This window comes from Dromiciops gliroides, chromosome 1 (genome assembly GCF_019393635.1).
Source record: "Dromiciops gliroides isolate mDroGli1 chromosome 1, mDroGli1.pri, whole genome shotgun sequence".
Taxonomy (NCBI): domain Eukaryota; kingdom Metazoa; phylum Chordata; class Mammalia; order Microbiotheria; family Microbiotheriidae; genus Dromiciops; species Dromiciops gliroides.
In genome coordinates this window covers 550127476-550415833 of record NC_057861.1, presented here as the reverse complement: position 1 = coordinate 550415833, position 288358 = coordinate 550127476, and the positions used below count along the sequence as shown (strand labels likewise).

Here is a 288358-nt window from a genome sequence, read left to right as displayed (position 1 = left end):
AAATATCATACACCTTATTATAAATATAATATTGGTATTGAATGCTATCTCTAATCAATCTCTATCTCCATTTATATATATTATAATTATATATGTATGCATATGTACTGTATATACATCTTTTTTGTGAGGCAATTGGGGTTAAGTGACTTGCCTAGGGTCACACAGCTAGTAAATGTTAAGTGTCTGAGGCCGAATTTGAACTCAGGTCCTCCTGACTTCAGGGCCACTGCTCTATCCACTGTACCACCTAACCACCCCCATGTATATATCTATATACATACACACATGTATATGTCTGTGTCTGTAGGTGTGTATATCGTGCAGAGTATCTTGAACCTGGGAGATAATATACACATACACATATACATACACACATGCATACATATAACCTTGTGTGTATTGTGTTAAGTACTTGAAAAGTACTTTGAACCTGGGAAATTTTATATTTATATTTGTGTATACACACGCATAGAAAGAGAACCTCTGTGTGTGTGTGTAGTACTCACAGAGTACCTTAAACCTGGGAGTTACACACATGCATGTATAGATATATTGAATAAGTGAGTGAGTGAGTGAGTGAGTGAGTGAGTGAGTGTTTGTGTGTATAGAGTACTGCAAAGTACCTTGAAGCTGAACCTGGGAGATTTTTATATTTATGTGTATATATATACATATATATGAATATATATAAATATACATATACACATGTATGCAATCTTGAACCTCATGTATGTATGTATATAGAGAGAAAACTTCTTAATATCAAGTAGTGTTCACAAAGGCATCTTTACTTCACAGATATAGCTAGAACATATATACATTTTCCTCAGATTCTCTCTCTTGTTCCTCCAAACTTCCCTGCGACATAAGCGCTAAGGGTAATGTTATCTCTATGCTACAGAGTTTAGCAATTTAAAGTGATCTGCCTATGATGACTGAAAAGAGAGCATCAGAGACACAATTTAGATCTAGGTGTTTCTGACTCCAATGCTTTATCTACAAAATCATGATCATGAGCAGGGGGTTGACCTAGATCCACTCTGAGGTCCTTTCCATTTCTAAAATTCTCTCATTCAGTTGTAATGTTGAATAAACAGTGGGCCCTCTTTGTCTGTTCTAGCAACAGGACAACTCATAGATTGTTCTACCTACACTCATTACTTCCAGGAAAACTGTGGCTCAACTCTGAAAAGACCTGGTATTTGATACAATACATGAATCTTGTAAGAGTACTTTAAAAAGTGTTATAATTATTCTAAAAAAGAAAAAGAACCTACCCAGTAACAAGAAGTGTGATTTTGCAATTAAAGCCAGTTGTGACTCTAGTAGCCCTGGCCCAGACCGTGGAGTAATTCTATTCAGCTTCCTGGAACTATTATACACTTTTAGTTGGATGAATTAGCTTTCAGGTTTTGTTCTGAGGTGAAGTCATTTGAGTATTGAGAAAAGGGGTCCCGTTCAGCTTTGCTTAGAGCTCTGTGCCAAGCGCTTACATATCCTTTAGGACAGGCAAGTTTATGAATAATGAATGTAAAATAATAGCATTCTCCCTGTATTTCTATAGACTTCCCAGAGGAAGTCTTCTGAGAAACCTGGGAAGAATTGCCTGAACTGATGCAGAATAAAGTGAGCAAAACCAAGTGAACAATTTAAATAACAATGTCATAAATACTAACAGTTTTTGATCAATGCAGTGACCAACCACAATTACAAAGGACAAATAATGAAGCATGCTACCCATCTCCTGAAAGAGAGGTGATGGATTCAGGGTGGAGACTGAGACATATACATTTTTTGGACATCTTTGATGCTGGAATTTGTTTTGTTTGATTAAGCATGCTTGTTACGAGAGTTTTGTTTTATTTCTTCCTTTCCTTTCCTTTTTCTTTCTTTCTTTCCTTCATTCTTTGTTTCTTTCTTTCTTTCTTCCTTCCTTCCTTTCTTCCTTTCTTTCTTGTCCGAATGAGGTTAGGAAGGTAGAAGGGAGAGAAAATAGAATTTTGTTAAGTGGGGAAATTATTTTTTAATTTAAAAATAGAAAATAGAGTATTCCTCAGTTAATATAATTTATTAAATTTCAGATTCTCTAGCCTGACATTCAAAGCCCTCCACAAGCTTGATCCAACTAACTCTTTATTTCCAACCTTATTTCATACTACTCCCCTTTACTTGATATAAGTTCTTGCTTAACTGGACTATTTGCCATCTTGATAAAATATTATTTTATTTTCTGTAGGTGTGCTTTTGCACAAAGTCAGCCAATAATTCAGTCAATGAGCATTTATTAAGCCCATACTATGTGTCAGGCAGTGTGCTAAGCATTGGGGATACAAAACAAAGTAAAAAAACAGTCTTGGCTCTCCAGAACTCACACTCTAATGAGGCAGACAACAGGCAAACAAGCATGCATAAACAAGCTATATACAAGACAAATGGAAAATAATTACCAGAAGGAAGGCACTACAATTAAGAGAAATTGGAAAGGTTTCCTGTAGAAGGTGAGATTTTAGCTGGGACATTAAGGAAACTAGGAAAGCCAGGAGGCCAAGGTGGGGAGATAGTGGACATTCCAGGCATGGAGAACAACCAGAAGAAAAAAAACTGTCCAGAGCTGAAAAGTTTAGTGGCTTATTTATAAGGAAGCCAGTGCCATCAGATCAAAGAATATATAGTGGTCAGGGGGAGAGTGAAAGGTTAAGGAGACTGTAAAGTTAGTCAGGGCTAGGTTATGAAAGCCTTTGAACACTAAACAGAGTATTTCATGTTTGATCCTAGAGGTGATAAGGAACTACTGGAGTTTATTGAGTATGGTGGTGCTACAATTGAACCCATGCTTTAGGAAAATCCCTTCAGTGGCTGAATGTAACCAGGAGGCTATTGAAACAGTCCATGTGTAAGATGATAAGGTTCTGCACCAGGGTAGTAGCAGTACCAGAGAAGATGAGATATATTTGAGGTACCAAGGTGAAATCAAAAAGACTTGTCAACAGATTAGATATGGGGGAAGAGGATGGTGAGAGATAGTAAAGAGTTGAGGATGATGCCTAGGTTATGAGACTAGAGATATGCAGGCTAGAGGAAGCCTGCAGAAGGTAATATTTTAACTTAGATTTGAAGGAAGCCATCTCCAAGCAGTGGAGATGAGGAGGGAGGGAGCACTCCAGGCATGAGGGACAAGTTGAAAAGATATACCCAGAACTAAGGGGATGGTGGTGCTTTCAAGACTAAGGAGGGGCAGCTAGGTGGCACAGTGGATAAAGCACTGGCTCAGGAGGACCTGAGTTCAAATCTGATCTCAGACACTTGACACTTACTAGATGTGTGACCCTGGGCAAGTCACTTAACCCTCATTGCCCCCCCCCCAAAAAAGAGTAATAGGGAAGTCAGGAAAAGGAGAAGATTTCGGAGGAAAGATAATGAGTTCAATTTTGGTTAAGTCACTTAATCGCTAAGATTTAGTTGGGATTCAAACCTAAGTCTTCCTAGCACCAAGTCCAACAGTCTTGTTTTAAAAATTTTTTTGCTGAGTTGGGTTCCTTAGCTTTGAATGCTCATGAGGAAGGAAGGAAGGAAGGAAGGAAGGAAGGAAGGAAGGAAGGAAGGAAGGAAGGAAGGAAGGAAGGAAGGAAGGAAGGAAGGAACAATTAATTGTCTACCATGTTCCAGACATTGTACTGAGTGCTTTGTAAAGATGTCACAATAAACCTGAGAGGTAGGTGCTATTATTATCCCCATTTTACAGTTGAGGAACATGAGGCCAAAAAAAAAAATAGAGAGAGAAGTGGTCTGCCAAGGGTAACATAGCTAGTAAGTACCTGTGGCCAGATTTGAACTTTTATAGTCAGCTTTAGGTATTTTTAAAACCAAAAGTATTTTCTTAATATCCTTTCACAAACAACTACAACAGGTAGGCAAGGAAGATATATCTAGCTAACTATCCACCTTAAACAGCACTTTAACACTTTTGGGATGTCCTTCATGTTCATGCATCCCCATTTTCTTGAAAAGGAGGTGATAGCGTAAGAGGTTAAATGACTTGCCCACTGGTATCTGAGTCAGTATTTGAACTCAGGTCTTCTAACTCTTAAGTCTTGTGATCTATATATTACATCACCTAACTGCATCAGACCTCTGGTTTGGGTACTTAATTCCAGGTTAAGGTCTTAATGACTTGAGAATAATCATTATTATCATAATTATATTTGTACCTATATTTTATGGGATAGGGCCCTGAACTTGGTATTAGAAGTCCAAGTTTTTTAATTAGATCTATTTTTTATTTTATTTTGTCTAAGATCATGATCTCTACCCTTTGCCTTTACTTCAGCTGAAGCATAATAAATTCTGTTCTATCCCATTATTTTCCCTCTGTGTGTCTCCCTGTTTCAAATGTGTTTCTTGTAAACAACATATTGTTGGATTCTGATTTTCAACCCATTTTGTTATCTACTTCTGTTTTATCAGTGAATTAATCCCATTTACATTCACAGTTATGGTTACTGTGTATTTTCCTCCATCCTATTTCCCTCCCATTTATCCTATTCTCTCTCTCCTTTTACTCTGTCCATCCTCAAAAGCATTTTGCTTCTGACTACTACCTCTCCCAATGTGCCCTCCCTTCTATCAGCATCATCCCCTTTCTCTTATCTCCTTCCACCTCTACTTTCTGGTATGATATCTCTTTTTTACCCAACTAAATTATTCCCTTTTTGAGTCAATTCTCATAAGAATAAGCTTCAACGGCTCCTGCCCACCTCCCCTATTTCCCCCTCAACTGTAAAAGCTCTTTTGTGCATCTTTTATGTGAGATAATTTTTCCCATTCTACCTCTCCCCCCCCTTCTCCCAGTATATTCCTCTTTCTCACCCTTTAATTTTTTTTAGATATAATCCCATCATATTCAACTTAGACCTATGCCCTTTGCCTATGTATACTCCTTCTAACTGCCCTAATAATGATAAAGTTCTTAGGAAATACAAGTATCATCTCCCCATGTAGGAATATAAACAGTTTAACCTTACTGAATTCCTTAAGGTTTCACTTTCCTGGTTACGTTTTTGTGCTTCTCTTGAGTCTTGTATCGAAGGTCAAATTTTCTATTCAGCTATAGTATTTTCATCAGGAATGCTTGAAAGTCCTTTGTTTCACTGAATTCCTCCCACTCTCCCCCAAGGATTATGCTCAGTTTTGCTGGGTAGATGACTCTTGGTTGTGATCCTAGCTCTTTTGTCCTTCAGAATATCACATTTCCATGCTATTTTTAACTTTCTTTCATTTTTTCTTTTATTTGAATCTTCTTATACAAAATGTCTTATGTAGAAATGTTTTGCATAATTGCACATGTATAACCTATTTCTGATTGCTTACCACCTCAGGGAGGAAGAAGGGAAGGGAGAGAGGGATAGAATTTGGAACTCAAAAACTTTAAATAAAAATGTTTATTTGTAAAAAATATCATATTTCAAGGCCTCCAATCCTTTAATGTAGCAGCTGGTAGATCTTGTGGTATCCTGACTGTGGCTCCACAATATTTGAATTGTTTCTTTCTAGCTGTTAGCAATATTTTCTCCTTGACCTGAGAGCTCTGAAATTTGGCTAAAATATACCTGTGAGTCTTCATTTTGGGATCTCTTTCAGAAAGTGATAGGTGGATTCTTTACCTTTCTGTTTTACCCTCTGATTCTAGGATATCAGGGGAGTTTTCCTTGACAATTTCTTGAAAGATGATGTCGAGGCTGTTTTTTTTAATCATAGATTTCAGGTAGTCCAATAATTCTTAAATTATCTCTACTCAATCTATTTTCTAGTTGCTTTTCCAACGAGATATATTTCACATTTTTTTCCATTTGTTTTTTATTCTTTTGACTTTATTTTGTTGTTTCTTGATGTCTCATGGAGTCATTAGCTTTTCCTTGACCAATTCTAAATTTTAAGGAATTAGTTTTGTCAGGTAGCTTTTGTACCTCTTTTTCTATTTAGCCAATTCTGCTTTTTAAGGAGTTCTTCTCTTCAGTGGATTTTTGTGTCTTTTTTTTTTTTTACCACTTGACCAATTTTGTTTTTTAAGATGAAATTTTCTTCAGTATTTTTTGTGCCTCTTTTACCATGCTGTTGAATCTCTCATAATTTTCTTACATCACTTTCATTTCTTTTTCCTATTTTTCCCCTATCTCTCTTATTTGATTTTGAAAATCCCTTTTGAGCTCTTCCTGGAATTCTTTTTGGCCTTGTGTCCAATTCAATTAAATTCAATGTCAATTTTGCATGTAGCTGTTTTGACTTTGTTGTCTTTTGAGTTTATGCCTTGATTTTCCCTGTCTCCATAGGAACTTTCTACAGTCAGGTTCTTTTTGTGGTTTTGCTATTTTTTTTTCAGCCTATTCTTGACTGAACTTTATGTAAAAGTTACACTCTGCTCCCAAGCTTCAGGTTTTTCATGCTGCTGTTTTCAGAGCTAGTTCTGGGGGTCTGTAAGTTTTTAGTTCTTCCAAGGTGTTCTGATCTAAGGAGATGTGTGATCACTGCTCCCTTGACCTATGCTCTGATCTGTGAATACAAACATTCTTCTCTATCCTGGAACTGTCACCAGGGTCCCTACTCCCCTGTGGCCACAAGTACTAGTGTTCCTTTCAGTCTCATACCTGAGAAAATGGCCCCTGCTCCATTGTGAGCAACCGCAAGCACTCTTCTCCACCCTGGAACTGTACACCCTAGGACTCTGACCCAGAACTGCATATGGGCAATGCAACAGGGTCCTGCACCAGTGTTGCAAAGGGTCCCCTGTAATCCCCTTCTCACCATTTGTCTGATTCCCTTTCAGTTTGTGGGTTAAGAGCTCCCAAAGTTTCTGCTGACACTGATGCAGCCACCTCCAAGGTCTGCGGCATCCTTGTAAGGGTGCAGCCTGTGCTGCACATGCTCTAGGCCTGACCACCACCCTGGTGAGACAGACCTTTCCTATGGACCTCCTAAGTTGTCTTGGGCTGGAAATTTGTTTTACCCTAACTTTTTGTTGGTTCGGCTGCTCCTGAATTCAATTTGATGCATTATTTTAAAGTTGTTTGGAGTCTAAGTTAAGTTATTTACATATGACCATAGACAAGTCACTTAATTTCATTGACCTTCAGTTTCTTCATCTATAAAACAGGGATATTAATAGCACCAATTTCATAGAAGTGTTGCATCAAGATATTTTATATATCTTATATATATATGTTGTATATTTTATATATGTGTATATATGTGTATATGCAAGGATGCATGTATGTATGTGTGAGTATTCCCTCTGCAAAGTTTAAAATTCTGCAAATGTAAGAATTATTTTTATAATCTGTTCTCCTATCACCTTAGTGAATATTCTTTTCATGTGTCTATGCTAAAAGGGAGAAGTAGGAAAAGATCTAGTAAGACCTGAGGAAGTATCGGTTTATAACATTTTTATTAATGAGGTGAAAACAATGTTAGATTTGGTTCATGTATCCATATTTTTTTCATTCTTTTTCTAAAGTTTCCTTGTTTTAAAAAAATGTTTTTTGAAGCCAAGTGGGGGGGGGGGTTGTCATCCACCTATAAGGGCCAAATTTAGTATGGGGAGCATTAATTGGGTGGCTCGCCATAATACTGGGGTAAGAAAGAAGATTAAAAGCCTCTTTTCAACAAATAAAACAGCTTTTATTAATGGGAACAAATCTACAACAGAGGTGAAGTTAATAGAGCTAGGAATAATGAGAAAGGGGATAAAGGGAAAAATATGTCCCACTTCCCAGATAGTTAGAATCTAAATCTCTAGGGTAAAAAGGCCCCAGGCACCTCAAACCTGCCTCCGGCTCAGCTAGCCCCAAAGAGCTAGCCTCACTTCAACAACACAAACTCTCTACTACCCAGAATCTGCAGTTCCAAGGAGAATTGGCTGCACAGTGTTCCTCAGCTCAGTCTGAAGTTCCACCACACCAGTGTCCCTCTCTCTCCCATCCCTGGCTGAAAAAGCGAGTGTTCTCCTCCCAGGCTTCCTCCCAAAGCCTCCCATGGAACCAGAAAACAGGGCCATCCACACACATAATCCCAAGCCCCAAGCCCCAAGCAAACATCACTTCCTGACGCTGAAGCCACATGGCTTTTCAAGATTACATCTTTTCAGTCTGACCATAATGAAGCAAAGATGTGGTCATGGAAACTCCAAATCACTATTAATTCCTTACACACCAAAGACAAAAATGGTAGGGACTTAACAGAAGGAGAAGAGATTAAGAAGAGATTGCAAGAATATATAGAAGAACTATACAAAAAAGATCTCAACATCACCAATAACCATGACGGTGTGGGTACTGATCTAGAGCCGTATATCCTGGAAAATGAAGTCAAATGGGATTTAGGAAGCACTGCTAGCAATAAAACTAGTGGAGATGATAGAATTTCTGCTGAGATACTTAAAATCCCAAAAGATGATGCTGTTAAGCTGCTGCACTCAATATGCTAGCAAATTTGGAAAACTTGACAGTGGGGGGCAGCTGGTGGTGCAGTGGATAAAGCAACAGCCCTGGATTCAGGAGAATCTGAGTTCAAATCCAGCCTCAGGCACTTGACACTTCCTAACTGCGTAACCCTGGCAAGTCACTTATCCTTCATTGCCCTGCAAAAACAAACAAACAAATAGATAAATAGAACAAAAATAAAATAAAATTTCGAAACTCAACAGTGGCCACTAGATTAGAAAAGATCAATTTATGCTCAGATCCTAAAAAAGGGCAATGCCAAAGAATGTTGAAATCACTGAACAATTGTACTCTTTTCACATGTCAGCAAGGTTATGCTTAAGATTTGGCAAGCTAGACTTTAGGAATATATGAACTGAGAATTATCAGAAGTACAGGCTAGTTTTCAAAGAGAAAGAGGAACCAGAAACCAAATTGCCAACATTTGCTGGATTGTGGAGAAAGAAAGGACATTCCAGAAAGTCTCCTTCTGCTTCATCAACTACACTAAAGCTTTCGTGTGGATCACAACAAAATGTGGCAAGTCCTCAAAGAGATGGGAAGACACCAGGTCATCTTACTTGTCTCCTGAGGAGCCTGAATGCTGGTCATGAAGCAACAGTTAGAACTGAAAATGGAACAACTGATTGGTTTAACATTTGGAAATGTTGTATATTGCCACCTTATTTATTTAAGTTATATACAGAGTACATCATGAGAAATGCTAGGCTGGATGAATCAAAAGCTGGAATTAATGTTGCAGGGAGAAAGCCTCTTGATGAGGGTGAAGATGACAGTGTAAAAACTGGCTTGAAGGTTAACCTTGAAAAAATTAAGTTCATGGCGGCTGGTCCCATCATTTCCTGGCAATTAGAGGGAAAAGAAATGGAAGCAGCGTCAGATTTTATATTCTTGGGCTCAAAGATCACTGGAGACAGAGACTGCAGTCATAAAATTAAAAGATGCTTGCTCCTTAGAAGGAAAGATATGGCAAATCTGGACACCATACTAAAAAGCAGAGACGTAGCCTTGCCAACAAAGGTCCATATAGTCAAACCTATGGTTTTTCCAGTAGTAATGGATGGCTGTGAGAGTTGGGCTTTAAGGAAAGCTGAGCACTGCAAAACTGACACTTTCAACTTATGGTACTGGAGGATTTTTGCAAGGCCCTTGGATAGCAAGGAGATCAAATCAGTCTGATATCAATTCAGACAATTCATTGAAAGGACAAATACTGAAGCTGAAACTTAAATACTTTGGCCACATAATGAGAAGACAGAACTCAATAGAAAAGACCCTGATGTTAGAAAAGACTAAAAGCAAAAGGAAAAGGGGATGACAGAAGATGAGATGAATAGATGGCATCATGAAAACAATGATCATGTACTCGGACAGACCAGGAAATAGTGGAGGATAGAAGACCATGGTATGCTATGGTCCGTAGGGTCACCAAGAGTTGGACAAAACTGAAAAACAACACAAATCAGTGTTTGATGTATTGTTTTGATTCTCTAGACTTAATAAAATGATGGAGAAAATGTTAATAATGCAGATGAAACTTTAAAGTTTGTTGTGTGTGCACACTGTTAAACAGTTACCAGCACATCTGTGGATAAAAGTTAGGAAAGATAACATTGATGCATCATAAAAAGAGATGTATGTATAGGAACCCAAATATCCATATAATCCAAAATATATATACATATGTATTGTGTGTGTGTGTGTGTGTGTGTGTGTGTGTGTGTGTGAAAGAAAACAAAGAAGTTTATCGGCCATTTACAACCTATGCTATGTGACCAGGCAAGTTGCTTAATTTCTGGGGTCCTCAGTTTCTCATCTGTAAAACTGGCACATTAGGTTTGATAAGCAAAGGCTGGGCCTAGGATGGCACATCTAAACCATACTAAATGATTCCTTCTGGCCTCAGACACTTGATACTTACTAGCTTTGTGACCCTGGGCAAGTCACTTAACCCTCATTGCCCTGTGCAAAAGAGAGAGAGAGAGAGAGAGAGAGAGAGAGAGAGAGAGAGAGAGAGAGAGAGAGAGAGAGAGAGAAATTATTCCTGTGCCTTGGGAAAGTTGTGTAGATAAATGAAGCTTCCTGGGGAGAGAGGTATTTCAGTAACTTGGAGGTGCCAGAATCCATGTTATCCAGGGGATACAATAGTGAAATATAGACAATTGGGAGGCTGAAAGACTGACTAGTTATACCCAAAGAGCTTTGCTTAAGTCTGAATCTTGCTTCTGTCACCTGTGTGACTATGGGTAAGTTGTTTCCCCTTTGTGGGTCTCTAAAATGAAGGAGTTAACTGACTCAACTGAAACCACATATTATAATAGATTTCTTGGTATAGCTTAGACCAGATGGTCTCTGTGCTCCCTTCTAACTTGAAATCTGTGACCCCATGATCCTCTTCAGCTTTGCCTATGATCCCATGACTTAATAAGCCAACTAATTGTTTTTTTTTATTTCTCAATTAAATATTTTCAAGCTTCTATAGCAAAACTAGGTGGACCTCACTACATCTCATACAGTGGACTTAATACATTTATACAGTCCCCTAGACTGCAAATGCTTTCCCAGAAAAACAGTGTCAGTATAAAATGAGTCTAATTCAATTTGCTAAGATAAAGCATCACCAAGGAAGCCAAATGTGTTTTCCCAGATGTCGTGTTTTTTTTTTTTAATTTGGGCATTATTCCCAGCACTGTGTGTCTTTTGACCTTCCAAGTTCAGCCCCACCCTCCCCACCCACACCTCCCAGCTTTTTGTGTGTGTGTTATCTGGTAAAAAGAACCTATAAAGGATTATAATAAAAAAGGTTGTTCAAAGAAATCTGCAACTATTATATTATGTGGCTACAGCTGAGTCATTTTACCATCTGTATTCATAGTAACATCCATAAAGCAGTAAGGCATTGTGGAAGTAACAGTGGATTGAATGTCGGGAAGGTCTAGATCCTAGCTCTGGCTCTTCAACTCATAGGCTATTTGACAATAAGCAAATAACATAAGCTCAATGAGTCTGAGTATCCTTGTCTATTGATTACTCCTCTGCAGGCTGGGCCAATTGCTGGAAATGAGATTCTTCTCTGTGCCTGAGGTCTGAGCCGCACCTGCTGGTACTGCCTTCTGAACTTCCTCCTTTCTTTGTACAAGCCTCAGGCCCCCTTTTCACTCCATCCTGGATCTTCAGTTGGGTTCTCGGGACTGGATAATGGACTACAAAGCTGGTGGCTGGCATCTGTCCATATTGCAGTGCCCTGATGCGTATCTAGGGGTGCCCTAGTATTGGTCTCAGGTTTTCTCTTGTGCTAGTGTGCAGCCTTTCAGTGGGCAGTGGAGTGTTCCACACACATGCTGCATGTTCCTACTCCCGCCTTGATCCTGTCTTCAGTGTCTGCAGATCTCTCTGTCTCCCTATGATGATGTAGGTGGCACAAAGGGCTTATTGTGACTTTTTCTGGATTGCTCCATCAAGAATCAGTCTGGTGCACTTTATAGATGTGTTTGGAGAGTTGTGAACAGGAGCTCCAATGCATCACTTCCTTCTATTCTACCATCTTGGTTCCCATTCTTGTCTATTAAATGACCAAACCTATCTTAATTATCTCACAGAGTTGTTCTTGATTGTCCTCTGTTCTTGAAGAGGACCAATGACATCAGGAAGGTGATGTCATGACATACAAGTGAATTAGATTTAAGTGAGGGAGGGCTGTGCAAAGTCACCAGCCTCTTTCCTCCAGTGCCAGATACAAAATCAGGACAACCAGAGAGGTTCCCCAAGCAGTAGGAGACCTCAGCCTTTTTAAGCTACTCTTTCCCAGGTTTCAGTTTGTCTGAGGCAACTCCCATTCAATGATTAAGGCTAGATAAGAAGTGATGCAGAGTGGTTTCTTTTTTTAAAAAAAATCAATCAGGGAGGGGAGGATCCTCAGGGTTTCCGGCCAAAACCAGAAACAGTTGCTATTTACACTCACTCTGAGCCATTAACTGAGCCATTGGCCAAACTATGGCCAATGAGGCTTGGGCTGGGACCTATTGTTGACCAATCAGTGAGAGACAGAGTGATCTGGGTTTTAGACGTGGTCCTCAAAAAAAAAGAGATCTAGCAGGTAAATCCCAAGATAATCGTAAGGTTTCAGTAATCAAAATTTATATTCCTTTGGGAAGAGCACCCACAGGTAAGGGTATGATTCCCAGCTCACAGGATTAGAGTAAGGATCAAATGAAATAATGTAGAAAAAAAGGCCACCATATTATTCTCTTTCTCTGCTTCCCCTTTATCACCATCCCACAGCCTCATTTCTTATACTGATTTTTGCCTATCTGAACAAACCTTTCACATCCGGTGTATGTTATTCCTTCCACCCCAGAACACAAAGTCCCCCTTTTTTTTGGCCAATCTACATCCATCACCCAGCTATGTGCCATGATGGGAAAGCATTGGGCTTTAAACTTAGAGATCTAGGTTCTGCTCCCAGATTTGTGACTCTACTCACTTTGTGACATTGGTCAAGAAGAGGTTGGAAAAGATGACATCTAAGGTTCCTTCCAAAAAGTCTGTTCCATGACCTTCAAATCCTCAGCTCAAAAACTTCCTCTTCTAAGATTAGCCTGTCAATCAGTTAGTCAACAATCAATGAATTTCTTATTAAATATTTACTATGTACCAGGTACTTGTGTTAAGCAATGAGGATATAAAAATTGTTAAAACAGGTTCCCTGCCCTCAAGGAGCTCACTTTCTTGACTTCTTCTGAGGATGTATTTTTATCTTCCTTGTTACCATAGAAACTTTCCAGGGTCAGCATTCTCCTCTGTTTGCTCATTTTTCTAGCGTATTTATTGACTTTTAACTCATTCTTAAAGTAGGGCACTGCTTCCCCAGTGCTTTAGGGGGTCTCAAGCTTTAGGGGGTCCAATTTAAGGAGAGGCATGTTCACCACTCCCCTTGCCTGTGCTCTGGTCTGTAAGCAACCACAGGCCTGCTTATTTTCTAACCTGGAAGAGAATCCTGTTTCACTGTGGCTGCAAGCTCTGGTGTGCCTGTGCCCCTCCCCACCTGGGCTGCTACCCAAGACTGCAACCCGGATCCAAACACAGGCTAAACAACAGAGTCCTGCCTCAATACCAGCAAAGAGACCCCTGTAATCTCCCCCTGGACAACTGCTCCACCCCTTCATTGTCCGTGGGCTGAGTTCCAGAAGCAGCTGCTGCCACAGCTGATTCAGAAGTTTCTGAGGCCTGATTCTTTGGTGCTGGGGATGGGTCTGCATGGTTCGGCCACGGTTCTGTACTCCACTCTCACCCCAATACAACAGATCTCTCCTGCCAACCTTCTAAGCTGTCTTTGGCTGGAAAATGATCTCACTTCATCCTTTTGTGGGTTCTGCTAATCCAGGAATTGTGTTATGGCATTATTTGAAGGTATTTTGAGGGGTCTTGGGGAGAGCTCAGGGAAGTCACTGCCTTTCCTCTGCCATCTTGGCTCTGCCTCATCAACAAAAGAGGAGCTCACTTTTTAATGGAGGAGACAACATATAAATGACTCTGAACATGAAGGATATATATATATATATATATATATGGATGGATGCATGGATGGATAGATAGGTAGATTAATCATACATTCTGATTACATCTTTATTCTGGTCTAGATTCCTTTACCACAAATGAGTATTGGTTACCCAAAGATAAGTTGCTTTGTTTGAGTTCTTTTTCGTGTTATTTCAAGTATGTGTGTTCTCCCTAATCATTAGACTATAAATCCTTCATGTGCGGGAACATTCCCACCCTGTTCATGTCACCTATTTCTGTTGCCTAATACTGTGCTCTATAAAGCATAGTTAACAAAAAAAATTGATGACTGACTGATGCATAATTAATGTTTAGCAATTTGAACAGAATTTACAAAGGAAATGATTCTTTCAGTACTAAGGTACCCAGGATGGGGACTGGTCCTGTGATTTCACTGGAATAAGGTGAGAAAACTCTACCAATGCAGGTCAATGCCTTCTTTGGAACTTATAGTCTTAGAAGTATTGAAAGGTTAAGCAACTTGCCCAAAGTTATGCAAGCCTTTATGTATCTAAGGTGGTACTGAAAGCCAGGTCTTTCTAGTTTCAAGGCCAGCTCTCTATACAATACTCTTTGTTACCTTAAATAAATAAAGTATGTATAAATGTAGTAGGTTGGTCTTGGGTGCTTTTAGAATATTTGCATAGAATCCCTGCTTATGTTACTGGTGGTTCTTAGGTATTCCTCAAGAATTACACTCTCAGACTTAGGAAGTAAGATAGAGCAGCCAGGTGGTCCAGTGGATAGAACACTGGGCTTGGAATTGGGAAGACTCTTTCTCCTAAGTTCAAATCTGGCACTTACTAGTTATGTGACCCTGAGCAAGTCACAACCCTGTTTGCCTCATTTTCCTCATCTGCCAAATGAGTAGAAGGAAATGACAAACCATTCCAGAATCTTTGCCAAGAAAAACCTCAAAATGGGGTAATAAAGACTCAGACACAAGTGAAAGAAGTCAAGAAGAACAACAAAGAAAGTGAGGTGGAGATCTGGTTCTGGACAAGATATGGGGAAAATTCACCTATCAGAGCCCCAGGCAAAGTTGAAGGTTCCTCTTTATTTCTCACCTGGCTATACTCTAGACTTCTCCATCATGCCTCTGAGTCTAGTACTTTCCCTTGTACTCACTCCCTCCACTTTTCAGTTTCCTTTTATGTGTTATCTTCCCCTATTAGAATGTACACTCCTTTGCGGGGTGGGGGGGGGCGGCTTTTATTTGTATTCTCAGAACTTAGCACAGTGCCTGGTACATAATAAGTATTTTATAAATACTTGTTGACTGACTGACTGACATAGAGGAGTGAAAATACTGAAGGGCAGATGAAATCTGATTAATTGTAATGACCAATATCAGGCCTGGAGAAGAGATGATGATTCATTTTGCGTGGATATATATTCTCATTTGTATACCTTCTCTGATTTCTGTTTGATATTAGCTTGGATAAATGAGTTTATGTTCTTTAAAAAAAGGAAAGGAAAAAGAAAAAAAGAAACATTGTCTTCCTTTCTGACAAATAGGCTGATACAGATGCAGAAAGTTTCTATGGCCGACAAAAGTACCTGCTATTGTTTGGTTTTACCCAACTATCTTTTCTGTCTTATTAAGTAGGGTTTAGTGGGAGGATGAGATATAATAGAAAACATCCATGGTGGGAGAGAGAGGGGGGGGGGGGAGAGAGAGAGAGGGAGAGGGAGGGAGGGAGGGAGAAGAAGAGAAAAGAAGAGCAAAGAAAGAAAAGAAAAGATGAAGAAAAGAAAAAAGAAAAGAAAAGAAGGCATCAATAAAACTTTCATTAAAATGAACTAGGCAGGGCAGCTAAGTGGCATAGTGGATAAAGCACCAGCCCTGGATTCAGGAGAACCTGAGTTTAAATCCAGCCTCAGACACTTGACACTTAATATCTGTGTGACCCTGGGCAAGTCAACTTAACCCTCATTTCCCCACCAAAAAAAAGAGAAAGAAAATGAACTAGGGCTCATTTGGAAAATATAATTTAATAAGAAAATAAATCCCAGCATCCTTTTCTCCAGTGATAGTTCAAAGAATAAAAAGTTCTGATGATGTATAATTTCTGAAGCATTTGATTTCCATCACTTAGTACAAATGAACATTATAACAAATCATGCTCTGCAGACTAAGATTGTTGCCTGCAGGAAATATATGGTGATAGCAACACACTCATACTCACATTTAACAACTCTGCTCAGGTCTACCTATATTTTATCATTGTAGTAATTCAACATGCTTGTCTTTTTGCTTAGGTCTTAGAAATTGAAATATATTGAAGTAGTGATATTCATGCAATTCCATCCAGATTACCATATGAACACATACAAGTAGGAAAATGGATATTTCCTTTCATTAGTATTTTCAGACCTTTTCCCTACAGTATAACAGCTTTTAAAAAATTACCGAACATGTCCTTCATCTTTTATTCTCTTCTACATCCAGCGATGACCTAGGTTTCCATGGTGCTGAGTCATTAGAAAGGCATCCACACAAGAATTTCTTGATTTTAGTTGGAATATAGTTTTGGATTTAGTTGGAATATAGTTTGGGGTTATCACACACACACACACACACACACACACACCCCTTGCAATCATTCATGCTTCCACCACAGTTTGTTAACCTCATATTTGTGACTAGAATGGAAAGCAACAAGTAAGTCACCTTAGTAAGTACACATACATATCTCTAGAAATAAACAAGAAAAATAAACAAATGAGAGTGACTTTTTAAAAAAGGAAAACATATTAGACTCAATCAATCAACCAACCAACAAATAAACATTCTTTGAGTGTGGTGCTAGGGCTACAGAAGATGCAAAAGATCTGACCTTGCCCTTCAAGGAGTTAGCAATCAAATTAGGTAGGTTAAAAATAACATATAGATAATATAAGATAATATATAGTTAAGCATTCAGCTGTGTGGTACAGACTAAAGTCCAATAGGAATTCAGAGTCAGCCAATCAATAAACATTTATAAAGTTTATACTATATGTCAGGTACTGTGCTAAGCACCTGGGATACAAAGAAAGGTCAAAGACAGTCCTGCTGTCAAGAAGCTCACAGAGATAAAATGCAAACAACTGCATGCAAACAAGTTAACATACAGGAAAAATTGGAAATAATCAACAAAGGGAAGGTATTTTACCTAACGGTGTTGACAACACATGATTTTTCTTTCTCCTGGCAGTGGTCTGTCAGACAACCTGACCCACTTCATCACTTGTCCCTGGGCCACTTTCCCATGGTTCCATCACTCCAGCACCCTCTTTGTCCTCCACCCCACCCTGCTACCTACCTCCTTCTGAGGTTTGGAGTGTTGGGGCCATCAATCATGATTTAGCATCAATTAGTTTAATAAGATGCCAGATCAACTTCTAGCTAAAATATCTATCCTCCAGGAATATGGCAGACTTGGGAGGGGGGTTTGAAAGAATAAAGAGGAGGAGAGAAAGGGTGATTTTGATGAAGATCATTTGGAAGAGGGCAGATCTGGGTGATGTAGGGACATGCAACAGCCAGTATGAGGTCATTGGGTACCTTGAGGCCAAGGAAAAGAGGCAGGAAGTTAGAAAGGAGTTTCAAAAAGAAGATAAGAAAATGCTAATGAAAATTTGAATATCTCAATAATTTTACTTAGGGCAAGTCATAGAATTTTAGAACTAAAAGGGACCTGAGATATCATTTAAGCCAATCCCATCATTTTATAGATGAAGAAGTCAGATAAGTTAGGTGATTTACCAAAGGAGATACAGTGAATTCATTATAAAGAACTCAGGTTCCTTGACTGCTAGCATTGTTCCCATTGTATCATACTTATCTCTCTGTAAAGTGCTTTGTTCAACGTCATAGAGAAAAATAAATTAGAATCTATGTCTTCCAGAAAGATCCACAGACAAGCCAGACAGCTCTGAAAGTAACATGCTGTATTTATGATTTATCTAAAAAGAAAAGTAAATTGTACATCAATGGTATCAAACTCAAATAAAAATGGAGGCCACTAAACTGTCCATAAGGATTCCTAAAGGCCACATATTGACTTGGAAAACCACATATGTTTCTATATTTCTTTTTGGGGGGGTATATTTCTTTATTAATATGTTAACACATTCAAATCAGATGTGAAATACATTTTAATCCAGTTCCAGCTATAATTGGGACTGTGGCTAGTGATCTTCATCTTTGATGCCTCTTCTGTGCATAATAGAAATTTGTAATTTCATGTACAATCCCCTTTTCTGTTTTATGATGTATATGAAAAAGCCCATTTCATTTGCTATTTATTGGGTTAAGAATAAAGTATTAATTTAAAAATAAAATGAAAATGAAAAAATATTAATTTTAAAAATAAAATCTAAAAAGAATTCATTGTGAGTACTTGGTCCCCCAATTCAGTACACTCTATATTTCAAAGTAATTTTTTAGCATTAATTTTATAACATTAAACAAGAGTCTACCTGAAATATAATCATTCTATATTAGACAAACAGACTTCATAGATCTGCCCCTTATGTACGCAGAACATACTCATTTTATAAGCTACTCAGAGACTCTCTCTGTGTGTCTATATCCTTCTTACATTTTATTATTTTTGTTAGAGTGTTGACTTGATTTTCAAGTATAATACTGTGAAAGAAAAAATATTAATATAAATACTTCACTAAGATTTAGACCCAAGTTTGTTACTTTCTCCTCCTTGACTCCTTTGTCACATATTGAGATGGCCCCTCTCTTTTCCAAGGCCAACTGCCACCTGAATGTACAAGTGATCCCATTCCATCCCATCTTCTCCAGCAGACTGTCCCCTCTATTGTTTCCCACTTATCTTCAATATCTCCTGACTGCTTTCCTACTGCCTACAAACATGCCCCTGTCTTCCCAGCCTCAAAAAACCTTCCATTGGTCCATCCATCTTCAATATCTTCCCATAAATCTACTGCATTTTGTGAATTTGGCAGGGATGGTGGGGGCGGGGGGGGGGAACGAGGGTTAAGAGACTTGCCCAGGGTCACATAGCTAGTAAGTGTCAAGTGTCTGAGGTCACATTTGAACTCAGGTCCTCCTGAATCCAGGGCCAGAGCTTTATCCACTGCACCACTTAGCTGCCCCCACCAATGATTCCTTAATTGCCTAATCTAATGGATTATCTTTTCTCAGCCGCATCCTTTTTGACCTATCAGCAGCCTTTGATCCTGTCGCTCATCCTCTTCTCCTCCCTACTCTCTTCTCTCTAGGCTTTCTGGACAGCACTCTTTCTTAGTTCTCCTCCTATCTCTCCAGCCACTCTTTCTCATTCTCCTTTTCTGGATCTTGATCCAGATCATGCTTACTAACCTTGCATGTCCCACAGGGCTGTGTCCTGGGCCCTCATTTCTCCCTCTAGACTCTTTCACTTGGTGGTGTGATCAGTTCCCATGGGTTCGATTATCATATCTATGCAGATGATTCTCAAATTTACTTGTCCAGGACTAACCTCTCTGCTGAACTCCAGGCCCTCATCCCTAACTGTCTATTGAATATCTCAAACTGAGCATCCTGTAGACATCTTAAAGTCAACATATCCAAAGCTGAACTCATCTTTCCCCAAAAAAGCCTTCCCTCCTCCCAAATGTCCCCATTAATGTCAAGGGCATCAGCATCCTCCCAGGTTTGCAATCCAGGTATCATCTTTGACTTTTCAATCTCTCTATCCCTCACATCCAGTATATTTCCATAGCCTGTCAATTTTACTTTCAGGACATGTCTTTCATGTCTCCACCAACACTGCCAGCACCCTGGTAAAGGTCCTCATCACCTCACACCTTTGCTAACCCAATAGTCTGCTGGTTAGGTCTCCCCACTACAATTCTCTCCCCTCTCTGGCCCCATCTCCACTCAGCTACAAAGTTATTTTCTTAAGGGGCAGGTCTGACCGTGTCACTCCTATCCCTATTCAGTAAACTCTAATGCCACCCTATCACCTACAGGATCATAAGTAAAATCCTGTTTGATGTTCAAAGCTCTTCATAACCTGCCCCCTTCCCAATCTTTCTAATCATATTTTAATTCCTATTTCCCCACATATTTTGTAACTCAGTGACACTGGCCTCACTGGCCTCCTTGTTCTTCCTCAAATAAGGCACTCTGTCTCCCAGTTCCATGTATTTTCTTTCTTTTTTTTCTTTTTTGTGTGTGAGGTAATTGGGGTTAAGTGACTTGCCCAGGGTCACACAGCTCATAAGTGTCAAGTGTCTGAGGCTAGATTTGAACTCAGGTACTCCTGACTCCAGGGCCAGAGCTTTATCCACTGCGACACCAAGCTGCCCCAGTTCCATGTATTTTCACTGACTGTCCCCCCAGGCCTGGAATGCTCTCTCTTATCTCTGTCTCTTGGCTTTCTTCAATGTTCTGCTAAAATCCTACCTTCCAGAAGAAGACTCTTCTGATGCCTCTTAATTCTAATGCCTTCCTTTTGTAAACTATTTCCAATCTATCCGTAGCTTGTTTTTACACATAGTTCTTTTCCCATCTCCTGGTAGACCACAGACTCCTTGAAAGCAGTCTTTTTGTATCCCCACTGCTTAGCACAGTGCCTAGCAAATAGTAGGTAGTTAATAAATGTTTATTGATTGATTTCCAGATACAATTTTATTTAATTTTATTGATCTATATCCAGGCCATTTCTGGCTTGGAGAAAGAGTTGTCCTAACTGGCACAGTGCCTCATGTTCTGTGATAAGATTCTCTGTCCCAAAATTGTAGAAAACACTTATAGGAATCTTCAACAAGAAAAATACATCTTAGAATATAATCTGGGTTAAGATTTCCGAACCAAGCAACCAAGTTACTATCCCATTTCCCCTGGACCATTCCCTTCTCCCTTGGAGTTAAACAAAGGGACCTTCTCCCTTCCATTGCTATCATAAATATCTCTCAGTGGAAAAGGTGGATCCTAGTGTCAATCACTTCTAGTGACTAAGGAAACAATGAAGCTACAGAACCAGAATTAAATTTGGTTATCACCCCTAATTGGAGGCAGATAAGTGGCTTGGTGAATAGAATACTAGACTTGGAATCAGGAAGACCTGAATTCAAATCTAACCTCAAACACTTACTAGCAGTATGACCCTGGATAAGTCACTTAACCTCTATTTGCCTTAATCCACTAGAGAGAGAAATGGCAAATCACTCCAGTATCTGTACCAAGAAAACCATATATATCATATATATATATATATATCCCCCCCCCAGGGCAATGAGGGTTAAGTGACTTGCCCAGGGTCACACAGCTAATAAGTGTCAAGTGTCTGAGACCGGATTTGAACTCAGGTCCTCCTGAATGCAGGGCACAATTGAAGAAAAGAAAAAAAAATCACCCCTAGTCTATTTGCTTTAGGCCAGGCCTTTTAGCCTTACCTATCACCTCCCTTTCCAAGGGCTTTTCCTAAGAGTTTGGAAATGACTTTAGAGAAAAAAAGTGTTACTTCCCTAATATTGCTAAAGAAGCTAGAAAGGAGATTTTGTCATATGCTTCCACAATACTGGCTATTTGTTGTAATTGTATAAAACCAGAAGACTTTTGTTTGTGGTAGGAAAAGAACGACAAAGGTTCTAATCATTTTTAGTTCCAGAATTAGTTGTAAATGCTGTGAGTTTGTGTAAAAGTGGTGAGGATAAGTCATCTCATGACCACTTTTCTCCAGGCCAATGATATTTGACTGGTCCTTCTCCTTCCCCAACTTCTCTGACTTTATTTAGGGGTGGGGGCAGGAAGAGCTGAATATCATGTCAAAGCTTGACCCAAACAGCATTTGCCCTGTCTCCTAAGAAGTAAGATATCAAGTAAAATGAAGATAATAATCCCTTATATTTCTATAGCACTTTATAAGGTGCTTTTACAGGATTTAGAGCCAGAAGGCACCTTCAAGATCACTTAGTCATGGGGCAGCTAGATGGCACAGTGGATAAAGCGCTGGCCCTGGCTGGAGTCAGGAGGACCAGAGTTCAGGTCCAGCCTCAGACACTTGACACTTGCTAGCTGTGTGCCCCTGGGCAAGTCACTTAACCCCAATTGCCTCACCAAAAAAAATTTTTTTTAAATAAATAAAGCAGTCATTCAATAAATATGTATTAAATCTACTTTGTGTTAAGTACTAGATACACAAAGGGAAATTAGGAAAAGCTTCCTAAAGAAGGTAGAATTTTAGCTGAAATTTAAAGGATACCAGGAGAGCAGAGACAAATAGAGAGACCATTCTAGACATGGGAGAAGCCAATGAAAATGCCCAGGTAGGAAATGGAATGTCTTGTTCAAGGAGACCAGTATCACTGGATCTCAGAGTATCTGTGTGTGTCAGGGGAGGTTTATATGATATAAGAAGACTGGAAAGGTAGAGGAGGGGGGACGAGTGGTAAGTCATAAAGGGCTTTAAATATTAAGCAGGATATTATATTTAATCCTTGAAGAGATAAGGAACCACTGCCATTTATTCACATCTAACCTCATTTTACTTAAGGAAGCTGAAGTTTAAAAGGGTTAAATGACTTGCCGAAGGTCACACAGGAAATGGTCAATCTGCCAACTAGCATTTATTAAATACCTGTTATGTGTCAGGTACTGTGCTAAGCACTAGGGATACAAAGAAAGGCAAAAAACAGTCTCTGCCTTTAGAGAGCTCATAGTCTAATGAGGGGAGACAAAAAGCAAAATCGTCCATACAAAATATATTTATGAGAGGAAGATAGTGGCAGAAATAGTATTTGGACACAGGGCTGACTCCGAATCTAGCTTTCTTTCCAGTGTACCAGACTGATTAGGTAGCTACTAAGTGGCAAAGCCAAAGCATTACCCAGCTTTTCTGACCTAGAACCCAGTACTCTTTCTACTACTAGTCTGCTTGTCATCATTTATAGAACTGCCATATTTAGGGACTGATGGATTTTCTGAGATAAAGCTGAACTTCACATTAGTTTTATCAAGAATAGGTCATACCAGCCCAACTTAATTTCCTTTTGTTACCAAACTGGTTGATCAGGGTAATGGAGTAAATAGAGTTTACCTCTCTAATAGCAAAGGATTTGAGCAATTATTTTAGCTATTCTTATGGAAAATATGGAGGCATGTGGGCTTCTCAGGACTATAATTAGATGAACATAGAACTGATTAAATGGGTCAAATCAAAAAAATAATCTTACTGGTGCAATGTCAGGTTGGAAGAAGGTCTCCAATGGAGTGTCCCAAGGATTTGAGCTTGGACCTATATTATTTGACATTTTTATCAGTGACTTACCTAAAGGCATAAATAGTATATCATTCTCAGATTTGCAGATGGTACAAATCTGGGAAGGATAAGCAAACTCACTCAGGTTCAGAGTCAGGACCCAAAAATGTCTTGACAGCCTAGAACACGGGGCTAAATCTAATAAGATGTGGTTCAATAGAAATAAATGTAAAGTCTTGCACTTGGGTTCAAAAAATTAGTTTTGCAAATTCAAGATGGAAGAGACATGTTTAGATAGCATTAGACCAGTATTTGGCATGGTGTGTGGCACATAATAGGTGCTTAATAAATGTTTGTTGACTTATTCACAGCAACTTGTTTGAAAAAAATCTGGGGCTTCTTCAAAACTATAAGACGCGGAGTGAATAGTGTGATATGACTGCCAAAAAAGCTAATGTGATCTTGGACTGCATTGATAAGCATAACTTCCTGGAATAAGTATGCTGTTTTGTACCCTGGTCACATTTGGAGTATTATGTTCAGTTCTGGATATCAGGTATGTTGTAGTGGGGATTGTTTTTCAGTTAGGGGTTGTACTAGAGGAAGGCTTCTTAAACTTTTTCCACTTTTTGCCTGAGAATTTTTTACATGACCCCGGGTATATAGGTATATAAAATAGATATACAAATCAAACATTTGCTGCCAAATTTTTTACAACCTCCACATTCAGTTATGCAACCCCACATGGGGTCACAACCCACAGTAGATGACTGCTCAGGTCCCTTATGACTCTAAAATTGTTTCTATTCTGCATTTCCTTATTGACTGAAGAGAGAAGTCATAAAGCATTTGGCAACCACAATAGTCAATAACTTGCACTGGTCTTAAAGACAATATTGCTGGATGGAGAACTCCATTCATTTGAAATCAATCAATAATTTCTTTCTTTTTCTTTTTCTTTTTGAGGCAATTGGGGTTAAGTGACTTGCCCAGGATCACACAGCTATTACAGGTCAAGTGTCTGAGGCCGAATTTGAACTCAGGTCTTCTTGATTCCAGGGCCAGTGCTCTATCCAATGCACCACCTAGCTGCCCCTAAATCAATCAATAATTTCAAACAACACTGGACTGAGAGTTAGGAGACCTGGACTTTTGTCATTGCTCTGCTACTAGCTAGCTGATACATGACTACCATGTAGTCATCCAAGTTCACAACTTAAGTATCCTCTCTCTCTCTCTCTCTCTCTCTCTCTCTCTCTCTCTCTCTCTCTCTCATTTTCTCTTTTACTCTCCCTCTCTCTTCATTGCTCTCCTTCTGTCTCTCTGTCCCTGCCTCTCTATCTCTGTCTCTCCTCTTTCCATACCCAATCAATTGCCAAGTCCTGCCAATTCTACCTTCAAAACAACTTTTATACGCCCCCTTCTGACACTGTAACTACTCTATCCCCTCATCACATCACACCTGTACTATTACAATAGCCTATGGATGGGTTTTCCTGCCTCAAATCTTTCCCTATTCCAACCATCTTCCACTCAGCTGTCAAAATAATCTTCATAAAGATATACTCAGATCTAAACTGCCATGTCACCCCTGTATTCAATAAATTCCAATAGATCCCCATTACCTCCTGAATCAAATGTAAAATTTTGTGTTTGGTTTTTTTTTTTTGTTTGTTTTTGTTTTTTTAGTGAGGCAATTGGGGTTAAGTGACTTGCTCAGGGTCACACAGCTAGTAAGTGTTAAGTGTCTGAGGCCGGATTTGAGCTCAGGTACTCCTGACTCCAGGGCCAGTGCTCTATCCACTGCGCCACCTAGCTGCCCCATGTTTGGTTTTTAAAGAGCCTCATGATCTGTCCCCTTACTACCTTTCCAGTCTTCTTGTACTTTACTCTCCTTAATATTATCTGGTGACACTAACATCCTTGCTCTTCTTCCTATTAGACACTCCTGACTCCATGCAGTTTTGCTGGCTGTCACTCTCCCTCCTCAAATTCATTTTCTTATTTCCTTCAAGTCTCAGTTAAAATCTCACCTTCTGCAAAAAGTCTTTCTCAATGCATCTTTAGTATAATGCCTTCCCTTTATATTTTCTCCAATTTATCCTGTATATATCTTGTTTGTACATAGTTATTTGAATGTTATCTCCTCATTAGAGTGTGAGCTTCTCAAGAGCAGGGACCTTGTTTTTGCCCTTCTTTGAATACCCAACACTTACTTAGCCCAATGCCTGGCACATAGTAGGCATTTAATAAATGCTTATTGATTTGACTTGATCCTGGACAAGTTAGCCAAGTAACTTTTCTGGGCAAATTTATAACTAGTAATTTTTATACCTGAGGAAAGCATGGGTTGGGGTATATGCATGGCACCCATTGATAAGGGTAAAACTGGATAAGGGAGAAGCTGGGGAGTTTGAAGCACAATACACCTTCCTGATGGTGTTAATGATGCTCTTTAAATTTTCCATTCCAGGGGAAAACCCTAGGTAATGCCCCATTTCTGGATATATGTATAACCAGAAAGTCTATAACAGTAGAAAATACTGAGAAGTACATGTTCTCAGAATGACATTGAGATCCTAGACAAGAGGTAACTTAAGGAGTCCTGTTCGTTACTAATAGTCCCTGACTTTGAGATAAGGGAAGAAAAAATAATGGGTATGAAAGCATGGATGGATGAAACATAATGTATAAGGTAGAATTATTATTTGGAGGGAGGGAGCTGTTTTTATTTTTTGGCTCTCAGAGCTGTAATAAAAACTCTTAAAGCTACCAGTCTCTTGGATCACATTAAGCAAATTACACCTTCAGCATTAGGTGTTGGTATAGCCTATTGGGCATTGTTCCAATAATGAATCATATCCTAAAAGCATGGTTTCAATAACTAATAGTAAGAGAAATACAAATTAAAACAACTCTGTGGTTTCATGCCATAATCTACAAGTTGGCAAAGATGACAAAAACATTGTTGGTGGGGTTATGAATTAGTTGAACCATTCCATATAGAGGACTGGAGTTATACCAAAAAAGTGACTAAACCGTTCATGCCTTTTGACCAGTGGACCCACTACTGGGTGAGAAGTCAAAGATAGAAACAAAAGTCTAATATATACTGAAATGTTTATATAAGCATTCTTTGTGATAGAAAAGACATGGGTAGGGGAGAAATTATGGATTTTACCAGTTAATTGAGGAACAGTTGAAAAAAGCTGGTATTTAAATGTTATGGAATATTATTATAGTAAAATAAATGACAAATAGGAAAATTCAGAGAAATATGGGAATAATTGCATGAACGTATACAGAGTTAAGGAAGAGAGGCAGTCTGATGTATTAGATAGGGTACTATATTTAGAGTCAAGAAACCCTGGGCTCAAATCCTTCCTTAGACACTTACCAGTTGTGTGATCTTGGGCAAGTCATTTAACTTTTCTTGGCCTCCATTTCCTCATTTGCAAAATGAGGGAACTAGATAGATCTAGTGACCTTCAAGATGCCTATGATCCTGTGCTGAGCAGAACCAAAAACAATATATACAATGACTACATCAATGTACAATGAAAGATTACTAAAAGAAAGCAGAGCTATGAATAGTTGGAAAAACCAATAATAAACCAGAGGGACAGATATTGAAACAGACTTCCATTTTCTTTTTTTTTTCTTTCTTTTTTTGGCAGGGCAATGAGGGTTAAGTGACTTGCCCAGGGTCACACAACTAGTAAGTGTCAAGTGTCTGAGGCCGGATTTGAACTCAGGTACTCCTGAATCCAAGGCCGGTGCTTTACCACTGCGCCATCTAGCTGCCCCAGACTTCCATTTTCAATGCAGATAGAGAACTATTAGGGCAGAATGTCTTATCAGATGTAGTCCCTGTGTTGACTGTTTTTGCTAAATTGTTTCTCTTTGTTGAAAAGGAGGCTTCAATCTAGACAGGTGAAGATGTTACCAGAAATGACTGATATAAAAAGGCAATGGTATAATATTTGTTAATGAATCACATGTGTATTTTGTCATCACTATTAGGATTATATTGCTGGAGGCCCTTAGTCTGTGGTTACTAAGATATTTCTAATGAGATTTTTTTTCCAGTTAAATTTGCAATGCAATGCAATGTCAACAAAAAGCTCAGTCTTTCTAGGTTAGTGTGGTTTGGTAAGTACTGCAGATGGAAAACTTTTACTAGACTCCTGTGTTTATTCCAAAAATGTCTCCTTCATATTTCAGAAAATGACAGTCATCACAGATGTGTCACAGGGAACCAGAACCAGTCCAGATTACTTTTCAAATTTGAATGGCTGTGTCTAATTGAATCAAACATGCGTCTTCACTCCTTTGCTAAACAGAGCCTACTTTTCTTGGAGGTAATATTCCTTTTCCCAAAACCTTCGACCCTTGGTAGCTAGCATATAGGCTAGACTTTCTCTGTATATCTCATCACATCTGTTCCATGGTTGAACTTGTCAAGTGAAAAAGAAGGTCTGCTTTGAGAGATTACTGCAGTCTTGTGGGTGGGGAACCAGTCATGGAAAGGGCATTTGTGCATATTTTAAATGACTAGTTAAATTTTCATTCAAATGACTTTACTTAACTCTTCCTGGTTTAAATTTAATCTAGCTGGAGCACACTGGACCTTCCTGCATAAGGTATACAAAGTACTTCAACTGGACAATTATATTTATTCAAATTACCTATCATCCCTTTCTTTTTAAAAATAAAGTGTTTTCTGGAGAGACTAACATAGAAGACTGTGGAAGTTTTGGATTCTACAGGTTTAATACAGCTCAGCTTAATATAGTTTAATACAGCTGACTGAGAAAAGATTTGGCCACTCTGGGTCAGAATGTAGTTACAAAGTTACACCAATAGCAACAAAAGGACTGGGGTGGCACCCACTTCTGTCACTATAGAATTTAGTTCTCCAGTCAGATTCCAGAATTCATTAAACTATTGCTTTGTCTTATTTGAGTTGGGGGAGGAGTGAGGGGGTGGGGCATGAGGAATGTGTGTACAAATATTTGTTGCATTGAATTTGTTGGGGGGGTAGGTGTTATGTAATAAAATGATCGATTTTGTCCTGGTATAGTAGTAAGGACACTGGAATGAGTCATGAAACCCTGCATTCTAGTCTTAATCCAATTACTAACTAGATGTACGACCTTAACATAACCTCCCTGGCCTCAGTTTCCTCATCTTTCAAATAAGAGAGCTAGGTGGGGGGGGCAGCTAGGTGGCACAGTGGATAAAGCACCAGCCCTGTATTCAGGAGGATCTGAGTTCAAATCCAACTTCAGACACTTGACACTTGCTAGCTGTGTGACCCTGAGCAAGTCACTTAAGCCTCACTGCCCCACAAAAAACAAACAAATAAGAGAGCTGGACAAGTTGATCTCTAAGGTCTCTGTCTACTCTACCATTCTCTGGTTCCATGATCAAATATGTTATATCATACAAAAGATATTTCCTAGACTATATTAATCACCTCCTGACAGGTTTTAGGAAAGACTGCCAAGGTTTCCTAAGTTTGGAACCTCTTCGGCATCGATCCTCAACAGTTTCCTTGGAACAGAAAGAAATTTATACACTTTTACTGGCACTCACTGTATACTATACAGATGTCACCAAGAACAGCTAGATGTGTGCTCTACTGCATTTCAGAATTGTCATAATTCAAAAACTAAACATTTGTATCCTAAAACCAACTAACTCAACAGTTTTCTAGATCAGATCAATTTATCACCATGATGGGCAGTCCCAATGCAGGATCAATAGCTATGGGTTAAAGAACAATTCCTTCAACTTGAAATGCAAGATTCTGGACAGACCTTGCCCTAAGGTGAAATGGCTCCTGTGTTCAACAGGAAGCCAATTGCTGTGAGGTGTAGCAGCAGGCAGGGACCTTAAAGGTCACTTCCTCCAATTGCAGCCTATTTTATTACTAGGCTTCAAGGTGACTTGCCCAAGGTCAAACAGAATTTGAACCCAGGTTCTCTCACTTCAAAACCAGCACACTACTTAACACATTACCCTGCCAATTTGTAGCATTAGTCCTCTTCCTTGAGGAGGGGGTACTCTCCTAAAGGTGTAGCCTATGAGGTTAAATATTCGTGTTGAGCCCTGGAACACTCTTTTCCTCTAAGGAAAAATGAAGAGACAAAAAGGGCAATGAGAGAGAGAGAGAGAGAGAGAGAGAGAGAGAGAGAGAGAGAGAGAGAGAGAGAGAGAGAAACGATTGCTAGATAGACTTGGAATTTGAATCAGACCTAAGTTGGAGGCTTACCTTTTACACTTATCTGTGAGACCATAGAGAAGTCACTTAACATCTCTCAGTCTCAGTTTTCTCCTCTGTAAAATGGGACTAGTAATGACACCTATTTCATAGGGTTGCTGTGGGGATCCAATGAGATCATGTATATGAACTGTCTTGCGAGCTTTAAACCGATATGTAAATGTTAACTCTTATTATTATAGTAATATTAGTATAACACTGAGAAACCACTAGTGTATCCACAAGGACTGGAGTACTACACCATTCCCTGTCCTGAACCCAGGCATGTGGTTTGGACTAGGCTCAGTCCTAAGGATCCTGGCCTCTAATGATAATGAGGCTTGGCTCCCCATTTTCACACTCTTTTGTCTGTTAAAACCCTGCTCCAGTGCCCTGGGGACAGTATTACTTATATTTTAGATTACATCTCACATCTAGGGTATCCCCAAAAATATTCACAATATGAATGAAGCAGAGGACAAGCAATTTATTCTTTCACACACATACACATACACACTCTCTCTCTCTCTCACACACACACACACACACACACTATTAGTGCTATTACATAAAGACTCAGAAGTTATATTTAACATAAAAAGTCAGATTTCACTAACTTTACTTAAACTACTGTTACAGTCTTCTAGGAGGTTTACATATAAACCCAACTGGAACATAAAGCAGTTTGAAAGACTACCAGTTAAGCATTTCCCAGTAACTCTGAATAGTCCAAACAAATCCTAGTATATCTCCTGGTAAAAGGGCCATCCCCTTATTGGGGACTGTTTTCTTTCCAAGAGTACTAGAGTAATTGCTGAGGATTCCTCTCCTAATGCCATTCAACTTAGAGCTAATGGGACTTTCAGATCCATATTACCCAGCACTTAACACAGTACCTGGAACATAGTAGACACAAGTATTTTTTGACTGACTGATTAGCTTGTAGTTTACATCCAAACCTGTTGTTGGGTTATTTCAGTTGTGTCTGATTCTTTGTGACCCCATTTGGTATTCTCTTGGCAAAGAAAATCTCTCTCTCTCTCTCTCTCTCTCTCTCTCTCTCTCTCTCTCTCTCTCTCATTGCCCTTCTTGTCTCTTCATTTTTCCTTAGAGGAAAAGAGTCTTCCAGGGCTCAACACATATATTTAACCCCACAGTGGAGTGGTTTGCCATTTTCTTCTCTAGATCATCTTATAGATAAAGAAACTGAGGTAAACATAGTGAAGTGACTTATTCAGGATCACATAGCTAGTAAGGATCTGAGACCAGATTTGAACTCATGAAGATGAGTCTTCCTGACTCCCAACCTGGCACTCTATGCCACTGTGCCACCTAGCTTCCCTCTGAACCTAGACAGAGTCATTTCAGGATACCCATTTTCTTAAGATCATGAAAAAGCAAACACACATCCCCCCCCCCCACTAAAAAAAGCATCCCAAAGCCCAGGCAAAAGCTCGCCTAGTTTAGTTTCCCTCTTCCCACTTTGGGGGAAGGGGGTAAAGAATGAGAGATCAAGGTCAAGAGGCTCTGGGAGAGAAAAGTAATCCCTCACTGAAAGTCATATGATACCACATGATGAAAATTCACATGATGCCATTTTAAGAGTCAAAGAAAGAGAGGATGAACTGGAACCTATTTCTTCTTTTAACTAATACATCCCCCACACCCCTGCCATTTTCATGAGGTAAGAGAGGACCAAAGGACCATCGAGGGTTTGTCATAAAAAAAAATACAAAATAGTTTCCTCTCTAGGCAGGAGTGTCTGGAGCCAGCTCAAACTGGCTTGAGAAAGCTGGTGGCTAAATTTTTCAGTGTAAGCATTTACTCCTCAGAAATCAGCAAACCACAGTTCAGGGCTTGATTTTTTCTTTCATTAATTATCGAGACTTAAGAAAATGATGAAGAAAATGTTAATAATTTAGATTAATCTTTAAAATGTACATGTACTTTTCTTTCAAGGAGAGCTAGTTGTTAAACATTTACCAGTATACCACTGGTTCTAGCTCATCACATGACTAGAACTAGGTCCCAAATTTTCCACAGGGTCGACTGGAACCAGGAATGGCAATTCTGAGCTGGTTTCATGGTATGGCTCCTATAAGTCAATGAATATCCAAAGTCCATTTTAGCATTAATATTTTATGATTTAAATATCACAGAGAAAATAAAGCTTTATGGAACAAGGTAGGTAAAATGAAGATAGCAATATGTATATGTATATATGTTTGTCAGAGGAGGGACTGTAAAGCATCCACCAAATTAAGTTCACTTAAATATGTAGGAAATACCCTAATGCAGAACAATATTTAGGTATTTCACATCTAAAAAGAGATTTTATTAAGTGTTTCAGAAAAGTAAGTGTTCTTAATACTGTTCATCAGCATAATATACCATTTTAAAATTCAATTTTGTTTTATTTCCAGCTCCAAATTCTTTCTCTCCCATCTTCTTCCTCCTATTGAGAAAGCAAGAAAAACAAAACCTGTTAAAAATCAGTCAAGTAAAACAAATTCCTACATTAGTTTTGTTATGTATAAATATGTATACACACATATATACATATATACTTTCAGTCCATCACATCTCTATCTGGAGGTAAGTAGCTGAAACTCATTTTTCATCCTTAGTGCTCTGGAATTATAGTTTATCATTGTGTTGATCTTAAATCTTTCAAAGTTGCATAATAAAGTATTTTTAAAAGAAGGGAAGAGCTCAAATGTAGCCCACAGTAGGAGAAAGAGGATTTGTTCTGAACTCAAAAGACCTGGGTTTAAGTCCTACCTTTCATGCTTTAATGTCTATAAGCATCTTACTGCCTTGACCAAGTCAATTAACCTCCCTGGGCCATGTTTCTTCGTCTATAAAATAAGGGACTGATGGTCCCTTCCTGTTCTGGATCTATGACCTTATGATCCTTTCAGATCTTTCTGATCTTTACTCTAAATTAGATAGAGGGGCCAGCTAAGTGGGACACTGGAGAGAGTACTGGTCCTGGGGTTAGAAAGACCTGAGTTCAAGTCAGATATCAAACACTTACTAGTTCCATGACCCTGGGCAAGTCACTTAATATCAATTGCCTCCAAAATAAAAAAATAAATTAGGTACCAGGTGGTCTTTTGTAGTGATAAACTAAGTTTATACTAGGATTACTTAGGAGCTCTTACTTTAATCTAGCTAAAACAAATATTTAAATTCTTTATAAACATAGTCCATTTGGAAAACAAATAAGTTTCTCAGTTCCAGAGAACTGATTTTGCTAATGACACAAACTGTGTTTTAAGGGTAAGGATAAAACCTGTATTATCCAAACAAGATAGTTCTGACTAACTTCAGACAGATTTGACCTTTCTCAGATGTAGAATGAGTTTCATTGTGCAAATCACTAAAAGCTCTTCAGTCTTTGACTTCTCTGTCCATACAGTTTTGGATGCCTCTTAATTTTTTTTAAAAAAATGACTAATTGGGTCAAGTTAGCTCATGATTTTGTAATGTGGAAAAGGCCATCCTATGTCTAAAGTAGTATTTCCTAAACTCACTAGGCCAAAGAACACTTATGGACTTAAAAAGTAATGAAATTGGGGGCAGCTAGATGGCGCAGTGGATAGAGCACCGGCCCTGGATTCAGGAGTATCTGAGTTCAAATCCGGCCTCAGACACTTAACACTTACTAGCTGTGTGACCCTGGGCAAGTCACTTAACCCCAATTGCCCCTCAAAAAAAAAAAAAGTAATGAAATCCCTTCACGGAGGTGGGACCTCCACAGATGTTATACATTGTACATGTTTTCAGACTTTTTCAATGTATCAATCAGTTGTGCTGACTTCTTTTTCCTCTCTTAAAAAAAATACTAATTGCCAAATGGGAGGGCTTTCTGGGAGGGGGGAAGGGAAGGATATATAGAATGACTATGGAGAGGCAAGAAAAAGAAACTATCAATAAAAAAAATATTTTTAAACAAAAAGATAGTGAAAAAATCCATAAAAGCTGGTCTTGGAATACTTTTGGCAAAAATAGAAAAGAATAAGCCAACTGTCATGTCAATAAAGTATTTTGACATTCATAACTTCTTATGTCATATTTCAGAAGGAAAAATATTGCTAACAAGGACATTTCTCACAGTACCCTTGTTCAAATCATTCAAAACACCAGCATTTCTTTTTTTTAAATGACTCTGGAAGAGAGAATGAGGCTGACAACTTTCTGCAACTCTGCTTCACTTAAATCCAATTCACAATTCAAGTTAAAATAGCACCTATGAGCCACTATTTTACCCCAACATCATGATGTCCTTGGTCCTCCTCAAAAATGAAGGGTGAAAAAAAATGAAGGGTAAACAACAATAATCCTGCTAGAAGCTAATATTGGTAATGTTATTCCTGATTCCTTTACTCAGATTGTAAATGCTTATTTAGCTCATTCTATGTACCTTCTAGTTAATGGGTGTGGGAAGGAATAAATAAGATTTTTACTTCAAGACTCTTCTAATCAAGTAAAGAGAAAAAGTATATTTGTTTTTTATCTGTCTTATTTTGGTCTTATTTATTTTGTTAAATATCTTCCAATTATATTTTTAAACGATAAACATTTTTATTTATAGTTTTGAGTTCCAAATCTTATCCCTCTTCCTTCCTTCCCCTTTCCCCTCCCTAAGGTGGTTATACATGTATATAGGTTATACATGTACAATTATGTAAAACATTATCATATTAGTCATTTTGTACAAGAAAACTTGAATAAAAGGAAAAAATGAAAGAAATAAAGTGAAAATAACATTTCAGTCTGTGTTCAATCAATATCAGTTCTTTCTCTGACAGTAAATAGTCTGTTTCATCATTAGTCCTTTGGGATTGTCTTGGATCATTGTATTGCTGAGAATAGTTGTCATTCACAATTCTTCATCAAACAATATTGCTGTCTCTGTGCACAACATTCTCTTGGTTTGCTCACTTCACTATACGGCAGTTCATACAAGTCTTTCCAGGCCTTTCTGAAATCATCCTGCTTGTCATTTCTTATAACACAATAATATTCCATCACCATCATATACCACAGCTTGTTTAGCCATTTCCCAATTGATGGGCATTCCTTTGGTTTCCAATTCTTAGCCACCACAAAAAGAGCTGCTATAAATATTTTTGTACAAATAGGTCTTTCCTCTATTTTGAGATGTCGAAAAAGCATATTTGTACAAGACATATAACATAAAAGGAAAGATCAAGTTCAGTAAGACTAAGGGGATTGGGGCAGCTAGGTGGCGCAGTGGATAAAGCACCGGCCATGGAGTCAGGAGTACCTGAGTTCAAATCCGGCCTCAGACACTTAACACTTACTAGCTGTGTGACCCTGGGCAAGTCACTTAACCCCAACTGCCTCACTAAAAAAAAAAAAAAAGACTAAGGGGATTGAGAAAATAAAATGAGATAAAAGAATTTTGAAATTTCAGGATTTTAAAGGAGTGATGTTGGTAGGTAACTAATTTAGAGTGAAGTTAGAGTTGGAGCTGAATTTTAATTCAGAGCTGCTGAGGTTGAAGTACTGTGAGACCAAGATTTTGTTATAAGGGTCATAAAAATGGACATTAACTTTGATGAATATAATGGAAGTGCAGGGGTAGAAAGGAAGACTGTAAGCCAGGTGTTAAAACCTTTGAGGAGAAGGGCAGAGTGTCCTGAAAGTCAGAAATTGATGGGGAGAGATTGCCAAATGATAATATCAGAGAAATGGTCTAGACTTCAGCTCTTCAGAACAGGGAATATGCTAACTGGCTTGATAAATTAAGGGGAATGGAAAAATGAGCAACCATCATAAGAGAGGCTTTTAAAAAATAATAAACATTTTTATTTATAGTTTTCGGTTCCAATTTTTATCCCTTTTTCTCTCCCTCCTATCCCCCTTCCTGAGGTGACAAACAATCATATATGGGTTATAGATGGATGATTATGTAAAAAATTACCACATTTGTCATTTTGTACAAGAAAACTTGATTAAAAGAAAAAAATGAAAGAAAGTGAAAAATAGCATGCTTCAGTCTGTTCTATCAGTATCAGTTCCTTCTCTGGAGGTGGATGGTTTGTTTCATCAATAGTCCTTTGGTATTGTCTTGGATCACTGTATTGTTGAGAATAGTCAAGTCATTCACAGTTCTTCATTAAACAATATTGCTGTCTCTGTGTACAATGTTCTCTTGGTTCTGCTCACTTCACAATACATCATTTCATACATGTCTTTCCAGGCCTTTCTGAAGTCATCTTGCTTGTCATTTCTTATAGCACAATAATATTCATTGGAGAGGTTTTTGAGGGAAGAAATTCTGGTTTTAGATAAGAGAGGGTGGAAGGACAATTTAAAGACAAAACAGTAAACTTAGGGGCATGTATTCACAATAGATCCCTAAGAGGAGTAAGGTCTTCTGACTGAGAGCCTTCCATTTCTTGCTGCACCTGTCCCCTGAGGACAGCACGCACCAGGTGGATTTCCATCTGTGCCAACTCAATTTGCCCCTGCAGGCAAGACTTCCACCTCCTGCTGCAGCTGCCTGATCTTCACCTCAGGTGAGAAGGGGAAGGAGAGCTCCTTCTGTCCTTGAGCCTTCCTTCTTCTCCTGCATGTCCCCTAAGGGGAGGCTGCTAGGGGACAGGGAGTGATTTCCATCTGCACCAATGAAAGGCAACTTCCACCTCCTGCTGTATCTGCCAGATTGATTTCCTACTCTAATGATTGTGGAAAACCTCTTGTGCCAAGAGGCACAGAGAGAAGTGACCTTCTCTCTAACCTTTAGACATCTGAGGGAAGAGGAAGAGGAAAATCAATGGGAAGCTGGGTTTTCATTTCCTCTTGCACTATCTCCAGTCTTCAGAGGAAAGAGAATTGAAATGAAGCCTCCCATTTGTCAATGTGTCTGCCATCTCCTGATATGCTTGTCTCCTACCTGATCTCCAGACCCCTCTAGGAAAAAGAGTAATACCTTCCACTCAGTGATGAACATACACATTTCTGTGGTTCTAAATGTCTGCCAGTCATTATCCAAATCTTGTTCTCTGTCCTCCACCACCCTTATTCCCACCCTAGCCACCCCTCCTGCATACCCTCCAGAATTCTTGTTCCATAGATGGCAAACACCCCTTCATTGCAATTTTTTTCCTCTCCCACTCCATCTTCTGTGTGGTGGTGTTCAATTGTTTCCAGTCATCTTCTGATTCTCCATGACCCCATTTTGGGTTTTCTTGGCAAAGGTACTGGAGTGGTTTGCCATGTCCTTCTCCAGCTTATTTTACAGATGAGGAAATTGAGACAAACAGAGTGAAGTGATTTGGCTAGAATCACACAGCTAGTAAGTATCTGAGGCGGGATTTGAACTCAGGTTTTATGGCCTCTAGGGCTGGCACTCTATCTACTGTGGCACCTAGCTGCCCCTTTTTCCATCTTCTAGTAATCATCAAGACCTGACTCCCCCAAATGACACAACCTACAGGCTGCATTTTCACTCATTCCCCTCAGCTCACTGGCCAAAGAGAGGAAGTTAGAATACTCCTTTCTCCCCATTGCCACTTGCATGTTCTCCTACCTCTACCATTGAGAAACCTCTCCTCTTTTAAAGTTCATACAATCCCTATCTCTATACAACCCTCCAGGATATTCCCCATACTTCTTCAATAAGTTCATTACCTGGTTCATATTTTTTCTCTCCTTCCCAACTCCTGCCTTATACTAATATATACAATATACATACTGACTCTCCCTCAAACACATTAGCCACCTAGCTCCTCAACCTACTCACTTCCCATGACATACTCTTTCACCCCACCTCAGCCACACTAAAGATATTTGTACCTTTGATCTTGACATCACCCATCACTTCCATGCTCAAAAACTCTGAAATCCCTTCTCTGACCAAAATCTATTGTCTTTCTGCCTCTCCCTATCCTTTCCCTAGTCTTCATCCCCACTGTGACCTCCAATCCCTCAACTCTTTCCTAAGTCATAATCTTTGCACTAGTCACTCTCTCCTATTTTCCCCATTTTGACCACTTGGTGAACCAGTTCAACTCTACATTGTCCTCTTCTCTTGAGTCTCAGGCCCTCTTTTCATAATGCTGATTGAATCTTACCAATCCTTAGCCTTTTATCACTTCTACCATCTGCCACCTTCCCTTCTGAACAAAGGTAGAAAAAAATCATTCAACCTTTCTGATTGGGTCCACTAAAAATTTATATTGCACAACTTCATCTGGGCCCTCACTGTTTCTAGGCAGTCCTTCTACACCTCACTTAGCTCACTATCCCCACTTCCCACAGTGCCTCTTCCAAATCTTTTTATCCCTCCTGAAACCTCCTGTATCTCCCCTCCTCCACCCTCTTGTCTGAGAACCTGGCCTCATATTTTACAGAAAAAAGAGACCATTTGCCATGATATCCCTCTTTTCCCCTCTTTCTCATCTACTATCACTCAGATGCCTTTTGCCACTTCTTTACCCTTTTTTCAGATGAAGAGATGGCCTTAATCCTTACCAAGGGAAACCCCTCTACCTTCACAAGCAATCTAATTCTATTGCCTCCTTCAATAGATTGCCCTCTCTATCATCCCCACTCTATCACTTATCTTCAGTCTTTTCTGTCTACTGGTTCCTTCCTTACTGCCTACAAAAATACCCATCCTCATCCTCCCCATCCTCAAGAAATCCTTACTTTATCTTTCCATCCTCATTAGCTATTATCCTATTTCTTCTTTCTTTGTGTCTAAACTTGAGAAGTCTATTTATAATAGGTATCTCTACTTTTTCTTCTTAACCCCTTACAACTTGCCTTCCAACCTCATCATTTCACTGAAACTGTTTCCAAAGTGACCAGTGATCTCTAAATTTCCAAATCCAATGACTTTTTCTCAATCTTCCTTCTTGCCTTCTCTGCAGCCTTTGACACTATTAATCATCCTCGTCTCTTTAAAAAAAAAGTATCCTCCTCTCTTTGATGCTCTCTTCTCTAGATTTCTAGGCCATCAATCTCTCCTGGTTTTCCTACCTATCTGACCTCTTCTCCCAGTCTCCCTTGCTGGATCATTATCCAGGTTATACCCTTTTACCATAGATGTCTCTCAGTATCCTGGGTATTTCCTTTAGTGATCTCATCAGCTCCCCTGGGTTTAATTATTGCATCTATTCTGATGATTCTAAAATCTACCCATCTTGTCTCAAACTTTCTGCTGACTTACATTCTCCCATCTCCAATTGCCTTTAAGATAGCCAAACTGATTGTTCACTAGACATTTTAAAGTCAAGTCCAAAATTGAACTCATTATCTTCCTCCAAAAACATTTTCCCTCCTTCCAAACTTCTCAATACTATCAAGGCACCACCATCTTCCCAAGCTCCTAGGCCCACAGCCTCCTTTGTGTTGTGAGGAAAGAAGTAATAGTCTCCTCTCAGTAGGATACAACCACCACATCAGTACTGTCCAAATTACACTCCTCTGGACCTGTTTGAGGACTTAGGTCTTGGTCCCTCTCCCCTTTGGCAGACAGATAACATGGTTCAAGTAGCTCTGAACTGGTCTCAACTAGGTCCTCTCCTGGGCTGTGTCCATATAAGGGAGGATTGAAGGAATGTCCCTGTCACCTCCCTATTAGGTAAGAACTCAAAGAATAATTATAGAAATTAGGGTTAAGAATACTGCATTCCAATTAGCTAGCTTTCATGCTTAGATTGTAATCCTTGAGTAATCAGTCAATGATGAACAAGGGGAGGGTCCATTTTGCATTAGGGACTAGGGATAAAAGGGGCCTGCAAGCCCCGATACTTTGTACTTGCTAGCTGTAGCACTTACTTGCAAGTGCCCATTCTCATGAGAATGAAAATAAAAGAGCTTTTGACACACCAACACCGAGTTCAAGATTGAATTGGAGAAAAGGGTCATTTTCACTAAGATGAAGAAGAGGGTCATTTCCCTCAGTGTGATCTGGTCTTTTATCTCAAATATTCAGAATGCAGTGAGAGCCAGCTTTTCTTTATTTGAAGACAAAACTCATTATAGAAGTACATTAAAAAAAATGAATAAAGTTTAACTAAAGCAGAAAATTCCCAAGGGTAGTGACAGCACTTGACCAGGAAAAGAAAAGAAAGTGGAAGATGGATAATTCCTCCGTCTCCCAGAGAAGCAAACAGGTACATATAGATAAACAGTAAAATTCCATGTAGGCATATCACTTAACAGGGTCAGTGATCATACAAAGCTCCAAATAATGATTATTTTAAACTGGGGGTACCAGTGCACATTCTTGCTATCAGCTTACCACTGATACATATCCAATCTGACTCTTACCTCCACTAAGAGCAAAAGTTCCCAGACTTCCCCCAATACTCCTCTGCCAGCTTCCACTTCCTGTGAACTTTCACTCCCACCTTCCAACTGGGAAAAACTACACTTCCCATCAGTCTTCTTTATCGATAAGGGACTACATAATTATAAACTAGTTTTATAATTAGGATATAGCAAAATGTTGCTTCCCTTTTCCTGAGTTATGGCTGCTTATACTGATCTATAAATAATGCACCTGAGCTCTCAAACTCATGACATGATTGTTCCAAAAAACATCGAAATAATGCCATAGGACAATGCTTGGAGCAACAAAACCCACAGAAGAATGTGCTGAAATCATCTTCTAATCAAGAACGGCTTGGAAGGTCAGAAGGAGGGAGCTGCTGTGCTGAGACAGGAGTGAAGCCCAACCCCACAGTTACCCTGACACAGATCCAGTCCCAGGAAGGCCTCACCAGAGAAGGAGACCCCCAGAGCCTATGAATCAGCTGAAGCACCAGTGTTGTCTGGAACTAAGCTCACAGTCTGGTGAGAGGGCTGAGCCCTTGGCAGGGGGGAGACTACAGGGGTCTATGCTGGTGCTGAGGCAGAACTTGGGTTTTTCACCCCTGCTGGGAACCAGGAGGTAGGCTTGAGTAGAAGTGGCCTTGGTGGGGGAGGGGCACAGGCTCTTCAGAGCTGACAACCACAATACACAAAGCTGATTGATTAGCAACTTGGTCTGGGGTCATCTACAGATCAGGGAACAGGCCAGGCCAGTGAAGAACCTGCTCCTCCTTAAATCATACCACCTGGGACCTTCTGAAGCTTGGGATACTGCAGCCTGGAAACAGTTCCCCACTTTAAGGAGCTAAAAGTCAAGTAAAAGAAAAGCAAGATGAGCAGACAGAGAAAGGTGAGGACCATAGAAAGTTTCTTCAGTGACAAGGAAGATCGAGGTACACTCGAGGGAGATGTCAATGTCAGGGCCCCTATATCTAAAGCTTCCAAGAAAAATATGAATTGGTCTCAGGCCATAGAGGCGCTCAAAAAGGACTTTGAAGATAAAGTTAGAGAGGTAGAGGAAATAATACACCTATTCAATTACACAAGCAACTATCAAGTCCCCACTAGGTGCCAGGAACTGGACTGGGTACTGGGAGATATGACAAAAACCAAACAGTACTTGCCCTGAAGAAATTTTCATTATCCTCAGAGGGAAAGGAATGAAACAATGAAAGAAAAAGGCATTATTAAGTACTTTAAAACATGTTCAATTCTGAGGTTACAAATACAAAAGCAAGAGAGTTATTGCCCTCAAAGACCTTACATTCTACAAGAGGAAGATGATAAAAATAGAGGAGTGGTTTCTAGGGAGGGGTATTTTGGTTTGAAAAGACACAGAGGGGCAGCTAGGTGGCACAGTGGATAGAGCACCAGCCCTGGATTCAGGAGGACCTGAGTTCAAATCTTACTAGCTGTGTGACCCTGGGCAAGTCACTTAACCCTCATTGTCCTGCCAAAAAAAAAAAAGACACAGGAATAGGAGTAGAATCTTGGGATGGTTAGTTCATATGTCTTTTCCAGAAACATGGCAGAACTGATTTGGTTGTGGTTTCCAAGATGAAAAGGAAAGGGCAAAGATGTGTTGAGGTAAGAAGGATGCATAGAGTGTGAAGTAAAGCCTGGATAGGGTCAGCTAGTGGTCCCTTTGAAGCAGGCATCAATCAGAATAGCATAGGCCCCAAGGCAAGCGTTTCAGGGTTGAAAGGATTAAGCCCCAGGGCATTGGTTTCTGGTCTGAATAGTGCTGGGGAAGAGGGAGCTAATGACACATAGACTGATAAGTAAATATGAAATCCATATATCAAGCTCTTCATGTCAAAGGGAAGCCTCTGACACAAAAATTATAGGAGCTCAGTGAGAAAGATACAATTATTTAATCCTGAGGAAATTACCATTATCATGATGTCCATTTTTAACCTTCAGATTTATTTAACAAAAGCTTCAATTATTGAGGTTCTACTTGAAAAACCCTTAGATGAGTCCACCAGTATAGCATTCAGCTCCCAATCTGCATTAGCATACTGTTTCCATAATGTGTACATTTAATTTTTGTAAAGTTGTCAGACCTAGTTTCTAAAAAGTTTCTGACCACAAGTATTGACATGATACTACATACAGACATACCACATTCACATCTAACACTATCCTGCACAACCAGAATTTTTTAAAAAATTCCCACTTCCCTATCCATCTCAAAAGGAACTTCAAGAAGCATGAACTGTCTTAAAATCGTGAAAAGAAAATCAAGGCTGTAAAATGTACTGTGCTCATTGATATGGAAGCCATCTTGTCATTATTGACAATTGCCAACTTGGGCTGATATAATTCCCAAAATGAATTCATTCATTCACCTTCAAATTGGCATCTCTTCCCTAATATCCTATTTCTATTGGTGATAAAATAATCCTCTTAAACACCCAGAGTTGAAACATCACAGTCACATTTGACTTCTCTTTCTCCTTCACCCCCTAAATCCAAAAGGTGCTGAACTCTGCCACTTCTACTCCCAGATGCCACTCTCATCTGTCCCCTCCTTTGAATTTCCATTGCTACAATCCTGGTAGTTCAGGTCTTCTTAGCCTTTCATCTCTCCATTCCTCTCCAGATTGTACTGCTGACTCATCTCCACAGGACTCTGTTGGCTATGCCACCCTAGAAGTTCAAGCCAACCCTGAACTACTTCTTACATTAGAAGTACTTTCCACTCCTGACCTCTCCCTCAATTGCCTGGTTCCTACCAGAACCTCCATTTTAAGGAGGAAACTCAGGCCAATCATGTCTTTATTCTTCTCCAGGCTGAACTCCTGACTCCAAAGGATTTTGTCTACCATGTCCCCAATGCTGCACTTTCACATACACCACTGAACCTTCACTTTTCACCTCCCTTTTACTCCTTGTTTTCCACCATTAGAATTTAAGTTCCTTAAGGACAGAAACTGTCTTTTGGCTTTTAATTTCCAGTCCTTAGCATAGTGTCTGGCAATGGTGAGTATTTAAATGCTTGCTAACTTGATTTAACTTGACCTAGACTATTATCAGAGTTTTCAGACTCTTCTCCCTCCAATCCATCTTGAACACAATCGCTAGATAAATCTTCCTAAAGTACAGTCCTTATTAAGTCACTTCCCTGATCACAAGCTTAATTTCCCATGCAATAAAGTCCAAACTTTCAAGGCATTCAAGGCTCTCCACAAAATGTCCCTTCTCAATCTTTCCAGCCTTATTTTTCACTATTTTTCTACACTTTATAAAAGAAGCAGTACTATTCATTGCTCTTTTAACTACCACCCCTATGCCCCTATATACTTTCATACCTCCATCTATTTGCTTATGCCATTCTTCCTGGAATACCCTCTACTTGCTTCTCTACACACTGAAATCCTATCCATTCTTTTTTTTTTTTTTTTGGGTGAGGCAATTGGGGTTAAGTGACTTGCCCAGGGTCACACAGCTAGTAAGTGTTAAGTGTCTGAGGCCGGATTTGAACTCAGGTACTCCTGACTCCAGGGTCAGTGCTCTATCCACTGTGACACTTAGCTGCCCCACCCCCATCCATTCTTTCTTTTGGGGGGGGGCAGGGCCATGGGGATTAAGTGACTTGCCCAGGGTCACACAGCTAGTAAGTGTCAAGTGTCTGAGGCCAGATTTGAATTCAGGTACTCCTGAATCCAGGGCTGGTGCTTGATCCACTGTACCACCTAGCTGCCCCCCCCCAATCCATTCTTAAAGGCCATAATGGAGGACCATGAAAATTTCCTTGATTCCTTCAGCATCAATTATAATAATATATTCATTTATCAGATTATGTTACCTCAAAACAACACTATGGAGTAGGTCATTCAAGTTTAATTCCCATTTTACAGATGAAGTTCCAAAGAATAAAAGGATTTACCCTTTTATAGCTATTAAATACCAAAAGTTAATGTTCTTTCTAGTCCTCCTCTGAACTTTCATAATATTCAGCTCTTTTGAATGTAACTTTTGAAGACTAAAGAGGTTAAAATTTCCTAAATGATAAAGTAATTGTTTGAAGACTACAAGATTTTAAATAAGCATTATTGGTTTCATAAGGAGATAGCTGGAAGATTTAATCTGAGCAATTATAGTAGTGAAGAGAGTTAAGAAGAACCCGGTTAGAGTGGATCAGGAGAGTAAATTCAGCAAGGTTTAATAAATCCAGCTCTCTTGAGTCATATGAAGAAATCAGCATCAAGAACAGCCAGCTGACACCTGCTGGATTCCTTATTGTCTGAAGAATCTCTAGCTCACTGAAAATTGAGATTGTTTCAGATATTACTCTTTGGCACCACCTACAGATTGAGAGAAGTAAAACCTCTCAGAACTGTTCTCTGCTACCTTCTTTGATTTATAAAGGAGACAGAGACACAGAGAGACAGAAACAGACAGACAGAGACAGAGAGGGTCTTTGTGGTTACTTTGCTGTATAGGAAGAGATATTGAGATCTAATTGGATGATGCAGAATCCTGGTGAGGAAAGAGCTATCTGGATTTGCCTTCCTTGTCCAGAGAAAATAAGCTGAGGAGTTTTGCTCCAAGCTTAATTTGTTAAAAGTTTATTGAATATCACAGAATCCTGCCTGAGTTTATTATCTACATAGCCCTGATAGAACCTGACTTATAAACGTTTTAGGTCTCAGGCTTAAAGAGAACCAATTGCCAGTCAATCGATGGTGTGATATTTTTTCACCACCCTTTCAGAATAATTGTGAGTTAAAAGAGTTTCTAACTACTTTATAAATCTGATAGTAGAAGAGATGATTTATCCAGAAGGAAAGTAATGGGAACTAAAGAGATAACAGCAGAGAATCAGCTTCATGTGGTACAGATGTTCCTGAACGGATTCGTGCCATGTTTATGTCTACTATTTCAGGAAAAGCCCCAGTGATAATACCCATCTACTTGGGGAGTACCCTTTTCTACTTCCCCTTTTCCCCAATTCTGGTACCATGAACCAAGAGCAAATCAACTCTGCCATTGTTTCTAGATGGATTTTGTAAATATATTGCCATAAGCCCCACTTACTATCTCTGTAACTTTGCCTACAAAAATGTCCCTCCCTTGTCCCTTTGTATGTTGTCTCCCCCATGAACTCCTTGAAGGCAAGGACTATCTTGCTTTTTGAATTTGTATACTTTGAATATCTTAAGCACTTAATAAATGATTTTCAATTCATTCATTATTGCTTTCACCTTATTAAATAAATTATATGTAATTTTAAGTAAATTATGTATCATTATTGTGAATGGTTGGGTTTATGTAAATGGAAGTACACCACTGGGGACTCAAGAGCTCTAATGATCAATGGATAGTGTAGGAGGAGTTTCCCTTGCTTTTAACAGTGTCAAACCTAGTACTCTGGGAGAGTTTGCAATATATTTTTGGTCCTTCTCTGGGAAACCCTGATCAATCAGTTATAAAGCAGATTGGGATAGGTAAACCAACCCAGATTATGTGAGGGTGCATGCTAGAAGATAGTCAATGTAAGTGTTAATACTTGTATGTTATAAATTATTTCCCCTAATAAAATGTAGGCTCCTTGAGGACTTACTCAAGAATTGTTTCATTTTCAAGAACTTTGCAAGTCTGTTTAATTTTTATCTTTATATCCCTAATGCCTAACACAGCATCTTTCACATGATAGTCACTTAACCAATGCCTGTTGATTGAATTGTTTATAGGTAGGATCCTCCCTTTACAGGTAAGGTGAAGAATTAATAAATTAAAAAGTCTGACAAAAAGCACCCAAAAAGGTTGTGGAAGTCCAAAACAAGAGCACAGGTATATCTTATGCTAGCTTAACTAAAGAAAAACCAACTCTATGAGAAATATTAATTTTTCTCTGATCACTCAATTCAGTGATTAGAAAAAAATGTTAATCTAATTGTAATCTGAACTGACTGAATCTCAAAGAGGCATGTCACTAAGAACCCTGAGAGTTGCATTTCTTCCAACCTGAGAAGGACTCTTATGGAGGGATCAGGACTGAAGTTCAGAACTTCTGGTGAAATTTAAAAAACACAAAAACAAAAAACACTTCCCTTGAGATTGAGAAGCCTACAAAGGTCTGGAGGGAAATCACAATCTCTGCTTGGCACTCAACATATTATTTAGGGGCTCAAAGCATCTTATGAACTGTGCATACAATTTGTATTTTTAAGGGTCTTGGGGGGGGGGTCTTTTATGTTTTTCTTTTTGGCTTTGCAAAGAAAAGAAGTCAGGTGGAACTGGGACCTTTGTCTGAGACCAGGCATTCTCAGTTTTTTTTGGTCTTACAACCCTTTATATTCTTAAAAATTATTGAGGATCCTAAAGAGCTTTTGTTTATATGTGTTATAGTTATGAATATTTGCCATGTTAGAAATTAAAACATATAATTTAAACTATTTCTTCATTATTTTATCTACAACAATAATAACACAACCAAAACAATTACAATTTTCAAAAAAATTAGAGGGAAAAGTGGCACTGTTTTACATATTTTTGCAAATCTCTTTAATGTTTGGCTTAATAGAAAACAGCTGGATTCTCACATCTATTTCTACATTCAATCTGTTGTGATATGTTGTTTTGGTTGAAACATATTAAGAAAATCTGGTCTCATGCAGGTATGAAAATAATTTTCACCTCAGGGACCCTGAAAGGATCCTAGGTGATTAGGTGAATCTAGTTTTAAGCTAAGGAAAATATTAATAGGTATCCAGAAATTCAAAGATCTTACTTTGAAAAGAGTTGCCCTAGACTAAAATCCTTAGAGCTAACCTCATTATTTTCTAGCTGATTGTTTTGCCCCGGGGCCTTTTTTTTTTTTTTCCTCCTCCACCTACTAGAGATAGGGAGAGAAATGGGACTTGGAGAGGTTACACTCTGAACCAGCCACAGTGACCTCTGCTGGACAACACAATTATCAGGGCCAGAAATGACACTATGGCAAACAATGGTAATTCGGTTCCTGAAAAATTATTGTCTAATTCAGGGGAAATATAGGCCCTTCATTCACTAAAAAGGTAAATGAATTGCTATGGCCTTCATATCTTTGATTTAGAAAATGAGGCTTACCCAATGTCAAAACAAGAGTTCAAATTAAATGTTTTTAAAACTTCATACTGATATTCCAAGGAAGATCATGCACAAGACTGTGTAAGCATGCACACATGCGCACACACACACACACACACACACACACACGCACGCACATAAATGGCTTTTATGATTAACACAATTTATCACAGAATCGCAGGCTTTCAGAGTTGGAATCACAGATTCTTCAGAGACCTCACGGTTCAACCCATTAATGAAGAATGCCTCTCCAACATATCTGACAAGTGATAATTTAACCTTTTCCTTGAAGAACGGTGAAAGGGTCATCTATTATTTCCCAAGGCAGCCCTATTCATCTTTTGGATACCCCTACTTGATTTTTGTTACCTTACAAACTAGATTTGCCTCTTTATGACATCCCCATTGCTCCTAATTCTACCCTCTGGGGCAAAGCAAGCCTAATCCCTTTTCCCACTTTTTTGTTATTTATTGTTGTTCCGTCTTTTCAGTCCTATCCAACTCTTGGTGACCCCATTTTGGGGTTTTCTTGGCAAAGATATTGGAGTAGTTTATCATTTCTTTCTCCAGCTCACTTTAACAGATGAGGAACTAAGGCAAACAGAATTAAGTAACTTGCCCAGGGTCACACAGTTAGTAGGTGTCTGAGGCAGGATTTGAACCCATAAAGATGAATATTCCTGATTTCAAGCCCAGTGCTCCATCCACTACACTACCTAGCTGCCCTCTTTTCCACAATAAAACTGTTTAAATACCTGAAGATAATTATTACATTCCCACCCCACCCCGCAGTGGTTGGTTAGTCTAGCATAACCTTTTCCTGAAGTCATATTAGTTCTTTGTGATCGATGAGTGCTTCCTTTTCTAGATGTTTACCCACATTCCCTTTAACAACGTTCTAGAATTTTGCCAGAAACTGAAGTTAAGTTCATTCTATTTCCTTGTTGTTGCTGTTTGTTTTTGTTTTTGTTTTTTTTTTAATTGGAGTATTTTTTCTTTTCAGATTCTGCAGCACCCCTCCCATTCTCCACAATTTTTCAAATTATCACTGACCATCCATGGCTCAGTCATCATATGTATATCAGTTCTTTCAGTACTATGTAGCTGCTTTGTCTGCACTTGGTGTCTTGAACTCATCAAGGACAACTAGACGTTCTCTCTCAATTTCTTTATCTCAAGATCAGCTCCCTGTTAACCATTCTGTGTCCTTTCCAGCCAAAAGATCATTCTCCTTGGTGGAGAAAACAGAAGAAAATGAGAGTGGAGAAGCTCTCTCTTTTCTCTGATCTGTTCTCATTATGTTTGTCCTTCATTCTTGAAGAGGACCATGACATCAGGGTGATGTCATGACTTGCAATCAATTGGATTTAAACGAGGGAGGGCTGTGCAAAGAACCTGTCTCAACTTTCTCCTCCAGAGCCATCTGGGTCTGGTGGCAAGATATATAGGACAACTGGAGATGGCCCCGGATGTTTGAGGCAATTGGGGTTAAGTGACTTGCCCAGGGTCACACAGCTAGTAAGTGTTTAAGGTGAGATTTTGAATTCAGGTCCTCCGCAGTTCAGGGCCAGTGCTCTATTCACTGCACCTAGTAGCTGCTCTCATCAATACAGCCAAACAAGCAACAATGCCATCCCTCCCTTGATCTCTCCCTCTTTTCCTCATTGTAGTAGAAATATGCTCTTTGTTATCCTTAGTTTTCCTTGCCAAGTTTAGCCCATTTTGACCCTTAGCACTCCTGATACTAATTTTACAGGTCCATTTATCTTCCAGTTCTTGCTTTTGTTTCCATCTTCCATACATGTCCTTTTAAAATCGAATTTCATTGATAAGTTCTCTGTGGAACTGCATCAGTTTCTATAAATAACTCCCCCATGTCCTCCACGTTGAAACTTTTCCTTTTTGTCTCTTTAGAATTTCATTCTTCACATTCTCTTTGAGATTTTCTCCTGGAAACTTTTGGGTCTTGGGATCCTACTTATTAGTTCTCTGAACCTTTTGAAATCTAAAATGCTGGCTACACATCAGATTTTGTCTCACTTTCCTTTCTTCTCTCTCACAAATTCTAAGATAAAACTCATTTTTCCATAAAGTTTCCATTATTTCTACATTAGCAACTTGTACCTTATTGCTGGTAAAAATAAGATGAAGAATTTGCATTTCCTTCCTTGGTTCCTTTATCTTTGGAATGATAGGATTATTCATTCATTGATTCAAGAAGCACTTATTGCCCATCATTTGAAGCCCTGGTATAGTGGATAGAGCTGTATTCAGAACCATGAGGTAAAGTACTTTACATATTTGCTGTATAACCCTAGGGAAATCACTTAACTTCCCAGAGTTCCAGGCTAGAGGTGTCAGATACTGGGGTCCCACTCACAGGCAGCAATGCAACTCCACCAATTCCTGTAGAACCAGGTTAAGATATAATTGGGAAATATTTAACAAAATCAATAAAAAATGCTATAGAATATAGATAATGTTAATGTGTGGTTTTCTTGGTTAACTTGTGGCCTGAAGGGATCCTTATCATATTTTCAGGGCCCTGTTTCTATTTGGGTTTGACACCATGTCTAGGAAATTCTCTTAGACTATATAAATTGCAGAGAAAATGCCAGCCCAAAGTTAGTAAAGGGAATCGCCTCATTTAAGAATTCTCTACATCACTAAAACCGGAGGTCCTGTTCCTATCCCCAATTTATGTGCAAGGAATTGTGCTAGGAAGGCAAAGCAAAAAATTATTAGCCACTCCTTTTGGTAGAAAGATCTAGCACATGTCTGGAAAACTGGGGGAGGTACTGGCCCATTCAGACTTGCATGAAACACTGATTTTTCCACATACCCACTAGCAGCTTCAGGAGATGCTAATACGGTTTATAATGTGTGTCTGGGGATTTTCATTTCTAGTGGGGGTTTTTGACCATTTACTACTATATTGTTCATCCATGACAGGCTTGTGGTCTGTTTCTTAAACTTTTCTACCTCTTTCTGTCCAGATGGTCTAAACTAATTATAATGTTGATTCTATTTCTACCTCCATTGATCTTCATCCAAATGTTCATCCCTATTGAAGTTTCTCTCTTCTGGGTCCTGAATTTCCTCACATAAGTATATTTTCTTAATAGAAAATGTAGTCTCTTTTTTTCTTTTCAGTCATATCCAACTAACTCTTCATGACTCCTTTTGGGGGGTTTTCTTGGCAAAGATACTGGAGTGGTTTGCCATTTACTTCTCCAGCTCATTTTACATTTGAGAAAACTGAGGCAAACAGGGTTAAGTGACTTGCCCAGGTTCATACAGCTAGTATGAATCTAAGGCCAGATTTTAACTCAGGTCTTCCTCACTACAGGCCCAATACTCTACTCACCATACCACCTAGCTAACCATAGAAAACATTATTCTACCCTCAATACCCACCCCTCTTACCTACCACTTTTTTTTTTTGGGCAGGGCAATGGGGGTTAAGTGACTTATCCAGGGTCACACAGCTAGTAAGTGTCAAGTGTCTGAGGCCAGATTTGAACTCAGGTACTCCTGAATCTGGGGCCGGTGCTTTATCCACTGTGCCACCTAGCCGCGTCCTTACCTACCACTCTTGAGTTCATCTTTTCAAAGTCAAATTCTAGGTTCATTTTAGCAATTCTCAGTGAAACCAATGAGCCTGAATTTATTCCCTAGAAATAGGACTGCTAGCTCCAATGGCTTGAGAAGTCCTGAAATCCAAAATAACCTGAATCACCAAAAAAGGCTTCCACAAGCATATGATCTAGAAGAGAACTGTTTCTTTAGCTCACTAATTATGCATGTCATGAAGGTGGTTCTGAGTAACTGCACTAAACCCCTCAATCATCCTCCCTGTAAATGACTAATTACAAGTAAACATTTTGAAAACCTATTTATTAACATCGTATATCACTGGCATTATCTAGTGAAGTATATGAGCATCAAGGTGTTACCTAAAAATTTTATCAAAGTGGGAGGTCTTATTTTCCTTTTTATTAAGTGAATGGTAAATATGATGTAATAGACTAAGTCAAGATTTCACATTTCTTAATCTTCATACTGATAAATAAGACTTAGATTGCATTAACCTGAAGCATAAGTATTACCTTTTTTTTTTTGTGAGGCAATTGGGGTTAAGTGACTTGCCCAGGGTCACACAGCTAGTAAGTGTTAAGTGTCTGAGGCCGGATTTGAACTCAGATACTCCTGACTCCAGGGCCGGTGCTCTATCCACTGTGCCACCTAGCTGCCCCGTAAGTATTACTTTTTAAAACATTCTGATGATCACTTCTGTGTATTTTCCACTATAGGACAAGATCTATAAGTTGCCTTTCTTGTTAGAGGATCAGTTTTATTATTGAGGGGGAAAAAAAGAAATACTTACATTTCTGAGAATGGTGTTGTAAGGTTTACAAATGATATTTGACATCTTGACTAAGAAGGTCCCAATTAAAATTTCAAAATAGGATATCATTTCCTGTTTCCTCTTTCACTTAAAAAACTTCTTGAGCTATGGGAAGCACTATGCTGTGGGTAATTTTTGTTTCTGTATGTCAGAAATAAAAATGCTGGAGTTTCTCATTTGGTGACTATATGAAGGCTTTATTAGATTCTTGCAAGAATGGGCACACACTCTAGAAGAGTGGCATGCTTTGCAACAGCAAACTACTCTTTTTTATTCCTAATCTTATCAAAAAGGTCCCTCCCCTCTTCACCTCATTGACTGAGGACTCTAGGTATACAATCTTCCTGAAATATCTCTAAATATCTCTACATCTCTTAACATGTCCCCCCCTCCCATTACATACATCACATGTTTGAAAATGGCGGCAGTCTCCACCTTTGGGGTTTTAGCAGTTAATATGCATAAGCCAATTAAGCAAACACAGTAAAACTAGCTTTAACCTTTGGCACACTTGGACTAACTAGACTACTAGCCCAGAAGTTCTCTTCTATATCTACTTTTATGCACCTGCAAGACTGTCTTTTAGCCTTGAGGTCACCTTTTTGCAATCCTTTCTTACCCAGACTCCCTCCCTGTCTCATTTCCTGAGATAATAGCATTTTTCTGGTGGGAGACTTTTTTTCTTTCTCTGATGTAGTAGATCAGGAGGAGTAGGAAGAAGCTGGAGAGAATAAAAAGAAAAGTTGGAAGCCTAAATATGATCTTTCCCCAGAGAAATTTCAAACTTCCCACTCATTCTAGGAAATTTTTTATGTCAATTTTACTAATATTTGTCTACATGTAGTCAGTTAATCCAATTCACTCTCTTCTTCATAATGTGATGAAAGCAAACTACAATACAGGTGTAGCAAGTATGTTCTGACTCATTGTTTCAAAGCCAGGTTGGCTTAGAGCCTATCTCAGGGTTGAAGAGTACCCTGAGGTCTTATGGGATATATCTTCTCTATTGCCACTTGCTCAAGTCCCCAGTGACTGTGTTCCCTTAATTGTTAGGGGCCAGTGACTAGGCCACAGTTCCATGTAACCACTTCAGATGAATTAGCTTTTATAAAGGGATATTTCAAAAAGAAATAGCAAGAACAAAGTACAAATATTTTCCCCAATAGGTTGCAGACATACTCTCCCCTACACTGCCTCAGCCCCTGAGGGCAGTATGCTTTACTCAATTCATCTTCTGTAGAGTAATGGTACCACCAGAATCACACCCAAAGGTGACATCTCTGCCCAGTGAGTCTTTGTCTCAGCTACCATGGGATTAGAGTTCAAAGAGGTCACTCCTTGCTCTGTGGAACATAAATGCTTCACCGACTCTGGAATTCTGTGATACTGGAGCCACCCTCAAGACATTTTTTTGGGGGGGGGGGGCAATGGAGGTTAAGTGACTTGCTCAGGCTCACACAGCTAGTAAGTGTTGTGAGATTAAAATTGGATATTAGATCATAAATCTCCCCTACTTAACCTTTCCCTTAATTTATCTCCCAGACTAGTAAATGGAAGAAGCTTCTGGTTTTCTAGTTAGAGCTTTTATTGTATGGTAGTCACAAGGTGATGTTGATTAGAAGGATAGAAAAGTAGAAATACAATACAAATCGTCTTAAGTCTAGGCTTAGTCTATATTCCGTATAAAACTCACCAAAAGCCGAAGGCCACCTTTGGGGAGAGAGACCGAGTCAAGCGTGTGCTGTTAAGCGAGAGCCGGCCGAGTCAAACTCCAGTCCGCGTCTGTCTGTGCAGCGCAGCCAGGAGACCAGCGGAGCAGGAAAAAGGCCCGGCTCTCGGTTAACAGCACGCGCTTGACTCGGTCTCTCTCCCCAAAGGTGGCCTTCGGCTTTTGGTGAGTTTTATACGGAATATAGACTAAGCCTAGACTTAAGACGATTTGTATTGTATTTCTACTTTTCTATCCTTCTAATCAACATCACCTTGTGACTACCATACAATAAAAGCTCTAACTAGAAAACCAGAAGCTTCTTCCATTTACTAGTCTGGGAGATAAATTAAGGGAAAGGTTAAGTAGGGGAGATGTATGATCTAATATCCAATTTTAATGTCACAGTGTCAAGTGTCTGAGGCCAGATTTGAACTCAGGTCCTCCTGAATCCAGGGCCAGTGCTTTATCCACTGCTCCACCTAGTTGCCCCCCTCAAGACCTTTTGAATTCACAAAGTTGAAAGTTCTAATCTCCTTCACTTAGAGGGAAAAGAACAAATGAAGAGGCCGAGTACTGAGGCTTGTTTATCAAGGCCACATCAAATGGAAAGGAAGAGACCCCAAGGGGAAAGGTCTCTCACCAAGTTCCATGAGTGAAAGAGTGACTGAATGAAGTGAAGAAAGGCAGCAAAAATGGACTTGAAAATTTTTGAAGACACCTCCAGAACAGTCTGTGCAGCCAGTCCAAAACAAACAAACAAACAAAAAAACCACCTCCCAACCACAGGGTTGGCTGGCTGAAACCAGTTACAGAAAGTCTATGCAGTTTCCACAGGCTTACCAAAAGCACTTTTTTAAGGATCATGACAAGTCTCCCAGACTCAAGCTCCTCATTAGCAGAGCAAGCTCATTCGGTCTGTTCATGTGCCAGGTCACCATTACATAGGTACACAAAGAAGGCTTAGACCGGTGGTATCAGACTCAAATGGAAACAAGGCCACTAAATGGTATATAAGGATACCTGTGGAGGCATATTGAGTGGGGAAACCCCATATTCCACTATTACCATTATTTGTGTACTTTTGTATTTGACTTGTTTTACTAATTATTTCCCAAATACATTTTAATTTGGTTGGGGGCTACTCCTGAGTGTGCTGGCCTGACAATTCAGCCTTGGATCATCTCCCAGGTTCTTAGGGGAGGTAAGGGGGAGGAAGAGGAAGAATTCCTTTTCACCCATCATATAGCATATTTAAGGATGAGGCACACTTTAACCTTTAACCATACATAATCATCTACCATTCAGTTTGCTGGCTTCCAAAGCTAGCACTACAGCCATTTTTCCTTTGCAATTTAGATAAGCTGCTACCAAGTGGGCAGTGGAACCCAGTAGAACTAGGGAAGGGAGTAGGAGGTGGGGCTGAGGAGAAATGAGCCTGGGCCTGTGATTTCATAAAACTTATATTCTTAGTGTGAAAACTGCTTCCATCAAAGCAGATGAGTAACTTGCTTGCAGTTCAAGATTTAAATGTGTTGTCTAGGGCCTAGCTTCTTAAACTGTGGGTTGGCACCCCAAAAGGGGTCCCGTAACTTAATGTGGGGGTCACAAAAATTTTGACAACAGTGAAAAATTATGTATACTTATTTTATATACATATATACCTGGGGTCACATAAAAAAATTTATTGGGCAAAAAGTTTTTGCAAGTGGAAGAGGTTTGGGGGCAGCTAGGTGGTGCAGTGGATAAAGCACTAACCCTGGATTCAGGAGGACCTGAGTTCAAATCCAGCCTCAGACACTTGACACTTACTAGCTGTGTGACCCTGGGCAAGTCACTTGACCCTCATTGCCCTGAAAAAAAAAAGAAAGAAAAGGTTTAAGAAACTCTGGTCTAGGGGCACTGAAAAGTAAAGTAATTTGTCTAAAATCACACAAACAATATGTGTCATGGGCAGCTGTTGAGCCATTGAATCATAGGTACATAAATTTAGAGTTGGAAGGGATCTTAGAAGCCATAGAGTTGAACTCCTTATTTTCCAGATGAGGAAACTGAGGCACAAAGAGGTTAAATGGCTGGCCCAAGACTTCATAACTAGTAAGTGACTACAGACATTTGAACCCAAGTTTTCCTAAGTCTATGGCCAACCCACTATTCTATGCTGTTTCTTGTGATTCTACTACCATATTTTAATAGATAATACATAATTTTGAACAGGATTTAATATAAACACTTAGATACAACTCATAGGTTATCTCACTCATACATTTCTAACTTGTCAGTCAATATGTAATCTAACTTGCTTTTTCTCTAAGGCATAAGTGGATCCATTTTGAAGCTATTAGCTTATAGAAACTTTAGACATTCAAAGCTCTATTATGCTGCGAGACTTTAGAATAGAACTTCATCAAAGACCTTTACTTCTGCCCAAACTTTGAACCTCTCTAGGAGTAATTTGTTCAAAACTTTTCAGAAAGAAAATCATATTATGACTTGGTTCCCTTCTCTTATCTAGATATCTCATCTCTCTTATCTAACGGATTAAAAAGTTAGGCAGCAACATACTTAGGTGTTTAATGCTTCAAAGATTTGTGATCTCATCACTGTTGGTACAGATCATAGGTCATTCATACCTTCTCATTGTGTGCAATTCTTATTTATGTCCTTACATGAGACTTCCGTAGATCTAAAAATATGCTGTAAACTTTCATCTAGATCTTTTGACATTGGGTAGACACCAGTAAACACACATACTACTTATCTGCTTCCCTTCACTATTTCTTTTTTTTTTTTAAAGTGAGGCAATTGGAGTTAAGTGACTTGCCCAGGGTCACACAGCTAGTAAGTGTTAAGTGTCTGAGGCCGGATTTGAACTCAGGTACTCCTGACTCCGGGGCCAGTGCTCTATCCGCTGTGCCACCTAGCAGCCCCCAAGGACCCTACCTTTTTTAAAAATTTATTTATTCATTTTAAAAAGCATGTATAATCTCTTCTACTCCCTTCCTCCCAGTTGAACGATAAAACAAAAACAAAACCCATTGTAACAAATAAACCAAATTCTCACAATTGATAATGTTTTTAAAAATTCATGTCTCATTTTATATCTTAAAATCCATCACCTCTCTGGCTGGAAGTGGGTGACATGTTTCATCTTCTGACCTCTGGAATCATCTAATTATAAATTCACAGGTGAAAAGAGAGGCACAGAGAGATTATTTACAGAACTCTTCAATCAGGCCCTATATTCAGGACTTTTTCTTGCCTTTTCTAATATAAAGTGGAAATACACTTGTTGAGAAGACTAATGATATCCAAGATTACTTGGCTGATTTGGAACCAACCTTTGGTGCCTCCTGGAGAATGGAATGCATCCAGGAGTGCCAAACTACATCAGTACAGGGTGTTTCCTCATCCTCCACCAATGAAATCATAGGTTCAGTCCCTAATCTTGTCCTAAATTCATTATTAGTTACTTTATTCCTTGCATGTTATTCAATAAACATTATCTTAATTGGTAGAATGTAACTATTAAAATTTTCTGAAGGTCCAAATCTATTCCTTTCAGCACATCCTGCAGTCTTGACTGGGTTAGCCAGTGCTCAAATTTCCAAAAATATTGATTCTCTGTCAAATAATTCTTCTAGAAATGAGGGCCCTACATTCAATCAGATCTGTAAATCCTCAGACATCCTCACATTTTACTGAGCCACAAATGAAATAAAACTCTCCTTTTTCACATCTGAGTTATCCAAAAGCGCTATGTAGGTGTTCATGTGTGTAAAAGTGCATGTCTCAATCATCAGAACTCATTTTCACTATTCCTCCAAACCTACAGTTTGAGAAATTTGTTTTTGCTCATCCCTTCTTAGCTTAAAGTTCACATTCCCTGTTATATTCATGATTTTTTCCTATGTATCTCAATTTTTAAAAAAATTTTGTCAAAATATTCTGCCTGCGGGTATTGAAATTAGTAGACCTTTTAATTTTCTCATGGATAGGCAGAGCTAATATAGTAAAAATGACAATACTGCCTAAATTAATTTACTTATTCAGTGCCATACCAATCAGACTACCTAAAAATTATTTTATAGAGCTAGAAAAAATAATAACAAAATTCATCTGGAAAAACAAAAAATCAAGAATATCCAGGGAAATAATGAAAAAAAATTCACAGGAAGGTGGGTTAGCAGTACCAAACCTGGAGCTTTACTATAAAGCGGCAGTCATCAAAACTATGTGGTACTGGCTAAAAAATAGAGTGGTAGATCAATGGAATAGGCTAGGCTCAGGAAATGCAGTAGTAAATGACACTAGTAATGTAGTGTTTGATAAACCCAAAGACTCCAGCTTCTGGGATAGGAACTCAGTATTTGACAAAAACTGCTGGGAAAACTGGAAGATAGTATGGCAGAAATTAGGCATAGACCAACATCTTACACCTTATACTAAAATAAGGTCAAAATGGATACACGATTTAGACATAAGAGGTGATACCATAGGTAAATTAGGAGAGAAAGGAATAGTCTACCTATCAGATCTTTGGAAAGGAAAACAGTTTATGACTAAACAAGAGAGAGTATATTATAAAATGCAAAATGGATGATTTTGATTACATTAAATTAAAACATTTTTGTACAAACAGAAGCAATGCATCCAAAATTAGAAGGGAGGCAGAAAGCTGGGAAACAATTTTTGTGCTTCTGATAAAGGCCTCATCTCTAAAATATATAGGGAACTAAATCAAATTTATAAGAATCCAAGTCATTCCCCAATTGAGAAATGGTCAAAGGATATGAACAGGCAGTTTTCTGATGAAGAAACCAAAGCTATCTATTGTAATATGAAAAAATGCTCTAAATCTCTAATGATTAGAGAGATGCAAATTAAAACAACTCTGAGGTACCACCTGACACCTATCAGATTGGCTAAAATGACAAAAAAGGAAAATGATAAATGTTGGAGAAGCTGTGGGAAAATTGGAACATTAATGCATTGTTGGTGGAGCTGTGAACTGATCCAACCATTCTGGAGAGCAATTTGGAATTATGCCCAAAGGGCGATAAAGCTGTCCATACCCTTTGACCTAGCAATACCACTTTTGGGTCTTTTTCCCAAAGAGATCATGGAAAGGGGAGAGGGACCGACGTACAAAAATATTTATAGCTGCTCTTTATGTAGTGGCAAGGAATTGGAAGTTGAGGGGATGCCCATCAATTGGGGAATGACTGGACAAGTTGTGGTATATGAATACAATGGAATACTATTGTGCTGTAAGAAATGATGAGCAGGAGGAATTCAGAGAAACCTGGAGGGTCTTGTGTGGGCTGATGATGAGTGAGATGAGCAGAACCAGAAGAACATTGTACACAGTATCATCAACATTGAGTGTTGATCTACTGTAATGGACTATATTCTTCTCACCAATGCAATGGTACAGAAGAGTTCCCAGGGAACTCATGATAGAAGAGGATCTCCAAATCCAAGAAAAAAAAAAAAGAACTGTGGAGTATAGATGCTGAATGAACCATACTATTTCTTTTGGTTTTGGTGCTATTGTTTTTTCTATTTTGAGGTTTATCATCATTGCTCTGATTTTTCTCTTATAACATGACTAATGCAGAAATAGGATTAATGTTATTATGTGTGTGTGTGTATATATATATAACCTATATCAGATTACCTGCTGTCTAGGGGAGGGGGGAGGGAGGGGAGGGAGGGAGAAAAATCTGAAATTTGAAAGCCTGTATAAACAAAAGTTGAAAACTATCTTTACATGTAACGGGGAAAAAATAAAATACTTTATTAATTTAAAAAAAAATTTTTCTCAAAGGACAGTGCCTCAGTTATCTAAAAAAATTAAGAGTTCCTTTGTGACCTCCTCTCCCTTGATCCTCAAGTTCACAGGTCTAGAAAGGACCTCGGAAACCACCTTGTCCACCCATTTTACAGATAAGGTAACTGAGGTCTAAGGGAGTACATAAGATAGGGGTGGGATTTGAATCTAAGTCCTTTGATTCCAGGACTCTGTCCTAGGTCCTATGCCTCTTGTGGGGTAAGAGAAAGGGCGTTTTTCTCGGCCCCTCTTCCTTTCAAGGATATGGTCAAAGGCTAGCGCCCAACAGAAGAATCAGACTAATAGGAAAGTGATTAGTCCAGAGCTGCAAGACTCTTGTTCTCTGGGGTGGGGGAAGGAGGGAGAGGGGGCGGAGTTTGCACAGTGAGGTGGGCAGAGCTCGAGCCGCAGCAAGGAAGCGGTTGAAAGGCCTAGAAGTGGGCGGGGCCCCGGAGGAGCGCGTGCCTGCAGGCTCGGGGAAATCACGCGAGAGGAGGAAGCATAAAAGGTGGTCCTCCTCGGTTGTCGCTGGGCAGTGTGGGAACTGGGACGAGGTGTTGAGGCGGCGTTCTGGATGTTCTGTGAGCCTCTGTAAGTGGGTCTGTAGAATCCTGGGAGCCAACCAGATGTTGGCTTGTTGGGGTATCATAATTAAAAGCCCAAGGGGAACCCGGACCGCCCGGGTACATTCCTTCTCTCTCTGAAGTGATAATAGCTAGTATTTCCATAACACTTTTAAGCACTTTACAAATCATAATTAATAACAAATTAATTTTTATAGTGCTTTTAAACACTCAACTATTACCATCTAACATATGTATAGCCCTTTCTATGTGCTAGTCCTAACAACAACCCAGGGAGGTAGGTGTTATTGTTCCCATTTCGCAGATGAGAAAACTGAGCCAGACAGTGGTTAAGTGACTTGATCAGAGTAAGAGCTAAGTGGCCAAAATCAGGATTCGAACTCATATCTTCAGCCACCTGGCTGCCAGCAGTAACTAAAGACCATACTTGTTCTGGTGATTGAAAGGTGTTTTGAAGCAAGGACCTTTTACATGGGGAGTGGGAGAGTGGATATAAGGCTGTCCTAAAAACCAGTGAGACCTGGATTCAAGTTCTGCCTCTTGGTGGGAGAGTACAGAGCAAGTCACTTATACCTTCTCAGTGCTGTCTCAGACTAAGTTGCGGGAAAGGATGATCTACATTGGGAGAGGGAGTTTTCTTCATCTGAAGGGTAGAGATCATATTTATTTGTGTCTCTAAATCTAAACATGGAGACATAGCACACAATAAACACTTAATAAATGTCCCTTGACTCACTTGCTGATTGATGAAATCACATTTGCCATCTCTAGCACACCGCCCTATTCAAAGATACAAAAATGAGAACAGAATTTCCAAATTCCTGCTCCATGAGGCTAGGGAGGGCCCAGTTTTTTGGTAATGTGGCTGCTATGGATTATAGCCACATTACTCATGTGTCAATAAGACTGAGAGCAGAAAGGGACCTGGGGCTGCAACCTCCACATTTCACAGAATAGGAGAGGGAGGTTTATAGAAATTAAATGAGAGGGTCTCAGGAAACAGGAAGAGCAAGGAGTCAAAACAAATGCTTTTTCCACTACACCAAATTACATTGACAGTAAAATTAACATTTTTAATGTCTCCTATCAACTTGAATGGTATATAGATATTTGAAAGGTAACCTTTATTGTATCAATATGTAATATCTGCATATTAGATTTTGAAATTGTAATAGCTTCTAAGATGTTGGTTTATTTTTTTGTAGTTTTGTTATTCAAAGCTGTTCACATGAGAGAATCAGAAATTTGTAATCTAAAGCTGATTCTAAATTAAATATATACATGAAAACATTGTACATTTCAGAGAGTTAAACTTTAGGTTATGTACCCAAGACATTATATTAAGGTGGATGTGTTAAATACACAGTCATGAAAGACATCATTTTGATTTACCACATTAAAGAAACTAAAACAACTGGGGAGGGGGAGCGGGGCAGGGCAATGAGGGTTAAGTGACTTGACCAGGGTCACACAGCTAGTAAGTGTCAAGTGTTTGAGGTCAGATTTGAACTCAGGTCCTCCTAAATCCAGGGCTGATGCTTTATCCACTGTGCCACCTAGCTGCCCTAAAACAACTTTTAATAAATAATAGCTAACCTTACCTTAAACAATACAAATTTGAAAAGAAGACACAATATACCAAATTTTTTGAGACAGATTGATTAGGGTGGCTTGCCAAATACAAAACTAGATTTTAGGAATTATATTAAAGTTTTAAAACCTTTATGTGTTCCCAGGTCATTGCAATTGTTGCTGTTTTGGTGAAATAAAGAAGATATGTTCACAGCACTAAAATATCACTCTATGGACTATTTACATGAGGTAAAAATGTTACTTGTTCTTACCTGTTTACTAAAATTGGAGGTGAAGTGTTATAGTGTGTTTAATATGGAAGCATTTTAGGATAACATAAGAAATATACTATTAGAGGATTTATTTTAGATTACTTTTTTTTTTTTTTTAGTGAGGCAATTGGGGTTAAGTGACTTGCCCAGGGTCACACAGCCAGTAAGTTTCAAGTGTCTAAGGCCGAATTTGAACTCAGGAACTCCTGAATCCAGGGCCAGTGCTTTATCCACTGCGCCACCTAGCTGCCCCTTAGATTACTTTTAATATGTACCAAACCTCAAGGCATTGTGAGAAATAAGTTGTTGGCATTTTAACTTGCAATTGAAACATTGCTCTCTTCCGCAAGAAAAAATGCTTTTCAAAATGTTACATACTTTTATAACTACTAAGAAAATTTATGTATCATCATCCTGTTTGATAAATGTAAACCTTGAGGATCAGGGAAGGAATCCCCACTATCATCATTCATGGATAAGAAATGGAAGACTTAGTATTATATACTAAACTTTTACTTAGAGCAGTTTCACATATATGTGTGTATGTGCATACACACATATATTTCGTTAAATATTTCCTAATCACTTGTAAAAAAAATTTAACATTTTTAAAAATGTTGAGCTCAAGTTCTTTTCTTCTTCTCACCCCTCCCCCCACCTTGAGAAGGCAAACAGTTTTATATGGATTATACATATGAAGTCCTGCAAAATATTTCCATATTAGCCGTGTTGCCAAAGAAAACACAGACAAAAAATAAAACAAGAAAAATAAAGAAAGTAAAAAAGTAAGCATCAATCTTCATTCAGAGTTCATTAATTCTCTCTCTAGAGGTGGATAGCATTTTTCATCATGAGTTCTTTGGAATTGTCAGAGCAGTTATTTTCACACTGTTTCATGACATTCCATTTGACTCCATCTCTTCATTTCCCACCCAGCTGCCCTCTTTTGGACTGGTCCCCAAGCTGGGGACCTTCCCTTCCACCCCTCAAGCCCCTTTTCCACTTCCTTTTTTGTGTTGTTTTCCCCTATTAGATTGTAAACTCTTTGAGGACAGGGACTGTCTTTTTCATACTTGTATCCCCAGCACTTAGCACAGTACCTGTCACATAGTAGGTGATTAATAAGTAATTGTTGTCTGACTGAGTATTGGCAGACCACTTTAATTGATGATTAAATCCTCCTCCTACCCCCATCAGCTATTAATGACTGCCTTGAGACAGAAACATATGGGAACCACGTATTCTTGCCTAGGTGGCCAGAGGAATGGCAGCAGCTGGAGAGTGAGTAAAGTGCTGGTAATTAAGGAACCTCAATGAACATCTAGTCATGGAAGGAATCTCCACTATAACATACCCAACAAGTGGTCAATTCAGGTTCAGCTTAAAGACCTCCAAGGAGGAAAAACTCATCACTTCTCCAGGGAACCATATTTGGACAGCACTAATTATTAGGAATTTTTTCCTGACATCAAACATAAATTAGCCTTTTTACTACTTCTATCCATTGTTGCTGGTTCTGCCCTCTGGCACAAAACAGAATAAGTCTATTCTTCCCATAAATCTTTAAAATACTTGAAAGTAGTTATCATGGGATACAAGGCTGGCCCTGGAGTCAGAAGGACCTGAGTTCAAATCTACCCTCAGACACTTATTAGCTGTGTGACCCTGAGCAAAACCCTTATTTCCTCCAAAAAAAAAAAAAGAAGAAGAAGAAAAGAACGTAGCTATCATGTTTCCTCTGAGTCTTCTCTGTGCTAAATATATCCTGTTCGTCCAGCCAATCCTCATATGACATTTTCTCAAGTCCCTTTCCCATCCTGGTTGCTCTCCTCTGAATGCTCCCCAGTTTATTAAGGTATTCCTTAAGCTCTGGGGCCAGGATTCCAATTGAGGTCTGACAGGGCAGAGTACAGTGGAGCTATCACCTCCCTTTTTCTGGAAATGATGCTTCTTAATGCAGCCTAAGAGAGCAGTAAGAGAGCCTGTTTTGGCCCCTACAGCATACACATGGTTGCTACACGTGCTTGTTTACATGGCTGAGAGGACAGTGCCGTTGCTAAACTCTTGTCTCCCCATTAGAGGAGAGAAGATTCTTAGCCAGGGTGGTACCATAACCTTGCCTTCTAGCCGGAAAAGGGAGTTTTCTTCAGCAGTGATAGTCATAGGGTTGTCTTGTGAATAAGCCCAGGGTTAAGAATTCAGCCATCTGGCCTTCTGGAGATGGATTTTTAAGCAGTGTGCCTTCTGAACTGAGAAGAACAACCATGTGTGGCTTCTCACCACTCTCCCACCCCCAAAACTGCAAGGACAGTAAGAGACTAAAGCCATAATACGGAGGAGCAGGAGATCTGTGTTTTTCTCCCTACTATCACTCTGAGTTATTCAAACAGCACAGGTCTGTTAGGAAGGGAGTGGCTTATCTAGTAACCCCAAAATGTGCTTACCTTCCAAGAGAAGTCTAAATGACAGGGTGGCATTACAAGTCTTAGTAGACCCTGCCAGAGAGCTTAGGATTCATAAGAATGTCAATGTCATTGGCAACCTAATATTCAGTTTTGATCCAAAGGTTGTCTATACCAGGGTAGAGCTGATTTAGAAGGACTCTAGAACTTTGGTGGAAATTATGGGAACCAGCAGAAATGGCAAAAGCCACATTCAGACATTTCCAGGAATGGAGACATATTTCACCAAAGGGAGATAGTGATCTTTTACAGTCAGCTCCAAGATTGGACTAGAGCTTGGGGGTGGGGGTGGGGGCAGGGGAGGATGGAAGAAAAGGGTTAGGCCATGGATTAAATGTAAAATGTGAAAACTAATCCAGATCCTGGAACAAGGCATTTTTGTACCTATGCAAGAGTTCAGAAGGCTCCATTAGAGCTTCAAGTCTTCACTATAACATATCCATTTTAACTTTTTATTCTAATAATATTTTTTCCCAATTACATGTAAAGGCATGCCCTTGTTAAATTATGCTAACAGTTATCTCTTTTGTTTACCTACACATAATCTAGGCAACTATGTTCCTTACCTATCTTAAACCCACATTGTGAATTACCTATTATATGTGACTGCTATGCAGTACAGAGGAAATTAATGATAATTTAAATTGCTTGCTTTGAAAGTATGGTAGGGCAGCTAGGTGGCACAGTGGATAAAGCACCAGCCCTGGATTCAGGAGGACCTGAGTTCAAATCCAGCCTCAAACACTTGACATTAGCTGTGTGACCCTGGGCAAGTCATTAACCCTCATTGCCCTGAAAAAATATATATATATATATATATGTGTGTGTGTGTGTGTGTGTGTGTGTGTGTGTGTATAATATATATACATACATATGATGAGTAAATATAATCTTAGACTCTATTGAATTCGGTACTGGCAAATTTGTGAGAGAAAGTTTGACAAAATGGATAGAAAGCTGGCTCAGAACCAAGAATCAATCAGCTAATCAACATGTATTTATTTAAAAACTATGTGCCAGGTACTATGCTAGTTACTGGACATATAAGTACAAAGAATGAAACAATCCCCAATCATAGTGAGCTTTCATTCTTTTTTTTAAAGTAATAAACATTTTTATTTATAGTTTTAGGTTCCAGTTTTTATCCCTCCTTCCCTCCCTCCCATCACCCTCCCTTAGGCAGTAAGCAGATAGAGGTTATACATGTGCAATTATGTAAAACATTACCATATTAGTCATTTTGTATAAGAAAACTTGAATAAAAGAAAAAAATGAAAGAAAGTGAAAATATCATGCTTTAGTCTGTATTCAATCAATATCAGTTCTTTGGAGGTGAATAGTATGTTTCATCAATAGTCCTTTGGGATTGTCTTGGATCATTGTATTGTTGAGAATAGTTAGTCTTTCATGGTTCTTCATCAAACAATATTGCTGTCTCTGTACACAATGTTCTCTTGGTTCTGCTCACTTCACTTTACATAAGTTCATAGAAGTCTTTTCAGGCCTTTCTGAAATCATCCTACTTGTCATTTCTTATAGCATAATAATATTCCATCTCTATCATATACCACAGCTTGTTTAGCCATTCCCCACTTTGATTTCCAATTTTTAGTTACCACAAAAAGATCTGTGAGCTTTCATTCTAAAGGAAAAGACAAGTACATATAAAATATACACAGTATGAATATCAAGTTTAAAAATACAACTGTAAAGTAGTTAAATACAAGGTACTTTGCGGGTGGAGTAGGTCAGGAAAGTCTTAGGCAGAAGATGCTTGAGCAGCCTCTTGGTGGAAAAGAGGGACTGAAACAGAAGTTAGAAGTGGTGTGCATTCTAGCCATGGGGAATGGTTAGTGCAAAGGCACATAGCCAGTGCTTTGTGTGAGGAATGAAAGAAGGCCAATTTGGCTAGATCACAGAGTGAAGGAGGGAAGTAATGTCCAGTGAATTTGGAAAGATTTTAGAGATTTAAAAGCTGAACAAAGTAGTTTACATGTTATCCTGGAGAAAACAGGAAGCCTCTGGAGTTTGGTTGAAAAGGGGAGCCACTTGGTCAAATGCTTATGGAAAATTACACTTGTGACAAGAAAACCAATTAGACTGTTGGCAATAATGTAGGTGAGAAGTAATGAAGGCCTAACTTAGGTGGTAGCTGTAAGATTGTAGAGAAATGTTTGGATTTGAGAGATGTGGTGAAGGCCTTGATAGCAAGATATGGCAACTGATTGGATAGGTAGGGTGAGGGAGAGCAAAAAGTCCAGACTATCATCAAGGTTATGCATCTGGGAGAATGGAAGTTGGAAAGGACTCATAACTTTGGAGATACCTAGGTGCAAGTTCCTTCCTCTCACATGAACTGTCTCTGTGACTTTGGGCAAGTCATAACTTCTCGGTGCTCCAGGAAACCCTCTGAGACTATTGCCACAAGATGCTTCATTGCCAGAGAGTTCCCCATACCAGTAAAATCATAGTTCTGGTTTCTAACCCTACTAGGAAATATATAATTTTGTCAAAGAGTACAGAACTAGTTCTCATTGATTGACCTCATTAATGTGAAGATCCCTGTTGAATTTGGAGTGGTGAGGTAGGATGGCACAGAGAAAGACAGACTAAAGCCAGTTAGATCCCACAGATAGAAATGCATGGGGTAAATGGCAATTTCACTAACCTGGAATGCTCTCCCTTATGATTTCCACCTCCTGGCTTTTCGGCTTCCTTCAAGTTCCAGCTAAAATCTTGCCTTCTACAGGAAGGCTTTTACAATCCCTCTTAAGTCTAGTGTCTTCTATAGTGGGTTTGTACATATTGGTTTGTTGTCTCCCCTGGTATATTATGAGCTCCTTGAGGGCAGGGACTGTTTTTTTGCCTTTGTTTGAATCTTTAGTGCTTAGTATAGCAATTGATACCTACTAGGTACTTAATAAATACCGACAAATGGAGATTAATAAACAATTGTAGTGTTTCTTTTAATTTTGCCTTAAGACTTTTTCTTCCCTGGACCCATTTCTCTCTTTCCTCTCTATACTCTCACTGATTTTAGCATATCCCTTGATTTTTACATACTGACCCCAACCAGTCTTTCCAGACTTGTCATACATTAATCCCCTTCCTTCAGTTTACAATGCAGTCAAATTGGCCTTCTTTCTGTTCCTCATACACAAGACAGCATTTCCTATCTCTGTGCCTTTGCAGTGATTGTCCAGTACAATGAATTTTGAAACACTTCACTTCTGCCTCAGAATTCCTCACTTTCTGCAAGACTCAGCTCAAACACCACTTTCTATATGAAGATCTTTTCAATCTCACTCACTCATGGAAGCTGATGAGATCACCAAGTAAAATGGTATATATAGAGAAAAGAGGGCCCAGGGCAGAGCCCTAGGAGACACATACTGTTATTGGGCATGACTTGCATGAGGATCCAGCAAAGGAGCCAGAAAAGGGCCTATTAGATAGGAAGAGAACCAGAAGAGAGTGGTGGTATCCCAGAAACCTAGAGAGCTAAGAGTTTCAAGGAGAAGAGGATGATTGGCAGAGGCTGCTGAGAGGTAAAGAAGAATTAAGATTGAGAAAAGGTAATTGGAATGGGCAATTAGGAGATCACTATAATAATTTCAGTGGAATAATGAAGTCAGAAGCCAAATTGAAGGGTGCTCAGAAGAGAATGAAAGTAGAGGAAGTAGAGACATCTATCATAGCTAGACTTCTCGAGGAGTTTTGCCACAAAAGTCAGAAAAGATAGAGGACAATAGTTAGCAGTGATGAAAGAGTCAAGTGAGAGTTTTGTGAGGATGGGGAAAATATGGGGCATATTTGTAGGCAATAGGGAAGGAACCAGTAGACAGGGAGTGATTAAAGATAAGTGATAGATTGGGGGTGACAGGAGTAATATGTTGGGTGGGATGGAATTGGATTGCTTGTGCAGGGAGAGAGTTTTGCCTTGGCAAGGAGTAGGGCCACCTCTTCATGTGGAAGAGAAATGAAGGAAAAGGTAATGGCAGAAGGCATCTGATGTAAGGAAGAGGAGAAAACAGGGTGAATGTCAAACACAACATTTTATATTTGATCCTGGAGGCCATAGGGAGTCACTGGAGTATAATGGGGAGACAACATGTAATTAACTGTATACAAACAAGAGAGATGCAAAGCCCATAGAAGGTAATCTCAGAGAAAAGGCTTAACAACAGTGGGAATCAGGAAGGACCTTCTATAGACAGTAGGATTTGAGCTCGGCCTTGAAGAAACCTAGGAAAGCCATGAGGCATAATTGAGGAGGGAGAGCATTCCAGGCAAGGAGGACAACTATTGTAAAGGCAGAGTTAGGAAATGGAGTATTAAGTGTGAGGAGCAACATGTGAAGCTGGATCATAGACTGTGAGGAGGGGAGCAAATTATACAATATATAAGCAAGGAGTAACTTAAAAAGCAGGCGTGGGAGAGTTCATCAAAGAAATTGCAGGAAGAGAAAATGGGCTAGTCTCATTGCAAGGGCAAAAGATGCTAGGGAGATAGCCTGATGGCCCAGTGGTATCCTCTTAATGTGAGAGGAAATGGAAGAAAGTCCCCAGCAAGAGGAGTGGATCACTATGCAAACATAGAAAAACCCAGAAGGGTAACACAAGGGGGGCATGCAGAGATGAGTTTTGATCTGAATCATTGGAAGAAACTTCTAATACCAATAATAAAACTTCTAATAGCAGTTAATAGAGCCATTTGAGTATAGAAATAATATAAAAGACAATATTTTGCTAATTTAAGTAAAACCTTTTTCTTTAATTGTATGTCATCAGGTTAATATTGATATCTATGTCTCATGGATTTCTCTTCGTCCCCGTACTATGGATGCTCAAATGAAGAATGGATTTTATTATGTCCTGATCCATTAGGATCAAGTACAATAAAATTGTCAAACCAGAAGTTTACAGTTGCAGAAAACTACATTCTCTAGTAATTAAAAATAAATGTTAGAGGCTGCTTTATCTTTGTAGTTATCATGCCTTTACTTAGGGATGATCTTAGTGATCTGATCCAAATGATTGAGTTTGTTAAATTGACTTTAATGAGCTATCTTTGCCATAACATATTTAACACTTGCATTTTATTTGCAATTTTGTGGTAATAATATGTAGAAGCACTGAAGTATAATACCTTAAATGAGGCACATTTACTTAAAGAACTAGAAGCACTAGTTGGAAACAAAGATGTACTTACAATTGTAGGTAATGATACTAAGATCATTGCTATATCAAGTATTATGTTAGAAGCTTCTATAATTCTATTTTTCTTCTCACAGAATATGGTTAGAAAGAAATTAAGCATTAGATCATTATTGCTTCATATTCCTTCGTATTTACATCATGACGAGTATAATTGTCATGCTGGAGTTGTTGATGAAAAGTTTAGGAAGCCATGGAAAAGAGGTATGCTCTCACTCCTGTTTTTATCCTTAAACATTTGTTTTAAAAGAACACTTCAGAACTTTTAATAGTATTTGGCAAGCAGAGTGTTTTTCTTCTAACTGATAATGATCTTAAAGGCTAGGGTAGAGCTAAGCAATGGGCAGAATTCCAGAAAATTCTTAATTTAATATTTTTGGAAGCCTTTAAGCAAGGAAGTTTGGAATACAGAAATATGCACGTAACATAGTACAAGCAAAATGTGTAAATTAAGCCCTGTAAGTTTAAACATTATGTCTTTGCTTATCTTTAACGCTGATATGTAAAATGAGATAATGGTCTATTTTAGGATCTAAAAAATAAATCCCCTGAATGTAATGATAAACGTTTAATTTTAAAAAGATGTTGTTACTATTTTTATTAAGACATATTTAAGAAAGTGGTAGTTTCCCTAAAAGTGAAAAAAAATGAAGAATGAATTTTATCATGCCTCCTATTATCTTTTAGAAGGCTTTGCATAAAAATTCATCCATTGTTTCACCAAGTATTTAAAGAAGACCTATGTACTAGCCTGTTTAGAGGATGCCAAAAAAGCCCATAGTTCTTGCTTTTAGGAATTTAGTCTAATTGCAGAGAGGAAATATACATATATAAAACAATAACAATATTGTACATAGATCTTCTTTGTGTGCTTTGATTGTGTCTAAAAATGAGTGATACAAATAAATGCTACATTCAGGAGGATGGGTAAGGGAGGGAGAAATCAGTGTGGGCTGGAACCTCTGGGGAAACTATTATAAAATAAGAATAACCTGAGTAGGATTTGAATAGGAAGAAAGCAGTAAGAAAAGGGTATTACATAGGAGAGACATGAGCAAAGGTAAAAGATGAGAGCTTAAATAAAATTGATCTGATTGGACTAGAAAGAAGTTTTGCTGTAGCTGAGTGGGAGTAAACATTCAGACTTCCTTAAACTTATAATGGAAAAGAATTGCTGAGGCAATTTTTTTTTTCTATTTTCTCTTCTAGTCTCAGTCCCTGAAACTCTACAAATGGAGGATTTCTCAGTGCTGGATCAGTGGAAGACAGCGTTTTCTATGGAGAATTTCCCTGAAAAGTATGTGTCATTGAACTTGATTGTCTTCATTGTGTCTGGAGAATTTACCATGTGCTTAACTTACTAGAGAGAGAGAGAGAGAGAGAGAGAGAAATAGTGTGTGTGTGTGTGTGTGTGTGTGTGTGTGTGTGTGCGAGCATGCGCGCATGCAAGCACATGCAGGGAAAAAGAAGATCTATCTTTTCTTCTCCTAGATCTTCTTCTTTTAGAGAAGAATCACTTCCCAAATATTAATAGCCTATAGAATCACTGGTAGAGGACCTTGGTTGAACTGCTTTAAAATGTATCAGCAGGGGCAGCTAGGTGGCACAGTGGATAGAATACTGGCCCTGGATTCAGGAGGACCTGAATTCAAATCCGGCCTCAGACATTTGACGCTTACTAGCTGTGTGACCCTGGGCATGTCACTTAACCCTCATTGCTCCACCAAAAAAAAAAAGTATCAGCAACTGGATAGTAGCTCCTGTCAGTTAGAAAATTGCTATTTGCACTTAACCACTTAATTTAGCTTTCATTTTCTTTTCCATTTTCTTTTCCACTTGTGAATAGCCTAGGATACACATAAGCATTGGATTATTACAAAGTGTTCTGTGTTCAAGTTGGGCCAAGGACTATCTACCCCACCCCCCTACCTCCATTCCCAGCCATTTTATAAATAAAAGCTTCAGAGGGAGAAAGATTCAGACTCCTTCATATAATCTAACAGCAAGATTCTTTAAAAAGTAGAGAATCAAAAGTGCTCTCAAGAAAGAGCACTACTCAAATAAGTTTTTGTTAGGTAAAGGGGTACAAAAAAATAGAAGATATATACTCATTTCTTGAGGAATTTGCAGTCAAGTCAGGAAGGCAAACATGCACATCTAACAGAGGAAATGCTGCTCGGAATACAGGGCCTGCTTAAAGGTTAGGGTCTCTCCAAAAAGGATAAATTTAAAATGTGGTATTTTCTATATAAATTGGATATATGACAGATCATTTATTCCTTCACGGACAGCAGTTGTAGCTAGAAGAAGGAAACATAATTCAGTAACTGCCTCACAACTACTAATACAGTGATGCAGGAAGATAATATTTGAACCTCACTGGGACATAAGTCTTCAACACAGCTAATTAGCTACTTTTAATATTTCCTCTCTCCCCTATACTTTCATGTGTTTGCTTGGAATCAGGAAAAACAAGGAGTCAGTGATAGTTCCAAGAGGTGGCAAAAATGAGAGTAAATTGAATGGTTCAGTTCTAGCAAGGATGGAGAATGATTAGTAGCCATGTATAGATGACAGTTCATGTAAAAAAACCAAAACATGGAGCTTCTTGGTGGATTGTTCACTATGTCAATGGTATGACATAACAACCAAAGAAGCTAACCTTAATAGAGGCACAAGAAGCACAAGGGATTAAGACCTGATAGGAATGTTAGAGATATGAAGTGACACTGGGCACTGGGTATCTGTCACAGTTTAGGAAGGAGAATAAGCAGGCAGATAAGGTGACGAAAAGACATTCTACATAAGGATCAGTTGAAGAAACTGAGGGTGTTTGGCCTAAGTTTTTGAAAGAGGAATTATACTTTTAATGCTTAGACTTAGAAAACAGAGATAAGAGTGATGGATCCAAATGACAGAAAACTAGATTTCAGCTTCTTCATAAAAGGAAAACATTCCTAATAATTAGGACTGTTCAGGACTGGAATGGACTGCCTTGGGATGAAGTAAATTCCCCAACACTAGATCTTTGAGCATGTTGTGGAGGAGATTCTCAGTCAAGTATTGTTTATTTTGAAATTTTTAGTTCCAAATTCTCTCCCCCTCCCCTACCAATTGAGAAAGCAAGAAATACAATACATATGAAATCATGCAAAACACTTCCATGTTGGGGGAGGAGTGGGAAAGCAAGGAAAAAGAAAATAATATGCTTCAATCTACACTCAGAGTCTATTGGTTCTCTCTGGAGGAGGACAGCATTTTTCATCATGAGTTCTTTGGAATTGTTGTGAATCATTGTATTGAACAGAGTAGCTAAGTCTTTCACCATTGGTTATCATTGCAATATCACTTACTATGTACAATGTTCTCCTAGTTCTGCTCACTTCACTTTATGTCAGTTCATATTGTCTTCCCAGGTTTTTTCTGAAACCATCCCTTTCATCATTTCTTATAGCATATAGTGTTCCATCAAAATCATATACCACTACTTGTTCAGCCACTCCCCAATTAATGGGCATCTCCTCAGTTTCCAATTCCTTGCTGCCATCAAAAAAAATGCTATTAATGTTTTTGTACATATGGGTCCTTTTCCTTTTCCTTTGAACTCTTTGAGATACAGACCTCATAAAGGTATTGCTGGGTCAAAGGATATGCACAGTTTTCTAGCCCTTTGGACATAGTTCCAAATTTCTCTCCAGAATGGATGGATCAGTTTACAGCTCCACTAACAATCTGTTAGTATGCCTACTTTCCTACATTCTCTCCAGCATTTATCATCTTCCTTTTTTTGGACATCTTAGCCAATCTGATGGCATGGGGTGGTACTGCAAAGTTGTTTTAGTTTTCATTTCTCTAATTATTAGTGACTTAGAAAATTTTTATATGACTATTGACAGCTTTGATCTCTTCTTCTAAAAACTACTTGTTCATATCCTTTGACTATTTATTAGTTGGAGAATGACTTCTATTTTTTTTTTACAAATTTGACTTAGTTCTCTATATATTTGAGAAATAAGACTTTCAATAGAAAAACTTACCGTAAAAAATTTCCCCCCCCCCCCCGTTTCCTGCTTTCTTTCTAATTTTGGCTGCATTGGTGTTGTTTGTGCAAAAACTTCAAGTATTATTTAGATTAGACGACATCTGAGCTTCTTTACAAAAAGAAAAATCTTCCTAGCAATTAGAGCAAGGGCTCCTAATTTTTGTGTGTGTGTTAATCTTTGGCAGTCTACTGAAGCTTCTGGATTTCTTTTCAGAATAATGTTTATTGTGTTCATTCTTCATTGAAGAAATGCTAAATTTCAGTTAGAGATTAGTGAAATAAAGATGTAATTTTTCCCCATCCAGCTTCACAGACCCCTGAAATCTTTCAGATGTCCAAAAAAGAAAATGAGAACAATTTGGATTTATCCCTTTGCCACATGTTCTCTACTTGTGCACCCACTACTATCTACTTTAAGTCTGTGATTACTCTACCAAGGGATGTTGTACATATTTGTTGAAGAATTTACCCCAGGTTGGGAGGCAGGAAGCATGTTGTATAAAACTGCTCTTATTATACCTTTTTAGTAGATGCCTTTGCTAAAAACCAATTGAGGCTACTGACTGATTGTTAATGGAGAGAATATTGGTGAGAGCTTATGAGTGTTAACATAACCCCTTAGGGTTGTTGTGGGAAAATATGGGCCCCCCTCAAAAGCTGATTGAAGTTGTCTGGGAAATAATGTCTGGGAGGTGAATTTCAGCTGGAAGAAGGGTGCTTACTAATGGCTCCTTTCCTTCCCCCCCTCCCCAGCAATCAGGATCACATGATGAGAGAGACCCAAGGCTGGTCACATGGGGGAGTTTAGAGGGCTGTTCCTGCTTCACTGCTACCGAAGAAGGGAGGGGTTTAGAGGGCTGCCCTTTTGACTATACTGCATTCCAATTGGCTAGTGTTTGGTGCCACTGTCTTGGAGTAAGATTGTAAGTGAAGAAGAAAGGAGGGGCCAGCCGGGTTAAGAGATAAAAGGGCTCCCAAGTCCCACTCTCGCCACCATTTCCATTAGGGAGCTGGCCTAATCATGTGCGAATGTATAAATAAAGACCTTTGATACTTCTCCAACACTGAGTCCCAGAAAATTTTAAATGGGGTTCCTCACAGTTGTCTTTTTTGGGGGGTGGGACGGGGCAATGAGGGTTAAGTGACTTGCCCAGGGTCACACAGCTAGTAAATGTCAAGTGTCCAAGGTCGGATTTGAACTCAGGTCTTCCTGAATCTAGGGTTAGTGCTTTATCCACTGTGCCACGTAGCTGCCCCAAGGGTTGTCTTTGAAACTGTAAGTAATAAAGAAGCAGGTACCTCTCCTCTCCAGGGATCCTAAACCTTGTGTACAAGTACAGATTGGAAGCATAGCTACAGAGGGGATTGCTCCAAAGGATTGCTCCAAAAATGTGTTTTCATTATCTGTTGGTCAGGAACTTCATTAACTTTTCATTTTCTCTTGATTCAGGTTCCTTTTAATGAGTTTTTCATTTACTTAGTTGCAATAGTAATAATAGCTAGCATTTACATAGTGCTTAAAGTTTTACAAAGCACTTTACATATGTTATATCTTTGATACCATAGGTAGTAGATGCTATTATAATCCTCATTTTATACATGAGAAAACTGAAGTAAACAGCGATTAAGTGACTTACCCAAGCACATGAAGTTAGTAGTATGTGTATATGTTTATCTATGTATGAATATATACATACATAAATAATGTACATGTATTTATTTGTGGGGGCAGCTAGGTGGCGCAGTGGATAGAGCACCGGCCCTGGAATCAGGAATACCTGAATTCAAATCCGGCCTCAGACACTTAACACTTACTAGCTGTGGGACCCTGGGCAAGTCACTTAACCCCAGTTGCCTCACTAAAAAACAAACAAACAAAATGTATATATTTGTATTTGTATGTCTTTGTATATGTGTGTTGCTTCTCCTTTAAGAATGTGGTTTTGTCACAGAGAAATATTCCTCTGTAAAGAATTCCACTCTGGAACACAGTACAATTAGAATTAAAATGGTCCTTTATTGGGCACTAGAGAAAGTGATTGAGAGGGAAGTCAAGACTTAGCCTCAAGGGAAGGAGAATAGATGGGGTGACCACCTGACAAAGGAAAGTTCCTTTTGGGGGTGGGGCAGGGAAAGATTCCTGAGAGTCAGGAGGACTTTTCTTTTGAAATGATAGTCCTGACCTCTGGAGTTAGTAGCCATGCCTAACTGACTTTCCTGCTATAGAATTTTATCTCCCCTTACTTCTTAGGTGTGTCAGTCCTGACAACTAATTGACCAGTTTAAACTTTAATATTCCCCTAATTCCTCCATATGTCCTAAGCCCCATGTTAGTTTGTTTTGCTTTCATTTTCTGATCTCCTTGACTCAACTCCTCTTCCTCTTATTACCTTGCCAAATCCCAAGTGCCTTCTCATTTTCTTCCCCTTCCCCTTCCTAAATCTGAATGTGGTTTCTAATTCTTTCTAGATTCCCCTGCTTCTTCCTTTTCTCTTTTCATCTGAGAATTCTCATACCAATTATGAAACTGATTCACTGACAAAGGGAGGTGTTTTTTCCTCTGAAACTTTAGTTGATTTTTTCTTCCTACTCTCCAGATTTTTCCCTTTACAGACAGGTCTCAATTTGAATTATGCAAATTCAACTTTACATAAAGAATTCTGTAAGAAATTCAAGTCTAAAAAACACCTTTGTTCACTTTACTACTTTGCTCTCTCTGCTCCTGCCTTCTGCTCAGGGTTCCACTGCCCCCCAATCCCCTCAAAAAACCCCTTCCCAGTGAAAGCAGAACAGATATAGGGAGATGAGAGATGGGAGAGTATCTTGAGACCTCTGGGCTGGCAGGGGAGAACTTTGCCTCTCCACTCACCTATCCAGCCTCCAGGTGTCTGTCTTCCATCTGTCTGCACTCAGGTACTTGTATGTATGTCTCCAGCCCCTGCATGTCACCCATCTTCTACTGTCTGTGTCTGTGTTCAGCCCCTCTGTGTCTGCCCCACCATGTATTCTTTCTCTTGGTTCCAGCCTGGCCTTTGCCCCAAGTGGTCCTACTCCTGCTCTCAGTTCTCCTTCCCCAAGTCCCCACTTGTGTACAGGTCCCTTCCCTCCACAGATGTGTAGTCACTTTCCTCCCTACCTACCTCCCCCCCTTCCCCACATCCAGAAGCAGATTCACATTATGTAAAAATCACTTTACATAAAGTGAGAATTGGCTGGGTATTGTTTGCTCCATTGTTCTTTAGTCCACTAAAGTTCTCTTTAGCTTCTCAATGTCTCTAAGATAATACTGTGGCGAGTAAAACTATATGTGGTCGCCTTATTTCTGTCCCAAATTTAGGGAAAATTAGCTGGGGTTTCTAATATATTGCTACTTATAAATTAGAAGCTTTAGCACCAGTTCGGGGACATTAAGCATTTATTAAAGCATAGTAAGTATTAGTAAAGATAGAGCACATTGCCCTGAAAGTTAGGAAAGCCTCGCTAGGATCAAGGGAAGAAGAAAGAAATAAACGCCTTAACCTATGAGTCTTAGGCCAAAAAAAAAAAAAAGGAAGTTTCCCTGTATGACCAGAAGCTTCCTGCAGGTCCCAATGAGAGGCAGCCCTTACATACTGCTTCAAGTTAATTGGCTAGCATCACCCAAATCCATTGGTTCACTGGACTTGAGGGCGATCCATGAGCAGAACATGCAGAGGTCAGAGTTCAGAGAACATAACCCCTGAGGGCCAGGCTCTCAGGTAGGTGTGGTTTCAATCAAGTCAACTTTAAGTGAATTAATCAGCAAAATCAATCCAATCAATCCCAATATTATCCTCTTGGACGCCTCTAGGTGTCCCAAAATCCATTCTTTTCTCAGAATATGCAAGTTTTTGTTGTTTTAAGAATAAAGCATTAAACAGAAAGACCTTCTCCATCCCACATTCATGGCCTTGCCCAACCTTTATTCTATTTGGTCAGTTTACATGCTGAATATATTACTCATCTCTGAGTTATTTAGAAAGAATAACCCAAATTCTTCCCATTGGCTAAACATCAGATTTTTTTCTTTGATCTTTCATAGGCTCTGCATATGTTGTTTTGGGTGCCAATGGATGTTTTTTGACTTTTTCTGTATTTTATATTCGTATCATGGGGAAATGAGTGGGGGTGAGGGTTTGGGATAGGAGTCTTAGGAATACCTCTTTAAATAATTACACCCTCTTGCACACAGATCCAACTAGAATAAAATAATAGTTTATTTTGGTCCTAGGGAAAGGAAGCCAAGAGAGAAGTCTTTGGACTTCTTCTCATGGCGGGAAGGCATGGCACAGAGTTGTGGCTCTCTGAGATACCTTTCTCCTCGAGCAGGAGACAGGGAAATCCTTTTATAGCGGACTGATGGGGGTGATCATCTGACTGTGGAAAGTTCCCTTATTGGGGGAGGACCATCCCCAACTGGTGGTGGCTGGAGGAAGTTGGGTATTTCTCTACTTTTGTCTTCCCCTGAGCTATACTTTCCTTGCTGAGATTGCCTTTCTTCTGTCCCTAAAGCTGACCCTGGTGGTCTATTGCAAAAAAATGTTAGCAGACAGTCTCCTGGGACCCTACTGAGGGGAAACTCCAAAAAGATTTCATTTGTCCCTTATCTACCTTTCTTATGTGCCTTTTGCTGGTTACTTGTTTCCTCCTTTTCTTCCTGTGAGAAATTAAATAGTTTTGACCAGTTCCGTATTTCTGGGCCATATCCCCTATCACAATCTTCTCTATAGAACCCTTTCCTTCTTCTCAAGCCTCTGGACTGTTTTGATTTATGGTCCTAACTGCTTCCTAGGCTTGGCCCTAGTTAGGAAATTGCCAAGAAATTAACTTCAAAATTCTGTGCCTTAAAACTGCCCCGCTTTTTTCCAGTTACATGTAAAGATAGTTTTCAACATTCATTTTTGTGAGATTTTGATTTCCAAATTTTTCTCCCTTTCTTCCCCCCCCAAGCCAGCAAACAATTTGATATATTATACATTACAGTCATGTTAAACATATTTCCACATTAGTCATGTTGTGAGAGAAGAATCAGAACAAAAGAGAAAAAACACAAGAAAGAAGAAACAAAAAAAAAACCTCACAACCTAAAATAACTGAAAATGGTATGCTTTGATCTGCATTTATATTCCAAAGTTCTTGTTCTGGATGTGGAGAGCCTTTTCCATCATGAGTTTTTTGGAATTGTCTTGGATCCTTGTATTGCTGAGAAGAGCTAAGTCTATCACAGTTGATCATCACACACTGTTGCTTTTACTATGTACAGTGTTCTCTTGGTTCTGCTCACTTCACTCAGCATCAGTTCATGTAAGTCTTTCCAGGTTTTTCTGAAATCTCCATCACTTCTTACAGCACAGTAATATTCCATTACATTCATATACCACAACTTGTTTAGCCATTCTCCAACTAATGGGCCTCCCCTCAATTTCCACTTCTTTGCCACCACAAAAAAGAGTTAAAACTGCCCTTTTCCATGAGGTAGAATAGGTGGTTGCCTTGGAGTCAATGCATTGACAGGCTTTGATGGGGAAGCCATATATGGAGATGCCTGGAACAATAGTTTTTAAACTGTTCTTCTGTTATTCTTTGTATAATCATCCAGTAATGGGTTTTTTCAGTCTTTCTTTTCTAGTTATTGTTGTATCTACTTTATTTTGGGGTATCCTACTCATTTATTTGAAGTAATAAAGGGGACCTGCACCCTGGGTTCCCTCTTACTTTGCTATTCTTCCAGTATTTTGTCATGACCTGTGTTTTTTTTAATGATGATAACATTTTTATTTAAAGTTTTGAATTCCAAATTCTATCCCACCTTCCCTCCCTCCTGTCCCTCTTTCCTAAGGTGGTAAGCAATCACATATAGGTTATACATGTAAAATTATGTAAAACATTATCATATTAATCATCTTGTATAAGAAAAGTTGAATAAAAGGGGGAAAATTTTAAAAAGTGAAAAATAGCATGCTTCGGTCTGTGTTCAGTCAATACCAGTTCTTTCTTTGGAGGTGGATAGTATGTTTCATCATTAGTCCTTTGGGATTGTCTTGGATCATTGTATTGCTGAGAATACTTAAGTCATTCAAAGTTCTTCATCGAACAATATTGCTGGTCATGACATGCTCTTGATGAAATTATGCTGACTCTTTGTTTTCACCCTTCTTTTCTAGATGTTCATTAAGTATCTTTTTAATTATATACTCTAATTGAATAGACCATCAGATCATCAGACTCTTTGATATGTTGGTTAGTTTTACTGGGGTTTTTTTTCTTTTTTTTCTTAAAAATTCTTTGTTTCAAGGAATTGATCCCTGGTTAAGAGAGGTTAAGATATATATGGGAAATGAATGTGCAATGTACAACACTTGTGGACTTCCCACCTCTGGAAAGAGGTAGGGTGGAGAATGTCTTCTCATATCTCCTCTTTTTTTTAAGTATTTTGGTTTTTTCTCCAATTACATGTTAAAACAATTTTTAACATTTTCTTTTAAAATGTCAAGTTCCAAATTCTAGCTTTCCCTCTCTCCTTTCCCTACCCCCTCCCTGAGATAGTAAGAAATAAAATATAGGTTATGCATGTGCGATCATGTAAAAACATTACCATATTCTTCATTTTGTGCAAGAAGACTCAAACAGCAAAAAAGAGTGAAAATGCATATCTCTTCTTTCAAGATACCCTTGTTCCTTGTAATTTTGCAACATTCAGTTTTGATTTTTTGTGGTTCTTTCTCTTTACATTGTTGTAGTCATTGTGTATATTGGTGTGGGGGTTTTTTTGGTTCTGCTTTCTTCAGCATCAGTTCATGTAGATGTTTCAATATTTTTCTGTATTTTTCATATTCATCACTTCTTACAGCACAGTAGTATTCCCTTACATTCATGTGCCACAGTTTGTTAACCATTTTCAAATTGATGCATATCTTCTTTGTTTCCAATTCTTTGATACAACAAAAAGTGCTACAATAAATATTTTAGTGTCTTCTCAATGGCCTTCTCAGGTGTAAGCCTAGTAATGGAACCTCTGGGTCAAAGGGTATGAACAACTTACTTACCTTATTTGCATGATTCAAAATTGCCTTCCAAAAATGGCTGTACTGATGCACACCTTTACCAGCAATGCACTACAATTTCTACAGTTCTTCCAGCATTGACTAGTCCATCTCTTGTCATTTTTGCCAGTTTGCAGGGAGTAACATGAAACCTCAGGATTGTTTCAGTTTGCATTTCTCTTACTAGTGATTTGGAGCATTCTTTCTCCAAATAGTATTCAAAACTAGTACCACTCATTCTAAATTTGATGCTCAATTTAATATTCAATACTTCTTCTAAAAAGGAAAAAAGGATTTATTAGGAAACATACTAAAACATACAGAAAAATCATACTAATATTTATATTTTTGTGTGAGCTTTGAAGATAAGCTATGTCTTTACTTAAATACATAGGGCTTGATATAGTAATAAAAGCAATGATATGATTGTTAATAGTTTTCAGTTCATTCGAGAATTGTTTGTTTTTTATATAACACATATACCAAGTCTTTTCTAGAGAAATTTGATGCAAAGATTTTCCCTTATCCAACCACTTTTCTTTCTTATCTTAGGTGCAGATATCAGTAACTTAAAAAATATATATACATTCTAGAATTTTGCCATGAATTAGAATTAAGCTCAATGGCCTATAGTTTATAGACTCCAATCTCCTCTCTTCTTGGAAAATCAGTGCACTTGCCTTTCTCCAGAACTGCTGCAGCTCTCTCATTTTCAATGATCTTTAAAATATCATTGACAGTGGCACAGCAGTTCAATTCTTTCATCACTCAGTAGATACGTGATTTGAACTCCTTGAGGGTAGATAAGTGCTGTCTTATTATCTTCTTTTTATCTTGAGTTTCCAATCCCTATCAGCCATTTTCATTCTGTCTTTCCTATTCTAAAAATCATTCCTTGACAGATAAAACAGAAGCACTTTTATTCTTAACAGGAATAAATTCCTTGGTAGTACCTTCAATGGAAATACATAACCAAGGAAGAACAAGTTTAAGGAGAATACAAAAATCTGCATATTTTAAGTTGCTTAGAGGACAGCCAGGTGAAGCTATCCAGCAGGCAATGTAGGGTTGGAGTTCAGGAAAGGATTAGAACAGTACCCTCTCTTCAGAGAGAGGGTAATTGAACCAAGGGGATTTGACTAGGTAACCAAAATAGAAAGGGTAGAAATAACAGAGAAAAGGGTCCAGGAAAGAGACTTAGGAGAATAGTCACTCTTGGGAACAGGAGGTAACAAAGTAACAAAGGTGACTAAGAAGGAGCTGTCATAGATATAATTGGATAAGTAGGTGAGAGCAGTGTCCCAAGAGCCAAGAGAGGAGAGAATATCCAGGAGGAAAAGGCAGGCAACCATTTCAGAAGCTGCACAAGGTGAGAGAAGATGAGAATTAAAGGAAGAATTGAATTTAAGACCCATGATGGCATGTTCATTAGAGTAGTGAAGTCCTACAGGAATAATTGGGAGAACAGTTTAGTTTCACAATTAAATGTGGGAGGAACAAAACCCACTAATAATCCCCAGTTATAACACTTTAGGGGTTGGAAAGCACTTTATTACAGCCTTCTCAAGGAGGTAGTACAAATGGTAATCTCCCCATTTTACAGATGAGTTTTTACAGAGACTCTGAGAAGTTAAGTGACTTGTCTGTGGTGATACAACCAGAAAGTGTCTAGGCTAGGATTCAGATCTAGGACTCCTAATTCTAAGTCTAGGACTTTATTTAGTATGCCGTACTTCCTCTCAAAAAGGAAGGGGAACCTTCCTAGAAAACTTGTTAAAATAGTTAATGAATGTTTACCTAAAGAGTTTCACATATGAAAAAGCATATTAAGGGTTTTTATTCTATTTTGTGAACTTTGAAGATAAGTTATATCTTTACTTACATGTATATGGTTTGATCGAGATAGCTTTAGTAAAACGTACAACAAAATCTTAAAGTTGTAAAGAACATTAAAGATCAAGTATGTCTCTCAACACAAAAATCCTTTTTATAGAAATCATTCCTGTATCTGCACTTTCTCTTTCTTCCTTATGACAGGAACTTTGTGTAGCTTCTAGGCAGCCACTGCTTGACTAGGGAAGGCAGAGAGCTGAGCTGCTGGGCTCCTCACAGAGCATGGCATCTGGGAAATCCCCTAGGCTCAGCCTTTCTTAGGTCAGTGCAGCCTTCACAGCTATTAGTCCGTGGTTTATCTCAGTTCAGTTCTCTAGCAGCTGAAGTGGTGTGAGGGTGCTTCCTTTATCCAGGATGCTCTAGTGCTGTTTCAGCAAAGCCAATGAAAATAGCAGAAGCCTTTTTATTGTTCTTTTACTCCCTTAGGCAGGAGATAGGAAAGGTTTCTTCTTTCCTGTTCACAATGGTTCTTAGTAGGGGTAAGTTCCCTCAATGAGGAATCTCTACCTTCACTTATGGGGATCAAACAATTATATTTCCCTGATTCCTCTTGGGGTATTATATAAATAAGTGGCTAGGAGAGTAGGCACTCTGAGCCCTTGGACAAGTTCATTGTCTTTGCTGGTTTCCCCATATGCTGTGCTCTTAAGCCTCAGACCTTTTTTAGGCTTCAGAATGTTTCCTTTACATCTGAAAAGGCTTCCCCTTTATATTTTTACTTTTCTGGCTTTGCCTATTCTGACCTTCAGATCTGCTAAATCTAAAGGTATAAAATTATACACAAAATAAGTGCAAGGTCATTTTTAGGAGGAAGAAACTGGTAGCTTGTAGGATTATCAGGTTTCGTGTAAAAGATGGTGCTTAAGGGGGCTGCTAGGTGACGCAGTGGATAAAGCACTGGCCCTGGATTCAGGAGGACTTGAGTTCAAATTTGGCTTCAGACACTTGACACTTAATTAGCTATGTGACCCTGGGCAAGTCATTTAACCCTCATTGCCCCACAAAAAAAAAAAAAAAAGAAAGAAAGAAAAGAAAAATGGCACTTGAACTGAGCTTTGGAGAATACCAGGATTCTAAGAGAAGTGAGGAGGGAGGGCATTCCAGGCCTGAGGCACAGAGCAAAGGCACAGAGATGGGAGAGTGTGTTACAGGAGGAATAGTAAGAAAGCCAGTTTGGTTTGACTGGAGTGTATAAGGAGGGTGGAAAGAAAGGTTAAAGCCAGGTTGTGAAGGGCTTAAAAGCTAATCAAGGTGGGGCAGCTTGGTGGCGCAGTGGATAGAGCACCGGCCCTGGAGTCAGGAGTACCTGAGTTCAAATCCAGCCTCAGACACTTAACACTTACTAGCTGTGTGATCCATGGCAAGTCACTTAAACCCAATTGCCTCACTAAAAAAAAAAAAAAAAAAAAAAAAAAAAGGGAGCTTATAGTTTATGCACAAGGCAAAATGGAAACACTAGAGTTTATTGAGGAATGACATGGTCAGAGCTGTACTTCAATAAAATCATTTGGTTGATTAATCTTTTTAGCATCTTGTATGGAGTTTGGAGGAGAGAGCTGAGGTAGAGAGATCAATTAGTAGGCTATTGCAATAGACTAGGTAAAAGATTATATATGTACCTGAACTGGGGGTGTGGCTGTGTACATAGGAAATGATGGGAGAGATTTGGGGAAGATAGAAATGGCAGAGTTGGCAATTGATTAGATATTTGGAGAAAGTGAGGGTAGAGTTGAGAATGACATCTAAGTTGCAAACCTCTGACATGATTTATGACAACCAGGTAATCCCCTGACCTCTTAATACTATAGGGCCCAGAAGTGTCAAACTTTATGCCTGGAACCTGTAAAACTCAGATGCAACTGTAAACCAGATTAAAATGTATTTGAGAAATGTTTAACAAAAAATAGAAATACAGCACAATATAGATTATGACCATTTGTTGTTTTCTAAGTCAATATGTGATATTTGAATTTGATACCACTGTTCTAGGCAACTCCTTTAAAACCAAATCCCAGTGAAAGTGCCAATCTGCATTGGTAAAGGGAGTTTCCTAATCTTGGGAGTTCACTATATCAATGAAACCATAGGTTCAGTCCTTTTCCATTCTTGTAAGCAACGTTTTCTGTCAGTATTATTTCATTATATTGTTCAAATAAATTCACATGTAAAATTATGAGTGTTAGACTTATGTTTTCTTTTTTGAGTTTCTTCTTTTCAATCAATACTTAGTTTTCTCCTTCCCTGCTCATTTGCTTATCTTTTTCCTACTTCTTGGGTTTTATTTAAATTATTAATTTCTTTTTTTTCTTTTATTTAGTTGGCTCTTTCTCTTCCCTTTTGTTTCTTTTTTCGCCACTTAATTCAAAAAGTAAGTGAAAAATCTCCTTCTACTTCTCCCCCAACATTTTATTCCCTGTGTCATACGATCTCTATATTTGACCTTTTAGTTCTATTTCTTATCTTTATATTTGATCATTTGAGGTAAAGACAATATTGGTATTATACAGTTAAATTTCTTTTCCAAATCATATATTATAAGCATGTATTTTATGGAGCTTAATATATTGAGGCGAAACATGCTTAAATAACTAAACGTCTTTTTTTTTAGGAGAACAGTTTCGTACGTTGTGTCTCATATTAATGACTTTGAAGAAATCATTCCAAGTTCAAATCCATCCTCTCAAATCGACATAGAGAAGAGCTATTTGCTTACTCAGAATGACTATAAAGAAGTCTTCCACTTGGTTACTTGTTTTGAGAGATGGCCAACACTTCAAACAACCAATCAAGGTAAAGCAGTTGTAAGTTTTACTATGCATAAAACAGCACTTACTGAGTAGTTGATTTGCTCTTCTGAGAATGATCTTTTTTTATTCTAGCAGATAAAAAAATATATTGAAGGTGCTTCCTAACAGAATTATATATTTTTTCAGTTTAGCTACTGTGGCAAATAAAATGAAATTGGATCACCTAATTTCTGTCCCAAGTTTAGGGAAAATTAGCTGGGGTTTATCATATATTTGTTACTTAGAAATTAGAGGCTGCTGCACCAGTTTGGGGGCATTAAGAATTTATTAAAGCATATTAGATATTAATAAAGAGAGCCCGCATGGCTCTGAAAGATAAGAAAGCCTAGCTAGGAAAGAGGGGAGAGAGAGAACTGGGCTGCATGGCTCTCTTTCCGCATTCCCAGGCCAAGAGAGTGAGTCACTGTGTCAGCTTGTTGTGGACAGAAAGAGAGCCCGCCCTTATACATTGCTCAAAGCTAATTGGCTAGCATTATTCAAAACTACTGGTTTACTGGAATTGAGGGTGATCAAGATGATGTCAGAGTACTGAGCCCTCCAAGGGGAAAAAGTCTTCAGGTAGGTGTGGTTTTAATCCCTATTCACAGTCCAAGGTCCAACCACATTTCCTTTGAAATTCTCCTGACTCTGGGCTGGCCCCAAGAAAGGTCTGGTGAGGCTCTCTGGGTCTCATAGAACTCCAAAACACCCTATTATTAATAATTTTCTCACACTACATTGAGCAAAATGGTGTATTTTGCCACTTTTATGACATCCTTATTGTAAACTGGGTAATTTTTTTCACATTGATTTTTTAAAACTTTGTGTTCTAAATTTTCTTCCCTCCCTCCCTCCTCAACCCTCCCTATGAAATCAAGCAATTCAATGTAAGTCATACATGTGCAGTTATGCAAAACATCTTCACATTAGTCAGGTTGTGAAAGAAAATAAACAAAATAACTTAAGAAAGAAGAACTAACAAATAAAATTATACTTCAATCTGTATTCAGATACCATCAGTTCTTTCTGTGTTAATGGTTTGCATTTTTCATACGTCCTTCTGATAGCATCCTGCTCATCATTTCTTTCACAGTTACTATTGCTAACTGTATTACCCTCCATCCTATTCCCTCCCCTTAATATTTATTCTATTTTCTATCTTCTTTCACCCTATCCCTCCTTGAAAGTGTTTTGCTTTTTATTGCCCCCTCCCCCAATCTGCCTTCCCTTCCTTCACCTCTCCCATTCCAAAAATCCCCTTCCCCTCTCACTTTCCCTCAGGGCAAAATATATTACTATACCCACTTTAGTATGTATGCTATTCCCTCTTTGAGCCAATTCTGACGAGAATAAGGTCCACTCACTCCCCCACTCCTTCCCTATCTTCCCCTCTACTCCATAAGCTTTTTCTTGTTTCTTTTATGTGAGGTACTTTACTCTAGTCCACCTCTCCCTTTCCCTTTCTTCCAGTGCATTCCTCTTACCCCTTAACTTTAATTTAAAGATGTCATCATAGATCAGCTAAGTGACACAGTGGACAAAGCACCAGCCCTAGACCCAAGAGGCCCCGAGCCCAAATCCGGCCCCAGACATAAACCACCCCACCCTGACTGCCCCAACAAAAAACAAGGATAGACAAAAAATAAATGCTTTACAGATATCATCCCTTCATATTCAATTCACACCTGTGCCATCTAAGTATATTCCTTTCAGCTGCCCTAATACTGAGAAAGTTCTTATGAGTTAGAAGTGTCATCTTCCCATGTAGGAATGTAAACAGTTTAACCTTTTAATATCCCTCCTGATTTCTTTTTCCTGTTTACCTTTTTATGCTTCTCTAGGGTCTTGTATTTGAAAGTCAAATTTTCTATTCAGTTCAGGTCTTTTCATCACAAATGCCTGAAAGTCCTCTTTTTCATCGAAGTCCTATCTTTTCCCCTGAAAGATTATACACAATTTTTCTGCATAGGTGATTTTTGGTTGTAGTCCCAGTTCCTTTGCCCTCCAGAATATCATATTTCATGCCCTCTGGTCCTTTAATGTAGATGCTGTTAGATCTTGTGTTATCCTTACTATAGCTCCACAGTATTTGAATTCCTTTTTTATAACTGCTTGCGATATTTTCTCCTTGACCTGGGATCTCTGGAATTTGGCTATATTCCTGGAAGTTTTCCTTTTGGGATCTCTTTCTGTAGGTGAATGGCGGATTCTTTCAATTTCTATTTTACCTTCTGCTTCTAGAATATCCAGGCAATTTTCCCTGACAATTTCTTGGCAGATGATGTCTAAACTCTTATTTTGATCATGGTTTTCAGGTAGTCCAATGATTTTGACATTTGACAAGGTCTGAAGACTGAAGAGGACTAAAGAAAGTGAAGTTCTCTTACTTTCTCCAACTCTGCCCCATCCCCCTAAGGAGAGAGTCTTATACCAATGAACTTTGGAATAGGGGTTATACTTGTTATTAGTATTTTAGAAGACGGTATAAGTAGAATATTATTTAGACTGTCAGCAGCCTTTACGTTCTTTTACTTTTATCCATATGTGTGTGTATGTATGTATATGTGTATGTATACTTACTCTGATTTCTGAGATTAGCCTCAAAAGCCCACCTTGGAAATTTGTTCTCAACTTATGGGCTCTTTGGCACTGGAATTCCTCTGAGACTTTAGCTCTAAGGTAGCCTTAACTACTTTAGGAAAAATAAATGTTTCCTATGACTTTAATCAAAGAGAAGCTTAGCACCTATGCAAGTTTTTTTCTCTGACCCTAAGAGTTCTTGCTTTCCTTCTCTCATGCAATAGAAAAAAAAATCATTTTTCATGGTTTCCATACATAGAATCTAACTCTATCTCCTGATCTATTAATCCACATCCTATGATTAGATTATATCTAATCAAGACAGAGATTTCTCTTTCCTTCTTTAGGAAAAGTTGACTGTTCCACCTGCTCTCAGCTCTAAATCTAGGAACTTGTTTAAATAGATTTTTCCATAAAAATTTCTCATTAATAATTTCCTAGAAACTCATAACTTTGACAAATGGATACAGATCCTTATAAAACTGATTTTTTTAATTACCCAGATTCTGTACATAGAATAAATAGAATTTTGTTGAGATTTTTTAACAAAAAATCAGTCAGCAAATATTTAAGCAAATTTAATTATTAAGCATTATTATTTTGTTTTAATTTGTTTAAATTAATTATTACTTGATAATTAAGCAAAAAAGTATTAATTAAAGCACTATGTACCAAGCACTATGCTAGGCTCTGGAGATACAAGTACAGAAAATAAAATAATCCCAACAGGCAATGAACTTATCTTCTCATGGTGGAAATAACAAGTACATATGCAAATATATGTAGCAGATATATGTGTGTATGTATACATAAATGAAAATATACACAAAGAATTATATACAAGATAGCTTGGAAGAGGTATCATACAGAAGATAGTACTTTGAGCTGCATCTTAAAGAGAGATGCTCTTTCAGGGAGAGAAAAAGAGATTAGAGTGCAATCTAAGCTTAGGGGATAGCCACTGTAAAGGTACAAAGATAGGGCCTGGAGTGTTGTGTGTGAAGAATAGAAAGAAGGTCAGTTTGGTTGAATCACAGGGTATGAGAGAAATGTCCAAGGAAAGATAAATTGAAAACAAATTGTGTAGAGCTTTAAAAGTGAAACAGAGTTTATACTTTATTCTAGAAGCATTAGGAAGCCACTGGAGTGAGTTGAGTAAGAAAGTTACATAGTCAGATCTGTGCTTAAGGAAAATTACTTGGGCAGCAGGATAGAGGATGAACTAGGTGAGAGCCTTCAGACAAGGAGACCAAAGAGAAAGCTATAACCATGTAGACAAGAGGTAATAAGGATCTGAACTAAGGTGGTAGAAGTGTAAGTGAAGAGAAAAGATCAGATACAAGAGATGGGAAGGTAGAAAAGGCAAGATTTGGTTACTGATTAGATATTTGAAGTGAGGGGAAGTGAGAAATCCCCCAGGTGACAAGGTTGTAAATCTGGAAGACTGAAAAGATAGTGGTGCTTTTAAGACAGAAATAGGAATGTTTAGAAAAGGGGAGGGCTTAAGGGTAAAGAAAATAGATTCCGTTATGGACATGTGTTAAGATGTCCACGGAACATGTAGTTTGACATGTCCAATAGACAATTAGTGATGCAGGACTAAATATCAGAGGAGATACTGGAGTTGAATATATAGTTCTGGGAGTCACAATTTACATTCTGTTAAGTTTTAGGTTCTTTAGTTTGTGATAAATAAATGGTTTTTGTGATTAAATTTTCAAAAATGTTAGCCTTTAAAAAACAAAAATAAAATTCCCTGAGTATGTAAACCTCTTGAAATATGCTAAATATACCTATGTGTATTTGTCTGGAGATGCTCCTTACCAAAGTGGTTGGCCATTTGGTGATGCATTTTTTGCCCATGGCAGCCCAAGTAACAAATAAAATATCATGGCCCTCAGTCTTTTCAGCCTCCTTTTGCAGGTGAAGTGACAATGATGAAGCAATGGAAGAAAGGGCAGAGGTTACTATGAACCACCCAGTTATTAGACCTTCTATAAATTTTCATTTGAATGTTGGTATTCTAAATGTGAGATCCTTGCCCAAACACCAAAAAATAGACGTACTGCTGGAGCAGCTGAATCATATTCATCGTAACAGTCTCATAAAACCAGAAGAAAGAATTGGAAGGATGGTTCACAGATACTTCTTGGATAGGCCAAAAAAAAAAGAAAAGGAATTGGCAGAGTTGAGTTGTTTTTTATTCTATGTGTGATGGAGTTTTGCAAATGCCCAGATTACCTAAGATGGAGACACCCATGTGGCAGATACCAGAGAACTGCTTCTTGGAAACTAGGGCAGGCACAGGCATGGACATTTGCCCTTGGCCTGCTGCATAGTTGGGAGCAACGTTTTTTTTTTTTCCATTGGCTGAATAGCCAGAGCTGCCTGCATCTTTAAAATTATCTAATTGGACATAGGCATTCTCTTTACAGCATTTGTATCTCAGAGCAAAGGACTCATTCATTTGCAGCAGGTGATACCATGACATGAGGTGGGGAAGGACTGAGGGTCACCTTCCCTTCTTCTTGGGCCATGTGGCTCCTAGAAGCTGGCTTGGGGTTTTGTCCTTTTTTAGTTCTACGTTCAAAGACCAGAGTTCAACCCAGAAGCATGAGCCATGGGCATCTTGGCACCTAGGATTCCAAGCTAGATGTTCCCAGCTAGACCAGCAGGGAAGTATTGAGCAGTTAATTTTCTTGGATGCCAGCCAGTGGGGCTTTGGACTTGAACTTGGCGGGACTGATACTACATAGGAACTGAGTCAGGATATAAACCTAATTCCCCTTCCCTCTCCAAAGACTTAGGTGGTGAAGGGGGAATTATGCTCCTGAAGTCTTGGGGAAAACGTTTGTACATGTGTTCTTGTTATATCTTTGAAGTAAATAATATTCTCTAAAAGCACCTTTAGGGGATCAGGGGACAGGAAGGAACCTCTCTTAATCTCTGCCATGAGCAAGATTCTCTCATTAAGGGGCACAGTTCCATGTAACTACTTATATCAGATTAGCTTTTACAGTTCCATTTAATGACATACCAGATTCCCTGGGTGACAAAGTAGATCGAGCACCAGGCCTGGAGTCAAGAAAACCTGAGTTCAAATCCAGTTTTTTACATTAGCTGTGTAACCCTGGGCAAGTCTCCTTTGGTCTCAGTTTCCTCATCTCTAAAATGGAGGTAAAATAGCACCTGTTTCCCAAAGTTGTTGTGAGAATCAAATGAGATGATATTTGTAAAGCGCTTAGCACAGTGCCTGCCACTTAGTAGGCACGATAGAAATGTTAGCTAGTATTATTATTGTTAAAAGCAATATGCAACAATTTACTATATCTTCACCATTTTACAATCGACCAAAAGGTATAGATAATATGATAAATTTTGATGAATGTTTATTCTGCAAAAGCATTTGATTCAGTTGTCACCTTAAAAGCTCTTTTCCAGCAAGATTAATCTTATCTATACACTAAAATCATTCAAAATTCTTTGAAAGAGCTAACAAAATTTAATCATGTCCATTGACCTTCTTTGTCACAAATATCAGGCAAGACATAAAACTGGGAGGTGTATGCTTGCCAGAGATGTTAACCACTGTGATAAAGGATATCCAGTACAGAGGCCAAGATGAAGAGATTTCTCTGGATGATGATGTTCTACAAATGTTCCTATTTCTGAGTAACATTTTAGTGATTGCATCAAATCCTGTAACATTGCAGAGATTCCTGGAAGAGATCTGTAGCTATTCAAAATGTGTAAGAGATAAAACAATTTCAGCTATCTCCATGTACTAGGACACCAAGAAGTCAAATGAGGTACAGCAGAGAAGGCAATTTCCTAATCCTTAACGCGATCCCTCAGCACCCCTTCCCCCACCAAGCCCCAACATAGGGCTGCACAAACCAGCACATGGGCTTAAAATAGAAGTCATTAACTATTCTCAGGCAATATGATGATCCAAGACAACTCCAAAAGACTCACAATGAAAAATGCTATACAGAGAAAGAACTGATAGAGTCTGAGTGCAGATCAAAGCATACTATTTTTCACCTTTTTTCATGTTTTTTTTTCCCTTTTGGTTTATGGTTTCCTTTGGTTTATGGCTTCTTTTATAACATGACTAATATAGAAATATGTTTTGCATGATTGCACATATATAACATGTATCAAATTGCTTACCATCTCAGGGAGAGGGAAGGGGAAGGAGGGAGAGAGGGAGAAAATTTGGAACTCAATATTTGAACCTAAGTCATTCTGATACCAAGTCCTGCACTCAATGTACTGTGTCAGGTATACCTTGACTTGTTAGCTTTTTGTAAGCCAAAGATATTTTCCCTTTAACTTTATTTATTTATTTACTTTTTTATTTATTCATTTATTTTTGCGGGGCAATGAGGGTTAAGTGACTTGCCCAGGGTCACACAGCTAGTAAGTATCAAGTATCTGAGGACAGTTTTGAACTCAGGTCCTCCTGGATCCAGGGCTGGTGCTTTGTCCACTGTGCCACCTAGCTGCCCCTCTAATTGATCCTAAATTGGTGTTGACTTACCACTTAAGCTTTGAATTTCTCTGTAGACATATGTGTGTTCGCAGATCATATTTTTCTTTTTTTGTTTGTTTGTTTTGGTTTTTGGTTTTTTGGTGGGGCAATGAGGGTTAAGTAACTTGCCAGGGTCACACAGCTAGTAAGTGTCAAGTGTCTGAGGCCGGATTTGAACTCAGGTCCTCCTGACTCCAGGGCCAGTGCTCTATCCACTGAGCCACCTAGCTGCCCACAGATCACATTTTTAAAGGAATCTAGCAGACTCCTTTTGTAAATTGAATAAGCCTTTTGTAATGCAAACAATAATTTTGAATTAATCCGTTTAGTAAGTGGATATACCTGTATTTCTCTGATAATTTCTATAACAATCATTCCCCTCTTAAAACACATATTATCTATCTAGAGATAAGATATAGAAATGGAAGCAGCTTAGACTAACACAAAAGAGGAGCTAACTAATGTTCTTCCCCTGCCCCCTGCAGTAGTCTGTGTGCTGTTAGCAGAAGCTTTTCATAATGTTTAAGAATATTTCATTAAACAAGTAGTCTTTTTAAATTGTCTATTAACTTAGCATACATAATTTCCATGGTTCTCAGTTTAATAGAAGCTCTGCTGAAGCAAACTATTTAGGGAAGTATAATCATGGTCAGTCCTATGAGGATCAAAGGAAATACTATATGTAAAGCATTTTATGATATGTAAATGGTAGCAATAATGACATTGATGATATACAGAAAAATAAGCCATCTGTGCAGTGGGATTTCAGGTGGACAAGAATACCCTCCACCTATTCCCAAATACTACCTTATCTGCTTGCTTATGCCTAAAAATAATGCCAATGATTGTGGCAATGGTGATAGCTTAGTGTTTTTCAGTCATTGGTATGAGTTGTTTCCATTCTTTCATGCTAGCAGTTTTTGATTAGGGAACAAGTCTGAGAGAACTGAAGACAATAAGTGCCCAAATGAAGATTCAGGAAGATAGAAACCCCTGAAAGAATAGGAGTATAAAAAGCTAGAAAAGAAGGTTCATTTCACAAAATTACCCAGGACTCTGTGGGTATAATCATTTTTTTAAGGAATTTAAGGGCGTGAGAAAGATTCTTCTGTCAAGGAAATTGTTCTTCAATGAACCGAATAATACCTTGAAGTGCAAAAAAGTTTGAAAATGTTAAAATATGCTTGTATTAGTGTTTATGGTAACTGCTTTTTATTCCTTTCTGATTTCTTCTTATTCTTATTTTTTCCAGATTTATTTATTGATGATGAAATGATTTTTATAGATAGTTTGATGGAGTATAAAAAACAACTACCTACTTTGTATACCCTTCTGAGTAGACTAAAAGTGTTTTTATTAAAAGATCCTTGTTTAGATTTCAAAGAACAACAAATCCTCATAGAAGCTGATCATTTCAGGTACTTAATCACTGGTCACTGGTATTGTTACTATATTTAATAGGGGGAAATGTTCTTTCCATGTTCTCAGTTTTAATGTCTCTGTGCCATTAATTCAATTTTAATCATCATGGGATTTGTTTGGTTTCAATTCAGTGTCTCCACAGCCTTTCCAGTATATAAATATCAGTTCAAAGACTTAACTGAAATTGAGGTGAAAGAAAGATATCGGGGGCGGCTAGGTGGCGCAGTGGATAGAGCACCAGCCCTGGAGTCAGGAGTACCTGAGTTCAAATCCAGCCTCAGACACTTAACACTTACTAGCTGTGTGACCCTGGGCACACAAAAAAAACAAAAAGAAAAAAAAAAAGATATCTCCATTCTCCATTTAATTTTAGTTGAAATAGTTCCTGTATAAATCCAAAATACCAGAATAACTTAAAACTGGTGTTTTTATGAGTGTTTAGGTTTAAGGTAATTCACGTTGCCATGCCTATAAGGCCTAGATTTGTGATTCATTTAGTAAAAATGATGCCATATTTAATTTTAAATTCTGCATAATGTGAAATAATTATTTCATTACAGATATGTGGCTGAAAACAAGCTCTTAATAATAATATGTATTTACATTTTGAGAATCAAAAACATGAGAAAAATGTTAGTGCCCAAGTTACAGCTTTTTATGAGGCATCTAAAAGCAAATCTTTTTAGCTCAGTCACTTCTGTATCACCATAATATTGTTAGAGGATAGATTTTCTATATAAAGTTTTGACTAGGTGGCATTCTGGGGAGACTGCAGTTAAAGAAATACTTCTAACCTACATCAGAGTAACCCCAAGACATCCCTCCAGGAATTTAAAAAAAAAAACACAAAGAATTTCGAATCCTCACTAAGCATAACAGTGCTTAGTATTTTGTTCTCCTCTCAAAATGTTCAAAGAAACAAAAAACCTCTTGTTAGAATTTAGGCAGCGCTTTGAAGTCAGTGGAAAGTCAGTGAATGAATAAAATGAAAATCATTCTCCAAAATTCATTTTTACTCTATTTCCTCCTGTTTTGCTTAAATGTAAGAAATGCTCATAAATATTAGGAGATCTGATATTTATAAGAGTTATATGTGCGGGGGCAGCTAGGTGGCACAGTGGATAGAGCACCGGCCCTGGATTCAAGAGGAACTAAGTTTAAATCCAGCCTCAGACACTTGACACTTACTAGCTTTGTGACCCTGGGCAAGTCACTTAACCCTCATTGCCCAGCCAAAAAAAAAAAAAAAAGAGTTATATGTGCAAGAAGACAATTTGGGCATGGCTCTTTAAAAGATCTGGGTTTCCCCAGATTATATAGCAATATGTATTGTCAAGTAATATGATTCTTCTATATAAGGAAATCTGCAGGCAACTAAAGTTTCCCTAACATGGCCCCTATAGTTTGGGGGCACAAGAATTCCTCACATAGGCAGTAAACCATATATATATACACACACACACACATATATACGGATATATACACATACATATATACATACATATGTGTGTTTATTATATATATGTGTTTAATAACACATATGCATATATGTATATATAAATACATGTATACATATACAAATAAAACAGGACAACTCAGGATTGATGATCGGTAATCAGAACAAAGAATTGACTTAAGATGTCTATTTAAAATGGAATTTGAGGGATTAACAATAATAATGTGCCAATTTCCCTTTTTCTTTTTTCTTTTCAGGGAATATGCTCCTTTTCAAAGCAATTTGGAAGTCCATGAGAAAGAAGAGTTTTATATAATTAAGGAGCTATTTAAAGATGAAAAGGTATTGTTGTTAAAGTTTGGTCCTAGTAATGTTTTAATAACTCTTATTTAGTAATGTATTTATAAAAATGGTAGAACAAATTTCTATAAATGTTATGTCTGTAGCATGCTATATATGATCGTGAAACAAAAAATATTTGGCAATGGGTTGAATGTGGGAGAGTTATGCCATTGATAACGATGGAGAAATTACAAAGGAATGATTCTGGGGATTCAGTACACCTCCCTAATCTTGACCAATTTCATCCGTTTAAGGTTTTAAGTAAGAAGCAGTATGGCATAAGTGGAGAAAGCCCTAGAACTAAATTCAAGAACTGGTTTCATATCCCCTCTCCACTTTTTACTAGGTGTGTGACTTTGGGTAAGTCCCTTAAAATCTGAAAGCCCCAGTTTCCTCACTTACAAAATCAAGATAACATTCCCTATAGCATCTCTCTCAGAAGAGGCCACATGGCTTAGCGGCTACAAAGGTAGCCTCAGAACCCACAAGGCCAAGGTGTTCTATCTGACATAGATGTACTGTGTGACCCTAGATGAATTACTTAACCTCTCAGTGCCCCTGGAAACTAAGTCTTAAATTGCAGAGCAGGAGGCTGATCTGTGTTGGTAGAAGGAGTTCCATTACTGGGAACTCTTTGCTACTAAAATCCCAAGACTGCTTTAAAAAAAAAATTACTCCTCACAGCTGTCAAGAGGAACAAATGAAATATTGTGTGTAAAGTACTTTACAATTCTTAAAATGCTCTGTAAATGTCAGTTGTTATTGTCTAGTGGAAATACCATGGAGAAAATTGGAGGGTATAAGATAAAGACGAGAGTGAAGGTTAGAGATTTATTCACGTAACAGAAGTCATATGAACAATGGTTTCCCAAAGGGTCTTAGGACTGCCAGTGGCTCATCAGCTTGAGGGGCAGGGAAGAGAAACACTTTTTATCACATTAAAGGCTAAACTTTTACAAAGCAGTCTATTATTTGCAGCTTGTAGTTCAAGAAAGTACAAAATAAGTTTTCTCTTAAAATTGATTTTCAAAGATTATTAGGTACTGAAGGAGAAAGTGGTTTTATTGCATTTGAGCCTTTAAAAAAAAACTAGACCCAATTAAAAAGCAAAAGTACTTTAAAAGGTAAAAATCTACTTGCATTTCTAACTCACATGTTTTCAACATAGTGATTTCTTCTGAAATAGGTTTTAGATAGATTATCATTTTAAGAAAGGCTTCATTTATTCTTGTGCTTTCTAGTGTTTTTTTGTCTGTTTTTGTTTTTTGTTTTGTTGGGGCAATGAGGGTTAAGTGGCTTGCCCAGGGTCACACAGTTAGTGTCAAGGGTCTGAGGCTGGATTTGAACTCAGGTCCTCCTGAATCCAGGGCTGATGCTTTATCCACTGTACCACCTAGCTGCCCTCTAGCATTTTTAATAGGAATAGATCTTGTATCTTGTCAAAAGCTTTTTCTGCATTTATTAATATAAAAACATGATTTTTGTTTTTATTGATATGGTCAATTATGCTTATTGTTTTCCTAACACTGAACCAGCGCTGCATTCCTGGCATAAATCCTATCTGGTCATAGTATATGATCTTTGTGATATATCGTTATAAACTTATTGCTGCTATTATTGTTGTTGAATTGTTTTCAGTCATGTCCAACTCTCTGTGACCCCATTTGGGGTTTTCTTGGCAAAGACACTATTTGTTATTTCCTTTTCCCACTCATTTTACCGATGAGGAGCTGAGGCAGAAGGGGTTAAATAATTTGCCCAGGGTCACACAGCTAGTAATTGAATGAGGCCAGATTCAAAGTCAGGTCTTCCTGACTCCAGGTCCATCACTCTATCTACTGTGCCACCTAGCTTCCTCAATCTCCTTGCTAGTATTTCATTAAAAATTTTTGCATCAATATTTATTAGGACAATTGGCCTTTGGTTTTCATTCCCTGTTTTTGCTCTCCCTGGTTTCAGAATCAAAATCATATTTGTGTCAAAAGTAATTTGGTAGGACTCCCTCTTTGCCTATTTTTCAAATAGTTCATATAGTATTGGAATTCTTACTTAAATGTTTGGTAGAATTCACTTGTAAACCCATTTGATCTCGGGGATTTTTTCTTAGGAGCTCATTTATAAATGAGCTTGTTCAATTTCAACATGTTCAGAATGAACTTAAGACTTCATTTTGTGTGTTGAAAATTTCCAGCATAAAAAAATCATTCATTTATTTACTGCCTTTTACAGCATCTCCAGGTTATATGTCTTCAGTCTTTTCAGGGGGCTGATCTCCTTGCAGTGGGAATAGAATCCATTCCACAGAATGGAGATCAGATCTTAGTCTCTCAGATGTGCCCTCCTTCCTCCCTTTCCCCAGTACTCATTTTCTCCAGTGAGCTGACCCTGGTGATAGGGACCAGAGATAGAGGAAGCTTCAGATGAATAAGTTGAAGGTTAGCTGTGTGTGTGTTTAGGTCTGCCTGGCCCCACATACTTTAAAGGGAGTGTTTGTTTTTGAAAATACTGTCACTTCTTAAAAATTCTCAAATGTTGAGAAATATTCAAAAATATTTATAGCAAATATTTAAACTCAGAAATTATATAGTTATCTCTAAGAATTACCATTATAATTTTTTAGCAATTGATTTTGCCAGTTGAACATGAATTATTGAAACCTGTCAGCCTCCAAGAAAGAACAGATAAAGTAACATCCTCGGAACTTAAGAAGTCCCTAAAATTAACTCCAGAAATAATCAGTCATACATTTGAAAATGAAAAACTCTTTGAAAGAGGTAAGAATTAAATTTTTAATGTTATGGTAAAAAACTTAACAATTTGCTGTTAAAATTTTTCTTTGAACCCACATATTTTATCATGTCTCTTATAGAACACACATCCAAATCTCAGAAGTACATATTTCTGTGATAAGTTATTTCTCACTTTCTTTTAGTTTTCACTTCTGTGGATAACTGGTATTATTTAAAGGTCAAACTCAGAACTTTTTTAAACATTATCCTAGCCAATTCAAAATGTTCATAGTCATACATCATAAAAGAATATACATTCAACTCTGTGGATACATATTTTAAATCAGGGGTTCTTAACTTTTTTTTGTGTCATTGTACCCCTTTGGCAGTCTGGAGAATCCTATGTATCCCTTCCCAGAAAAATGCTTTTAAACAATTGAGGGAAAGGTTAAATTTCAGTTAGAGGTTAGGGAAAATAAAAATGTAATTTTTTCCCATTCAAGTTAATGGACCTCCAAAACCTATCCGTGGACTGGAAAAGGTCTGTGGACCCCAGATTAAGAACCTCCATTTTAATGATTAGTTATAGTGATCTAGAATTGCTTATCTTCATAGTAGAGTTTAGATTAAGTACCTGGTCACTGATAGCTAGGCTGAATTAGATGAACATGAGGTCATCTATATGTATGGCACTCCCGTGACAAATATAAATGATTTGGAATCATCCTATCAGTTTGTATTATTTGTTCCTCTCCACCTCATTAGTATAAATATATTGATTTACTAGAAGTGGTAATACTGTGATTTCATTCCATTCAAAGGCATATATACAGGGGCAGCTAGGTGGCACAGTGTATAAAGCACCGGCCCTGGAGTCAGGAGAACCTGAGTTCAAATCCGGCCTCAAACACTTAACACTTACTAGCTGTGTGACCCCAGGCAAGTCACTTAACCCCAATTGCCTCACCAAAAAAAAAAAAAAAAGAAAGAAAAGCATATATACCTAATGTATCTTTAAAATGACACAAAACTTCAAAAACTTTCCCTCTGTTAACTTCCTGGATATACTGCTTCAAAGAATCTCTCACCTTGCTGTCAAAATCTATATTCTAGGCTTTTGTAATTAATAAAGCTTATCCCTTTCTTTTTCAGCTCTTCCTACCAAGTATAACAATGAAATTATAACAAGATACTGCCCCACAGAGAGGATTTATACCAGCCAAGACCAATGTGAACTAGAAATCAGTGAACCAGGTAGAATTACTGAATTAAATCAATGACCTCCCTAAGTTTTTCCCAAAGGTCATTAAGCCTATGAGATAGGAGAGCAACATTGAATTTGCATATATTCAATCTTTGGTTAGTCTTCAAGTTAGTTTGATTTTAAGTCATTTCCTTTTTAAATTATTTTTGCTTCTTACCAGTCACTCTAACTGACCCAAATTCAGACTGACTAGAGGAAGAAAAGTTATAGAGACTAAAAAATGAAATAAGGAAATTGAAAGAACCAGCAAATTTTTTTCATCCTAAATACCAGTAACAGATCAATATTATAGTGCAAATATTTAAGAAAATTATAAATTGGGTGTAGTGGTATATATCTATAATCTCTGCTATTAGGGGATGCTGATGTTTGTGGATAACTTGAGTTTGGGGACTCTAAGCTGTAGTAGAGCAATAGCCAGTAAGGTAAATGTCCATGCTTAGTCTGGCACCAACAAAATGAGCCCCCTATGAGGGGGTCTACCAGACTACCTAAGGAGGGTCAACTTTCTCCTGTTTGGAAAAAATAGAGGAGATTAAAGCTTCCATACGTTTAGTATTGGGATGGGCCTGTTATTGGGCGCAGTTAGGTGGCACAGTGGATAAAGTGCTGGGCCTGGAGTTAGGAAAACTGAAGACTCATCTTCCTGAGTTCAAATCTGGCCTCAGACACTTACTAGCTCTGTGGCCCTCAGCAAATCACTTAACCCTGTTTGTCTCAGTTTCCTCATCTGTCAAATGAGCTGGAGAAGGAAATGGCAAATCACTCCAATATCTTTGCCAAAAAAACCTCACATGGGATCATGAAGTCAGACACAACTGAAAATGACTGAACAACAACAGTTTGAATCTAGAATTGCTTTTCTGTGATTCTTTGCATCACAGGTTGCATGAACACATAGCCTGTTCTGACCATGTATCATATAATATGTAGACTAGAGTCTACATCTATCAGTACAATCATTGGCATACAAAATTATCTTTTCCTGATAATGGATGAGCACTTAATAAAGATATATGTATAAATAATCTCATACATGTGAGCACTTCTATCAACACAAATTGTAATTCATTCATGTCATCTCATCCTTTGCGATCCTAGTCTATATCTTTCCATAAATTTATTTATAGGTTAACTCCCTAATGCCTATAAATATTCCCAGGTCTTCTCCATCCTTAAAAACCTTCATTTGACCTACTACTCCTCAGACTGTTTCCCTATATCCTTTTTTCCTTTCATAGCCAAACTCTTAGGGGAAAAAAATCCATTCTTGCTGATTTCTTTAATCTGCTCTTTAAAAATTTCATAGAGGGGCAGCTAGGTGGTGCACCAGCCCTGGATTCAGGAGCACCTGAGTTCAAATCCAGCCTCAGACACTTGACACTAGCTGTGTGACTGGGCCAAGTCACTTAACCCTCATTGCCTTGCAAAAAACAAACAAACGAACAGACAAAATTTCATAGAGATGATGAAGTAGTTCTATGAGTAGGTAGTTGCTGATGTCTTTTCAGTTATCTTTTTGCCACTGCTGCCATCCATAATCTTTTCCATTGTTTTGAGACCTTCCTGACTTTGAGATATGATGATGACAACGATGGTTATAGCTAACATTTATATAGTACTTTAAGGTTTACAAGGGATTTTGTACTCATCATTTTATTTGATTGATGATGCAAGGTAGACATAAGTAGAGAGGTATCCATTTTAGAGATGAAGAAACTAAGGTTCACAGAGGTTAAGTGACTTGCCTATGATCACCTAGTAAATAACGGTGAAATCAAGCTCTGTCTTTCCTGACTCCAAGTCTAGCCCTCTTTCCATTATACCATACTGAAATTGAACCCCAAAGTTTCTTCAAAATTGTTTTATCTCTAGCATAAGCTTCTTTTGTATATATCTGGTCAGTTTCATTTCATGTTTAATTCATGCTAGCTTTTAGATCAAGTTATCAGTTGGTATTTGTGAAAGCACATTTGTCCAAGATAATATGAATAAAATAATTATTGGGGGAAATTCATAATAATAATTAAATCCATTGAGTTTCATATTCACATTGTGACTTTTTTTCCCCTGGTTTTAGTTTTTCACAGTCTATGTCTTTCAGGGGAGTTAGAAATGCCTTTAACTCCTCCACATCTAATAACCCAACATTCCCCAGTAAATCTGAGACACGCCGGACTTCAAACATATCAAATTTCTCCTGTTTGTGATATGTAAGTAAAAATTGGATATCCAAAAATGCTAAGTTTTAAATATATTTTGTGGGGAACCAAATTTTCCCATGTTTTAAAGAAAGCTATCTGGTTCTTTTAGCCTATGTGGAAGGAAAAAGATGTTTTTCCCCATTCTTCTGTAAATAGAGTACTATACTCTAGAAAATGTTTTAAGTCTACTTTCCTTCTGAAATTGATATCTACCTTTATTTGCACAGATAGTTAGAAATAACCAGTAACAAAAATGCATGTAAGAACAGTTCTGGGTAGGCTACTCATGTACAACACTGGACAACTCATTTAGCCTTCTAGAGTCCCAGTTTTTCTAACTGTAACGATTGGAATGACGCCACCTGCTGGAGACTTACTGTAGAAGAGTTCTGCCCATGAAGCGAAGGTCTTTGAGGGCAAGACCAGGAGTCTTTTCTTTGGCGTCAGGAAGTGATGCGGGCGAGTGGGAGGAGGAAGGAAGAGACTGGCACTCGGTCTCACGCTTTTTCCTGAGGACTCCAGCAGAGAAGGGAGCTAGAAATGCGCTCTCCCTTTAATAGATAGGAATCTAGGCCTTTCTCTCTCTCTTTACCAAATTCTTATTCTCCTTAATAAACGCTTAAAAGTCTAACTCTTGCTAAAGCTTATAATTTATTGGTGACCACTCATTGGATATTTTAGATGGACTAGCTAGAATTTTAACCCTTAACATAACTCTACACTGGGACCATCAGTTTGAGAATGCTGATTTGCCTTAAGGGATAAATAAACTTAATTCTCTGACCTAACAGAAAATAGACCTATATAAATGCCCTGAGAAGCAGCTCTGAAGATTTTTATAGGGTAATAATTCCTGCTTCCAACCTTCCTTCTCTGTAGTGTCAAATTTCATCCCTATATTATCCATATCTATCCCATTTTTTCATATGAACAACTATCACCCTATTTCAAGCCCTTGTCTATTACAATAGCCTCCTAATGGGTCTCCCTTGTCTTAAGACTCTTCCCCCTCTTTAGTCCATCCTCCACACAGCTACAAAGTGACATTCCTAAAGCACAAGTGTGACCATGTCTCACTTCCCTTCTCAGTAATCTCCAGTTGCTTCCTGTTGCTTTTAGGATCACAAACAAGAAAACCCCAAATGGGATCATGAAGTCAGACACAGCTGAAAATGACTGAACAACAACAGTTTGAATCTAGAATTGCTTTTCTGTGATTCTTTGCATCATAAGTTGCATGAACACATAGCCTGTTCTGACCATGCATCTTATAATAGCTAGATTAGAGGCACATCTATCAGTACAAATCATTAGCATACAAAATTATCTTTTCCTGATAATGGATGAGCACTTAATAAAGATATGTGTATAAATAATCTCATACATGTGAGCACTTCTGTCAACACAAATTGTAATTCATTCATGTCATCTCATCCTTTGCAATCCTAGTCTATATCTTTCCATAAATTTATTTATAGGTTAACTCCCTAATGCCTATAAATATTCCCAGGTCTTCTCCATCCTTAAAAACCTTCATTTGACCTACTACTCCTCAGACTGTTTCCCTATATCTTTTCTACCTTTCATAGCCTAACTCTTGCCTGACATTTAAAGCCTTATACAATTTGGCTGTAACTTGTTTTTCCAGCCTTATACACATTATTCTCCTTCGTATCCTCTTTGGTCCAGTCAAACTGGCTACCTTGTGATTTGCCAAGATAATGGAATGTGATAGATGAGATTTGGCAGATACTCAGAAGCCCACCTGAGTGGATTACTGGCTGATTTGACTGGATTACTAGTTGACTAGATTCTAAGCACATCTGGCTGGTACTTGAGAGTACTTAAGAAAGCATGGTTCTCAGAATCTAAAAAAAAACTTTGAACTTCCAGCCCAGTCAACCAACCAGCTTGAAGAACCTCCCATTTCTGGGAGGGGACAGGAAGGAGGAAGGAGAGCCTGCGCAGAGAGTGCTCTCTTTTTTGGGTTCCTGACTTCACCATGGGGGTGGCAGAGGACTAGACAGAGGAGTTGAGGAAAGATAGGATTGCCAGGTTGTAGGAATTCTGTTCTCAATCTTTCTCTTCTTTTACTATCTTTCAATAAACCCTTAAAAACCTAAACTCGTTTTATCAGTGATTTTAGTCAGTTTCCCCAAAAACTGGGGGAACAGATTAGGACCCACATTTAGAATTTTAAATTACACAGTTTGGACCCTTTAACAGTCAGAGGAAGCCTGTGGACCCCTTCGTGGTTGCCACTCAGGTGGGCTCCTGAGTATCTGCCAAATCTCATCTATCACGTTCATTATCTTGACAGGTTCCTCACACAGGGTAGTCCATCTCTCATCTCTATGCCTTTACCCGAGACTGGAATGCAATTCTCTTTTCACCTCTATATCTTAGAATGTCTAGTTTCCTTCAAAATTCAATTCACTACCACCTCTTACATAACATTTTCCTGATCCCCAACCCCGGCTTCTAGTGCCTCTTCTCCAGAATTACCATGTATTTATTTTCTATTTCCTATATACTTATGTGTACACATTGTTTCCCCTGATAGAGTGTAAACCTTGAGAACAGCAGCTTTTCATTTTTGTCTTTGTATCCTCAGTTCCTAGAACAGTAACTGACTCTTTTTTTTTTTTTTTTGGTGAGACAGTTGGGGTTAAGTGACTTGCCCAGGGTCACACAGCTAGTAAGTGTTTCAAGTGTCTGAGGCTGGATTTGAACTCAGGTCCTCTTGAATCTAGGGTCAGTGCTCTATCCATTGCGCCACCTAGCTGCCTTTGAAAGACTCTTAATAAATACTTGTTCACTGATTAATTGTATGATACACTTTATATGTTATACATTATCTGAGACTAATTTCTTCTTTTATGAAATCCCTATACCCCACTATCAATCAACAAACCAAGTATCTATTATCTATTCTGTGCAAGGCAGCTGGACAATCATAGTGAGAGATACAAAGACATGACCCCATGTCCTCTGGATTATGAAAATTTTTATTCCCCTACCAATGGATTCTTAAACCATTAAGATATTTTGGCCTATGACTGAATTGCACATCCATTTTAGACCTGCTTTCCCAAAATGTCATTCAGAGTTGACATATTTGCCTGAGTAGGTCCTCCACAACAGCTTCTCTATGCAAGTTCAGCTCCTTTTGTTATTCCTTTCAGCCATTTATATATTTGCTTCTACAATCCAGAATCTCCAGGTATTCAGCATCAGAAAAAAATGTAATCAGATTTAAAAACTTGGTTGCCTCCTTTTGCCAGAAAATGTCCAGATTTTCTGTATTACACAGGATAATTAGATATGCTAACATCTTTCAAACCTGGAACCATATCTGGCCCTGGCCTTGAACTTTCAATTCAACTGTTGTTGATTAAGTTAAACTACATTAGCATCAGTCAGATTCACTGGAATCATATCTGACCCAATCTCTGAACTTTTAGCTCAACTAGAAATGCCTAAAATTAAGCTAAGTTGACATTCCATAAATGCCGTGGAGAATAAAGATTCAAACATTCTTTCTGTCATTTTGCCCTCTCTTAACACCATCACTCATGAAGATTACTGAGGGACTGAGACTGTCAGCATCTTGGCTACATGAGTTTGAAAATGTCCTTTTTTGCTTAGTTTTTATATTTGTAAAATGGGATTGGTATTCTCCTTTTCCAAAGTTAAAAGAGGGCTCAGAAAATCTGCTTTTTCTTTTTTTTATAATAAACATTTTTATTTATAGTTTGGGGTTCCAATTTTTATCCCTCCTTCCCTCCCTCCCCTCCCCCATCCCTGAGGCAGCAGACATAGGTTATGCATGTATGACTATGTAAAACATTACCATATTTGTCATTTTGTACAAGAAAACTTGATTAAAAGAAAAAAATGAAAGAAAATGAAAGATAGCATGCTTCAGTCTGTTCCATCAATATTAGTTCTTTCCTTGGAAGCGGATAGTATGTTTCATCAATAGTCCTTTGAGATTGTCTTGGATCATTGTATTGTTGTGAATAGTCAAGTCATTCACAGTTCTTCATCAAACAATATTGCTGCTGTCTCTGTGCACAGTGTTCTCTTGGTTCTGCTCACTTCACTATACAGCAATTCATACAAGTCTTTCCAGGCCTTTCTGAAGTCATCCTGCTTGTCATTTCTTATAGTACAATAATATTCCATCACCATCATATACCACAGTTTTTTTAGCCATTCCCCAATTGATGGGCATTCCTTTGATTTCCAATTCTTAGCCACCACAAAAAGAGCTGCTATAAATATTTTTGTACAAATAGGTCCTTTTCTCTTTTTGGGGATGTCTTTGCAATGATATTGCTGGATCAAAGGGTATACACAGTTCTATAGCCCTTTGGGCATAGTTCCAAATTGCTCTCCAGAGTGGTTGGATCTTTTCACAGCTCCACCAACAGTGGATTAGCATCCCAGCTTTCCCACATCCTCTCCAACATCCAGTATTGTCCATTTTTGTTATATTTGCCACTCTGATAGGTGTGAGGTGTGATACCTCAGAGTAGTTTTAATTTGCATTTCTCTGATCAATAGTGATCTAGAGCATTTTTTCATATGATTATAGGTAGCTTTTATTTCTTTGTCTGAAAACTGCCTGTTCATATCCTTTGACCATTTACCGATTGGGGATTGACTTTTATTTTTCTAAATTTGATTTGGTTCTCTATATATTTGAGAAATGAGACCTTTATCAGAGATATTTGTTTCAAAAATTCTTTCCCAGTTTTCTACTTTCCTTATAATCTTGGTTGCATTAGTTTTGTTTGTGCAAAAGCTTTTTAATTTTATACAATCAAAATTACCTATTTTACACTTTATTTTACTCTCTCTATCTTCTTTGGTCCTAAATTCTTCCTCTGCCCATAAATCTGACAGATAAATGATTCCATACTCTCTTAATTTGTTTGATGGTATCATCCTTTATGTGTAAATCATGTACCCATTTTGACCTTAGAAAATCTGCTTTTTCAGCTATGCTTTTTTTAATACAAAAAAGAAAGAAAATTCTAGATGTCCTAAAGTTTTTAAATTAAATTTCTTAATATAAATATTTTTCAGTAGATTTATTCCAGCTGAAAATTACACTAAAAAATGCAGGGTGGAACTGTGGTCAGAAAACTATCGAAGTTCCCTGGACTCTCTTTTACTTGCAGGTAAGAAATGCCTATTTGCAAATGCCTAGCTGCTATAGGAAAAGTGCATCCAGTTATGGAAAAATACAAGCACAAAAAATGCTAGACAGCATTAATCTAGGACATATGTCTAAATACTTTATAATGGACCAAAAGGATTTTGTTGGCAAGTTTACATATACAAACAGCCCCCAACACAAGTAATGAGTTATGTGCCAAAACTTCATTTAGAAGTCTGTTTTTTGGAACTTGGAATTTTTCCAATAGAAATGTTGTAAATAAGTTAACAGTTAGTTTCTTAGGGTAGCCCATGCAAGCCTATTTAAGCCATACTGTAGGGAAGGCAATGTGAAAAGCACAGGACTAAGAGACACTCTAAGTCTATAAGCATTGTTGGGCACTTACACAAATCATTTGACTTCTCTTGGACTCAGTTGTTTCAGTGGATGGGGATGAGGGTGTATATGCCAGGGGAGAGGGACCAATAGGATCAAGCAGCATAATATATGTGGAAGCAGAACTTCATATATGCAGGTCATTTGGGGATCACAGGTTTATAAATCAGAGATTGTCCACTTTCCCAGGTGTATCTCTGCTGTCCCTGAAGATGTAATGGACTTTGCCTCCACAGAACTTAGAGTCTCATAGGGAATACAAGTCTGCCAAATATAAAGTAAAATATTTAGCAGAAAAGTGAAATTTCTATTCAACATCCAAGTATTTTATGGCAAGAGTCAAATAATCTGAATATTTTAAATCATTCAATTGTGTTTTTTTTTATTTTTACCTCCCATGCAAATTTTGAAGATACAACCAATAGATTAAGAATTAAGGTCATTATCATAAGAACAATCCTTTTTAAAAATTATTTTTATTTACTCTTCTGAGTTCCTAAGAATTTTTTCTTTTGCTTCAGAAAGTATTAATAATATGATATTTTATAAAATACCCTATACTCCAATATCAGTCAGCAAACCCAGTATTATGTACTGTGTGCAAGGCACCAGAACAGTCACAAGTGAGAGATACAAAGACATGACCCCGTGCTCTGTGGATTATGAAAACTTTTATTCCCCCACCAACGGATTCTTAAACCATTAAGATACAGTGGCCTATGACTGAATTTCACATCCATCTTAGACTTGCCTTCCCAAATGTCATGCAGAGTTGCCATATTTGCCAGTGTACATCCTCTACAACAGCTTCTCTACACAAGTTCACCTCCCTTTTTGATTTAGATAGGCAATCTTCCATTAGTTCTTCAGAGACTTGTACACTATGCTTAAAAATATTTAAAAGCACATGACCTGTGTTACTGAAAAATAACATTTTCCCAAGTCATAACTGAAAGGAAGGAAATTTTCATAGAAATGGAAATGACATTCTCACTAATAGGGCTTTTTGTTTAAATGGAAACCATCATAGTGTTTTTATCAGTTCAGTATAGTGGGAAAAGCCCCAGATGTAAGAGTAGAGCTTGTGTTTGAATGCATGCTCTGCCATTTATTGCTCTCTGCTCCTGGCCAAGTGATTCATTTCTTTGGACCTCAGTTTCCCCATCTGTAAAATGAGGATAATCATAGCCCCTCCCTGCCAAAGTTGTCGTGAAGATCAAATGAGATAATGTGTGTAAAGCACTTAGCCCAGTGCCTGGCCCATAGGAAGGAATATATAAATGTGGCTATTATTATATGACTAGGTACATACAAGATGTTCAGGACAGATAGAAACAATCTGAGAGGGGAAGGCATCAGCTACAGTACCAGAAAAGGCTTCCTGCAGAAAATGAGACTTGAGCTTAGTTTCCTTGAAGCCAAGGAGTGGCATATTTAAAGAATTATAAATTGAACCCTCTTCATAACTTTCCTATTTCTATCAAGAGTATCAACATTCTCCTAGGCACCAAAGTTCACAACCTAAAAGTCAACTGCTAGATTGCACGGTAGATAGAAGACTGGGCTTGCAGTCAGAAAGACATGAGTTCAAATCCTGCCTCATATACTTAATAGCTGTATAACCATGGGACAGTTATTTAACTCTCTCAACCTCAGTTTCCTATAAAATAAGGATATTGTATCTGACCTCTAGCTCTAAGTCTATGATTCTGAGGTTCATTCTCTATGATCTTCCCACAGCCAGTCATTTGCCAAGTCTTGTTAATTCTATCTCCTCATTATTTCTCCCATTTATCCTTTTCTCTCTATTCATTGTGACAGTTCAAAATTGGAGAGACATAGTTTCTGGGTAATTTAATAATTTTATTAATAAGGCCAGCAGGTTATTAATAAAAGCATGGTCATTTGGCTGTCTCTCTCAGACTAAAGACAATCATGGCAGCAGACTCACAGTTCATATACCCTTTACAACAGTAGGTGGTTCATCAAACAGCAATCAAATCTAAGTGGTTAACATAATTGGAGGTTGGCTATATTAAAATGAAGCGCTATACCAAACCACCTATAGCTTTAGGGTATCAATTTATTTATTTATTTATTTATTTATTTATTAGTTTGTTTGTTTGTTTATTTCATTATCTTTTAGTGAGGCAATTGGGGTTAAGTGACTTGCCCAGGGTCACACAGCTAGTACGTGTTAAGTGTCTGAGGCTGGATTTGAACTCAGTTACTCCTGACTCCAGGGCCGTTGCTCTATCCACTGTGCCACCTAGCTGCTCCTAGGGTATCAATTCAAAGAATATATACTCTTTGTGGGGAAGCCCTGCTGTCTAGACAAAAGGATCTCTCTCCATCCAGATTGAGTAGAACACAAGGAACTTCTCTACCCTACATTAAATTCCTTGCATGGTTGGGTGGGGTCTGACCATGATGAGGAGAGTTAATGCAATCTCATTCAGTAATGTCCTCCAGAAAAAAGGGACTGAGAAATTTTTAAAAATGGGAGAGCCTCTGAATCTCCCCAAGATAGTGGGTATTAATAACCACATTTCACATTTCTACAACCACTCTAGGTTAAACCTTCACCACTTCTTGCCTGAATAACATCAGTAGCTCTCTTATAAATCTCCCTGCCTCCAATCCATCATCCACCCGGCTACCACAATAATAAAAAGCACAGGTTTGACAATGTCAGTCCTTTGTTCAGGAGGCTTTGGGGGCTCCCCATTGCCCTTACTATACAATACAAACTCCTCTGCTTGACATCTTAAAGCCTTCACAATCTGACTTTAGCCTATCCTTGTTTCCCTTACCATGCTCTGTAGAGCATGGTGTGTACACCAGCCAAACTGGCCTTTTTGTGGTTCCACACATAACATTCCAGCTTCCACTTCTTTGCCTTTAAGATGCTCCCTTCTGCTTGGAAGGCTCCTTCCTCTCTGCCATCTCCTCTTGGAGCCCCTAAATCCTCTCAGTGTTATTCAGCTTAGACGTCCATCTTTCCAAAGGCTTTTCTGCATATTTATGTTTGTATAAACCCCATATGTATTCATCTGTGTGCATGTTGTATCCACCTAGTAGAATGCATGCCCCTTTGGACAGATAGCACCAAGCCAGGAAGGGCAGTTAACATTCTGCATGCCAGGGTCAGTATCCAAAAAGATCTTGACAGGCTAGAGCACTTAGAGACACCTCAGGTAGAAAGTTAGGCTGAAACTAATATAATGAAATTCAGTAGAGATAATTTAAGGTCACACACTTGGGTACCAAAACAACAACAACAACTTCATAAGTATAAGATGGGAGAGTCGTGGATAGACAACAGTTGTTCTGAAAAAGATTTGGAAGTTTAAGTGCATGGCAAGCTCAATATATTAGTAGTGTGATGTGGCAGCTAAGAAAGGTGATGCACTCTTGGACTGCATTTAAAAGGGGTATGGTTTCCAGAAATGGTAGATGGTAGTCTCACTGTACTTTGCCCTTGTCACATGTCATCTGCTCCATTTTAGGAGCTGTGGCAAGCACATCAGTTAAATTGGAGAAATGTCCAGAAGAGGGAAACCAGGGTGGTGGAGGGCCTTAATCCCATCTCAAGACTCCAGTGGGGGTGGATATGGTAGATAGCTGTCCTTCAGTATTTGAAGGGCTATTTGGGGGGAGAGGGCAATGAGGGTTAAGTGATTTGCCCAGGGTCACACAGCTAGTAAGTGTCAAGTGTCTGAGGCTGGATTTGAACTCAGATCCTCCTGAATCCAAGGCCAGTGCTTTATCCACTGCACCACCTAGATGCCCCTAAAGTGCTGTTTTTTGGAGGAGAGACTAAACCTTTTTATTTTTTTTTTCCTAGAGGGCAGAACCAGAAGCAATGGGTAGGAGGCTTCAAAAAGTTGAGTTTAGGCTTTTATGTCAGGAAAACCTTCTTAACAGTTAGAGCTGTCTAAAAATTCCACCTCAAGAAGTGGTGGGTTTCCTCTTGTCTTCCTTGGAAGTCTTCAGGGAGAGTTAGACAACCATTCGGAAATGTTATAGGGGCATTTTGGGGTATATGCGCTGGATTAGAAGGCCTCTGAATGCCCTCCCAGCTCTCAAATTCAGTGATTCCTTGAAGAGAAGCACTGTCTCACTTCTTAATCTATGTATCTTTGGTGCCCAAGAGAGTACCATTTTGATGACCACTATACTAGATTCTTATGTTATTCCCCTTCATATATCCCTTGCCCAGGCAAACTAGCCTCCTAGCTATTCCCTGTATACAATTCATTTCCTTGCCTCCATGCCTTCACAAACAAATCTGCTGGTGGGTCAGCCTGCCACAAGTCTTACCCCACTCTGGTCTATCCTCCATCAGCTGCCAAAGTGGCATTCCTTCATTCCTGTCTGACCATACCACCTACCCCCTACTCCATCCCCCCCCACACACACACACTCAATAAACTCCATTGGCTCCTTATCGCCACCAGGCCCTTTATAACCCAGACTTCACCTATCTTTCTAGTCTTCTTACACCGTATTTCCCACCACACATTCTGATCCAGTGTCAAGAACAAGACACTCTATCTCTCAGCGTTGGGCATTCTCTCTGGCTGTCTCCCATTCCTAGAATGCTCTCCCTCCTCATCTCTGTGTCCTGGCTTCCTTCAAGTCCCACCTAAGGTTCCATCATTTATAGGAAGCCATCCCCAGCCCCTCTTAATTCTAGTGCTTCTCTTCTGTTGAGTATGCCCAATTTATACTGTATATAGTTTGTACATATTTGTTTGCTTATTGTCTTCCATTAGATTGTGAGCCCCTCAAGGATGGTGCCTAGCATACAGTAGGTGCTTAATAAATGTCTTTTGACTGACTGGCTAAAATGGTTTCGCGTATCTGGAATGTACTTTGTCCTCACTTCTCCTTGCTACAGTCTTGATCTTCCTTCCCTTCTGTTTACCTCCCTGTTCAGGACCTTTTTTTTTAGCCATCAATAACACTGTTCCCCCTTGTAGTTACTTTGTATTACTTTGCATATACTTTGTATTTGTTCAATCATGTACAATGCTGTATCACCCTAATCGAAGATTAGGTTTTTCAGAGTAATAGCACTTTCATTTATGTTTTTGAATATTGATAGTAGGTTCCAAATAAGGGTTTGTTGAATTTAATTAATAACTGATAATAAAAGTTTATAAATACACACAAAATCATTTGCATTCTTTTTTACTTTTTATTTTCTTAGCTGTTTGTTTTATATTTATTTATCCCTCTCAACAGAAATTAAAACTTTAGTATTAATTTTTTAAATAAGTTCATTTTAAAGGCTATAATTATTTGAGCTTGTTAATGCCAGATAACCCTTTTTTGAGAAAGCCCATGCAAGATGAAATTCATTATGAGAAGCCTCTCTTTAGTTATGCAAAGAATTATATTTTATGGTTTAAGTACAATTTTTGCAAATTCTTCCAAATTGTATTTCAATGTCAGAATATATAAGCAAAGTAAATTTTGTTTTCTTCTCCTACCAGTGTTAAGGTGGCTTGGCCTTTGTTAATGGAAAATAGCAGGGTACCAATCTTTCCAAAAGATAGAAAATACCTACTTGTGACTTGACCACTATACCCCAACATGTGTTATGTTCATTTTGGAAATCCAGCCTGTTTTATGGTTTTACTTCTTTAAAAATAGGAAATTTTTTCACTTAAAAATATTTTCTGTTTACTCTCATCATTTTTATTGTCTTTGTGTAAATTAAATCAAACATATATTTTAAAAGTGCAAATGTAGCTATTTCTAAATGTTCTATTTAATCTAGGAATAATTGTTAAAGAGGACTGAAATTTTATTAATCATGTTTTAAAGTGTAAAATGTTTCATGACAACATAACTATATAAATAATGAATTCCCTTATTTCCATGATGTTTTTCTAAACTTCTCTTTGTGATTGTGTTATGAATCATTTCTGCCCATTTTTTTTTTAGTGCCACAAACTGAAGAGCCAGTAATTCACTATTCGATTACAGATTTGAAAAGAATGTTTTCTGTTGAGGTAGAAATCCTTAATCTTGGCTCATTAAAAGAAGAATGGTGGAAACAGGAGGGATTGAGCATGAAAATAACAGACACCTTGGAACATCTGACTTCAGATTTGTGTCACTGCAACTTGCTTCCAATTCAAATGGAGATATTGCCCATAAAACCACTTCAGTTAGAATGTAAGTAACCAATCTTAAAACCATTTCTTAGAGGGTTAGTCTCCAAGCTAGAAATTGATAGTTTTCAGGTCAACACTGGTAACTGACTAAAGCAGGTATTTATAATTACAATTTATATTTTTTGTTCAGTCATGTTCTACTCTTCTTGACCCCATTTGGGGTTTTCTTGGCAAAGATACTGGAGTGATTTGCCATTTCCTTCTGCAGCTCATTTTACAGATGAGGAAACTGAGACAACAGGGTTAAGTGACTTGCCCAGGGTCACACAGCTGGTAAGTACTTGGGGTCAGATTTGAACTTGAGTCTTCCTTACTTCAAAGCTCAGTGCTATACCCACTCTACCACCCGCTTGCCCAAAGGTAAATATACACTGCATTGAAAAAATATGTATTAATACTGTACTCTCCATTTTATGTACATTTTTGCCAGAAACATTATTTAACATTATTTAACATTAATGTAATGTCCAAGCCATTTCTAACTTAAAAGATACCTAAACTGGCATATTTCCTCTGTGCCCTCTAACATGTCTCTACCACAAGACAATTTGCAGTAACATTCTTTAGGAATATTGAACTAGTATATACTTTGGAATTAACAACCTAGAATAGTCTCTACTTGATTCCTTCCTGGACCATTCTCTTCATGAATTGAAAAGGGTTTTCTCCCTATGGTCATATTTTAACTTTAATTGGAAAAAAAAGAACACTGCCTTAGGTAGGTCATGATTTCAAGTGAGTGAAAAATAATGATCTTATCTACATTGGAATTAAATTTGGTTATTACCCTTAATTTATTTCCCTAAAAGAGGCCTTAACTTTTGTTACACTGCTTACCCAAAAGGAGTCTTTTTTTCTTTTCTTTTCTTTTCTTTCTTTCTTTTTTTTTTTTTTGTGGGGCAATGAGGGTTAAGTGACTTGCCCAGGGTCACACAGCTAGTGTCAAGTGTCTGAGGCCAGATTTGAACTCAGGTCCTCCTGAATCCAGCACCAGTGCTTTATCCACTGTGCCAGCTAGCTGCCCCCCAAAGGGAATCTTAATATTTTCAGTTGAACCTAAAAGGAAGTTTTTAATGTGCTTCCACAACTGCTAGCTCTTTGCCTAAAATCTGGAAAGGACCCACTTCTCTGTCTCAGTTTTAGAGATTTCTTTAATTGCTACTCTTCCCAGCTTCAGTATTGTTATCAACAAATACTTAATTGCTTGGTAAAATTATTTCTGTTTATATCAAACTACTCAGTATTCATTTGTTCATTCAATAAATACTTATTGACAGTATAAATAATCACTTATTTGCAAGCTATTATGTGAGCTGTTATGGGAGAATTTTTTTAAAAAACAAATGTCAAAAAAACAAAAAAAATTTTTTTAATGTCACAGTCACTACCCTTGTGAAGCTTACATTCTAACAGATTATAAGACGTCTACACAAATAACTTTCATAGAGAGTAGGATATGACAGTGTGACAGACAGGTATAGTAGAAAGACGTCCTTAACAGTACTGATGCTGCTCAAAGGTTGGGGAGGGTGATGACCAAAAAAAGGTCCATTGAAATTGGTATTTTATAGGTTATCACTGAGTGACTTGTGAATGAACACTTTCTGCAAAGAGGAAAGAAAGAGTGTGAGTAGGTTTAAGGAAGTGAATGCATCACTGTAGATTACTTTTTTTAATTTTTATTTTATTTAATTTTTATTTTTTGGTGGGGCACTGGGGGTTAAGTGACTTGCCCAGGGTCACACAGCTAGTAAATGTCAAGTGTCTGAGGCCGAATTTGAACTCAGGTCCTCCTCAATCCAGGGCTGGTGCTTTATCCACTGTGCCATCTAGCTGCCCCCCTGTAGATTACTTTTAAAATAAATTTGAGGAGCAGCTAGGTGGCATAAGCACCAGCCCTGGATTCAGGAGGACCTGAGTTCAAATTTGGCCTCAGACACTTGACATTTACTAGCTGTGTGACCCTGGGAAAGTCACTTAACCCCCATTGCCCCACAAGTTTAAAATAAAATAAAATAAATTTGATAATGATGGGGAGGACAGAACTGGGACAGAATCCTAAAGTCAATCTAATATAATGGGGTAGAATCAGAATGTCAGAGCTAGGGGGGCCCTTAGTTATCATCTACAACCTCCATCATTCATAACCTTCATTTGCAAATGAGAAAATTGAGACTCACTGAAATTAAGCAATTTGCTTCATTGTTGGCGAACAAAAAAAGTTGAACTCAGATTTTTTGATTCCTGGTGCATTGCTCCTTCCACTATACTATGCCTCTTCTTCAGAATCAAGGGAATGGTTTTTTATTGTTTCGTTTTTGTCTAATCCAAGAGAGCCAACATAGCATAACAAATAGAGAGCCAGCCTTGGCCTTAGGAAGACCTGGGTTCATGTCCCACCTCTGACACCTCCTTATAACTATGGACAAGTCACTTAACTTCTCAGTCCCTCCAGGAAAGACTGTAATTTGCAAAACAGTTACTGATTGAATTGGTAGAGATCTCCCTACACTGATAAAATAAAGTCTGAAGCAATATCTAATCCACTTAGCTGATGAGTAGGATAATGACACTAATGAAGGGGTATTTGTATTTGACTGACAGCTGTAAAGGAAAAGAGTAAACGGATAATTAGGTAAGGGTATGAGCTAAGAAATTTGATTGGTGGACACATACCTACAGATTGATGCAAGTATCTGACCTGAGGGATATGTTGAGGAACATGGAGGAAGCAACATCTTTAACTCACCATGTCTAATATTAAACTCATTCTCTTTCTCCCTAAACCCTCCCTCCAAACTTCCCTATTTCAATATAAGGTGCCACCATTCCTCATGTCCCAGATTCACAAGGTTAGCATTTTATAATCTTCAACTCCTCATTTTCCTTCACCCCACATATCCAATAAATTACCAAATCTTGCCATTTCTATTTTCACACTCTTACTTCCAACAGCTTCTCTACAATTACACAACTACCACCTTAATTAAGATCCTTATCACCTCTCACTTAGGTTATTGCAACAGCCTCCTACAGCAGTCTCCCTACCTCAAGTCTCTCCCCACTCCAGTCAGTCCTATAAACTTCTGCCAGAGTAATTTTCTTTAAACACAGATCTGACCACATGTATCACCTATTCATCCAACTCCAGTGGCTTCCTGTTGCCTCTAGGATAAAATAGAAAGTTTTCTATTTAGCTTTTAAAGCTCTGTGCAATATGGTCCCAGTCTATCTTTCCAGCCTCATTGTATATTACTGCCTCTCTTATACTTTGTGATCCAGCCAGATTGACTTTCTCTCTGTTCCTTACACACAACATTCCATATCCCATCTCTAAACCTTTGCACTAATCATCCCTAATTTTTGGTATGTACTTACTCCCTCCTTGCCTCCACCTTACAGCTTAAGCACCATTCTGTATGAGTCTTTCCTAATCCATCTAACTGCTGATGCCCTCCCTCCCAAACTACCTCATATTTAGCTACTTTGTATTGTTAATATGAATATTTGGATCACCTGGATTTGATGGAGGTACCTTATTATCCAAATGGATTTTACGAGACCCTGGAGAATGTCCTATGACTAAAACTTCAGGCTGAACCCAGATAGCTAGCAGATAAGTCCGTATTTACTAACTTCTCTCCCCAAGAGAGTAAACAAATCAAAATGCCCCTTTTGACTAAACTCCAACTAATGAACCCCCATTCACTATCTTTTTTCCCCCAAAGAGTAAATAGAGCAAATATCTAAACATCCTTGTCTTTGGTAAACCTTTCCCATGCCTTTAAACTGCCTGTTATAGTATTTGCTTTAGGTTAATTTGTATCATGCTAATAAATCTGACATCACCCTGTAACCAGTAAACCTTAAAAACCCCTAGAAAGAAGGGAGCTTTAAGCTTCTCTCTCTTTAGGGGGAAGTCAACACATGATCATGTGTTATGTCTTTCTTCTTGGGACAAAAATATTAAATTGATACTATTTTTTTTCTGTCTGTCTCTGATCTGGTTTTGTCTCGTAGGAGATATTAAATCCTATGATCCCATTCTTAACCATGTTCTCTCATCTGTTATTATATTTTGTAGGAATACAGGTATGGGAACAAATTGTAGGAGATTTTATAAGATATTATAATTTCTCTGATCTGTTTATTGATTCTGTTTGTAGGAGACAGGCAGATACAAAAACTATATTTTAATATTCAACAGAAAATAGTGCCTTGCGACTCAGATTTGATTGGAAAATGGAAATGGAATTCACCCTTCAACACAGGTCATAGCAAGGTACCTTCAGGAGCTTTTTCCTAAATAAGCAGCAGACTTTGTCTTGTAAGTTGAATATTCCTTTCCAGCTTCCAACTCAAACCTCAAACTCTCGATGTTAGTTGAGTTCTTGTCCCATGAAGAAACTGGAGTGCTCAGTAGAAGATAACTATCACAAGAAGTTTCTAAAAGGTAGGAATTCCTCAGTTTGGGCATATAAATTTCAAATTATTTAATCTGACTAAGTCCTCTTATAGATCTGTTGCACTGCAAATGGTTAAGAATTTTTTTATTTGATGTGCACAAATATTGTTTAAATGATTAAAACTGACTAAAGATAATGACAAAACTAAATTGTCCTAATGGAGCTCCTTTGATCAGTCTAAATTAAAGAAAAGTTAAAAGGCCTTTCTCTCTCTTCTCTCTTCCTTCTCTTCCCTGACAAGAGAATGTCAGTGGGGGACGGAAAAGGACTGAGAAAGGAAGCTTCAAGGAAAAAGAAATTATATGGGATTGTTTGTAAATGTAAATGTATAAAATGTAAATGTGTGAAATTGTCTCATGAGTTAAATCCTCTTGGGACAAAATATTAAATTGATATGTTTTTTCTGTCTGTCTCTGATCTGTTTCGTAGGAGGACAGGTATGGTTATCATGTTCTCTGATCTAATTAGTAGGCAATATTATAAGATATTATAATTTCTCTGATCTGTTTATAGGGCTCAGGCAGATACAAAAACTATATTTTAATATTCAGCAGTATATATTTATATTTATTAAATTTATGTTTATACTATATATATGTATTTGTACATGTACTTGTATCACCCTATTAGAATGTAAGCTCATTGAAAGTAGGAATTGAGACGGACAAAGAAACAAAGAAATCTCAGAGAAAGACACAAAGAGGGAAAGACAGAAAATCCCAGATCTCACCCAAGGGGGAAAGTGACTGTAATGAAACATGCTGGAGATAGGAACATGTTCAAGATTATGGCTCTTCCACATGCTATTCTCCCAGAGTCTTTTTCCTCTGTCAGGTATCTGTCCCTGAATAGACTCTTCTCACCAACTCCACTTCTCATGCAGATGTGGAACATTGAGTACCAATCTCCAGCAATGAGGACAGTCTCATGCAAATGGGCTTTGAGCTACAGGTTACACTTGTTGTGGGGAAAATAGGGGAGGGGGTGGTTGGGAAAGGGGTAGGGGTTTGGGGTAAGGGTTGGGGTTCTTAGGAATTCCTCTTTAAAGAATTACACCCTCTTGCACACAAATCCAACAGAATAAGATAATAGGGGCTGGGGAAAGGAAACCAAGAGAGAAATCCTTGGACTTCTCCTCATGGGGAGAAGGCATGGCACAGAGCGTGGCTCTGAGATACCAATCTCCTTGAGCAGGAGACAGGCAGATATTTTTATAGAGGTCCCATGAGGTAATCATCTGACTGTGGAAAGTTCCCCTATTGAGGGAGGACCATCCCCCACTGGTGGTGGCTGGAGGAGTTGGGTGAGGGGTAGCTGCAAATCTCTCAAGCCATCTTTCTCTGCTCCTCAGGCTGCAAAGGCAGGAGCCACACCTAATCTTATCTCCCCAGGGGTGAGGGAGACTGGAATGAAGGGTGGTGGTCCTGGAGCTAGCTTAGTCTGGATCTGGTTCCACTTACATCTTTGGGTGTCTCTGTCCTTTGGTTTCGTTTCTCAAGGAGAAGGTTCTTTGATGTACCCCAGAGAATTTCTGGGGTGGCCTGGGCCCATAACATTTCCCTACTTCTCTATATCTAAGGAAAAGGGGCGACAGTCTTTCTTCTGTAACTGCTTGAGGCTGAGTGAGGTGGAAGAAATCATGATTGGGGGAGGGGGCAGTGGGGAAGTGGCAAAAAGTGGATAAGGCCTGGTCCAGAGTTCGAGATGTGAGGTCCAGAGGGTGGAAGGAGACACATAGGCACAGTAGGTAGCTGCCATGAGGTTGAATCCTTTAGAGATCAGAGCAAAACGATGAAAAAGGACTTAACAGATAAGGAGTAAAGCCTATCCACTTTTCTTCAGCTGAAGCCAGCAAGGCTGAATGCAAGACAGGGCATGGCCTGCCTTACAAGAGTTAAGTAATCAGACCAAAGCTTAATTCTGTGCAGTTCAATGGTTAGACTAAATAAAATATTTTTCTTTGCAACTTTTACACATTACAAATAATTCCCAATTTTAACTATTTTACCAAGAAAGATTTTAAGAGTAGCAGTAAACAGATCAACAACTGTGAGATGGCCACAGGTTATTTCTACTGGTCTACGCAGTGAACTAAGAGCCCATGAGCTAGGAACCTCTCACTGAGCTCACTTTTTCTTGACATCACACCCTAATAAGGGCCAAGGTGAAGAGGGTAAAACCAGGGAGGGATGAAGGAATTTGTGATCCTCCTGCATACGAATTAAAGGCAATGTTGATCTAAGTTTAAGGGATGTTCCCCTTAAACTCCCCACAACCTTTGTAGCTTTGATGGAACAGTAGGACCTGAATGAGAGAGTAAGACAGGGGTCGCCCCTGTGTCATCCATAGACTTAGCTCCTATGTCCAGCTTAACCCTGGGTTTGGCCATAGAAATGTCAGTAACAAGGGACTGGCCAGGAAACCGGACTGCAGGGAGCTAGGTTTTTGCTAGGCCAACCTCTTGGGGGCTGCACTGGGGACAAGGATGTAGGGGAGGTAGCCTCACCTTCGAGGAGCATCCCCAACTCCTGTGTCCCAGTTTACTGCAGCTGCCAGAATCTTGAGCCACCCAGAGATCTGCTGGTAGCAGACATGATGGCTGCTGCTATTATCAAGGCTTATTCTATGGAGTGGGCACAAGCCATCTTTTCTTTCTCTTTGGCTACCGCAAGGTCCCTGTTATAAAAAATCTTAAAAGCAATATCAAGGAGTTGTGAGGATGGGGTTTGGGGACCCCAGTCTAACTTCTGGAGTTTTCTCCTAATGTCAGGAGTAGATTGGCTAATAAAATGTATATTGAGGACTGTTATTCCTACATCCCTTTCTGGATCTAGATTAGTATATTTTTTCAGAGAGTCCACGAGGCAACTCATGAAAAGAGCTGGGTTTTTGTCTGGCCCCTGTGTGATTTCCTTCACCTCGTAATTGATTTGTTTCTTACCCCACCCCTTCTCATTCCCTCAACCAGGCAGGTGACCATATAATTTCTACAGGCCCTGTCCTTTCTATCATGATAGTCCCATCTTGGGTCTATAGCTAGAACAGCTGTAGTTCCAGGAACCCCAGCCCAATTTCTAACCTGTGAGTATTCATCACCCACTTGTACAGCCAGGTCCCAAATCTGTTTTTTCTCATCGGGGGTACAACAGCTGTCAAGAATAATTTACAAGTCAGTCCAGGAAAGGTCAAACTGTATTGTCATAGACTTAAAGCCATCTATGAACCTTGTGGGGTTCTCTGAGTAACACCCCAATATCTCTTTAATCTGAGATAAACTGCTCATGGAAAAAGGAACATGTATTAGGGTTGTACCCTTCCCAATGGGAAATTCCCTTAATGGAAGCAGGGGAGCAGTGGAAGACACTGGTACAGACCTGGGTGAAGCCAGTTGGGAAGGGGATGAGGGGGCTAATAGAATAGGTGGCTCGAGTGGAGGTAGAGCGAGAGGATTGGGTAGAGGAGTCAGGTTAGTCTGTAAAGTGGGTGGGGGAGAGGTAGCAGTTGGTGGATTGAGTGGAGGAGGGGTAAAGGAGACTGAAGGAATGGGAGTAGGCAACTGCAGATTAGGGAATGAAGATGAGAGCAGCTGCTGAATGGAAAAAATAGGAGAATAGGGAATGTATTGGAGCTCCCCCAGATTGTGACAGGGGTACAGCTGTGATGGGGTACAGCTGGATAGGTTGTGGAGACCACTGTTGGGTGGGGCAAATAGGAGAGTACCGATGTCCACTCCCAGTGTGGCTGGAGCTCAGCTGTGGAAGGCACAGGTGACTGGTTCTGAGATCAGCCAGTGGACAAAGAGGAGTCCCAGTCATGGAGTGCTATGGCAGTGGTTGACCCATAAGTACAGAAGCAGGCAGGGAAGAAGGGGTGAAGCAAGAAACAGGTAGGGAATGAGGCTGAGGAGCAGGAGGGGATGGGGTCCCAGAGAAAGAGAGTGTGCCAGAAAGGTTAGCTAATTGCCTGGACTTGCGGTGGTTTCCTGCCATCAGGAGGACATCATCCAATAAATCATTTAATTCCTGGGCCTCCTTAGATTCAGTTGATTTTGCTGGGCATATTCTGTTCTGTTCCTTTCCTTTTGATTTCTGGCTTTAAGTCATAAAGGCCAAAATGTATGGAATCTCTGTCCATTTCCCTTCACACCTGCAAAACTTGTCCAATTGCACAATGGTGTTATAGTTAAGAGTTCCATGTATAGGTCAGTTCTCTTGGGATCCTAAGTAATACTTTGGCCAAAGAGTGTTACAATAATAGGTCATGGGAGTAGCTAGGTGGCTCAATGAATAAAGCACCATCCCTGGATTCAGGAGGACCTGAGTTCAAATCCGGCCTCAGACACTTGACACTAGCTGTATGACCCTGGGCAAAGTCACTTTATCCCCATTGCCTTGCAAAAAAAAATAGATCATGCATCTCTTTCTCAAATTTGTACATTCTAATTTAGTCCAATCTCTTAGGATGCACCCTAGTGGTGAACCTTTTGGTATACTCCTTTTCTGCCCCATGGCTGTACCCAGATGTTGTCCTGTCTAAGGAGAATGGTCTGAATATGGTTCAAACATTGGGTTGGGCTTTCTCAAGGGAGGGAAGTGCTGGCTGCCAGTCTCATGGAAGAACCAAGCGCTGGCAAGGGATAGACACACAAACACAAAAGCTCTTACCAAGAAACATGGAGTCGGAGGGTCCGAGCATGGTTCGGACATCTGGCTGAGCTTTTGGCAAGGGAGGGAGATCCCAGCTGCCTGTCTGCTGTTGCATGCAAAAGCTGACTGCCTCTACCTCTCTGTGACTCAAACGGGAGGTTGAGTCAGTTGGGAGAGGGAGAAAAGAAACCCAGAAGAGAGGTTCCTGCCTCCAGGTTTCGTGTGCCAAGAGGAAAGAGGAGAGTTCCCATACCATCCCATGATGGGCATCAGTTATATTGTGGGGAAATAGGGTAGAGGGTTTTGGGATAGGGATAGGTGTTTGGGGTCCTTAGGAGTTCCTCTTTAAAGAATTATACCCTCTTGCACACAAATCCAATAGAATAAGATAATAGTTTATTTAGGGGCTGGGGAAGGGAAACCAAGAGAGAAATCCTTGGACTTCTCCACATGGGGAGAAGGCATAGCACAAAGCATGGCTCTGAGATACCAATCTCCTCAAACAGGAGATAGGCAGATACTTTTATAGAGGACTGATGGGGGTGATCATCTAACTGTGGAAAGTTCCCTTATTGAGGGAGAACCATCCCCCACTGGTGGTGGCTCCTCAGGCCGCAAAGGCAGCATCCACACCTAATCTTATCTCCCCATGGGTGGGGGAGACTGGAATGAAGGGTGGTGGTCTGGAAGCTAGCTCAGTCCTGATCTGGGTCCACTTATCTCTTTAGGTGTGTCTGTCCTTTGGTTTAGTTTCTCAAGGAGAAGATTCTTTGATGTACCCCAGAGAACTTCTGGGGTGCTAGGCCCTATAACACACTTGCATCCCCAGAGCCTTCCATAATAGTAAACACAGTGCCTAACATAATAATAAGCATTTAATAAATGATCAATTGATGACCTCTTATTGATGAAACCATGCTGGGGTTTTTTAATCAGTTTCCTTGTCTAGATTTTCATTAATTGTCCCTTCTAATAATATATTCAAGAATTTTACTAGGAATAGTCAAGTTCATTGGCTTATAGTTTATTGATTCCACTTTTCATTTTTTTTTTAAAGTACAACTTTTTTCACCCTTTTCCAGCCAGAATCACAGAATCTCAATGTTTTAAGGTCATCTAGTCCAATTTATACCTGAATAAGACTTCCTTCCCCAACATATCTACAAGTAGTGACCATTCAACTCTTATTTGAATAAATCTAGATTGGGGAGACTACTACCTCTTCAGCCAGCCCTCTTTTGGATAACTAATGGTTAGGAAGTTTTATTTTAGCTCAAGCCTAAACTCACCTGTTTTCAATTCCATAGTGGATAAAGTGGTGGATTTAGAATAGAGAAAACATGCGTTCAGATTCTGCCTCTGACACTTAATACATATGCAACCACAGACAAATCATTTAACTTTTCTGAGACACAGTTTCTTTATTTGTAGAAAGAGGATAATAATACCCATCTCACATGTGAAGTGTCTTATAAACTCTAAAGCACCATATAAGTCCCAAATGTTATTTCACCCATCGTTCCTGTTTCTGCCTTCTGGGGCAAAGCCAAACAAATCTATTCCTTTTTTGCCTGGCAGCCCCTCAGATATTTGAAGAAAGGTTATTCCATCCAGATAGTTTCTGGTAAATGTTAAACACTTAACTTTCTAGGGGGAAAATCTCCACTTTTTAAATTTAATCTGCATTATTAACATTCTTCTCCATTTTCGTAAGCCTAAACTGCCAACAAAATAATAAATCAAGCCCTGATTTGTAGTATATATTGATTTCCAAGTTGTAAATGCTCACACTGAAAACTTAACAGTCATCTCCTCCACAAGCTAGCTGCAACACACTCCTGAACCTAAGGTATTTCTTCTGCAGGTTAAACGTAACCAAGTCCAAAAAGTGATCATGTGTCATGAACCTAGGACCCTTCAAAATCCTTGTTGCCCTCCTTAGGTGCTTTCCAGTTTATCAGTGCCCTTCCTAAAGTGGCACATAGAACTGAGTACAGTATTCAAAGTGTTGCTTGACCAGAGTAGAGGATGATGGGGCTATCATCTCCCTAATGCTAGGCACTTTGCCTGTCTTGCTGCAGTCAAAAATCATATGATCTTTTTTGATTGTCATATCATATAGTTCACTTATATTGAGTTTACAATACACTAAAACCCACAGGTCTTTTTTTAGGCTATGTGATTTCAAACCACATTACAAGGGAAGGCTCAATTCCAGGAATAGAAATGTATAATATGTCCAGAAATGACTGTGGTAGAAACATGAAAGTTATCACTAAAACTTATTTTAAATAAAATAAAATTTACTTTTCTTTTTACATTATAATTTAGTTATTTTTTATTTAAAAGCATATTTTAAGAGGAAAATAGACATCTCTCTTCAAAATATATCTTTTTATTTAATGCCAATGTTTCCCAATATTTAATACCAATATATTTTATATTTGTTGTAAGTTAAGGAACACTATAAGCAATGAAAAATCATTATCCCCCAGAAAGCAGTGGAGAGCCACATGGTGGATGTGAATATACTGCAGTTCATTACAAACACTTACATGAGATAAGTGTTGGAACAAATGAATGATTGAAAAAACATTTACTATATGATTACTATGTGCAAAACACTGTGCTTAGCACTAGAGATTCAAATATTAAAAGAAGACAATTCCTGCTTACTTTTTCTTGTGGTAGATGACACATAGAGGAGATAAAAAGGCCTCATTGTCTTTTACTATTTTGAGAGCAACAAAACCAATGGCAATATCTTTAATGATATTTCCACAGATATAAATAATGTCTGTTTCTTTTTTTTTTTTTTTTGGTTTGTTTTTTTTAGTGAGGCAATTGGGGTTAAGTGACTTGCCCAAGGTCACACAGCTAGTAAGTGTTAAGTGTCTGAGGCTGGATTTGAACTCAGGTACTCCTGACTCCAGGGCCGGTGCTCTATCTACTGAGCCATCTAGCTGCCCCCAATAATGTCTGTTTCTTATGTTCATTTGACAGTGCCAAGGACTTTGATGGCAAGAACTTTCTTTTCTGGGTCTTAATAGCTGGAGCTGCTAAAGAGGCAGTTGCCTGGTCACATCTCTAAAAGGGTTTATTCCCTGTATAGTTCCTTCAGGGGTTGGACTGGAAGCATGACCAATGCTAGCAGGGAAGAAGACATACTACCACTTCAGAGGTTTTCAGGCTCTTTTGCTCATTAGTGGTAGCTGATTAGCTCTTGGGTCTTGGTGGCAAGGACTGTGAATCCATTCTCCACAGAGTTTGCTACCTTCAATTATGACTAGTCTAGATGGCCTGGTCACAGAAGAGCAGTGGGTAATCAAGGGCAGCTTGCATTCTCTTCTGATGTCCTTGGAATGTCAAGAGAACCTGAGAAAGGCCCTAGCACATTTAATGCACCATCTTGGCAATCTTGTAAGAGGACAAGAGTGTAGAGGATGAATGGCTAGGCATGTATAGGGTGTAATCTATGTTGCTGTAGATTCACTAGAGTATTGACGTATTTGAATTTGGATTATCATGGACTTATAATCAATGGCTACAATAGAGAACAGCCCCAATTTATCCATAATCTTGTATTTTTATAGTATGTGTTTGTTTAGTAATCAATAAAAACTAATTGTTTTGCACCAGGGCAAAAGCCTAGAAATACTCTAATTTATTGGTTTTGGAAATATTTTTATCTTTTACTTTCATTTTATTCTAGAATAACAAAAATATTTTAAAATATATTTTAAATATGAATTGAGTAGATTGCACTAAGATTCATTCCCTCTGTAGAAAACCTTAAAAAGGGAACACATAAGTTTCAAAGCTGAAAGTAGATAAAGTTACCGTATATTATAGTTAAACTATACTAGTTAAACTACCACAGTAAATTATGCTAATCAGGATATTTAGTTGTGGAAGACATGTTAAATCTATAATTGGCATTTCTTTTATTTTTATTTTCAGGGTGGTTTGAACAAGAAAGCGATACTGTTGTTAAACTCAAAACCTCTCCTTCTTGTACGGTTCCTAAAGAGAAACCTACAAATAATAATTTCTCACTTGTTCAAAAGAGTCCTTCAGAAAGTGTACCACATATCTGTTTTCCTGATATGTTTATGTCTGTTGAAAAACCAACAAGACAAGGAAAGACAAAGAGTAAACCAGAACTGGTTTCTGTAACAGTCAAAGAGGAAGAAAAGAAAGACACTGATGAATCACTAGACTACAAAGCATTAACTATTGAATCATATACCTCATCAATAAGCCGTAATGCATCTTTTGAACCTCTTAGAAAATGTGAGGATGATTCGGATCCTTTGAGCAACTTTATCATTCTGAGAAACAAACATAAGACTATCTTGTCAGAACCTCACGTTAATATGGATGAAGGCCAAAAAGAAGGTAAGAAAATCTTTTAAAGCCTAACATATTTTTCCTCATTTCAAAATGGTATTTTCAAGAATCTAATGAAAGAAATCATAGTATCATAAAATGGGAGGAATTCATATAATTCAGTTGGATTGTAGAGTAGGAAGAAATAATTTTGTGATAGTATTGTAAAATATTTGTATATTTGAAGATGTAATTGATGGTGTATATATGTATAAAGAAAAACATACCTAACGTTTTTTCATAACATGCACATTTAAAAACTTCTTGTGTTTATAGCTATAGCTACTATTTACAGAGTATAGAGCCTTTTGTAGCTTTTCCTATTGGACTTAGATTCTTCTCAATACATTTGTTGGTCTTTCTACTACTTTTATTTCTTTAATATGTAAAGTTATGCAAGTATAACACCTTCTCTGGGATACTACTCCAACTTAGCACTCACACTCACACTCACACTCATTGGTTAGGGCCCTTGAGTTTGGCTACCACTACAGGTTCTAGAGACAATCCTCTGGGTCTGTACTCTGAACACATTTGTTCACATTTGTCCCCATCTATATGCTTCCTATTAACAGTCAGACAGTAGACACAATTACCTCTTAGCAGAGGTATTTACTAAGATGGCATAGTCAGAACAGCAGCTACAAAACATCCATAGTCTGTTGCCTAAAAAATGAAGTTCAAACATTCTATCTACCTTGGCAATCTTAACTCTAAATTATTATTCCTCTTCACATAGAGTTGTGATGATCAAATGAGATTTGTGTGTGTGTGTGTGTGTGTGTGTGAAGTGCTGTATTTTTAAAAAATAAAATAAAGGTAGCTATTATTCACTATTAAGCAATACCCCAGGGCAAAAAACTATTAACTATACCTTGGACACACCCTATGGGCATTCCTACCTCCTTGCTTTGGTTCACAATGCCTTGAATATAATAGGCCCTTAATAAGTGTTGGATTGTGTTAGGTAGCTAGTTCAGAACTGATAAATAGGATGTATTCTAGAGGATATTAATAATCATAGTTTTGTTGCAACTCTAACAGTATGCATTTATTCAATTCTGAATACATTTATTGAATACCCAGGGAGCAAACAATGTGGAAGAAGAATAGGATAAGAGAAAAATAGCAAGGTAATGCCACAGTGGTATGTGTGAGTGAAAAAAATGAACATCACCCAAGGATTGACTGACTATCACTTCCTGGCAAAGATATTGGGGGTTGCTAATCCTAGATTTAGAATAGCAGGAAGGAACATAGAAATGCCATCATCAAAGTTAACAAAGTGTTACTAGGAATATTCTGACAATAAAATATCTCAATCACTAATAGCTTATAGAAAGTGCTATGGTTAACACTTTAAACTCATTATTAACATAATAAACTGAGGGCCTTTATTTATTCTGTTATAAATATGCTTTATTACTAGTAATCAATCAACTAGCACGTATTAAATACCTATTTAGTGCCAGGCATTGTGCTAAGCAGTTCAAGATAAAATTAAAAGTGAAAAGTTCCTGTCCTCAAAGAGTTTACAATTCAGCAAGTCCATATATTTATAGATACAAGGTGATTTGGTGGTAGTAATACCTGGGACAGTCAGGAAAACCTCAACGTAGAAAGTGGTATTTGAGCAAAGTTTTGAAGAAGCTTAAGAATTCTTAGAGACAGAGGTTAGGAAGGACTGAATTTAGGCATCAGGGACAGCCTGTTCAAAGGCATGGAGATGAGAGATGGAGTATTTTGTATGAGGAACAGCAAAGTCACTTTCGCTAGACCAGTGTTCATGGAAGGGAATGATGTGAAGCTAGAAAAATAGATTGGGGCTAGGTTATAAGGGGGTTTTAAATGGCAAACAGAAGGATATGTGTGTGTGTGTATATATATATATACACATATATATATATATACATATATATGCATGTATTATGTGTGTATGTATGTACAAATGCTATATAAATCAAAATTTCTAAAGATGAAAATCTTTCCAAACTTGTCAAACATTGTTATTAAGAGATTACATTACCATCTAGTGATCATAAAAGGAATTGCAACAAAAGGATAGATAAAACAATTATTTTAGATCTAGCCAATTTTCCTATTACATGTTGTCACTGAGATAATGATTTTTATGGAGAATGCTAATTATACACCCAAAAATAAACTTGATGAAATTTATTTTTGAGAACATACAAATGTAAAACAACTATCCATTATAGGATAAGTTACATAGTTCTATTTTTAATGAAATATTTTATTACTAAGTAATAAACTTTTAAAATGACAAATACCATTGTGAGATTTAAAATTGGATATTAGATCATAAATCTCCCCTCTTTAACCTTTCCCTTAATTTATCTCCCAGACTAGTAAATGGAAGAAGCTTCTGGTTTTCTAGTTAGAGCTTTTATTGTATGGTAGTCACAAGGTGATGTTGATTAGAAGGATAGGAAAGTAGAAACACAATACAAATTGTCTCAAGTCTAAGCTTAGCCTATATTCCGTATAAAACTCACTAAAAGCCAAAGGCCACCTTTGGGGAGAGAGAGACCGTGTCAAGCGAGTGCTGCTGCTAACCGCGAGCCGGGCCCAGTCGAACTTTCATCAGCATTAGCCTGTGCAGCGCAGCCAGGAGACCAGCAGAGCAGGAAAAAACTCCCACTTCCGTTCTCTCCTTGCCTTTTAAGCTCGCACCCCGGAAGTGGAGTGCTAGCAGGCAGTCTGACGTGCGAAGCAGGCGGACTGGCGTGCGTAGCTCATGCCATTGGTCTCCTCCCCGAAAGGGTGGTCCTTAAAAAAAAAAAAACTGGCATCTTTCAGTTATCCTAACCGACTGTTAAAAAACTTTCATATTTTTTTACCACACCATTAAATGTAACAGTTAGCCAAAAATGTTCGCATTTCAATTCTGCCAAAAATTAGTTTTATATCACCTAAGTATCAGAGTCATATTATAGTAATACAATGTGTCATATTTCTTTTGAATTCCCCTTCATTTTCTAGCATAGCTAGAAACACTCTAGGTAAAATATGGACCACAGGTCTAAAAGAGACAGTAGAGGCCATCTAGTCCACCCCTCTTCCTTGACAAATAAGATGCCCAAGCAAGCTTAAATGACTTGCCCAAGGTCACATTAAATATCAGAGAAAGGATTTGAACTCAGATCTTCTGATTCCAGAATCAGACCTCTTTCCACTGTATGATGCTGCCTTCTTATTTTGGAAATATAAGCAATTTTAGAGATCATCCAGTTTCAATCTCCCATTTTAAAGATGAAGAAACTGAGGCCCATAGAGATTACTTGCTTAATATCCCATAGCTAGTTATTTCCAAAGCTAGAACTAGAAGTCACATATTCTGACTGGTAGGGCAGTCAGTGCTTTTTCCCACTACAGTTTACTTTGATACTTAAGTGAATCTGTGATCTTGTTAGTTTGGTCACTTCCTTCATCAAGGAACAACACAATCCATCATCCATCCCTTTTCATATATTACTTGAGCCTTCTGACTCCAGATCTAACTCTATCCACCTTGCTGCTGTTATTGTATGTCAAAGTGTATATGTTGTTGATTTAATTTGGAACGTCTTATGATATTCATAGATTTTCCTGACCTCCTTATCCCCTGCAATAGATATTGGCACATAAGCTGAAATTATTTTCGTGATGAAATTTTTTCAGGTGCTCATCATGAAAGCAACAAGCAAGTATGTATAATTATCCCATGAAATGATGGTTCTTGTTGCCTTTGGGCACATGATAAAATCAAGTGCTTTATTTGCTACTCCAAGGAAAACCTCTGAATTATCTTTGTTTCACTCTAATTTCATTTTGTCCTCTAGTTTCATTTATAATGAGAAAATCAGTATCCATATGATTCATTTCCTCTAGTAATATATCCATTCATTGGACAACGAGCTCACAGGGAGAGCAGTTAGTATTTATATAGTCTTAGCACTCTGCCTCCTTTTCCTTTCATTTTTACCTTTACTTACAAAAGTAAATAGTAACACTTAGGCTAAAAACTATTTTATCTTTCTATTTGTTGTATGGGTCACCGTGAAGGGTTGCTATGAAGGGCATAGTGCCTAGAGCTCTGGGTGTGGAATCAGGAAGACCTAAGTTCAAATCTGACCTTAGATGATTACTAGATGATTATGTGACCCTGGACAAGTCACTTATCCTCTCTTTGCCTCAGTTTCCTCAGCTGTAAAATGAGGATAATAATAGCCTCCCAGGCTCCCAGGGTTCTTGTGAGGCTCAAATAATATAATATTTGTAAAGTGCTTAGCACAGTGATTGGCACATAATAGGTGCTATATAAATGCTTATTCCCTCCCCTTCTCCATAAGCAAAGAACTCCTCACTAATTATCCAGCGTGCTAGTGATAAACCTCTCCATACTTAGCTAGACTAGACCCCAGAAAGCACAGTCTATCACAATCATAGAAGCTGTTACTGGAAGTGTTTCCAGCATGGTAGAACCTGCCAGAGCTTGAGCTTTGCTGACCTACCTCTTGAGAACTGGCCACTCCCACTCTATAATGAAACATCTGAGTTTTACATCATTACCGTTCAAGAAATAAATACTCATTGAGTTGAATTTAATACTCATGAATTTTTAATGATCTTGGAAGAGTTATAATCTTCATTATAAAATTGCTTATTTAAATGATTCACATATGACCTGAGTTTTTCCTGAAAATTTACTGTGTTTTAGAATCCAACATGCAAAGGAAAGAGGAATATACTCTGACTATTGAAAAAGAGAGTCCTGTCATTTGTAGAGAGCTGTCCCCTGAGAAGAAGCAAGAAAAGGAGGCGAATAATGTCCTTGAAATTCCAGCAGCCGGTGTGTTATCAATTTAAAGTTTATTTAATTTTAAAGTACTTCACTAGGGTGGCCAAGACCACATTTATTTATTATCATGCCTACCACTTTCCTCTCTATGTTTCAGCTCTGCCTAGTCAACGTCTCTTTCATCTATTCACTACTACCACCTTCAAGCTCTCTCCAAAGTTCTGCTTTACACCTAGAATGTCTTCCATATCCCCATCCTATCAAGTCATCTCTCTCCTATTATTTAAACAAATCCCTACATTAGTCTGAGAAAATAAAAATGATAGTTTCTTCCACTAACTTTGGAAATGAAATTTCCATGGCTATTCTGTCTTATCTTTTGCCCTTGATTTCTGTTTAGTTAAAATAACATTATTTGTTCACCTATCAGATTAAGATTACTATTCTGTTGTCCATGCCAATGTGTCTATCTTAGATTTTGAATTTGTAGGAGAGGGCTGGAAATAGGACTTTATAATCTTTGTACACTGCTGTGTAGAATTAGATAATTAAGAATTCATTCTAAGAATATTCTTTTGTTCTGTTGTTCTTTTGTAAACCTATCTATAATTATTATAGATTACAGTATTTTTCTTCATAATCATGAATTATTGTAGAAATACTTCTCATAGAAGAAGTCTTAATAATTACTTAACCCTTGCTTAGAGAACATTAGGGTTTCAAGTACAAGAAGAATATCGATGGCATCATGACAGGTTTTTTTGAAAAATATTATAGTTTTTTAATTGATCAACAAGAAAGTAGCATCTATCCAACAAGTACCAACCCTGACTTTGCCATTTTTTGTTTTTTCCAGATAGCCAATGGCAGGCATACAGTCTTTTAGAAGCTGTAGCTACTCCTTTATTGAAAGAGCTTGCTTGCCATGATAATCTTCCTACACCAAACTGGAAATTTGCCACTCTTGGCTTTGACCATACTAGATTTTTCTTAAAGCAGCAAGAAAAAATGATAAATGATATTTTTCTTCAAGGTGAGTAGAAAGTATAAGCTATATTCCTTTAAATATACAGATAAATACTATGTGTATAGCATATATACAATAGTAAACTTACTTTATCTACCAAGAAAAACCTCTCAATATTTCATAAATTTCTATAGCTGAAAAATCCCTACTATTAACCAACTTAGAATTTTAGGCTGATCTTTGGATAGTAGACATTCCACCTATTGTCAGGCCCATAACCAAAGCCTTTGCAGCTTGGTAAGATACATGCCACAGAGGGCTGAATTTGGAATCAGAGAAATAGAATTCTAATCCTAGTTCTGCCATTTACCTGCCTCTGTGATCTGGGGCAAGTCCCTTAACCGCTTTGGACCTCAGCAGCCATTTCTGTAAGATGAGGGTATTAGACCAGATGACCTTATAGGTCTCTTCTAAATATAAATCTATGTTCCTCTGATCCCATGTATATATGTATGTACATATAGAATAATACTTATAGAGTTTCTTAAGGTATGTGTATGTGTGTGCTTTATCAACTATATATAGAATTGACAAGTGTTTTTTAAATTAATAAAGTATTTTATTTTTTCCCATTATATGTAAAGATAGTTCTCAACTTTTGTTTATACAAGCTCTCCAATTTCAGATTTTTCTCCCTCCCCTCTCTCCCCCCTCCCCTCAACAGCAGGCAATCTTATATAGGTTTTATATATATATATATATATATACATACACACACAATAACATTAAACATATTTCTGCATTAGTCATGCTATAAGAGAAAAATCAGAGCAATGACGACAAACCTCAAAATAGATAAACATCAACACCAAAAACAAAAGAAGTAGTATGGTTCATTCAGCATCTATACTCCACAGTTCTTTTTTTTTCCTGGATTTGGAGATCCTCTTCCATCATGAGTCCCCTGGAACTCTTCTGTACCATTGCATTGGTGAGAAGAATCTAGTCCATCACAGTAGATCAACACACAATGTTGATGATACTGTGTACAATGTTCTTCTGGTTCTGCTCATCTCACTCATCATCAGCCCACACAAGACCCTCCAGGTTTCTCTGAAATCCTCCTGCTCATAGTTTCTTACAGCACAATAGTATTCCATTGTAGAATTGACAAGTGTTACATATATTACCTGTAGTTGTTCATGAAGGCAGAATCCTGATTAAGCCTAATGATACTAGAGCATCAGCTGTCCACCAAGCTGCAGAATGTAGAGAAGGTAAAACCACTCAACTCAGAACTTTGCTTCTTTTTTCTTTTGACCAAGGAGAATAACCTTTGAACTGGAAAGGGTGGAAGAAAAGTGACTAAAAGGGAGTTGAGATCCCATGTTTACAAGGAAATAGTAAGAAAATAAGTCTGCTCTAGATATGTTCAGGTCACCAGGTCCAGACAGATTACATTTTATGGTACTGAAAGAACTGGTGGATGTTATTACTGAGCTACTGTTGTTCCTATTAGCAATCTTTGAAGCATCAGGAAAACAGGAGAAGAGCTGCAATACTGGAGATAGGAAAATATTCTGATTTTCAAGAAAGACAATGTATGTGTAGATTTTCAGCTAGTGAGTTTAATGGCAGTTTCTGGAAAAATTCTAGATTGTATTATTAAAGAAATAGTGAATATTTTGTAAGGGCTAAAATTCTAGCTATACTGTCTAAAATATCTAATAAGTGGTTGCCAATAAATTATAAGCTTTTGCAAGAGTTATACTTTTAAGCATTTATTAAAGAGAATAAGAATTTGGTAAAGAGAGAAAGGCCTAGATTCATCTATCTATTAAAGGGAGAGAGCGTTCCTAGCTCTGCTCTCTGCCAGAGTCCACACAAAAGAGAGAGAGTCAGAGTGCCAGCCTCCCTCTTCTTCCTCCCACAAGCAAACGTCACTTCCTGATGCCAAAGAAAAGATGCATGGTCCTGCCCTCAGAGGCCCTCTCCTCATGTTGGAGCTTTCCTACAGTAAGTCTCCAGCAGGTGGCGTCATTCCAATCGTTACAATTTCGAAGAAGAAGCAGTAATAAAAGTGTTTTTCACATTTTTGTCTAATCATACCATATTAAACACATCAGAACAACTCGGGGATAAGACCTATTAGTACCAAGGGTCCTTTTCCCCTTGCTTTCCCCCTTTGCCTGGCCCAAGGTCATTCCAGAACCCATAGAGGATAGCTAAGCATCTGAAAGACCTGCTATTACTAGGAGTTCCTTGAGTCTTTGCCTTCCCTCTTCAACAGCCTCAATCCATTGATCCAAAAGATAAAACCCAATTAAAAAGCAATATAGAAGTTCTGAAAATCAAAGAGATTCACTTAAAAAACACTAAAAAAAAATAACAGTATTCAGTAAACCCAAGAGTATAAGCTACTTGGGATGAACGGCCTATTTTATAAAATTTACTGGAGAAATTAGAAAACATTTTGGCAGAAATTTGTCTTAGATTACATCTTATACCATAGTACACTTGTCACCTGTGATCCTGGGAAGAACCATTCCCATAAGAAGCTTTGCCTGCACAGACTGAGTTCAATTCTAGGGAAGGACTGATCTCAAAGAGAAGAGTCATTCTTTTCTCATACTTTCTGGCTCTTTATCTCCCAACGCTAGAGGTCTAGAGAAAAGCTCTTAAACATGACTCATGCCTGGGATCTCCCCTAAAAAAGATTAATAAAGATCCCTTCTAGAAAAGGCATTCAATGTACAACATAGCCATATATTTCTTCTTATTGTTCAGTCGTGTCTGACTATTCATGACTCCATATAGGATTTTCTCGGCAAAGATACTGGAGTGAGTTACCATTTCCTTCTCCAGTGGATTAAAGTACAGAGAAGTTAAGTAAGTGACTTGCCTAGGTCACATAGCCACTAAGTGTTTGAGGCTGTATTTGAATTCAGGCATTCCTGACTACAGGCCCAGTTCTCTAGCCACTGAGTCACAATAGCTGCCATATTTCTTATACCACTGAAGAAATGTCAAAAACTCATAAACACACATTAACAAATACCTAAAACATGAAACAATAGCTGATCAGTTATTATACTTTCCTGGAAGATAAAGGCATTTTGGAGCTACTGAACTAATATTTCAGTTTTATCTCTGACCTGCATTATCTATGCAACTCACAAGTCCGACACTCCAGGCAAGCCATGGCACAAGTTGGACTTTCTTATCTTTCCAACTGTATCATCCCCCTGGTGGTAGTACATCTTCTCTTCTCAAAAACAGTATAGTTGCAGGAAGCATCTCTTGCTGGGCAATAAGCAATGACTCAAGAGCTCCTGAATTCACACTCATGAGGTGGCAGCCAAGTCTAGAAACATCTCTCTCTCTCTTTCTCTCTCACTCTCACTTGTGCTCAAAGGACAAACAAACAGAAAATACAACCATACTATCTCACTTATCTGAGTTTCACTCTATGGTGACCATTTTTGTTCTATCCTTTCTAAGCAAAAGATCATGCTCCATGCTCCTTGGAACAGAAGAGAACAAAATAAAAGTTCTGAGTTATTCTGTTTTCTCACTGTTGTCTGTTATTATCATCTTCTGTTCTACTTTGAGACATGGTTCTTCTTTGATCTTTCTCTTGCTCCCAATATAGCTTTTTTTTAAAAAAAAGGTATTGAAATAGCAAAGAAATTACCAGAAGACTACTCTTTATCAAAGGAAAGAAGGCTGCAGCAAAAGCAGAATATTATCTATTAATATAATTTAATGTGATTTCCACTGTTCACAGATTTGAGATTATTTTAGTATGGATTGAGTTTTTGAAAGTTTGTAGAATTATAGAGCATGATGATAATTGTCATACTAAACAAAGCGTCAAGTGCCACTTTAATATAATAGTCCAACTGGATCCCCTCCTCTCCAGCTGTCTAACCCTTGTGGCAGGAACTACTTAACCCGTACTTGTGGGCTCCATTCTGCCCTAAGTACTGGAATCAAGCCTATCCTGATCAAGGAACCCTATCAGGTGAACATAGGTGCTCTCTAGGTTCTTGTCATTGCATCCAAGTTTCTGAGGAACTAGGTTCCTTCCTTATTTTTCAACCTCTTTTATTTTCCTAGATAGCTGGTCCTGATCTGTGATCCAACCCATCCCTTTGCCACTCAAGCCCTACTTATCTCTTTAGATCCCCCCATTTTTAAAAATATATATATATTGTTTTTATTATTTCCCAGTTACATGTAAAGATATTTTTCAACATTTGTTTTTATAAGATTTCTAGTTCCAAATTTTTCTCCCTCCCTACCTTCCCCTCCCCCTCCCCAAGACAGAAAGCAATCTGATATAGGTTATATATGTACAATCACATGAAACATATTTCTGCATTAGTCATGTTGTGAAAGAAGAATAAGAACCAAAGGGGAAAACCTCAAAAAAGAAAAAAAAAATCCAAAAAGTAAAAATAGTATGGTTCAATCTACATTCAGATTACACAGTTCTTTTTTCTGGATGTGGAGAGCATTTTTCATCATGAGTCCTTTGGAATTGTCTTAGATCATTATATTGCTGAGAAGAGCCAAGTCTATCACAGATGATCATCACACAATGTTACTATTACTATTTTAATTTTTCTGTTGGCTTGGGAAGAATTAGGAAGTATATATTTTAGAAATCACATTTATGTAAGATTTAAGCATTCATATATCTGTGTGTTCTGACATACAGTATGTCTAAATATTTTTTTTAGGTAAAAATGATGAAAGAGAAGTAATATTCAAACAGGCAGCAGTGGTCCATCTTTTGGTAACAGTTCGAGATCTCCTCTTAATGTGTAGCTTGGACACAGCATTGGGTTAGTAGAAAAGTAATTCATTTCTTCATTTTTTTACCTTATTAAAATAACACATCATCTTACCCAGAAGCTGTCATTTAAAATGTTCCCACTTTATCAAAATATGGATATTTTCCAGGAAATTTTACATTTTCATAATATAACCTATATTTTACTTATATATTTCTGAAACTACTAAAGACATACATTTGTATAAGTTATTCTTTAATTTTATTTGAATTGGCCAGCATTTTAAAATGAAAAGTGGTATATCTAATAATTGGAATCACACCAAAAAAAGCCTAAGGAGGTCCCTAAGCCAAAGATGAATATATGGAAGCATACATTTATGATTTTTATGCTGGCTTTTAACAATTAACATTAATATTTTGCTTTCCAAGTTAAGTCAACAAAAATTTACTAAGCATACTCTCAAGGAGCTCACAATCTAATAAGAAAGACAACATGCAAATGATTGCATACTGACAAGATTTATACATGATAAATTGGAAACTACCTAAGAAGGAAAATGTTAACATTAAGGGGGATCAAGAAAGCCTTCTTGTAGAAGGTAGAATTTTAGTTGTAAGAAGTCAAGGTATCAAGAGATAGAGATGAAGAAGAAAAGAATTCCAGGCATAGGGTACATACAGTGAAAATTCAGAGTTGAAAAACAGAGTATCGTGTTCAGGGAACAACAAGGCAGCAATTACAGATGTTTAGTAAATATTTGTTGATTTGGTATTAATCATTTAGGTGGGATATGTAGGCAATTTCCTATTTATCAAGTAATAATATCTTGATTTAGCCATGTTTGTGTTAATAACAGATTAGAGTATACATAACAGAAATGATAAAGCCAAACCACTTTTTACATTTCACACTACACAAAGAAGAGTGTTTCTAAAATATCAGGACTGAAACTGATCTTTATGCTTTATGAGATTATTTTTAAAATTTTAATAAATGTATTACTAATAAGGCATATAATTCATATAAGGTATAAATTACAATAAGGTATATATAATATATTTTATAATTTAGTTTGCTTCACATCTAATGATTATGATGCCAGGATGCCTCTAAATATAACCTAAATTAGTTTTTTTTTTGTTTGTTTTTGTTTTTTGTAGGGCAATGAGGGTTAAGTGACTTGTCCAGGGTAACACAACTAGTAAGTGTTAAGTGTCTGAGGCCAGATTTGAACTCAGATCCTCCTGAATCCAGGATTGGTGCTTTATCCACTGTGCCACCTAGCTTCACCCAATATAACCTAATTTTTAAAAATAAATTCAAGCCAGGGATGGTGGCACGTGCCTGAAATCCCGGCTTCTGGTAGAGGCTGCAGCAAGTGGATTGTTTGAGTTTAGGAGTTCTGAACTGTAGTACAAGTAAAACATCCGTTGTCGGTACTAAGTGGGGCATAAATATAGTGAGTCACCAGGAGGGGAGGCAGAGCACTGGCCTGCCTAAAGAAGGGTGAAATGGCCCAGATTGGAAACAGCATGCTAAAGTTTCAGTACCAGTCAGCATTGGGATTGGGTTTATTAGTATTTATTAGTAGTCACTGTACTTCTGGCCTGAGGGAGATAGGGAGACCAAGTCTCAAAAAAATGATAATAGTAATAAAATAGATAAAAATAAATTAGGAAGCAACATAATTCAAGAAGGTGGTCAGATTAATTCTGAGTTTACTGTCAGTACTTCTAGGCTGATACCAATAATGAGCAATTCAGTTGTTTTCCTAAGGTTGTTCACAGGGCCCTAGGTGTAATAGCGTTCTTTCCCCATGTATATGATGCAGAATTTAGTTTTTCTTTAAAAATATGAAAGATAGGGCAGCTAGGTGGCGCAGTGGACAAAGCACTGGCCCTGGATTCAGGAGTACCTGAGTTCAAATCCGGCCTCAGACACATAACACTTACTAGCTGTGTGACCCTGGGCAAGTCACTTAACCCTCAATGCCCACCAAAAACAAAACAAAACAAAATATGAAAGATTAAGGCATTACAGATGTGTTGCAATATGACTATAGACAGTTGAGGTTTATAGGCTAGATACTTTCCTTAATTTACCTAGTAGAACATTCCTTCTCAAAATTCTTCACTTGGCTCAATTTTAGTTAAGATGATCTAGGGAGACATATTTTTATACCTTCACTCAGTTTTCAAGTTTTCCTTTAAAAATAATGACAACAATTGAAGTAAACATCGAATAACTTTTGTTATTTTTATCCCTTAGTTTCCTGTTTGCTTGCTGTAAGGTTTGTCAACAACAACAAAAAAGTTTATGTAATCATTCTTTTTCCTTTGGTTTATAACAGGATATTTACTGAAAGCAAAAGATGTCTACAAAAGCATGTTAGGTTCCTGTTTGGATAATATTTGGAGACAGCTTGAAATTGTACAGTTTATCAAGAAGAAAAATCCTGAAACCAACCACAAAGTACAACAGTTATATTGCCAAATGTTACATTTGGTACAAATGAATAATACAGAAGAACAGCAGTTTAAGGTTAATAGCTTCTATAAAATATGCTTTAAGCAACTAGAATTCAAATCCAAATTAGCTGCCAAAATTTCATAGTTTAATCAATTTACAAGATGACTTTTCAATTTACCTTTTAAATTAGGAAAGAGATTATTTAGTAGTGTTGTGAACTTTTGAGGAAATTTAAGTCCTGGAAGAAGTCACTTAGTTCATGTGAGAAATTTTCTTCCTATGTAACCAACTGGCATGATTTTCCCAATTTGGCGCAGTCTGGCTCAGTGAAAATGTGGTTTACATTCTAGGGCAATGTCATCATTCACAATGAAAAAAGAATAACTTTTACTCTCAGCATTTTTATTGGCTTCCATATATGAGACACAGAGTTGTGTAGTAGAATCAGAATATTCAAGGAAGTCTAAGTCTCAACAGGGTCATTTATCAATTATGTGACCATGAGCATGACACTCAACTCCTCTGAATCTCGGTTCTCTCATCTGTGAAATGCAGAGAGTAAAACTTAAACTCACAACTTCAGTGGGATTATTGTGAAGAAAGAGCTTTTTAAGTTATAAAGTGCTATATTAATATGAGAAGTTGTTCGATTTACTGCTATACTTTATGGTTACCCAAGTGCCTTACATATGTAATTTCATTCAGTCCTCACAACCCTATAAATAATATCCATGTTTTACAGATGATAAACCAGACAATACTAAATTAAATAACTTTCCCAAAGTCTTTTACACAGCTGGGACCCAAATTCCAAGTGCAAATGTTTCTTCCTAAATACATAAGCACAGGGCAGCTAGATAGTGCAGTGGATAAAGCACTGGCCCTGGATTCAGGAGGACCTGAGTTGAAATTCAGCCTCAGACACTTGATACTTACTAGCAGTGTGACCCTGGGCAAGTGACTTAACCCTCGTTGCCCCACAAAAAACAACAACAACAACAACAACTAACTACATAAGCACTTAAATTACTTTTCTTATGATTACCTAATAGGAGTTTACATTAGATTTACGTGGTTGTTGCCTGGTCAATTAGTTGTGTCTTACTCTTTGTGACGCATTTGGGGTTTTCATGGCAAAGATACTGGAGCGGTTTGCCATTTCCTTTTCCAGCTCATTTTGCAGATGAGGAAACTAACAAACAGAGTTAAGTGCATTGTCCAGGGTCGCACAGCTAGTAAGTGTCTGAGGCTAGGTTTGAATTCAGGTCTACCTGACTCCAGGGCTGGCACTCTATCCACTGTGCCACCTAGCCACCCCTACATTAGATTCATGCCCTATACTTATTTAGATGGATTGGATTTATAATCTCATTGATGTACATAGTAGTTCTATTGGTGCAGATTATAACCCTTCCATATTTCATCATCCCATGTATTTTTTTATTCTTATATTTCCATAAGTCCTCCTCAAAGAAACTACCTACATCAGTGAAGGCTTTCCTTTGGTTCATAAATTTATCTGTATTCCCAATATGAAACTTGAGCCATGTGTGGCCCTTCATTGTTGCCACAAGACTGACACCCTTCCTTTTCTAGTTATATATGTCCTTAATGATGTCTTTTATGCCACTTCCTATTTAAATTTAATTTTTGGTCATATGTTACAGCCACCATATAGCCCCCATGAGTTTTTCATTGTCTTTTGGTTAGAGAACTGAGCACAAACCAGAGACCTCAGAGCAAACCCTGTGTATCCTCATCACTCTTATTTTAGGAGCTGTTAATAACAGCCTTTGATGAGCAGAGTTAGAAGCATGTTTCAGTCTTATGTTTTTTCACCCATGAGACCAGAGAAGACAATAAGTCCTGATCTAGTCATGAAGAAACATACCCCTTCTGCAGGTTTTCATGGGATATTTAGTCAGTCCATAGTACTCATGATGAACATAATCAAAATTTACCATGCCTATATTTGCAGCTTATGGTCCAAAATAGCTGTTTAAAAAACGAAGTCCAAGAAATTCTATGAAGAACTCCATTAAGACCTTCCAAATTAAATCAACTTGTGCATTTGAAGGGAAGCACCAAGAGTTATGCCTGGCCAAAATTTAAGACCAAAGCTAAGAGATTTTGCTGATAGAAAAAATATATATAATAAAGGCAGGAATAGAGGCCAAGTGGGTGGAGAATGACTTTGCCTCTTTTGCTTTTTATTATATCCCTGACTCTCAGGAATCTTTCCCCACCCTACCCCCAAAGGAAACTTTGCATTGTCAGGTGGTCACCCCATCTACTGTCTAAAAGCTTTGGACTCCCTTCCATTCAATGAGAAAGATGTCTCTAAGCCATCTCCTCTCCTCGAGGTGAAGTCTTTGACTTCCTTCTTGGTCCCTTTCTCCAGTGCCCAAATAAAAGACTATTTTATTCTAATTAGACTGTGTGTGAGAGTTGTAATTCTTTAAAGAGGAATACCTAAGGACCCCCACACCACCTATTTCTCCCGTGACAATATCAGAGGAGCTTGAGAATATCTATCTAATCTTATATTAGATAATTTAAGCCCAGACGTAGGGTTAAAAAAAAAAAAAGACATTCTTAGCCTGGAAACATTCTGCTAGGCTTTGTTACTGGATATGGGTCTGCCTGTAACTAAAGAGCTATCAATTTTTCCTAATCAGAGAGAGGCCTTCTAGGGGCCAGGAGAGATCAGCAACACTCAGCAAGAAGGTCAGAGAAAATATAGCTATGATATCATTGAACATCAGCATCCCTTCATCACTGGAGAAGTGAGTTGCTCCTGGGTGTGTAGGAGCACATGTATTCCCATGGGTGTATGCTCCCATTGTGGTGCCAGTGCACATAAATGGCTTCCCACTGATGGCATGGTATTTGTAGGAGAATGTGCCCCAGCTTTGGAGGCCTTTTAGCTAGCACAGCCACTGCTTCTCATTCATTTACTTAAAGAAAGCTGGGCAAAAGTATTCTCTTTGCCCTGGGAAATAATAAAGATGAATCAATAACTCTTTCCTAGCAGTTTTGAATCTTTCTCTGCCTCTTCCTGAGTACTCCCAAATTTTTTTTCTACTCTGTTAGAACAGTAGTGCACAGTTTAGTAATGAGGTGGTTAACAACTTTTTAAATAAATTTTATGGCTTAAGACAAAAAGAAAATGTTTAAATTCAGAAAAGTTTTTTAAAAACTTTTAAGGGACTGAGACAAACTATCCCATAGTACTAGGAAATGAGATGAGGTTTAACTTCTGTGGAGAAAGAGTGAGGGAATAGGGAATTAAATGAAAAAATCATTGGTCACTACTAAATGCCTGAAAGAATTCCAGCAAGGCCAGAAATACCCTAACATACCTTTGGAGCACTAATGACCTCCCGAGAACTCCTCTGTGGCTGCCATCCCTCTGCAGTTTCTGAGTGGCTCTCCACCATTGACTGGCTTCTGGGGACTTGCTTTTGACTGGCTCTCGGGACTTTTCTTCCTTCTACCCAGGAATCCATAGGGTGGAGCAAGGTGAGCTTGTACATAAAAATCATCCTCAAAGCCAAAGCACAACTTTTTGGCCACTGAGGAAGGTAATACCTGTACCTGAATCTAGCAGACCTCCATCTGTAACATCTTGATCTCTTTGTCACAGAATGGAGTAGGTATGGTAAAGAAAGTGATGGAAGAACCTTTACTCTCCCAGGTTCATAGTGTATGTAAAAATCTTGACAGTTTATATCCTGGTGATAAAAAGCCTTGTAATTGATTTCTGAGCCAGAACAAAGCATGCATACAAAATACTTGAACAATTACAAGCTCTCTTTTCCCCTGAAGGCTTCCAAGTGAGGAGGAGAAAGAGGTAGAGGTCTTCCACCCTCTCTCTTACTATGTACAAAATAGATCATCTTTTCTGGGCCTTGTTTGAAAGGAAAGCCTCTTCCTAGAGGCAGAGACAAAGGGAGTATCCAGAGAAAGAGTTATACCCAAGAAGTAAGGAATAACTCCCCCCCCCACTCACTAGCCAATAATATGCAACCACCACTATTAGAAACCAAATCTCAGTCATAGATTTTATAAAATTGAAGGAAAAAAATTTTTTTACATAACCTAAAGTCTCTAAAGATTCATCAAATTGGAGTTAATCATTGAATTTAACTGCTGGCAAAATGTGACAACTGACATCGAGTATATCTGGATCTGTAAAAGTAAAGTTGGGGAATCTGCTGGGAAATGCCTGGAATAAAATTTTATTACCCTTAAGGAAACAAGGGAGTGAATACTGAAAGTACCACAAAGTACAAGTAAACATATGCAAATATTATAACCATAATGCTGAAAGTCTTCCGGATAGCCATCTTGTCACAGGACTACCCATCAGTATAATCTCTTTTTTACTAAAAAGTTGTCAGCAAAAAAAAAAAAAAAAGTTGTCAGAAGTCTTTTATTAGAATTTTTTCTGTGATAATATGTTCAATTTTAAGATTCATTGAGTATTTGTTGAGGATCTTCTCTGGGGAAGATACATAGTTGGATAGAATGAGACAGTCACTGACCTGGTGCTTTCAGTGAAAATTATTGTTCACTTTATGACTAGTTTTAATGGAATATCTTATTATAAGGAACAAGGTTATATTTATGACCCTAGTATGTTCATGTCTTAGAATTTATATTTAAGAAAATGAAGGAGTTGGAATAGATTATCTCCAAGTTCCCCTCAGGCTCTAAAACTACGATCCCTGTATTCTGTATTAAATGTACTCCCTCCTGTGGTTGGTTAGCACATTGGTTAGAGAATGGTACAATTGAGACCACTGCCTCACTGAATGAGCCATTTAGCTTTATCACAAGACCTATATAAGGATACACCTAAATGTAAATTCTCTCTAGCCTTCTCACAAACAAGTTCCTAGATGAATGCAGATAAATTAGTGTAAAGCCATCAACATTGTATAGAACAACAAAAACCAATTGGAAAATCACCTCATACATGAAGAGCAACTTCATGGTGGGGATATTTCATAGGGCTCATAGACTTAGAGCTGGAGGAGGCTTTTATAAACCATCTGTTCTAACGTCATTTTACAGATGAAAAAATTGAGACCCAGAGTGGTTCCGTGCCTTGCCCAACATCACACAGGTGGTAAGGGGCAGAGGCAGAGCCAAAACCCAAATCTAATGCCTTGTTCACTGTACCACATACTTTTCAAATATGTAATGCATACTAGTATCTGAAGCTACATTACAGGTAAAACAAAATGGTATTCTCAGTTAATAAGATGTGGAATCATTACATAAACAATCCTTGTTGTGGCACTTTCATCACAAAATTTAGCACACTAATATGTGAAAGATAATTTATAAATGTATTACTTGTAAGTGGAATATCAATACCAAAGAAATAGGAAAATTGATGTTGCAGTCAAAATGTTGCAAACAAGAAATGAGAGACTCATTGGTGGAAGGAGGAAATCCAGAAGCTCTACATACTGATTTTATTTTCCTTGCAACTTTTAATGTTTTTCTCTATACTCCGGTGAAGAAATAAATAGGACTCTTAAATTAAAACTGGCAGGAACAGAAATCGCTATCACTCAGCAACTTCTCCTTCAAGGTTTGTTCCATCTAGATTTATCATGCTAGGCAGGTCCTAGTTGTGGTTACCTATCAACCCCCAGGTTACCCTCCTTTCACAAAGCTCAGTACCTGGCCCAATCTTCCTCTCCAGCTCAAACCTTATCCTTACACATGAAAATGTCAATATAGATGTTGATATCCCCTCAAATAGTTTTGCTTCTCAGTTCATCAACCTAATTGATTAAACCTGTCCAATTCAGTCAATCAGTTTTAGAACTAAGTTAATATGGGACCTGCAGGGATCCTTATATATGTCCTCACTAGGACAGTGAGGGTACAGGGTAGTTGCTTTTGGTGGTAAAAAGGTTAAGTCCTTAATTTTTGTCCTTGTCTCATTATCTAGCAATGTGCCTGGTATAATAAGTATTCAATAAGTGTTGGTTGAATTGAATTGAATTGAATTGAATTGTCATTCATACTTTACATAAGACACCGTTGGAATTTATCATTTTAATAGTCCTTTCAGATGGAATTCTCATTCATGTACATAAATCATGAATATTTTTTTACTTTGACCAGGTGCTAATTATAACAAAAATGGACTCAGATGATGAACATTGTTTCCTTATTGAAATACTTAGCAAAATAAACGGTTAGTATTTCTTTTTCTTTGTTATTGAATTAATTTCAATTTTGTTCAGTCGTTTCAGTCATGTCCTAGTCTTCATGAGCCCATTTTGGGTTTTCTTGGCAAAGATACTGGAGTGGTTTGCCATTTCCTTCTCTCACAACTAGTAAGCATCAGAGGCAAGATCTGAATTCAGACCTTCCTGCCTCCAAACTCAGTGCTTTATCCACTGTGCCACTTAGGTAATTTCAAAACATATATTTTATTTGAAAACAATGCCTGGCTTAAAGACTAGTTCAAGAATATAGAGTAATGTTATGTTATTTATGCAGTATCTGTGTTCTCTAATTGTAGAGATGTTTGTTAGCCTCATTACATTCTTTCAGGAAAACTTCTTTTTCATATTAGGAGAGTTGAGTAAAATATGATCTTCCCACTTTAGTTCAGTGATGCTGAACTAGGTGAGTGAAAAGAATTGAATTTCCAATCAGTAAATGCCTAGATGCACAATTATATGAGGGATAACTAATATGTGAACATTATTGTACTCTAAGGCATAAAAATTACTAAAAATGAGGCACAGCATGCCTTTCAGCTGAGGAGCTCATTTTACTGTGGAAATTGAGTCTGTTCACCATATCCTTCTTTCTATCTCAGAAACCCTTAACATCATTAACTCACTCTTTCTTTCCTCCAGTTTCCAATAATGAGTTAGTTCTTTTTACTCTTTATCCAACACTCTCCCATTTTCTCCAGTGGATTGCCCTTAAATCATCTGTTCTCTTTCTCTTATCTTCAAACTCTTTCTATACACTGCTTCCTTCCCTATTGGCTTCAGACATGATCAAGATTCCCCTATCCTTAAAATACCTTCACTACATCCTATATTCTAAAGCTATCATTCTTTATTGTTGTTATTTTTCTCAGCCAAATTGTTTGAAAAGCTATCTGTAATCACTGCCTGTGCTTCCCTTCTTCTCTCTTACTTGTCAGCCCTTGTAATTTGGCTACCAACTTCATCACTCAGCTTAAACTGCTCTCTTCAAAGTTATCGACAATCTCTTATTTGCCAGATTTGATTATCTTTTCTCAGTCTTTTTCCTTCTTATTGCATTTGACACCATTGACCACCTTCCTCAATGAGTCTTATCTGGGCCTACATCTTTTCACCAGTTATATCTTAGGTCCTTTTAAAAAGTATTATTTATTTAAAGTTTTTATTCTTTATTTTCTTGAAATCAACTACTAAGATGTAATTCAAGAATTAACTTTTCACCCCTGGTCTGATTCCCCAATTGTATCATGTAGGTTTTAGACAAATACTTAGTCCTCTGAACAACATAATCTGTTGTTAGTATGCTCTTCTCTAAGGTGGATACTCAGTATTCCTCCCATCCATATCACACTTTCACCTCTTGCCAAATAAATAACATCTTCCAACCTTCCTCACAGCTCCCCTTGCCAATGGTCCAAAATATTTCTTACTCCTTCAAGAATCTTCATCTGCTGTATTCTACTTTAAAAAAAAAATGAAACACTCCTTCCTTACACTCAACAGTTCCAGACCTCTACTAAGATTCTATGCTAATGCTTCATCATGGTGTGGAAGTAGTCCCCTGGATCCTCAGAAGCTACAACAATGCTCTGGCAGCATCTACCCTGTTGAAAAGATTTTTAATCGGGACCCAGGGTTGGACTGCATGTCTGTTGTCCAACAATCTAGCAGAGTTTAGAGAGGTTTTTCATCAGGTAGACTTCAGGGGGTTTTGTTGTTTTGCCTTATCAACTCTTGAAGACTACCTACTAAGTACTATGGGTTACATTCTACCTTGATGCAGGGGAATGCTTACAATGACAAAATTACAGATCTTTGAAGTGTTGAAGTAATATATGTGTGTATGTGTGTGTGTGAATATGTGTGTGTATAGATGTGTATCTATTATACAGCAAAATATCTTGGTTTCATAGAAACATGTCTCCAAATTACACTGTAGGATTTTGTTTCTGAAACTATGATAGTAGATAGCTTTTACTAACTTAGTATCATGTTGTCTTCCTGATCTCAGTATTTTCTCATCTTCCATCTTGAGATCCATTGTGCTAGGTCTACTAACACAAAAACATTTACTATACAACTGAGAACTGTTTCTTTCCACCTGATTGTAGTAACTATCTTTGGTTACTACTGGCTAGACTTTTTCTCTTGTGTAATATTATAAAGTTAATACATGCTTTCATCTTCCTGGAGCTTACAAGCTCTTAATCAATGCATTTAACAAATAACTAATTTGTTTGCAGATGTAACTAATATATCATTTCGGCAAATCAGGACTTTAAATAACATGAGTAGACCTAAGGAGATTATGAGGAAAGAGACAATATGCGTTTTCTTTTGATTTTTCTAGATACAAACTATCAAATCACTTCCTCACCCAGCATCTTCACTCCTTTGTATTCTACAGATGATTATACTTTGATATAGTAGATAGTTTGCCACCCATAGAATCCACATTTCTTATATCTAAATGTTGTCCTGTAAGAATGAATGAGATTTAAAAAATTTTTAATATATTCTTTTTCCCAACTACATATAAAAACAATTTTTAATATTCATTTTTAAACATTTTTGACAAATATTATCCCTCCTTTCCTCACTTTTCCCCTAGATGGTATGGGTCATATATGTACAATTATGTAAAAGATATTCCCATATTAGTCATGTTATAAAAGAAGAAACAGATCAAAAGAAAAAATGAAAAAAGAAAGAAAGAAAAATAGTATGTTTCAATCTGCATTCCGACTCCATCAGTTCTTTCTTTGGGCTGGTATATTTTAAAGTATGTTTTTCTGTGTACTCTGTATACTCTGGTGAAAAATAAAATAGGACTCCTAAAGTAAATTTGAGAGCAAGTAGGGTAACTGTGAAGAATAACAATTCCCTAGTAACTCTTCTTACAGGGAGATACAGGGAGATATTTAAATGTTGTAGCAAGGATCACAAAATACTAATGTTCCCACTGTGCTGAAGTAAATTCTATTGAAATTAAAATATATAGTTAGTAACCACTCTCTAGGGGAACTCAACTCAGCCAGTATGAGTGAAAATTGTTGCCTAGAACTGGGTGTTAGAGTTATATTCAGACTTCATATTTGAAGGGGGAAAATGTCTAATGAGATGGGCTTTTGTTACACAAATAGTAAATGTTTGATATGGATATTTTAAAATCAAGTATTTCCATTCCATTGAGATTCAGGAAGTAAAAACTGAACATCTGTCCTGTTTAAAACATAACCTGTGACATATATTTTCTGTTGTGTGAGTGCTAAAAACAAAACAACAAAATCACTCTGAATCCTTTTTTAAAATCATTTGAGCTTTCACAAAGAAGTCACCTTTTTTGAAATATTAAATATATTTTTGGTTGTTGTCACATTATGTCACTTTAGAAAAAATTATATAAATTAAGGACATTGAAAAATGTTTATTTTCCATTGTTTTGCCAACTCAGGTTTAGAATGTATTTCTTTATCTCCTGAAAAAATAAAAGGTTTACTGGAATCCAATGATGTTTTAAATAGGTGAGTCAAATTTTTTTTTTATGAATGGTTTACTCTTTAATCAATATCCGTTGTTCTTTTTTTTTTTCCTTTTTTGGTGAGGCAATTGGGGTTAAGTGACTTGCCCAGGGTCACATAGCTAGTAAGTGTAAAGTGTCTGAGGCCGGATTTGAACTCAGGTACTCCTGAATCCAGGGCCGGTGCTCTATCCACTGCGCCACCTAGCTGCCCCAATATCCATTGTTCTTTACCCCTATTATCCTATAGCTAATTATTTCAAAGTAAGTCCAAAAGGGAAATCATTGATATGTCCAGTGGCCTTTGAGGGGATCTTCTCTTTTTGCTGTATTCTGAATTGGGTAAGAAAATAGCATTGGTGGTGCTACTCTTGGCAATTATTTCCAAAGAATAATCTTGGGGAATTTTCCTGGTTTGCTATTTGAAAATTGTTTGTGACAATAGCTAGCATTTGTATAGGACCTGCTATTAGCCAGATGCTGTGCTAAGCACTATATAAATATTATATATTTGATCCTCACAACAATATGGGCAATGGAAAGATGAAAGGTATGAGCCCTCCAGTGTGTAGCTGAGGTAGAGTAGAAATGCAAGCCAGAGTTGTTGAGTAGTTTGAAGACCTGAGAGCTTAGTGTATTCAAGGGAACAACACTCATGGATGTGCCACACACTAGAATTAGCCAGAGCATCACAGCCCATGTCTGAGCCCGACATGACCCTGAAAAGCCTCTGTGCATTCTTCTATTGCCCCTTACACCAGGAGCCCACACATCATGGCAGCAGGCTGCTCAGTTACTTACATAGAGAACTCAGTTCTTTTTTAATTATTCAAGTCCTTTCCAGCCACCATGTCTGCTATAGATCCAGATTTGCATTTCAAAATTCTGTATTACAACTAGCTAAATTAGTGTTTTTTTAGTCACAGTGATAGAAAAATTAGATGTAGTAGAATTAATTTTAAAATGTTAAAAAAAATTACAAAGTTCACTCACTACATGGAAATTTTCATTCACTTTGAATGATATAAAGTTATAAATAGATGTAGTATTTTTAGTTATGTCTAACCATAAGATGAGGCCTAATTAAAAATCCTTTCATAGATGGAAGAAACAATGCCTAGGCAAAAGGTCTGTATCAATGAACAAGCTAATTTATGCAAAACCACTTGCTCACTAGCTCTTCTTTACTTCATGACATATAAATAAGAAAAACAAGGTTAGATATATTTGGACCAAATAATTCAAAACATATGTATATTTATCTCATGTATCAATAGCCATTTCAATAATATTCAGAATTCAAATAACTAAAAGGAAATATATAATAATAAAAATGGAAACAATTTATTACTGACATTTTCTTTTGTAATTGCTAAAAATTCAAGATTGTGCTAGTCAGTCAAAAAAGTAGCAATAGAAAATTATGTACCCTATTTGAAGTCAGCTTGGAAAGCAGAATTGTAGTATGTTTTCTAAAATTACACAATAATCCTTTTTTAATATACAAATATAAGTATAGATATAATAGATATAACATTTCCAAAGTTGTTAAGCAATGTAGTATTGTCGATTTTAAAAGGATGAGACTTTTGAACAATTATAGAAGAATTTCTGATTATGATTTTTCTGCTGCATATTGATCGTGTTTGGGGGAAAACAAAAAATAAAATAATATGGGTTCTCTGCATTTCAGAACATAAAAATAGGCTACTGTTCTTTGCTTTGTGAGGAAAGGAACATCTAAGAAGGAACAGGAAAAGAGGAAGAGCAGATTGGCCAGTAAATTAAATAGAAATTGTATTGGTGCTTTTCCTAGATTATTGGACACATAGGCTTAGGGAGTAGAACAGCCAGGAACCACAACCCTTTACCATCATCAAGCTAGCATTCTCCATGGATAAATACGTAATTTTAATTCTGTTTCCTTGGCTCTTCTAGTGTCAAGAAGTGGTTCTGCATGGTTGTACATAATCGACATATCGGACCTGACTTTCCCTGGACTCAATTCTCATTCATGGTAGAATATAATTATGTAGAAAACTCTTGCTGGATTGAACATTGTAAACAATTGGATATTCCTTACATGGCCTTTAAAACAGTTCTCCCAGATGGAGTTTATAAAAGTAAGGAAAGTCCCAAATGACTAATTTCTCTATTCCAATTTAAATTTGTAATTTAATTTATACACTAAATTTTTTTCAATCTTTACTGTTACACTGCTTAAAATGAAGATTTAATAAACATTGTGTGCCTTAGAAAAGTGTAAATAACATCACTAAGGCTCCCTACAGACCTGCTAATGCAATTCAGTCTTTAATTAATTAAACTTGTGAATTGTGCTTATGATAGTGAACCCTTTTATTTAGTTTGTGTCTAATGCATTTTTAAGTAATATTGTTTTAAGCAATCCTCGTTAAATGGTAAATGACAATTTAATAGATACTAAATACAAGTAACCCACAAATTTGGGGGTAGGGATCTAAAAACAAACTCTCACTTACCTTTAGCAGTAACTCAAATGATTAAGTTGCAATTCCAAGGTAGTTAAATTGACCATATCCTAGTACCCTGGAGCACTGAATAATATGGAACAGGATTGAAAAACTAGTAGTAATGTAGCATTATGAGTCTCAGCTTCGCAACTATGGGCTACAAAATACAGGACTCTGTCTCTACTACAGACTGTAACTTACCCATGGATTTTGCCCCAAGTAATTGTCTTGTTATCTCTCACTTTCCATCAGGCTTTAGGTTTAAGTAGGAAATCAGAGCCAAGACTAGGAATTCCAATCTAGTTCTAAAGACTTGGTCACCTTGGTGACATCTTTGGGATCTTAAATACGTAGCAGTGAAAGTTAAATTGATCCCTCTCTAATGATAATATTCTTAATATTAGAAGTTCACAAAAGGGCTCAAAAGTATTCTTAATCCAGAATAGTAATGTTCAAAGGTTTCAGAGGTTTTCTTTCTATCTTCTTAAGGAAAACATTCAATGTAAATATTCTTTAAATAAAAGAATAATCCAGAAACAAATCTGTCATTTTTCTGTTTTAATAAACAATTGAATGTATATGTATATCCAAATGTGTGTATATATACACTTACTACATATAGTATATTATATATTGTATTGTGTTATATTATCTATAGTATATTTATATTACATATCATTTTATTTCTATATATAAACAAGTAAAATTCTTATTTTATTTAGAAAGTGCCTCACTGGACAGCTTTGGTGGTTTTCTTTTGGAAATTCAAATCCCGTATGTGTTTCTCACATCTGAAGGACTTCTTAACACACCAGAAATACTTCAGCTACTAGAATCCAAGTAAGCTGCAGATTTCTTAATTTTAGCAAAGGTACAAATATGCCAGATATTTTCTGTGGTTTCTGTAATAATATCCTTCTAGATTCTAAAACCTACATAACAACATACATAAGAATACCTTTGTATTCCCATATACAAAGGCAGGAAATTATTGGCATCCCAATACATGTGCCTCAGACTGCTAGGAATGGATAGAATGGAAGTGGTGAAAATGTAATGAACAAGGAAGCAATAAATATTTTCTTAAATTTCTCTCAGATGTCACACTATTTCACTTAAGTTAATTGTGTTTTTACAGCTACAATATAACCTTAGTGGAAAGATGTTGCAGTGAGTCCTTGCAGCAGTTTGGAGATACAGATCGTTATGTGGTGATGACAGTTGATGAGTGCACGGCCATAATTATTCAGGTAAGGCTAAGTGCTCAAGAAAATCAACTTAAGGAAAAACAAAATAATACATCTGTGTGTTTCCAGGTCTAATAATAGTGTCATTATTGGTTTTTCACTGAGCCTATGAAAGATTATTTCAAAGAAAAGGACAATAGACCATTAAGGACTTATTTGTATTATCAAATAAGTCTAGTTGAAAAGACAAGGGAGCTAACTCTCAATTCAAAGTCAGCTCCCTTAAGAGGATTTAAAAAGGCAAGAAAGAACAATACAGGGAGATGTGTGTGTATATCAGATGTTTGTTTTTAAAAATAATTTTATTAATATCTCAACAGGTAAAAAATCGAAAAAAATGGAATTGAAACTCAAATGGAACCACAAAACCTAACCTATTTACATTTGTTTTTAAAAAGAGAAATAAAAATAACTAAATTTGAAATTTAATAAAATTTTAACCTATTTTCTCTCTATTCTTTTCTGGTTGAGCAGTTATAAGGTTTTATTGCCACTGTTTTTTATTTGGTGTGTATGTTCCAATTCTGTCTGCAGTTAGCATCATTTTATTTCAAGTTAACAAACTCATATAAACATCTATATAAAACCATAACTAGCAATTTTAGTACATGGGGCAAATCACTTGGTTAGATGAAGAAGAGGGTGATCTTGGCCTCCTAATCCTCAGGAGGAGACAAAAGATACAGAAAGCAGCAAGAGGAGGACAGTTATGGTGGAGGGGGAGCAGAAGCAAACTGGCGAGAGGAGCACATTTGCAATGGATCCTAATTATGTTGGTCCAAAGCCGACTAGCAGAAGATTTCACAAGGCATAGGGAATATAAATCCAGTTCATCCTCAGATGTCAGTGCCCTGAGGCCAAGCCTCACTTGTACTTCCCTTACCCTTTTTTTTTTTTTGGTGGAGCAGTGAGGGTTAAGTGACTTGCCCAGGGTCACACAGCTAGTGTCAAGTGTCTGAGGTCAGATTTGAACTCAGGTCCTCCTGAATCCAGGGTCAGTGCTTTATCCACTGTGCCTCCTAGCTGCCCCCCTTCCCTTACTTTCACTTCTAATTCTGCATCTACTGCATACACAGCACACTGTTCTAAGGGCCGTGAATGAAAAGATAGGTTCTAAAACAGAAGTCATTATCTTTCCCCCTTAAACCCTCCCCACCTCCTACCTTCCCTATTGCTGTAGAGGACAATACCATCCTCCCAGTCCCTCAGGCTCACAACCTGAGTCATCCTGGATTCCTCACTCCACCACCCCCCATGTCCAATCTGTTGGCAAAGGCATGTTGATTTCATGTTTTCAACATCCCTCCTATACGCCCCCTCCTCTGTTCTGACAGTGCCGTCATTCTAATGCAGGCCCTCATCACTTCATACAAGAATTATTGCAGTTGCCTGCTGGTGGGTCAGCTTGCCTAAAGCTTCTCTCCACTCCAGTCTATCATCCTCCATTCATCCATTAAAGTGATTTTTCTAAAGTTCAGATCCAATTACGTCATGCCCCTGTTCAATAAACAGTACCTCCCTATTGCTTCTAAGATTGAATAGGGGCAGCTAGGTGGAGAAGTAGATAGAGCACTGGCCCTGGAATCATGAAGACCTGAGTTCAAATTTCACCTGAGACACTTACTAGCTGTGTGACCCTGGGCAAATCACTTAACCCCAGTTGCTTTAAACATCCAGGACCATCTCCAGGCATCCTAAGACTGAGATATCTTTCTCTCTCTCTCTCTCTCTCTCTCTCTCTCTCTCTCTCTCTCTCTCTCTCTCTCTCTCTCTCTCTCTCTCTCTCTCCTTCCCTCCCTCTCTCTCTCTCTCCTTCCCTCCCTCTCTCCCTCTCTCCTTCTCTCCCTCTCTCCTTCTCTCCTTCTCTTCCTCTCTCTCTCCACCCCCCCCACTGGACCCAAATGGACTCTATAGAGGAGAGAATGAGGTTGGTGACCTTGCACAGTTTAAATCCAATTCACTGCAAGTCATGACATCACCTCTATATGTCATGGTCCTCTTCAAGAATGAAGGGCAAACAACAAGATTGAATACAAAATCTTCCTTGTGTTCAAAGCCCTTCAAAACCTGGCCCACTCCTACCTTTCTAGTCTTCTTAGACCTTGCTCCTTGACGCATATTCTTCCATTCAGTGACACTGGTCTCCTGGCTGTTCCACAAACAAGACACTCCATCTCTTCTTGGCTTTGGACACTCCCTTTGACTCTCCCCCATGTCTGGAATGCTCTCCCTTCTCTGTTCCAACTACTGATCTCCCTGACTTCTTTTTTTTTAGGCAATGGGGGTTAAGTGACTTGCCCACGGTCACACAGCTAGTAAATGTCAAGTGTCTGAGGCCGGATTTGAACTCAGGTACTCCTGAATCCAGGGCCGGTGCTTTAACCACTGCGCCATCTAGCTGCCCCCTCCCTGACTTCTTTTAAATCTCAGCTAAAATACCACCTACCAGAAGTTTTCCCTTACACTGTTTAATTCCAGTGTTCCCCCTCTTTTAATTATTTCTTATTTATCCTGCACATAGCTTGTCTGTATATATTTGTTTGCATGTTGCCTCCCCCATTATATTGTAAGTTTCTTGAAGGAAAGGACTGTCTTTTTGCCTGTTTTTGTATCATCAGCATTTAGCACAGTGCTTGGCACATAGTAGGTGCTTAATAAATGTTGGTTGATTGATCCAGTCTGTGCTCTAAAGGAAAGTGTACACAAATAACTATGACAAAAGGAATAGTGAAATGAGAGCAAAGGAGCAATGCAAATAGAGCGCTGTGGAAAAAATCTGAGGAGGAAGCAATTCTGTTCATCTACAAGAAGGGATAGAATTGGCAGGGCTTCCTGGAAAAGGTGGCACCTGAGCTAGGTTTTTAGTAACTTAAGAGACTGAAGCAGCAAAGGACAAGCCATTCCAAGTATTGAGAATGGCAGAAACAAGTGCCCCATGAGACTGAGGAGTGTGATGAGAAAGGGGTCTGAAACAGCAGCATCTCTGACCCACCGGAATGTACAAGAAAAATGTACATGAAGGGGAGTAGTATGAAATTAGGCTGGAACAGTAGGTGGGAGCCAGATTGCAGAGATCCTATAATGCAGCTTGAAGGATACACTTTGTTCCTTAGACAGTGAGAAACTACTGAAAGTTCTCAAATAGAAGAAAGACATGCTCAAAGGGGTATATTAGAAAGATTGTTCAGGCACTGGGAAGTGATTGACTAACATTAGGGTAACCATCAGGTTATATATAGGTGTGAAGGTTTAGATACTGTCTCCTGCCCCTCCCCTTCAGAATTTGAGGGTGCCTCTCTCTCTCCGCTCCTGCCCCCTGGCTCCATGCTCTGCAGCCTCCTGCCCCCCCAAAAAAACAAAAACAAAAAAAACAGAATTTGAGGGTGGAGGGAGAGTTGGGGCCACTCTTCTTAGAGCTCACTGAATGGCCCCAGGGAGTGTGGCCTTCCCTTGGGCCTTTTGCCCTTCAATTTGGGTGCCTAAAGCATCACTAGAGTATTTGACATGCTGTGCCAACTCAACTGCCCAAGGGTGAATAGTCCCAATGACATGATTGTCTACCTCTATATAGAGGAACTTATAAAAATTATTACTAAAATAAAAAACAGAATTCTCTCCCATTCAGTTCAGACAAAAATTCCTTTTCCTGAAGCCTCCCACAATGAGACTTTATTTCTGTACACAAGCCGTTCACTGGCTCCTCTATTACAGCCCCCATGTTTGCAGATTTTTAAAAACAGAGCACGTCACAAAGAAGTTGTAATCAATCCTTGTTTTATTGGTTTTATATAAACCAATTAGGGATTAGAAACTATACAAAAATTGCCTACCAGGGGCAGCTAGGTGGTGCAGTGGATAGAGAACTGGCCTTGGATTCAGGAGGACCTGAGTTCAAATCTGACCTCAGACACATGACACTTACTACCTGTGTGACCCTGGGCAAGTCACTTAACCCTCATTGCCCTGCAAAAAAAAATGCCTACCAGCTGTAAAGAAAATCAAGGTTAGGGAGGAGCCAAGATGGCAGAGGAAAGGCTGTAACTTTCAGAGCTCCCCACACCATCCATCCACATATCTCCAAACAATGCCATAATACAATTCCTGGAGCAGCAGAACCCACAAAAGAACAGAGTCAAAGATGGCTTAAAAGGGCGGAAGGAAAGGTCTGCTTTACTGGGGTTAGAGAGGAGCACAGCCCTGTCTCACAGATCCAGCCCCAGGCAGGCCACACCACCAACCTCGGAATCATCAGCATCAGTGGCTGCTTCTGGAACTCAGCTCATGCACTGGTGAGGGTCCAGTGGTTGGCTGGGGGGTGATAGCAGGAGTCTCTGGTGGAGCTGAGGCAGAGTGCTCATTTTCTGAACCAGGAAGCAGACTCGAGTGGCAGCAGCCCAATGGGGGAGGAGCATAGGCATGCCAAGCTTACAACTACAGTGAATCAGATTTCTGCTTCTGGGTTAAAAAATAAGCAGGCTCATGGTTACTTACAGGCCAGGCAAGTTGAGAACATGTCTCTCCCTAAATTGTACCACCTGGGACAGAGATAACTGCAGAAGTCCAGACCACCACCCCTCATTCAAGCTTTCCCCACCCTCAGATGGAACTTTCCATAGTCAGGTGGTTACCCCATCTATCCCACCCACCATCTGTCCTCTATAAAAGCTTTTGCCTTTCTTTGGTGGGACAAGCAAGATGTCTCTAAGATATCTCCTCCCCTCAAAGTCTTTGACTTCCTTCTTAGTCACTTTCTCTAAGCACCCAAATAAAAGACTATTTTATTCTAATTGGATTCTATGTGAGAGGGTGTAATTCTTTAAAGAGAAATACCCAAGAACCTCCACCACCTATTTCCCCCCATGACAGAAGGAACGAAGGAAGGAAGGAGGGTCAGTCATTAAAACATTTTTAAATGCACAAGAGAATGAAATGAAGACTAAAAGGAAACACTGACAAGCAGAACAGCTTTGGAAGTTACATGTTGAATTTATTATATACTTAAACAGAAAGCAAGGTGTACATAATAGAGAATCACAATTTTATATACATTCTGTCCTGCTTTTTTGTTCTACTTTGTGTTTGGAAATGCTAATTTAATTAGTGTTTGTTAAATCCAGAATTTTTAAAAATAATTTTTTAAAAGAAGGGAGAGAAGCCCACATTAAGAACAGAAATCAGAGTCAGTCATCTGGTAGACCTGCTTCTGGGCACTAAACTCCATAATAGCATGAATAAAAACTGCTTGTGTCCTTCCTGTGTTAATGATACAGAGAAAATGGATGGGAAGTAAAATCCAGTCATGGGAAAGGCTTTGGGAAATGGATAGTAAGAGTACTTCCTGTTTGACCGATGCCTCATTTACACATTTTATAATCTGTTTTAAGCATTTTATTATTCTGGCTTTGTATGAAAGGGTCAGTGGAAATGAGGGCCCATGAACTGACTGAGATAGCCAGTTACCCCTTGAGTGTAATAGACCTAGAAGTAGCCATGTTAGGAAGACTTTGGCTGCTACATGTTTATTTATAAATTTGGTAGTAAAAATTTTAGCTTCTAGGCACAGTGGATAGAACACTGGGCTTGAAGTCAAGAAGACCTGAGTTCAAATTCAGCCTCATACTCTTACTAGCTGTGTGACCCTGGAAAAGCCATTTAATCTCTGCCTACCTCAGTTTCCTAAACTGTAAAATGGAGATAATAATAGCATATACTTTGTGAGGATTAAATGAGAAAATATTTGTAAAGTACTTAGCATAGTACATGACATTTCGTGGGCACTAAATAAGTTTGTATTTGTTTCTTTCACTTTTGGTGGGGACAGTTATGCTGTGGGTGAGAAATACGAGTCTAGAGGGTGAAATATAGCAACATGTTGACATTCGTTCACATTGAGGCTAAACCTTATATTTTCTTTGTTTAATTTTATCTTCATTTTTATAGTATAAACAAAACCGGCCTTAAGGTTCTCTAGCTAAGACCGTGTTATTCTCTTCAAAAAGCAATAATTTTGTTTTCTCTTTGCCTATGCTTATTCAATTTCTTATTCTTGACATTACTATTGTGTTTATAGAACTATATCAAACAATAGTGATGATATTTAACATCCTTGCCTTATTCCTCATCTTTCTGGAAAGGCCTTTAATCTTTCTCCATTACATATAATACTGGCTCTAGATTTTAGAGGGCTACTAGTTGCCATATTATGGAAGGATCCTTTTATTACTATGCTCTTGAGCATTTTTTATAAAAATAGGAGTTGAATTTTGACAAAAACTTTTTCAGTATCTATTGATATAATGCCATAATTTTTATTATTTTTGTTAAAATACAGTCTATTGTGTTTATACTTTTCCTTGCATTCCTGATCATAATATATAATAATACATAATCTCTTTATAGATGAGAAAAATGAGATCCAGAGAGGTGATTGCAAATGATTTAGGGGAAATTTTACTTATGTAGTAAATTTTCACATGTCCAAAGGTACTCAAGTATATATCCCACTTCCCCTAGGAAAAGTGTTAATACCACAATCTCCTTCCTCCTTTCAGTATCAGCCCTCTAGATAGGTTATATAGAGAGTCATATAATTTACTAGGAAAAAAATTCCTGAAAAACAATCTCAGTGCTGTGGTTGGCTTTATTTTAAAAATGTACTTTTGGCTGGTCCCAGGCCTGTATCTCTAAATACTTTCCACAGTACAGCTTGATAAAGCTAAAGGAGCCAGTTTCAACAATCACCAACCCTAACTCAACATTCGTGCTGACTTAGATACGCTTCTTTTCCTGAGACTAATCCCAAAATGATGATGCTTCTCTTTTCTATCTGCTGGGATTCTACCAGAGCTAGTTTTCACTTCTGTACCTCGCTGCTGGTAAACTCTTTCCTCTTAACTCGGTTATTGGGTGTGGCCCCCAAAACTTCTTAGCTCATGAACAGATTTAGACCAACTCCACAAAGTAGCCTGAGCAGATTCCCATTATGTCAGACCACCAAACAGAGTTTTGGGGAAAGACCCGTGATTTCTACATCCTGTCTACCTTTCAAAATGCAAAAGTCCAGATTTTCCCATAGGTCATCAGATTTTTAATTGTCATCTGAAATAATCCAGCTATGCTCCTCAGCAGAGTCTCTTTCTTACAGCCCAGGATCTAGTTGGACTATGAGCCCCATTTTCTAAAACGAAAAGACTTCTCTTTCTGGGTCTTTCTTTTCCTAATGCCTCCAGTGTTAATTATTATATTGGGACTGAAATAATCAGATTGATTTTGTCTTTTTTTAATTGGTCCCATTTACAGTTAGTTGATTTTTCCCCCTGTAACTGCCTAAGCCATGGTTCTTTGTCTTTGAGCTTAGTTCAGAATTTAGCTGGCTTGTAATAAGTTAAGTTTAGAAATCCAGTTCTCTTGTTAATCACTGTTCTATTTTTGAGTCAAGGAAATCTGTTACCCTTGAAGGAAGCAAGTGGACACCAGCTAGTCTGGTCTAGTATCTTTAAACCATCAAACTATCCTTCAAGGATATCTGATTTGTTATCCACAGATGTCTGGTTTGCTATCTCTGTCCTTGCTAGCCCTCATTCCCAAATCTCCATCCAATCATATTTTCTTCCTTCTGTGATACTGGCCTTCCTATCTTCTGTACTTCCCCAAAGTATGGGCTGTATGGGGTGTTCAAGGATGTTAAGGGCTAAAATTCTAGCTAAACTGTCTAAAATATCTAATGAGTGGTCGCCAATAAATTATAAGCTTTAGCAAGAGTTAGACTTATAAGCATTTATTAAGGAGAATAAGAATTTTGGTAAAGAGAGAGAAAGGCCTAGATTCCTATCTATTAAAGGGAGAGCACATTTCTAGCTCCGCTCTCCACCAGAGTCCAAAGGAAAGAGCGCGAGACTGAGCGCCAGTCTCTTCCTTCCTCCTCCCACTAGCCCGCGTCACTTCCTGACACCAAAGAAAAGACTCCTGGTCTTGCCCTCAAAGACCTTCGCTTCATGGGCAGAACTCTTCTACAGTAAGTCTCCAGCAGTTGGCGTCATTCCAATCGTTACAAGGAAGACCAAACACCTCTGGTGTGGGGACTTGCCCATCCCTCAGCAGGGCTGCTCATCCACCTTTGGTGTCCACCTGGCACTCAACTCTCACCTGTGGCTCCAAGAAGCTGTGTCACACACAGCAGCCACACCACAATAAACCATCTCAGCAGATGGGCTACCCCAAGCTGAGGGTAACCAATGAGGCTCATTGCAGAGTTAGGGGGTTTCTGCCCCAAGCATGTGAAGACTTCCCCTGGAGGAATGGGGGGATGGAAACAATTTGTTCCCAAGGCCATGAAGGTGGCTGAAGCAGGTGCTGGGGCATGCTTAGAGCTCGGTCAGATATAGAAGACACCAAGGTCATCTATTGCATCCCAGGCCATCACCAGTCAACTTGACATTTGTCTTGCCACTGGACTCCAATGACTGGAAGAGAGTAGGGCTGATGACTTTGTACAGCTCTGCCTCACTTAAATGCAATTCACCCAAGTCAAGACATCCCCTATGATGTCATTGGTCCTCTTCAAAAATGAAGGACAGGGGCAGCTACATGGCGTAGTGTATCCACTTACTAGCTGTGTGACCCTGGGCAAGTCACTTAACCCCAATTGCCCTGCAAAAAAAAAAAAAATGAAGGACAAACAACTCCCCAAAACTATGAAAGAAATTCCATTCCCCTTATTCAGGGTCTTAGCTTTGCTGAAGAAGCCAAGACACTGTTTATTGGTAAATTTCACTCATGAATCGATCATGCTCAGAACTTTATGCCCTCACTCTAACTTAATTTTAACTGTTACAGGGTTTAAGTCTATATTTTTAAATCTATATACTTTTCCTTGGGGCAGCTAGGTGGCCCAGTGGATAGAGCACTGGCCCTGAAGTTGGGAGGACCTGAGTTCAAATCTCACCTCAGATATTTACTAGCTGTGTGACCCTGGGCAAGTCACCAATCGTCCTGCTATATATCTTGTGTGTGTGTGTGTGTGTGTGTGTGTGTGTGTGTGAGGCAATTGGGGTTAAGTGACTTTCCCAGGGTCACACAGCTAGTAAGTGTGTAAAGTGTCTGAGGCCAGATTTGAACTCAGGTCCTCCTGAATCCAGGGCCGGTGCTCTATCCACTGCGCCACCTAGCTGCCCCGTCCTGATGTATATTTTGCCACTGGAACCAGATGGCTCTGGTGACCTTGCACAGACCTCCCTCACTTAAATCCAATTCATTGCAAGTCATGGCATCGCCTCCCAATGTCATGTGCCTCTTCAAAAATGAAAGATTAGGGGAAGCTAGGTGGCTCAGTGGATAAAACACTGGCCCTGGATTCAGGAGGACCTGAGTTCAAATCTAACCTCAGACACTTGACCCTTACTAGCTGTGTGACCCTGGGCAACTCACTTAACCCTCATTGCCCTGGGGGAAAAAAGAATGAAAGATAAACAACAATATACTTTCCTTTACATCAAGTCTTTAAAGCAATGCCAATAATTTAGTAAAAAAAAAAATTCAAATCCTTGAACATTTTATGTTTTGTTTATTTTTTGATAGAGTCTGGAAGAACTGAATTGTGAAAAGGCATCAGATAACTTCATTTTGAAATTGATAGCATTATCAATCCAGTACAGCTACTGTTGGGTCATTTTGTACTCCAAGGAAAGATTGAATTCAGAGTATGTAAACAATTCCCTTCTATACTGATATGTTATAATGTAAAATGTTTTCTTTGACATTTTGTTTAATGGGATAGGGTAAATTAATAAGATGTTATATTTCTATAAGGCATTATTCAGTATTATTACTCTAATATCAATGGCTCTGGAATTATTATACTTGTTCATGTTGTTTGTATTAAGTTTTTCACATGATTTCTCATCTCCCACTGCATTTCTCATGCAGTTCAGGACCATGCTTATCAGAGCCAAAATTCTTTGCTGGTATAGAAGACAGAGAAAATTATTCAAAGTAGGAACCTTAATAGAAGTTAATATAAAACACTTATAATTTCTTCGACTTTCTATATTTGTTTCCCCAAAACAAAAGCAATTTTAAATGAAGGCAGCCCCTATTAAATCCACCAACCAAACAAGGTATCTCATTCACTTTACAGTGTATAGTAGTGTGGTCTCATGCTTAATTAAAGAGTTAGAAATCCATGTCTAGATGCTTGTCTTGAGAGAGGGTATTGACATCAGAATGAGCCTTGACTTCACTGACCTTACCTCTGTGATTTTCCCCTACTAACTTTATTTCTGGCTCTTTCGTTATCTACCCCAAAATGGTAACTTATGAGATAACTGTGGCATAGACATATAAGCCAGATCACAGAAAGGTCTTTATCCTCAGTTCCACTTCCTGAGTGATATTTGGCTTCAAGTAAATCATTTAACCTTTCTCCCTCTCCCTATCTCTCTGTCTCTTTGTTTCTCTCCTTTCTCCTCTCTTTCTCCCACCTCCCTCCTTGTCTCTCTCTCTCTCTCTCTCTCTCTCTCTCTCTCTCTCTCTCTCTCTCTCTCTCTCTCTCTCTCTCTCTCTCCCCTCCCTTCTCTCTCCCCCCTCTTCCTCCCTTCCTCCCTCTCTTCCTCTCTCTCTTTCTCCTTCCTGCCCCCCCTTCATTCATCCATACATATACAGATAGAGACGCAGAGAAATACAGTTTGGGGAAGAGATTCTGTCTTTGGTATGTGTTCCCAGCAGGACCTATACCTGTATAACTCACACAAATACTGTGGATTTAAGAAAATGCCTATTGAATTATTATTTTCCGGACCCCTTCATCCTTACCCACTGGAAAAAGCAAAGCTGGAGAAATATGTGAGATGCCTCATAGAAAATCTTGATTAGGTAGAACTAGAATTAATTTCAGAAAGTGTTTTTGATCTTTCCTTAACAAGAAGCTTCTGGCAATGTTATAATATAGAGAAATGTTTTCCTCAGTGTTTTGACAATTATATTTGGATGACAAATGAGCAGCAATATAATAACAGAGCTCTATTTTAGGTACTGCCTGACAGGAAAAACACTTCATCACCTAGCACTGATCTATGCAGCTTTGGTTCCATTTGGGCTGAAATCTGAAGAACTGGAAGTGAAGGTATTTCTTTGAAATATTTTTCATTATTTAATATATTTTATATATGTTATTCATAAATGAAAATGTTACAAAAGCTCATGATAACTGAGAATAAGGATTAAAAGATTATATGATTAGACTTCTGAGCCTATGTTCCTATAAACAGAAAGAGACCCTAGATTTCAACACCATCATTTTAAAAATGAGAATTCTAACCTTGGGAAACTATAGTGAGTTGCTCAGTGTCTCACAATTAGTAAATAGTAAAGCTGGGATTTGAACTCAGATCTTCTAACTCTAAATCTAGTGTTCTTTTTACTATACCTCATGATCCATTACAGGTAAAAAACAAAACCAAAAACCCCTATAATGTTCAAAGAAAGGGGGGAAAGCAAGAATATTCATGAATAATCTTTTGCTTATCCAAAAGTTGACAGTCTATCATCCTGCTGTCAAAAATGCAAAACTTATGAACCTAAAAGCTTAATTTGTTACTGATCACTAAAGGCCTGGGATGAGTCAGCCAGTCTGTCAGTTATAGTTTTTGAGTGGGAAGACACCTAAGATTGGTTAGTACAGCCCCTTCATTTACAGATTTGGAAACTGAAGTTCAAGGAAGTGCCATCAGAAAGATTATGAGATTTCCCTGAAGTCACACAGTAGCAAAATGAAACCTGATTAAAAAACAATAATTCTGGTTGAGCTGAAGGCCAATCTGAAGATGTTCCAGGTTCTTTTGATCAATGTGGATAATCACCACAAGACACTATAATCCCTCAAGATGGTGTCTCCATACTTCAGATGTTATCTAGAAATAATGTCTTCTTGAATTGCAAATAGCAGAAATGGGTGTGCATGTGAGAAGAGCAAGGTGGTAATTTATTTATGAGAGTAGAGCCCCCATGGAAACATTGATGTCTGAGAATGGGGTTCATATTGGAATAGTAAATGGCTTAAAACATTAGGGCCTACAGGACTAATAATATTCTTTACTTGAATCTTGTGACTCTTATCAAAAGTTAAAAAGGGAAATGAAAGAGAAAAAACTGCCCCCATAAATCTGATAAACCTGGTACTACAGTTTGTGGCAACAACAGAAGCCAAAAATCCAAGAGGAAATCAAACAGTAAAACCCATGACCTAAGATATCTATGTATAGATGCACAAAGTATGGGCAACACACAGGCTTTACTGAAGATAGTAATGCAAGGAGACAAATTTTATCTCATCATCATCACTAGTACTTGAGTTTGGAATTCAGCCCTAGAATATAAATTCATATTCATGAGAGGAAATCCAGAAACTTAAGAGAAGAAACATGGTAGTGTGACATTTAAAAAGTCCGAGACATAGTTTCTGGGTAATGAATCATTTTATTTATAATGCTAGCATTTTATTAATGAAAGGAATGGTCATTTGGCCATCTCTCAGACCAAAAATTATACTGGGCTCACAATTTATATGCCACCGGAAGAGTGTATGTTCCTGAGAGTGGCAATCAACTCCGGTTAACAATTAATGAGAGAATGAATATTATAATGAGAGGTGGGCCTATTCTAATGAGGGTCCAGGACCATGCATTTACTTCCAAATCACCCCCAGCCTCATGGGAATCTAGACAAAGGATCTGTATCCCCCACTCAAGCCTGAGTAGAACACAATGGTCTGGGAGGTTCACCTTAGGTTAAATTCCTTCTAAGGTTTGGTGGGGTAGCAATCCTAGATTGAGGAGAATGTTAATTCTATCTGCTTTTATCAGTCCTGTCAGTCCCAGTCTGAGCCTTGAAATGAGGAATTTAGAAAAAGGGGAAGAACTCTGTATCTCCTCACATCATTGGTTATTAATAATCATTTCTCTCAGTGGAGACTAATTAGTCAAAGGTCAATGAAGGTAGAAATAGGAATAGTATTATAGGGGTTATACCAGACTACCTGGAATGAGGGATGAATTAAACAAGGAATATGGAAATGTCATAAACCTGACATGATATAGTAAGATAGATAGATAGATATAGTGTATTTAGTATACATATATGTATAGTATTTTTTAGTATAGTGATAGAAGATTTCAATTATCAGGAGATTGAGAATTAGCATTCTCTCTGACTGTGGCAAAACAGCTAGTCGATTGGTAACTTTCCCTAATGATAATTTCATCATTTCAAAAGGTAGAAGAAATGACCAGTGGAATTGTTAATCTAGACCTGATCCTGGCCAATAAGAAAGAAATGGTTTCTGTAGCAGAAATAACAGGAACACTGGAGGCATGTGACTGTTCTGTTATTGAGTTTATCACAGAGGAAATGAAAATCACACATTTTTTAATATGCACGCTACATTTTGGGAAAGTAAATATCAAAAGGTTCAGAAAAAGAACAGCCAAGAACCAGTGACCTATTTTTGAAAGGGAGAGGCATCACTAAAAGAATGGGAAGTTGTTAAGAATGAAATTATAAAAACACAAGCAAAATTTATTTTGAAGAAGAAAAAGAAGAACTTACTAAAAAGATTGACTTGGACACTCCCTCAACATACAGATTTTAAAAGGATATAGAGAAAATGTAAACAAGAGCAAGTAACAAAAACTGAACCCAAAAGAGCAGTATAAGCTTATAGGAATTGTGTCAAGGCTAATATAGCCAGAGTACTCTGAAGCTGATGAACCATGCTAAGCATGACAAAAGGGATTGGAGGGGAAAAGGGTGATCCAAAAAAGAATTAAACCACTCACCATTCTGGATGAAGGGGATGATGGTTCTGGAAGAGAGTGAGAAGGTTGTAAACTACTAGCCTCTTATTTTGCTTCTGTTTTATCTTCTATGGAAAATGATCTTTGGATTTTTGAAAAGCAAAAGAACAAAAATAGGAATTGTAAATCCAAGATGAGTGAAGAGATGATGCTGCATTTAACTGTCCTAAATGAATTCAAGTCATCAGGCCTAAGTAAACATTTAAATGCTGAAAGAACTGTAAGATATGACTACCAAGCCACTCTTGGTGATCTTTAAAAGATCCTAGATAATGGGAGAAGTGCTGCAGTTCTAGAGACTTCATGCATACTTTTATTCCTTGCCACTTATCTACATAAGATTCTCAAAGGATTATGGGAAGTGAAACTTCCTGAATTGAAACTAAAGGTATCATGAAAGTAGGAAAATACCAGTGAAAGGGGAGCCCAGAAGATCAATGGATTGACAGTATCCAGCAGAGATGCTATTTCTTGAGAAGAATAATTCCAAGTATGGGCAAAGTCACAGAGGCAGGAGATGGAGTATCATGCATGAATAAAGAAGTAGTGAAGATAAAAGCACGTATGGCTCCATCAAGAACAAGTCATGCTCTACCACTTTCATTTCCTTTTTTGATAAGATAACTAGACCAGTAAATCAAGGTACTATGATAGATATAGTATACTTAGATTTCAGCAAAACACTTGAGCAAGTCTTCAATTGTATATTTGTAAAAAAGATAGAGAGATAGGGCCTAGATGATAGTGCAGGTAAATAGATAAAGGAACTGACTGACTGAACCAAAGAGTGGTCATCAATGTATAGATGTCATCTTGAAGGAAAATCTCTAGAGAAATGCTCCAGTTATTGGTCCTTCGCCCTTGTGACGAGTAAAACTAAATGTGTAGTCACCTTATTCCTATCCCACGTGTAGGGAAAACTGGCTAGGGTTTACTTATAAATTAGAAGCTTTAGGGGCGGCTAGGTGGCGCAGTGGATAAAGCACCAGCCCTGGATTCAGGAGTACCTGAGTTCAAATCCGGCCTCAGACACTTGACACTTACTAGCTGTGTGACCCTGGGCAAGTCACTTAACCCCCATTGCCCTGAAAAATTTAAGAAAAATAATAAAAAAAATAAATTAGAAGCTTTAGCACCAAGTTTTGGCATTAAGCATTTATTAGTGAAAAGAAGAGAACATCTGGGTCAGAAAGCCAAGAAAAGACCTATATAACCTAGCGTCCTCAACTTCACCCACCACAAGCCTGTTCAAGCAACAAACTGCTCTCTCTGAAAGCTCTTCCTATGTCCTGGGAAGAGGCAGTCCTTACACACTGCTTCAAGCTAATGGGCTAGCGTCACCCATCGGTTCACTGGACTTGAGGATGAGCTGAGAATAATACCCTCTTCAGAGTCAGGCAGGTATGGCTTCAATTGAATTAACTTTAAGTGGGTTAATCAGCGAAGTCAATCACTCTCAGTCAATCAGTCCAAATCAATCTGGGGCTTTTGGAGGTTGGCAAAAAGCTCATTATTTTCTTACACCCTTCACTATTCAACTTTTTCTTATAAGTAACTTAGAAAAAAGCACAGAAAGCATTCTTTTCAAATTTGTAGGTGATATAGAGCTCAAAAGGATAGTTAACATATTGGTTGATAGAATCCAGATCCAAAAAGTTTTCAGCAAACTAGAATGATAAACTTAATTAAATAAGACAATTCAATTGAAATAAATGTAAATTTCTCCCAATAAGTTGTAAGTTCTTTTAGGACAGGGACTATTTTGTTTTTACATTCCCAGTGCCAACACAGTACTATATAAATAATATGTACTTTTAAAATGTTGGTCCAATGAGTGAATAAAGTTCTATGCTTAGATTTTTAAAAAATCAACTTTGCAGGATCAAGGATACATGGATAAACAATAATACTTATGAAAAATAAATATAGGTTTTAATAAACTGCAAGTTCAGTGTGAGTCAATAAAATGATGTGGCAGTAGAAAGGACTGTCTCAGAAAGTACAGGATTCCCCTTCACTGGTCAACTTCAAGTATATCTTGGATTACCACTTGCTAGGGATGTTGTAGAAGGGATTTTGGGCAAAATTCAGGCTGACTTGGTCTCTGAGGCCCCATTTTAGTTCTTTTGCATTGTGATTCCTTTATATATAGGGCTTTATGATGAACTATCTCTGTGGGTTCAGATAAATTAAGACTGTAACCAAGGAACACTTGTGAATGTCCCTTCTGACTCTAGAATTCAGTAGAATGCCTTGAAGTAGGTCAGTGAGGAGCATGGTAAGCCTGGAAAACCTAGGGCTGAAGAGGAAGTATTATACCACAGACCTGAGGAACCACTGCAGGTCTTTTGCCATTGAAAAAAAAAAAGAAAAGGCCCCAAAGTCATTCTATGTAAAATTATTTTAAAATATCTGTTGAAGAAAGCATTTCTTTTCATGCTAAACTGCTTTATGAATTAATTGTATTTTTATTCTGGTTGCTTCTGCAATAGATATATTTTGGTGCTTCGTTATGTCAGTTTGGGTAATCCATCTGAAGCAGAGATTTTCAGTTATCTATGCCTTCTCAAACTCTACAACTCTTGTCCATGTCCTCTTAAAAATCTTTCACAGCAAGGGGCAGCTAGGTGACACAATGGATAAAGCACTGGCCCTGGATTCAGGAGTACCTGAATACACATCCGGCCTTGGACACTTGACACTTACTAGCTGTGTGACCCTGGGCAAGTCACTTAACCCCCATTGCCCCACAAAAAAAAAAATCCTTCACATCAGGACCACTTAAAAATGCTAGGAGCCTTCCTTTAGCTCTCTTATAATTGTCTGACTGCTGAGAAAATCAAATTGATTATGATTCCATAATCGATTGTTCTGTGTGACCCTTTAATATGTTGTAAAACTGCCTGAGCCACCTTTATTTGTCTCTGACTTAAGTTCAGAAGTCCAGTTTTCCTCTCTGAGCTACATTGTCCCATAAATTATCTTAATTCAAAGAAATCTATTGTCTCTTCACATCTTACTGCCCATGCATAATTCAGGGAGATCTGTCATCTTGCTAACAAGCCTTGCGAGATGCAGATAGGCACAAGGAAGTCTATTATCTTTGCAATGTGATCTGTCCTTCAAGAAAGTCTGGCCTATTATCACTGTGACCCTAACCATGCAGCTGAACACCACCATAGAGCTTTCCCTAGGAACAAAAGGGAAGAAAGGGCTGTTGCTAGCCCTGCCGTTCCATACTTCTATCCAATGGTACTATTTTCCATCATCTATGATACTTCAGACTTTGTAACCAATCACATTGTTTCATGCTTCCTGTTCTTTGTTTTCTTGTACTTCCCAAAACTATATTAAGGCTGGTGAACCCTACCTCATGTCTTTTGTCATTGAGAAAGGCTATTGATCCAATTTATTGGTTACTGCTAGCCTAACTAATAAATTGATCATGCTCAGATCGTTGTCTCTCAGTTTACATCAGTTTTCAAATGTAGCACTACCAATACAACACAAGAACTAGTCATACATAGATATAATAGTAAGAATAATTATTGTGAACCTATAGTTTCCATTTTACACAAATGTAGACTAGTTTTCATATTTGAATATGAGTTCAGTTCTATGCATTTCCATGTCTGATAAACTGGTAGATTTTACCACTACTGATTTAGTTCTCAATTTACCTTTGAATACAACAGTACAGAATAATGGTACTGGGTTTTTTGCTTGAAGAAGTATTAATACTCTGCCCCCCCTCAAGAAAAATTATACTGATAACTATAGATTTGTAGGATATTAGAACTAGGGTGGGGGGGACCCTTGATCGTTTAGTCTGAATCGTATTCAAAGTAAATTATTATCTACCACATCCTTTACAAATCATCTAACTTAAGTGTAAAGAATTCACTACCTTTTTTGAGAGCCTATTCCATTTTTGGACAACTGATTGTTAGGAAGTTTTTCCTTATGTTAATGTAAATGAAGGTCTGGCAAATGTGCAGAGTGCCTGGACCTGTACCTCTCCACATGGAGAGACCAGGAGCATGCTTGCAGGAGAATCATGATGGTGCATAAAGAGGGGCCTTGGAGAAACTAAGGAGCAGGAGTGGACATTCTGTAACCTGGTTCTGGTTGGCTAGCCACACGTTGAAAAGGAGGCTCTTGGATTGGCAGACTTTTTTTTTAAAAAAACTGTCAGCTTCAACTTTTGACCTTTTTGCTTTAGCCCTTGGGGGATCCCAATGACTCCTTCACTCTCAGTGATTGGTGATGGAAATGGAGCCTATGACCTTGTCAGAAAAGTCTATAGGGAGCCTCAAAACTCCAGCATTGCAGAGTTTGGGTTAACATCCATATCTTTTTTTAAATTTTTTTTTAGTGAGGCAATTGGGGTTAAGTGACTTGCCCAGGGTCACACAGCTAGTAAGTGTTAAGTGTCTGAGGCCAGATTTGAACTCAAGTGCTCCTGACTCCAGGGCCGGTGCTCTATCCACTGCGCCATCTAGTAACATCCATATCTTAAGGAGCAAGGAGTTGCCTTTGGCAATGACCTTCAGGTGCTAGCCCAGCAAGAGCTGAGAGGACTCATCCAACAGCATAACCACCTTTAGATGTGAACTTGTTGGGACTGATGATGTGTGGCTACTGAGTTAACTCCTCCACAGGCCAAGGTGGTCCAGGATAGAGTATTTCCCACAAGGTGTCCATGGGACATGCTTATGCTTTGTTCTTGTCACAGTCATCAAGGCTAAAGGGAGCTGGAGTGTTAGTCACTGGTATTTAGCAAAGGGGAGATACAATCAACAGGACCTGAAGCTGATGGAGGTAGAGAAATGAGACTCCCACCACAATTTCCCAAGAGTTTTACCCCATAGAAGTCTGAAGAGCAGATAGGAATGGCCTGGTTCTGGGGGAGAAGGCCAGAGAGCACATGAATGAGAAATCTGCCTCCCTGTAACTTCTACTCATCCTAGTTCTGTCCTCTTTCAAGTGCCAATCATAACAGGTTGTCTTTCTTCCATGAATGTTTGAAGACAGCTAGCCCTTTCCTATTAAGTTTTCTCTTCACTGTGCTAAATTACATCATTCCATCCAATCTCCAAAGAGCATGATTCCATATTCCTTATTGCCCTCCTCTAGATACACTTATATTTGTTAATGTTACTACACAACATGCTAGAAGAGGTAGAACCTTCAAGCTCTACATTCCTAAATATGGTGAATTTTTTTAGACCTTGGTCTTAGTGTGTCTGCAAAGCTGAACCCTATAAGATAATTACAAATTTTGCTGTAGATTCTTCTCAGCAATACAATGGTCCAAAATAGTTCCAAAGGACTCATGATGGAAAATGCTCTCCAAATCCAGGAAAAAAAAAGAACTGTGGAATATAGATGCAGATTGAACCATACTATTTCTTTTGTTTTTTGTGCTGTTGTTTTTCTTTTTTGAGGTTTTTCCTTTTTGCTCTGATTCTTCTCTTATAACATGACTAATGCAGAAATGTGTTTAATGTTATTGTAGATATATAACCTATATCAGATTACTTGCTGTCTTGGGGAGTGGGGGAGGGAGGGGATGGAAGGAGGGAGGGAGAAAAATTTGAAACTGGAAATCTTATAAAAACAAATGTTGAGAACTATCTCTACATGTAAGTGGAAAATAATAAAATACTTTTACAATTGAAAAAAAGAAAATACTAATAAAATAAAATTTAAAAATTTTGCTGTAGAGAAAGATACTCTCTTAGTTATCCCTACTTACAACGTCAATGTCATTCTCAATTCTTCACTCACAGTCCATATATCTAATCTGCGGTCACATCTTTTCATTTCTACATTCACATCTTTCATATAATCTCCCTGTCTCTGCTCACACCACCACCACCCTAGCATAGACCCTTGTCACCTCTCACCTGCTCTATTGCAATAACCTTTTTTCGGGGGAGGGGGAGAATGAGGGTTAAGTGACTTGCCCAGGGTCACACAACAAGTAAGTGCCATGTGTCTGAGGCAGGATTTCAACTCAGGTCCTGAATCCAGGGCTGGTGCTTTCTCCACTGCGCCATCCAGCTACCCCTGCAATAACCTTTTAATTGGTCTCCCCAACCTTAAGTTTCTCCCCACTCTAATCCATCCTCCATTCCAATACCAATGAAAGCATAGATCTGGCCATGGGAAGCCACTACCCTGGAAACACCAGTGCCTCCCATATACCTTGAGCATCAGATACAAAGTCCTTTAAATGCTGCCCCTTTCCTACATTTCTTTTTTTTATTTTAATTTAGAATTTTTCCCCACCTTACATGAAAAAACAAATTATAACATCGATTTTTAAAACTTTGTGTTCCAAATTCTCTTCCTTCCTCCCTATACCCGCTTAAGAACTCTGGCAATTCAACATGTTATACATGTGAAGTCGTGCAAAACATAGCAGACAAAAAAAACTTTAGAAAAAGGAACTAACAACAAAATATACCTCCATCTGTATTCAGACACTATCAGTTCTTTCTCTGTAGATGGATTGCATTTTTCAAAAGACCTTCAGAGTTGTCTTGGATCCTTGCATTGCTGAAGATAACTAAGCTATTTGCAGCAGATCATCTTACGATATTGCTGTTATTCTGTATACAGTACATTTCATTTTGCATAAGCTCATATAAATCTTTCCAGGTGTTTCTGATAGTATCTTGCTCATCTTTTTTTATAGTAAACTAGATTTATGTAGTACTTCCCTTTCCTACATTTCTAATCTTAGATTTCATTTACCTCCTTGACCTGCTCACTCTTTGTCACAGATGATACTCCATTCCACTTGGCTCAGTGGATAGAGCCCTGGGCCTGGAGTTAGGAAGACCTTGGTTCAAATCCAGCCTCAGACACTTACAAGTTGTGTGACCTGGGCAAGTCACTTAACCTCTGTCTCAGTTTCCTTGACTGCAAGAAGGGGATAAGTAATAGCACCTATTTTTCAGGGTTGTTGTGAGGCTGAAATGAGATAATATTTGTAAAACTCTTGGCACAGGCCCTGGGTGCTGTATTAATAGTGGATGCTATATTAATGCTTTTGCCCTTCCCTTCCTTCCTCCTCTTGGCTTCTCTGGCTTCTTTTAAGACTCAGCTCAAATCCTGCTTTCTGCAAGAGGCTTTTCCTTGTGGTCCCCACTCCTACTGCTATTGTATGTATCTTGTGTGCACATAGCTGTTTAGACTGTGAGCTCCTTGAGGGAAGGGACATTTTAAGATAGGAGTAAATAGTTGGGGTTTTTAATATGCATATTGAATTTCATTTTAATATGACTCCTGGATATTGTGCATTAACCATATATAGACATATGCTGGGCATCTAGGTTGCTCAGTGGATAGAGCCTGGAATCAGGAAGACTCATCTTCCTGCATTCAAATCTGGCCTCAGACACTTACTAGCTGTGTGACTCTTGGCAATTCACTTAACCCTGTTTGTCTCAGTTTCCTCATCTGTAAAATGAGCTGGCAAAGGAAATGACAAACAGCTCCAGTTTCTTTGCCAAGAAAACCTCTAATGGGGTCAGAAAGAATCAAACACAACTGAAAAGTGACTGAACAACAACAAAACAGCATAGACTTTTGAGGGGCCTGTGTTGGTGTACTAAAAGCAATGGGGTTTTTTTTGTTTGTTTGTTTGTTTTTAGTAAGGCAGTTGGGGTTAAGTGACTTGCCCAGGGTCACACAGCTAGTAAGTGTTAAGTGTCTGAGGTCGGATTTGAACTCAGGTACTCCTGAATCAAGGGCCAGTGCGCCATCTAGCTGCCCCAAAAGCAATGGTTCTTGAAGAGATTATGTGGCAGAGTCAATCAAGGTGTTAGATATGGTACCAGGAAGACCTAAGCTGGAATTCATCTAAGCTTTCTAATCCAGTCTTCCTATTATAATACCTCTAGACATTTCCAACTATTTTAAGAAGCATTGAGAAACTGCCAAAAAATTAGACTAATGGGGCAGCTAGGTGGTGCAGTGGATAGAGCACCAGCCCTGGATTCAGAAGGACCTGAGTTCAAATCCGGACTCAGACACTTGACACTTACTAGCTGTGTGACCCTGGGCAAGTCACTTAACCCTCATTGCCTGGCAAAAAAGAAAAAAAGACATTAGACTAACTTTACTTTAACTATATGTTTAGCACTCAACTTTTTAAGAATGCCATGACATAAAATAAATGACAATGTGTATTATGACTCGAAAATTATTGTGACAATCATTATTTTAAAATAAAACCTTTTTATTTAGTATATGGTATTAGATTCATTTTACAATTGTCTCTTTTATCTTTGTCTTGGGAAAGTTTGATATGTGCCTTTATAAAACAAACATTCATTTTCTGCTATTTGTTATTAAATATTTTTGTTTCATAATTACTAGAAAAACTTGAAATTATTAATTATGTTCAAGTTAGTATTTCTCTTTACATACATATATGACTTTTAATAATAGCCTTATTACAGAGAGTGTAATAATAGAAGATAACAATTTTTAAATGAAAAGGTATGAGGTTCCATAAAATGAAAGGGGAAAGAAAAAATTCTTATACCTCAAAAATGAAATGACCTGTATATCAGGTATATCATGTTAATTAATTATGATGAATATATTTCATTATGTTAGAAACATTGAGGCTAAAGAATCACCTCATGTTTCCTTATTTTCTGTTCAACTAAAAACTAATAAAAATATGTGATACGTTATTCCCTTTTATAACCTGATGTCTAACATGGGAAAACTCTTTCAGCTTGTTGTTATGCCGGGAGTTGAAGAAACCGCACAGCTAATTCGCCAAATTGCCGACCACATCTTGATGTCCTCTAAGAGAGATCCTCATGAATGGCTGGACAAGTCTTGGCTTTCAGTTTCACCATCTGAGGTGTATATCTTAGCTGTGTTAATTATTTTTATTGATTGCAAAGTAAATAAATAATTTGAATACTGTAGGGTTAGCTTCAGTTTCACTTAAGTGGTATTAGTAGCCAATGAATAGTTAGCACAATGGACAGTAAATTATACACATAGCACAGAATTTTTTTTTAATCTTTTCATCAAATTCCTAACTTAAAAGGAATAGGTATATTAAAAAGTTAAATTGGATGAAAAACAATAGTAAAATCTATAAAACCTTGATGATTCAATAACTTTATTCAATAATTACCCTGAAAAAGTGACAAATGGAGTTGAGGAATATTTTAGTAAGATAAATTTACTTAATCAGTTAATTACTAAACATCCTCTAGTCCTACCTCCCATAGACCCATATTCTATAGTATGAATACCCAAAATGCTCAGGAACATCAGGTTTCCAAACAATCTAAATGACATAAAATGAATCATTATGAAAAGTCTGACTATTCTTTAAATCTTTTTATCCAGGATGAAATGTGTTTACTTGATTTTCCATGTATCAATCCCTTGGTGGCTCAGCTTATGTTAAATAAAGGCCCTTCACTTTCTTGGCTACTGTCTGCAACTCTTGATCAACTTGAAGGACTTCTGCCTGAAGTTCCCTCCAAAGTATTAAAGGTCAGTTATCTAGAATTCATATTTCAGATGAGAAGCATCTAAATCCTGTCTTCTTATTTCACAGTTAATGAAATACTAATTTATTTGAACTTATTACCTTGTGAAATTTTCATTGACTATTAGTCATTTGACATTCATTAAATCAATAATTATGTATTAAGTGTCCTCAATGTGCAGAGTACCAGATACTAGGAGAGATATAAATATAAGACGCTATTCCTGCCCTCATGGAGAGAACAGTTTGGTAAGAAGGATACTGCAGCTACTTCTTAAATATGAAGAAAAAGGCAAATTTGTGTGAGGAAAACCAGGAACTGAAAAAGAAAGCGTGGTGTGTAGAGCACTGATGCATGGGTAAAGAGAAACTGACCGCCTGGACAGAAAAAGGGAGGAGATTCAGAGTTCAAGGAACACATCACAACCTTGGCTAGAGAGGAGTGATGGACTTCACCTATATCCACACCAATGCTAGAGCAGCCAAGAGTAGAGCAGCTGATAACTTCTTGACTTGCCTTCATGAAAATCTCATCCTTCAAAAGGTAGATAGAGGAAACAACAGGGGGAAATTCTGTTCTGGACTTGTCTCCCTGAAAGGCCAGAACTGACTGCTGGAATAGAAATGACAGAACCCTGAGGGGAAGCAACTCCTCCTTCCTAGAGTTTGTGATAATAGACAGAAAAACTGATGTTTGGAGACACTGAGCTTAGAGGAGAACATTCAGGAAGGATGTGCTAGCTGTCCTTAAGTAGCTGAGGACCTGGAAGAAGGATTAGACTTAATTATCTATAAAATGGGGATAATAATAGCACCTACCTTACAGAATGGTGAGGATCAAATGAGATCATTTGTAAAGTGCTTAGCACAGTTCCTGGATAGTAGGTGTTTAATAAATGCTTATTCCCTACCCATCCCCTCCCCACACACACACACCCTGCCTTTATTCTTCTTGGCTCCAGATGGCAAAATTAGAAACCATGACTGGAAGTTTCAAAGGGACAAATTTAAGCTTAATGTTAGGAAAAAACTTCCAAAAATTAGAACTATCCAAAAGTGAAATTGCATACTTCAAAAGGTAGTTGGCTTCTGCTTATTGGAAGTCTTCAACCAAAGGTTGTATGACCACTTGTTGGATATTATATAGATGCGATTCTTGCTAAGGTATGAGTTAAACAAGATAATCTCTGAGACTCCTTCTAACTCTCAGATTCTGTGATTCAGAGGGGATAAGACTACTCTAGGAGAGAATAGAGAGAAAGGAAAAGGGCCCAAGACAGCTTTGAGATAACCCAGACTTCAGAGGGGGGGAGAAGAAGAGGAACTAACAAAAGAAACCAAAATAAAAAGATTAAAAGTCAAGAATCCGGCCTCAGACACTTAACACTTACTAGCGGTGTGACCCTGGGCAAGTCACTTAACCCCAATTGTCTCACTTAAAAAAAAAAAAGTCAAGAATCAGAATTAATTCCATCACAGAAGGAGAAAGCATGCAGATGGAGGAAGTGAACAACAATGTCTGAAGAAATGACTGCTGAAGAAATGTAAATAAGAATGAAATTGAAAGAGTCACTTAGGAGGTAACTGATAACCTTTGAGAGAGCAGTTCATACTCTCTGTTATTCAGGGGTAAACCACAGTATACAGGGTTGAGAAGTAAATGGATAGAGATGTGGAAGGTAGACTTTTCTAATAAAGATTAGGAAAAAAGAGCCTGGTAGCTTGTAGCTTAAGACAATAGGGTCAAGGCAAGGTATTTTTAGGAAGGAGAAAGCTGAGCATGTTTGTAGATAGAAGAAAAGATGTCTGAAGAGGAGACATTGAAAAGGAAAGAGAAACAAGGTGATGGAAGAAACAGGAACAAGGGTTTTTTCTCCCTAAAATATGGCACTATAATATGGACACAATACTGCAGATGTAGTCTGACCAGGTCAGACTAGAGCAGGATTCTCACCTCCTTTTTGTCTTATATGCTATGCCTTTCTTGTTTTGTTTTATTTTAATTTTTAAATAGGTTTTTTTATTGGTCTTCTTTTTTTTAATCACCATACCTTCCCCTTGTTCTATCTACTCTCTCTTCCCCTCCCAGACAGCCATCTCATATAATTCATGTTATAGTAATATAAATATAATTCAAATTCAAAAAAAGAAAGAAAAAGAGGGAAAATAGCATAACTAATCAATACATCAAAAAAGTTCAAAAATCAATGTAGTGTAAAACACATGTGGCCCTCCTGGCTTTACCCCTGTTAGGCTATTATCTCATATATCGTCTTTTGAGCCAAGCTTGTACTTCATAATTTTGCAGCATTCACTTTAAATTTTTTTGGTTGTTCTTTCCATTTATGTTGTAATCATTATTTGTATTGTTTCCTTGGCTCTGGTTTACTTCACTTTGTAGTAAGTAATTTAAATCTTTCTATGCTTTTCTGAATTCATCACATTTATCATTTGTAAACAGCACAATAATATTCCATTACATTTGTATACCACAATTTGTTTAGCCATTCCCAGTCAATGGTGCTATGTAATACGAAAATTTAAAAATCAGCTTTCTTAGTTACTATGTCATGCTCCCATGAGTTAAATTATAAACGATTCACTGGCAACTCCTAGATGTGAATAGCCAGTCCCAAATTCTCCCATCAGTTCCAATTCTTCAATAGACTCTTGAATAATTCAAACTCAGTATTTCTCCCAAAAAAATCATTATCATTCATCTCAATGTTTGCCCCCTTCCCCAAAAAACAACTTTCTATCTCATAAGATCAGAGAGCTAAAAAGGAGCCTTGGGAATCATCTAATCCAAAGCTTCTTAAACTGTGAGTCTTAACCCCATATGGGGTCACATAACTGAATGTGGGGGTCGTGTAAAATTTGGTAACAATAAAAGGTTATGTATACCTATTTTTATATACCTATATACTCAGGGTCACATAAAAATTTCTCAGGTAAATATATATATATATATATATATATATATATATATATATATATATATATATATATATATATATGAGTATACATCTCAGTGTCCTTACTGGATTATAAACTCCTTGAGGTCAAGAAATGTGTTGGTTTTCATCCCTCTATTCCCAGTGGCTAGCAAAGTTCCTCAAACATAATAGACACTTAATAAATGTTAAGTTGAACTAATTGTTGATTGTATTTTGCTATATTAAATTCTCTGAATTTTTTTTAGCACTTTTCTGAGATTACTTCTTTGTTCAAGATCGGTTCTTCCCTGACAAAGTCACCTTTAATTTCATCATCTCAAGAAAATGGATACCAACCTGGGACACTCTCTTCTCAGTGTTCAATCTCAAGCTCTTCAGCATCCATCATTCAAGGACAGGATGAGTATTTTTGTTATCCAGAAGTATATGAAAAAGTGCCTGAACATGCAAGTCTATCTTCAAATTATACCCCTTCCCTCCGAGGACCAAGTGAAATGCAATATCTTTTACCATCTCCAAACTCTTATGAACAGATGAACTGCTGGGAAGATTCCAGTTTGAACCCATACCAACCCCAGCATACTGCTTTTCTGAATAACATAGCATCCAGAAGAACAGCTGGCACTTCCTTTCTAAGGCAAAATGATTCAGAGTCAGATGTCTTTTCTTCAGGACTGGCTCAAATGAATTATGAAGCAAGAATGACTGCGAGTAGAACTGACTCTAATTGTATAAACTATAAGGGAGAAGACATTCATACAACAAAAGGGAAAATGAGAAAAGAATTGGATTCCCCTGTGTTTTTACTGGAGAACTCTGAGTATCCTGCTACCTGGAATTATAAAAATAATAGACTAGAATCACAAAGCCATCCTGTCAGATTGCAATATGGTAGAGAACAGAACTCGTGTGATACATGGTTCTCTGAAAAAGACAATAGAAATCAAGCCTCTTACCCCTTTATGCTTGAACAAAATTGTTTCTCTGGTGAATTAAAAGGCTTTGTGTATGACAGGCTAGATGCTTCTCAGACAGAGAAGACTTCCTGGAAAGGATTACCAGCTTTCTCCAATGTGAATTCATTTGCACATAATTCTTGTACCTGTAATTTAAATGCAGCTTCAGAAAAATTCAACAATCTGTATGTCCAGCAAAAATCTGGAAGATATTCAGGTCTGAAAAGACACATTGCAACTTCATCAGATTTGGCAGAGAATGAATCGTTAACAGGTAACTATTATTATTTGGTGAGAATAATTTCAAATTAAGTTTAATTATCATTGATTTTATGAATTAAAAAAAGACAACCAGGTTTTCTTATGAATTTTTTCATTTTGTTTTTAAAATCAATATATTTGTTTGGGCTTGTTTATTAACATGTGTTATGCAAACAGATATTGTAAAGATAAAATGAAAGCACTTTTAAAAGTATACGAGTTTAGGGGCAGCTAGGTGGTGCAGTGGATAGAGCACTGGCCCTGCAATCAGGAGTACCTGAGTTCAAATCCCCCCTCAGCCACTTACTAGCTGTGTGACCCTGGGCAAGTCACTTAACCCCAATTGCCTCACCAAAAAAAAAAGTATACAAGTTTAGAGGGCAGCTAGGTGGCACAGTGGATAGAGAACTGGCCCTGGATTCAGGAGGACCTGAGTTCAAATTCGACCTCAGACACATGACACTTACTAGCTGTGTGACCCTAGGCAAGTCACTTAACCCTCATTGCCCTGCAAAAAAAAAAAGGTATATAAGTTTAAAAGTACAAAAGTTTCCCTTTTTGGTAGGACAACTTCATTGACAGAATGATGTAGGAGCAGTCAGTCTGAAGTCAGGAACACCTTAAAGTAATATCTCTGACACATACTGGCTATGTAACCATGGGCAAGTCACTGGACCTCTTAGTGCCCCAGTGAATTTTCTAGGTTACAGATGAGTTACAGATGGAGGGAGTTTCCATACCAATGAAATCACAGATTCAGCCTAAAAAGGGAAAAAAGGAAAGAAAACCAAAACTCTACAGCTGGATCAAAGGAACATAGGTGACCTAGGTGTCAGCAAATAATTTGATTACCTAAAATGGTCTGTTCTTGGCCTTGTGCTGTTTAAATATTTTTATTAGCAATTTAGATAAAGGCATAAATGGTATGCTTATCAAATCTGTTGATGACACAAAGTTGGGAGAGGTGGTATAATAGAAGAGTGAATCAGACTCCCCCCCAAAAAAATGTCAACAGGCTAGGATATTAGCTAGCACAAAGCTAATATGAAGCTTAATAGAGATCCTAAAATCCTAAATTTGCATTCCGAAAGCAGTTTTACAAGTACGGAAAGGTGAGGCTTAGCTAGGCAAATTTAATTGGATTAGCCCTGGCAAGGAAAAGGGCCACCTTGAAGGATGAAGCAAAGGAAATAAGGTTGGGTGAAGATGTAAATGGGTGTAAGTTTGGCATAGAGGAGATGAGGAAATTTACAGTGAAGTCTTACTTAAGTAAAGGAAGAAGTGAGATCATCTGCTAAAGTTGGTGGGAGGGGAGCAGTAGAATAGGAGTTGTACTGAGGGGTTGAGGAGATAAGAGTTCAGAACAGCTGCTATAGAGTGAATGTGAGCTTAGAGAACAGAAGACTAAAAAGCCATCATGCAACAGTGAGGGTCTAATTGAGATTAGATTAGGAGTAAGCCACAACCACAGGACTTCATGCAATAGCATTCAGCCACAAGAGAGTATATACATGGAAGCTCTGATAGAGCCTGAATGGCCACAGAGCAAGGGTATGAAGAATATAATTAATGCAAAATATTGTGTGGTTGCACTACTTAACTATAGGGGCAAGACTATAAAGTGGGAGAAATAAAACCAAATAAGGGGTGATGGAGGAGATGGAGCAGGTTTTAAGAATAAAAGAACAGTAAAGCTGTGGGTCATGGGAGTGGATCCTTTAAAGAGAAGCATAAATCCTATGAATCTGTGACTAAGGTTTGCTTTCACAAATTTTAATATGTCTGCAAAACCTCAAATGTTTTTCTCTTGTGACCAATCACTTTCTACCTTATAACTACATAAGTTCATTTTTTAAGCCTTCTATTTATTGCTAATTACCACTTGTGTACCTAATTTTTCATAACTATACTGAATTTTAATCTCATTTTCCCAAAATGCTAGTCATCTTTTCCAGGAAAACATCAACTGTGTTTTTACTGAGCATACTTTCTATTGAATAGAGCCAGGCATTATGTAGCAAGATCCACAAAAGATTTAGTCTCAGACTTCCAAGAACATAATATAATGGTATTAAATGTAATAACAAAAAGAGTCAATATGTAAATATTTCTATTTGCATAGTGATTTGCTTGGTTTGAATATTAAAACTGGAAGTGGTAGATGACACTAGGAAAGATTTCCAAATAGATTTTGCAAGATGTAAAAAATCTTCATTGAATAGCTATAGGAACTAAATTTTATAAGGTATACATGAGAAAATTCCCTGAACTGGCTGTATTCAATCAGAAACCAAAGATTTAAGTAGTCAGACAAATAGATAAACTTGAATTCTTTATTTGTTAGATTGATAAAATACCCTTTCCCCCCTTTTAAAAACATTTTGCAAAGATTTTTTAATTTGAATGGGGCAAGAAGTAACAATAAATGTAAACCTTAGAAAAACAACAGTCATGGGGGCAACTAGGTAGCTCAGTAGATAAAGTACCGGCCCTGGATTCAGGAGGACCTGAGTTCAAATCCGGCCTTAGACACTTGATACTTACTAGCTGTGTGACCCTGGGCAAGTCACTTAACCCCCATTGCTTCACACACACACAAAAAATAAGAAATAAGAAAAACAACAGTCAGTTCAAGGGCTTGTAGAAATACTATATACTGTTGGCTAAGCTCTGTGAACTATATAGAGAAAATATGTACTGTAGCTGGTTTCCCTTAGGTGCTAGTGCTGATGCCTAGAACTATTCTGCCATTCTTTCAGTGGCAGGTCAAGACTCCTCATGGTTTCAGTGTGAAAAAACCATCAACTGACATGCCACTAATATTTTAGGATTTCATTACCTTGTCATCTTAGAATTGCCCTGTCAACTTTACATTTATTTCCTATGTGTATATACATTAAAGACACTGTGATGCAGGAGAAAATGCAAAGTCAGGAGTCAGAGAGACCCAGGCTCCTTCCTCTGCTGCTCACAATATAGATCACCCTGGACAATCAGTTCCCCTCTCTAGGCTATAGTTTCTTCATCTACAAAATTAAGAGGGGTGGAGACAACCTCTGAGGTGCCTTTCAGCTCAAATTGTTTGATCCTGCAATGAAAGGGAGCATAGTGTAATAGACAGAGGTCTGCTCTTGGAGTCAGAGAGGCCTGAATTCAAATCCTGCCTCTGACCTATATTGACTATATGACCAAGGGCAAGTTACTTAATTTCTCAGTGCCCCAGTCACCTCTGTAAGGCTATAAAGGACAAAGGAAGTTGCTGATCTACATGGGTGAAGGCAGTTTAGCCTGACCAAAATCAAAATAAAACCAAAGGTCCTAGGATCCGGATGCTAGGATCTCCTGATCCAGGGTCCTTCTGAATGACTCGGACTGATGACAAAGAGAGACCCCCAAAGCCCAGGCTAACTACAGAAGGCACATGTGCCCCTTGAGTGTGCACTGAAAGAAATTGAAGAACCCATGTGTATGACAGAAATACCTGCACAAGCCCAAGAAAAAGCTGGGTAAGTTAAGGAGTGAAAACCAGGCAACAGAGACTAGAAGCGTATAGGGCCACGGCACCAATCTCACACCATGCCACAGTCTACGGACAGTCAAGGCAACATGTCTCTTACTGAACCATGGGTCATTAACCTACACACCATACTTTTATATAAATACCCACCTGTCTGTGTCCTTTCTCTCTCTGTGTATATGTATATGTGCATGTGTATGTGTGTATACGTATATGTGTATGCATATGTGTATATACATACATACATGTTCATAACCATATGAACCATAACCTATATGAACCAAATTTTTTAAGGATGCAACAAGCTAGGGTTGGATCTTTCTTATACCCTAATTTGTGAAAGTTTTCCTTTTCTTTTCTCCACAGATCTGATCTATCCACAGCGACCCCAACTCAAAAAAAGGCGACTAGTTTATGAAAAGGTCCCTGGAAGAACTGATGGCCAAACACGCCTGAAGTTCTTTTGAAGAAGCCCAGACCAGTTGCTATGTTATAAAGAGCTTTGGAGTACATATCACTGTGTGAAGCACTATTCAGATGTCAGTATATATTTAAGAAAAAGTTGTTCTTTATATTCTCAATGTTTCTAATGAAATTAAATTTCCAAGAAATGTACACCACCTTATTTTATACTTTACATTTTTGTAAATAATTATTTCTGTTTATTACTTTAGTAACTCTTACAAGCTTCAAAGTAGTTTCCAGAATTCAATTAATTTTAGAGAATAAAATTATTCCTCATTACCCCCAAATCCCATGACTCTAGAATGAAGTAAAGTAACCTGAATCACCCTCTCAAGAGGCCAGTGTAACCCTTTAGAGTCAGGAGGTAAAAAAGAAAGACCAGGGACATCCCTCCAGAGAGAAGGAAGTGATTAAAACTGGGCTCAAAAGCAGAGCCATTTTTTAATGAATTTTTCCCCCTGGGGCAATTGGACTTGCCCAAAGTCACACAGCTAGTAAGTGTTAAGTGTCTGAGGTCGAATTTGAACTCGGGTCCTCCTGACTTCAGGGCCGGTGCTCTATCCACTGTGCTACCTAGCTGCCCCTAGCAGAACCCTTTTTAATCTGCTGCTTGATGATGGCATAATGAAAGCATACAGTAAGAAAAATGCCGGGATCCTTAGTGGTAGAAGCAGGGTTTTGGCATGGTCTCACATCTAACAGGGACTGCTTCCCAGGCATTTTTTTTCCAAGTTCCAGGCAAAATGCTGTCCAGTGCTCAGGTATTCTGCCCCTATTTCTTTGTGTCCTTAGCCTATTATACTTTTCAAATGAAATAACATATGCAAAGCACTGTGCAAATTTTACAGCATTATGCAAATGTTAGCTCTCATAATTATTTCAGAAAGTTGGCCACAAATTTTAGGATCGTAGGAGAATCCTGGAGAAAGCTAAGGACTTATAACATGGTGTATTTGGCTGTGTTTATGTGTAGATGAAACTTGTCTAGTCTGAAGAACTGGAATGACTAGGGTTTACACTTTTCCCCAGTTTTAAAAGAATCAGTTGCTTCTAGTGTCTTGGGTATAAGATACGGTATTAGAATTCCTCATAACAATTTAGGATAGCTTAAGAAATACTTTTTTATCCAAGCAGTTAAAGACTTCTCGTCATTTCTGGGTTATCATAATACTAAAAGTTGATATATCCCTATAATTGCACAAAATAATCCCCTTCTGCAATGCATTATGGGTGTGTGGTTTGCTAAGGAATTTCCACTTTTGCAAAGCATCAGTTTGCCCTGTGGCCTACAATTTTGGACGATTCAATTATGAAGACAAAAATATCAAATACAAGTAACTAAATTAAATTATTTAAACAACAGATGTTGGTAACAGTTATCCTTTTCATAAAATGAGCCTTGTTGACATGATATGCCAACTGTAATTGAGCAGGATAACAGAACACTGCTGGAAAATGGCAATTTAATCATGTCTTGGACAAAGATAGCCCTTCCTTACCAAGATTTCTAAATACAGAGTATTTATCTTGATAGTATCACTAAAACAACAGAATCAATACAAAGTCGGTATTAAAAATTCAAATATATTAAAAAATATGAGGAAACTCAAGCCGACTCAAGTTTTGCCTTGAAAAATCATGGCATAATCAGCCATATTTTTCCCATTTACTGAGGGGAGGAAGAAGGGAGGTCTGAGGAAGATCCAGAATCTGGTGACTATTTCTTAACTATTTTTGGCTGTCTCTAACTTAACCACTTTCCTTCCACTTGCTTCACAGACTTGGCAGTAGTCCAGGGAACTGTCTCTTCCATCTCTACAGGAAACTGCTTTCTCTCTACTAAAGTCCAAGCCCAATAACATATAAGTATAAGTAACTGAAGATGCTTTGATTTTAAGGAAAAATTCACTGTGATCCTTTGGTTCTACTTGTACCCTTGCCTTTCACCAGAACCTGAAAAGCTTCTATCATAACAAATAAACACGCAAGTATGTGTATGGTTTGGAAAAGTAGAGGAGGGGTTAAACAAAATGTAAATAGGAAACCTTGAAGACCAACACAGGCAAGGTTCCAGGGTTCCCCATTTCCTCAGACTAATAATAATGGAAAGGAGATACCCACAGCATCTTCTCATTTTACAACAGTTCAGAAAACAAGGAACTGGACTGACTGTACATCCAAGGTACACAAAGTTCAATTCTGATTGTCAGAGGCATTCTTTCAACTTTGCTAAAACAAAGTTTCCCAGACATGGGTCATGAGGAGAATTACAAAGCCATCTAGAAGAAAACTAATATAATGTTTAAAAAGCCACCAAACCATGCATTAATACTAAAATGACTCCTTAGTTTTAAAATGAGGGAGGGGAAAAAGGAAAATACTATCAGAATAGTATATCTGAGAAGCCTATCTTGTCTTTAATGAAAGTTTAATGATCTTTCTCTCATCACACTCCCTCAGTCTCATAGCATGGCTGCTATCCCAGCTAACTGATGACTGTTGCCATTAGAAGTCTTATCCCACTGTTTACCATCATAAGATTGAGACCCTCATCTTTGACTAGGCTACAGATTTTTGCCCCATGCTCTGCTAAGATAACAATTAGGTTGTTATTGTTGTTCTTATCATTACTGTTATATTACTAGAGCATCTTTTGGCTTACAAAGAGCTTTCTTCACAATAACCTTTTGGGGTAGGCTATGAAAATATTTACTTTCATTTTACAGAAAAGGAAACTGTAAAACACCCTTCAGGTTAAATATTATGCAGGTATTAGTTCTATAAATTTGTTAATAAGTTGTTGGTTAATTAGTTTTTCCCTCCCTTTACATAATCTAGGTAATTTTTGCTAATTACTCTCTTCTCCCTCAAAAAATAATAATGTTTCTTATAAAAACAAATCAGTTTTATTATTGAGACAAGCACCATTCTTCCCAGTGCTCAAGAGAGTAGTAAAAGTTTACTCACCTTCAGCACATTTACTATATGATAAGTGATATTTTTTTCCATTTTTATCTGGTGAGAAAACTGAGCTTTTTTTTTTTTTTTGAAAACTGAGCTTTGGGAAGGTTAATTGACTTTGTTCATGGGCTCTCAGGGGCAAGTGAGTGATGCTGCTAAAATGGGGTATGATACTTCCTCTTCCTAGTTAATGCCTCTTGTTTTCTGTAACGATCAGAGAATGAGATAATCTCCGTTACTATTTCAGTTAACTGAAGGTTAACCTTTTAGGAGCTCTAAGAGCTTCATGGTATTTTTGTCTTTTATTTTAACCGTATTTCAATGCTCCAAGCTTCAATGATTTCATTGGTATGGATATTCCCTCCCTTGATGCTGACTGTAACCAGGGTAGGCCATCAGAGCAGGGCTTCAGTGGCTGATGGAAGACTTTTTAAAATGTATTACATCCTTCCTTGTCTTAGTTTATATTTAACTTCATTAGATCTACAGGCTGTCTTCTGGGTATGCCTCATTCTCCCACCTTCTTGGGATGTGATTGTTAAGCCAGATCAAAGTGAGTTCAGGCCAAGCCCCTAGGGACCAGCACTTGGGCTTTATCTCCCTTATTACCACCACTGTTAGAAGAAATATTGCACCAACACTGCCCTCTCTATCACAGAATCCTGGAAGGCAAAGGCTCTGAACAGCCAGCACCCATAGCTAGCAATCTCCTGCCCCTCTAATCCTAGTGATTCAGTTGGCTTTTAAAAGTCTCCGTCCCCTGCTGTCCCTCTTCTCCCCGCTCCCCAATCCAGGTTAATGCTATCCCTCTCCTCCTTTTCTACTGTGCCCTTTAAAAACCCTACTCATTAATTTCCCTCCATCCTCTACTTCTTCTCATCTTTTCTGTCTTCTTATGTTCATGGAAACCTAGCTCTCTTATCAAGGACACTACAGCACTCTCTCCGGTGCTGACTGCTTCCTCTCACACTGGGTCAGGAGAAAGAGCTGTGGCCCTTCTGGATCATCCCTCTGCTACCACAACTCGAACAACCTCTCCTCTTCCAAGGGTCAGGCCAACTCCCTATAGCATTCAGTCAAGATATTTTTAGCAAGCTACTGTTTTCCATATTGTTCTCTCTCCTTTTTCAAGGATTCTACACAATTCTCAGTATCTTTATCTCAACCTCTGACCTCTGATGACCTGAAGATTCATTCTACCTCAGCCACTGACAAGGATGAGCATATCTTAGAACTCAGTGCCACCCACAACTACGGCACCTTCCAGATTTTAAACTCAGAAATTCCCCTCTTGTCACAATCTCCTATCCTTCCATTTCTCCTTCAGCTTCATTTTTGCTATACCCATTCTTAGTTCTCCATGTGACTTCCAATCTCTTCCCATTCTCCAAGTTCATCACCCCTGGCCTCACTTCATTCTCTTTAGTCTTGACTCTACAGTTGACCAGTTTAAATATATGCTATCCTCGGGGCAGCTAGGTGGCACAGTGGATAGAGCACTGGCCCTGGATTCAGGACCTGAGTTCAAATCCAGTCTCAGACACTTGACACTTACTAGCTGTGTGACCCTGGGCAAGTCACTTAACCCCAATTGCCTCACCAAAAAAAAAAATATATGCGATCCTCTGCCTTTGACTTGCTTACCCCCATCTTATCATCATTCCCACCCCTCCAACCCTCCATCCTGAATCATCTCTGTGCACAATCTGCCTTTCTCCACTCATACTTCCAAGCTGATTGACACCACTGGAAGAATTCACCCAATACACTAGCTTGGTCCACTACAAATTCGTATTATTTTATGTCAACTGGACACTCACTGCTGAACAACAAAACATATTCTTCATTGATTGTCTTTCTACCCTTAGCGGCTATTCCAAACATCTTTTCTCCTCAAATCTCTAGTTCTTCCTCCACTTCCATTTCTCTCAATGGATAGCCTTGTCTCCTTGTTTCCTGAGGAAATAGAGCCCATAAGATTCCTTTTCTCCCTATTCCATACCTCAAAACCCCTTCACATCTTAAAGGTCATTCAGTGTGCTGCTGTGTTCAAACTGGATCCAGTCCAATTTATTCTTATTCAATTCTGAGCCCAGTACTGTGTCCATTTGTAATGGCCTAATGGTTTTGCCCAGCCACCTGCAAACCATCATCTGGGCAATGCACATTTTTATTCAATGTTTCATTGAGTGTCACCATCAAGCAAAGAATAAAACAGGGAGTTATGTTCACCAAACTCAGGAAGTATATATATGCTATGAAAAGCCCAAAGAGAAAGAACATCTCTATTAGTAAAAAGGGTCTCCATTTATTCTTCTTTTGTGTGTGAACATTGTGATGCTTGCATTAAGCCTTGGAACCCTACACTCTCCTTAATGAGATCTTTCTAACCATCCACACAGTAAAAAAAAAAGTAACTGAAGGCTGAATTTTATATTGAACATAATTTAAATGCTTCTGAATGTCTCAAGGTCATTATGAAAATCAGTCACTGATCCATGAACATAGGTATCTGTGCCCTCAGAAAAGATATGAGTACACAGAACTACTTAATTTATATTACATACCATGGCATTATTGTGTTCCCCTAGCAAGGTATCCTTTTCCCATCTTCCTCAGGGCCATCTGCTCTCCCATCATTTCTTGCTGCTATCAGGCCTTTTTCTCATTCTAATCTCATCTTTTCTAACTGATGACTTGTAAATTAATCTCTGCTTCTGTTTTCTGCCACTTTCTTCCCTTCTTTCCTCTTGTGTGTGTGTTTTGGAGACTTTTACCCAATTGTACACAGTCTGAAAAAAAGATTTCATCTTCTCTCCACCTTTTGTCCCATGATAAAGCATGAGCCTATAAAAGTTTCAAAATGACCATTACCATAGAATCATGGCATTTTCAGTGATAAGAAAAAATGGCAAAAAACATTAGGGGAAAAATTTAATTTTTAAGCTTCTAAGAGGCTATTACCATATAATGATTAGAATGACGCCACCTGCTGGAGAGCTACTGTAGGAAAGCTCCGCCATGAGGAGAAGACCTCTGAGGGCAAGCCAAGGTCAAGGTCCTTGGCGTCAGGAAGTGACATTTGCTCATGGGTACTGTCTATCAAAGCTACCAACCAATCAACTTGAGGAGCCTCCCATTTTTGGGAGGAGGACATGAAGTAGGAAGTAGATGCTGACAGGGGACTTTTTCTTTTGGTTCCTGACCTCACCATGGCCAGTCGGATGATGGGGTCTCTTAGAAATAGTTAGATTTTTACCTTTCTCTCTGATCCTAATGCTCTTTAATAAATACTTAAACACTTAAATACTCTTGCTAAAGCTTATAATTTATTGACAACCACTCATTAGATTTTAGGTAGTATAGCTAGAATTTTAGCCCCTTACAACCAATAAAATCCACACACAAAGTAAACAAAATGAAAAAAGAAAATAATAAAAGCATCCTTTTTAAAAAACCAAAGGCACACCACCAGAAGTACAATAGCAACAGATGTTTAAGAATTGAAAACTTCTTTCTATTTATTTTTGATAGTTTTCTATGACTCCCTGTTTACATTCATTTTCTAATGTTCTTAGTCATGCTTTAAACAATTTTCCCCAAAAAACAAAATTTTAAAATGCAGTACCTTTTTAAGCACAAATAGAATCATAAAATAAGCTTAAGAACACACAAGGATCGATTATGTAAATGAAGCCATTTAATATGACAATATTGGTCTTTCAAAACAAACTACTTAAGAAATAGCTCCCGTGTTTAGTGTTAAAAATAAAGTATTTTATCTTCTGCTTTAGAAAAATCAAGACACTGCTCGATTAGTTAAGCCAGTAATCTGCACTTGGGTGTGTTCCCTTAGAAAATGCACATTCTAAAGGGGGAGAAAAACACTTGCTAGAAAATAAAAATCTTTAGGCACAAGTTACAATGAAAATAATTTTTTTGGTAAAAGAAAATGTTCTTCTTTGCTAAAATATAGCCACTTAAGTAAAAACAGGCTGTTAAAAATACAGAGTCATAACTGAGTTATGAGAAGTGGGTAGTTTTCTTGGAAGTAGAATGCCGTGTGTGTGTGTGTGTGTGTGTGTGTGTGTGTGTGTGTGTGTGTGTCTTTTAAAGTACAGAACATTTTACAAGAATTACCCCCAAAAAAGCAAGTTAACTATTACATGTGGGTCTACTCCTTTACCCTTCATGTATCTAGAAACTTCCATTCCTGAAGGAATTTGGCTGCAGGGGCTGGTAATGGAAAAGACTCAAATATCCAAAAATTGTTTGGCCACACACAAAAAAATATTTTCTTAAGACTCAGAAGCAGCTGTTAATCACTGCATGCTTGAAGGTAACTCCTCAGTGAACTTCTTCCCTGTTAAGAAAAAGAAAAGAGTTTGGAAGGCGCTCTAATTTTATAAAATATTTCATCTTGCAAGTCAGAAAATGACAGTATAAAGGGAAAATACCCAAACTATGTTATAAAGAAGATAAATTTCCATCAAAAAAGTACAATTACTATGCAAAGTTAGTCATGTGATTATTTCCTTGGTTCTTCTTAATTAAAGCAGCTTCTTTTCACAAGTACATAAAGAACTTCCTGATATAGGAAAATGGATTTAGAACCAAAACAGACTTTGGAGGTACAACCTCTCATTTTACAGATTGGGAAATGGAGACCTACAAAGGTGAAGTTACTTGCCTAACAGGGACACACAGGTAGAAGTGAGCAGCAGCAGAAGTGGGATTCAAACCTAAGGTGTTCTGACTCAACTTCAGCACCCTATCCATTATACCCTACTGGAGAGAGTACTGATTTGGACATGTTAGCCTTTGAGGACCTTAATAACCAATGCAAATGCTCACTTTAGTCTTTATTTTATTATTTTTTTTAATTTTATTTTTTTTAAAGTGAGGCAATTGGGGTTAAGTGACTTGCCCAGAGTCACACAGCTAGTAAGTGTTAAGTGTCTGAGGCCGGATTTGAACTCAGGTACTCCTGACTCCAGGGCCAGTGCTCTATCCACGGCACCACCTAGCTGCCCCTTTATTTTTTTTTTAAGAATAAAACAAAATTAAAGCCATAAAACACTAAATACTCTTATCTGTAAAAATAAAGGAAATAGGGCCAGGTAGGTGGCACAGTGGATAAAGCACCCGTCCTGGATTCAGGAGGACTGGAGTTCAAATCCGGCCTCAGACACTTAACACTTACTAGCTGTGTGACCCTGGGCAAGTCACTTAACCCTCATTGCCCGGCCAAAAATAAATAAAATAAAGGAAATAAAATGGAAACATGACATTGCCAACAATTCTAATATATGCTTTCCATTTGCCATGAAAAGGGCATTATAGTTTTTAAATTAGCAATTAAAAACTAAGCTTTACTCCTATTCTCACTTCTCCAAACTAAATTTCCTCTTCTGTTGAAGGCTAGATGTCTGAAATATCTTAAGAGGGAAGTCATAACTGTACAAAGAAACAAGTCTCTCCTGTCAAAGCTACAGTTCAGGGGACCTTTCATTCACAATACTAACAAATGGAGAACCTGCATAAGCAATCACTAGTACCAGTCAGCATATCATAATTTCGAGGTGCTAGTAAAGGGAGTGTTGTTGTTCAGTCATTGCAGCTGTATCTAACTCTTTTGCCCCATTTGGTGTTTTCTTGGCCAAGATACTGAACTGGTTTGCCATTTCCTTCAACAGTTCATTTTTCAGATGAAGAAACTGAGGCAAACAGGGTGAAGTGACTTGTCCAGGGTCACACGGCTAGTAACTGTCTGAGGCCAGATTTGAACTCTCAAAGATAAGGCTTCCTGACTCCAGACCCAACACTGTGCTACCTTGCTGAATTCTAATCCTATCTCTACCTTTGCCACATTGGGCAAGTCACTTCCTGGGCCCCCATTTCCTCATCTGTAAAATGAAAGGATTAGACTGGTTGGTCTCTAAGGTCCTTTCTCCAGTTCTAAATCTGTGGTCTATGGATTTGGCTGTTTTGACTTTATATCATCCAAATCAAAGCTTCTTAAACTGTGGGTCACGACCTCATATATAGGGTCATGTAACTGAATGTGGGGGTCACAAAAAATTTGGCAACAGTAAAAGGTTATATAGGGGGCAGCTAGGTGGCACAGTGGATAGAGCACTGGCCCTGGATTCAGGAGGACCTGAGTTCAAATCTGGCCTCAGACACTTAACACTTACTAGCTGTGTGACCCTGGGCAAGTCACTTAACCCCAACTTCCTCACAAAAAAAAGAAAAAAGGTTATATATACCTATTTTACATACCTATAATACCTGGGGTCGTGTAAAAATTTCTCTGGCAAAAAGGGGTCATGAGTGGAAAAAGTTTAAAAAGTTTAAAAAGCCCTGCTCCAAATCAGCAAATGTATACCAAAACCCAGGCAGAGATTACCACCAAAGCCATGTGGAGACCCCTCAAAATATCAAGGCATTCAGAAATGAAAGCACCAACCAGAATTACCTGTCATCACAGTAAAACACAGGACCTGGGCTCCCGGAAGGGGTTGCTCCCTGCTGGAACTCCCACCAGAAGAGCATCTTTGCAGGCATTCTGCATGCAATACTGCTGGAGTTCTGCAGCAGCCTGAGAGACCTGAATGGAGCAAGATAAAACAGATATGTCTTAGAGGCATGTGTCCCTTCTGCCTTTCCCACATAGCAAGACAAAGGACACGCTGGGAGTTCCCTACAACAACCTCCTCCTTTTCTTTCATTATCAGAAGTATTTTGAACCTTGATTACTATCATGTCAACATAACTGGTTTCCTTTATATTCCTATGTATTTTATTTTATGCGCTAAAAAACATTCTCCTGAGAAGGGCTCCGATTCTATGGTGACACACAAAGAAGGTTAAGAACCTCTGCATTATAGGAATGGATTTACAGAAAGTCCTAGCAACGAAGTTCCTCAAAGCAGGGAAGGGGAGAGGGGGAAAGAAGGGGTTGAGAATGCCCTTTGTGTTTCTTAAATTATTTGTTCTAAACTGTACTTTCTAAAAGTATTGCTACTTATACATTAATGGCTATTGCACCCATTTTGGCAGTGAGTATTTATTAATAATTAATATTACATATTACTAAAATATTGACCGCGTGTCTCCCTGAATTCCCCACTAACCACAAGTTTACAGACCTAAAGAATTATATACCCCTACGAGACAGCATTCTGAGCCAAGAGGGTGAGGAGAGAGAGAGACAAAGACAGAAAGAGAGAGAGAGAGAGAGAGAGAGAGAGAGAGAGAGAGCGGGCGTACACAAGCGAGCATGCTCAAGCTTCCTGAGGTCCAAGCTTTTTGTCCTCTTTTAGTAGACTCTGGTTGATACATTGATTTAGCTCCATTGATTGACATGACTTGAGGCATGGTCTAGAGAGGGTAAATTCCTGTGTCTAGGTGTGGTTTTCCCCTAGCTAAACAAAAGAATCGGATCTGCATTCCTTTTGTTCACCTGAGCCCATTCCAGGCAAGGGCTAAACTTTCTGAGGTGAAGGGGAGAGAGCAACCAGACTGATGTCTAGGTTTTTCTTAGAAATCCTTTATTAATAATTATTTTCTCACACCTTCCAGGGACCTATTTGAGATTTTCTCAGTGAAGTGAATGACAACCATACCTCTGAACTGATTAGACTCAAACAGCAATTGTTTGCAGAGTTCTATCTCTATTACACGGGCAAACTACCTAGCACCAGGGGACTGGTTTTCTAGCAGATATACAACTCTTACCAATCCTATACAACGTTCACCCACAGAAAGCAAATAAATTGTTTCAAGGCACCAAAAATGGGGGTGGAGGTTGGTGGGGAGAGGAAGGAGGAGAATGGAGGAAAAAGGGGAAGGAGAAAAGAGAGATGGAGGAGAAAGTGGGTCCTTTATTCTGAATTTAAAATTCTGTACCTTGTAGATCAAGTACCCAAGTATCCTATCTTGTACTAAAAGCAAGTACTCATCTGTGATAGCATTCGGTCTCAAAAAAACAAAAGGGGATTTCTTTTATTTCTTAGCCAGACAGTTGTGTACTCTATATAGCTAGATGAGATGTTTTCTGCCTCATGACAATTTGCTCACAGGTAATGCTAGAGCATGAGAGTTCACAATAATAAGCATTCACCTTGACATAGCATTTTAAGCTTTACTCCACTCATAACGGAATAAAGTTGACCCTGAATTCTCAGGTCCTGCCAAGTTAAAGAGGTGGCCAGTACAAGCCCAGCAACATTAATGACCAATGTAGCTAAGTCTGAACAAGCTCACCTCCAGAAGGGGTTATCCATCAGGTTGGGTTTTTGGTTTGTTTGTTTTAGATACAACATTCATAAAGATTATCTACCAAGAAATTGAAAGGACTATGATTTACCTGTAATGGGAGAACCCATACCTACAAAATTAGAGATCCTTGAAATAGTCTACCCAATGCCACCACCCCCCATCCCCAGGAATCAATTGATCAATCAATCAATAAGCATTTGTTAAATGCCTATTATGTGTCAGGCACCGGTACTAAGCACTGAGGATACAAATAGAGAAAAAGTTGGGGAGACAACATGCAAACAAATACAAAGCCAGCTATGTACAGGATAAACAGGAAATAACAGAGGGAATACATTGGAATTAAGAGGGGTTGGGTAAGACTCTCTGGAGAAATTGGGATTTTAGTTGGGACTTAAAAGAAACCAGGGGGGTCGGGAGGCAGAGGTGAGGAGGGAGAATGTTGGCATGGGGGATAACCAGAGAAAATGCCTGGAGTTAAGAGAAGAAGTGTCTTGTCCATGGAACAAGGAGGCCAACGCTACTGGATAGAAGAGCGGGTGTTAAGGGGTAAGGTGCAAGAAGCCTGGATGCTCTTTGAGCATAGGAACTATTTTTTATTTTCTTTGTATCGCTACTGCCCACCACAGTAACTCGCATCAAGACGCTTGGAGGACTGGACTATTGAAATTTATAGTTTACAAATTGCTTTCCTTACAACACCCAATGAGAGGGTACAAACTAAGTTAAGGGATTTGCCTGTGACCAAATAGCTAGCAGTTAATAGGAAGTTATTTTCTGGGATTTCTATTCAGGCTATATTTCCTACACAGAGAGAAAAAAGGAGAGAGATAAAGCAAAATCCTTGATTATTATCATATCAATTATATTATTTTAGTATCTATTATGTTCATTATATCATTGTTTATATATTAATTACTGTAGTATTATATTGATTATACATTTTTCTAAAAAGGTCAATTTAGCTGGTGGCCAGTCAATATAGTGTCAGCCAAGTCTAGAAGGCTTAAGTATAATAGAGTATCTCATAGCAGCAGAGGGTTTTAGGCACCAGAAGAAAGACAGGATCACAGACTTCAAGCCAAGAAGGGCTATGGTAGAGAAACATTTGTCTGAATTGTTACTTCCCCCACACATCTCCCATATCCTCCCCCTTGATTGGAAAAAAAAAAAAAGCTTCCCTCTCCTCCCCTACTCAAAACCTCTTGAAATCATCCCCCATTCTCACCTCCTTTGTTCCAGTTTTGGTGCATGTAAAGAATGGCTGGTGTCTCCCCTTCCCATGCATTTTCTACCAACAGCCAGTGATCATTCCTTGAGTACCGGTCACTCCTCTGCTCAAAAAACTCCAGTGGCTCCCTATTACTTCTAGAATCAAGTGCAAGCTTTCCTGCTTGGCCTTTAAAGCCCTATACAATAGAGCTCCAACCTACTTTTCCAAGCTCATTCTGCATTATTCCCCTTCCCACCCTCTTCAATCCTGACAAATGAGGCCTTCTTGCCATCTTCTGTATCAGCCCTCTTTGCTCTTGGAACTCACTCCCCCTTCATCTCTGAGACTCAGAATCCCTGGTTACGTTCAAAGCTTTGCACAAGTAGCACCTTCCACTGAAAACTTCCCCCCCCCCCAAGTCCCTGGCTGTTACCACCAAGCATCCAAATACCTTGAATATATTTTGTATATATTTATGTGTTTATGTTACATATGCTGTCCTCCCCCATTGAATAAGAGCAGAAATAAGAGCAGAAATGAGTTTCTCTTTTGTTTTTTGTAGCCCCAGCACCTAACAAGAGTACCTGGTACACAGTAGCCACAATAAATACACCTACTTCATTCATTCAATAAAGGCAGCACAGTATCTAGAGAACAGGGCACTGAACATAATGTGAGAAGTCCTGGGTCTCAGTCCCCCCCTGCCAATGGAGGGGGCACAGCTGATAGAGCGCTGGGTCTAGAGTCAGGGGGACCTGTGTTCAAATCCAGCCTCAGACATGTAGTAGCTGTGTGATCCTGGGCAAGTCACTTCACCGCTGTCTGCCTCAGTTTCCTCAATTGTAAAATGGGAATAAACAATAGTACCCACCTCCCAAGGTTGTTGTGAGGATCAAATGTAAAGTGCTTAGCACAGGGCCTGGCACACATATGCTATTTATACATTTCTCTCTATATTTATATATACAATATAATTTATGTAAACTTATATATGATTAATTTATATAGTGAGCACTATATAAATGCTATTGTTATGGTGGTGGTGGTGGTAGTGGTGGTGATAGTGTAATAAATTTCAGGGTAGCTAGATGGTGAAGTGGAAAGAGTATCCAGCCTAGAAATCAGTAAGACTCATCTTCCTGAGTGTGAATCTGACCTCACTTCCTAGCTGTGTGACCCTGGGCAAGTCACTTCACCCTGTCTGCCTCAGTTTCCTCATCTGTAAAACAAGCTGGAGAATCTTTGTCAAGAAAACCCGGAATGGGGGCACAAAGAGTCAGAGATGACTGAAAAACAAGTGAACAAGAAGAAATGCTTCAGTTTCCTTGTGGAACTACAATAGTGTATATGAAAGGAAAATAGGAAGCTCTGCATAAACGTAAGGGGTTGTTAAGCAGTCGAGACTTATTAAAAAGCTTCATCCCAGCCAATTACGTAGCCTAATGCTGTGCACCAACTGCTGCAATTCCCCTGTTCCCGTGCTCCCACAGCACCTCGGCTGGCCCTGCCCTGGCTTGTTAAACTACTCCCTGGTGCAAAATGCCTCTGACTGTTCTTTCCACTGTCCTGATGGTGAATTCTGACTTGGAAGCAGGCCATCCTTGCTACAAAATATGGCCTGCCCTGGGTACAGGGTTGGTGTCCCGGTGGGATGAAATGTGCAGAAGGCCCTGAGGAAACAGCTTACTTCTAAGCAGCAATGAAACTCTAACCGAGTCTACAAAAGGGATGGGTGGCTTAAAAGTTTAGTTCTAGGAAAGCCCTTAGTCATCATCTCCTGCAAGGGTTCACCCTTTTCTTGGGTCCTGGACTCCTTTTGCCATCCAGTCAAGACTATGGGCCCCTTCTCAAAAGAATGATTTTAAAAAGACATTAAAAATGTGTGGGATTACAAACAAAACCAATTACATTGAAGTAGTTATCAAAACATTTTTTTAAGTTCCCAGACCTCAAGTTTAAAGAGCCTAGATTATAGTGCAACAGGTTTATTCTGTAAATAATATAAATGATTAGGACAGTGTGACAGGATGATAATAACAGCAGCTAGCACCCATATGCTATTGTGGTCCAGCCTTTTCTGATTCTTCATGACCCCATTTGGGGTTTTCTTGGCAAAGATACTCGAGTGGTTTGCCATTTCCCTCTCTAGCTCATTTAACAGATGAGAAAACTGAGGCAAATAAGGTGAAGTGACTTGCCCAGAGTCAAACAGCTAGGAAGTATCTGAGGCCAGATTTGAACTCAAGAATCGATGAGTCTTTCTGACTCCAGGTCCAGCACTCTGCCCACTGTGCCACCTAGCTGCCCTACATGTCTATAATATCTCTACATATAGCCCATATTAATATATTAATTTACAGAGTGCATTCCTTACAACAACCCTGTGGGATTTAGGGCAAGTAATAGTCTCATTTTACAGATGAGGAAACTGAAATAGTTTATGCAAATGGACAGAATAACTGAGTTTAAAATTGGTTCTGATCAAATCTATTCTGGGAACATGGGGTGAAAAGTTTTCATACTGTGAAACAGGCTGAAAATCTATTTAGCTATGAGGCTTCTTCAGGGGAATCAAGTTTAGAGGGTCACAGGTATCCAAAAGATCTGATGTTAAAACTAGGTCAGCAAAAATCATCAGCAAATGTCTCTAGGTACTTTTGGTGTGTTCAAACAGAAAGCTAGGACCACAGTGTAAAAGTAAGTAATCCTAGAATGACTTAGATAAGCCTATCTAAAAACCCAGGTGATTAATCCTGAAAGAGAAAAAAACGATTGAGTGGTATGTAGTCAGAAAAGAAATTGAGAAACCCAAAAGTAAGCATTAACAAGCCTGGCCCCTTTTCTCCCATCTGGGCATTGGAGGCAGCAAGAAGGAAAGGGCAGTGCCTGGAGTCAGGAAGACCTGAGTTCAAATCCAGCCTCAGACACTTGCTAGTTGCGTGAGCCTGGGCCAGTCACTTAAAACCTGCTTGCCTCAGTTTCCTCATCTGCAAAATGGGAATAATAATAGCACCCACCTCCCAAGCTTGTTGTGAGGATCAAATGAGATAATATTTCTAAAATGGTGTTTATTAAATGCTTGTTCCCTTCCCTTCTTATCCCCTCTACCTCGAAGCACCCACAATGACCTGAACTGCCCACCATGCAGCAAAGCTGCCTGAAACCCCCTACCCCAATAGACCTGGCCTCTCACCACTCCCCTTTATTTTCCTATCATTGCTTAGCTCTGAAGACATAATAGAGCCTCTCTACATACTTGGAAATCTTCCGTGGATACCAAATCTCCGTCAACCAAGGCCCTTCCCACCCCCACTGCAAGACAAAAGCTGATACTGACCACTGGGTTCCTCAACGCAAAGGCTCAGCTGGGCTTCCTCAGCCTCCAAACATACCCCACCGTCCCCCAGTAAATCTGCAGCTCTGAACTGTAAACAGAAGCCAGCTTGTGGTCCCACGAACTCAGAAACCAGTCCTCCCCTCCCACTGCCCATTCTGAGATGGGCAGCCCTTCCTGGGAATTGGGCCACTTTTGTGCTGCTGCCTATACTGCCTGGGACCAATAGAGTCAAGCGAGCAGGGGAGGGGTTCTGGACAGAGGCTAGCTGTAGGAAGGAGAAGTTAGAAAGGAGGAAGGGCGGGGGAGGGGTGAGAATAGAGGGAAGGGGCCGGGGAGGAGAAAAGGAAAGGGGGAGATGGAAAGAAGGGAAAGAAAGCCCAGCAATGAACACACACACACACACACACACACACACACACAGTAGCCTGAGTAGCCATGGTGGCACCACTTGTGTAACAGGGGATCCCTCTCTCCTTCCTCCGACAGTCACACAAAAGCAGGGTCACCCAGGGACACGGCTTCCTGGCTCTGGCTCCCACGACGGGACTCCACTGGGCTTTGTTTCAAAGGAAGGTGGAAGGGATCCCCTAGTCAGACATCCAGCACCTCCTTGGCCAAGGCCAGGCGGCTGGCCCGACGCGGATCCCCGGCGCCTAGCACAGTTCCTGGCACAGAGAGAGCACTGAATGCCTGTTTATTGCTTGACTTTGGGCATCAACCTCCCCTTCACCCAAGCTTGAGGACCTAAGTCTTAGCCTCCCTTCTCCTGCCCCGTCTCCAAGAAGGAAGGAGATCTGACTCGACACTAAGCCCCTACTCCTAGTGGTAGCTAGCAGTCCTAAAGCGTTTTAAGTTTTGCAAAGCGCTTTGCATAACAGTATCTCATCTAATAACATGTGCAAGGCACAAGTAGAAACTGAGGCTGAGGGAGTTCCGATGACTTGCGGGGGACCGGGGTGGGGGGTGGGGGGGTTACCCTGGTATATGTATAATTAACTGTGTAAGGCACTGGGGATATACAGATTCAAGAAATAGGCGAGTTGCAGAGAGGGAGAGAAGGCGCTTCGCTCCCAGGAGAGTGAGCGGCCACACCCATTCAGCCGAGAGGGAAAAAGGAGAAAAGCAGAAGAGGAAAAAGCTCTCGGAGGCCTTTACTCCGCTCTTCCCAGCCACAGCCATCCTGCAAAACCCGCTCCCCTCGAAAACATGGCCAACGATTCTTCCCCCACGGTCCTCGCTCGGCACACGCGCGCCCGGGCAGCAGCCAGAGAGCCCGGCCGCGTCGCGACCTTTACCTTGATCCTCTCCACCCCCGCCTCCAATTTGAGCTGCTCTACCAGGCGCTGCATGGTGCTAAGGTTGGAGCTGGAGGACATGCTCGTGGCGCGATCCTCCCGGGACTGTGAAGTGGGCGGCTGCTCGATCCTCCTCCCCGGTGCCTTCCGGATAGGTGGGTTACCGGTCCTCCCGGGGGGCTGCAAGCAAGGCGGCTGTACTCTCCTCCGGGGGGCAGCAAGCAGGGGGGCGGAGACTCTGGCAGAGCTGGAGGCGCGGCTCCTAGCGGAGAGAGAAGATCCCCACCCTGCTCGCGCCACCGACACCCGTAAAAGAGTGCTGGGAAGGCAGGAACTGAGCTCACAGCCCCGAGGAGGAGAGGGAAGGCGGGGGAGGGAGATGTTGCAACGTGCCCCAGGCGCTCTCAGCAAAGACCCAAGAAAAGCTGAGCGAAAGCAGCTCCGCCTAGTGCCTGGAGCCCAGAGCCCCCTCTAGAGGTCAAGTGCAGGAAAGGAGCTCAACCTTTGCATTTCCTTTCTCTCCAGACGCTGGCGGCCTGGCAGGGGCCCTAGGGACTCACTCAGAGTCTCCCAGAGCTCAGCACAGCTACTTCAAAAGGTCTCTCAAAAGCCACGCGGCAGGATTGATCGATGACGAGGGCCGATGGATGAGGAGGAGGATTGATTGAGGATGATGATAAGAATTGATGGGTGATGATTGATTGGTTTTGATTGATGACCAGGATGACAAAAGGTATGGTACTTACTTTGCTGGACTATTGTGAAGAAAATTCTGTGTCAGGTATAAGGTACTAAATAAATGCTATCCATTACTGTTACAATAATCAACCTCATGGGTTTATTGTAAGGAAATCTCTTTAAAGTACTATATAAATGTAGTTTACTATTAAAAAATGATGAGCAGTATGCTATCAGAAAAAACTGAAAAATAAAGAAAAATTTTTAAAAAGGGGGGATGGGGGGCAGCTAGGTGGTGCGGTGGATAAAGCACTGGCCCTAGACTCAGGAGGACCTGAGTTCAAATCCACTTGACACTAGCAGTGTGACTTTGAGCAAGTCACTTAACCCTCATTGCCCCACAAAACAAAACAAACAAACCAAAAACCCCAGAAAAACCTGGAAAGACCTACACCAGCTGATGCAAAGTGAAATGTACTGTATACAAAATAACAGCAATATTGTAAGCTGATCTGCTATGAATGACTTGGTTATTTTCAGCACTGCAATGATCCAAGATAACTCTAAAGGTCTTATGAAAAATGCAATCTATCTACAGAGAGAGAACTGATGGTATCTGAATACAGATTTAAATATAATTTTTTCGTTAGTTCCTTTATCTGAAGTTTTGTTTTTGTCTGTTTTCTTTCACAACCTAGCTAATGTGGAAATGTTTTGCATGACTGCTCATGTATAGCTTATATTGAATTGCTTGAGTTCTTGGGGGGGGGGAGGAATTTGGAACACAAAGGTTTTTTTTAAATGATGTCAAAATTTGTATTTCACATGTAATTTGGTAAAATAAAATTCTAAATAAATAAAAATATCAAAAAGCCACATGGCCCATTTTGTCAGTGCTTACTTGATACTCTAATAATGGTCCACTCACTAACTGGTCTGGAACCACTGAAGGATGGAAACATCAGGACCATGTTTTTCCAGGGACCTGTCGAATGGACAAATGACCCTATTGTTCCACTGTTCCTCAAAGGCAGTTGCTATTTGGCTTAGGGGATAGACAAGTCCTGAAGACTTAAATTCAAATCCTGCCACAGACACCAGCTATGTAATGTGACACTGGGACATGTCACTTAAACTCTCCCAGCCTCAGTTTCTTCATCTGTAAAATGAGGTTAAGAAGATTCATCTTCACAGCGTCGTTTTGAGAATGAAATGACATGCTATGTGTAAAATCCTTTGCAAACTTTTAAGTGCTATGTAAAAGTAAGCTATTATTCTGGTTGGAGGCAGTGAAAAGTCTGATTTGAGTTCTATGGCTATTTGGTTTGGCATTTACTTATTTGCTCTAGTTAATAGGCAGTAGCTAATCTCGTCTTCCAAAGCTCTTCATTTAGGCCCCTTCTGGAGTTCCCTACTTGTTCCATAAAATGAAAGGATTGGATTAAATAAGCCCTGTTCTGGAACCCCCAGCCAACAGGAATTAGCTTTGAGAAAGTGGTGATAAGAATGACAGAGGATTAAATACTTAGAAGGTGGAAAACTCAAGCCTTACTAGACAAAGAACAGAGGCGATTATAAAAGTTAAAATGAATAATTTGGATGACATAAAATTGAAAAGCTGTTGCACTTGCAGAATCAATAGTTAGAATTCAAAGAGAAAGTTAAGTAGGAGAAAATCTTTGTAGCAAATTCTTTTGATAATGATCTAATGAGAGAATGGGGGCTAAACCTACTATTTCATTGGGGCACGGGGGAATGTGTTTATAAGGAAATTGTCTATTCCAATGTAAGAAAGAAAAAGAGAGGGAGGGAGGAAGGAAGAGAGAGAGGAAGGAAGGATTTTAGAACATTGTCAAAATCCTTATGAATCAACAATGCTGCTGGTGGTGTTTGTCCTTTGGTTTCAAAGAGGCCCATGACATCGGGGTGATGTCATGACTTGTAGTGAATTGGACTTAAATGAGGGAGGGCTGTGCAAGGTCACTAACCTCACTCTTTCCTCCAGAGTCATCCAGGTCCAGTTGCAAGATATACATCAGGATGACTGGAGATAGTCCCAGATGTTTAAGGCAATTGGGGTTAAGTGACTTGTCCAGGGTCACACAGCTAGTAAGTGTCTGAGGTGAGATTTGAACTCAGGTCCCCCCAACTTCAAGGCCAGTGCTATATCCACCTAGCTGCTCCCAACAATGCAGCACAGTAACTAGAGAAACTGATGGAAACTTAGGCTGCATGCATAGATACAGAAAATACAAAAGGGCAGAGGTATTCTGCTCTGGTTAACTACATCTGGAGTATTGTTTTCAGTCAAGGACAAACTGGAGAACCTCAGAACCATGCCATCGCCTAGAGAGGAGAGGACTTGGGATGAGGGGAGACAGAGGAGAATGGAGGGGGAGGAAGAGGAGGAAACTCAATAGCTACCTTCAAGTAGTTGGAGGTCTGACGTTTGACAGAGGCACTAGACTTGTTCAACTTGACCTTGACTCCAGAGAGAAGAACAAAGAACAATGGACAGAAGCTGCAGACCAGTAAATTTAGGCTGGCTACAAGGAAAAAGACTCCCTAGAGTGGAATTGGCTGCCAGTGAATGGGGGGAGTTCCTCCTTATGAGATCTTCAAGGAAAACTTGAGTGATTTATATGGCGTGTTCTTGGGGGGGATTCTTCTTGGGTGGTCTTTGTGGCCCTTCCCAACTCTGAGATCCTGTGTTCTCTGAGGTCTTTTCCAGTGAGAATAATCTGTGATTATATGATTTGTTTAAAAAATTGAGGCTGAGGGGGCAGCTAGGTGGTGCAGTGGATAAAGCACCAGCCCTGGATTCAGAAGGACCTGAGTTCAAATCCAGCCTCAGACACTTGACACTTACTAGCTGTGTGACCCTGGGCAAGTCACTTAACCCTCATTGCCCTGCAAAAAAAAAAAAAAAATTGAGGCTGACTTGCACTATTTCTACCTTTTTAGCTTGACAAGAAAATTACGTTAATTTGTAATTAATAGTCTACTTGTCTGAATAACAAGAGTGCCTATACTTTATGCACTCAAGATACCTGTACACACACAATCACAGAGAGAGAGAGAGAGAGAGAGAGAGAGAGAGAGAGAGAGAGAGAGAATATCCAGAATATAGAGGTAAGTGACAATAGCAGAAATAATAGATTTTGAATCTAAAGATCTAGGTTTGAATTCTGACTCTGCTGCTTACTAGCTATGAGACCTTGGGCAAGTTGTTGAATCTCTCTGGGACTGTTTCCTCACCTGTAAAATGAGGGGGTTGGATAACATAATTTAGAAGGACCCTTCCAGTTCTAAATCCTATGATAATAGTAAGAAAAATAGCATTTATGTAGGACTTTAAGGTTTGCAAGGCAATTTACAAATATTATATGATTTTTATCGTAATTAGCCTGGGAATTAGGTGCTATTATTAATCCTCATTTTGCAGTTGAGGAAACTGAAGCAGGCATCAATTAAGTGACCTACCCAGAATCACAAAGCTAGTAAGTGCTTGAGGCTAGATTTGAACTCAGGTCTTCCCAATTCCGGGCCCAGAGCTATAACCAATGTGCAACTCAACTGTCTCACTGCACCTGAGCCTACCAGACCCAAGAAAGGAAGCAACTGTCTAGACTACTCAGGCCCATAAATTCAAGAAATAGCTTCACTTCCTCTCAGTTCAAGAAGTTCAGTCAAACACATTAGGGTCAGGCCTTTCAGGGCCTGGATGATTATGTCAGTTCTCCAATTCACTTTGCATGCAGGAATAATGGCCACTGTCTTTGTTCTTTCCTTTCTTTGAATTCCTAGGGCAGTTCGTCTCTGCCACATGGTGTCATATGGGCCTGAATGTGGCCAAACGTTCTTCCATTGGATGTTAGAGGCTCTTGTTTTAGAGGGGCACAAAGCAAACTTATGGATGCTAGTATCACACACTGATACAACACAGGAACAAATTGTGTGGCACAAATTAAAAGACAGGCACTAGAAGATAAAATTGGAAGATTTATTGCTGAAGGGGGTCTCTGAGCTTATCTAGGTCAAACTCCTTCTTTCCTTCTTGTCAGTGAAAAAACTGAGGTTCAGTTAAGGGAGGTGTCCTCAAGTGACCACACCAGTATCTGAACCCATGTCCTCCTATTTCAAATCCATTGCTCTTAACTGGGTGGCACAGAATAGAGAACAGGTATAAGACAGTACAATAAGGCACTGATTAGAACCTGGATAAACAGAGAGGAGGAATGAGTATGTTCAGTTGGTCAATAAGCATTTATTAAGCACCTACTATGTGCCTGTTCTAGGCCAAGTAGTGAAGAGCATAAACAGCCATACAAAAGTGAGAGTAAACGTAGGGGGTGTGGGTGTGGGTGTGGGCCTGTATGTGTGTTTGTGTGATAGTGGGGCAAAGGCAGTAAGGAGACTAGCCTGAATTGAATCTAATAGTTCCTGTTGAAAAGTTACATGGATAGACAGAACCAAATTATAGAGGGGCTTGAGCGATGGCAAAGATGGTCAGGTGTGGTGTAATAGCCAACAGTCAGCATGACAAAAGCAGTGTTTTAGGGAGAAATGGGAAAGGTTAGACCAGTTCAGTGCCTACTATAGTCATCCAGGTACGAGGTAATGAGGATGTAGACTGGAATGGTAGCAATGGGCATAGAAAGGGGCCAGGTTCAAGAGACATTTCAAAGGAAAAGTTGACAGAACTTAAAAGCCCAATTGAATCTAAGGAGTGAAGAAGAAGAAGTTGAACTCATATTTTTTCAAGCTTTGGAGACTGGCAGGTAGGGGGAATAGTGAGGCCATTAATTGAAGTGGGGGATACAAAAGGGGATCCTTGTTGTGTTGTTGTTGTTGTTGTTGTTCAGTCATATCAGTCGTGTCCGACTCTTCATGGCACCATTTGGGATTTTCTTGGCGAAGATACTTCAGTGGTTTTCGATTTCTTTCTCCAACTCATTTGACAGATGAGGAAACTGAGGCACACAGAGTTAAGTGACTTGCCCAGGGTCACATAGCTAGTAAGTGTCTAAGGCCATATTTGAACTCAGGAGAATGAGTCTTCCTGACTTCAGACCTGGAACTCTTTCCATTGCCTAGCCACCTGGCTACCTTGTTGTAGGGCCCCTCAATCTATTGCTGCCATATTTCACATCACAGCATCTGGCTTGAGGCTTCTTTGCCTTTTCTGATGATTCTCCTAAGGCTATGCTTGATTTTTAGGATTTGGAAACCGCAAGTGTCATCCTTCTTCATTCTGGGGCATTTAAATGAATTGGTGTCTCTTGCTGGAAGATATATTTATGTATACACATAATGGTGCACCATTGTATTAATTTAAGACCTTATCCACTCTGTTAAGATCTTTGTGTATTGGAAGATTATTCTCCTTTGTAGAATCCATCTTAACAGGAGAGAAGGGGAAAAACCAGAAGCCCCTCTAACAGGGGCCTCTGATCTTCATTTGAGCAATAGCCCAAAGCAACTTTTCTGGCTCTCATCAGGTGATTTAAAAGGTACAACTGCCTGGGGAGACTCCTACCAGTATGGATTGCCTATTTCTATAAGTATATAGTTCTAATTGTTGATTACTTTCTTCTGAGACCAACAGAGAGGGGCTCCCGCCATTTCCCTAATCTTAACTTCATCCATGAATGTCCATCTGGGCCCAAACTACCCATAGCACTCAGTAGCATATAAAAGATCCTCCACATCCCTCTAATTAGGAAACCTTGAGTAAGTTGGGAAACACTGCATTCCCACAGTCCTACCTAGGTGGTGCATTGGATAGAGTACTGGACTCAGAGTCAAAAAGACCTGAATTCAGATCTAGTGTCAGATCTAGCTTTGTAATCCTATGGAAGTCAGTTAACCTGCCTCAGTTTCCTCATCTATAAAATGGGGGTTAAGAATAGGGCATACCAAGGGGCAGCTAGGTGGCACAGTAGATAGAGCACCGGCCCTGGAGTCAGGAGGACCTGAGTTCAAATCCGGCCTCAGACACTTAACACTTACTAGCTGTGTGACCCTGGGCAAGTCACTTAACCCCAATTGCCTCAACAACAACAACAGAAAGAATAGGACATACCTCCCAAAGTGGTTGTGAGTTCAAATGCTGTAAATAATATGTTGTAACAATGGGAGCCAGTTCAATACTCAAGTTTTATTTTGTTTTTTGACAAATAATAGGGGGAAAAGGAGGGGGGAGGGGGAAAAAGGAAGGGAAGGGAAGGCAAGGGAAGGGAAGGTTAAAAAAGGAGGTGGAAACCCAATATACAAGTTAGACATATACATATTTTTTTAATTTTTTTTTAATTTTTTTATTTTTTCCATTACATGTAAAGATAGTTCTCAACTTTTGTTTATACAAGCTTTCCAATTTCAGATTTTTCTCCCTCCGTCCTTCCCCTCCCTCCCCCCTCCCCTAGACAGCAAGTAATCTGATATAGGTTTTTTATATATATATATATATATATATATATATATATATATATATACACACACACATATATATATACATATATATATACACATAATAACATTAATCCTATTTCTGCATTAGTCATGCTATAAGAGAAAAATCAGAGCAATAATGAAAAACCTCAAAATAGAAAAAACAACAGCACCAAAAACAAAAGAAATAGTATGGTTCATTCAGCATCTATACTCCACAGTTCTTTTTTTTTTTTTCTTGGATTTGGAGATCCTCTTCTATCATGAGTTCCCTGGAACTCTTCTGTACCATTGCATTGGTGAGAAGAATATAGTCCATCACAGTAGATCAACACTCAATAGACATATACATATTAACAGAATAAAACTCACATAAGTACTGCACTACATTAAAGGGCACAGAGACTCTGTTATACTCAAGTGGTCCATTCAGGTGGGAAGGCTTGGTCCTAGCAGAGCAGCATGCTCCCAGGGAGGGGAGATCTACTCCAAAGTGCCCTTCTGAGAGTGGCTTGGAGAGAATTGAAAACATGGGTCTAGAGTTAGGGTAAGTGATTAGAACTGGAAATACAGATTTGGGATTTAATGGCATAATACATCGATGAATAAATATTTATGAGGTACCTACTATATTCCAGGGACTGTGCTAGGCATTCAGGATACAAAGACAAAAAATAAAACAGTCCCTACCCTCAAGGAGTTTACATTCTAGTGGGGGAGAGAACATATACACATAAAAGAGTAACTAGATCTAGAAATTTAGATTTGGTCTTATGGGCATGATCAATAAAAATCATCTATAAAGTGACTTCTATATTCCAGGTTCTATGCTAAGTGAAGGGGATACAAAGTTAAAGTGAAACAGTTCCTTCCCTCAAGGAGTTTACATTCTGTTGGAGGAGACAACCTATACACATGAATTATATAGGTAGCTTTGTCTCTGCTACCTGCACAGTATAGCACTGCCTCTGTTAGCTGCCCTTTGTTTCATATAACTACACCAAGTGCTTTGTTTTCTGTGGCTATATGGAGGGAGCAGGTTAGAAAGAGAGAAATCAAATTTTCTAAGACCACCCTACATATACAAAGTAAATACAAGGTTATTTTGCTGGGTGGGGGTGGAGGCGGGGTGTACTAGCTGTGTATTACAAGCATGGGAGAGACAGTTCCCATAAAAGACATGGAGACACAATGTAGTAAGGGACCACGTGGTCAGTTTAGCTGGACTGTAGAATGCTTTGAATAAGCATGGAAATGTAGATTGGAGCTAGGTTGTAAAGGGCTTTAAATTATAAACACAAGGAGTTCTCTTTGATCCTAGAAGCAATAAAGAAATCATTGAGTTGGGAATAATCACTGTTGGAAGGGATGAGGAAAGATAGGCACACTGACTAATTGTAGTTAGAGGCACTGTAAATAAGTATGTACATTTTGGGGTGGGGAATGGAATTTTTAAAAAACGAAGTGACTAAAATAACAAAAAAAAAATAACCGAAGTTGTGAAAGAAGAATAAGCATAGAGAAGAAAAAAAGAGGGCTAATGTTGGAGCTTTAAAGCACAACAATAATCCAATTTGTTAATTCATTCTAAAATATTTTATTAAACCCAAACTACATTTAAGGCACTCTGCTAAACACAGTCTGCTTATTTTCATTTATTAAATACCTACCAGACACTAGGCATTGTAAAGAGTTGAAAGGAAAAGGAGCCATTAAAGGAGACAAAAAATCAATTAGGAAAATCAGGATAGTTAAATGGTAGCAGAAGCCAACAGGAGAGTTTTAAGAGGAAGTCAACAGGGTCCAGGGTCACTGAGATGGCTAGGAGGATGATTACTGAGAAAAGGCTTTGGATATAGTGATAGTGAGGTCACTGTCTTTAAATGGGGTCATCTTAATAGAGACTAGAAAGAAGCCAGATTGTAAAGCCCCAAGGATTAGGTGGCAAGGCAATAGAGAGAGCCATGCAGATCAGTCTTGAGAAGTTTGGTAGTGAAGGAAAATAGAACTGGACCTCATGTGTATGTATAACTATGACTAGGAGAAACAAGATAAGATGGGGGCAACAAGGTAGCACAGTCATTAGAGCACCGGCCCTGGATTCAGGAGGATCTGAGTTCAAATCCGACCTGACACTTGACACTACTAGCTGTGTGACCCTGGGCAAGTCACTTAACCCCCATTGTCCCACAAAAAAAACAAAAACAAGATAAGATGAAGGCAGCTTGTTGTTTGTCCTTCATTCTCAAAGAGAACCATGACATCATGGTGATGTCATGACTTGTACTGAATTGGATTTAAGTGGGAGAGAGCTATGCAAGGATGACTGGAGATAGCCCGGGATGTTTAAGGCAATTGGGTTTAAGTGACTTACCCAGGGTCACATAGCTAGTAAGTTTCTGAAGTCATATTTGAACTCAGGTCTTCCCAACTTCAAGGCCAGTGCTCTATTCATTGCCCAACCTAGCTGCCTCTAAATGACAAGGGGATAGACAGCTGGACTTCAACTTACACTTATTGTGTGTCCCTGGGCAAGTCATATTTGTGCCACAGTTTCCTCATCTGTAAAATGAAGATGACGATAGCATCTACCTCCCAGGATTGTTGTGAGGAGCAAATGAGTTTACATGTGTGAAATGTTTTGCAAACACTGAAGTGTTGTAGAAACCCTAGCTATTATTATTTTTTTTCATTTAAGATAAAGGAGACGAGAAAGTTTGAGGGCACAAAGAAAGGAATGGGTTAGAAATAGGGATGATGAAAAATATTACCAAGAGAAGAGACAATTTGGGCTACGTGGTCTTGATGGTCACCTTCAGCTCTACATATTAGAGTTTAGTCCTCTAGAACAGGGTTTCTTCAACTTTTTCCACTCAACCCCTTTTTGCTTGAGAAATTTTATGTAACCCTGGGTATATAGGCATATAAAATAAATATACATAACCTTTTACTGTTGCCAAGTTTTCCCCAACCCCCACATTCAAACCCACTGTTTAAGAAGCTAGACTCTAGAAAAACCCCAAGTGAAATCTGAACCAGATTAAAATTTGACCAGAAAATGTTAATCAAATAAATTTTAAGATACGGTAGGACATAGAAAATGTTAATTTGTGGTTTCCTTTTTTTTTTTCTTTTTGTGGGGCAATGAGGGTTAAGTGGCTTGCCTAGGGTCACACAGCTAGTGTCAAGTGTTTGAGGCTAGATTTGAATTCAGGTCCCCCTGAATCCAGGGCCAGTGCTTTATCCACTGCTCCACCTAGCTGCCCCTAATTTGTGGTTTTCTAAATCACCATTTCAGCCTGCAGGGATCCATTTCTATTTGAGTTGTACTATGTTCTATGAACAGGAGGAAAGCTGAGACAAAAGACCTTACTTAGCTTTGGAAAGAGGTGGATCACCTTCCACCCTTCCCAGAATCACCACTAGGTGGCAAAGTGGATAAAGCACGGGATCTGGAGTCAGGAAGTCCTGAATTCAAAACCAATTTCAGAAATTTGCTAGGTGTGTGACCCTGGGCAAGTCAATTACTTTCTGTCGGCCTCAGTTTCCTTATCTGTGAAATGGAGATAATCATGGCAACTATCTCCCAGTTTTGTAGTGAAGATCAAATAAGTCATATTTGTAAAGCCCTACATAAATGCTAGCAATTTTTATTAAATGGTAGCCAAGAGCACATGATTTTTTTTTAACCTGATTTTTTTATTTCCTTATTCCTCTTTCCCCTAGTTTCTCAACCATTCTTTTTTCTCCTTTTCTCAGAAGCCCTGGTTGGTCCTACTAAATAGGTTATAATAATACTAGGGTGTTCCATTTGTTTAGCAGAAAGTTTACCAAAAGGTTGCTTGGCATGGTGGCTGGAGAGTCAGCCTGAGAGAAAGGGTGACCCAGGTTCAAGTCCTGCCTCTGACACGCTGACTGTGTCACCCTGGGCAAGTTACTTAACCTTTGAGTGGCAGAGAAGGTGCTAGCCAGCAGAGTTAGAGGGAATTCTCTGTACCAGTGAAATCACAGGTACAGTTCTTATCCCTATATAGTTTGCTATTCACTGTCATGCACAGAATTTCAGTGTTAGGAGACACTTCAGAGGTCATCTAGCCCCATTCAAGTGTGATTGAGTCCCCTCTATTACATAATCCACAAGTGGTCATTTTGCCTTTGATCAAAGACCCTACCACCTCCAGAGGCATCCCATTGCATTCTGGGATAGCTCTAATTTGGTAGCTCTTGAAACTCTGAGGGTCCTCAAGACCCTTCTAGGGTAAGATGCGGGGCAGCTAGGTGGAGAAGTGGATAGAGCACCGGCCCTGGATTCAGGAGTACCTGAGTTCAAATCCGACCTCAGACACTTAACACTTACTAGCTGTGTGACCCTGGGCAAGTCACTTAACCCCAATTGCCTCACTAAAATTTAAAAAAAAAAAGAAAAAAAAATAGCAGCTATTGTAGATGTTACAGATGGGGACCAAGCACCACTACAGGTCACCTGAATGTTCCCTGAAACTGAGAAAGAGCCTCTGTTCTCTTGATAAACTGCCCAAGCCAATGGCTTGTTTGCTGGGCTGGGCTCTGTGGACAGGAACTCCTGAGCAAGGCTTTAGCTGTAACTGTCAGAGGGCTGGAATTCTTGGAGGCTGAGAAGGGAAGACAGATGCAGGTGTTTCCACTTGCAGAAGGAGATTCCTTCCCCAGGATCTTCAACGGATCCATATATGGCAAAGTTTCCAGTCTTCCTGCTCTCCCCATCAGCTTCCTCTGGAAATGCTCTGATTTATTAATGCCCATACTGAGGCATGATGTCCAGAAGGAAACAGAATAATAGTACTGGGTGGGAGGGTCACAGAGGAGATGCTCAGGTGGTTATGTCTTACACCAAATGGCCTCTAAGATAGGGCTTCTTAACCTGGGGATCTGTGAATTTGTTTGCTTTTAAAATAATACATTTTGGGGCAGCTAGGTGGCGCAGTGGATAGAGCACCAACCTTGGATTCAGGAGGACCTGAGTTCAAATCCAGCCTCAGACACTTGACACTTACTAGCTGTGTGACCCTGGGCAAGTCACTTAACCCCAATTGCCCCCCCCCCCAAAAAAACCAAAACAAAACATTTTAACCATTTTGTTGTTCAGTCATTTCAGTCATGTCCGACTCCTTGTGACCTCATCTGGGGCTTTCTTGGCAGAGATGCTGGAGTGGTTTGCCATTTCCTTCTGCAGCTCATTTGACAGATGAAGAAACTGAGGCAAACAGGGTTAAGTGACTTGCCCAGGGTCACATGGCTAGTAAGTGTCTGGGACCAGATTTGAACTCAGAAAGATGAGTCTTCCTGACTCCAGGTCCCGCATTCTGTCCACTGTGACACCTAGCAGCCCATTTTAACTGTATTTCAATGTAATTGGTTTCTTCTGAAAAGAACAACATTCCTGTTAAAATGTGAATGGGGGAGGCAGCTAGGTGGCACAGTGGATAGATCACTGGCCCTGGATTCAGAAGGACCTGAGTTCAAATTTTGCCTTAGACACTTAACACTTACTAGCTGTGTGACCCTGGGCAAGTCACTTAACCCCAATTGCCCGCCCCCCTCACACACACAAAATGTGAATGGGGGGGCAGCTAAGTGGCACAGTGGATAAAGCATTGGCCATGGACTCAGGAGGACCTGAGTTCAAAGCCAGCCTCAGACATTTGACACTAGTTGTGTGACCCTGGGCATGTCACTTAACCCTCACTGCCTGGCCAAAAAAAAAAAGTGAATTTGGGAGTAGGGACTGTCTTTTGCCTGTCTTTGTATCCCCAGGACTTTGCACTATGTCTGGAATGTTGCTGTTGTTATTTGTCCTTCATTTTCAAAGAGGACCAATGACATCACAGGTGATGTCCTGATTTGTGCATGAATTGGATTTCAGTGAGGCAGAGTTACACAGGCTTATTTGCCAGCCTCACTCTTCCTTCCAGAGTCATTGAAGTCCAGTAACAAAAGTCAGGATCACTGGCAATGGCCTGCGATGCAGCAGCTGACCTTGGCATCTCCGATGTCTGACCAAGCTCTAAACGATTATACATCGCCTGCTTCAGCTGCCTTCATGGCCTTTTGAACACATGGTTCTCATCCCCGCATTCCACCAGAGGAAGTCTTCACATGCTTGGAATAGACACTCCCCTAACTCACCAACAGGTTTGTGGCCCTCAGCTTGATTTAGCACATCTGCCCAGACGGTTTACCAGCATGTGGCCGATGGGCTTGCTACAGCTTCTTGGAGCCACAGGTGAGAGTTGAGTGTCAGTGGGCACCAACCGTAGATAAGCAGCCCTGGAAAGGGCTCAGCAAGCCCTCACACCAGAGGTGCTAGGCCTCCCTCAACACCCACACACCCTGCCTGCAATGTAATGAGCATTTTATTTTATTTATTTATTTATTTTGGTGAAGCAATTGGGGTTAAGTGACTTGCCCAGGGTTACACAGCTAGTACGTGTCAAGTGTCTGAGGCTGGATTTGAACTCAGGTCCTCCTGAATCCAGGGCTGGTGCTTTATCCACTGGGCCACCTAGCTGCCCCTGTAATAAGCATTTTAAAATGTTGTTGACTGATTAGAGAAAGAACCACAGGACTCTGTCTCATCCTCTCTACTCACTCAGCTGTAACCCTCTCATTCCAGTCAGTGCCCTTTCTATAGTACCACATTTTCCCATGCATTTTCCCCTCATTTCTCCTTTCCTCTCCCCACCAAACCAAATAGAAGTTCTTTGAGGGCAGGGACAGTAGGATTTTGATCTTGAACCCCTAGTGCCCATCCCAATTCGGTTGTAATTGTTCAGTTGTATCCAACTCTTTGGGACCCTGTGGACCACAGCATAGTAGTACTGTTGATGGGGTTTTCTTGAAAAGGATAGTAGAGCTGTTTGCCATTTCCTTCTCCAGTGGATTAAGACAGACAGGTTAAGTGACTTGCTCAGGGTCACATGGCTAGTGTCTGAAGCTGGATTTGAACTCAGATATTCCCGATTCCAGGCTTGGTGCTATATTCATTGAGCCATCTAGCTGCCTCCCACAGTTAGCTTTACTTGCTTAATAAACATCTGTCAGAGATAGTCTTTTCCCTCACCTCTCAACCATCACACTTTCATTTAAAGTAAGGATGTCAGCAATCCGACTGAGCTCTGGCCTAATGTGTGTGGTATTGGGGTGGTTGAAAGTCCCCCTGGACCCTACAAATTTGGGAATGTGAAAGGATACACAGTAGCTGTAGTGTGTGTATTTGAAAGTGAAGAGACTAGGATCCCTGGGTAGACCATCTTCCCTTGTATGTGAGAACAAGGAATCGAGAGTAGGGTTTGTGGCCTAGTTAATAGTATCCCATAATTCAGCTTTTATACTAAGAATGAGGAGAATGCTGTGTAGAAGTACAGAATGTCTTAATCACAGCCAGTTGAACCTGGGAATATACACACTAGACAACCCAATACTAGTATATTCCTATGAGAATTCTTCTGCCTTTTCTGATGAGAATGGTAATTGTTCAGGTTTGCAGATCCTTGCCAATTTACTAATAATGCACAGTACAGTGGATGATCCTATGATCCTGTCTGCAAGGTCTTATATGCAAAAAGGCAACTCTTAAGTCTCTCTTGGATCTTTCTCTTCTCCCCTTCTTACCACTGATCATACTTCAAACTAGATCTCTTCAGTTAGCCTTTTTGCTGCTTCAGTATATTTTCTAGCAGCTATGTGGTGCAAGTAGATAGAGTCAGGAAGACCTGAGTTCATCTCAGACACTTACTAGCTGTGTGACCCTGGGCAAGTCACTTAACCTGTGTTTGCCTTAGTTTCTTCATCTGTATAATGGAAGTGTTAACAGCACCTAACTCACAGGGTTGTTGTGGGAATCAAATGAGATAACTGTAAAGCACTTAGCACAGTGTTAAGTAGTAAATGCTGTATAAATGTTAGCTAGTTATTACTTTGGAAATTGATAGAATCATAGATCCAGAGCTGGAAGGGATCTCAGGAGGCATCTAGTCCCACTTCTTGCTTGAAGGCCCAGACGTCTGAAGTGACTGTGTAAGTCATTCAGCCTCAGAAGAGGTGCTTGAACTCAGGTCTTTGGAGTGCAGAGGCACCAACCATCTCATGGTGTCTCACATCCTCACTAGTGATCTGGGAGTCAGCGGCTACAAAATGAGGCTTTTTCCTATGAGTAAAAATATTTCAGAAGTGTGATGACTTTTTGTTTCTTACCTACATGAGAGTTCAGGCTCTCACACCTCTTGCCTGGACTACTACAATAGCCTTTTCATTTGTCTCCCTGCCTTCTGTATTTCCCATTTCCCCTCTCCATACAAGAGGCCAAAGTGACATTCCCAAAGCACAGGCCTGATGATGTCACCTCCCTGCTCACAGAGTGGCCTCCTACTTCTCAGGATAAATACAAGCTCCTATTTGGCTCTTGCAGCCATCCGTAATCTGGTATAACCTACCCTTCCAGGATTATTGCATGCACATTATGCTCTCCTGTGCACACTTGAGGGGCAGCTAGGTGGCACAGTGGATAGAATCAAGAAGCCTCATCTTTGAACAACAATGCCCACTTTAACCACACAGGCCTACTAGATGTTTCCGCCACATGAAATTCTATCTCCCGCCTCCATTCCTTTGTATATGCTGTTTTCTCTGCCTAGACTGCTCTCCGTCTTCATCTTCGCCTCTTAGAAGCTATAGCCTCCTTCCACAAAACACCGATCTCAAGCCTCACCAAATTCTATTAATTTGAGCCACAAAGGAAACCTTGCATTTTCCTGCAAATCCCAAATCTGTGATTACCAACTTAAGAACATAAAATTCTTATTTACCTTCTATCCCTGTGATCAAGTCATGCTGATTTTTTCTCTATTCCTATAAACTATGCAGATCGCCAAGAAACATTACATATAAATAGGAATTATAATGAATCAGAGCCACAGCCAACTAATTCTGTTGCCAATAGTGGTCCTGATTACCCAGGTGAACTGCAGTGTGGTTGAGGGATATAACCCGTAGTGGTATTTGGTTCTGAAAGAACCCAGAATGCTTTAATTCCGGTGTTAAAGCTTGGCCAGGAAGGTGGGAGTCAAGCATGAGAAATCCAAGCAAAGGGCTAAGTAAAAAGTGATGTAGGAACGCCTCTCCCAGGAAGGTAAACTGGGAAAGGGGACAGAAATTGGAAACCTAAGTCAGCAAGATGGCAGACCAGGTAAGCAGGTGATCAGGACCAGGAGATTTTAAAAGGTAAGCAAGGTGGTGGTTGAGTCAAGGATAAAACCAACAATTGCAATTACTCCCCAGAAGGAAAGACTATGCAGTGTGGCTCAAGATTTCTATTAGCCCAGAAGTATTAAAGTCTACACTGGAAGGTCTAGCCACTGGAACATATGAAGAATTTCAAGGGGCACTGGTGGGCACAAAACCTCCTAAATCTTCCAGGATTACCAATTCATCCCAAAGTTCTTGAAAGTACACATTTGCACCTTAACACCAAGGGGTTTGTGCAGGGAAGCCATGGCTACTCATTAGGCATACGAGTCCAGCTTCTGTTACTTTCCACTAGGTGGTGCAATGGATAGAGTGATAGACCTAGAGTCAGGAAGACCTGAATTCAAATTCAGCCTTAGACACTTGTTAGCTAGCTGTGTGACCCTGGGCAAATCACTTAATCAGTTTGCCTCAGTTTCCTTATCTATAAAAGGGAGATAATAATAGCACACTTAACTCACAGGGTTGTTGTGAGGATCAAATGAGAAAGTAATTTTAAAGCATTTAGAACAGTGCCTGGCATATAGTAAGTATAATATGTAAGCTATCATTTTTGCCATTTATACATTTATCCAAATCTTTTTATATTTTCTGCCAGTACCACTGCATAGGTTAGAAATTCCATAAACTTATCTACTGATCCCTAGCTTATAAAATTTCAAATTATACCATAATCACAGTGTTTTGAAATTTGATGCTTAAGTCCATATTTAATTTAAAAAAAAATTCAATTATTTCCTGATTACTTTTTCAGGCTGAAGAGTCTCTAAAACACATTTCTAACTCTGCAGCTCATTTGTAAAGACATAATTGGGTTATTCAATCCTTTATTAATTTTAGTCGATGCTAAAGTTATATTTTGTGTGGGTTTACTGACTAGTTTAGCCTTGTAAATATTTCATGAACTTATTAGCCTGTAAAAAAATTGCCCCCCCTTACCCACTGCTACCAGTCCTTCTCACATAAAAATAATAAATCTGATGAGCAAGAGACTTGATCAGTCTCACTGGCTATCCATTTCAATGTCTAGTTGTTGTTTTATTGCAGACAACCTAAACTTAGTCCCTAACCTAGATTGGTTGAATGAAAATTATGAGGAATATTTGCACTTCTCCATTATTTAAATTTAGTGATAATCCTAACACCTTGCTATTAAAACCAATCCCCTACTCCCAAAATTCAGATGTCCTTGTCATTAGGCAAAAACTATGGTTAATTTTGTAATAGCTCACATTTGCACAGTGTTTTGTGGTTTATCCAGTTATTTCCTCATGATAACCTTCAGTGTCAGCATTACCAATCCTCATTGTACAGGGAAGGACACTAGACCTCAAAAAAGGGAAGTAATTTGCCTATAATTACAAAGCTGGTGTTAGAAGTTGAATCCATGTCAATTGATTCCAAGAATTGTTTTAACTACACCATGGCTATAAAATCTGTGATAAATGTCAGATACAAGTCAATCCTCTCTCTCTAACTTCCTCTGAACTTTAAATATGGGGCCATCAATCACTCTTATAAAGCTTGCAGTATTCTATCTTGATGGCAGCATCCTCCAAGAAAAATATCTCTAAGGCCTTGACCTTGAATTTTTACAAAGGCAAAGTGGATTATTTTCTAAATGCATATCCAATGCTTTTACTATAGCTGAGATTTACCTCTAATTTTTACAAGTTTTCGTTGTCCTTTATCACAGTATGTGCAGTTGAAGCATAAATTATAGCAACGAAATGTTCAGGCAGGAATGTAATCACCTGGCTAAATTATCATTGTATCTCTTCTTGCCTTTGTGGCTAAATTCCCTAAAAAGCTTGTCCACAAGAGGTGCCTCTACTTTCTCTCCTCTTACTCTCTTCTTAGCCCCTTTATGATCTGGCTTCTGAAACTGCTCTTCACCGAAGTTCCAAAAGATTTCTTAGTTACCAAATCCAATGGCCTTTTCTCAATCCTCATTCTCCTCGCTCTCCACAGCCTTTAACACTATTGATCACTCTCATCTCACTAGGTTTTCAGGACACTACTCTCTCCTTGTTCTCCTTCTACTCGACCCCTTCTCAGTCTCCTTTGTTGGATCTTCATCCAGATTACACCCTCTTAACAGAGGAGTCTCACAGGGATATGCCCTGGGCCTTTTCTATGCTACTTCACTTGATGGATTGACATGTCTACGCTAATGATTTTTGCCCTAACTTCTAAGCAGACTTCTAATCTTGGATTTCCAACTGCCTTTTGAGTATCTCAAACTGCATGTCCAATAGACTTCTTAAATTCAACATGTCCAAAACCATACTCATCCTTTCCCCAAACCCATTTCATTTCCTCCTAATTTCATATTACTGTTGAAGGCATCACCATCTTCCTCAGGTTCTAGTTGTCATCCTTGACTCCACACTATATCTCTCATCCTATTGTGGAAATTTATTTTGATTTGGGGACCCTACCTTTAGGCTGAGATTAGAAAGCCTTAGGCCCTCAGGGTCTCTTCTGTGTGATAGATGCTGGTGCCCCTCCCCCTCTGATTCAGCTGAGCCAAAAAGCCCTGTGGGCTGTACAAGATGCCAGATCAGACAGCTGTGGAGGGGGCCCCAGCTCCCTCCGCTCTGAGCAGATCTATCCGAGAGGTGAAGCTGGAGCACACCACCCCCCAACAGAGTTAGAGGTGGGGCTAGAAGGACGCAGGAGAAGGCTGACAGGAGGACTGGAGGCCGAAGGACAAGATAAAGAGACTGGGCAGACAAGGTTAGAAGTTCCAGGTGCAGCAGGTGGGAAAGAGACTCAGTGGAAAAGAGACATACCACAATGCAGTCAGGTTGTATATTTTATTTCCCTGTATTCTTAATTTTAAATAGTATCTCATAAATAAACTCTGCTTTGATTATTTAGTTAAGAGGCTTCTTAATCCTTTGCTTATCAATTTTGGGAGTGGAGCAGTGTGGTGGAACTTTGTAAACGGCCCATGCTAAATTAATAGCAGTCAGATAGTCAGTGAGTCAATAGTCCCAGATTAAGTACCCCAATCAGATTAGCCCCCCAAATTAGCTCGTCATCAAAAATATTCCACACCATCAATTTCACTTTTGCAAAATCTTTCATACACATCCCTTTTTCGCCATCATCACTAGTGCAGGCTCTCATTACCTCATGTCTGGACTACTGCAATAGCCTCCTGGTGGGTGTGCTTGCCTGAAGCCTCTACTCTCTCCAATCCAATCTCTAATCACTAAAGTGATTTTCCTAAAGTGTAGCTCCAATCATGTCAATCAGTGGCTCTCTATTGCCTCCAGGATCAAATACAAAATTCTGTTTGGCTTTCAAAGTCCTTTATTATCTAGCCCCACTCCTACCTTTCCAGTCTTCTTAGATCTTACTCCCCAACATATTCTTCAATCCAGTGATGATGAGACACTCCATCTTTCAGCTCTGGGAAGTTTCTCTGGTTGTCCCCCATGCCTGGAATGTTCTCCCTCCTCATCTCTGTTTGTCTTCCTTTAAATCCTAACTAAAATTCTGTCTTCTATAGGACTTTTCTCCCAATTTTTCTTAATTCTAGTGCCTTCTCTCAATTATTTTCTGTCCTGTATATAGATTGTTTGCACATGTTTTCTTGTTGCCCCCTCCTCCAAATTAGACTGTGAGCTCCTTGAGGGCAGGTCCTGTCTTTTGCCTTCCTTTGAATCTTCATCACTAAGTATAGTGCCTGCCACACAGTACGCACTTAAAAAACGTTTATTGATTAAACAGGAATAATACAGTGACATGGAATTATGGGCTCCACATACAATATGAAGAAAAAGGAACCTAAAGAGGAACAGTTTGAACTATTAAAGGTTTAAAAAACTGAGGACTATGAAATACTATAATGAATGGGCTTATTGAGGTGTTTGGACTGAATGATCTCTATGCTCTCCCAGCTCTACATCCTACAAACCTAGAGAAAAATTCATGGGCTGGTTCACCGAAGTTATATAAAGAGATATTGTAATACTATAACGATGAACAGCTATGGATATTCACTAGAGAAGGTGAAAGGGAATAGATTTCAACTACAGAAAGATGGATTTAAATTGGGTATTACTAACTCTATTTGTGGGAGATATGGGAGTCAATGGAGTGCACAATAGGTACCTAAAATTTTTTATGAGGGTAGAAATGCAATCCTGCCAAAAGGTTGGGAGAACACTAAAATGACATTCCATCAACAACCCCTAAGACATCATAATCAAATGAATATAGTGTGGAAGATATGGTCACTCAAATTCATAGAGCCTCAGTTTCCAACTACATAATGGGAATACTTGGTAGTACCTACATCATAGCATTATTATGAAGCTCAAAAAATATGTAAGGTGCTTTGCAAAATCTAATAGCCATACACAAATGTTAGATTTTTTTTTTTTTAGCTCTGTGACTATGTCTTATGAAATGAACTGGGGGGCAAGTCACTTAACCCTCATTGCCCCGCAAAGAAAGAGAGAGAGAAGGAAGGAAGAAAGGAAGGAAGGAAGGAAGAAAGGAACTGGGGAGAGGGGAGACTTTGAAAGAGAATAGTTCCACTTCCTTCCATGAGTGAAACTGTTCTTTTTACTCCAAAGCTAAGGTTTCTTAGAAGTAGGCAGAAGATATGCAGCACCTTGCATATGCTAAAAAAAAAAAAAAGCCACAAGTCAATTCAAGTTTTTACATTAATACTAACCTATCAGCATTTCATAGCTCTCTCCATCACTAAGATAAAAGAAAACATGGAGAGTCATACATAACTAACTTTGGTACTCTATTACGAATAGAAAAGCTAATAATGTTTACTTCTGGCCTTTAAAACAGGAGCACATTATTAATACTCAGGTAATAGTTAAAAGTTCTTAAAATATTCATTATTATTTAACATAACAGTAAAACTTATTAAAAGGCTACTTAATAGAAGTCAATATGTGATTGCTGATTTTACTGAAGTCCATGACATATATGGAAGGTATTTATCTAAAATTTACTAGTTGGACATTTTAGATTAAGCACTGCTTGCAGATTTTATAGCTTTCTATAAAACAATATTCCCTTTGCAGCTAACTCTACTCCATCCCATCCTAATTCTCCCAGGTCTATAAAAAAAAAACAAACTGCCTGTTTTTGTTTGTTTGTTTGTTTGTTTTTTAGTGAGGCAATTGGGGTTAAGTGACTTGCCCAGGGTCACACAGCTAGTAAGTGTTAAGTGTCTGAGGCCGGATTTGAACTCAGGTATTCCTGACTCCAAGGCCAGTGCTCTATCCACTGCACCACCTAGCTGCCCCTGCCTGTTTATTTAAAAAAAAAAAAAAGGAAGAGGAAGGATTTAAAATACTAAGTTATATGTTCTAGAATATATCTAGGTATATCTAAATGTAATAATGTAGAAAATATACATTATATATGCTGTATGTGTATATTATATCTATGTATAAAATTTAATTATATATAACAAATAAAATTTTTTAAATCTCCTTTAGAACCTTAAAAAAAATCCATAATGAATTTTCTCACTCAGGCACTTTGCAATTATTACCAATACTGTTAATACATTTTATCTTTTTTTTCCCCATTATATACTAACCCTGTTATGCCAGACTCACCTTAGCTTTTTTTTTGACAGGATTAACAAAAATTGCCGATGAGGGCAATGGGTGTAAATAGAAGTTACCTATATTTTAACAAAATACTAGATAATTGTAAATACAAGTAGTTGAATGTCAGGTCCCCAACACTAGTCATTAGTAGTTAGAGGTCAACTTAGATGTCTCTAGAGCAGAAGTTCTCAAATTTCTTGACCTCAGGACTCTTTTACAGTAACTCTTGAAAACTGAGGACCCCCTGCTCAAAGAGCCTGTGTTTATCTAAGGTTATATTTATTGCTATTTACCATATTAGAAATTAAAATGCCTTAGTATTAGGGCAGCTAGATGGTGCAGTGGTTAAAGCACTGGCCCTGGATTCAGGAGGACCTGAGTTCAAATCCAACCTCAGACACTTGACACTTACTAGCTGCGTGACCCTGGGCAAGTCACAAGCCCAATTGCCTCACCAAAAAAACAACAAAAAAAGTTTTGACCCCACAGGCCTTGTGGAAGGGTCTCAGGCCTGGCTCACACATTGAGGACCACTATTCCAGAGGAGGGCCCTGGGAACTGTGGTTGGCCCAGTATGGTTCATTAACGTTTTCATCAATGCCTTGGAGAAAAACATAGATGACATGTTAATCAAATTTTCAAAATAGCACAAAGGTGGGAGGAACAGCTAATACATTCAAGACCATGTTAATAAGGTAGAACATTGGGTCAAATCTAGTAAGATGAAATGTGATAGGGAATAGTGAAAATGTCTTATATTTGATTGAAAAAAAATCAACTTCCAAAAGTACATGGCCATATAGCAATACCTATGAAAAAATATCTAGGTATTTTAGTGGACTGAAAGCTCGATATGAGTTTGTGATGTCAATTTGGCAGCCAAGAGAACAAATGCCTCCTTGGGCTATGTTGAGAGGCCTGGCACTGAAGAATTAGAGAATAGTTCCACTTGTATTCTCGTCTAGTCAGACCATATCTGGAGTATTTTGTGTCATCTGGGGGTATTACACTGATCATCTGGATGGTGTGCAAAAGAGGAAAACAAAGAAGGTGAAGAATTTGGAGTTTTTGCCATGTGAGAAGCAGGTAAATAAGTGGGGAGTATGTAGGCTGGAAAAGAGATGACTCACAAGAGAAAGGATAGATCCTTTAAAGTAGTTGAAGAGCTAACACATAGAAAAGGGATTTGATTTGCTCTGCTTGACCTCAGAGGGAAGAACTAGAAACACTGGGTAGAAATTGTAAAGAGGCAAATTGGAACTTGATGTAAGGGAAATACTCCCAACGATTAACTATACTGGGAGAGGAATGGGCTTGTTTCAAGAGGTTCTTGAGATCTTCAAGGAACATTCCCTTGTCAGGGATGTTGCAGAGGGTATCTTTTTCCAGGTAAAAGTGGACCAGATTGCCTCTGACCTCCCTTCCAACTTGGAAATTTGGGGATATATTATTATTAGAGTTCTTAATCTGTTTAACTGTAGAACTTTGTTCTACACTTCTGTGCTATATTAGTCAATTTTTTTTTAAATTACAAAAGTTATTTTAATTTAGAATTTCAAACAAATCAAGCTCTGATATAACAAACCATTTTATTTACATAAAGTCAAGAAATAAACCCTTTAACAAGAGAATCAGCTTACCCTGGTGAAGGTGTACTGACAATTTAGTGCAAGGTTACATGCCACAGTTACTAAAGTTGTGTTTTCTGGGCTGTTACCAAACAAGTACTTCCACTTTCATATACAAAAAGTATTTTTTAAAAAAAGGAATCTCCAGCGCAGCCAATTGATTTCACTGTTCTGCAGCCTAACACATAATACTGATACCCTGTAAATGTCACTGATACACATTCATGCACCTCCTGATTCTATTTTCGAAATGTTGAAGTCAGTGCTCACAACTAAACATGATTCCCTAGAACTGAAGGGCTTCATAATGTATGGGCAGATTTGTGCTCTTTGTTCCATATTTTCATTTTTGAAGAGGAATTGTATTTTTACTACGGAAGTATTCAAGTCACATGGTCACAATAAAGACCAATTTGCCCTCTTGTTGAGATTTTTGCTTCCTTCCGATTCTGACTCACATTTTACTTACTTTGATTTTTTCTTACTTTTAAAACTTACAATCTTATAATGACTGTAATAGATATCATCCCACGAGGACATGAGAGTAGAATCACTCTCCTGGAGAGTTGCTGATCACATTTACGATCCCATAACAAATGCAGTAAAGACCATGTTACAAGGACATGATAGCAGAAAACTCTCCTGGAGAGACTTTTTAAAAACACATTTCAATCCTTAATGATTGTAATAAAAAGATACATTAGAAGAATTACTCTCCTGGAGAGATTTTTGGACACATTTACAAACCAGTCATTAACTGCAGTTGTGATTTCTTTTTTTAAAGTAAAGTTCTATGAAAAATATGAGGATAGAGAAGAGCAATGAGCAACAAAACAAAGAAAAGCAAGAAAAGTTATAGAATGGAAAACCAAGTACATAACAGTTAAGTTTTTAAATGGTATCTGACAGATGAGACAATATGAAGATTTAACAGAAAGCACAAGACCCACAAAGCACATGGAATATAAATACTGAACACCATTCTTTAAAATGTCTTATTAATACAGTTTTATGTATGTTTCAGACTTCACATTGTTTCATTCAATCAGGTGCTTCCTGAATTTTAGATTGTTACTGAAAATAAATGGATGAATTTTCTAAAATAATTCACTTATGAAAAATAATTTTATAATTATTGTGGTATGATATACATAATTCCAACAACCATTAGTCATCTACGAAAGTTAATCGCCCAGGTCCCTCATTCTTCATCCACCTCCTGTATCTCTTCCATCGAGCGTCATTTGCTTTTTTCTTCTTTAGCTCCTCCTCTTGTTCCTGTTTGTAGACCTGCAAAGAAATACATGATATGAACACTGGGACAGCTCTGGGACCCCTTCCCAGATGAAGTGACCTCCCTAATCACAAGCAGTAGGACACCAATTTGCTAACTTGAAACTCTCTGATGTATCTATTGACATTTTAATAGAAGTAACTCTTCCACCAGTTCCATTACATACTTTCTATTTCTGACTGTTTCATGGATCCACTAGAGCCGAGAAAATTAATAAACTGTAGGCCCACATGGCTCCCACCCTGAGCTAACCTGGTTTTCAAAGAGCAGAAGACTGGTGCTAGGAATAGCGAAGCCTTTTCAGAGTTTATAATCCACCAGCATAACCTTTAAGAGTCCAGGGTCACATGAGACTTAAAAAAAATGATCATAGTTAATTTAGCATGTTATGAAAAACTAAACTAGATTTCAAAGGATATGTTTGTTTGTTTAAAAAAAAAAAACTGTCTAACCAGAGATCACTAAGTATTTCCAAAGTACACTTTAGCACTGTAAATAAAAGCAGACTTTTTTGCAAAAGTAATTCCCTAGCAAGAGGAATATAAAACTTTCTAGCTTTATCAGGACTTTTGTCTTTTGTTCACCGATGGAACACGTGATCCAAATTTTAAAAGATTTAAACATCTCCTTTTGTCTTGGCTCATAGTTGTTAAAGAGCAACTATACTTTTCCCACTAGCAAACTAATAGCTTCTATGTTTAACTGATGAGTTTTCTGTTTTAATTAGTGTAACAAAATAGCATTTTTAACAGATCTTTTAGGGCCTTTTTTGGGACAGAACTAAGAGCCCCTAAGAGACAAATTAAATAAATCCCACATTAAGTTGAGAACAGAATTGAACAATACAAGCACAATAGATTTCCAGGGCACACTGTATGATTTCTACTAATGTAAAAATTAAATGGAGTTGGTTTTTTTTTTAATTTTTGCAGATATTTTAAGGTAGTAGCATACACTCTTTGAAACTTACCTTATATGATATATTAGACTGGTTATTCAAAACATATTACTCTCTAAAATCTTGGAAGCAGTCTATAAAACTGAGATATAAACCACAGGTTTTCACAATAGCCTGAAAATTCTGACAAATGAAAACCTACCCTGGAAAAACCTCTAAAATTTAAAATATAACAGTCCCTCTCTTCCAAAGCCTCAATATACATAGTAATTCAGATTAGAACAAAGAAAAATTCCCTCAGTTGACTAGGAAAGAAAGCACGCTAAGTAAATCAATAGTAGATTCCAGAACCCAGATGATTAAACTACTTCAGAGACAAAGTTTCCTAGCATAGAAAAAGTCACTAAAATACAAACAATGAGCTAATTATGCCTTATTTTTAGCTATTTGTTAAATAGGTTGAACAAACATTTAACATGCTAAAATATTCTGCAGTACTTGCCTAGGTAAATCCATTCATACTACACACTTTAAAAAAATTAAAATATATTTAACTTAATGTACATAATCAGAATGCTATTTTACTGTATAGTGAAACCTTTTTAGAAAGCCACCTGGCAAAAAGAACAGTGCTTTGAAAGTGGAGAAACCTCAAAATCACAAATAGTTTACTTTAAATCAGGTTTTGCTATGCTACAGTCACATTTAAAATATAAATTTATTCATCCACTTAAAACAATAGCACGAATACACAGAATCAACAAATGTCAGAAGTGCAAGGGATCTTAGAAATCATCTAATTAATTGGCCTCATTTTATAGATGAGGAAACTGAGGACAGAGAAAATCACTAGTCTTCCCTGAAGAGGCAGAAAACATGGGAAAGGTGACAGCTAGTTTGTAGCAAGCATTTCTCCTTCATGTATGAAAAACACAGCTGGGGCCCAATTCTGCTCAGTATCCTTTGCAGGACCATCATCCATGTCCTGCTCCCTCATGCAATGGTACACCTCAGGGCGCTCTCCTCGGCCTTCTTTCTCTCCACTCTCTCTTGGTCTTCCTATTAGTTCCTGTGAGTTTAACTAAGCAGATGATTCCCAAATCTATATATCCTGTGCTTATCACTTTCTAATAAGCTCCAGCCCCCATGCCTGCTGATCATTTCAACCTCAATGTCCCTCTGGTATGTAAAACTCAACACGTCTAAAGCTGATCACATCACACTCTTTTTCAAGAAGCTCCAGTGCCTCTCTTGTCGCTAGGATAAAATGTAAACTCTAAAAGGGCTCTGAAGGCCCTTCACAAATCAGTTAGAACTTATTTTGAAGGTTTTATGTACTTTACTCTTGGAGAACCCTACCCTGCTAGTCCCCTGATGTGACTCCATGCCTTTGCACAAGCTGTACCCCATGGCTGGAATGCACTCCATGCTCATCTGCACACAGAGAAGCCCTTGCTTCCTCCAAAGCCCAGGTCTGGTGTCATCTCCAACAGCAAGCATTTCCTGATGATTCCCACAGCTATTAGTGTTCCAGCTTCTACCTCAAAACCATTCCTGAAGGTACTTTGTATAGATTTTACATCTTTTATTTTATGTACATGCTACTTTCCCTAATCAAATGTAAGTTTCTTGAGGGCAAGGACTTGCACTTTTGTATCCCCAGAGCCTAACAGAGCTTGGCACATAGTAGGAGCTTAATGAATGCCTGATGAACTGCATGCATCTCTGACTCCTCAAAGAATGGTGAATTGTATTCCTGCTGATATCCATCGTTAGGTCTGCAGAAACATTTATATTTGTAGGTATACATTTTGGAAGCATTAACAGAAAGAAAATTTTTTCAACACCTTAAAAACTAATCAAGCATTTGAGTCATTTCTTACTTTCATTAATTTTGGAGTGACAAACCATTCTTTTGATTATATTTCATTAAAAATGAATGTCTGGGGGCAGCTAGGTGGTACAGTGGATAGAGCACCGGCCCTGGAGTCAGGAATACCTGAGTTCATATCCGGCCTCAGACACTTACTAGCTGTGTGACCCTGGACAAGTCACTTAACCCCCCATTGCCTCACTAAAAAAAAAAAAAAGTCTGAGGGCAGCTAGATGGCACAGTGCATAAAGCATTGGCCCTGGATTCAGGAGGACCTGAGTTCATATCCAGCCTCAGACACTTAACATTTATTAGCTGTGTGACCCCGGGCAAGTCACTTAACCTTCATTGGCCTACCAAAAAAAAAAAGAAAGTCTGAGATCAGGTTCCAAAACTAAAGCAGGTCAGGTAAAGTGAACCAGGCCTGAAAATCTGGTTAATTCATTTTACTGTGCAAACTGTTAAGTAATGTAGCTTCTACCTACCCAGTGAAGTTTTTTTTTTACCATGAATGGCACAGAAAAAAATCAGACCAGACTTAATTTTTCAGAATCATTTTGGCTAATATGCAGATAATGCCATATGAAAATTCTTCTAAAATATTTGTAGTTAATCTTATAAAAAAATTCTAGACAGCAAAAGGATTTTTTTCTCATTGACAAATATACTCACACCCTTCTTTTGTAATACAGTTATCCCTTCCACATCATGACTTGACCCAACTCAGTTTCGATATATTATGGATTGGCATAAGAAATTAAATGGGAATTTTGGGAGTGTTTTGCAGAAGCCACAGATGATATGCAAAGGCCAGCAGACAACACAGAAAACAAGTTTAGAAACTCAGAAATGCATAAAATATATGTACAGCATTGTATATCAACATATATTTTATCTTTTAATACCATCATAATTCAGACTTCCTCCCTCTGATACGAAGGGAGAGAAAACAATTTTAGTGGACTTTCCAGATTTGGGGGGGGGGGAGGGGAAGGACACCACGCCCCTAGCCCCCTCAATGCAGAAGGGATAACTGTACAATTTAAGAAAAGTAAGTATCTTTCAACTTATGACATGGAAGAATACATTAGATTATGAAAACAACTCAAGCTACTCACTTCATAGTTCTCTCTTATCCAGAGCTTCAGTTCAAGAAAAGTTTCTTTCTGATGATCTTCTAAACTGTCAAACTGAGATTCTGACATTTTCATATATTTACGTATGAGATACAGCTTCTCTTCTTCTCCATAATCTTGACCTTTGATATTAAAATGATAAATCCACCGGCAGTACCAGACTATGTATGCACACAGGTGATAAGGAAATAAAATAATTTGAAACAGCAGAATATCACATACTTTAGGTTTCTGATAGCCTCCTTTTATGTCTATTTTACTTTTTATAATGTTTTTGATGATGCTTTCTTCCTCCTCACGGATTTCCTCCTTCGATCGTCTGTTTTTTGCCTTTTTCTTTGGCTTTGTTAAGCAGCCCTTGCTGCTTGGCAATTTCAGTAGCTTGAATACGATACTTTGGCACCGTAGCTAGGTAATTGATGGCCTCATTATAGCTATTCCACCAGCTGAAAAACTAGAAATATTTAACAAAGAAAACAGAGTCACTTTTATTTGCAAATATGACTCCATATTAAGCAACAAAAAGTTAGCGGGTAACCCAAACCACCCAACAACCATTCATCTGTATCAAATAGAAACAGTTTTGCATATATGGGAAGACTGATTTCAGTCATGATATGATAGATGAATATTCAGTGACAGCAATGACTTACCTCAACATGTTTTACAGTTACAAAAGTATTAACCGGCTTTCCCAAGACAGACACTTCAATAAGTGTCAGAGCTAAGACCTGAACCTAGGTTCTCTGATTTTAAGTCTAAAGCTCTTTCCACTGCACCAAAGCTTCTTAAAACTATGAGTTGTGACCCCACATAGGGTCATGTAACTGAATGGGGGGGGGGTCCACAAAAAATCTGGCAACTGTAAAAGGTTATATATACCTATTGTATATGCCTATATACCTGGGGTAGTATAACAATTTCTTGGGCAAAAAGGGGTTGCGAGTGGGAAAAGTTTAAGAAGCCTTGCACTACACCATACTGCCCCCAGATAGTCAAGAAAAATATAATAGTACTAATAATAACAGCTAACATATAATACCTAGTCTATTCTATACACCTTATTTTATTAGCTTCTTATGAAATCTGTGTAAAGTAATTCCTGCTTTACGGATAAGAAAGCAAAGGCTCAGAGAGACTGATCGGATCATGGTCACAGAGCTATTAAGTGTTAGAAGCAAGACTCAAAAAAAAAAAAAAAAGAAGAAGCTGGACTTTGAACTCGTTTCTCCTTCCTCCAAATCCATCCGTCTTTCCACTACACCACTCTTCTTTTCTATCAAGGCTTCTCCTTTTCCCAGCATGGGAGAAAGAGTTTAAAAGGTAAGATAAGTACCAGATCTTCTTCAGCACACAAACAATGCTATTCCACAGCAATAAGCAGTCTCCCTTGAGGTCGAGATACCCTTTCAAAAATGTTCAAAACAAAGAACACACAGCTTTCACAAGAAGAAACAGAAAAAAATGTTCCAAATCACCAAGAAGAATGCACGTTTTAAACTGAGTGAAGTTTTAATGCACATGCAGAGACTAGCAAAGATGACAAAATATGAAAAAAACCTACAGGGAAAGGCGACAGGACTAAAGACCCACCAGTGGAGCTACAAACAATTATCCTATTCTGAAGCACAACTGGAAATATACTAGGAAAGTCCCGAAAATATATATACAAACAAGCCTTAGAAATATGTTTTGCTTGATTTCACATGTATAATTGATATCATATTGCTTGCCTTCCCAATGGGCGGGGGAGGAGCTGGGAGGGAGAGAATCTGAAACTCACTTTTTAAAAAGCTAAAAATAAATAATAAAATTGGGGAAAAATAGGATATAAATTTTATATATATATACACACACATATGTGTGCATATACATGTATATATATACACATCTGTAATAAATATTCTACATATATACACAGAGGATATAAAATTTTATATATACATACACATATATGTATATGTACACACACACACACACACACACACACACACACACACACACCCCATAATCTTTCAACCAGGACTATTACTCCTGGGCAAATACTTGCTCAAGAAAGTAAAAGGCATAGGGAAAGGCCTCATATATACAAAAATATTTATAGCCTCATTTTTTTATAGTAGTAAAGAAATGGCAGAAAAGTGGGTGCTCCTGTTGGTGGACTTGTGAACTGATTGAACCATTCTGGAGAGCAATTTGGAACTATGGCCAATGGGCTATAAAACTGTGCATACCCTTTGATCCAGCAATACCTCTGTTAGGTCTATATTGCAAAGACATTAAAAAAAAAAAAAAAGAGGAAAGACCTACTTGTACAAAAAAAATTTATAGCAGCTCTTTTTGTGGTAGCTAAGAATTGGAAATCAAAGGTATATATCAATTGGGGAATGCCTAAACAAGCTATGGTATATGATTGTGATGGAATACTATTGTGCTATTAGAAATGACGAGCAGGCAGATTTCAGAAAAACCTGGAAAGACTTACATGAACTGATGTATAGTGAAGTGAGCAGAACTAAGAGAACAATGTATTCAGTAACAGCAATATTGTTTGTACTCAGTAACAGCAATACTATTTGATGAACAACTATGAATTAGCTATTCTCAGCAATACAATGATCTAAAACATTCCCAAATGAGTAATGATGAAACATACTATCTGTCTTCAGAGAAAGAACTAATATAGTGTGAATACAGACTAAAGCATGCTATTTTTCACTTTCTTTCATTCTTTTTCTTTTATTTGAGGCTTCTTGTACAAAATGAGTAATATAGAAATGTTTTACCTGATTGCACATGTATAACCTCTATCTGATTACTTACCATCTCAAGGAGGGAGAGAGGGATAGAATTTGGAACTGAAACCCTTTTTTTTAAATGTTAAAAAGTAATTTTAACATGTACTTGGGGAAAAAATAAAATACATTTTAAAAAGTTTACAACAAAGAATTTTAAAAAAAGAAAGAAAAGTGGGTGCTCAGTGATGGAGGGTTGGAACCACTGAAAAACTGTGGCATATGAATTCCCCAAGTGAGAGATGGTCAAAGGATATGAACAGGCAGTTTTCTGATGAAGAAATAAAAGCTATCTATTCCCATATGAAAAAATGCTCTAAATCACTATTGATTAGAGAGATGCAAATTAAAACAACTCTGAGATACCACCTGACACCTATCACATTGGCTAATATGACAAAAAGGGAAAATAATGAATGTTGGAGAAGCTGTGGGAAAATTGGAACACTAATGCATTGTTGGTGGAGCTGTGAACTGACACAACCATTCTGGAGAGCAATCTGGAACTATGCCCAAAGGGCTATAAAGCTGTGCATACCCTTTGACCCAGCGATACCACTTTTGGGTCTTTTCCCCAAAGAGATCATAGAAAAGGGAAAAGGACCCACATGTACAAAGATATTTATAGCTGCTCTTTTTGTGGTGGCAAGGAATTGGAAATTGAGAGGTTGCCCATCAATTGGGGAATGGCTGAACAAGTTGTGGTATATTAATGTAATGGAATTCTATTGTGCTGTAAGAAACAATGAGCAGGAGGAGTTCAGAGAAACCTGGAAGGACTTGCATGAACTGATGATGAGTGAGATGAACAGAACCAGAAGAACACTGTACACAGTTTCATCAACATTGTGTGTTGGGTCTACTGTGATAGACTAGATTCCTCTGACCAATGCAATGGTACCCATGATGGAGGGGGATCTCCAAATCCAGAAGAAAAAAAAAAAGAACTGTGGAGTAGAGATGCTGATTGAACCATACTATCTCTTTTGCTTTTGGTGCTGTTGTTTTTCTATTTTGAGGTTTTTCCTCATTGCTCTGATTCTTCTCTTATAACATGACTAATGCAGAAATATGTTTAATGTTATTATGTACATATATATGTACGTATAGACATACATACACACACACACACACACACATATGACCTATATCAGATTACTGCTGTCTAGGGGAGAGGGGGAGGGAGGGAGAAAAATCTGAAATTGGAAAGCTTGTATAAACAAATGTTGAGAACTATTTTTACATGTAACTGGAAAAAAATAAAATACTTTTATCAGAAAAAAAGAAAAACCCACAAAGTTCTCCATGAAACCTTGCTCCTATCCCTCCAGTGTACTATGGAGGTGATTAGGATTTTCAGTGGCTATATCAGGAGAGAGCAAATGCTGAAAAGGCACTGAGTAAGGTTCCAGAAACAGAATGAGCTGGCTATCTTTGGATCAGCCTAGCCAGGCATAGAGGCTTATAACTAGTATGCCAGTCACTTGGCAATGATATTATTAGTATGTGAACACAGAACAAAGAAAAATACAGAATGGTCCTCAGTCAGATTTGGACTCGAGTGGGCTTGTAAAATGATGGTAGAGAGGTAGAAAAGGAGCAGAAGGTTCCTACAATCACATAATTTTCAGAGCATTTATAAATATTAACTTGGCATTTGGTACTCTAAACGTGAGATCCTTGTCCCAAATACCAATGGATGGACATCAACTGGAGAAAATAAACTGTGCATCTTGATCTTCTTGCTATAAACAAAACAACAACAAGTAGAAGTAATAGCTAAGGAGTAGGATGGCTCACAGGTTCTTCCAAGAGAATCAAATAAAAGAGTTAGTTTTATTATGTGTCTGTCCACAGACAATAACCTTGCTCCCCAGGACATCTGATCATCTCATATAGCAGCGCTCTTGATAAATATTTACAAAATGACCACTGAGCAGCTTATGCAACAGCATCTGTCACAAATGGACTGGGCAGGGAAATTTCTAAGAATTCTCTATAAGACCCTCCAAATTAAATCAGCATATACTCTGATACTCAGAGATCTCAAGGCAAAAGTGGGAACAAGAATGAAGAGAAATAGGTTTCAGGAACAAGTACACGGGCAAAAGACCAGACTACACAGACATTTTACGCCTGTGCATCATTAAAATACTTTGTTGAAGTATAGTATAAGAGCTGCCCTTTTAGGAATTAGGAGGTAGTGTGATAAAATATAGAAAGAATACAGGTTCAGCACTCTGAGGCACTAAAATGGTAAAAACCAAGTAAAAGTGATTGGGGACAGATCTAACTAAGTGAAATCCTATCAAGGGCATTTAAGAATTGTCTTTCTAGCACTAGACAGAAGGGATCTCAGATGTGATCTGGCCCAACCCCTCATTTTACAGAGTAGGTACCTGAGGCCCTGCGAAGTTAAATTACTTGCCCAAGGTCACATCAGGTGAAAGATCTGAACATCAATGCACTCTTTCCACTACATACTCTGCTGCCCATAGAATAAGATGGAAATGAAAGACTACAAGCAATAGAAATGTAAGAAAGTTGCAAAAAAATTCTGGTAACAAAATTTTCAACCACAGACAATGGAGCCACCACACTTGTTCTCTAATCTATCCTGGATGTACTTATATTCCACAGTGGAGCACATATTTACCATCATACAACTGACAAAAAGATATGGTGAATGTAAGATCTTCCTATGTTTACTGCTTATTGATTATTATTTTTAAAAATCTGCTCTCATAGAGCATCAAACTCAAGAATACTGCCTCCCTGGATTTCAGAGAAACCTGGAAACTAAAAAGCTTCTTTAATGACCCCCCCCTCCCCCAACTTCTAACTAAAACAAAAGCCCACTTGAAAGTATTGTACCAAAAAAAAAAAAATTCTACCAATGTTATATGGCTGTAAGTTATAGCCTCTGAAGAATTAAAAATGAATATTGTTCAGGGTACAATGTAAAGGCCCCTGGGCATGTGAGGAGGCTGTAACATATCAATTAATTAACACATCGGTTATTAACTATGAAGAACTGGAGTAAAGCCTATTACTGAAAACACACATAACTGAATAGTCTGATCACATAAGGAAGAGCATGGGATAAATGAGGGACAGATAGCTCAGGTGTTCAAGATATCCCCAGGATATCAGAAGAAATCAAGAGAGGCCCCTAACATACATACAGAAGGGACCCTCTGTGCTAAATATATGGGAGAGGGGCAGCTAGGTGGTGCAGTGGATAGAGCACCAGCCCTGGAGTCAGGAGTACCTGGGTTCAAATCCGGCCTCAGACACTTAACACTTACTAGCTGTGTGACCCTGGGCAAGTCACTTAACCCCAATTGCCTCACTAAAAAAAAAAAAAAAAATTTTTTAATATGGGAGAAAATGGACAAGAACTGCAGACAACTGGCAAATACGTGTGGGTTATGATCTCCATCCCAAATATATGGATAACATCTGACAAAATGTGAAGAATTCAGAAAGACCCGATAAGACCTTTACTTTGACAGAACAAAGTAAACAATCAACAAACATTTATTTAGCACCTATTATATATGAAACATTGTGCTAAAGATACAAATGTGACAGGGAATCCTACTCTAAAGAAGTTTATATTCTTAATGGGTGAAACAGCATGTCCATCTATATGCCAACATGAAGAAAAAATTACAAAGTAATTGGGATTGGGGGAAGACACTAGCAGCTGAAAGGAAAGTTCTGATGCGGAAGGTAGGAGCCAATGTCTGAATATTAAAGGAAAATAGGGAGAGATTCCAAGAGATGAGGGAGACAGCCCATGAAAAGGCACAGAGATGGGAGATGAAATGTTACTCATGAGAAAAAGCAAGGTCAGTCGGCCTGATGACAGTTTTTGCTGGGTGGGGGAGGAGGGGAGGGAAATTGCATGTTTTAATAAGGCTGGAAGGTGGTACCTTGGGCCCAGGTATAAAAATGTATTATGTGAGGGGCAGCTAGATGGCGCAGTGGTTAAAGCACCGGCCCTGGATTCAGGAGTATACCTGAGTTCAAATCCGGCCTCAGACACTTAACACTTACTAGCTGTGTGACCCTGGGCAAGTCACTTAACCCCAATTGCCCCGCAAAAAACAAAACAAAACAAAACAAAACAAAACAAAATGTATTATGTGAGGGGGCAGCTAGATGGCGCAGTATCCACCAGCCCTGGATTCAGGAGGACCTGAGTTCAAATCCAGCCTCGGACACTTGACACTTAGTAGCTGTGTGACCCTGGGCAAGTCACTCAACCCTCACTGCCCCTCCAAATATATTATTTGATTCATGCACTGGTAACATGATTTTTTTTCCTCCTTGAATTGCACTTATTACAAAGAACCACAGAATGATGAAGTTGAAACACTCCTTACACTAAGGGGAGTAAAACTCTAATGCAGAATTAGAATAATTACCCCAGTAATCTAATAATCTCCTGACACACCCAGGTTCTCATCATGGTAGAAAGATTCCTATGCTGCATTCCTTAAAACTGAGAACTAATGATCTTCACAGAACATTCCCTTAGAAGGCATTACTTCTCAATTTTGATAATTTTATATAATACAACTGATCTAACTATTCAAAGAAGAATTTATTATTCAAATTCTACCTAATATCTGAGAACGAGAGTTCCAAAAGAAACATGAAGCATACCAATTGTTATGTTCTCATTAGCTATTAACTACTTTATTCTTGTACTAGTTTTTTTAAAAGGATACTTAAAAAAAAACACCAATCTATGATACAACACAGCACGACTCTATACTATGATCAATAAAAAGTAAAATACATATCTTGCTCAAGTTATACTCTAGTGATGATTCAGTTTTAAAAATTAGGTGATCTTGGGGTAGCTAGGTGGCACAGTGGATAGAGCACCAGCTCTGGATTCAGGAGGACCTGAGTTCAAATCTGACCTCAGACACTTGATACTTACTAGCTATGTGACCCTGGGCAAGTCACTTAACCTCAACTGCCTCACCAAAAAAAAAAAAATAAAAAAAAAATTAGGTGATCTCAACATGCATAATCTAGGAGCAAAGGAACACACATTTCTATTAATGTGATCAAATGAGCATGAGATTACTAAATCACAGATTTAAACGTGGACAGCACCTCAAAGGCCATCTAGTCCAATCCCCTCAAATTTGACAGGTAAGGGGGGGCGGCTAGGTGGCACAGTGGATAAAGCACCGGCCCTGGAGTCAGGAGGACCTGAGTTCAAATCCAGCCTCAGACACTTGACACTTACTAGCTGTGTGACCCTGGGCAAGTCACTTAACCCCCATTGCCCTGCAAAAAAAAAAAATTGACAGGTAAGGAAACTGAGGGAGACTAAGTGACTTGTCCAAGGTCACACAGTTAAGTATCAGAATAATGATTTGAAAGCAGGTCCTCAAAGTACTGAACCTGTATTCTTTCTATATTTTATCACACTACCTCCTAATTCCTAAAAGGGCAGCTCCTATACTATCATATTTCTCTTTCTGAGTAATTTCTTTCAAAATTACAAATGAATTCTATTCAGAATTAGTTATGAAAACATAAGCAAAGTCAACAGTATTCAAGGAAATATTTTGAAATAAGCCAAAAAGTCAAGTCTTTCAAGAAAAAAAAATCCTTTCTAACTTCCGATTCTCCAAAGTATGAGATTTGGCCCACAAAAATTGCCTTATTCTTATCAGATACTCAACTTAAATGTCAGTGTTAATGAATATTTCATACAAATAAGAAACACGGCCTCTAAATTTTGTTTAAATTTGGACACTTGCTTTCCCCAAACTTAAAAGATTATACAGAGTTGCAATCATATTCATGTATTCATATCTTATCTTAAAAATAGTACACTTCATGACTGATTTTTTTTCTGTGCTCAGAAAAAATATTTTTAAAATATTTTATGATGCATTTTTTAAAAGGAGAAAAGTGTTAAAATTACAATTCAAAAAAAGCTCTGGGAAAAGCAAAGATCTCAATATTACAAAATGAGCACCTGTAAATAGTAACCAAAGCAAATGGGCTTAGAAACTCTCAGGACCTCAAAACTTAAATTCTTTGGCCTTCTGGTTATAGACCTGAGTGTTTGCAAACTTTGAAAGGCAACTTTCAATGGATTTACACAAAGCATGATAATGGAAAAATTTATCTTGAAGACGCATGGAAGAATGGTTTCTTACAGTGTGCCAGATGCTTTCAAGGTATTGAGAAGGTTATGCAGATTTCTTCAAAGGGGTAACAACTGCACCTACAGACTTCCTGAAGAAAACATCCTAAATTGCAGTGTACAGAGGCTAGCTATGGCAACAGGAGATAAGCCACAAAGGAAACCAGAGGTTCTTACCGTGATTAGGAAAAATGAAAACACTTTGTACTTCTTAATGGAAAGAGAAAAATTGAACATTCTGAAGTCTAGAATTTAGCTTTAAAAAAAAAAACAGCTAAAATGTAAAGAGATATACGAATTATTTTTAAAAATTCTTTCACAATCACCTGGCTAGAGATATACCACAATCCTGCTACAATCTTAACTCAGGAAGGGATCTCAGAAGATCATTTAATCCAACGGGCTCATTTTACAGATGAGGAAGTTTAGATTCTTCTCTGTGCCAAACAAAAGAATATCTTCACTTAAAATAAAGATCAATTCATTCTTCAAAAGATGAAGGACCTTACAAGGGGATTTCTATTTGGGATCTGATTCTTACCAAAAGGGAGAAATTAGCTGTTGGGGTAGAACAGATGGGAATATTGGCGGGGGGGGGGGGGGGGGATATAAAGAAGTACTTGAGGGACAGCTAGATGGCGCAGTGGATAGAGCACTGGCCCTGGAGTCAGGAGTACCTGAGTTCAAATCCGGCCTCAGACACTTAACACTTACTAGCTGTGTGACCCTGGGCAAGTCACTTAACCCCAATTGCCTCACCAAAAACCAAAAAACAAGAACAAAAACAAAAAAAGAAGTACTTGGAAAAGTACGAGAAGTTATGGAAAACAAAGGCAAAATTATAGCACCATAGAGTGAAAATCGTACTGGGAATAAAAAGACTCAGAATGAGCAGAGGTGAGTGAAGAAAGCTAATGACAGGAAAAAAGGGCAGGGTTTTTTGAAAGGCTTTGAGGGTAAAGAGCAAAAGTGGAGGAATCACATCTACTTGGGAAACATCGATGAGACAATGTAGGCTGATGGAGAGAAGGCAGTTGTTCAACTCTTATTCTGCTTTCTCTGTCAAGGAGAATGACTGTTTTGACTAGAAAGGAGAAAGCAAAAATGACTAAGAGTTGATATTCAGAATAATGACAATAAGGGAACATCTATTTGACCTTGAGTTCAAGTCATCTGGACAACACAGCCTACAACCTGGAGTACTTGAAGAACTTGTAGGTGGAATTCCTAAGTCACCATTAATAATCTTTGGAAGATCAAAGAGAACGGAAGAGGATCATTGAAAATAGCACTGGAGGGGGCAGCTAGGTGGTGCAGTGGATAAAGCACGGGCCCTAGATTCAGGAGTACCTGAGTTCAAATCCAGCCTCAGACACTTGACAGTAGCTGTGTGACCCTGGGCAAGTCACTTAACCTCCATTGCCGCCCCGCCCCCCCCCCCCTGCCAAATAGCACTGGAGAAAGGCAACTGTCCCAATTTTCAATAAAAGAGAAAGGAATATAGCCTGAAAAAAAAATGATTTTTATTCCTGAAAAAATTCTAGAATACACCATTAGAAGGTTAATAATCAACCAGAAAAAGAAAGGTGATCAGAGATCACAGCATGACTTTATAAAGATAAGGTCTCGACAGACTAATCTTATTTCCTTTTTTTTTTAACATGGTCATTAAAGTTACAAATTAAGGAAATATAAAACATAATATAAGAAGATTTTGAAAAAATCTATTATAAAGTTATAAAATGCTTTTGGCAAAGCATCTGGTAAAATGTCATATTATTTTATGGAGACGGTGGAGCTGGACAATACTACATTTAGATAGATTCAGAGCTGGTTGAAAGATCATACCCACGGAGCAGTTAAATGGTGTAGTGGATAAAGCACCCTCCCTGGATTCAGGAGGACCCAAGTTTAAAGCTGGCCTCAGACAGTTGACACTTAGTAACTGTGTGACCCTAGGCAAATCACTTAACCTTCACTGCCCCTCCCCCCAAAAAGATCATACCTAAAAGGAGGATGGGAGGATGGCTCCAGCAGAATGCCCCAGGAATCTGTATTACATGCTAAGCTGCTTAAAATTTGTATTACTGACTTAGATAAGAGGATGGATGGCATCATGATCCAAGTTACCGATAACACAACGCAATGAGGGCTAGCTAATGCACCAAATGACAATCAGGATCCAAAGAGATCTAGACGGGGTCTGACACTAGGACAAAATTAGTAAGATTAAATTTAAGAGGGATTAATGGAGAAAACCTCCTACTTAGATTCAAAACATGAAAACATGAGAAGAGGGAGCAAGCATACCTAGATCGTAGTTTGTCTGAAAAAGGTCTGAGGGTCTTGGTAGTTGGGCAAGGGCACAATAAGTATTATACATCAAAAGTGATATGTGGTGCATATATATAAATATATATATATATATATGGAAGCTGCATTAAGAGAGGCAGAGCTTCCAGTAATAAAGTGGTGATAGTTCCACTATCTGCTATGGTCAGACCACATTTGGAACTGAAGTATATTCAATCCTCAAGTCTATATTTAAGTACACTGATAAGCTATGGAAGGTTCAGAGGGTGAAAAGATACAGAAAGGCCTCAAGTTCATATCGATGACCATTTGATTTAAAAAAAAAACAAAACAAATCTTGAGGATGTTAAGCTTGGAAGAGAAAAGACCGGGCAGGGTCAGGGAACATAACACTTAAAAAGCAGTCCAACTAGGATGATCTGTAATGAATAATACTGATCCTGGAAAACTGTCAAGGAGTCATAACCACCTCCTCTTGGTGTAGAAGGGGGTATAAATTATCAGACATAGCTCCTGTGTTTGTTGGCTTCATTCAATTTTTTTGTGACAAAGAAGGGTTCAGTGGAGGTGGAGGGGGAAGAGGATAAGAGCTTAAGGGTAAATAATTATAGTGTTAAAAAACAAAAATCAAAAACAAAACCTATTTTTTTATAAATAGTACTTACACTCAATTAGATAACTAGATAAATGAACCTTTCACAAAGGCAAAATTTAATCTAAAGTTAAATAAAAAACCTTATTGTATACATAATTTACACAGGCACAGGAGTCTACTGCAAAATGCAGACTCAGTATAACAAAAAAGTATTGTCTAGAGGTTCAAAGAAAAAAATGTACCTGAAACACGGAGATAGCACATACAGTGACTAAAATGACAATTCTGACATCTACTTTAGGAGCTAATCGCCTGCTGTAGTAGTGATAATAATGGCTGTAGTATTCTTCAGGATGATCCAGCATATAATCATAATCTTTACGTGTTTCTTCATCCTACAAAATGCAAGATAACACATTTTATCAATTCATATCTCCAACTGTCTAATATGTGAAATCTGAAACATTTCATAACCTGGTATAAGCGTTAATTTTCACTGAAACAAAAAAAATACTTTAGAATTTTAAAACTAGGCCTCTGTTAAGAATCTAAGCTGTCAAGGGGCAGCTAGGTGGCACAGTAGATAGAGCACCAGCCCTGGAGTCAGGAGGACCTGAGTTCAAATCCGGCCTCAGACACTTAACACTTACTAGCTGTGTGACCCTGGGCAAGTCACTTAACCCCAATTGCCTTGCCAAAAAAAAAAAAGAAAAAAAAAAGAATCTAAGCTGTCAAGATTAGAAAACTTTCCAAAAAACCAAATAGCCTTCATAAATTATCTTAAAAGCTGAATATTAAATACTGGGAATATCAAAATAAATATTCCCCTGGAGCTCAACATTAATATAGACTTCACTTATTAATTTCTTTGAGGCATTATCATATAATGGAATGAGCACTGGATTTGAACTCAGAAGACTTGGGTTCAAATCCCCAACTATGCCATTTATTTTATTCATCTGTCTATGAATGCAAGCTCCTTGAGAGTAGGGCAGTTTTCATTTTTTGTCTCCATGATACCACCAACTAACACACAGTAAGTGTTTACTAAAAGTTTGTTGGATATCTCTGGAGCTAAGTGACTTGACTTGTTCTCACATGAAGAGTTATCTATGTGGTCAAATTCATAGGCCAGTCCCTATTGCCCAAGTAACATACACTGGAACACGTAACAGGAAAAATGACATTCAAAATGTTCACAAATAAAGAAAAAATGTTTTAATACTTTGAGAGACTCTCGTCAATTTCAAACAATAAAAGCAACAGGGAACTGTTGCAAGCTTGTATTGCATGCCAGTTTAGAAAATGGTCAGAAACAGGTTCCAAAGACTGGTTTTTGTCCTTCAAATAACTTCTTTCTCAACTTGTTCACTGGCTTACAAAACTTTCAGGATAAAGATGCCAAAAAAACCCGACTACTGTAAATATTAGAAAAGATTAAATAAGCAAATGAAAAGTACCTTATTTTATGGCTCCCTGCCCCCAAATTGGGACAAAAGAGTCTTTAACGCAAAGGTAGGCATAGGAGAAGATGATGCTGGAAAATGTGGTTTGAGGAAACTATGGAAAACATGCAGGGAATTTTTTGGTAGGGAGGGAAGGAAATTCAGGAGGGAAATAAATATCGGTACTTTTTCTTAGTGGCCTTTGCAATTCCAAAGCCCCTCTGTTAGTTCAGAAATGTAAGGATGTAGAGTTTAATATACAAGAAACCAAATTAAAACGTCTAGTATCTTATAAGAGGCAGGGTAGTATAATGAACAGTGCTGACCTGGGAGTCAAAAAGACCCAAGTTCAAATCCCAGCTCTGACACATGTGTGCTCGGTGACCTTGGGCAAATCATCTAACTTTTCATTATCCCTAAAGGTCTCCACTGATCGAAGAAATTTCCTCTTTAGGAGTTTGAGCAATGAAAGCACTGGTACAGTTAAAACTATTTCTTAAAATATCATATATGAACAGAAAAAAGAGAATTGTATATGAAGCTACAGATAATGAATGAATGAATGAATGAATGGTTTGAAAAAGAATCTATCACAGAAGTTCTATTCCAGTGTCTCACTGTGGCACAGTAGCAATCTTGTGTTCTTGAAAGACAAGTCTTTGAGTACGATCCCAATGATGAAGCGAGCAGCCTCTAAGCATACAGAGACTCATCACACCACCAGGCAACTATGGGATGAATTCTTCAGCTAAGGAGCCTGCTAAAAAAAATACTTTTTCTAGCCTTTTTTTTTTTTTAGTGAGGCAATTGGGGTTAAGTGACTTGCCCAGGGTCACACAGCTAGCAAGTGTTAAGTGTCTAAGGCCGGATTTGAACTCAGGTACTCCTGACTCCTAGGCTGGTGCTCTATCCACTGCGCCATCTAGCTGCCCCAAACATTTTTAACATCCATTTTTTGTTATTTTGTTTTTAGTGAGACAATTGGGGTTAAGTGACTTGCCCAGGGTCACACAGCTAGTGAGTGTTAAGTGTCTGAGGCCGGATTTGAACTCAGGTACTCCTGACTCCAGGGCGGTGCTCTATCCACTGCACCACCTAGCCGCCCCAACAAATACTTTTTCAATAGTCCTCACTACTGAGCACCCCGTTCTGCTTCTGCAGTAATGATGGCAGAGGAGTGGAAGAGGCACAGGAGATATAGCAAGAATTGCACAATTTTCAAGTTGCTAAAAATATGAATTTGCCGTAAGTATACATAATCACAGATTTAGAACTGAAAGGTATCTTAGAGCCCATCTAGTCCAATCTCATTTTACAGATGAGGAAACTAAGGCATAAAGAGGTAAAATGAATTGCCCAAAGTCACACAGCTACTAAGTTTTGTGAAGAGGATTGTGAACCCGGGATATTTGTGTGCCTTTACAGAAAAGTCTATCCCACAATCAATTCACTGTATTTTGGTGATCCGGTAGTTCCTTGCATCACTATAATTGGTCTGAGGATTTAATAGTGATGCTCCATTAGTGTTCCTTCATGCTAAATGAATTAGGGTCAACCAAGCCAGTACACTTTTGAATCATTAAGGAACGAATAGATCTAGTTGGATAGGAGGAAATACTCAAGGTTGTTAAAGAATACAGGATAAAATATGGGTTTCCATATTCAAATCCAATATATTAACATACTAGTCCAAATACAGGCTGACCTCAAAAAAAGGCCAAAGTCTTAAAATAAGGTAACATCAACGGGAAAAGGGGGTCCGTGATACATTAGAACCCCCTGTTCTAGGCTGTTTCTAGACAGGGCACTGGCAGAGGTACTTTCATATTGAAGTCAAAACTCTTGACCTGACTTGCTTAAGGTCATTTTGCCGGGGATACTCTTTACTAACAGGTTATTTCCACTGCATTTGTATACTTGACCAAATTTTTCTAAACTCTACTTAAGGAAAATTTGTCACTAAAAGTTTAATAAATATTCACCTACTACTGTTCCTTGCCAGAGATTCTGGGGGGCCATTTTATCCCTAGACTACAACCAAATCCTCCAAGTGGTCACTCTTCAAGAAAACTCTTCTCCCTTCCCAAATCCTAAAGCTGGATTGAAAACACACACACACACACACACACACACACACACACACACACACAAAGACCCCCCCCCAACCTCAACCTCGACAGCCACACAAAGTACATTCCACCACACAAAGTACAGTGATTTCCTTACTATTTAAAGCACAACCCTGAAAAGTAGGTAGCACTAATTACTATTTCCAATTTATAGATAAGGAAACAGACCTTGGATGACCATATAGTAAGTAATCAAGACAAGGCTTAATACTGTTTGTATGTGAATTTGTCACCAGGATTTCAAAGAATCTGAATGGTGGAAGGGATCTTGGAGATTGTCTAGTCCAGAATCCCAGATCTGCCCCTTGCTAATCTATGCGACTTTAGGCAAGTCTCTCTAAGGGCTTACAGGATCAGAGACTAACAAACTGATGGGGACCTTATTTTACAGGTGGAGAAACTTTGTCCTGCTGAGTTCCCCAGAGTCACACAGGCAGCAAGTGGCAGGATTGTAAATCTAGTCAACCCAAGCCAGTAAGTCATTATCCAGAACATAGCAGGAGGCAACCATGTGGCTCCACGGACAGAGTTCGGGGCCTGGAGTCAGGAACACCCCAGTTCACATTCAGCCTCAGACACTTACTAGCTGTGTGACCTTAAGCAGGTCAATTATCCTGTTTGCCTTAATACACAGGAGAATGAAATGGCAAACCATTCGGATATCTTTGCCAAGAAAATTCCATGGACAGCATTGTCGTGCTATGGTCCACCGGGTCACTAAAAGTCAGGCACTGAACGACTGAACAACAAAATGTGCCAGGCACTGTGTTAGGGATAAGGGGTGCTTGCTCTCAAGGATCTCAGTCTAATGGGGGAAGACAACATGCAAACAACTATATACAAACAAGACTTATACTGGAGATAGTCTTAGAGGAAAGGCAGTATCATTTGTCAAATTCCCAACTAGCTGATCTTCTGAGCTCCCTTTTAGCTCCCCGGTGACAAGGTGTTCAGATAGACTCTGAGAGGTCCTCTGTCTCCAGATACAGAAATCCTTCATTTTTCAGGAAAGGAAACTGAGGCCCCAGGGAGTGGGGAGGGAAGTGTCTAAGATTACACAGAGTGAGAGGGGTGGAGTGTTTCTCTATTCTCAATGTTCTCAGGAGGCACAGGACAAACGCGCGGGGCTGGTAGGGCCGGGGGAGTAGAAGGGATGCGGCGTTTTCTGCGGCTCAGCCTCTGCCCTGCCACCCTCCTTTCTTCCTCCGCAGCCCCGCCCCCGGGCCCCGCTCACCTTGAGGGTCTCGTAGGCAGTAGCCACCAGCAGGAAGGCCTCTTGCGCGCTCTCGAGGCTCTCGCCGTCGGCGCCCTCGCGCCGGACCAGGTCCGGATGGTGGCGGCGCGCGAGCTGCCGGTAGGCGCGTGCGATCTCCGCCTTGCCCGCCTTGCGGCTCACCCCGAGCACGTCGTAGCAGTTGTGCGAGCCGCAGTAGAGCCCCTCTACCAGCGCCCCGGCCCGGCCCGACAGTAGCAGCAGCGGCAGCAGCAACAACAGCCACTGCCGGCCCCCCGCCCCAGGCCAAGCGGCGGGCGGGGGAGGCCGGCGGCTGCAGCAGCAGGCTCCACTCCCTTCATCCCAGCGCCCGCCGCGCTGCCCGGCGGGCGCCGCAGCCACCATCGCTGGCTTTCACAGCTCCGACTGGCTCCAGCCTCGTCGCTTCCTTTATGCGTCAGTAGCCCCTGCCTCCACCGCAGACCTTCACCGCTCGGACTTGGCGCCTGGCTCTGCGCTTCCTTTATACGTCGCCAGCCCCCGCGGAAGCGGGAGAAGGAGACACGTAGCGGGGCGGGATTTCCACGTCCTTAGCAACGGTTGCTAGGGAAGGAAAAACTTGTTACCTCGCCCCTCCCTTACCCATTACGGTTTCAGTTGATTGTTCTTGTACTATGAAAAAGTATGGCACCCCAACCCCACCAGCTTTCTGTATTGGGGGAGGGACTTTTAAAGCCCTTAACAATCTGGCCCCCGCCTACCTTATTCCCCCGCCCCCCTCCACACACCCACCATGCAATTTAGACTGTTCCACGTGGCACATTCCATTTCCCGACTCAGGGCATATTCCCTGCCCCTGCCCCACGCATGAAATACTCTGCTCATCCTCACCTGATTTGCCAGGCTTCAAGTCCCAGCTGAAATCCCGTGTTCTACAAGAAGCCTTTCTTCATCTCCGTCAATGCTAGTGCCTCCCCAATATTGATTGTTAACTCCAATCCGTAGCTTGTTTTCCCACGGATTTGTAATTGTTATCTCAATGAATAAACATATTTAAAACAATAAATATTTATTAATCGCCTACTCTGTGGGCAGTTAGGTGGGGCAATAGATAGAGTGCCATATATGGAATCGGGAAGTCTCATCTTTCTGGGTTCAAATCGAGCCTCAGATACTTCCTAGCTGTATGACCCTGGGCAAGTCACTTCACCCTGTTTGCTTCGATATCCTCACCTATAAGATTAGCTGGAGAAGGAAACGGCAAACTATTCCTGTATCTTTGCCAAGAAAACCCCAAATAGAGTCATGGAGAGTCAAACGTGACTGAAACAACTGAAGTAAGTGCTAGGGATAGGAAAAGAGGTAAAAAATAGTCCCTGCCCTCAAGGAGTTTATAATCTCATGGGGGAAACAAAGGGCAAAGATATACATGATAGGGCAGCTAGGTGGCGCAGTGGATAAAGCACCGGCCCTGGATTCAGGAGTACTTGAGTTCAAATCCGGCCTCAGACATTTGACACTTACTAGCTGTGTGACCCTGGGCAAGTCACTTAACCCCCATTGCCCTGCAAAAAAAAAAAAAGATATACATGATAAACATTTACACATGCATATGTATATAATACTGTAACACAAAATATACATGCATATATAATCCACACACCATTCCAATCGTTACAATATATATATATACTCAAAAGCATATGCATGCGTGCCAAATGACTGATTTAACTCCTATTTTTTTCTAATCGGTCTTACTCAATTTAGTATGATTCCACAGGGGTCATGATTATTTCTGTAATACTTGTCTGTTGATATCCATTTAGTCAGTCTGGCCAACTACTATTAGTACATATTTTACAAATACAGAAGGTCCTCCAGATTCTTTTTGTCCCTCCATCCTTCATCTTCCCTCTCTATTGCCCAACGCGGTGAAAGGGCCATGAGCCATTGGCTAACAGGTAACCCTCACCTTGCCCACCCTATGATCGTCAGCCTTGCCCATTTTTTAGCCCACATGGATGCTTTTTAAATTTATTTATTTAAGTTTTTAACCTTTGTTTAGATAAGAATTCCAATTTCAAATTTTTTCTCCCTCCCACCCCTCCCAGCCCCCCTCCCCTAGACAGAAGGTAATCTGATATATAACATTAAACATATTTCTGCATTAGTCATGTTATACAAGAAGAATCAGAACAAGAAAGAAAAACCTCAAAAAAGAAAAACAACAGCACCAAAACCAAAAGAGATAGTATGGTCCAATCAGCAGCCATATTCCACAGTTTCTTTTTTTTTTTTTCCTGGATTTGGAGAGCCTTTTCCATCATGAGTCCTTTGGAACTTTCTTGTACCATTGGATTGGTGAGAAGAATCCAGTCTATCACAGTTGATCAACACACAATGTTGATGATACTGTGCACAATGTTCTCCTGGTTCTGCTCATCTCACTCATCATCAGCCCATGCAAGACCCTCCAGGTTTCTCTGAACTCCTCCTGCTCATCGTTTCTTACAGAACAATAGTATTCCATTACATTCATATACCACAACTTGTCCAGCCATTCCCCAATTGGTGGGCATCCACGTGGATGCTTTCTAATGGCCTTCATTGGTCCTAGAGTGGACTGGAGGTTCAAGGTATGGGTCTGTATTTTACTCTGCATCCTCTGTATCATCTCTATAACATCTTGCCAAACACTATAAAACCAAGGCCCTGGAGAAAGGGGTCATCTCAGATTGGGAGGAAGATCTGAGGCCCTATTCATTAAAGGGGGTGAGGGGCCAGGTCCCTTTAATAAATTACTACTGGCTCAGAACTCAGCCTCAGTTGTTTTTATTGTAGATTGAACATTTTGGGGTCCATGTGTGTAACTGTACATGTACAGTACACATACACAAACACATACAAAAACACAAACACATACACATACAATACATATGCATCATCCTAGCTAAGGATCACAAACACTCTCAGTGGCTCTTTAAAAAGATTCAGGGGCAGCTAGGTGGCACAGTGGATAAAACACAGGCCCTGGATTCAGGAGGACCTGAGTTCAAAGCCGACCTCAGAAAATTGACACTTACTAGCTGTGTGACCCTGGGCAAGTCACTTAACCTTCATTGTCCCACCAAAAACAAAACAAACAAAAAAAAGATTCAGACACATTCTCCCTAGGAGTTAATGGGGCAGGAGATACCTCTGAGGACTGTGACCTCTAGCAACAGAGAAGAGAGAGAACAAGTTATGAAGGAAGAACCCCGCCTGTCTTCCTCCCCCCCCCCCCCCAACCCCCTACCTCCACCTCAGGAAGAGATTACTCTTTGCTTTTTCCTTTGTGCCTTTTATAGAGATTTGGGAAGGAGATTTCTCTACCTTCTGGGCAACCCATACAGGGGCAGACACTTCACCTAGCAAGGAGCAGGACTTGGGAATCAAGGCCCAAGCCCTGAGGCTTGGGATTATTAATTATTAATGAGAATTAGAACTGGCTATAGGAGGTTGGTCATATCCCCTAGACTAACAATAGTTAAGGGAACAGAGAGATATAATTCTAGCCCACTACTTCCTCTCTCTGAGGAGTGCAGAGTAGCCTCTGGCCCCAACTTCCTGCTTCCTCTCCTGGAATGGTGGAGGGGAAAAGAGTAGGGGGAGAAGAGGCTAAAGATGTCGATTCTGCCTTCCTTCAAGCCACACATCACGATACCCCATGCTACATGTGAGGGACAGCCCTCCCATATACATGGAGGCCTTTCTTCATATGTAATAAAATTGTTTGCAAGACATGAAGTCAAGTTTAGATAATATAAAAAAAAGTCGTCAGTTTAGATGATATCGTACCATATTTCAGTGGAGATGATGAAGTAACAGGGGAAGAAGAAATCCTAAGAGAATAGAAAAACGGCTCTCATGCTGAAAAGAAATCACTAAAACCTTGTTATAAATTAGTGGCATGTTCTTGTCGAGCCTCCAGAAATACCAACAAGGTTTCCCTTCAGAAGAATAAATGTCATTCTAGTTAACACTAAAGTTCTATTGATACCTCAAGGGTCCCATTTTAGGCTATTCTGTCATCTCTTGGTCATCCAGTTGGAAAAAAAAGAGTTGTCGGGGCAGCTAGGTGGCACAATGGATAGAGCACCAGCCCTAGAGTCAGGAGTACCTAAGTTCAAATCCGGCCTCAGACACTTAACACTTACTAGCTGTGTGGCTCTGGGCAAGTCACTTAACCCCAATTGCCTCACTTTAAAAAAAAAAAAGAGTTGTCATTGTCCATTCAAGTAATGTCTTTTAAAAGAACTTCCATGGCAAGAAAAAACTTGTAAGACAAAGGAGTTTTCTCTGTCATAGAGTTCTGGAAGTAAATGGTGAACTTGGAGAAAGAAAGTCCAGGAAGTTCCCTCTTTCTAGTTCAGTCACAACTGACTCTTCGTGACACATGGCCCTTCTATCTTCCATTATCTCTCAAAGTCTGTCCAAGCTCATATTCATTGTTTCCATGACGCTTTCCACCCATCTCAGCCTCTGCCATCCCCCTTTTCCTTTTACCTTCAATCTTTCCAACATTATGGTCTTTTCCAATGAGTCCCATCTTCTCCTTATGTGGCCAAAGTTATTTCAGCTTCAGTTTCAGTATTTGACCTTCTAGTGAATAGTCTGAATTAATTTCTTTTAAGTATTGACTGATTTGAACTCCTTGCTGTCCAAGGTACCCCCAAAAGTCTTCTCCAGCACCACAATTTGGAAGCATTGAGCCTATAACACTGAGCTTTCCTTATAGTCCAACGGTCATAGACATACATTGCTATTGGAATGTTTTGAATATATGGGCCCTGGTGGGAATGGGATGCCAGATTAGTGATTTTGTTGGCATTGTAACTCCCTACTTCAATACAGATAGGCTCATCTTCCAAACTTTGGGGGCCATCTATCCTATAATACTTATATATTTCATTCATATATGTATATATACAACAGCTAATATATACATTATGAACATAGAAAGGAAGATATAAATGAAAAAGTATGATATAAAGATGAAATTATATATATATATTTTTTTTTAGTGAGGCAATTGGGGTTAAGTGACTTGCCCAGGGTCACACAGCTAGTAAGTGTTAAGTGTCTGAGGCCAGATTTAAACTCAGGTACTCCTGAATCCAGGGCCGGTGCTCTATCCACTGTGCCACCTAGCTGCCCCCTGAAATAATATTTTAATAAATTTTTCTTTTTATCAGCAGTTTAGAAACATTTTTGCTCTCAAATATATTTTATATGTTTAGGGAGAACAATGAAATGTATATGCTTCATCATTTTGAAAATCTTGGTTTAACACTTTATGAAACAGTGATTCCAAAGGTTCAGTTTATCTTTATACCTTCCCATATCCCTTTAATGCTTCATTCTGAAATTGCCTTTGGTGAGATGCTTTTCCTAGTTCCCATTAATGCTCATGCCTTCCCTCTGAGATCAGCTCTAATTTATCCTTCCTATAGCTTGTTTGTACATATTTGCATATTGTCTCCCCCATTAGACTATGAGCTTCTCAAGGGCAAGGATTTGTCCATTACTTAGCACAAGGCCTGGACCATGCGAAGGGCTTAATAAATGCTTATTGACTGACATTTTGCAGATTCAAGTAAAAGAAATACATTTTTGGCTGATGGTTTCATTTGTTGTTGTTGTGGTGGTGGTGGTGGTGGTGAGGCAATTGGGGTTAAGTGACTTGCCCAGGGTCACACAGATAGTAAGAGTCAAGTGTCTGAGGCCAAATTTGAACTCAGGTCCTCCTGACTCCAGGGCTGATGCTCTATCCACTGTGCCACCTAGCTGCCCCGATGGTCTCGTTTTTCAATCTCATCTACCAGTTAATTGGCATTTTAAAAAATTCAGTTAGTAAAATTAGCAAAACCATCTTCCCTGGTGTATGTGTGTGAGGAGGGTGGGCTGGGGGAAGGCAGGGGGATCCAGGTACAGAGAGTGTCTATTCCAGATTGGGAGAGAGGGATGGTGGCACTTGAGCTGGGCCTATAGAGACTGTGGGTACTATTTCAGTCCCAGACATTCAGTGTGGATTGGGTTTCGTTCTGGGAAGCCTTCCTTTAGTTAGAAGAGGCTCCCTTTTCTCATACTCAATGAATAAAACCCCACCTGGAGGTGATTCTCATTATGGTTTCTTCCCTGCTGGCACAGTCCACCTAGTTTGAGGTTTGGGGAGAGGGAAAAAGAAGCTGGGGGAGCAACAAAGAATTTGCATCTTCAGGAAGCACTTCATCCCACTAGAGTGTACAAAATTGGAAAATTCATGTACCGGTAAGATGATTAGGACTTGTTAAGAACTCCCTTATTTTCCAGAGGAACTGTATGAAAACCTGGTCCTGAGGTCAATAAAAAGTAATCACCAAGCAGACCCAGAAATATTTAGGAATTTATGGACTACTTTCCTCCAGAGATATCCTTATCTGCAGAGACTTCCCTCCCTAAGGCATTTGGGAGTTTATGGAACTACCAGAAACAATCTTAATCTGCAAAGATTCATAGAGACTTCCTACTTCATATCCTCTGTCTCATTGCTTGGGCTCAAGGTAAGCTGTCAGGCTGATTTGCATTGCCCAAATGGAATTAAGAGCATCCTGCTGCAAACCAGGAAGCAGGGAGTTAATCAATCCAGATCTGGTTGACATATCAATAAAGACATAAATCTTAACTGTCCAGAGACTTCAAAATTCCCTTACAGTTACTGTGGCTCAAGGGTTTAAATACCCTCTTTGCCCAAGTTAGACCCCTCTCTCTCTCCTGAGAAGCTCCCATGCATGCATGTGAACTGGTTTTACCAAGCAGAATAACAATAAACTAGTTGTACAGAACCTTGCCTCATTGTATTTTCATGGCGAACTTGGGTTTCTCATTATGGACCATGGGAAAAAATAGTTTCTCTCTCACTTTGTTTTTGTAAGGGACAGTTTTCTGGTGTCCCTTACTCTGTGTCTGTGGAGAATAGTTTACTGAACTCTGGTCCTGTAAGCTTACTCTGTTTACTGTGGAGATAATTCTTATTATTGATAAGGTTGAACCCCTGAGGCCCATGAAGGCCTTCCCTCCTCTTCTCAATCCCAAGTGATGTGTCATAGAACATCCATCCCATCCATCTCACCCCCTACCCCAAAGGTGAGGTCCTAGAATGGTCTCCACTGATGTGGAATCAATATCTGCATATCACTGGTGCAGTGTGGGACATCTTTCCTACCTCACCAAGAGGTCAGGGCAGTGTGAGCAGTTGGTTTCCACAGGGGTGGTGGACCTACACCCATCAAAAATGTATTTCCTGCTCTAAATCACTATTGATCAGAGAAATGCAAATTAAAACAACTCTGAGGTACCACCTCACAGTTATCAGAATGGCTAATATGACAAAAAAGGAAAATGTTGGATGTTGGACAGGATATGGGAAAACTGGAACACTAATGCATTGTTTTTCTTTTTCTTTTTCTTTTTTTTTTGCGGGGCAATGGGGGTTAAGTGACTTGCCTAGGGTCACACAGCTAGTAAGTGTCAAGTGTCTGAGGCCGGATTTGAACTCAGGTACTCCTGAATCCAGGGCCGGTGCTTATCCACTGCGACACCTAGCCGCCCCTCACTAATGCATTGTTGATAGAGTTGTGAACTGATCCAATCATTCTAGAGAGCAATTTGGAACTATTCCCAAAGGATTTTAAAGCTGTATAAACCTTCTGGTCCAATAATATCACTATTAGATCTATGTCCCAAAGACATCCAAAAAAAAGGGAAAAGGACCAGGATTTATTTGTACAAAAATATTTATAGCAGCTCTTTTTTTATCATAAAAGTATTTTTTTATTTTCCAGTTACATCTGTTTTCATAAGACTTTTAGTTCCAAATTTTTCTCCCTCCCTCCCTCCCTTCCCTCCCCAAGACAAAAAGCAATCTTATATAAGTTATATATGTACAATTGCATTAAACATTTCTGCATAAGTCATGTGGTGAAAGAAGAATTTGAACACAAGGGAAAAACCTCAAAAAAGAAAAAAAAACAGCCAAAAAATAGAAACAAACAGTATGTTTCAATCTATATTCAGAATCCACAGGCTTTTTTTCTGATTGTTGAGAACATTTTCTATCATGAGTTCTTTAGAATTGTCTTGGAAGAGTTAGGTTGATCACAGCTGATCGTCACACAATGTTGCTGTTATTGTGTACAATGTTCTCCTGGTTCTATAGCAGCTCTTTTTTGTAGTGGCTAAGAACTGGAAATCAAAAGGATGCCCATCAATTAAGGAATGGTTTGTTGTTTGTCCTTCATTCTCTAAGAGGACCATAATATCAGAAGGTGATGTCATGACATGCACTGAATTGAATTTAAATGGGGGGGGGGTGTTGTACACAGTCACCAACCTCACTCTCTCCTCCAGAGCTACCTGGGTCCAGTGGCAGGATATAGATCAGGATGACTGGAGATGGCTCCAGATTTTTAAAGCAATTGGGGTTAAGTGACTTGCCCAGGGTCACACAACTAGTAAGTTTCTGAAGTTATATTTGAACTCAGGTCCTCCCAACTTCAGGACCAATGCTCTATCCACTGCACCACCTAGCTGCCCCATGGGAAATGAATAAACAAGCTGTGGCATACGATTGTAATGGAATATTATTATTCTATAAGAAATGACAAAAAAAAAAGAAATGACAAGCAGTAACGTGATTGTACATATATAACCTATATGAGTTTGCTTGCTGTCTTGACAAACGAGGAGGGAAGGAAAAAAAATTAGAACTAAAAATCTTATAAAAACAAATGTTGAAAACTCTCTACATGTAACTAAAAAGTAATAAAATATTTTTATGATAAAAAAAGAAATGACAAGCAGGATAATTTCAGAAAAACCTGGAAAGACTTACATAAACTGATGCATGGTGAAGTAAACAGAACCAAGAGAATGTTGTGCACAATAACAACAATATTATTCAATGAAGAATTGTGGATTTTCCAGCCAAAGATGGCTTAGAAGTTTGGCAGGAAAAGTCTGTTGTATTGGAGTGAGAGTGGAGTGAAGATTCAGGCCACACCATGCAGATCCAGCCCCAGCCCCAGCCCCAGAGAATCAGGCCTCTGGAACCTTGGAATCAGCTGAAGCAGCAGCTACTTCTGGAACTCAGCTTACAGACCAGTGAGGGAGTCTGGTGGTTGGCTGGGGGGAGTCTGCAGGGGTCTCTGCTGTCGCTGAGGCAGAACTCTGTTGTATTGCCCATGCTCAGAACCAGGAAGCAGTCTTGAATGGTGGCCCAGGTGGGGGAGGGCCGCAGGCACACCAGAACTTATAGCCACAGTAGAACAGGATTCTATTCCAGGTCAGAGGGCAAGCAGATCTATGGTTGTTTGCAGACCAGAACACAGGCCAGAAGAGTGTAGAATTGCCTCTCCTTAAATAGTACCACCTAAGACCTCCTGAAGCTTGGGACAGTGTGCCCTGGAAGCAGTGCCTGATTTTAAGAAGGAGTTAAAAGTTAAGAAATAGGCTGGCAAAATGAGCAGACAGAAAAAATGCAGACACTAGAAAGTTTCTTTGGTGACAAGGAAGATCAAAATATACCCTCAGAAGAAGATAACAAAGTCAAAGCTCCAATATCCAAAGCTTCCAAGAAAAATATGAATTGGTCTCAGATCATGGAAGCACTCAAAAAATAATTTGAAGATAAGGTAAGAGAGGTAGAGGAAAAAATGGAAAGAAAAATGAGAGCAATGCAGGGGGGTCATGAAAAAAGAGTCAATAGCTTGAAAAGCCAAATGGAAAAGGAGATACAAAAGCTCTCTGAAGAAAATAATTGCTTAAGAATTAGGATTGAACAAATGGAAGCTAATGACTTTATGAGAAATCAAGACACAATAAAGCAAATCTAAATGAATGAAAAAATAGAGGGCAATGTGAAATATCTTCTTGGAAAAACAGCTGATCTGGAAAATAAATCCAGGAGAAATAATTTGAAAATTATTGGATTACCTGAAAGCCATGATCAAAAAAAGAGCTTAGACATCATCTTCCAAGAAATTGTCAGGGCAAATTGCCCTGATATTCTAGAAGCATAAGGTAAAATGGAAATTGAAAGAATACACTCATCACCTCCTGAAAGAGATCCCAAAAGGAAAACTTCCAGTAATATTATAGCCAAATTTCAGAACTCCCAGGTCAAGGAGAAAATATTGTAAGCAGCCAGAAAGAAACAATTCAAATATGATGGAGCCAAAGTCGGGATAACACAAGATCTAGCAGCTTCTACATTAAAGGATTTGGAGGGCTTGGAATATAGTATTCCAGAAGGCAAAGGAATTGGGATTATAACCAAGAATCACCTACCCAGCAAAACTGATTATAATTTTTCAGGGGGAAAAAATGGGAATTCAATGAAAGACAGGACTTTTAAGGTATTCATGATGAAAAGACCTGAACTGAATAGAAAGTTTGACTTTCAAATACAAGACCCTAGAGAAGAATAAAAAGGTAAACAAGAAAAAGAAATCATAAGGGATATTAAAAGGTTAAACTATTTACATTCCTACATGAGAAGATAATACTTGTAACTCATAAGAACTTTCTTATTATTGGGGCAGGTGGATGGAGTGTATTTAGACAGAGGGCATAGCTGTGAGTTGAATATGAAGGAATATCTTTTACAAAATAAAATTAAGGGGTGAGAGAGGAATGCACTGGAAGAAAAGGAAAGGGGGAGGTGGAATGGGGTAAAGTATCTCACATAAAAGAAGCAAGAAAAAGCTTATGGAATGGAAGAGAAGATGGGGGAGGTATGGGGGAGTGAGAGAGCCTTACTCTCATCAGAATTGGCTCAAAGAGGGAATAACATACACACTTAATTGGGTAGAGTAATCTATCCAACCCTGCAGGAAAGTAGGCAGGGAAGGGGAAAAGTGGGGAGGGGTGAAAGAAAGGAGGACACTAGCCATACCAAATTTTAAGTTATACTATAAAGCAGCAATCAAAACTATTTGCTACTGGCTAAGAAATAGAGTGGTGGATCAATGGGAATAGGTTAGGCACAGGAGATAGTAGTAAATGACTATAGTAATCTCCTGTTTGATAAACTCAAAGACTCCAGCTTCTGGGATAGGAACTCAGTATTTGGCAAAAACTGCTGGGAAAACTGGAAGATAGTATGGCAGAAACTAGGCATAGACCAATATCTTACACCGTACACCAAAATAAGGTCAAAATGGGTACATGATTTAGACATAAAGGGTGATACCATAGGTAATTTAAGAGAGGAAGGAATAGCTTACCTCTCAGATCTATGGAGAGGAAAACAATTTATGTCCAAACAAGAGATAGAAAATATTATGAAATGCAAGACGGAAGACTTTGATTACATTAAATTAAAAAGGTTTTGTACAAACAGAAGCAATGCAGTCAAAATTAGAAGGGAGGCAGAAAGCTGGGAAACTATTTTTACAGCCAGTATTTCTGATAAAGGCCTCATTCCTAAAATATATAGGGAACTAAATCAAATTTATAACAATGTAAGCCATTCCCCAATTAAGAAATGGTCAAAGGATATGAACAGGTAGTTTTCAGATGAAGAAATCAAAGCTATCTATTGCCATATGAAAAAATGCTCTAAATCACTATTGATTAGAGAAAGGCAAATTAAAACAACTCTGAGGTACCACCTCACACCTATCAGATTGGCTAATATGACAAAAAGGAAAATATAAATGTTGGATAAACTGTGGGAAAATTGGAACACTAATGCATTGTTGGTGGAGCTGTGAATTGATCCAACCATTCTGTAGAACAATTTGGAACTATGCCCAAAGGGCTATGGGACTGTTCATACCCTTTTAACCAGTGGTACCACTGCTAGGTCTGTATCCCAAAGAGATCATAGAAGAGGGAAAAGGACCCACATGCACAAAATATTTATAGCAGCTATCTTTGTGGTGGCAAAGAATTGGAAAACAAGGGAATACCCATCAATTGGGGAATGGCTAAACAAGTTGTGGTATATATATGTAATGGAATACTATTGTGCTATAAGAAACAATGAGCAGGAGGACTTCAGAGAAACCTGGAAGGACTTACATGAACTGATGCTGACCGAGAGAAGCAGAACCAAGAGAACATTGTACACAGTAACAGCAACATTGTATGATGAACAATGGTGATAGACTTGGCTCTTCTCAGCAGTGCAACGATGCAAGACAATTTCAAACAACTCATGATAGAAAAAAGAACTGTGGATTATGAATGCAGATTGAACCATACAGTTTCCACTTTGGGGCTGGTTTTTTTCCTTCTTTCTTTGAGGTTTTTCCCTTGTGCTCTGATTCTTCTTTAACAAGATGAACATTGCAGAAATATGCTTAATGGGATGGCATATATGTAACCTATATCAGATTGCTTTCTGTCTTGGGAAGGGGGGCGAGAAGGGGGAGGTTGAGAGAAATTTGGAAGTAAAAATCCTATGAAAATAAATGTTGAAAACTATCCTTATACATAACTGGAAAATAACAAAATACCTTTATTTATTAAAAAGAGAGAGAGAGAGAGAGAGAGAGAGAGAGAGAGGGAGAGAGGAAGGAAGGAAGGAAGGAAGGAAGGAAGGAAGGAAGGAAGGAAGGAAGGAAGGAAGGAAGGAAAGAAAGAAAGAAAGAAAGAAAGAAAGAAAGAAAGAAAGAAAGAAAGAAAGAAAGAAAGAAAGAAAGAAAGAAAGAAAGAAAGAAAGAAAGAAAGAAAGGAGTGCAGATTGGGGGAGAGGGCAGTCAGAAGCAAAACACTTTTGAGGAGGGATAGGGTGAAAGAAGATAGAAAATAGAGTAAATATCATGGGGAAGGAATAGGATAGAGGGAAACACAGTTTGCAATAGTAACTGAAAAAAATTTTGAAGCAGAGGCAAGAGCAATGTAAGATGTTGACGATGATGTTGATTGATGGATTGATGATGATTGGATAAAGATGAGAATTGATTGATGATGATAAGATCTATGGTACTTACTTTGCTAGGGTATTGTGAATAAAATTCTTTTTCAGGTATAAGGTACTATATAAATGTTATCTATTATTGTTGTTGCAATAATCAACCTCATGGGTTTATTGTAAGGAAATCTCTCTTTAAAGTACTATATAAATGTAGTTTATTATATAAAAAATGATGAGCAGGATGCTATCAGAAAAACTTGGAAAGACCTGCAAAAGCTGATGCAAAGGGAAATGTACTGTATACAAAATAACAGCAATATTGTAAGATGATCTGCTGTGAATGACTTGGTTATTTTTAGCAATGCAATGATACAAGACAACTCTGGAGGACTTATGAAAAATGCAGTCCATCAACAGAGAAAGAACTGATGGTATCTGAATACAGATTGAAGCATAATTATTTTGTTAGTTCCTTTATCTGAAGTTTTGTTTTTGTCTGTTTTCTTTTACAACATGGCTAAAGGAGAAATGTTTTGCATGACTACTCATGTATAACTTATATTGAATTGCTTGAGTTTTGGGGGGTAGGGAGGGAGGAAGGAAGAGAATTTGGGACACAGTTTTAAAAAATTGATGTCAAGGGGGCAGCTAGGTGGCACAGTGGATAAAGCACCGGCCCTGGATTCAGAAAAACCTGAGTTCAAATCCGGCCTCAGACACTTGGCAATTACTAGCTGTATGACCTTGGGCAAGTCACTTAACCCTCATGGCCCCACAAAAAACAAAAAAACAAAATAAAAATGGATGTCAAAATATGTTTTTACATGTAATTTGGGAAAATTATAATTCTAAATAAAAGATAAATTCATTAAAAAAAAAGAATTGTGAATGACTTAGCTATTCTCAGCATTACAATGATCAAAGACAATCCCAAAGGACTAATGACTATGGGGCAGTTAGGCAGCACAGTGGATAAAGCACCAGCCCTGGATTCAGGAGGACCTGAGTTCAAATATAACTTCAGATACTTGACACTTACTAGCTGTGTGACCTTGGGCAAGCCCTGTCCCGCCCCCCCCCAAAAAAAAAGAAAGAAAGAAAGGGAAAAAGCAAAAAAAAATTTTTTTAAACCACACACATACACACAATCCAAAAGACTAATAACTAAACATACTATCTACCGCCAAAAAAAGAACTTATATTGATTGAACACAGACTGAAGCATGCTATTTTTCACTTTCATTTTTTCTTTTATTTCAGTCTTCTTGTACAAAATGACTAATATGGAAATGTTTTACGTAATTGCACATCTATAACCTATATCTGATTGATTGGTGCCTCAGGGCTGGGGAGACGGGGCAGGGAGGGAAAGAATTTGGAACTCATAACTTTAAATAAAAATGTTTAAAAAAACTTTTAAAAAGAAATGCATTTCCCAACTACTTCCCCCTTACCCCCACCCTTCAACACACAAATACAAGAGTAAGACCCTTGAAAGATCCCAAGAAAGCTGAGTCTACCTGTCTTCATTGTAGTCAGGACCCCATACAGGTCAGGGCGGTGTGCTCACTGTTTGTCCCAAGTAGTAGATCAAGATCATTAATTAATCAATTATCATTAAGTGTCTACTAAGTGTCAGGGACTATACTATGTGCTAAAAATACAAAAAGAGGTAAAAAATTGTCCCTGCCCTCAGAGAGAAGCTTACAATTTAATGAGGGAGATAACATACAAATAAATATACAAAGCTATATACAGCATCAATGTTGTAGTTGTTCAGTAGTTTTTCAGTCATGTCTGACTCTCCATGATGCCATTTGGGGTTTTCTTGGCAAAGATACTGGAATGGTTTGCCATTTCCTTCTCCAGCTCATCTTATGTATGAAGAAACTGAAGCAAAAAGGGTGAAGTGACTATCCACAGTCATACAGAAGTAAGTATCTCAGGCCAAATTTGGAACTGAAGAAGATCAGTCTTCTTGACTTCAGGCCTGGCACTCTATCCACTCTGCCACCCACCTGCCTCTCAGGATAAATAGGAAATGATTAAAACAGAGAGGACACTAAAATTAAGAAGAGTTAGGGAAGGCTTCCTGTAGAAGATGGGATCCCTGTAGAAGATGGGCTTTTAGTTGGCACTTGAAGGAAATCAAGGAAGTCAATACTTGGAGATGTTTGGGAAGTAGTCATCCCATCTATATTTGCCTAAGGTAAGTTCTTGAGTGGTTTTGTCTCTTAAGGAAGCAAGGTCAGCTTGTCTATTGCTGCCTGAGGCCTCTGGGAATATGAGCAGTGGGCCATGTATCTGGGCATACAGAACTGGGAGGTAGATGGGGACTGAAGCAGGCCTGCCTGCCCACCTGCCTGCCTACCTGGGGAAGAGCCAGACTGATGCTTGGGGAAGCCCAGACTTGCTCATGGTCTTATAGCTAGTATCTGTTAGAACTTGAATCTAGTATTTTCTAATTCTGCTGCCAGCCCTTTCTTTACTACTCTGATCCACCTCTCACTTAATAATATATAACAGACATACTATAAAAAAGCAGTCATGCTTTCTTGGGGAACAACTTGCATTATTGGTACAGGGTGCTCATTTTTTATCAGAGATCTTCTACTCTTTTCTATTCATCTTTTTTCTTGTCCCCTGGCTGGCGTCAAATCTCACTCAACTTCATTCCTTCTGGCTAGCTCCAAAGCCAGTCACTTTCTGCAACAAGAATTTATTAAACATTTACTACATGGAGGCAGCTAGGTGGCGCAGTGGATAAAGCACCAGCCTTGGATTCAGGAGTACCTGAGTTCAAATGCAGCCTGAGACACTTGACACTTACTAGCTGTGTGACCCTGGGCAAGTCACTTAACCCCCATTGCCCCGCAAAAAACGAACAAACAAACAAACAAACAAACAAAAACATATTTACTACATGCCAGACACTGTGCTAAGTGCTAGGTCTACAAATCCAAACAAAACAACAAAACACAGCCCCTGCTTTCAAGGAGTGTACATTCAAAAGGGAGAGACAACATCTAAATATATAGACATATACAAGACCTATATAGAATATATATAAAGGGAATAGGAAAAGGGAAAATATTAGCAGCTGTAGGGAGAGGAAAGGCCTCTTTCAGAAGGTTGGATTTCAGTGGAGCCTTGAAGGAAGGCAGGGAAACCAAAAGGTAGAGGTGAGAGTGTAGAGAATGCCAGGCAAGGGGAGCAGGGAAGGGGGCAGCCAGCACTAAGGCATGGAAACAAGAAATAGGATCTCGTATTTAAGGACCTACAAGTATGTCAATGTAGTGAATTATAGAGTAAATGGGGGAGGGAAGAGAGAGAGAGAGAGACAGAGAGAGACAGAAAGAGAGAGAGTGAGCACTCTAAGAAGCCTGGAAAGGTAGAAGGGGGGCCAAGTTATAAAGAACTTACAATGCCAAATAGAGCACTTTTTGTTTGATCCTGGGAGCAGTATTAGGGAGTAGCTAGAGCACTTTGGTTGGGAGGTATGGGGACGGAGGGTGACATAACCAGACCTATGCTATAGAAATATCACCTTGGCAGCTCAGTAGAGGATAGATTGATGAGGAAAGACACTTGAAATAAGGAGAGCAGATAAATGACCATTGCAATTGTCCAGGTGAGAGGTAATGAGGTCTTGAGCTAGGATTGTGGCTGTATTAGTGTAGAGAAAGGGACATATATGACATATCTTGTGAACATAGAAATGACAAAATTTGATAATGGATTATATATATATATATATACATACACACACACACACACACACACATATATAGAATGAAGCTTGAGTGAGGGTAAGGAGTCAAGGATAACACAATGTTTTGAACTTGAGTACCAGGGAGTGCCCTCAATAGTTATCAAGAAGGTTTTGGGGAAAGATAACCTCTGTTTTAGATATGTTGAGTTTCAAATACCTATAGGACATTCTGTTTGAGATGTCCAAGAGGCATGTGAGGATTCTAAGATGAGAGTTAGATATATAGATCTAGGAATCAGGTCCATTAAGATGATCATTAAACCAAAGGAAGCTGAAAAGATCATCAAGGATAATAGTATAGGGTGAAAACAGGAGGCCAATGACCGACTCCTAGAGGACATCCACAATTAGCAGACATGACATGGAATCAGAACCTATAGAGGAGGGGCAGCTAGGTGGCGCAGTGGATAGAGCACCAGCCTTGGATCCAGGAGGACCTGAGTTCAAATCTAGCCTCAGACACTTGACACTTACTAGCTGTGTAACCCTGGGCAAGTCACTTAACCCCAATTGCCTCATAAAAGAACCTATAGAGGAGGGGCAGCTAGGTGGAACAGTGGATAAAGCACCAGCCTTGGATCCAGGAGGACCTGAGTTCAAATCCAACCTCAGACACTTGACACTTACTAGCTGTGTGACCCTGGGCAAGTCACTTAACCCTCATTGCCCTGCCAAAAAAAAAAAAAAAGAACCTATAGAGGAGAGGTAGGTAGGTTGCACAGTGGATAAAAACACTGGCCCTGGAATCAGGAGGACCTGAGTTCAAATCCAGCCTCAGACTCTTGACATTTACTTAGCTGTGTGACCCTGGACAAGTCACTTAACCTTCATTTCCCTGCAAAAACACAAAAACAAAAAAAGATACTATTTAAGGGGGCAGCTAGGTGGCACAGTGGATAAAGCATCGGCCCTGGATTCAGAAGGACCTGAGTTCAAATCCAACCTCAGACACTTGACGCTTACTAGCTGTGTGACTCTGGACAAGTCACTTAGCCCTCACTGCCCCATGAAACAAAAAACAAAACAAACAAAAAACCCAAACAAACATTATGGGGCAGTTAAGTGGCACAGTTGATAGAGTACCAGCCCTGGAGTCAAGAGGACCTGAGTTCAAATCCGGCCTCAGACACTTGACACTTACTAGCTGTGTGACCCCAATTGCCTCACTAAAAAAAGAAATATTAAAAAAAACAACAACAAAAACCAAGAACCTATAGAGGAGTCTGAGAAGGGATGGGTTAGACAAATAGGAAGAGAAGAGAGCACAATGTCACAGGAACCTAAAGGGAAGATGCCTTATCTACAAATACCTTCTTGTCTTGCCTCCCTTCAGAGACTGTAAACTGTCAGTTTGAATAATAAATAACCCACTAGTCTTTCTCTTCATTTTCTGATAATCCTAAATTTCTTCTACTTGGTGCATTTTTAATACCTGACTGCCCTCTTTGCTTTGTCTATTTCAGTTCCTTCTTTTTTTGTTCTTTCATGTTTCAAATTATCTTATCATTTAAATTTAGGAGGTCAAGCCTTTTGTCTTCTTTCAAATCATCAGTTTGGGGCAGCTGGGTGGCACAGTGGATAAAGCACCAGCCCTGGATTCAGGAGGACCTCAGTTCAAATCCAGCCTCAGACACTTGACACTTACTAGCTGTGTGACCCTGGGCAAGTCACTTAACCCTCATTGCCCCAGAAAAACAAACAAACAAAACAAACAACCCAAAAACAAATCATCAGTTTGGAAAAGAATTTTCAATCATAACCTATTAGTGGCTCATCACCAGGTTAGTTTGTTGTTCAGTCATTCAGCCCTGTCCAATTCTTTGTGACACCATGGACCACAGCACATCAAGCCCTTTTATCCTTCACTATCTCCCAAAGTCTGTCTAAGTTCATGTTCAGTGCTTCTATGACCCTATTTATCCATCTCATCCTCTGCCATTCCCTTTTCCTTTTGCCTTCAATCTTTCCAACATCAGGGGCTTTTCCAATGAGTCCTATCTTCTCTTTATGTGGCCAAAGTATTTCAGCTTCAGTATTTGACTTTCCAGTGAATAGCCTGAATTAATTTCTTTCAGTTTTGACTGATTTGACCTCTTTGCTGTCCAAAAGTCTTCTCCAGCACCACAACTGGACAGCATCAATTCTGCAGCATTCAGCTTTCCTTATAGTCCAACTCTCACAGCCATATGTTGCTACTGGAAAAACCACACCTTTGTTGCAAAGGTGATATCTCTCCTTTCTAGTATGCTGTCCAGATTTGCCATATCTTTCCTTCCAAAGAGAAAGCATCTTTTAATTTCATGTTTCTAGTCACCGTCTGCAGTAATCTTTGAGCCCAAGAGTATAAAATCTGACACTGATTCCATTTCTTCTCCCCTTATTTGCCAGGAAGTGATGGGACTAGTTGCCGAGATTTTAGTTTAGTGGGTTTTTTTATGTTAAGCTTCAAGCCAGCTTTTACACTCTCCTCTTTCATACTCATCAAGAGGCTTCTTAAATTCCTCTTCACCAAGTTAGTTACAGGATAATGTATTTTGGGGCCATAGCAATTCTCAAAAACCATCCATTAAGTCTGAGGACAGCCATAATCTAGATCTGCTGAGGGAGTACCCATACCAACAAATCCTGGATTTTTTTCCCCATCAAAGCCTGAACCAGTTTCCTTCTAAGCCTGGGGCACTTTCCCTGAGGCAGAGGTGTTCAGTTAGCTAACTAAAGCCTGAAACTTGCAATTTGGAACCTGCTCCCAGAAGAGCTAATGATTAAGTGTGTGTCAGTGTGAGCGCTTGACTCCAGATCAGGGTTTGATTTATGGTTTTGTTTTCTATCTAGACTTAAGAAAGTGATAGAGAAAATGTGAATAATGCCATTTAAACTTAAGTGTATAGAACATTTGCCTGTGGGATGAGCTGTGACTTGCCTAAGAATAAGAGGAGTGACTCCTCATTGACTGAGAGAATCCTGAGATGCTTGAGAGGAGGAGTTTCCTTCATTTGGTTGGAGACAAATTCCCAGAGAAGACCTCAAGCTGGAGGACCTTGAAAGACTGAGAGTTGAGCCGTGAACTTCTGCATGGCTGAGTAGAAGCCAGGAGCCATAGATACATAAGGGAAATTGGCCCCCATCATGTTCCTTAACTTTCAGTGTCTGCATGCCTTTCTTTCTTTTTTTTTTTTTAAGTGAGGCAATTGGGGTTAAGTGACTTGCCCAGGGTCACACAGCTAGTAAGTGTTAAGTGTCTGAGGCTGGATTTGAACTCAGGTACTCCTGATTCCAGGGCCAGTACTCTATCCACTGCACCACCTAGCTGTCCCTAGTATCTGCATTCCTAAAGAACATTCTATCTCCTTGTCTGAGATGAACTCTTATTTCTCTCCTAGCTGAAGAATTCTCTACTCTTGTGTATTCTTTGGCATAATCTAATCTGTATAAATTTTCTGATTTCTGTTTGCGAGTTTCTTTGGTGAAGAGGTTTGCTAGCTATTTGTGTAATCAGTGTTTAGTATTGTTAAATAGAGAACTGTCCCCATAGAAAACAGAGTGAGAAAACTAATTTTCCATGAACCAGAGCAAGAAGTCAAAGACTATGTCTGTCCTTTGTGGATTAGAGTGAGGGATGTTGAAAAACCAGACAGAGCCACATGAAACAGAGTGAGGGACAGCTCAGGAAGGCAACCACCTGTTTTATTTATTCTTCTCAGCAAAACAAAGCATGCATACATGCATGGGAGCCTCTCAGGAGAGTGACTCACTCTAACTTGGGGAGGGCGGATATTTAAGCAGTAACAGTCTTTGGACAGTTAAAATTCATGGCTTCATTTCTGTGTCAGTCAGGTCCAGTGTCTGATTAATTCCCTGCTTCCTGATTTGCAACAGGATATTCTTCTTTCCATTTGCACAATAGAAATCGACCTAACATTTCAAACCTTGAAAGCAAACAATATGATAGGAGGATGTGAAACAGGGGTCTTTGCAGATAAGGATTTCTCTTGGAAGGTCCATGAATTCCCCCAATGGCTCAGTAATGTTGGGGAGGTGAGACAGGGGGCTCTAGCAGATAAAAAAAAATGTCTCTGGAAAGACAATAAAGTCCCAAATGGTTGAAGGTCTGCTTCAAGACTGGTGTGTCTTTATTGTCCTCAGGATTTTTACTATTTGCATATCCTGCCAAGTCCATCTTCTGTCACCACAAAGGATTTTTAATATGTCAGGCCAGGTTTTCATACAGTTCCTCTGGAAAATAAGGGAGTTCTAATAAATCCAAATGGTTTGTATAATCATTAATCATTTCACTGGTACATGAACTATCTAGTTTTGCACAGTGCAAATGGGCTAAGCTGGCAAGTATGAGCTAAGGGCTACCCTCTCCCCTGAGAGATATCTTATTAGAAGCTTTTGTTTTCAACTACTTAGAATCATATACCTGGACTAGAGGTATTTGATGTATGGCAAATAGTTATTATTCTATTCCTATCCTCTTCTCAGAGGTAGGAGCAATCATCCAGTAATGGCAGTCCTAGATCCTGCCTGTCTTCCCTTACTGGGCTGGTGGTAGTGCCTATTTAAGCTCTCCAAAAAGCCAGGTCATTTCCCAGATCAGATATCTATCTCAACATCACACATGAGTTGTTGTTTTTTTTAATATATTAGAAAGCCCTACATATCTTACATATTAATAGAAGTATATTTCCTAAGAATAAATTAGGAGGAAAATGAAATTAGAGAGAAAAAGAAAAAAGGCTATTCCATAAAGAAGATAAAAAAGTAAAAGTATTAAAATTCCTTACATTAATTATGTTATATAAACAAAACCACAGAAAATTAGAACTTGGAAACTAATTTAATCCACTAATAAAAAACTTTTAATGATACTTCTTTTTCACACTACAGTTATTTCCCAATATATCCCCCTTGTAACAGAACAGTTAACCAAAACTGACTAATGGACCTTATCTGATAGCCTACGGTGGTGTCAAACTCAAATGGAAACAGATTTCTGTCTATAGCCTGCTTCTGTCTCTGCTTACCTCATGCCTATACCTTTAGTCTCCCACCTCTCTTCCAAGAGGAAGGAAGTGTGAATTTCATCATCTTTTCTCTGGGACCAAAATTATTCATTGAAATTAATCTGGCTTCTGACAGCTTTTAATGTTTTTCTTATGTACTTCTTTCTGTGCCAAGCCAGAGGGGATTTTCAGGAATTAAGTGGACTTTATGTTTCACAGTTTCTGTGGAGTATCTTTGGCAGACTATATAAGAATGGTTTTAGAGGGCACAGGATTTCTAACTCTTAGTCAGACATTTCTGAAGAACCTATCAGGGACAACCTATTGTGATTCAGACCTAGAGATAGGCGGTAAAACCCCCCAAAACTCTTTATTCTTTGCTTGAGAGCATTCTGCTTAGATTTTTTTCCTTTGGCTAAATGTGGTGGTTAATAGCTAATAACTGAAGGACTGTCAATTGTCCTATTAGGGGATCTTTTCTTTTCTTTCTTTCTTTCTTTTTTTTTTGGGGGGGGGCAATGAGGGTTAAGTGACTTGCCCAGGGCCACACAGCTAGTATGTGTCAATTTTGTGCCGATTTTGAACTCAGATCCTCCTGACTCCAGAGCCAGTTCTCTATCCACTGCGCCACCTAGCTGCCCCCTGGGGGATCTTTTCTAAACCCCTAACCCCAAGAAAGACAGAAGCTGAGATGAAACATCAGGTAGTCCTGGGGGACATTTATGCATGCATTCATTCTGTAAGCATTTAATAAACTCTGACTAGTTGTCAAGCATTTTGCTAGGTTCTGGGAAGAAAAAGACAAAAATCAAACAGTTCCCGTGCTGAATAAAACCCCGAAGTTGGTAACAGTGGAGATGTACCGCACTGACTATCAAAAAGACACCCTTCCGACTGTACATTCAATGGAGAGCATGAGATGTGACATCCAGCAGAGAGCAGCAGAGAGCAAGGTAACAAAGGAATCCGACCACCCTGCCACAAAGCAGACGTCAATTTCCCATGCCCTGCGTATTCCCATGTTCCCTCTTCACATGTGTGCCCTTTGGTCACATGTGCTGTGTGTATGTGTGTGCACGTATTCAAAATGGGTCCTATGTGGGGGGGAATCTTATCTCATCACTTTATTTGTGTTGTTTAAATATCTTATTTGAACTAATAAGCCCTTTAGCTGAGGGGTAAAAATAAATACAATGATGGGGACTTAGGGGTATGACTTTGATTAGGTGCTGACACAGATGCCTCAGACCTGGAGGGGCTTTTCTGAGGGCCCAAATCCCCTTGCCCCCCTTCCCCTAAAGAGGACATTTTGATACAGAGGGAACATGTTTTTTAACCTCTGTAACCCAAGCTTCTCTAAGTGTTTTGATCATGACCAGTTTGCTTAGCATGAAGCCTGCAGTATCTCCCTTAGCATACAGGTGAGGGTAGCCTCCTTTAATTGCTGCCCACATCGTTAAACCTGTTAGACTGAGGCATTCATTCTTTTTCAGCAGTGGCCTATTTCCACTATCTTTCATCTTTTGGGTTATGCCTATTTGCTGGGCCCAATGTGGACACCATGAACTGAATCAATGAGGAGGAAACTACTTCCTTCCACTGCTTCCTTCTCTTTCACCTGTGTTGTTTGAAAATATATGGGGGTGCCTGTCTCTGTTTTAGGTTTTAGGGAACTTATCTGGGGTTTCTAACATATTGCTTCTTATAAATTAGAGGCCATAGCACCAGTCTTTGACATTATGCATTTATTAAATCATATTAAATGTTAGTAAAAAGAGAGCACTTGGCTCCAAAAGTTCAGAAGCCCTACATTACCTAGGATGGGGGGGGTGGGGGTGGGGAGGAGGCAAGTGGCTAACTCCTTCAGAGTCCCAGGCCAAAAGAACATGTGAGAGAGCATAAGTTCCCTGTGGTTGGGAAGAGAGGCGGCCCTTACACACTGCTCATAGCTAATTGGCTAGCATCATTCAAATCTATTGGTTTACTGGACTTGAGGGTGGTCTATATTAAAATGAGCAGTATGTGCTGAGGTCAATCCAGAGGACAGATGCTCTGAGGAGAAAGGCTTTCAGGTAGATGTGGTTCTAATCTCTATTGTCCTATTCAGAGTCCTAGCTCCAACTCTATTGACTCTGGGCCGGCCTTAAAAGAGATCAGGCAAGGCTCCCTCAAGTGGAGGCCCTCCTCCCAACCCATTATTTTCTCATACAGCCCAGCTCTGAGGTAGTAGGTTTTTTGTTTTTTTCCTGTTCCCTGTTGTTTACCCTCAGTTTCAGGTGCCAGATTGTTCCTGCAATCCTGGCTCCAAGGTCTTCATGGCTCAAACTCCCAGGTGTCATGATAATCACCTCCAGCACTCGAAACTGAGGACAAAGAGGACAGAAACAAACACTACTAAACCTATTTCTCAAAACTGGGGTAAAAGAGAGGTAAGCAGGTGAAGGGAAGTCCTTCCCTTTTCGTTGGCTCAATTCATGATGTGCACGCTGGGCACAGTAGATTGGAGTTGTTGAAAAGAGCAAAAGAATGCAGTCAAAAGATGACAGAAAAGAGTATGGCTGAAAAACTATGAATGACTCAGTCTTGCTAGTTTTAAAGATACAGGCAGCATGGTGGGGCATGCAGTGGGCTTCATGCTAGGTAAACTTGGCGTGTTCAAAACTTGCCCAAAGAAGCCTAGGTTACACCTCTTTGGCATATTTGCCTAGAAGTGGGAACATTGGGACAAAGGATGTGGAATTTTGTGATTTTTTTCTCATATAGTTCCAGATTTTTCCAGCATAGTTGAACCACTTTACAATCACACCAGTGTATTAGCAGTGTACCTGTCTTCCTATACTACCTCTAATATTTTTGCTTTGATGGGTATGAAACCTCAAAGTTGTTTTAATTTGAATTTTCCTTACTAGTAATAATGGAGCATTTACTCATGTGATTATTGATAATTTCATTTCTTCTTTTGAAAATTATTCTCATCCTTTGATACTTTATTGGAGAGTCATTGAGTCTTAAATATTTGTGCAAATTTCTTTTGTAACTTGGATATCAAGCTTTTATGAGTCATTTGAAGATTTTGACCCTGTGACAACTTTCCTTCTTATCCTAGCTGCACTAATTTTGTTTGTGCAAAACTTTTAAATTATATCAAATCGGTATATTTCATGTTTTGTGTTCACCTCCATCTCTTGTTAGCAACCCATTCATTTTATTAAAAAAAATTTTTTTTTTGCTGGGCAATGAGGGTTAAGTGACTTGCCCAGGGTCACACAGCTAGTAAATGTCAAGTATCTGAGGCTGGATTTGAACTCAGGTCCTCCTGAATCTAGGGCCAGTGCTTTATCCACTGTGCTACCTAGCTGCCCCCAACTCATTCATTTTATAGGGGATGAAAATCAGGAATAGTGAGGTGCTATGATTTAGCCAGTCACATACTGAGTTAGTAATAGAATTGAATAAGAATACAGGTGTCTTGGCTTCTCATTATACCACATTATTTCTCATGAGGTAGGATTATGGATAGGGATTAGACCTATGATTTCATTTATATAAAGAACTGGCAGGTGCAGAAACTCTCTCAACTAATGCCTATGACACCTTCTTTGCAAATTAGAATCTTAGAGAATTGTGTAGAGCACAGTGATTAAAGTAACTCAGCAGGGTCACACAGTCATTCCATGTCAGAAGCAGGACCTGAACCCAGGTCTTCCTGGTTTGAAAGATGGCTCTCTATGTACCAATCAATAAACATTTATTAAGTGCCTACTATGTGCCAGGCAGTGTGCTAAGTGCTAGGGATACAAAAAGAGGTAAAAGATGGTCCCTGCCCTCATGGAACTTACAATCCATCATACCATGCTGCTTCTCTTTCTTTTTATTTTTTTCCCTCTCAGGGCAATGAGGGCTAAGTGACTTGCCCAGGGTCACACAGCTAGTAAGTGTCAAGTATCTGAGGCCAGATTTGAACTCAGGTCCTCCTGAATACAGGGACAGTGCTTTATCCACTGCACCACCTAGCTGCCCCCTCCTATTCTCTTTTTTATGAGACAAACTGATTTGTTTTTACTGATTGTCTTACTTAAGGACAGTTTAAGTAAATGGTCCATTTTAACGCCCTAATTACTATCACCTATTCTATATTATCATAGAGAGGTAGTATTTATTATCATGGCAACTTTATAAGATAGACTAGTAACTACTATGAACAAATAGAATATTTGCTAAATACTCTCAGCCTCTTTGCCACCCCCCATACCCCTTGCATTTCACACATTAATAAGAATATTTCCCCATAGAATTCTTACACATAATTTTTCCCATTTTGAAATTCCCACCATGCTGCTACCGGAGGTTTCTCTACGTGGCACCTGCCCTTGCCAGGATGAAATCAAAGGAGCAGCTATTTGTTTGCCATTCACTGATGGGGGTGAAGAGAAAGGAAAACTAATTAAGATTGCTTTCTACCTCTATTTTCTCTCTCCATTTTTGAATCTTCTTTTTGCTCCCTTCTCTGTATCAATCCCTAATACACTCTTAATGTTTATCTATCTATCTATCTATCTATCTATCTATCTATCTATCTATCTATCTATCTATCTATCTATCTATCTATCTATCTATCTTTTTTAAAATTTATTTATGGTGAGGCAATTGGGGTTAAGTGACTTGCGCAGGGACACACAGCTAGTAAGTGTCAAGTGTCTGAGGCCAGATTTGAACTCAGGTCCTCCTGAATCCAGGGCCAGTGCTCTATCCGCTGCGCTACCTACCTGCCCCACCTAATACACTCTTAACCCTTTGAATTGGCTAGTGATAGAAGATTCCCTGAAATTTCAAGATGTGGAAAAAATTTTCTTTTTAATTCTAGGAGAAGCAGGACATTTCGGGGAGATGGTAACTCTCTAATAACAAAGAAGATGCATTCTAACAACACATATTGTTGTAAGAAACTTCTTAACCAGATACAGAAAAAATGTCAGAGATATAAAATGTGTTCCTATATGTGATTACTTATCCATATCATTTTTGGGAGTGGGGCTCCCCGTTTTGTGCAAGTCCTCCCACTCTGTCTGCAGGTTGACTTTTGGGAGAAAGTTCCAGTCCCAGAGGAGTCATTAACTAAGGAATTATTTAAAGCTGACTTTATATAGTCCTTTATCATTTACTAAGCATTTTACATCTCATTTGATCCTCACAGCATCCCTCTGGGGTAGGTAGATCAGGTATTATTTTGCACCTTTTACCATTAAGGAAACAATACCTCAACAGATGATGAAACCTATCTCCTTCCTCTCCTTAAAGCAGTCACTGACCCAAGGTCACTCAATATTATGTATTAGAAGCAGGGGTTGAACTGTTTCACATCACTATAGATGTCATTCCCTCACCCCATGCCCACAGTTTTTAAATGGCCACTTACATCTCCAAAGTCACTTTGTATGTTGGGAACATAAAAGCATAGATTTAGAACTCAAAGTCTAAGTTCATCACTTTATACATGAGAAAACTGAGGCACAAAGAAATGAACTCACTTGTCTAGGATCATACTAGAAAGTATCTGAAGTGGGTTACATAGCCATGTATGGTTCATATATTGTCAACAAAAGTAGCATATTTGTTTTTTTTCTTTTTTCTCTTTATTTGTTCTTTTCATATTTGGTATTTTTTAACTTGACTCGTAATTTTGTTACTATAGGGATCTCTTAGTGAAGAAATGCCCTCTATCAAGGAAGATCTGCACTTGTTATCTGCTCTTTAACCTATGATCTTAGAGAACTGCCTGCGTCATGGGGAAGCTAAGTGACCTGCACAGTCATATGACCATCACAGTGGCATTTTAAATCAGGTCTACCTGGCCCAACACCAGATTTATAGCCATTATGTCACACCGCCTCTTCTACATCTAGGAGATGAAGTTTCCAGGTACTTTCATTGGTATTTTCAAGGTATTAAAACAACAGGAGGAAGACTTTCTTTCTCTGGGTAAAGCTTCTTAAACTGTGGGTCATGACCCCAGATAGGGTCATGTAACTGAATGTGAGGGTTGCAAAATATTTGGCAAGAAATGTTTGATTTGTATACTTATTTTATATACCCATATGCCAGGGGTTGTGTAAAAATGTCTTGGGCAAAAGAGGGTTGAGTGTGGAAAAGGTTTAAGAAGCCTTGCTCTATGGAATATTTATAGAAAGACATGGCTAAGCACCATTCAAGGTGAGTTGTCATAAAATATTGGAATCTGCCTCATGGAAGGGAGTATCCATCACCGTTATGGATCTGTTCATGTATCAAAGGCACATGCATTCAGACAATAATCACACATTTCTTAAATGAATTTGTCTTAAAATATTTATGACTTTTGTTACACGTTAAGTTACAAGGGGCAGCTAGGTGGCAATCCGACCTCAGACACTTGACACTAGCTGTGTGACCCTGGGCAAGTCACTTAATCTTCATTGACCTGTAAAAAACAAACAAAACAAAACAAAACAAAACCAAATTAAGTTACAAGCAGCTGAACATGCTAATCTTGCATTTCTTAGTTATTGCATATAAGTATACAGGAAGCAAGTTAAAAGCCTGAAGAGTAGAGATCCTTAACATTATAGTAAAATAGTCGTTTTTTTTTTTCTGAATTTGTTGTTATCTACAATGTCAAGGAGCTATAGGACTCACTTATTTTCAGAGCTAACTAAAGTTGCTTTGGCCGGGACTTGTTATTAGAGGTCTTTAATGAAACTCAACAGAAAAAAAATTTTTACCCCTAAACAACATTCTTCTGAGATTAGCCCACATAAGTTTTGGTGACTAGTTGAAGATCAAAAACAGCACATTGTAGGGGGCAGCTAGGTGGTGCAGTGGATAAAGCACTGGCCCTGGAGTCAGGAGGACTTGAGTTCAAATCTGGCTCAGACACTTGACACATTAGCTGTGTGACCCTGGGCAAGTCACTTAACCCACATTGCCCCCGCAAAAAACCCTAAACCAACCAACCAAACAAAAAAACAAGAGCACATAGTGAAGAGGCAGAAAAGGAAAAAAGGAAGCATTTGGGTGGGGGGGCAGGGCAATGAGGGTTTAAGTGACTTGCCCAGGTTCACACAGTAGTAAGTGTCAAGTGTCTGAGGTCAAATTTGAACTCAGATTCTCCTGAATCCAGTGCCAGTGCTTTATCTACTGTTCCGCCTAGCTGCCCCCAGAAAGCATTAAAAAAAACAACAAGAACTTCTACTCATTTTCTAAAATATCTTTTTATTCAGAACTTAAATAACAAATAATATGATCATTTCTCTATACATTAAAGAACAAAAGGAAGGAATCGTTTGTGAAACTGAATCTCTATTATGCAGAGCTTGTTTTTCTGTATGTCATTTTCTTTTCCTTCTTTTCCTTTCTCTTTTTCCCTCCTCTCTCTCTCTTTCTCCCTTCCTTCCTTCCTCTTTCTCCTTTTTTTCTCTCCTTCCTTCCTTCCTTCCTGCCTTTCTTTCTTTCAGGCTGGAAGCAAAATGTACAATAATTCTACTGACCTTGATCCCATTGGGAAACTTTGATTTGTTTTGTTTTTCTGCCTGGGTGGTTTGCCCTACCTTAGGCAGCCTGGTGACCCTGCACTCCCTGTGCGGGGGGGCGAGGCACTTCACCTTATGAGTGCTGTACTTAATGTGGATGCTTGATTGGCTTTAGCTCTATCTATTGCCCCTCAGGACCCCTGACCTCAAGCCTCTTCCAATAACAAGGATTGTGGGAGTGAGCCACCATGATCTAGTTTGTTTGCTTGGAAGATGATCTCTATCTCTATCCTTAACCCTCCTGTCCCTCCTACCTCCCTCAGCTGAAATATTGGTTCACATAGTGAAGCAGAATAAATTCCTGTGCTGATTATATTTTTAAATGTATGTGAGGAATTTCCACTTTGATTCACAAGAAAGAAAAAAGGATTTATTACCTCAGAGAGCAGATTATAAAAATGAGGGGAGGTTACAAGTTAAGAATAGGGGGTAAGATGGCAGTTTAGGAAAAACTTCTATAAAATGTATCTGAATTCTATCTCAAAAGGTGATAGTCAATTTAGGGGAGATACCCTAAAAGGAAATAGGAACTATCAGGATTAAAACCCAAATTTACTACAAATGTACAATATGTTCACACAGATGAACTGTGTACAAGTTAAGATCAACTGGAGCAAGCTGGACAAGGATCAGCTGTGTGCTAAGAGCAATATTCCAAGACTACCCATGCTGGTTAGGCTAGTTTTTCCTTGTTTAGTTGTTTCAGTCGTGTCCTACTCTTTATGACCCCATTTGGGATTTTCTTGGCAGAGTGGTTTGCCATTTCCTTCTTCAATTCATTTTACAGATGAGGAAACTGAGGCAAACAGGATTAAATGACTTGTCTAGCTTGACATCTTGCCTGACTTGAGAGCTACTAAGTATCCAAGGTCAAATTTGAACTCAGGTCTTCTGACACCAGGCCCTGTGCTCTATTTACTGTACCACCTAGCTGCTCATTTTAATCCTCTTAGCTGTTGTTAGAGCTTTTACTTGTTGGCCCAAGTACAAAAAAAATCTTCTCACCAATAAACCAGCATGTAAATGGGCAATTGTTTTTGTTATGGCCAGAAGCTCTGAGGGTTTTCCCCTCCCAGTTTTTTATTTATGTGTGTGTGTGTGTGTGTGTATAAGCACACACACACACACACACATATATATATATACACAGATCTATATATACATATATGTATACATATAAACACATTATTATTATTTTTTAGTAGGCGAACGAGGCCTTTTGCTTCATTTCTTACCTAGCCTTAAATCACTGAATGGGTGTTGCCTTAGGCAAACTGAGATTGGGAAAGACCTTAGCTTAAAAAGGCCAAGGTCACTTGGCATCTGCATCTGCAGTCATCTCCAATCATCTTGACCTACATCTTGCAACAGGACTCAGATGACTCTGGAAGGGAGAGTAAGGCACAGTTTTATCTCACTTAAACTACATTCACTGCAAGTCAAGACATCCTGCTGTCATTGGTCCTCTTTAAAAATAAAGGACTAGGTGATGCAGTGCGTAAAGCACTGGCCCTGGATTCAGGAGGACCTTAGTTCAAATCCAGTGTCAGACACTTGACACTTACTAGCTGTGTGACCTTGGGCGAGTCACTTAACCCTCATTGCCCCACCAAAACAACAACAACAACAACAACAACAACAACAACACAAACTGAAGGACAAACAGCAACATAAGCACAGAGAAGATAACATCTAGCTGAATCAATGCTATATGGTTGGTATGATAGTCTTTTCCTGTTATGCTTAGGTAAATCTCTCTCTTTTAGATAATTCTTAGATGGACTAAGAGTATTTAATCTGTGGGCTAATATTAAAAAAGAAAGAGAAAATACATTGATTTATTTTAATATCTTCCCAGAATAGAGAGAATACATTCATACAGAAAGAGCTGCTATAAATATTTTTGTACAAATAAGTTTTTTTCTCTTGGGGGATGTCTTTGGGATATAAACCTAGCAGTGGCATTACTAGATCAAAGAGTATGCACAGTTTTGTAGCCCTTTGGGCATAGTTCCAAATGGCTCTCTAGAATGGTTGGATCAGTTCACAACTCCACCAATAGTGGATTAGCTTCCCAGTTTTCCCACATCCTCTCCAACATCCAACATTTTCCTTTTTTTTTATATTTGACACTCTGATAGGTGTGAGGTGGTACCTCATAATTTAATTTGTATTTATCTGATCAATAGTGATTTATAGCAGTTTTCAGAGAAAGAAATCAAAGCTATCTATAGTCTTATGAAAAAATACTTTCCTTGTAATTTTGGTTGCATTGGTTTTGTTTGTGCAAAAGCTTTTTTTGTTTGTTTTTTTCGTTTTTGTGTTTTTTTGGGTTTTTGAAGGGGGCAATGAGGGTTAAGTGACTTGCCCAGGGTCACACAGCTAATAAGTGTCAAGTGTCTGAGATCGGATTTGAACTCAGGTACTCCTGAATCCAGGGCCAGTGCTTTATCCACTGCACCACCTAGCTGCCCCTGTGCAAAAGCTTTTTAATTTTATATAATCAAAATCTTATCTGTTTTATATTTTGTATTGCTCTCTATATCTTCTTTGGTTCTAAATTCTTCCTTTGTCCATAAATCTGACATATTCCATGCTTTCTTAATTGCTTATGGTATCATCCTTTATGTGTAAATCATGCACCTCCTTTGACCTTTTGCAGTAAAAGGTGTGAGATGTTGGTCTCTACCTAGTTTCTGCCATACTGTTTTCCAGTTTTCCCAATAGTTTTTGTTCCAAAAACTTGGATATTTAGGTTTATAGATTACTATAGTGTGATTCATACCTATTCTATTACACTGATCTGCCAATCTATTTCTTAGTCAGTACCAGATTATTTTGATAATTAGTGCTTTATAATACAGTTTGAAATCTGGTACTGCCAGACCACCTTCTTTTGTATTTTTCATTGATTCTCTTGATATACTTGAGTTTTTATTCTTCCAGATGAATTTTAATATTTTTTCTAGGTTTATAAATATTTTTGATAGTTTGATTGGTATGGAACTCAATAAATAGATTAATTTAGGTAGGATTATTTATTATATTGGCTTGGCCTACCTATGAGCAATTAATATTTTTCCAATTGTTTAGAACTGATTTTATTTGTGTGAAAAGTGTTTTATATTTGTGTTCATATAGTTCCTGGGTTTGTCTTAGCAGGTAGATTCCCAAGTATTTTATATTGTCTGCAGTGATTTTAAATGGAATTTCCCTTTCTATCTGTTGCTGCTAGACTTTGTTGGTAATATATAGAAATGCTGATGATTTGTGTGGGCTTATTTTGTATCCTGCCACTTTACTAAAGTTGTTAATAATTAATTTCAAGTAGTTTTTTAGTTGATTCTCTAGGATTTTCTAAGTATAACATCATATCATCTGCAAAGTGTGATAGTTTTGTTTCCTCATTGCCTATTCTAATTCTCTTAATTTCTTTTTCTTCTTGATATAGCTAATATTTTGAGTATGATATTAAATAATAGAGGTGATAATGGGCATCCTTGCTTCATCCCTGATTGTATTGGGAAGGCTTGTAGCTTATCCCCAATACAGATAATGCTCACTGATGGTTTTAGATAAATATTACTTATCATTTTAAGGTAAGTTCTGTTTATTTCTATACTCTCTAGTGTTTTTAATAGAAATGGGTGCAATATATTTTCAAAGGCTTTTTCTGCATCTATTCACTTTATTTTTCTTGCCTTTTTTGCAACATGACTAATATGGAAATATGTTTTGCATGATTTTACATGTATAATTGATATATTGCTTGCCTTCTCAATTGGTGGAGGAGGAAGAAAGGGAGAGAATGTGGAACTCATTTTTTAATGTTAAAAATAAATAATATTTTAAAAGCATTAAAATTAAAAAGCAAGTGATATGAAAGATTATTAGTTTTATATACAGTCCTCTTTTTGTTTTCTATTGTCTATGTGAAAATGTTTCATTTTGTTGTTTAAATTTAGAATAAAAAAATTCAAAGAAGAAAGAAAAGTCGATTACAGCAAGGTTGTGAAGGGCTTTAAATTCCAAACCAAGTAGTTAATATTTGTTCCTAGATGTGACAGAAAGTTCCAGATGTTTACTGAGAAAGATCCAGTAATTGACATAATACACTCCTTGAGAAACTGTTTCATTAAAATCTTAACAATCTTGGAATAAATGAAACCAGAGGAGGTCCCAGAACAAAGCTTTTGGAGACACTGAGCCAAGGGGCACAGGACATGGATAATGATCCAACAAAAGCTACAGAAAGAGCCGTCAAACAGATAGGAAGAGAACTAGGAAAGATGGGCATCTGGAAAACCCAGGGAGGAAAGAGAGCATATTCAGGAGGAGTAGGTGGTAAACACTACTGCATTTTGTAGAGAAATCAAGAAGTGAGAAAAGACTACTGGATTTTGGTGATTACTGTTAAGCTTGGAAAGAGCAGTTTTAGTTGAGTAAGATGAATTAGAAGCCAGACTGCAAGGGACTCAAAAGTGAATGAGGAGAGGAAATGGAGGAAACAAACAAATTTTTCTAGGAACTTGGCTGTGAAAAGTAGGAGTAACTTAGGAAAATATCCTGAGGGCTTAGTAAATCAAGGGAAGGTATTATAAGGATAAAGGGAACTTTTACATTTTTGTAGCAGGTCAAGTAGATAGGGAGAAAATAAACATGAGAGATAGTGAACAACTAAATGGGCAGGGTAGTATAGGGACATAAGTAGATTTTTTTTTTTTTTTAGTGAGGCAATTGGGGTCAAGTGACTTGCCCAGGGTCACACAGCTAGTAAGTGTCAAGTGTCTGAGGCCAGACCTGAACTCAGGTACTCCTGACTCCAGGGCCGGTGCTCTATCCACTGTGCCACCCAGCTGCCCCATAAGTAGATTTTTTAAAAAGGAAAAGGATCTATTTGCATAAAAATATTTATAGCTGCTCTTTTTTTTTTTTTTTGCGGGGCAATGGGGGTTAAGTGACTTGCCCAGGGTCACACAGCTAGTAAATGTTAAGTGTCTGAGGCCGGATTTGAACTCAGGTACTCCTGAATCCAGGGCCGGTGCTTTAACCACTGCGCCATCTAGCTGCCCCTATAGCTGCTCTTTTAGTGCAAAGAATTGGAAATTGAGAGGATGCCCATCAACTGGGGAATGGCTGAACAAGTTGTAGTATGTGATTATGATGGAATGCTCCTGTGCTATAAAAATTGAGGAGCCAGATGCTTTCAGAGAAACCTAAATTAAGAGAGTGCGGAATAGTTTATCTGGCAGATTTATGGACAGAGGAAGAATTTAGGACCAAAGAAGATATAGAGAGCAATACAAAATGTAAAATAGATAATTTAAATTATATAAAATTAAAAAGCTTTTTCACAAACAAAACCAATGTAACCAAGATTTTAAGGAAAGCAGAAAACCGGGAAAGATTTTTTGAAATAAGGCCTCATTTCTCAAATATATAGAGAACTGAGTCAAATTTGTAAAAATACAAATCATTCCCCAATTGATAAATGATCAAAGGATATGAACAGTCAGTTTTTAGATAAGGAAATCAAAGTTATCTATAGTCTTATGGAAAAATGCTTTAGATCACTATTTTTTTTTTTTTTAGTGAGGCAATTGGGGTTAAGCGACTTGCCCAGGGTCACACAGCTAGTAAGTGTTAAGTGTCTGAGGCTGGATTTGAACTCAGGTAACTCCTGACTCCATGGCCGATGCTCTATCCACTGCACCACCTAGCTGCCCTTGCTATTTTTGATATATTTTGATCACTATTGATCAAAGAAGTGCAAATTAAAACAATTCCTATCAGAATGGCAAATATAAGAAAAAAGGAAAATATTGGATTTGGAAAGGATGTGGGAAAACTGGGAAGCTAATCCAGTGTTGGTAGAGTTGTGAACTGATCCAACCATTCTGGAGACCAATTTGGAACTATGCCCAAAAGGCTACAAAACTGTGTATAGCCTTCGATCCAGCAATACCACTGCTAGGTTTATATCCCAAAGACATCCCCCAAGAGAAAAAAACTTATTTGTACAAAAATATTTATAGCAGCTCTTTTTGTGGTGGAAATGAATTTGAAATCAAAGGATGCCCATGAATTGGGGATTGACTGAACAAGCTATGATATATGATTTTAATGGGTTATTATTATGCTATAAGAAATGACAAACAGGACAGTTTCAGAAAGACCTGGAGACTTATATGAACTGATATATAGTGAAGTGAGCAGAACCAAAAGAACATTGTGCACAGAGACAGCAATATTGTTTGATGAAGAACTGTGAATGACTTAACTATTCTCAGCAATACAATGATCCAAGACAATCTCAAAGGATTAATGATAAAGCATACCATCCACCTCCAAAAAAGGAACTGATATTGATTGAACACAGATTGAAGCATGTTCTTTTTTACTTTCTTTCATTTTTTTCTTTTCTTCAAGTTTTATTATACAAAATAACTAATATGGCAATGTTTTACATAACTGCACATATACCTGTATGGGACTGTTCCCTCAGAGAGTGGGGAGGGGAGGGAAGGAAGGCGGGGTAGAACTTAGAACTCAGAACTTTAAATAAAAATGTTTTATTATTATTACTTTTTTTTGGTGAGGCAATTGGGGTTAAGTGACTTGCCCAGGATCACACAGCTAGTAAGTGTTAAGTGTCTGAGGCCGAACTTGAACTCAGGTCCTCCTGACTCCAGAGCCAGTGCTCTATCCACTGCACCACCTAGCTGCCCCAATGTTTATTATTATTAAAAAAAAAAAAAAGAAAAACCTAGAAAGACTTACATGAACTGATATAAAGTGAAGTGATCAGAACAGAACATTGTAAATAGTAACAGCAATATTGTGCAATAATCAACTGTGACTGACTTAATTATTCTCAGCAATATAAAGATCCACAACAATTCGGAAGGATTTATCATGAAAAAACTCGTGGTCTATGGAAGCCAAAGCTGAAACTGAGGCACACCTCCTCCTTCCTAGCCCCTCCCTCAGCTGCTGGATCTCTGGCCAAGTTCTTTGCCTTCTCCTCCTCCTCCTCCTTCTTTTGTAGAAAAACCTTAATTTCAATACAACTTTGGTTCCCCTGACTCTGGAAAAAAAAATAGGCTACAATATAAGTAAGAAACAAAAAAGGATCTTACCACTGACAGCTTCTATGGTGAAAGGGAAGACCAAAACACAAACTCAGATGAGTTTGTCAAAATGCCTACAAGTGAAGACTCAAGTGGGAAGATGATATTGTCTCAAGACCAAAAAGCCTTCTTAGAAGAACTCAAAAAGTCATTTAAAAATAAAATGAGAGAGGTAAAAGAAAAAAATGGGAAAATACATGAGAGAAATGAGAGTCACGCTGGAAAAAGCAGCACAAAAATTGACTGAAGAAAACAATTCCTTAAAAAAATACAATGGGTGGCAGCTAGGTGGCACAGTGGATAGAGCACCTGGAGTCAGGAGTACCTGAGTTCAAATCCGGCCTCAGACACTTAACACTTACTAGCTGTGTGACCCTGGGCAAGTCACTTAACCCCAATTGCCTGACTAAAAAAAAAAGAAGAAGAAAAAAAAGAAAAAAATATAATTGGCCAAATGGGACAAAAAAATTGGCCAAATAGAAAAGGAGATGCAAATAATAATGCCTTAAAAAATAATAATGCCTTAAAAATTAAAATTGGGCAGATGGAAGCTAATGACTCCACGAGACACCAAGAATCTGTCAAGCAGAATTAAAAGACTAAAAAAATAGAAGAAAATGTGAAATACCTCATTGGAAAGACAACTGACCTAGAAAAGAGATCCAGGAATGATAATCTAAGAATTATTGGACTACCTGAAAGCCATGATGAAGAAAAGAGTCTAAACACCATATTACAGGAAATTATCAAGGAGAACTGCCCTGATATTGTAGAATCAGAGGATAAAATCATTACTGAAAGAATCCATTGATCACCTCCTGAAAGAGACCCCAAAAGGAAAACTCCAAGGAATATTGTAGCCAAATTCCAGAATTATCAGGTAAAGAAGAAAATACTCCAAGCAGCCAAAAAGAAACACTCCAAATATCATGGAGCCACAGTCAGGATTACACAGGACCTAGCAACTTCAACATTAGAGGATCACAAGGCTTGGAATATGATATTCCAGAAGGTAAAGGAGTTTGGGTTATAACCAAAAATCAACTACCCAGAGAAATTGAGCATTATCTTTCAGAGGAAAAGATGGACATTCAGTGAAATAGGGGACTTCCAAGGTTTCCTGAAGAAAAGACCAGAACTGAACAGAAAATTTGATCATCAATTATAAGACTCAAGAAAAGTATAAAGAGGTAAACAGGGAAAAAAGAGGTTGCTCAATAAACTGTTTACATCCCAATGAGGGAGGACAATACTCTTGAGATCTGTATCTCTATTAGGGTATTATTAAATTGACTTTGATGTAATTATATAGAGAAATTTAAGGGGCAGAATAAAAGGAGAATAGATGGAAGGGGAGGTGGAATGGGGTTAATTACATCACATGAAGAGGCAACAAAAAAACCTATTACAATAGAGGGAAGTAGGGAGGGGTGAGCATTATTTCAACCTTATTCTCATCAGATTTGGTTCAGGGAAGGAATAACATATATACCCATTTGTATAAAGAAACTTAGAGGGGCTGAGCCAAGATGGTGGAGGAAAGGCAGTGACTACCCAGACCTCTCCCCAAAACCCCACCAAATACCGTCAAATAACGCCATAGGACAATTATTGGGGCAGCAGAACCCAGAAAAAGACAGGCTGAAATAATTTTCCAGCCAAAGACAGCTTAGAGGGTCAGCAGGAAAGGTATGTTATACTTGTGTGAGAGTGGAGCATGCTGAGTGCCCCCAGCCCTAGCCCCAGAGAACCAGGCCTTGGGAGCCTCTGACTCAACTGTGGCAACAGCTGCTTCTGGAACTCAGCCCACGGATGGAAAGAGGAGATCAACATGCACCCACCCTGGAACAGACAGTGTTTTCAGGGCCTCAGAGTCTTCAGCACTAGGGGTTTCTTTTGAGGCTTGGCTCGCAGTCCAGTGAGGGGGTTCGGTAGTTGGTGGGGTGAAGTGGCTGTGGCCTCTGCTGTAGTTGGGGCAAAACATCCAGGTTCTGATCCAATGGGCAGACTCTAGTGGTGGCAGCCCAGTCAGGGAGGGGCATAGGCATGCCAAGCTTCTGACCATAGAGAATGAGATTTCAATCAAACATCTGCTTCCCAGTTGAGATGAGTAAGCAGAGAAAGCAGTGGACAATAGAATGCTTCTTTGGGGGAAAGATGGACCAGAATACACCCTCGGAAGAAGATAATAACAAAGCAAAGCTCCAACATCCAAAACTTCCAAGAAAAACATGAATTGGTCTCAGGCCATGGAAGCACTCAAAAGGGACTTTGAAGAGAAAGTAGGAGAGACAGAAAGAAGGTTTAGAGAGATGGAGGAAAGAATGGAAAGAGAAATGAGAGTGATGCAGGAGAGTCATGAGAAAAAAGTCAACAGCTTGAAAAGCCAAATGGGAAAGGAGATACAAAAGCTCTCTGAAGAAAATAATTGCTTAAGAATTAAGATTGAACAAATGGAAGCTAGTGACTTTTTGAGAAACCAAGACATGATAAAGCAAATCCAAATGAATAAAAAAAAAATAGAGGGCAATGTGAAATATCTCCTTGGAAAAACAGCTGACCTGGAAAATAGATCCAGGAGAGATAATTTGAAAATCATTGGACTACCTGAAAACCATGACCAAAATAAGAGTTTAGACAGCATCTTCCAAGAAACTGTCAGGAGAAATTGCCCTGATATTCTAGAAGCAGAAGGTAAAATAGAAATGAAACTCAGTATAATCTTTCAGAGGGAAAAATGGGACTTCAATAAAAAAGAGGACTTTCAGGTATTTGTGATGAAAAGCCCTGAACTGAATAGAAAATTTGACTTTCAAATACAAGACCCTAGAGAAGCATAAAAAGGTAAACAGGAAAAAGAAATCATGAGGGATATTAAAAGATTAAACTGTTCATATTCCTACATGGGAAGATAATACTTCCAACTCATAAAAACTTTCTCAGTATTAGAGCAGCTGAAAGGAATAGACTTAGAAAGAGGGCACAGGTGTGAATTGTATATGAAGGGATGATATCTGTAAAGCATTTATCTTTTGTTTATCCTTGTTTTTGTGGGGCAGGCAGGGTGAGGTGGCTTATGTCAGGGGTTGGATTTGGGCTTGGGGCCTCCTGGGTCCAGGGCTGGTGCTTTGTACACTGTGTCACCTATACGACCCATGATGACATTTTTAAAATAAAGTTATGGGATAAGAGGAATGCACTGGAAGAAAGGGAAAGGGAGAGGTGGACTGGGGAAAAGAAGCTCACATAAAAGAAGCAAGAAAAAGCTTATGGAGTGGATGGGAAAATGGGGAAGGAGCAGGGGAGTGAATGAACCTTACTCTCATCAGAATTGGCTCAAAAAGGGAATAGCATACACACTAAAGTGGGTATAGTAATATATTTTGCCTTGAAGGAAAGTTGGAGGGGAAACAGATAAGGGAGGAGGGAAAGTCAAAGGAAGGGAGGGCAGATTGGGGGAGTGGGTAGTAAAAAGCAAAACACTTTGAGGAGGGTGTGTAGAAAGATAGAAAATAGAGTAAATATTAAGGGGAGGGAATAAGATGGAGGGTAATACAGTTAGCAATAGTAACTGTGAAACAAAAGATGAGTGGGGGCTGCTAGGTGGTGCAGTGGATAAAGCACAGGTCCTGGATTCAGGAGTACCTAAGTTCAAATCCGGCCTCAGACACTTGACACTTACTAGCTGTGGGACCCTGGGAAAGTCACTTAATCCCCATTGCCCTGCAAAAAAACAAAAACAAAAAAAAAAAACAAAAAACACCCCAAAAGAAAGAAAGAAATTATGAGCAGGATAATATCAGAAAGAAGTATGAAAAATGCAAACCATCAACAGAGGAAGAACTGATGGTATCTGAATACAGATTGAAGTATAGTTTTGTTTCTTAGCTCATCTTTCTAAAGTTCTTTTGAGTGGAATCCTTATTCGCAGTTCTCCTCTCCCTCAGAGGAAAGGAGTCAGGGAAGCAAGCAGCGGTGGTGTGTGCATGCACTCTGGCAGGTGGAATGGGAGGTCTGACTAGGATTTAAGAGGAATCAGAAAAGTGAAAAGGATCCACATGTACAAAAATATTTATAGCTGCGCTTTTTGTGGTGGCAAGAAATTGTAAATTGAGGATATGCCCATCAACTGGGGAACAGCTGAACAAGTTGTGGTATATGAATGTGATAGAATACTATTGTGCTGTAAGAAACGATGAACAGGAAGATTTCAGAGAAAAATGGAAGGACTTACGTGAACTGATGCTGAGTGAGATGAGCAGAACCAGGAGAATATTGTACACACTATCAACAACATTGTGTGTTGATCAGCTGTGATAGACTTGACTCTTCTCAGTAATACAATGGTCCAAGATAGTTACAAAGGACTCATGATGGAAAATGCTCTCCAAATCCAGAAAAAAAGAACCGTGGAATCTAGATGCAGATTGAACCATACTATTTCTACTTTTTTTTTTTGGTTTTTATTTTTCGAGGTTTTTCCCTTTTGCTCTGATTCTTCTTTCACAGCATGACTAATGCAGAAATATGTTTAATGTGCTTATAAGCTATATCATATTGCTTGCTGTCTTGGGGAAGGGGAAGGGAGGGGAAGGAGGGAGAAAAATTTGAAACTAAAAATCTTATAAAAACAAATGTTGAAAACTATCTCTACATGTAACTAGAAAATAATAAAAAT

General features: G+C 38.8%; 3 protein-coding genes across 3 annotated transcripts; 1 reads left to right on the top strand and 2 right to left on the bottom strand.

Annotated features, from left to right (window-relative positions):
* Positions 1 to 61270: 61270 nt before the first annotated feature.
* On the top strand, positions 61271 to 184670 carry SHOC1 (shortage in chiasmata 1). The gene is made up of 25 exons (XM_043998679.1): positions 61271 to 61315; positions 69094 to 69220; positions 70226 to 70313; positions 84621 to 84802; positions 93165 to 93330; positions 95048 to 95132; positions 97753 to 97906; positions 99014 to 99115; positions 112848 to 113081; positions 126153 to 126590; positions 131323 to 131433; positions 132239 to 132415; positions 137095 to 137199; positions 139502 to 139692; positions 145768 to 145840; positions 149326 to 149395; positions 151330 to 151514; positions 152606 to 152723; positions 153022 to 153133; positions 162707 to 162828; positions 164156 to 164249; positions 175736 to 175867; positions 176368 to 176517; positions 179715 to 180699; positions 184570 to 184670. The coding sequence occupies exons 1-25, from the start codon at positions 61271 to 61273 to the stop codon at positions 184668 to 184670; spliced, it is 4347 nt and encodes a 1448-aa protein (XP_043854614.1).
* A 6454-nt stretch (positions 184671 to 191124) lies between these two features.
* Positions 191125 to 202166, bottom strand: GNG10 (G protein subunit gamma 10). The gene is made up of 3 exons (XM_043973909.1): positions 201758 to 202166; positions 194108 to 194239; positions 191125 to 191992 (listed from the first exon to the last, which is right to left on the bottom strand). The coding sequence occupies exons 1-2, from the start codon at positions 201836 to 201838 to the stop codon at positions 194114 to 194116; spliced, it is 207 nt and encodes a 68-aa protein (XP_043829844.1). The 5' UTR covers positions 201839 to 202166; the 3' UTR covers positions 191125 to 191992; positions 194108 to 194113.
* A 23168-nt stretch (positions 202167 to 225334) lies between these two features.
* On the bottom strand, positions 225335 to 247762 carry DNAJC25 (DnaJ heat shock protein family (Hsp40) member C25). The gene is given in 5 exon segments (XM_043973896.1): positions 225335 to 226682; positions 230576 to 230920; positions 230922 to 231047; positions 242723 to 242875; positions 247289 to 247762. Coding segments are annotated over 5 exon segments (1131 nt in total). The 5' UTR covers positions 247673 to 247762; the 3' UTR covers positions 225335 to 226559.
* Positions 247763 to 288358: the final 40596 nt, after the last annotated feature.

Bases quoted from the DNA above. Each gene is read 5' to 3' on its own strand.
- SHOC1 (XM_043998679.1), top strand. From the start codon at position 61,271: ATGTTCACAGCACTAAAATATCACTCTATGGACTATTTACATGAG. The intron at 113,082-126,152 runs GTAAGTAACCAA...TTTTATTTTCAG, and splicing joins AAAACCACTTCAGTTAGAAT to GGTGGTTTGAACAAGAAAGC. The intron at 175,868-176,367 runs GTGTATATCTTA...CTTTTTATCCAG, and splicing joins TTTCAGTTTCACCATCTGAG to GATGAAATGTGTTTACTTGA.
- GNG10 (XM_043973909.1), bottom strand. From the start codon at position 201,838: ATGTCCTCCAGCTCCAACCTTAGCACCATGCAGCGCCTGGTAGAGCAG. The intron at 194,240-201,757 runs GTAAAGGTCGCG...TGCTCCATTCAG, and splicing joins CGGGGGTGGAGAGGATCAAG to GTCTCTCAGGCTGCTGCAGA.